Consider the following 288,358-nt stretch of genomic DNA (forward strand, 5'->3'; position numbering starts at 1 on the left):
TGCCTTATCTTCTCTTAATTCCAAGAACATACTATTCACATTTCCTTTACTGTTCTTATTGAAAGCAGAGAATTGTTCTCTAGTCTCCCAATTAACAAATTAGAATAAATTTTAGCTCCTGAAAGTATGCGTCCTGATGGATCAAAACTGCCTAGTAGAGTTTCAGTTCTCTGTTTAGCTTTTGATATCAGTCTTGCAGCTCTCCTTACAGCCAAATTTGCTTGTGCTCAAATTCCATTCAGTGCAAAATCATTTAAATTCTGCTGCAGTATGTGGTGGTTCCTTGTGGCCCTTCTGGCCCCAGCAACCAGCAAGGTTGAGGTGACCTAGTCCAGGGCTGGGTCACATAAAAATTCTCCCTGGTTATCTGAGAAAGTAAAAGCAAAAATAAACACAAAGACATGATTATCTCTTAATTTCTTCTGAGCCTGCCAAATATTGAGAAAGAAAACATTTTTGCCACAGAGAGCTCAGGCAAGTGTCAATCAGTTACTGGAAGCCAAATACAGCAACCTTCTCTCACCAAACCTATTTTCCATATGCAGGCTCAGAGAGAGCAGTATTCCTTCACTCCTGGACCCCAGCCAGTCTGCTCTCCCTCCCAGCCAACTGAGCTGCCCTGTCCTTTTTTAGTGCTTCGCTGAAGCCTGACGTGTCTTCGAAGGTGCATGACATGGCTGGGGAGGCTCCCCTTACTTATTTCTGCAATCTGTCATATCGAGCATAACGTGTCAGGATTGGGCTTGTTTTAAAAAAGTGCCTTCAGTATTTGGTCCCAGTTCTTCCCTAAGTATCCATCAAATAACTTCATTTGCAAAAAGCCAAATTAGTGACTCTTTGTGACCATACAGTTCCTATCTGGTTCAACCGTGTTCAAGCATCACGCTGGAACGTCACTGGGCTGCAAGTGCTTCTGGATCATTATACCCTTTCCACATTTCGTGCTGTTTCACATATACTCTAAATGAGGTGTTCATCCCTAGCCAGGAAGCACATGCCCTGCCATAGGCCCAGGCCCATGTGTGTCCCACTGAGTAAATGCTACGGGTTGTTGCTTTGCACGTAGGCTGCTTTGCACATTGTCCATTGCAATGTAGGCTGCATTGAGGATGCCTCTTTGTGAGGCACCCTGTGATCACATGAGCTGATCTGCAGAGTTGAAGTAGAGGTATTCAGCTCATTATTTTTTTTTTATTATTTCAAATACTATTCCTACATGTGGTACATTCAATTCTTTGCCTGACTAAAAAAAAAAATAAAAAATAAAGACCACACTGTCCCAATTTTTCTCAGAATTGGAACACTTACTGAATGCTATTTGCTTTAGGGATTAGTCCTGCTCACACTTCTGTCATAGGATAACTGGTATTCTGTGTGTGATAATACACTATTAATCATGGGAATATATACTTAAACAGTTCCTTTCATTAGAGGATTTAGCGTGCTTAAAAGTTAATTAATACTACATTGTATCACTCTTGTGAAGTAAGAAAATATTTTCCCCAGTGCAGAAACTGAAATACTGAGAAGATTAAGATTTTGTAGACTATCATAGACATCTGTATAAAAATGGCCTTATTTTTGAAGGCATCAAGAACTTATAGCTTCCACTGATTTTAGCCTCTAATGTTAGTCACCTGCTTTTGAAAATACCAACTTAGATAAACTGCACAGGGTCATGGGGTAATGCATTAACTGTGTTTGGAGGATGTATCTGCCTTTGCTTGATCTGAAGTTCAAAGAGAAACTCTGCTTTAGCTCTCTTCGTAGTCTTTAACCTGCTCACATATCAGGGAAAATAAAACGAAACACACACATTGAGCTCACATGTACAGTTATTTCAAGAAACTGGCAAAATATGATGTTATGTCTTAAATTTCTTTAAGAGACAGTACAATTCTTAAGATTTCTTCATTGCTCGGCAACCAAGCAATCTTACTATGCTCCGAATTGGTTTAACCCAGTAACTTGCAGAGACAGTCATACAGCATGACAGCACTGGGAGGACCTGTGGGAGCAGCTCATTCTGCTCCATAACTGATCAGTCTACGGTGAGGAAGCACCTCAGGGGAACAATTCCCTGTAAGTAGGCTTAAATAGGATCCCAATAGGAGTAGGAGTTGTCTGGCTTACAGAACGATTGTCTTTATGTGAAACAGGTTTTCCCTGAGATGAGCCTGTCACTACAAGACTGCCTGGCCTGAAGGCATGGAGACAGTTGGGGGTTTTTCATTTGCTTGTTCAATGGGCTAATAACCTGCCCTTTTCTTTTGTTTATTTAGGGATTAAAGCTTGGTTGAGAGACTTTAACTGAGGAGTTTGTGGCTGGTTTGGAAAGAGATAAGATCAGTTTCTATGGCTTAAAACTTCAGGAAAAAAAATGGGTCTCAACCTTATCACTAGGTTAAAAATTTTTGATTAGTTTTACTATAGCAATTCAGTATGTTAATCTCTCAGCTGCCTACCTGGTATCTTGGTAGTTCCTTGCCAAGGTGGCTTTACCATAACCTCAAGAAGAGCTGGTATGTGCCATGCCTCATTTGCTGCATTTCAGCCTGCTATGCTAGCTCAAGCCCACCTTCAGGAACAGTTTAAGTTTAATACAAAGCTCTGTCCTCTGGCATATGTTCCTCTCTGCCCAGAGTACCAGAAAGAAGAGAAATGAGTGAGAAGTTCTAAACCGCTGCAGCAAGATCTGCTAGTTTGCTGCCTCAAATTCTTCAGGTGCGCTTGTTATAGGGACAGACCCTTTGTCATGCTCCCACTGAGGCATACCACTGAATGCCTGATACTGCAGGAAACAACACTTCAGGAAATGCTTCCTCCCTTGCCTCAGGGAAGATGAAGCCTCTTTGCCAAATGCTGTTTGAGAGTAGCATAAAATGTGGTACTGCATTTATTTGCTAGTAGTGCTTGCTCAACCAACCATTTGCTTGCTCCTCTTCCCCCTCTTCATTCTTTTAGCTGGATTAGCTCCTCAGTCCAATTTACATGTGGCTGTGTAAGCAGCTGAGTTAATGTGTTAAAAAAAATGGATGGGGTAATAAGAGGTGTTGGGGAAAGAATGGAAAGGAGACTGTTTAAACCAACTTAAGTTGTGCTGCCAGCCACAGTCACAAGACTTTTTTCTGAGTTTCACAAAAAGAATAGAAATATATAAAATGTTTAAAGTATAATCTATGTGAAGTATGATTTTAGATGTAAGTTTGCATTAATAAACATGGAATAATAACTATAGCCAGTGGAAATAGCTTGTTAATGCCACATTACACAGTTTAAAATGAAATTTAATTTTCTGACGGCAATTTTAATTTGCTAACCCTGATATTATACATCTTGCATCATTTTTGAGGATCTTCAGTTTGCTACAATAAAACTAGTCCTATATCTACATACAAGACAGGTCAGTACTTTGCTCTTAAACATCTGGCAACTACCTGTCAAAGATAGTACAGTGAACTAGAAGAGCTTTGAGCTTTCTCTATTATGGCAGTTTCTAAAATCTTGTGTGCTACACTACAGACAAACCACATCTATCATAAAAATAAATAAGCACAATAAAATTAAAAATATTTTTTTAAAAAAATCAGAACAATGTTTCATTTTATCTAATCTGCTCATTATTTCAGAATTTTAATTAGGTAAAATTTTAAAGGTTTTGAATCTTTCCCCTATTTCAGGATGGTAAAATATTTTGACCTGCTAAAAATGCTCAAAGATTATAAATACTCTTTTTTTGTCCAGCTGTAAAAGTGATTAACAGACATGAGTGAAATCAAAGAAGTTTAGGTAAAAGTATTAGATAACAAAAAAATTGATTTTACACATTCCTATTTCAGTTTAAATTCCTTCCCTTAAGTTGTGAGAGACAAGATTTGGAGTAAAAACATGTAATTATTGGCTATTTACTACACTTGATTGGACATCAAGCAAATTGTCCCTCAATTGAATGAAAACCTTAAAAGCTATATAGTTCTCTCTGCAGTGCTATTGGCTCTTTAGACTTTAAACTATTATGTTGAAAGGCTTTCATGGAACAGGCAGATTATTTAATTTCATCGCTTTTACAATGACTGAATACTGAGAAATTATTTTTCATAAGTATCTATATTGGGAAATGCCATTTCACTACAGATTTTATGAATTAATAACTATTTCACACATTTGTTTTAATAAGATGTTTAGCAGAGAATGTCTGATCAGCCAGTTCTCAACTCACCTCCCTGTCCACTCGTCTAACCCACACTTGCTGAGCTTATCTAGGAGGATGTGATGGGAGACAGTGTCAAAAGCCTTGCTGAAGTCAGGCTTCAGCAACATCCCCTGCTTTTCCCTTACCTATCCAGCCAGTCATGTCATCAGAGAAGGCTATCAGATTGGTTAAGCAGGATTTCCCCTTGTTGAATCCATGCTGGCTACTCCTGATCACCTTCTTTTCCTCCACATGCTTGGAGAGATATATTTATATCTCTTGGAGAGATATATTTAAAATATATCTGGTTTAGAGAAAGGGTTAAATATGCACTTCCCCTGAATTTTGTCATACTCACAGGCTTGCAGGAAAAGTTTACGGCTACCAAAACTTTATAAATTTATAGGTCACTTCACTTCTAGTTTTTATGTATTCAGGTGCCAAACTATAACAAGTGCTCAGTTATGCAACTCTGTAGAAGACAATGATATATGTAGAAAATATTCAAAGTTCAGCATAATTATTTATATGGTATTATTTTTATAGGATGCTGTCTAGATTTAGAGTTGTTTTGTCACCTGATGATGTTGCCCTGGCTAATACAGTGCTAATACACCGAAAATTCATTGCCTGCTAATACAGTGAAATCTCCAACTCAAAATCATTAGGACAATAGAGAAAATACTGAAAAGAATGATCCACTGCTGACAGAAACATCTCGATAAAAAAAATGAAATAGCTCATGCTTGGTACGATATTATCTCAGTGTCAACTGTCTTAATTGCCTGGCAGGTCTTCTGCTTACCTAGCTTTTGAGCATTAGATATTATTTGCATCCTTGCCCATCCTATATTTCCAGTTATGCTAAATTTCACACATTGACTGTGATACTCTCGCTATTGTCTTTTGGACCAAAGACTGTCTATCACATCCTCTCTCAGTGCACTCTTTAGCAAGGAGAGTGCCACAGCCCTCTCCTACTCTGTGAACCCATGCTCCAGATGTAGATGTGGCTGATCAACTCTTTCCTGCTCCCTGCAGCTAAATGAGAGAGAGCATCATGGAGCGGAGAGGACTGCACTCTGCCTGCAGCAGAATCTGCTCTACTGAGCCAGGTTCATCCTCTAAGGTTGGTAGCATACTCCTGAGCTTCATCCCAGTGCTTTTGCTTTTGCCTGCTCATATGATCCCAACAACAAATTCTTCCAGCATCATAAATGCTGTCACAAGTATGGAAGAAGAAAATACTTGATGGGTGCAGGGTTTAGCATTTTTCAGTACCTAGTGTCTTATCAATAGCATAGCTCAATTTTGAGTGATTCCAGTACAAAGATAGTTCCCATGACCTTGGTGTTATTCAGACAGTAGCTGTTCAGTAGAGGTCATAACCACAGACAGGCTGGTGGATTTTGCATGGCATGCAAAATATGGAACGGGAAATAGCAGGCAGTTCCCTGTCATTTGGCAGTGCAGTTTTCACCAGCTCATTTGAGGGTTAAAGTGTCAGAAACTGATCAAAGTTTGTCTGCACCTCCCATGGTTCAGGAGGACTTCAAAGGAAGAGATAGGCTTTCTTTCTAGGGATGGAGAAAGACAAATATGCACAGAAGGAAGTGCAAAGGGGAAGGCCTCAGCAGCCTGCGGGTTATTTTGGTTGGGGTTATTGCACAGCTTTATGGTAATTTGCAAGTGCTTGTGTTTGTGTTAAACAGCTCTGAAGAAAAAGGCCTGAGTGAGATGTGGGTGGGACATTGTTTTCCTTCTGGGCTAGGAGCTCCTGGTTTTATAGTTATTTTAGGTCTGTCCTGGTCACTTAAACTGTTCTCCACAAGCTGCTACTCCTTCCAAATATGGTCCTAGGGCGTTTCAGTCAGGAACATCTTCTTTATGATATGCTGACAACAAACCGAATGATTGTTTAAAGACAAATTAAGGGCTGAATGTACTTGGGGAATGTTTTCTTAAGGCCTTAACTTTCCTGTTTGGTTAGCAGTTAATTGTTGTTCTTTCAGAGAATGGACAAAGAATATATACTGAAAAATATTTGAAATTAATTCTGTTGTATGCGTTGATTATGTTAATGAGCATAGTAGCTTTGGAAAAGACAGGTAACATTTGTCAAGCCTAAATGACAGTCTGGCAATTATATTTCCATCCCTGAGTCCAGGGTTGTTTTAAAGAATAATGCTGACTTCTCATATTCAGAAAAACTCAGATAACTCAGAAATACGCCTTTTCATTTATTTAAAAATTTATTAATATAGTATGCCTATAGCTGTCTACTAACTGTATAAATTTTACAGATTATTCTACAAATGTGATTCATGCATATTTTTCTCCATATAAATAAAATAAATGTGTCTTGGTGAATTGTGCTAATATTGAGAAGAACAGAGAAAAGAGGCCTGCCCACCCAGCTTAAAAATAGAAAATCCAAGTCATCCTACCCATGTAGGACCAAAAGAGATAGATAATGGTATTGTAGGTTTTCTGTTTCTTCTCGCTTGATTTATTCAAGTACTACTGATAATTCCAGTATCTGTCACCAGATGGCACTGCAGTGATATTAGCTTGTAACCACTCTTAATGCCCCTGAGCGGTATTATGATGAGGTAGTATGGAAAAGACTTGCATATTTACAGAGTACACATCACTTCTTCAAAATGGCATTAAGCACTCCTTCCTCCACACAATTGTGTTTATACCATCAGGTTCGCTGGCACAGCCATGTTAGCTAGTGTTTTTTTAACGTTCTTAGCCAATTTAACTTTGTAGGCAAAATTCAGAAGTGTACACCAAGACATATAATAATTTGTCCAGACATTGCCATGAGTAGTATTTCAGGCAAACACCATCTTTGGTGGCAAGAGATGAACAGCAGCAGCAGCTCCCTCCTCTGTCAGGTCATGCACAACTAAAAGAGGAGATGTTCCTCTGTTCCCTGCCCTGCACACCCTGATCCTTTTCGAATGGGATCCCAACTTCAGGCTGTCACCTACTGTCCTATTCCATGCCCCACTTTTTTTTCAGTGCAGAGCTCCAGCTCTGTGCTCTTGCTTGTCTTCCTCTTTCCTCCCATCTAAACCCAAATGGAACACCTTTTCCATGCCCTAATTTAGCTTATCTCAGTTTTAATGCTTCCTGGCTTACTCTATCATGATCCTATAGTTTGAGTTAAAAGTGCCAATCCTAATCCATTGCAGACTCTAGGAAGCAGAAAGAAATAAATCTGGGAGTTGAGAGATGTGTTGAGTGATAAGTCACTGCTAATCACCTGATGCATGGTACTTACCTCTGCTTATTTTGGTGCTGACAAAGCTGCACTGCTGGAGTGGAACCAAGAGCTACTATTGCTGCTGTTATCTGAGCAATCACTTTAAAGTTGTTTCAGTGGTAAATATATATAGTTTGAAATCTTTACCTGCAGATCAAGGTGTGTAGCATTTACAAGTTTGCAATATAAAATGCTCTTACAACTTTCTTTTAGAGGTCTGACACCTCCCTGATTTTTAGCAGGACTGTGATACTTGGTGATACTTGGCAGGGGAGTAATGCTGGGATATAGGAAGTCAAAAGCGAGTAACAGTTGCTTCTGACTATATAAGACACCATGCTGGATGGTGTGTATTTTGGAAGTATATCCAAATGCCTTGTTAGCAATAACACACTTTAGCATACAGCAAGTAGAACCTTTCTCTGTAGCAGACAAAGTGATTAAATATAGCAGAATTCAGATTCTTTGAGTATGACACCCTAAAACATTTGATTGTAGGGCATGTGCAAGTAGTTCCTGTTCAGCAAAGTTTAAAAACAGAATGCAGGTATGCATGTTATACTGTGACTCTAACTAATGAAGGCAAGTTAAGGATACATGAGCATCTGTGTTAAATAAATATTTCTGTTTTTTTCATATCTATTTATCATTTTCTTGTTTCTGAACGTTGGAATTTTATTAAACTAGTGTGAGATAATGTTCAGTCTTCTTAATTCAGCTTTTTATCAACCAAATTGTTAAAGCATTTTTTTTAATGCAAGAGAAATGTTTCTTCTGGCACTCAGTAATCATTTGTTATTGAGACATTGCTGTACCTAAGGAAAGGTAAAAATGTTATGGAATTTATAAACACTCCTTTGTTCCTTCTGTTCATTTCTTACAGTACATAGTAATAAAAGTTACAACTATTTAAATATACAACCATGATTTCCTAACATGATTTGGAAGGCTATACCTGAAAATCTTGGCAATTTTATTAAGCAGTGGTGGCAATAACTACAATACATCTCCCCTTTTTTACTTACTGAGCCTTCACTTTCTACAATGTATACACCCATCATTATTTCTAACATTTCTTCCGCTCCTTTTACTTTCTTAATTAAAAGAAAATGTACTGGTTTACAGTAAGTTAGTCCCCCTTTTTTGTATAACATTTGTTGCTGAATCCTAAATACATTACAAACTATATTTCGAACAGTCAAGGTGATAAAGTTCTAAGGGTTCCCTCCCGCTCCTCTGTATCTCCCTCATATCTCTAACACAGCCTGATTTCCTGCCTTTGCTTGGAGTAATTATCCTTCCTCTCCAGTCTGTGTTTTGTGATTTCCAGAGGTTTAAATCTTTGTTCATTTCAATACTATAGGCTCAGGAGTCTCCGCTTCAGGAACAGGTGATCTAAAAAAGTGACTCATGCTGTTTGGGGAACTCCTGTTTTCTCCAGATCCTGGTACATGCTTAGAGAAATAAAGGAAGGTGACTGAGAACTTCCTTGTACCTCAGATGGAAAACAAATAGACATAAGAGCTTAGAATATTCCCCAAGGGGCAGGAAAATCCCACAGCAACAGGTTGATGCCTGCTTTGGAATTAACTTCTTGAATGTGATATTGCTTTTTCAAAGAACAGTCCATGCCATGAAGTAGCTAGAGCAAATGTTAGACATATGAGACTCTCTAGGCTTTCTCAATTACATAGTTTTATTAATAAAATAAATAAATATTTTCTCCTGAAGCCTTGCTCTGTTATCCATGGAGTTCCCTTGCTTGATGCCATACTATGTGGGCATCTGGAGCAGACAGGCTGCAGTAGTGGGAGCCAAGGAACTGCCTAGTTCATCAGGGTTTCTGTGCAGCCCCAGGCAGGCTAATGAGCTCGTTGTCTGAGATCCTGTGCAGCAGCCTAATTACTTGTTGCAGCATGGATCCAGCCAAGCTGCTGTGTCTGACAGGCGAGCAGGAGACAAACTGTAGTCCTAGCTATAAGAGAGCATGCACGAAGAAACAAACATATGACTTCACACCTCCCAGAAGAAAGTTGTCAGCTTAATAACAAAGCTGGTGGCCTGTAAGAAATTGCTCTGCCAGCAGCACCTGTAACAAGGTCTATTTCCACGCAGACTCCTCTCCCACCTGTAACTCGTCAAACTCTTTTCAGGCAGGGTCCTCCCTCTCCGTGGCCTCTTCCCCGCGGAGGCCGCTCCAGCGTTCGGACCCCTCTTGCCCTGTGCAGTCTCCAGCTGCATCCCATCTGTCTCTCCTGTTATCCAGGCCTCCCCCTCCCGCAATAACCGTGCTCCCCCAGCCGCTGCTGGCTTGCCATGGGCTTGCACGCGTGCCCCTGGTAGGGCTCAGCTCTGCCCACCTTTCCCTCAGGGCAGACCCAAGCAGGGGGCTCATCCAACCCCGTACGGACTGTAACGAGGCCTGCAGGAACCTAACGATTGAGGGACCAACGCTGCCCCAGGCAGGGCCCAAGCTAAGGGCTCTTCGTGTGGGTGGGTGAGGCCGCGGGGACCGAGCGGGGGAACGGCAGAAGCAGGAAAGTCCCTAGCGCTCCCTGACGGTGACACCCCGGCTACACGTCCGCCTCCGCGCAAGCAACGACGCTTCTCCGCCGGCGTGGGGCGGATGCAGCCCTAGCCGGGAGCCCACAGCGAGCGGCACCGCCCGAAGGAGGGCGGGACGTCGCTGCCGCCACAGCACCGCCCGCTCCGGTGCGCGGCCGCGGAGGCGAGCGCATGCGCACACCACCCCCCTCGCCTCGCAAGCGGCCAGGCGGGAGGCCACTGCGCAGGAGCGGGGCTGGCGGGGAGCGCGGCCGTTGGCGGGCGGGGCTCTGCTCAGGGACGTTACAACTCGCCGAGGGTGGCGGCGGCGCCATTTTGAATTGGCTGCGGGTCCGAGGAGGTGGTTGCCCAGCGCGGCTCCGCGCCCCTCGAGAAAGCAGCGAGAAGGAAGGAGCGAGGTCTGAATATGGCAGCGAATAGGAACTTGAAGCAAGTGCGGATCGAGAATAGCTCCCCGGCGACGCCGCTGGGCATGGTAGGGGGTGGCGGCAGCCTGAAAGGATTGCGGGGCCTAGAACCAGAGAGCGAGGCAGCGGCCGCCATGGCGGTAGTGCCGGGCAAAGAAGCTGGCGACGAAGAGCAGGAGATCGGGTTCACTATCGACATTAAGAGCTTTCTCAAGCCCGGGGAGAAGAGCTACACGCAGCGCTGCCGGCTGTTCGTGGGGAACCTGCCCACCGACATCACCGAAGAAGACTTCAAGCGCCTCTTCGAGCGCTACGGGGAGCCCAGCGAGGTCTTCATCAATCGAGACCGTGGCTTTGGCTTCATTCGCCTGGTGAGGGTTCGCGCAGGCTCGTGTGGCCGCCCCGTAACCCGGGACCCGCTTTTGTAAGCGGGAGACGCCCCCCCCCCGCCCCAACACCCACCGCCCGCCTTTCCCGGCCGGGAGCGTGTAAAAAGAACAATATCCACTCCGCATTCTCTTCCTCTCTTTGCCACTAGTGCAGTTTCCTCAGCTTCCTCTTCCCCCCCCTCCCCTCTTTACCTCGACGCAACGCGCCTGCATTTTCAGCAGCCTTCCCAGCCCTTGGCTTTTAGGCATTCCCCTCGCTGCTCGGGGTCTCCGCTGGTTTCAGATCTCTCCACCAATTACGGTTATACGCTGCTGCCACGGGTACTCCTGCAGCCTGTTACTGTTGAGTGATAGTAAATGGAAGATGTGTTCGCGCGATTTCCTTCGCGTAAGGCGGTCGCGTAATGAGGGTTTTCGTTAAACACATTTATTTGGGAGCTTGTTACAGTACGTTAGGACTGGAAGTTTTCCTTTGTGCTGAAGCAAATTTCAGCCGTATGGTTCGTTATAAATAAAGATTTTAGTGTATGAAAAAATACACTAGTTGATTTTTAGAAACACTTAAGTCTGTGCAGTGTTGTTTTAAAATACTGCTGCTCAGACATCGTGAAAACTAAGGACATGTAATTTCAAAGTTGCGAACTTGGGTTGATTAATGTTGCCTAGGTAAGAAATGAGTGACTAGATTTTTATGCAATTCGATCAATATTATCTTGAGCATGTGAAAAAGGAAACATTCTAAAAACTTGAGGTAAATGTTTAAAATTTTCAGTTTAACATGCAGAATTACTTATCTTGACTTCCATGTCGAGAATGCACTGATTGATACCATTACGAGAATAGCTTTATAGTGCTTTGGGTGTCGCTAATTATGATTTTCAATATATTCTACTGTTTAGTTTTTCTGATTAGTTGCCATTTTAATGATGACTTCTGTAATGTTGCTGTACATTTTCCAAGCCTCAAATAGCAGTTTTTTGGGGAGCAAGTGAAACAGGTTTACATGTATTATTCAGGTACATATATAATGCAGATCAGATATAGCTTTTATCTAAACTTTTGTTAATAGCAGTTGCACTTAGGAAACAGACTATTCTTTTGCCGATTATCCAGTCAAATGAACTGCAGAGAAAATGGCTGTGATCTAAGGAATCATTTCTTTAAAGGATTGCAGGCATCAAGCTAAGTAAAAATTGCTAAAATAAAACAAGGGCAGTCATTAAAGAAGACTGTCTCATGGATCTGGGTGCAGAAAGCACATAAATGAATACAAGAGTAAAGAAGGATATTAGAGCAAATTATTTATTGATGAAATTTGAATTACACATCCATTAAAAGTTCATCCAACAAAAGCAATGAGTGTGATAACTCCAAAATAGTTTCATTTAAAATAGCTTCATTCATTCCTTCATTTAAAAAAAGGGAGAAAGAAAAGAAAAAAAAATTAGATGCTTTGGTGTGATCTTTGAAAACACTGCTTCGTATTATACAGACAAAAGGATGCAGGGCATAGTTTTCAACTCTACTGAAAGTGCTTTACAAAGCAGCACATACCAAGTTAACATTGACAAAAATAAGTTCTTGAATATGCGCTTAAAGTTTATGCGTGAGGCATTTTTTACAGTAAATCATATGGAAACACAAAGACATTTTAAAATCAGTGGACGGAAACTTTTGAAAAAAAGAATGTTGAATGACCCTAATACTAATGTGCTCAAGGTTTAAAAAGTGTGTGTGTGTATGTGTGTATTATATTTGTGTGTGTGTGTATTTATTTTCCCTTGGGGGATCAGGAAACTGATTTCTGTTGTTTTTGAAAATAGAGTATATAAAAATATTTTGTATCTTGAAAAAGGAATCTAGGACACTGGCTGAAATAGCAAAAGCAGAACTCGATGGTACAATTTTGAAGAGCAGACCACTTCGAATTCGATTTGCCACACATGGAGCTGCCTTAACTGTCAAGAATCTTTCACCTGTGGTTTCTAATGAGCTGCTGGAACAAGCATTCTCTCAATTTGGCCCGGTGGAAAGAGCTGTTGTTGTAGTAGATGATCGTGGCAGAGCTACAGGAAAAGGTTTCGTAGAATTTGCAGCAAAACCTCCAGCACGGAAAGCTCTAGAAAGATGCAGTGATGGTGCATTCTTGCTTACAACGTAAGTTCACAGGTTTTTGAGTGAATTTGTTGTATGTATTTTTTTTTATTTGAAGAAAAGCAGCATTTGGGAGCATTCTCTACTTATTTCATTTTCAAATAGTGGAAGCCATGAGATGAGAAATTAAGGTGATTTACATGGACACCAAAAGTACTGCTAACTTTTTGGTGAGGAAGAACAACTGTTTTTTAACTGAGTAGCTGTAAGTCTTATAATTACTGTATGGAAGTCTGATAGTGAAACTTTCATTTGACTCACCATGCTGCTTGTTAATTTCCTGTTAACTTCTCTTTCTCTACATAATAGTGCTTTTTCTAGTTTCATTGATGGCACTATTTTGGTGATCCTAGTAAGAATATGGCCAAACAAATTATATTTCTCTGCCTCTTGGTGAAACTATGCACTGAATTACTGATGATAATGCTGTAGATTCAGGAATGTTTTTGCATTTTTCTCTGTTTTTAAAGTTCTCCTTGTGGCTTGACAGGAGAGATAACGTGTTTTGAAAATGAAGACTTAGATTCTGCAGAAGTCAGTGGCAGAGACCTTTGGAAAACTTTGTATTTCTAGGGCAAGCAAGCTTGTGAATTACAGCACTTACCTATACCCCATTTCTATAATTGCTAAAGAGAGTTATAAGTGTTAATAGCTGTGCTTTCACATATTCACTGGTGACATCTTCAAATGCTTTCTTAAAGATTGTGTGAAATGATAGATACTTTCAAATACATTTCATGTTTTTGTGTTTTTTTTTTCTCACTTGGGAAAATAAAGTTGTGGTCCCACAAGAGCATTGAAGATGGCTCTGAATGGTTGCTGCTATCCCATTGGGGAAGTCTCAGTTCTCCTTCTGTTTCTGCTGTGACTATGCTGTTGATATTTCTCCCCCTTGAGAACTGCATTAGATCTTTAAACCACCTGAGCTTGCTAAAGCAGTAGAAAGCTATTCAGCTCTTTCTGTTGGTTTCATTTTGTGGTTGTTCCAGCTTGGTGGAGGTGCTTGCTAACACAAGCATTATGAACATCAAGCCTAGGAGAATATAAACGAGGAGAATTTTTTCCAGGAGGAGATTGCAGGAAAGGATCTGGAACTGATGCTAATGAGCTCTTAAATCTGATCTGTCACTGAACTGCATCCTGATTATCTGGATCAGTGGCTACATAGTAAATTTAATCTGAATAAGTCTCTACTGTTATCAAAAGGTATAAGCAATTTGCTTTTATCCACTGGGTTTTCTTGGCATTAGAGTTTGAATGGCAGCACGGTGAGCCAAAGCAGGCAACTAATCTAGTTCAGTGAACACCACGGTGTTATATGCATGCTATTCTTGGCATGAGGGATGTGACATGGGAAAAAAGTTAGGATGTAAGGGAGAGGGGTTTTCTTGTTTTACCAGCTCCATAGATTTGTTGGATCGAAGCGACCGTCCAACCGTGAACCATGACCTCAGTGAATAAAAAGCAGTTGATCTTAGTCTTGCTTACAAGGCTGACATGTTCCCTGAATAGTTGTAAACATAATAACATGGCAGCAAAATCACACTATTTTTCTTTGATAATTTACTTTGGAATCTAAGATTTTACATTCTTAGCCCTTTGCCTATATGGGAAAAAGTCTTTTAATGTATGTACCAAATATATCAATCTCAGGCATTAGAAACGTTAGGTTTGGAGAGGTAATTGTTCATTTTAATTATAAACATGCTATCTCTCCAGTTCAATTACGTTTAGTTGCCAGAACTAATAACAGTTCTCATAGAGATCATTTTAGGAGCAGTAAATGCAGAGTTGTGCTGTGTGATTCCAGTCTTAATTTTTTTAAACCTTCTTTGATGCCAGATGTTCTTAAAATGTATTGATGGCATCTTTTTCTTTTTCTCCTGTGGAAAAGATCTGCAAAGTGATATAAAGGTGCAGAGTTCAATAATTAAGCTTTTGGTCAATACTTGCCTCTGATTACTTAAAAAAGAAAATTGAAGGAAGGTATTTTGAAGATGTGAGAGGATGGTAGTTTAGGAAATGAGTTAAAAATAACTTAGGCAGAAATGATTTTCCTAGTCATTGGAATATTAGTGCCAAATTACCAGGCTGTTTTTATTTGTAGAATAGTTTTTAAAAGCAACTTGTCCTATTCCATGTGAATATGGATAAGGGTAGGTGTTGGTCTGTTCTGGGTTTGTTTGGTACTTCTCAGTATAATTGTAGCCCCAAACCACATTACCTCACTAGTGAAAGTAAAGATGATAGTTCCTTTCTAAATATTTTGTAATTGTAGAAGGTTTTAGAATTTTGTTTTCTTTAAATATCCTTATATGTAATAGCAGGTAGAACTATATAATGGAAGAAAATGGTATTTTCTAGGCAAAGTAGCTTGTTTAGAATGTAAAACAAATGCTCCTTTCAAAGCTAATTTTCAAAATCAGGTTTATAGGAATTTTACTATTTAAGAAGGATTGATAAGACTCAGAAATTGTAGATATCACATATTGTTATTTGTCTGGAGTACTTCCTCAAAATACTATGGTAACTTCGTAAATGTTTCATTTATGAATCAATTATTCAATTGAAAATTTCTTCCAGAACACCTCGACCTGTTGTTGTAGAACCAATGGAGCAATTTGATGATGAAGATGGGCTCCCAGAGAAACTAATGCAGAAAACACAACAGTATCATAAGTAAGTTTTGTTTAGCTTTATTTCATAAAAACATTATTTGCTTGTTTGGCTTAGTAAATATACACTAGTTTTATTTTGAATTTCTGCAATAGAAGCAAACGCAGTGTTTTATATGTAATACTCGCCTATGTCAAAGGACTAAATAGGACCTTATCAAGATTTCCTAACAATACTAAAATTCAAACTTGTATGATTGGTTTAACATTTACTAAAGTACTTAGATTTCTGACATCCACTGAAATCGTTTGGAGCTTGATGTCAAATAAATATGGCCTTCTGTGGATTAAGGGTGTGGTCTAATCCTGCAGAGATTTGTATACCCACAGATTATAGTCCTGTGATTAGCCCATTAATTTTTTATAAAGCCAGTGATATCTAAGTCTCTGTAGCTTTCAGACTTCAGATACAATTTTATTGAGTACGATATGAGAAACTGAGTCTTGAGCAAGAAGTGAAAGAGGGGTCGTCTGATCTGATTTGAGAAAATAAATATGGCAATTTGATAGCTGTTTAGAAATCTTGTTGCTTGAGGCTAAAATGATTGATACGCTTGTTGGAATACCAGACTTTAAAAATCTCATTGTTCTTGGTTCATAACATTAGTGTTGAAATGTTAAATAAAATGTTCACATATTTTTAGCGATTCTAATATTTTGAATAGTGTAGTAAGTTTTATTTGAACAGTTCATTTTATGAACTGATCACTTACTTTAGAAGGCTGAATGCAGTTAGGTCTAGTGTCACAGCTTTAAGTATTTGTTTCAATGTAAAAATGAATTTATGTCCTAATTTATATTCAGTGGGTTTTTGTTTGGACAGTTTGTCAGTTATCTTAACAGCTGTATCTAATGTTATGCTTTGACCAACTGGTTTAGAACTTTATCTGACCGTTTGATTTGAAGTCAGAACTATACTTGAAGTGATTCACTTCAAGTGAATTTAGAAATTCTTTGCCTGCTACAACTGTTGATCCAAATGTATGCTTCTCTGTTTTAACTGCAAAATTTTTATTAGGGAAAGAGAGCAACCTCCACGTTTTGCTCAGCCTGGAACATTTGAGTTTGAGTATGCTTCACGGTGGAAGGCTCTTGATGAAATGGAAAAGCAACAGCGTGAGCAGGTTGACAGGAACATTAGAGAAGCCAAAGAGAAACTAGAGGCAGAAATGGAAGCAGCTAGACATGAGCATCAGCTAATGCTGATGAGGCAAGGTAAAATGGGATAACCTGTTAGTTTGAAATTCGTTTTGTCGCACATTTTCTTTGTGTAACATATTGAGCTGTATGTTAAACTTAGCGATTTTTAGTTAAGTATTTAGCAAAAATACTTAGCTAGAGTATTTTTAATAAGAAGGGAAGTAATATTTCCCCGTAAGCATACTTCTTGATTATTTGCAGAAATGGATTAAGAAGCAGATACCTAAGAAAGAAACTGTGGGAAAGGGGAGGTTCTGTAGGTTTATTTTCTTCACTTCATAAGAATGTCTAATTTGAGTAGTTCCTGTGAAAAGATTAAATGGTAACTTCACATTCAGCGGTAAAGTTTGTTTTCAAATTAAAGCATTGCATATGGTACTAGATTAGACTAGCAGTGTTTGTGGGCTCTGACCAGGAAAAGGGAAAAAAATACCTGGTACCTTCTATGGCTGTTTTGTATACTTTTCACACATAACTTTTAAGTATTCCAGTAGGCTAATTTTATATGATTTTTCGCTTTGAAATCTCTTTGAATCTCACATCAGCAGAGAATTGTGATGTGGGCATGTAGTTATAAGTTAAAAAAAAAAAAAAAAAAAAAAAGGGAAAGGAAAAAAAAGGCATATTGTCACTAATTTCATTTGTTCATGAAACTGTAAAATCTGGTATCCATCGTATGTAATTGTTTGCACATGTTCTCTGTCCCCGCTGCCCTTCCATTTTTGGGCCAAAGCAAACCAACTAGCAATTCCTTTCAGCCCCTACCTTTGAATGGAGGTGGGTGGAGTTTGTTTCTAGGACACAGAGGAAAGTAGCAGGGCAAGTATCTACTGCTTTGTACTTCGGAGCCTCCTCCCCAGAACTTTGTAGAGACATAATTATTGCTTTTCACACTGCTTCCCAGTTGAAAACCATTGAGTTACTACTTCAGTTACCCCTATATGACTTCAAGAATTGCAAGATTTTTTTGAGTGGATATTGTATAAATATATTGCAGATCTGTCAGAAGGGATCTCAAGGTTCTTTGCACAAATGAAATGCTGAAATATTTTATAATTTGTTAAAATCATAAGGGAACTATCAGATTATAAGACTAATAGTCATATATATAGTAATGGAGTGATAGACTGAAGAAGAGTGCTGGGTCATTTTGAAAGAGATGTAAAATTATTGAGATTCTAGGGAACAGATGCATTTCAAGCCTTAAATCCAAGTGATTATTATATAAACTCTGTTGCAATTATTTTGCCTTACTTAATGGTTAGCTGTTAAGAAAGGATGTATTGATAGTAAAGCTTTTTTCTTAGAATAGTTTATATTGATTATTTTTTTCTTTGACTTGATTTACCTGTTGAAAATCTTCGTATTGGTTGGATTAATGTAGTATGAAATTAGCTTGGTAGCCTCAAAGAACCTAAATGTCTGAGTTACTTTGCCCGCTTATCTTGAATATAATTTGAGTTTAATTTTTTGAAAGTCTGTTTTAAATATTTTTAACAGAAAAAGAGCTTACAATGCTTATTTTATTTTTTATTTAATATTTTAATGAAACATGTAAATCGACTGCAGATGCAAGTTGTCAGTGGAAAAAATTTACTTTGCATTTTTTCCTAAATGAGTATACTTACTTTTTATCACAAACCGTGATGTTTATATAAGATACTGAAATACAGAGCAAACACTAAAAATCAACAGTTTTGAAGTGAAAGTCTAAGTGCCACAATAACTGTCAACTGTTGGGTTAATTAATTTGTCTTTTAACTGAGGAAAGCGTTAAAGCACTTCATTGCCAGGTGGACCGTGTATATCTTACAGATGAGGAACACAAATGTTACTGTAATGTAACAACAGTGCATATAATACATAGCACAATCCTTTCCCATTTACCTAGCCTGAATAAATTAGTTAAGTATTTTTAACTGTGTGCGATATTTGTGTGATTAAGTACTGAAAATTTAAGTTGGATATGTTTATCATTGACTTAACTAGTTGTTAATATTTGATAGTGCAAATGACTCAGTACCAGAATCGATACAGTTAAATTCTTAGAATTCCTTCAGCAGTTGAAGGCAAGATTAGGGATTACTTTCTCCTAAATTATCATGTCTTAATCATGTTTGGAACTGAGACGAGAAGACAGTGACCTGTTTTATTAAGATAGAAAGTTCTTAGTGGTAAAGCGTGGGAGAACAGCTCAGATATGTCCTGTGGATATTAGGGTTTCTTCTAGGGACAACAGGAAAAAAAAATTCCCTTTTTAAGTATCTGCTAGTCTCTGCTTTGATGTGGAAGTGGAATGTTATTTCTTCTGTTAAAGAGCTATTAGAATACGGACATTTTTGGTGCTGATACTAAGAATGAAGAAACCTGCTTCTTGTTAATGTAGGAAGGGTGGTTCCCCCCCCCTTTCCTCTTCATTATTGATTAGAATACTTCTATTTGGTACTGAATAACTTGAATTTTGCTCAGATACTCAGTTTTCTGCTTATTCATCTGTGGACTTACAACTTGCCAATTTCTAGGGGTCAGTCAACAGATATTTCTTTTGTTTGATTTTTTTCTCTTATGAACTCTGTGGCTTCGGTGTATATGAAAATAAGTTAATTTCTCTTGTAGTTAGTTTAAGGCATTAGCTGCTTCTAAATCTTGCTCATTTGAATAGTGTTTCTGGGTCTAGGTAGTTCAGAACATACAAAGAAGATCCGTCACCTTGAAGCCTTTTAAGAAAGCATCAATGAAACTAAGCGACAGAACCTAGTATGAATGTTTTTATATACCTGATGCATAAGTCAAAGACTTCAAAGTGTTTTGAAATAGTTATCCTGAAATATGAAATGTTAAAACTGCAGTATACTAAATGTCAGGAGCTAAAAAGAAAATAGGAAGAGTGTTACAGTTCATATACTCCTGCTGATAAAGAGGAAAAAAAAAGTTTTTACAGAAATTACATTTCGTGATTTAGAAAGACTAGATCATGTTGGCTTAAGTACTCATGTTTTCTTACTATGATATTATTACTGAAGGTAGAGACTTCATTCTTTTGATAGGTATAATTTTTCACTCACAACTGTCATATTTTTGAAAGAATGAGTCAGAAGTAATTTGTAAAGCGAAACACATATTTCAGGGTATAAGTAAATTGATACAGTATTTCTATTCTACGTATTGCTGGAATGCTTCAGAATTTTGTAAATATTTACTCATAATGGGTAAAGTAGTTCATTGAAATAGTGGAAAACCTGACCGAATTTAATCAGAAACTTTTTCTTTGTGGGACATGTGAAAGCTTGGTATTTTTTTCCCATTTTTAGAACCTGAAAAATCAGTTAGTACAATTTAAAAATTCTTTTTGGACTTGTCCGGAATTACCAGCCTTTCAGATCTATTAATATGAGTGGCTCTGTGCACAGCCTGAACTTCTGCATCTGTATTTTTATTTGGCTAGCAAGGCTTTGTGCCAGCATTCAGCCATAGTCAGATGGTACTGAACCATAAATTGACATTTTGAGCTTTAAAGTACTGACAATTCCAGGAAAGACGATAATTGTTATGCCATAAGATGATTAGGAACGAACTGAAAAAATGCAACTATACACCTTAGAATAAAAAAGAGGGAATTATAAATTCATAGCGATAAGTATAGAGAGAAGGTAGGAATTTTTTCACGTATAACACAAGGAAAAGGGTATGTAAAGTTGAAAGGAAGTAAAGACAGAACTGTAAAGGAAACCTCTTGGCCCGTGTATTTTTGGTGCTACCCTAGTAAAAGGATAACAGTGGTGACCAACTCTGTTAAATAAAGCACTATTGAAAAGAAATAGCCTCAGATTTTGTGATTTGAGTGAATATTCAATGTAATTATTATTCTGTTGATATGCATTAGTTTTGGTGTGTTAGTTTTGCAGAAGAGATGGGAAAAGCAAGCCTGCAAAATTTGCTTAAGAAAGCAAATTTTATTATTGACAATATAAATAAGCTTTATATTGTCAATAATAAAAATATTACCCAGTAAAAAATTGGTAATTTTATTTGTTAGAAAATAAAATAAATGCATGACATTTTTTGTTAGAGTGTACTGGTCGTTGTAGTTTTTGGATAGTAAAGTACAAGGTTAAATTGTGATAATATATGCTAATACAAGTTTGAAGAAAGTAATGTGCATAGCCAATAAAGATGCATTAATTAGAGGAGGTAGGAAATGTATAGAGCGATGTGAATAGTAGTCTAAAGCATAAATGATGTATGATAGAGTGGTATGGTGGAACTTTCCTCATGCTGTCCATAAATAATAACATGTTGCCAAAGTCCTGTGAAGATAAAAAAGGCAAACAAGTCTTTTATTATAAACAAAAGTCAGAATTAATATTCGTCAAAGAAATTATACATTTCCATGAAGAAATCAGTAATGTGACTGGTCAGAAACAAATGCAACAGAAGTAATAACTATTAATTGGGCCCTGCTTTTCAAGAGCATCTTTAAGTGCTTTTAAAGGTGATAGGACTGTTCTTGTTGCAGCATAAAAGATTCATTAGTTGGAAGTCACTTTAAAAGTACAGCCATGTAATAAATCTCTACAGAGACTAATTACATGAAGTTTATTTTTCTCTGAAGTTCATTTTATCTTTTCCTGAAGTGTTCTAGGCAGTGGCCTGCACTGCATATTGCAGAGTATAAATCATGTATCTTGTACTAGTTTTCTTGCTGTTGGGGCTTTACCTATTCACAGCACTATGATAAAATAGATGCTTTACCCTAGATTGAAAACTAAGACATGATAAAAGTAATTCAGGCTTTTCTATCCTTTTGTATTAATTTGCTTCGAGTTTCTACTCCGTACAGTACTTCGGAAGCAGTGTCAATCCCACACATTTCCATGCGTTTGTGAACCTTGCATCCTGTGCATTTGGTCATATGCCTTTCCTACGTAGTTCCTTTCCATAAAGCTAAATAACATCAGTTAAATGCATTGAGAAATTTCTTTAGTTTCAAAATTGAATCTCAGAACTGTAGTCTGAACAATTTTTGTTGTGTTGCAACGTTATTGATAACTTTTGTCTCTATTATATTTTTAATGTTTTCAGATCTCATGCGGCGCCAAGAAGAGTTGAGACGTTTGGAAGAACTTCGGAATCAAGAACTTCAAAAACGCAAACAGATACAACTGAGGTATTTTATCTTGTAGTGTGCAAAGGTGTGACTGTTTTAAACACGTAACTGCTGCAGGCTTGCATGAATTCAGATGTTCCAGCTTGTAGGACTAGATACCTTTGGTATTAACTATAAACATTAATGCTATTTCAAGTTTTTTTTTAAAAAAAGCATAATGAATATGCAATGTCTATCAAGTTTCTTGACCAGAAATTGCTTACACTAACATATATATATATATATGTACGTGTATATATATATATAAAGATTTCAAGTATTCCTGGTATTTTTTTTTCATTATTTCATTTATTTCTTTTAGTCCTGTTGTGAATATTTGAGCTTTCTTTATAGCATTCAAATGTCTTAGAATTAAAATGTTCATGTTTGATATGATGATTTATTTTAAACCTGTGTAGGAGGCCTCATTGTAATAAATACAAACATTTTTCTAACATTTATGGGCAGTGATCTGTGCATGGAATAGTAGCGTTGCAATTTTGTAGTCCAACATGAGATTCTTTTTTAAAATGTTTTCTTGTGTTTAGTGATCAGTGACAGCTTGTTTTTGATACATTGCAAACGATTTTTTCTTTAAGATATGATTAACAGTTATTTTCATGCATCTGATAAAATTTAAAAAAATAGACAACATTGCTAGTTTACTTGTGTATTTGGATGACTTTTTATCATGTTACATGCTATTCAAATTAAACATTACGAGAAATGTGTATGAGAAGAAAATAAGCCCAAATGCTTTGCAGGACTAACAGTGTGGTTTTTGGCAGTATTGAAATATTTTAATCCATATTGTTCTCTTCCCTGCCCCTTAAAGATAAATAAATTAAAAAAAAATATTACCTGTTTACCGATATGTAGCCAAAAATGGCAAGTAGAGAATTACTAGTATTGTGAATATCATAACGCACACTGTATAAAACATGAAGTAGTTTTGTTAATATGCTTGATGTAATGCCCTGAGACCCAGTAAAAGCCTCAATAAATTGAATCTAAATGAATGTATTTTCTAAAATATCTTATAGACATGAAGAAGAACATCGACGTCGTGAAGAAGAAATGCTACGCCAGAGGGAACAAGAGGAATTGAGACGACAGCAGGAGGGAGGATTTAAGCCGAATTTCATGGACAATGTAAGTAGAATTCTATCTGATTAAAGTCCAAATTGTAAAATAATATTTTCTATGGTAGTGTTTCTGTATCTATTCTAGGAGAAGCTTATTGAACTGACTTCCTCTTTAAGGGTTTCTCTTCAGGATTCCATCATTTTCATAGTGGAGTAGCACAAAAGTTAGCAGTGTAATTATTTTCTTGTATCATGACATCACTTTCCCCCTCCCCCTCACAAGCTGATGATGCATGATTTAAGCTAAGTAAAGATCTTCACAAAATCCTATGTGTTTTTTATTCAGGAAATTAAATTGCTGCTTTTGTCCAAGAAAATCATAGAAATCTTCTCTATGTAGGAGGTCATGTGAATAGATTATGTCCACATGAGGATATGCCCTTGATTGAAGGTATATATTTTAAACTAATTTAGACTGGAAAAAGCTTGTTCGAATTTGGCTTATACTTATTTTTTTAAGGATAATAAACTTCAAAAGCAAATTGGACAGTGTCAGCTACATATGAAGCCTAATTGCTCTCTGTCTTGATCCTGCTGCAAAGATGAGGAAAATCTCTGTAGATTATCACTAAAGATAATTTACAAAGAAGAAAAATTTGGCCTCTGTTGTTTAATTTCTACACTATTTATATTAGTATTTAGGTCTCTTCTGCCTCTGAAGACTCATCCTGAAGAACTAGCAAAATGGTGGTATCAGAGGAGTCAGCTTCTAAATTTTCATGTTGATCTATTTTGGTGTAAAGGGTATGATTTTTTTTCCCCCTTAATAATCAAAGCAATTAAATTGACGTAACATGTATTTCAGATGCTTCAGTAGAAAGGGTACATTTTACTATTAAATCTGTTTTTAAGGAGGAAAGGATAATAAGACACACAAGACTTTTAAATACTATTGTAATAACTATAGCTATAGTAGGGAATTTTGCTCCGTTTTAGAAGTACAGCTTCATGCATGAAAGAAACCAACAGATTTTGCTTTAATTATCAGCTACTTTCTGATTGTTCTGTGGAACAAATACCTATTTTACGTTTTGTACCATTACATGTTCTGTAGGATTGAGAAAAATATAGTATGTGTGTTCTGAGACATCCTAATAAAAGTTAGAAAATAAAAGATTTCCTGTTCTTGACAGGAATTATTTTCTACTGCCCTATGTCTCTTAGAGTTTGTAGTAAAGATAAGTAGGGGGCAGAAGTTTTCTTTTGAGATGTTAACACCTGCTGTCAGTTGTTATTGCTGGTTGTACTTGAGAAGCTTGCAATACAAAAGTCAAATCGTTTACTTCCATATGGGCTTACACTCTGAAAAAACAAAACTGTTTGGAGCTTGTGTTTTCTTTGGAGTGATGAGGATCAAGAAATAAAAGCTCGTAGTGCCTGTTAGTACACACCAGCATATTAATACATTGTAAGTAGTATTTTCTGAGATAATGTCTTAACAATTGTCTGGTGTAATTTAGAAATACAGTTTGCTGATTGTGACTTCTCTAGTACCAAATTTGAAACTTCAGTTCATTTTAATATCTTAACACGCTATCTTTTGAGTTGGCCAAACTTCCTGACCATGTGAAGGGTGTGTGAAAATTATCCTTTGGCTAGGAGCCGTGAGAGCCATGCTACTCACTTCAGAGAGCTGTAAGGAAAGGAAGCTGAGGAGCCAACCTGTAGGGATGAGATGAGAGGAGCTCTCTTAAATTCTATTGCTCTGTTACAAGATATTGATGGCCTATCCTGCCAGGCTACCCTGCTTGGGTGCTTGGAAAACTATATAATATTGGTCATGGCACCTTTTAGTGGTTTACTTCTTGCAGCTGTCTGATGTAAGGTTACTTAGGTTGCTTGAACTGCTTGCCACAATTTGACGATCCTGGTACTTAGCTACGAAGTTATATTCCTAAGGCTGTGTGAGTAGACAGTGTTTATACTGTTGTGCTGGACATGACAAAAATGTATTGTAAGAGGGGATTAAGAGCAGTTCCAAATGGAAAGCACTTCAATCATTATGCATAATTTTTGACTTCTATATGATGAAATTTGGGTGGGGGGGGAAGGTAATAGTGGAAGATTTTGGAATGATTTGGAAGAGCTTAAATAGCTTTCCTACCAAATTGCATTATTGGAATTTTGTGTTCACCTGCAACTAACAATACACTGCAAGAATATATAGATGCAGATGTGTAGTGACAACCATACCAGAACTGGTAAAGTTATATATGAGAATATATAGTATAGCTGTTACTGGATTTTTTTAATGTTAGGTGAATTTGAAATGGTATATGCAACAATTTAAACGATCTATTCTTTCTAGTCTTCTCAAGGATTTTTAGTATACTGGTCATGTGTTGACTTCTGTTTTAATATCTTCTGCACTTTAAAAGAGGAAGAATTAAAAATGGAAGTGGTATATTTCCTTTTTTAGCAACAATTTCTAATAAGGGCAGCTATGAAACTTAAGCATGGCGTATAATTTTTTAAGCGTTCATTATAATGTGTTTAGATAACTGTACTTAAGTTGTAATATGTGATTGGAAGTTTGAAAACATCATTATGTTTTAGAGCAGACTAGAAATGTGAACCATTTCTGGAAGCATCTAATTTTCAGTTTAGTACAACTTTTTTTACACAATTAAAAATTTTCATTTATTATTACTAATATTTGTTTACTGCAAAGCTTCCATCTGTCAGTTTGTTCTAGTCTCAGATTACAGTGAAAAAAGTTATTTCTCTATTTTAAAAGTTTAAGCCTTGCCTCTGCTAAAACTGTGCTTTATGATAGTAATGGCTAGTTTTTACCATGTCAGGACTTGGTATGATCTTAATTTTGGATAATACCTGTAATTGTTTTATACTCTTCTGCAAATCATGTATGTAGAAAGAAAATAATTGTCTAATACTTGTTTTTGTTTCTTAAAAGCTTTGAAAACTAAGCTTCCTTCACTTATATCCTATCCCTTTTTTACTGTTCAATGTAAAAGGAGGACATAAATGGTAAGTGCAGTGCCAACCCAAATTAGAACCCCAGGCTTCCATGTTTAAGTTCCTTCCTGTATCTTTTTCTTTACCTGTTAAAACTTTGATATTTTGGTATGACTTCTTTTGAGAAATTTCATTCAAATTTACAAAGAAAAACAAATCCTAGTAGGCACATTTGAATCAGTTACTAGTTTTTCTTGTAGTCACAGTTGGCAAAAATGTTTACTATGTAAGGAATTTCTTTTGCTAAAGCTATTTTTGAAGATCTTGTTCATGGTGATGCTGCATATTTAAAAAATTTGATTGTACTGATGCTAATCTAATGGGCAGACTAGTGATACTCAAACAATTTATTTTGCTGATTGTGTGATCTCTAGTAGATAGAGCATTCTTGTTGAACTTCCTCATATTGCTCAGAGTTTTCCGTGTTTTCTAAAGGTTGATTAGTTAAAATCTGCTTGTATAGCTCAATATTCCAATTCCAAGTTAGCTTACTAAGGAAACTTTTTTTCCTGTAATGTTTTGATAATTATAATTTTGCATACACAGTTTTTTGCTAAAAGAGAAACTTAGTGATTCCAAGCAATATTATATTTCTCAGTGACACAAGTAGCTTTTTAACCAAAAATACAATACTCTTAAGTGCTAGTAATATATGAACTATTTAAACTGTACGATGATCAGTAGCCAGTTGCTTACACAGATTTACAGTTTTAATTTTGAATCTGTTTTTTTTTTTTACTAAATTATTCCAGTATACAGGAATTATTTTTTGATTCTTGTAAGGGTTTAGGAGGGTGAAAAGTGTATGGTTTGGATTTAGTGGTGTTAAAATTGTTTTTGTTTGTCTACAAAATAAATCAAAATAAGCAGGAATTGTATTTTTGGAGTTTTATGATGCACAGTTTTATTTCTGGAGAACACTAAAATAGGTGGGTACTGTACTAAATTAAAATAATATTGTAACTGTTGTTTTATGATATTTCCTTTACAGATCTTACTGGTGATTTAAAAAAGGAATAAGTCTTTTGGTCTCTTCTCCACCCCCCCCCCACCCCAGTTCACCAAAAGAATACTGTCTGCTTTTTCAAATATAATTTGAAACTGTGAGGAAATGTTTCTCAAGAGTTCATGAGTTTATACTTCTGAATGATTTCTGTTCATTCAAGTTATACTATCTCTTAAGTACATTCACATTTCTTTTATCTCTTAATATTTAAAAAAATAAATAAATACCTCTATTTTCTTAAATAAAACTCCACTATTCAGATATGTTGCATAAGCATCAGTGTAAGGTGGCAGCTGCTAAAGCAGTGGAGATTGCTTGAACAACAGAGATGATAGTGGACTCAAAGGAAAAGCTGAAGTCAGATAGGGGCATAGAAGTTTGAAAAACAAGACAAACCCAAAACAACATTGAAGCCTTCATAATTTTCTAGTATTGTTGAAGCTATTTGGGAGAAACCCCCTCAAACTTAGTCTTTGTTCTGTGATTTTTCTGTCCTTTGGAGGAGGAGTTTATAAATGTAACTTCCCCTTTCTTTACTATTTTGAGCCTTTTGAGGCATATCTCATCTCTTGTACATTCAAGTACAATGGATTAAGTAGTGAATATTTTTTGAAAAGAGGGTTGATTATATTTCCTTAGACTTTTGTAGTTCAGAGATCCATTTTTGCACTTCCTGAATCTTAACTGAGTAGAACTGTCTTAGAGTTTTGATTCGATTAAGCTCTAAAAGCCCCTGTTATAAAATAACTTAAAATTCTCACTGAATGCCCTATTCTTTCTTACCTTGTTCGAAGCAGTTAAGGAAATTTCCAGTAATAAATTAATTAAAAATCTCCAAAGATCTTTTTAAATTTAACCTGTTTTCAACTACTAATAAATTGTAGTTATTTTCTTTATCTTGACAGCCCAGTGTACTTAATGAAGCTGATTGCAGTGTAATCTTTGAGGCTGTATGAATATAATCTGTGTTCCATAAGACTGCTATGAACGAGCTGCCTTATAAAAGCTCTTTTGAAGACTTTGACTGGGAAAGGTGAATTGCCTAGTTATTGCAATCTAGTGTAGATATTTGTGGAAAAAATAAGTAGTTAATGTTTGGCACCCTAAAAGACTTCAAAGACTTAAAAAACCTTAAAAGATTACTTAAAGTAAAAGTAGCTTGGAGAAAGGCAATTCATTAAGTGTAGAGTTTAAAAACAAACAAAAAACCAAACAAAAAACCACAAAAAACCAAACAAAAAAACCAGAAGAACTCACAAAACGTTCCTGTTTTCCTCCAGTGTGTGTACTTCAGTGATATTCTTCCTGTTCAAAAACCAGCACAGGTTAGGAGATTATATGTGGGCAGTTTTGTGTTTTTATGTGTCATCTTGATTTTGGCAGTATCATTGTTTTTTATTTTTGCAGATTTCTGTGACACATATTGCTAGGCAGATGCTTAAATCTTGATCTTGCATTTCTTTTACAATACTTGAGTTGGTGTCTTAGACAAAAATTATAATAATTTTAAAAGCTTTAAAATAGTCCCATTGTATTTTCAGGAACTAAATAAAGTAGTCTTGAGACCTACCAGCGTAAGAAAGGCTGGAAATAACTAAGCTGTCATACATGCTTATCGTATTAAAAGACATTGGATGAAAATCATCTTTAGCCATCTCTCTATAAAATATTATATGTGATGTGTACATTTTGCATATCAAAGCTATTTGTGAAATCGTAAGTTACTGGAAATAATCAGCATTTGTGTTACGACTATTTTAAGATGGTCCATAATTTACTTCCTAGATTGTTTTGATGTGTAGGAAGGATGATACAAATTTTTCAGCAAAGGGACAAATAGTCATTACAGTATTACCTTCATTTCTAACTTTATATTTTAGTATTAGTAAACTGTGAATATTTAGAATAAAGTGACTAAGCTTTCCTTATTTTAAGTCATAATATAGATATTTGGGAAACACTGTAAAATTTTTACTTTTTAATTCTGATGCAGTCAAATTTTAATGTTTGCATGAATTCAGAATTCATGGTTTCTTTATATGAAATTGCAAACAGAGTAAGAGACCACTTGTAAATAATTTTTGTGCGAGATACACATAAATCTACTGTGAATTCAGGTGTTGCAGGACTATGAAGCATTCTCTGCTTTGTTCTGTTTCACAATAATTGATTCTTGCACGTGTTTTTTAGATGGTCTGGTTTTGTTTATAAATTTTCTTTCAGTAAGACTGATGATTCAAGAAATTAAAAGAATATGACTGAAGCTATTTCTATACAATGGCAAAATTACCATCAGCCCTTGTCAGCCTTAGTGTATTTCATGAGGCCTCAAATACAGGAAATGACGTTTTTGTTGAATTACTTACTGAAAGACTTCAAGCGCATTTGGTGTACTTGTTTATTGAATGCTCTGTTTGTTTACTTAGTTTCTCCTGCTTTACTGGTTTTATAGATGCAGATGAAAGTTTTGTTACCCGTTAAAGAGCAGATTTAATTTGACTGTAGTTCCTTTCCATATATTTAAGTAACTTCTGAGTATTGTTATAGCTGGCAAGCTAAAAACTAACCACCTAACTTAATCAAACTGCCAAAGATAGTTTTTCATTTTTTTTCTCTTCTCACAAATAAGAATGAGGCTTTTATAAATAAATGAGAAATGTTAAAGTAACTGTTGTGATAAATGCTCTGTATCTTTTGAAGAAACTAAAAATGAATATTTGCCCTAATCATTTTCATTTTTTTTTCCTCAGCTACTGGAATTAAAGTTTGACTTGGAATTTGTATATGTATTTACCCAGGCTAAGAAGAGATTAACTTTCAGTCCTAGATGTTGTCTGCTTGGTACTTATTTTGGACTGGTCTGCCTATCCTGAAGCCTGAGATCTTTCTTGGTGGCCTTGAGAGTTGCAGCCAAGATAAGCTCCTGTACTTAGAAAAGGTTACTGTTCTTCAAAGGGTCCTTTTCTTAAGATAAAACACCCAAAGAGTGATAAGTGAGTCCAAGTCCATAGATACAATATTTCTTTTTTTTTTTGCTGTGAGGAATTCTGTCAGTAGATCTGATTGAATTTCTGAGTGTGAGGAGATCTTATTTTTACATTTCTTTTGAGATGCAGCACCTTTTGAGTAGATTTTTATTCCTTAGTGTGAGCAGTAAGCTTTTGACTGTTTGGATCAGGCTGTAATGCTTTACACCAGTAGTTTGAAGTACGAAATTTTTAACATTGGAAATTTGGTAAACTTTGGGACCTAGAAATGAGCTTGTCTTAATGCAACTGTGTCTTTTGATACTAGGCTCAGTGCTATTCCTTTATTAAAATATTTGAAGTTTTTCTTGTAAATCTTTGAGAAGTCTCATTTGTATAGTGCTGTAGTCATCGAGTAGATTTATCTGATTACCAGAGCTGCTACTGTTTTGAATTATTAAATCTTCCATGAGCATAAGGAATTTAATTTCGACAGGTTTGTCTCCCACTGAGAATTTTGTTAGGTTTCATTTTAATTTTTCAAAGTTTGGGGGTTATCGTTAGATTAATTAGCTTTTTTTTTTTTTTTTTTTTTTTTTTTTTTTTTTTTTTTTTTTTTTTTTTTTTTTTTTTTTTTTTTTTTAAGTGATTTGGTTGAGGGGAGTGTTTGGGACAAGTTTCTGTACAGCTTTTTCTGTAATTGTTTAAATGTGGAGCTTGATGGCTTGGCTGATGGAAACAGATTTTTAAAGGAGTGAACTAAATTCATTAAAGGTTAGAAGTTTTTTTAACTATTAAGATTTCCCACAATGGCAAAGAACTTACTAATCTGTGTGAGATGAAAAGAGTTACTTGTATTACCATGACTGGATCGCATTGCTTTTACAATAGTGTTGCTGAATGCAATTTTGTTGATTGTTCTGTTAATGGGAAATCCTAGGGCTGTTAGCCACTGAGCATCCCTTCTAAATGTGTTCATACAAAAGATCTACTGACAAGGACAATCTAAGGTCAAAATTACATTCTTCAAGCCTTTTTTCTCTTTCGTATGGGCTGTTGAAGTTTTTATAAAAAGTTTGTTCATTTGATTTACTTTATTTCCCCTCTCCCTCCCCCTTTGTTGTTGTTCTGAATTATTTAACGTTTGTTTATCTTTATGTGAACTTGTTTGTTTTTAGGTAAGAATCAGCAGCTCTTGTTTGTTCCTATTGCATTCTGATTCCCGTTGTGTCCCTAACATGATTCTGACCTTTGGGTTTATGGCACCTATATATAAAACATGGTGATTTTTTTTCTTTTTTTCTTTTTTTTTCCATTAAACATCTTCTGATTGAAGCAGATACTGTAGCTGAAGAGTTACTACATATGGGTTTGAAACATGAGATTTAAGTAGAAACCAATGTTTTTCTTATTCCATTTGGATTTGTTCAAATGACCAGCTGCTTAAAGGTTTGGTTAAAAATACTAAAATCTGCCTGATACATTGCCTTTGATTTTTCTGAATCAGAACTGTTTTATTCAAATGATAGTGACTTTATTCCTTTAAAGACTACTTAATCTCTCTGTTGTTTCATAGTAAATTGTCTCCAGATTTTATAATAGTGCTGACTGGAAAACTATGGAGCAGTGGGACTGAATGTCATTTTCATGCATGAAAGCTTCATTGGTGCTCCATTTTCCTATATTCTGTATTTCTAAGTACTGTATACGTGGTTTGGCTGAATTATGTTAGGGAACTACCTAAACATTGAACCATTCTGATCTTAAACAACATTGGTAACTTGCATATAAAAGACTGGATATATTTATGTTAGAAGTTTCTTCTGCGGGATCTTTGTTTAGTGGTGAGAATGCACCTCCATCTTCATTTGAAAGTTTGGCTTTCAGTTCTCTTTTGGCTAGCACCTGCATATTCTAACCAGTTGGTAACTCAGGTCAGTTACAGAATAGCAACTACAATGGGACTTGATCTTTTTTAGTTGTTGCAATTTAATATACATAGTATCTTCTTGGTAGCCCCCCCCCCCCCCCCCCCCCAAAAAAAAAAAATCCAGAAAATAGTTATATTTAGTTTATTGTCATTTTAAGTAGTGCTGCTGTTATAGTAATTTAAGTTCATTTAGCAATATTGTTATACTTAATGTTCCATTTAAGAAGTAGTTGCACTTTTACATAAATGCATACCTTATGATAAAAGTGTACTCTTCTTTGGCTTCCAAGTAAACATTGATGTCTTGTCTGCTTCATCTCAGACTTGATTCTGAAGTTGAAGATAACTGTCTTTTTGAAACATATTGTGTTCATTCTGTTAGTTTGAATATTTGCTTTGACTTGTTTCATGTGCAAAAGATTCTATATATGCAAAATCTAAAATGTTGCATTGTTTTATAAAGCCAGATTTTTAGTTAAGTATTTTACTATATTTCTACATGATAGCTGGTATCGTTAGCCCATTTATTGTTACTGGTTACACAGCCTTTCAACTTATTACCCACCAAGGACTGAATTGTGGTGTATATTTTAAATGAAATGATTTGAACTTGTTCTTCTGAAAGTATGGTATCCTCTGTGCTTCCAAAGATGCATCATTTCTGCTTTGATATTTGAATATTCTCATGCCATTTCTTTAGCTAAAGTAAAATAGAATGACTCTAAGATGAGCTTCAACATAAAATCCTATAGTGTGCTTCTGAAAACGAGAATATATTGTGAATGTAATGTGACTATATTGTGAACTTGGAAATAACAGTGGACATTGATTTCAGAAAATAGTTTTACAGGTAAGTAGAGTTAAGTGTTTGAAATTGATTTTTCAATTGATGGAAAAAATACTTGCATAGTGTTCAGCTATTGGACTGCATTTAATTAGTTTTTCGTTACTGTCATTCATAAAATGAAGCTAATGTGGAATAGGAGACATGTTGGATCCATGGATCTTAAGCAGATCTTGACTCCTGGCAAACCAGGTTCATTGGCAGAATGTTTTAGTGAGCGAGTGACTATCAAGAGTTATTGTATAAATTTATTTTTTTCCCTATGATTTGCATATTTGTGAAACTGTTAATCTCTTCTAAGCATCTCTGCCCCCTGAAAAGTTTTAAAATTTAAGTATTTCCAAATTTTATTGGAGAAACAAATTTTATCTTTGTTGTAAGTGACAGTCAGAAGATCAAGTGGAAGTTTTGATTAGATTAAGTACCTCTAGTTGCTATCAAATAGTTAACAGTAGTGTGGTCTGAAAAAAATTCTGTCCTTGTAAAAAAACCTACTCTCAGCCCTTGATCCGCATAGCCATAGACAGTAAAGGGATTTAGCAATTTTTTTTTAGCTGAATGATGAGATGATGATTAAAACATGAAAGTAAAATGTTTGGATTTTATTCTAAGCTGCTGTTGATCATATGCAATTGTTCGGGGCCAGATTTTGCCATTGGTATGCAATAATTTTTGGGCTCATGGATAATATTTTCTGCAGGTTGTAAGAAAATGAAGAACTACAGTTAATTCACCTTTTTATTGAGTTTTATTCTGTGATGCTTTATACGAGGGGAAATGAGAAATGACAAGAAAACCTCAGAAATTAATTATATCTTAAGGCAGTACTTTAAACAATATTTCTCAAAATGTAGAGAAGCGCCAAATAACTACAAGACTAAAAATAACATTTCAGAAAAGACAAATATGAATAGAGAACAAAGTTCTATATTCAACAAAGAATTTTGTACCTATGAATCGTTGCTAATCTTAGGCTATTTTATATTTTAGCAATTTTGCAGGTTGTCATTTTAATTTTTGGCCCACAGAATCAGTAAGGTTGGAATATCTCTAGAGAAGGAGACTCCACAACCTCTCTGGGCAACCTGCTCCAGTGCTCCGTCACTCTCACAGGGAAGAAATTCCCCCTCACGGTCAGGCGGAACTTCCTGTGCTTCAGTTACTGCCCATTGCCTCTTGTCCTGTCACACGGGACAACTGAAAAGAGTTTGTCCCCGTTCCCTTGACGCCCTCCCTTCAGGTACTGGTACACATTGATAAGATCCCCCCTCAGTCTTCTCTTCCCCAGCCTGAAGAGGCCCAGCTCTCGCAGCCGTTCCTCAGAGGGCAGGTGCTCCAGCCCTCTGATCGTCTTCGTAGCCCTACACTGGACTCTCTCCAGTAGCTCCATGTCTCTCCTGTACTGGGGAGCCCAGAACTGGACACAGGACTCGAGATGAGGCCTCAGCAGGGCTGAGTAGAGGGGCAGGATCACCTCCCTCCACCTGCTGGCAACACTCTTCCTAATGCACCCCAGGAGACCATTGGCCTTCTTGGCCACAAGGGCACATTGCTGCCTCATGAAACTTGTCATCCACCAGGATTCCCAGGTCCTTCTCTGCAGAGCTGCTCTCCAGCAGGTCAGCCCCCAGCTTGTACTGCTGCCTGGGGTTATTTTTCCCTAGGAGCAGGACTCTGCACTTGTCCTTCTTGAACCTCATGAGGTTCCTCTCTGCCCAGCTCTCCAGCCTGTCCAGGTCTCTCTGAAGGGCAGCACAGCCCTCTTGTGTGTGTCAGCCTCTCCTCCCAGCTTGGTATCATCATCAAACTTGCTGAGGAGGCACTCTGTCCCCTCATCCAGGTCATCCATGAATAAGTTGAACAGGATGGGATCTAGTACTAAGCCCTGAGGGATGCCACTAGCCGCAGACCTCCAGCTGGACTCCATGCCACTGATGATGCCCCTCTGAGCTCTGCCTTTCAGCCAGTTCTCAATCCACCTCCCTGTCCACTCGTCTAACCCACACTTCCTGAGCTTATCTAGGAGGATGTGATGGGAGACAGTGTCAAAAACCTTGCTGAAGTCAAGGGAGACAACGTCTACTGCTCTCCTCTCATTTACCCAGCCAATCATGTCATCAGAGAAGGCTATCAGATTGGTTAAGCAGGATTTCCCCTTAGTGAATCCATGCTGTCTGCTCCTGATCCCTTTTCCTCCATATGCCTGGAGATGACATCCAGGATGAGCTGTTCCATCACCTTTGCAGGGATGGAGGTGAGACTGACGGCCTAGAGTTGCCTGTGTCCTCCTTCTTGCCCTTCTTGAAGACTGGAGTGACATTGGCTTTCTTCCAGTCCTCAGGCACCTCTCCAGTACTCCAGGACCTTTCAAAGATGATGGAGAGCGGCCTGGCAACAACATCTGCCAGCTCCCTCAGTACCTGTGGGTGCATCCTATCTGGGCCCATGGATTTGTGGATGTCTGGCCTGCCCAGAAGGTCTCTAATCCTTTCCTCCTCAACCAAAGGAAAGTCTTCCCTTCAGACTTTCTCCCTCACATCCAGGCTGCAGGATTCCTGAGTGCTGCCCTTAGCAGTGAAGACTGAAGCAAAGAAGGCATTCAGTAATTCTGCCTTCTCTGTATCCCTTGTCACCAGGGCCCCCACCCCATTCAGTAGCAGGCCCACATTTTCCCTAGTCCTCCTCTTGCTGCTGATGTACTTGAAGAAGCCCTTCCTGTTGTCCTTGACATGCGTTGCCAGACTCAATTCCAAACAGGCCTTAGCCTTCCTCACCGCATCTCTACATGCTCTGACTGCATTCCTATAATTCTCCCAAGTAGCCTGTGCCCTCTTCCACAGTCTGTGTATTTTCTTCTTCTATCTGAATTTGGCCAAGAGCTCCTTAAACCATTTTCAAAGTGTGAGTTTTGTGAGTAATGAAGGTGCAATAGCCATGAAAATTTTTCATCTCTCTGTATCTGTATAGATGTATTTCGCATAGAATTACTTTCTTCATGTCTGATAAAATGTCTAAAGAAAGCATATGAGTTTTTGCACTAAAAATGAATTTTTGGTGGTTTTCTTAATGTTAGATTTCAGATGCCAAGATTTGTTTCTGAGGTCACTAGAAAAAGACATTTAGAAACGTCTGTTATAGGTGTATATAAAAAACTTCTGTAGTAGCCATGACAACTCTTTAATATTGGAGATAAAGGAATATTTCTGCATGTTCATCAGTGATTGAATTCTCAGTTGTCTCTATGATAAAGATTTTCCAAGTGCCGATTCATGAACATTTTACAAGAAAATTTTTTCTGGCTTTCTGGCTATGTTTTCTGTTCACTTGCTCTGAGATTAAAAAAAAGTGATGACTGTATGTGCTTTTTTCTATTTTGAAGTTTACTTGTCTTTTCTAATTTATTTGCCATATTTCATATGCTTCAAAAATGTGGCTGTACTTTGCTTTTCACAAGGCAACAGTGAAAAAATTTTCCCATTGCGTAACAGCACAGGTATTCTGGTCTGCTTTCGTAATTTAGGTTCTAACCCTTCTTTAGTACTTAACGTAAAATTTCTAAAAGGTCATTTGTTGAGAGTTACTTTAATAATTCACTGACAGTAACTCTTCGTTACAAATAGGTTTCACTTTAAGGTATTAGCTATTTTCAGTTCACTATTGAAAGAATTTCAGCTAGCTTTTAAGTTGTCATCTTGAGTCTTATTTTTCTATAAGATTCTTTAATTTTCTGTGGTCTGATTGTGAAGCAGTAGCTGAAAAACACTTCGAGATTGGAACAAGCCCAGTGTTCCCAAAATAGGGAATTTGATTCCAGAATAGCAGTGGTGTTTAGGAGTCTGTACTGTCATGAAAAACAAATTATTTCCTCTTTCGCTGGTATTTCAGTCCACATTTTGTGTAAAGTAATTATCTCTCTCATCTATTTTTCCTTTTTGATTATTAAAGAAAAATTATGTACTCATGTTCTGCCAGCTGTAACTGGCTCTCTTGTAGATACAATGAACTAGAATATTTTGGATTTAAAAAGATTCAAATAAGAGAAAGAGGGATGTGTGAATTAAAAATCTGATGAACTAGGGATTCTTAGACATTACAAAGAAGATGAAAGAGCATGTGGACTACTGTCTCTTATAAACAGAAAAGTTATATTTGGAAAGTATTTATTTTTTCTGGGCCAAGACACGAGAAGAGCAAGTATGCTGTATTAATAAACTTAGCTGTTCTGTATTAGATTAGATTTTTATGACAACTTAAAATCCTACAAGTCATATTAAAGCTAGTCTTTTTTTTTTTTTTTTTTTTTTTTTTTTTTTTTTAAGATGGCTTACAGCAGTATCTTTGAGGTAATAGCTCTATAAGGATTGTTCATTCTTGAGTATTTTCTTTATTTCTAATCAGATTGCATTAATAAGACTTTAGCTGCTACAGATGACTAACTTTGAGTGTTAGCTATTTAGTTAGTGAAGTTGTGCAATTGAGTAGTGTCCTATTCAGTTTTTTGTTAATTCTTTATAAAATTTACTAGTATGTTACAAGGCATGTTAAGACTGACATTTTTAATATGATACAGTATTAGTTGTCTTACATGTTACTAACACAAACTTAATTTTCTTTTGCAATCTCTTTCTAATGAACAGCTTTACAATACAGTCTGTTTTAAGTGAAATGATTCTGTGTATGTTTTTAAGGAATAGCTTCAGCCTGAAGAAGAGTTGTTTTTTGGCCTATGTTAACTCCTTTTGTCTTTTCTGTGGGATTTAGATGTTGAGGTCTTCTCTTAGCAACAGAGGACTCTACAAAAGGTGTAGATGGGAAGTGAGGGAAGATTTCACAAAAGTTGAAGACCTTTCTTGTTTGATTGTCCTTTGCTTTTTGTTTGGCTAAGACATGCAACATTGAAATTTTTCATAAATGAAGGCTTAGTTAGGGAATAAAATGTAAAAATGAAAAAACAAACAAAAAAAACCCCACACCAAAACAGGAATTAGTTGTTTAAATTGGCACTATTTTTTAAATAAATTGCCCAATTTTAATAATTACTTTACTTTAGAATATTATTGAAATGATGGGATTATTTATGTAAGAAATGCACTGAATTAATTATGATTTCTCTTATAGAAAAATTATTTTTAGTCAACAGCTATAATTACTATTGTAACTATAACTAGGAATGCTTTTCTGATAAATGCTAAAAGCATCTCTGTATGTGTAGACATATAAATACAAATAGTGTGTATATATTTATATATATTTATAAAATTTATAGTATACACACATGATATATATTTATATATAAAAACATACTGGAATATATATCTATTTACTACAATGCATATTACTGTTTTTGTTGATTAGGTTCTTATAATTTTGGTATTTTTAGCAGTGTAGTATCAATGAGTCAGCTTCATCAATTCTATTCATAACTCGAATCATCAAGGAGGAAATTGGCTTAAACTATCTGCTGTAGCCTCGTTAGAATGTTTTTCTCAAAGACCAAGTCCTATTGACAACTTATTAAACCTAAAGAAAATTCTTGTATTCTTCCTACATGAAAACAGGACTGTATAGCTTCACATATATTGTAGCAGTTCCGTAATTCAATGTGTTTGCATACTTAATTTTGTACGATAAAGGAGAACTATTTTTTTTTTCAAACTCCTGTATGGAAACAGTCATTTGGTTCACAAATTGTAGAGTAGCTTAGGTTGGAAGGGATTTTGGTAATCAACTAGTACAGCTCTCAACTTGGAGAGGCTAGCTCTGGCTTTAGGTCAGGTTGCTCAGGGTGAGGCATAGAAATCTTGCATGTTGGAATTACATCAATATTTTTAATTTACAGCTTTTTAAAGTTACTGCCTCTGGGATAAATTGGAACTATTTTTGGTTACTGTAGCTTTAGAGATACACATACGGGTCCTAATCTATGAGTAAAGCTGAGGGTGAAAGGATTTTTTTACTTTAATGTTTACCTTACCAGTTATTCTAACAGTTTCAGTGATTAATATCTTTAAAATGTAGCCCTCTTTCAGTAAGTTATGATTTTGTGTAAAGCAGTAACTGATAGTTATTAATTCTATTCTGTCAGTCCATGATGGAAAGGATTAAAGAAAGCTATGCCAAAATTAGTTATGCTTCCTACAAAGACCTTTGAAAATAGTTTTTCTTACCTAGAAAGACTTAATGAAGTAAACTAGTCTTAGAAGAAAATTATACATTTTAGTAAGAGGTACAGAAATGTCTTACATATTCTGTCAAATAAGAAGTTTGCTAGAGAGCAAGTTCAGGTGGCACATAATGAAAACAGATAAGAAAATGAGTAGCGAATTCATATTTTGTGGTGAACACGACTTTGATAACTGTGCTTATTTATGAAGTTACTGTTTTTTAATGCATGAATTTGAGTTGATACAGGAAATGCTGTGTTCAATAAAGCTTTTTTTGATGCTGTATCATATTATTTTGATCACCATTTCTTAGATGAAAGGTGAAGGATAGCCTTACGTGAATCAGGAATTGCATTCTTGGCCCCAGACACTTGAAGGGAGCTATGTGATCTGACTTCTGATATGAACAGATATTTAATAGTTCTGTTAATATCTTTTTCATGGTTTAAGTTATTCAGTGATACATATTCCATTTCATATAACGTTTTTGTCAGCTTTGTTATGATGAATGCTGTGTCATTTGGAGAGAAGGTTTTACATTTCTTTGGAGTGCTGAAATTACAAGGCATGTTCCCGGGGGGGGGGGGGGAAAGTAACGTCAGTTTGTCAAAACAATGACAGTAATGTCAATTAAAGAAAAAAAAAGTCAGTTTTGTAACTACTTATGTTTTCATTTTCAATGTGAAAGAGGAATGGCATCTGATGAAAGCTCTCCTGCCTCTCATCCAGGTTCCTTTTCAAAACTGCTAAATTTCATGATGTTATGGAGAGTGGGATATAAGACTGTATTAATATTTTTTAAAAAAATAGAAGATTCATCCTGGCAGTTTTCTGTTTGCTTAGACTACTGATATCAATGGTGATTGAAGTGTAAGAACGTTGCTGTGCATGATACATATTGAGTGCTCAACAAATCTCGTTTACAATGCTTGTAAAAAAGGCAGAATCCAAAATATAAAATGTACAATGTGTATGTAATTTAAAAACTGGGAATGCTCTATATTTTCTTGTAGATACAGCTTCTGTGGTTGGCATTAAAGGAATTGAAAATGTGAGGAAATTCACTTATTTTTAATACGTACATCTAAAATAACTAGCAAGTACAACCCTATAGTTGCAATTGTATCAAATTCTCTAAATACAAATCATTCAGATGAATCAGACCCTTTTGAGGTTTGTTGGTAGTGAATTCTATCATTCTATCAGAATCATGCAAAAGAGAAGCCATTAGGAAATAACTTTTGAGTCGTTTGAAGAATTGTCCTGTGACAGTAGTGCCTGCTTTCCCTTGATCCTGTTGTTCTTTCTAGGGTTGCTTCCCTAAAGCTTGTATTACACTTTATTACACACCCTTTCTCCTTCATGTTTTACTTTCCCCCTGTAATGGTATATTATCCATTTTTCTTGTTCTCTTCCAATTTGAGAGACACTGTGCAACTTCAGAGGTTCTTACACCTCCCTACCTATTTCTCTAGTAACAGTTTAACCCTCCTCTCTCTAACTGCTCAATTTTAACTCCCTGTTATGAGTACTTTATGGGTGGCTTCAGAAAAAGGGCTGAAGCAGGCTACTACTCAAAAGAAGAATGGGCAATCATATACAAAAGAAGCCCTGAGAAAATGGTCTAGTTCTCATCATTCTGTTTCACAAAGAGTTTGAATGTCAAAGAAGGGAGCCTTCAGGTAGACCAGAGTATCAGCCAGCTGTGGCTTGGCAGCAGGAGCAAAGCAGTCTATTGGTATTTCCTTCTGGGTTGTATTTTAGACAAATGCCATAGAATGGTGGACTTAACTGCAGTGATTTGTTTATACACACATAGTAAAAAGTTGTCTAGGTCATGATTTGTGTGGGGTGGGACTGAGTTTTTGTCAACACTGGGCTCCTTCAAAAATGAGGTTTTGTAAATGATCTTGTCTAAATTTAGTTTTAGAGTTACCATGTAAAGTGTTTGTTTACGTTCATAATGTTTGCTGTCAGTTGATATTTGAAGCTAAGTATTTCCTCTGATAGGGGATTTATCTTATATGTGCTATTTCAGTGTTAATTTTATGGATGACTTTCTCCGTGCCAAAAATTCAGTAGAATGCTATAAATTGTGAAAATACAACAATAGGAAGAGATGTGTTGACAGATTAATAGACAGCAGAGATCATAAGTCATTTTAGTGGATCTTGAGTCTAAAGCTGAAACGTTGTTTACATGGTAATAAGTTAACACCAAAGGTGTAAATGCCAAGGGGCAAATACTTATTTTGGGTTTATTGTTACAAAGATTAAACCAGAGGGGAAAAGAAGTAAAATTGCTACAGTCCTCCATGCCTTCCTTACCCCTCTTTACCTCAACATTTGTTGTATTTACTGTTAACTTAAGACTTGTAGCATTTCTTGCGCTGAGAAATTAAGGGTATATTAAAGCTTACCAATGCTTCTATTTTTCAGAAAGAAGACTAGTTAAGTTCTAGTAATTAGTACAGTTCTGTAGCTCTATATTAATATTCTTTACCAGATTTCCTACTAAGCGCTGCCCTATGTAGCATATTTCATGTTACTGTGCAATAGAATCTGAGATGCTTAAATTTTTGTTTTGTGTTGCAAGAATTGGAAGTGTCCCAAATTAGATTATGGGTAGAAATTCAAAATCTGATACATTCAGTTGCAGCTAAAGAATCTGTTGTCTCTTTGTGGCTTCTCTGAGGTAATTTGTCTATACACACACACATGGTTGCATATCCACGTGATGGATATAAATAGGTAGCCATGGTGTCACTCTGCCATGCTGGGCTAAGGACTGGCATTAGCAATGAAATATTATGTTTTTTCCTTCTATTTCCTAATGTCAGGGCTGAGGTATAATAGCAGTTGTATTGAAACCAAGTTGTATACTGATTTTTGTGACTAACTAGCTGGTATCAGTTTATGAATATGATTGCCACTTGCAGGGATACTGATATTACTTAAATGCTTGTAGACATTGCTCTCAATAATTTGATAAAATTGCATGGTTCTGTAGGATATAAAGGTTTAAGGTTGGGTTATACAATGGAAAGAGGAGGTCCTTCTTAAGATGCTAATCAATTGACTTTCACAGCTGGACTGTAAAACATGGTTCTGTCTTTTAGTTATGAGCCCTAACTTTTTTTCTCTTCATTAAACAGCATTTCATCCAAAATGGTGTTTAACCATTAATTCTTATGTTAAATACACTTACTCTAGGATAATACAATTTACCAGAAATAAAACTGTTGACCCGAGAACCTTTTGTCATATAAGTTATGACAACTTCCTGTACCAGGATGTTTTTACAAAACTATTGACTCTCTTCTGTCAAGTATTGGTGATTGCTGCTTTAAATATGTGCAGGTAGAAGACTCAGATTTGTCATCCAAAACATGATTGAATGAAAAAGGACCTTTGTGCAACTGCAGAAATACTGTGAATGCATTTTGCTGTGGTTAATATTTCAGTTTAAAAGTTGCTTTTAGCAAGACTGGTTCGGTTGCTCAGGATAATGGAATTTGTTTCAAAGGGCGTCTGAATTTATACTCGTAAATTGTAAGTGGAATGGTTTTCTGAAATTCAGGTAATTTTTTTCTTTTCACATATGCTTATTGTCAAGATGCATGTGTGTTCACTCAAGGGTGGAATATACTTTGGCATTCTTGTAGGAGAGTCTTAGTGAAAAATGTTACTTGTTTTTTGGTACAAAATTGATTGTTTTTCATTTTGAACTATGAAATTCTATTTCATTCTCTTGATGTAAGCAGTAATATTAAATTGTCTAGAATTTTAATTGTCTGTGATAGGTATACTTTTTTTCTCCTCTAAATGATTTTTGCCACTCTGGTTCTGCTTTTAGTTTTGAGTATTATTTTGTTGCAGGCCGTGGTTCATGATCAGTAATACCAGATTTTTTTTTCTGGTGGCTAGTTGAGAATCAGTTGAATCAGGATCAATTTGGCCTGTCATTTTATTTTTCTGTTTATCATAAATGTATGTTATGTAGTTTGATACTGCATTTTTATGCTTGCTGCAAGAAGAGGGTCAGTATCTGATCTAGCATGACAATAGCAATGTATAAGCAATTTATGAAAAAATGTGCCACCACTGAGTTCATTGTCAAAATTCTTTGAACATACAAGTTGAACTGGCAGATTGACTTTATATGCAGTAGTGTAACCAATCCAAGCTTGGTTTCAAATAAACAAGCATTTTTGAGTCATTAAGCCAGATGGACTGTATTGAACCACGACTATTAGGCAACATGGTAATAAGACATCTTTATTTTCACTTTAATACATATACTGCTTTTTGTTAATGAAAATACTGAAGGTGAATTTATGTGCAGTTGATCGCATTACTGTTTGGAAGTTTGAGATGGCTGCATCTGATAAATGAAACCTGTGATATTATCCTCCTTTAGCATTGTGCAGAAATGCACAACATTGTTCTGTTGAACTTATTACTATATTCCATTTTATAAAAGCAGGAGAATGTATTTAACTTTCTTCCTTGTACACTTTTGTAATCAATGGAAACTTTCAAAACTTGAAAATCTTTATTTTCATGGAGTAAATGGGAATGTTTAAGTTCTAAGAATGATAGGTTGACCATGAAAACTATGTTTACTTTCAGAGAGAACAGGAAATGAGAATGGGTGATATGGGCCCTCGTGGAGGAATAAACATGGGAGGTAGGGATCTGAAGGAAAAAGGCTTCTATAACGTAAAATTTCCTTTCTTTGGGACTGTACATGTTACTCATAGGTACTATTAATTTATGACAAGTACCGGTTAAAAGGAATAAACAGTTTTGTATTAGGAAATACAAGATCTCACTCATTTTGCTTCCAAGTAGCTGATTTTTTTCTCAGTGAGTATCTGTTTGTATTTTACTTTGAATATGTTTGAGAGAAAAAATGATGCATGAATTAAGAGAAATAAAAAGGCAAGAAAAGGGGATACTCTTGAATTTATCTGATAGATAAATCAGATATCAGATCAGATATCTGTGTATCATCTGATCTGATAGCTAGATCTTGTTTAAGAAGTGTTCAGAGTTACTTTGGGGAGGCTAACTGATCAGAAAACTCATGACTAATTGCATGCAGTGAAATAATTTGGAACTTAAAATAGATCAGTTCTTGTTGACATACTCAACAAAAGATTAATTAATAATGACATTGATGTCTTAATTTATGCAAGTGTATACTTGCAAATATTCTTATTTGACTTGCGTGGTTTATAGTATTATCACTGCTATAAACTGGTGCTCTGAAGTCTCAAAAAGTATATTCTTAATAATTAGCTCTTGCTCCATATATGCAGACTGATACAATTAGCAATTTTTTGTTTAACTAGAATATCTGCTTTTAAACAATACTGGACTTGGAATATTTCTTAATCTTTTTAAACGATGTTAACTACCGATATATGTCATTAGGAAGCTTCCTAATGTTTTAAAAACAAAATTGTAGACTTAAAGAGAAGTTACTATCAATCTTGTGTATTCTAAATTTGAAAGTATACGTGAAGTTCATTAAATGCTGTGACTTAGCTTTGCTAATGTGAATTTATACGTTAATGTATTTGTTCAGTCTAGGTTTTAAATACTTTATTCACTTTGCTTTCACCAACAGCAACATATTTACAATTGTGCAAAATTTATATTTTTCTTTAAGAAAATATTTTTGAAAACTTTAAAAATAATTTTAAAGGAAGACATTGTAAAGACCAAGTAGTCTAGAAATAGTATTCTGAAGCATAAACTTCGAAAATTTCTGCTTTGTAGCTGTATTTTTGCTTATTGTTTTCATATGCTCTACTTGAAAATTTCACTTAATTAGGAAACTTAAAATACTGATACTGTGGACACTTGTAATGAGAATTTTCCAGATCAGTTACATATACTTTTTACATATAGATTCTAAATCTTTTTACATATAGATTCTAAATCTTTCTAGATGCATGTGTATGTATAACAGTTTGCTGCCCTTCATTTTTCTCACCAGGTTTTAATGCTTAATATTTAGGTCCATCATAGTTTTGTTTTATAAGGTTTTGACTATGACTTTTGATTTAAACTTACTAAAAGTAACTGCTTTTAGAAATAAATGTGTAATTTCAAAAGAGGTTATAGTAACAGTTAAATGCTTTTTCAGAAGGGGGAAATACGATGGCAAGTAAGTAAAGATAGTGCTTTTTCCACAGTTTGTGAATTTTAGGTTGGTTTACTGTAGAGATTTCTTTTTTAAGCCCAATAAAAAGTACTGATGTGGTAGTAGACTTTTAATCCTTTAATTGTTGGTCCTAACATATCTTTCTTGCTATTACTCATGGGACTGTAATTAATTTTTAGCTGACTTTTATGTGTGCTACTTGCAAGTTTTATCTGGGACAGTGGGGAACTGGAATGTCTTCGGTAGTTGAAAAATCTGCATGATAGGGTTACTGGAAAGCAATATACCTTTGTGCTGCATTTAATTAGTGTAGAGCTGACTTGTGCAAGAACGCTCACCTATGCATTGTCTTCTGCAGCAAACAAGTTCTGAGAGAATACATGAGCCACATGATAGCATTTGACTGGATCTGCAGTGCTGATCCAGTTTCTCTAATATGGAGAAGAATGACTTTATGGGAATTCTTTTTTAAGGATTGACTGTGGCTTATTACCAGCTCTGTCAGACCTTCACATGTGCAACTTGAGTATTTAGAGTGTATTTAACTTTGTCACAGTTGAAGGATAACTAGACATGAATTATATGTGGCCAACTGGGCTGTGCCAAGTTTAGTTAACATCCTGGTAAACATACTGTAAATAGTAGAGCGTGGACTGGCTTTAATTAATTTCAGTACCCACACTTACCACTGCCATCGTAATAGTCATGCTGGGTACTTTTAGCCTCTGAAAACAAAAGTTTCTCTTTGATGGCACTTCTGTAGTCCTCTCCCTTTCCTTCCATATTTAGTTCTTAAATGGATGGCGCTAAAAACCAGTTCTGTCACATACTCAACAGTAGTTTTCTCTTGGATTGCAGAACCTGCACCATGTACTAATCATGCTTATGGGTATGTAAGAAGCACCTAATCTACACGTGACTTGACCCTGGCTCAGTGTTGTAGGGAGAGGTCTTAGAGAAGCATCTCAGGGCAAAACTTGAACAATTTTTGCTTTTTGAAAATCATAGAACTTTTCCGTCTCATCTAATAAAGTTGTAGCACTTAATGCATGGCACTGTGCTGCATGAATTATTTTTGCCAGACAACTTGCAGTTGGCACTAACTTAGCTAATCAGCAATTTTAGCAGCAGTGTCTTGAATGCAGTGGTTCACTGACTGCTGTGATACTTGTGCTCAGTGCAGGTTATAGAAGCAGTTTTGCATATATGTGGGTAGTCACAGAACTGTATTTGAGCTAACTGACCTGCTTACAATGATGTTTTTTTAATATTCATTACTGGAAAAGTTGTGCTTCTGATGAGAGGTTGATTTTGGAATGAAAATGATGAGTAAGTTTTAGTCTGGCAACATGTCTTATTTCCTGATTGGGCTCAGGTGTTGCCGTGATGTAACATGGGCTAGTTTCCCAAGGCACATTTTCTTCGATTATGAAATTTTGGATGGATATTCTTGGTTGAATAGGATGGATTATCAGTGTGGAAAAATAGTGCATCACCACCAGTCTTAAAAGTTGATGACATGTCATAATAACAGACATTAATATGATTTATGTAATTGAACCTTTTCTTTCTTACAACAGCATTATAAAATGTTACAAGTGCAGTTTTACTTATCTGTTGAGTATATTTGTGGACACTGGCCAAGTGATATTTCTTGGCAGAAGAGGTACCCTACTAAATATAGTAGCTTAACAAGCTCCTCAAAGGATTTTGAGTTTTTCTATCTCTTACTGCGCATCAGAATTTTTGAGGAGGCTATGTTTTTTGAATGTCTCTTTCAATTACAATAAAACTTTACTTCTGATATTTTTACTATCATAAATCAGATTTAAATGCTAGATTTTTCTGCCATGTTACAAATCATGTATTGTAAAGTTGAGTCCACTTTTGCTGTTGCTTTTAGATGTTAGACTAATATCCTGTAACACAATATACACCTAATATGATACTGGTAGAACAGTTATTCTGTACTTAATATGATGATAAAATCTTGACAGAGCCAGGTTGCCTTGTAGCTATGAATTATTGCAAATTCAATTGACATTTTTCTAATTTGTGATATGTACCATGTATATGTGTTTGTGTGTGTATATATATATATACACACTATATGAATACTTAAATTCTTGTGCAAAAACAGTATGGCTATATTTAGCTGCAAAATTCATGATTTTCGAATAGAGAAGGCAGATTATATAAGACAAAATAAAGGGATTAATGCAAATCTGTTTAAAAGCAGATGATTGAGGTAAATGTACAGTCTCAAAGAATAAAGTTTTTTATATTTCAAGTATTGGAAGTCTTGTACATTTGGCTTTTTAAATATTTTAAATTGTTTGTTTATTCTTGTAAAATTCAGATAGGACAGCTCTAAGTATAGATTGTTTTGCATAGATGCGTTTAGCCCAGCACCTGCTGGTAACCAAGGCCCTCCTCCAATGATGGGTATGAATATGAACAACAGAGGAACTTTACCTGGCCCTGCAATGGGTCCTGGTCCTTCCATGGGACCAGAAGGAGCTGCAAATATGGGAACACCAATGATGCCAGATAATGGAGCAGTGGTAATGTATCACAAATTTAATTACTTTGAATAGCTATCATGTCTCATGGCACATTTTTATTACCAAAGATATTTTCACACTGAGTAAGAGCATGTTGTATATTTTGAGTCTGTTAAAAGTAATTGGTAAGATTTGCTTGTTCATGAAATCATTTGCAACAAAGAAGGGAAATCTTTAATTGATATTAAAAGAAAACAGCGAAAATCTAGCCCCCTCCAGAACAGGATGAGTTCTTTGGTCAGTAACCAGACTCTTCAAAAAATATAGAAGGTACAATGTTTCTGGTAAAATTTTGCAAGTGTTATTTGTCGTGCAAAACTCTTACTGATGGCAGGAAGTCACTTCTGTGAAATGCAGAAAGAACAATATACCAAAGTAACCTTTAAATTTAGGTATTTGCTATCTTTCTTTCTTTTATGAAATTAAATTGTGTATGCTAGCCTTTTTTCTCCCTTAATTGGGTGATCAGTTAAATGTTAGAAGCTATGTGTAGTGTGAAGATATCTTTGTGTAAACTACTGATTTTTTTTTGAAGTGACTTTACTATTCATGTATTTCTTTTCTAACAGTGTGTTGAACACACCAGTAGAGATCATGACAGTAATTACACTCCTAGAGAATAAGTATACCAAGAACTGTTAGGGATAATTGCTGTATCGACATATGAAGAAGGAATATTGCCTAGTTGCCAAGGACGGATAGGAATGTGCTGTTGACATTCGGAACTTACTTATCAAGAGCAGACATGCCATTTGTCTGCAGTCAAAGCATTAGCTATTTTCACTCTGTTCTCATAGCCATTCGTTTTTCCTAGCTGTAATGTCTTATGTAGAGAAACAACTATATCATTTTTAATACCTGATGTTTACATATTCTCAGTATTCTTGTGTAAGTAGATATCTGGGATGTTCTGGTGATAGCGTGATATAAAGAAGTATGTGGCGTAAACAGTGATCCAGTTAGTTTTTCTGGAACACTGTAGCATTTTATGGATTAAATTTCTTTTGTATATTCCACCAAAAAAAGAACAGAATCAGTCAGTGACTGGCCCATATTATGAAGTGTTGGTAAAATCCTTTGTTCCTTGTGGGAAACAGATTTTGACTGAGAGCAAAATCCTTACCAAATCTGATCTTTGTCAGTTAAAAGAGAGGATTTCACGTCATAGGAAGGAACTCATTTTATCAGTTGAATCATTTCTCACAAAGGGGCCAGGAAGGAAGTACTGTTGTCAGAGATGCTTTCTGCTAGAAACGTGTTACTGCGTTATTCTAAATTTGCCCTCTCCATGGTATTTCTTGTTAGTTTTTTTTTTCTTTTTAGAAAAAAAAATGTAGGGAAAATGGCTGGTGAAATTTTACAAGACTGAAGGTTGGAGAATTTAATTTTTTTGTTCTCTGGTCTCCCCTGGAACATTCTCTTTTGAATAGGTGTGAGGAGAGAACACGGAATCTTAAATCTCATACTGTTGTTTTTCTACAAAAAGTCATTTCAGATGTGGAAATGTAGGAAATTTACTGACATTTCCGAATGGCTGGATAGAGTGATGATAATGTCCAAAAAGACCACAAATAATTCAACTTTCATTTTCTTCCTGCATGTCACTGAAGGACGAATAAAATAGATGCTTTTTTAATTTTTTCACTTTAACTTTTTTTTTTTTTTTTTTAAAATGGGCAGTCCTCTGCAGAAAGACTTGTGTTTTTGCTATTGTTGGAAAGATACTTTTAAATCCTTTGAGGACTGTCTCCTAAAATGCTCTTATGGTAAATTTTTGTTCTCTTTGAGAGAAAATAGACATAGGAGTTAGTAGACGGTGAAGAAATGTAGCTTCCTCCTTTTTTTTTTTTTTTTAATAATGTATATTCTCCTGAAGTTCTTCTTAGTGTTAGTTTTATTTTTGCTATTAAATTATGGTCATGTCTCTTATAAAAAGTACTCCACGCTTATGGCCTTCAAAAAAAATCGAGACAATCTTTTTCTATTTTTCCTCACTACTATCTCTTAAGACAGAGTATTTTTGAATTTTTAGGAATAGTATTTTTAATACTTTGTTGTAAATAGTTGACTGCAATTTTCTCTTAGCTGGAAAGTGAGATCCTTGGTGAAAATAGTTGTCCTTTGTCCAGAAGTTAAACTGTAAAAGTTATTAGGAGTATGTAAATAACTAATTGTTGAAATTTGTTCATATCCATTGCTAGCAAGCTGGTATGAGCCAGACAGTTCTTAACTATCCACCGTGCTGCAATTTTTAAGGTAGTTCGGAGTGATAGATCTTTACGTTGCTGTTGAACTATTTAAAAACTAAACAATACATTTCCTCAGACACTGTTAACTTTTTAACAGTGTGTATATATACACCCATGGTCTAAATTGCATGTAATTATTTAATCTATATAGATGTAATAAAATGCTGCTTTAAAATAAATTGGCATTTATAAGAAAAAAATGTATTAGCAGACTTTAGAACTGTCGAGCTCTACTACTCTGAGTGGAATTATACTTTCAGAAGAATTCTCTGATTCCAGCATTTAAATAAAGTGGTAGTCTTTGCTATTCTGGTTGAACTTTGAATACCTAGGCAATTAATGTAGGTCCCTGTACAGAAATAATTCCTTTTGAAAATACAGCTGTTCTGAACAGCTGAATGATGGAATACTTGATTACCTGTGTGCACTATACATGTGCCTTTAATAGCTTATGTTATGTTGAGGTTTTAGATTTCATCATGTGAGTTTTTAAATATTTGCAGAAACACCGAACAATAAGTACTCAAATGAGTATTTGCTGTTTTGAGTCTTAAACCGTTATAGTGAAATCTATGTAGGCAACTAAGGAAAATCAGAAATGTGGAACATTATCTGAATTTTTCTTCTTATATAGATGTTTCAGGTTAAGCTTTAGGTATTTATCAAGGTATTTTTTAAGCTAAGCATAGTCCAATTATTTTGTCACTGATTTATATTCATTTGAACTGGATTTTAAAAGTCTAGTTAAATATTCCTAAAATGCTGTCCGAAAGGTTGACTACAGATAATATGGACTGAAATGCTTTATCTACAGAGCTTGGGTATTTAAGTTTTAGGTCGTATTGTTATTAAAAAACTCCGCAGGCTCTAGGAATACAACAGGTACAGATTAATTATTTTCTAACTTGACATTTTTTCTCTATCTAATTCAGTAAATGGCAAAGCATTGTAGCAGAGATGTAAGGCAGAAGAGGACTTGGGTATAAAATTGTTTCTGTCTCTTCTGTTACGTACAGAATAAGTATTGCTTTGTGTTCAGATATGCTTGAAGGGATGAAGTTACAGTCAACATCAGAGTTGGTTTTATGCTTAAGTTTTTAATTTGTTTTGCAAAGTTGGAGCATAACATTAGCAGTCTTTAATTTTCCGCTCTTTTTTAATAATAACTAATTGAATTGCTCCTTTCTTCCCTTTATGTGTGATCCTGATTCTGCTGGACTATCTGCTGAACTTCATGACAACATCACTTGTGGTTTTTTGTTGTAACTTATATTTGGCATGTTCCAAATGGACTTAATTAGCATAATGAGAGATTCCCTCAAGGAGGTCCATCACAGATGGGTTCACCTCTGGTTAGTAGAACGGGCTCTGAAACTCCTCAGCCGCCAATGAGTGGTGTAGGTGCCGTGAGTGGTGGACCTGGTGGCTTTGGTAGAGGAAACCCTGGGGGCAACTTTGAAGGACCTAACAAGCGTCGCAGATACTAAAACTTAGTTCATTCCCTACTGTTTAGAAATTCCAGTAAAAATATACAGTGGTATGCCTTTATAATTTTAGCTGTTATCTGGAAACGGTTTTATTGTTATTGTAGTCTTTAAAACAATTTCTTTTGTAAAAACCTTTTTGTATTCAGTCATAGGCTTTGTAGCATAGAGCAGAAATGATGCAGATCATTATGTAAGGCAATGTGTTTGTGACTCTAGCAAAATACAATGTGTGACTATGCTGTAAAACATGCAGTTATCTGATTACAATAAAATATAAAAATCACTTGAAAGGATTTTGGAAATGTTATTACTAATACTGGGCTTAGAATAATTTTATGCTGAATTGTAAATGCTGTCATTTTCATTCTTAATATGTAGCTTCTACTATGTGTCAAGAAAATTCCATTCTTAATAGTGAATCTGTTCAGCTAGAACTGCACATTGCAGTACCTATTATGAACAATTTACATTGCAACTTCTTACATTTTCTTTGACTTTTGAAGAGCATCAAATTTCATACAAAGTGCTGTCTTAGGGGTATTGTGTCCCTGTATCTCAATCTCCCTTCGCAAACTTAGTCACAAGAAGCTTGTAAGCAGACTATGTCCAGTATTCAGATTATTTGAAAAGGAATCTGTATGTATGTTTTATTCATAACTGAATGAATGAATTTAAGTAAATTATATGCAATATACTTCTACAGAAGAAATATCTGTTGTGACATCAGTGTGTTCTACTGATTGTTAAGGGATCTTGCCATCGCAAGGGAGGAAATATTTATGCTAGCTGGTTTTAAAGCCTTCTGCTGCATAATGCATTATCAGAAGTGTATTTTTCCCCATACTTGGTTTGTATAGAAACAAGTCTGTTATCAGTGGTCAGCTGTTCAGTTTAAAGGCAAATGTGTATTTTCCAGTTAAAATAATTGTTTGCTTCTAATAGAGTATTAATGTGTATTTAGAAGGAAATGAGCATAAGTGTTCTTGATAAATGGTTTGTAGAATGATAAATTTGAACACTCGTTTCTAGCACAGTAACTCAGGCTAGAATTGCTAGTTGAATGATGTGATAAAACTAATTGTAAAGCTATTAGGAAGCTTATTATGATTCAAATTTTGTTAATGATGGAAGATGATGGAAAAGGCCTATTAGTGTGAATCCTCTGCTGGTAAGAAAGTAAGAATGTTATTGGTTAGTATTGTTTTTTTTCTGCACGAAATAGTTTCAAAATATTAGTGTTTTGTTTCTTGTCAGTTCACTCATGTTTTTACAAACAAATTATTAAAATTTGTCAGCATGAGTTGTGATACTAAACTAGTTCAGAACAGATTTAATACAACAATGTGCCCTAATTATATAAGAACAATATGTATATAGCTTAAAGCATGGGATGCAAACTGCAGAGATTATATGTGTTTTTAATATACATTTGTGTGGTTTTGTTGAACTTAATTGTGAATAATGGGTAACAGGAAAAATAGAGGCGTAGCTGGCATTTTGGAAGTACAATATTTGAAATGTCAGCGTTGTATGACTTGGTAATGACAGATTGTTTTGGTAGAATTACTGCATGTGTAGATCCTCACCTGCCTTTTCCTAGACTCAGTGCTTTTAATGCTACTGTTCTTTTGCTCAATGATTGAGATAGATGTCACATCTTAAAGTTTGTAATGCAAGTGAGTTGAATTTAAAGTCTGAAGTACTGATTGCCATACCTGATGCTTGTAGCATGTTACAATACTCATTGTTTAAAGAAAGCTACAACTGGTTTTACTGAGCATGCTATCCCTAAAACATAAAATAGCTGCTTTTTCACTAAGGGTAAAGATTTGCACATAGCTCTATTTGAGCTCCCTGATTTGGTGTTATGCAGTGAGTTGAAGAATACAGTTTACATCAGTGTGAGTTAGTGTCAAAATGGAAGGGTTTTTTTTGTTGTTCCATCTTCTAAGACCTTGTTTTGATCATAGCATTTTAATTGGAATTGAGATAGTTAGAACTGTTGTGATTTAAGGGGAATGTGTTTAAAAATATAATTTGGAATTGGGTTCAATAGTCTGGGGTTTTTGTGGGTTTTTGAGGCTTTTTTTTTCTTCCCTCCATTTGTATTTGTTCTAGTTACACACCTGGTTCTCATCTCTGTAGTATCCGAATATTTCAGAAGTTCTTTAAACATACCGTATTTGTGAAAAATCGTTCATTCTTTCCTTGCCAGCCTTATAATATTTTAAATGCGTGTTTTTGTGCTGCATTTTTTCTAGCAAGTAGAGGTTTTTATTTTTGAAGGTTGTTGTAGAGTTTAATGTTTCAGTGATTTTTTTTTTTCAATCTACAGTCTCTCTAAAACTCTCCAACTTGGATAGTTCTGCTGATGCTAGCAGTGGATTTGTCTTCTTTCCTTATTACAGAGTGTTATCTAATCTTTTAAAAATATTTAAGTCCTTTAAAAAAGTCAAATACTGAAATGTTGAATCTGGTAACACTTTAAAGCTCTCAAAGAATTCCTTTTATTGCTGATGACCGGCTGCCAGATTCAGGTCATAATAAACATTTTTGTAAGGCTAGCTGTTTGTGTTTATATTGGTGTATAGCTCAGTAGTAAGGCAGTGCTATGTTTTCCTGTTTCTGGGGGTAACTGACACTAGCTATATAGTGAATGCTGAATATTGTTAAGAAAGGGGCAATCCTAATTTCTTTAAAATGGTATGTAAATGTGGCCAAAGAACTTTTTTTTTTTTTTTCTTTTTTTGAAGATACACTCACATACTGGTAATGATTTACTTTTCTTATTTTTCATCTTGTTTCCTGTCCATCATTTTTTTTTCCTGTGTGCATGCATACTTAAGTGGTACTCTCTCCCCCTTTCTGGCTGACTGGGAAGCACAGTGAGGTCCTGACTAATTTTTCTGCATGCTGTTGTAATACAAATGGTAATAGCAAAGGATATGAAATTGGTAACTGTCATGTGATTACTTTTTGTCTGTACTTACTGAGATTTTTAGGATATTCCTGAAATTTCTGGGCAAAACACTTGATTTTTATGTGAGATGCGGTCTTAGTACTTCCAGATTGTAAAGTTTTAATGTTCCACTTTAAATGTAGGATGTTTCTATTAAAACATAAACTATAGACTCAAACTACACAAACGACCTCATTCTGGAGTTAGGAAAATCTGTCTCTGAATGAGTTTATCAGCTTGTGGTGGTGGTTGCTATGATGGTAAAATGTAGCTGCCAAAATGTAAGATTAAAAAAAAAGCATCTACTCATGTTTAAGTAAACAGTGGGAAGTAAATGTTCAGAGCTGTCTCTTTGTAATAATATACAAACGAAATTATGGGTTTTTCTTCCCTAAATGTTACATGGACCATCAATTTAAAATCTTTGAGAAACTGCTATGTAATACTGTTTAAAAAAGTTATTTTTAGGTCTACTTTGGGGGATAAAAGCTGTTTATTGTTGAGATGGAAGGGAAGCGATGGGAGCACTTGAAACACTGTAAACATTGTTACTGCAGTACAGTGGTGTTTTCCAAATGGTCCAAGGTCCAGCATGCATAATTGCATTTACATTAATAATGTCAGTTACGTAAGGGGAGCTATCTGGCACTTGAACAAAAACCATTTTGGCTATGAATTTGTGTATGTGTAGTTTCTTCTGTCCGGTGTCCTAATCAGAGGAAGAACATTGATAACTTGCTGGTGATTCAGACACACTAAGCTATATTCATTTTCAAAGAAAAATACTTAAAAGATACTGTGAATTTTCAAAAAGAAAAAGAAAATCCTGATCGTAAGATGTTTTGGTGTCCATACTTCTGTTTTAGACTGAAATCCAGTTGGACCTAAAGATCAATAAATTGGAGACCAAATGTTTGAACCTTCTTTTATTAGAACAAAACAATTAAACAGAAAATGGAAAAACACAATGTGAAGTAAATGAGTCTAATTTTAATCATAATGCAATAGGATTTCATAGTATGCATTCTTTATTAGAATTCTGATCTAAATTATATAGTCACATTTTAAAAAGCTATACCAAACTTTTTTTAAAACCCTAACCCTAACCATTTGCAACTACATATCCTTTTAATAAATTTATTACAAGAATGCATCAACTTTTATGAAGTACTCCATGTTAAACAGTTGCATATTGCCTGAAGATAATTCTGCTGAAATAACTAATTTAAATTAAGGTTTTCAGTTAATAAAAAAAAAAAAAAAAAAAAAAAACTCCCCTTAAGCTTCTCAAAGGCATAACATGCTTTGAGGTTGGAGGCTCAGCAAATGAGTTTTTTGCTCTGATACCACAAGGCTCCTTTTACTTAAGCATATTGTAGAAAGCAGCTTTTTGTCATGCATCTTAATTCAATGCATTTTGTGTGTGTGTGTGTATATAGCAAAGTAGCTGAAAATTTTTCCCTTCTCAGTTAAGTTGAAATGAGATGTAAATTGGTGAAATAAAACTTTGAACTACTTTAAAGCAGAGAAGGCCAGGCAGTGGCTGATTGGGTCAGTTTAGGTTGGACCACAAATACGGAGTGATTCTCCGTATCCGATTCCAGAAATTTGGAATGGTGCTTATATCCATAGGTAATTCTACTCAGTCTGCATCCAGCATGTCTAGTTAGCCTGTGCTTCAGCCAGCACTGTGGGACTTGAGATATGCAGCAGACTTTTCAGATGCTATTTAATTGTTTTCTCAAGTGCACTGAAATTATTAATTTGGGCACTATGCTGTGCAAACATTTAGCGGCATCTTGAAATTCCATGCGTTGCTTGACTCTTAGCTTGTTTGGGGTTAGTATTCCCTCTTGTTAAAACTTCCTGATCTTTGAATCAACAGCTAGCTGATCCAGGAACAGTGGAAAACGCAGGAGTCAGACATCACTCTCTTAGATTATTGGCTATTCCATAGCATCTTAGTGGCAACTTGTGACTTCATCCTAAAAGCAGTTATTTTCATTGAAATTTGTTTGATGAAATATGAGGACTTAACAAAAGGACTGGGTAAAAGAACCTTTACAGTACTTTTTTTTCTTGATCTAAAACCTGTGTTTTAGTGGAGGTGAAATAAACTGAATTGAGTTTTCTCAAAAACAATACTTCTGAAACAAGGCCTTACGTATTCATTTTCAGTAGGATAGATCTAATAGGTCTTTTCCATCTTAAACTTCCTTACAATGAAAATTAATATAATTGAAATTTGGAGGTATTCACATTATATAACTTTGCCTGACTTCCAAAATAAGGCATATAAGTTAGATATCCATTGTAGTAAGCAGGAAGAGGCATGTTTCTTCAGAAGAGCAATGTAGAACAGGTACTGTTTTTTCTAATTGAATGAACTGTTTGACGTTTAAGTTTAGAGATAAATACAACCTTCTTACAGGTAAAAATCGCTTTAAAACTGCTTTCAGAGAACGGTTCTATTTTTACATCCAGTCATGTTATAAAAATCTGTGTAGTTGTGGATAAATTTGCTGATTTTGTGTAGTTCCTCAAATTGGGAACGAAATGCTGTTCATAGGAGGTGTAGAATTCAAAAAGCTTAATCGTGTTACTGCATACACATGTGTTGATGTGATTTTTTTTTTTTTTTTTTTTTTTTTTTTTGGTACATGGCTTGTTTAGAGCTTCTGTTGTTCCTAGTTTTACTAGTGCTTTTATATTTTTTGTAGAGCAACATTTAGCTGTATAAGTTTGAATTTACATGCTTGCTATTTGTATTTGGAACATCAGTGCTTGACTTAAAAGAAGTGCAGTGAGAATAAAGATACTGTTCTTGCCTTTAATTTTTAAGTAAAGAAGATTGCACAGATATTTGAGGAATAAGCATCCTGTGTGTAAACTGAAAAAAGTGGGAGGAAAAAAAAATAAAGTAATGTAATAAAAATGGGAGGATTGTGGTTTAATTTTTTATCTCCACCAAATGTACAAAATCAACTTGAAAGATTGTCATTATGAAAACCCCTGAAACAACTAATTTTAATGGAAAAGATAAAAATTCAAGACATTAATGAAACTAGTATTTCTAAACTTCAAGTTCAGTGTTGCGCAGATTAACAAAGAATATCAAAATAATCAACTGAATAACTGAAGTGAGTTAATTATCTGAAGATAATTTAAACATTCACAGAGGGTGGGGGAGATTTTTGTTGGATAATGTTATTGTAATTTTAAAATTGTTATGTGGGACTATTTTGTGGCTGAGTACACCAGTCGCATACAGTGTGTACATTATGTTTTTGTAAGTACAAAATAGCCGATTTTAAGGTTATTTGCTTTTTGTCTAGCCTTTGTAAACTTAAAAACTTACTTAAATTATACCTATGTATCGCAGCCAAAGAGCAGCAAACAGAAAATTCCAGGAATAAATATAACAAATTCTTTTTTTTTTTTCTTTTTTCTTCCTTCCCCCACTGGACAGGGTTAGAGAATTTTCATGAACCTGTTTTTGTCTTAATTTCACTGTAATCAGCTTTTTAATTATGTGATAGGGAAGGTGGTTTTATTCTCAGTGAGTATTTTGGAGAACTAAAGAAAAGTTTTTCCATTCTAAATCATCATATATACTTTACCAAGGAGGAAGTGTAATAAATCTCTAAAAACATGTAAAAATAGCTAGGAATATTTGTTATAAATCTTTCTGTAGGTGACTACTCTTGCTATTTTGGGCATTTTAGTATGTTCCCTTGATTTTTGTTTAGTTTCCTAATGGTTATCATAGTTACTTGATTAGGTAGATGCAACATTTAAAAGAAACAGTTCTCTCTGACTGAAGACCCATTTACAATTATTAAATGTTGGCTGTTAAACAAGTTTGTTGCTGATGCTGTGCTAATAGACACTTGATAGTTGAAACTAACCTTCTGAATGTTTTTGTCAAGTATCATTCATGCCGGTATTATATTTTCTTGATTATTTGCTGTAAAATATTTTTTTTCTGCCATACTGTTGCTAAGCTTTAAATATTTTTATCTGATGTAAAATTGAAAAAGAAAAAACTAAGCTACTACAGTACTGTAGAATGCAGTCTTAGTGAAATTCAAGCCAAAAGTTGCTGATAAATGTTTTAAATATTTGCTTTAAATATTTGTGTATTTTTAAAAATCTTGAACAAATTTGAAATCTGAAAATCCAAATATTGCTTAGGTAGCATAGCTTAATCTGTGAGTGTGCATATTAAAAATAATAATACAGTACATACGTTGTTTCAGATAGGGATGAGCCTTCCTTTTGCCTGCCTTGCTGCTGTTCCTGCTTTGTGCCACCCTTGCAGCTCTGTGGCCCTGCGCTGAGCGGGGTCAGTGAAACCCGCTGAGAATTACACCTCCTGCTCGTTGCAGTGCGGAGGGAGTGAGCAGCAAGGGCTGGGCAGTAGAGCAAGACTCTGACTAGCTATGCGTGTATAGACCAATTTATGCTCTATCTCCGTATTACGAAGAGAATGTAATCTCGCATGTATCCTCAGTAAGTGGGCTTAAATGCCTTTGCAGTCTAAAAAGCAGTTATATTTTACGTTTAGTGATACTTGGCCAGGAAGGCAAGAATTTGAAGTAACAAAGAATTAACTTACTGCTAAAATGTTTTACCATATTGTAATGTGAGCTTGATCCATCTTTTCACTTTCTGCAGTTTTTAGAAGGTGTTGTCTAAGCCAGTAATATGTGGAAAATAATGTTCTTCACAACTTCTCCAGGAAAGATGATAAGTTGCTTTAGAGAAGCAAGTCTATTCACGTCATATATTTTCTTTGAAGAAAATACATAAACTGCAGTTACAAAGATGGGAAATAGTGTTGTTTGATATAATAGCACTGCGGTTCCTTCTGTTACTGTAAGCACTTAAGGGACGGAGCATGTGAAAGGTAAGCTGCAGCTCCAGTTTTAAACAACTTTGTATCAAAAGCCTTTTCCAGATGGCACAGAAAGAAAACAGTGTAATAATGAAACAATTGTTTATCTTCTGTTTTGTTGTGTTGTGCAGCATTAGGCTGTTAGAACTTCTGGCGTTGTGTGCATAGTTGTTCCACATCTGAAACTTAAGAATCGGAGCTGTGCCAAATAATGCAAATAAAATTTCTGACTAAGTGTGTGGAGAATGCAGTTTTCACACACCACATTTCAGAAACTGAACTTTCAGAGTTTTGAAATTATAAAATAGTTGTGATATATTGTGATATATTGAATTACTGATTTGTAAGTGAAAATTATGTCAACTTGGTGTTAAGGGTTGGTTATGCTTTTAGAACTACTGAGGTATATTTGTCAATTGATTGTTGCTGTGTTATCCTTTGCGTAGCTTTTGTAATGTTACTTAAGTTAATGCATGTTTTACCTCATTAATACTTGAATCACAACTATGTGCATCTTGTGGTTTGTTAACCCTAACCCTGTAAATGTCTGTCTGGAAGGGACATACTAGATCGTTTATATCTATTACATCACCATCAAATTTAGGAGTCTGTTGCTAAGCTTGTTCTGTTTTGTGTTCACTATGTATGTTTTGTGCAAAAGGTGCTTTTCCTACCGCTTGCAGGGAGAAAGAGCATCAAGTCGTTAAAATGGGTTTATTAGGAAAGTAAACTGAAGTCCTGAAGACACCTTATACAGTTTCTAAAATGACCATGGCTTAGTAGAAATCACTTGATACATCTTTCTGCATGATTGCATCTAGATTTTATTCCACTTATGAGCCATTTCAGTATTTATGTTAATATTTTTCTCAGTTAAATCTTGATAATGTTCTCTATTTAATACTTACAGACACAAGCATCACAAACATCTAAAGACAGTAAATTAATAAAAATAATTTGAAGATATTTGCTCTGAATCATACTAAGTCTCCACATTGTATTAAACATAACTTCATTTTTAAAGTGAAAGTTCAAAATTTTATTGAGTGGGAGTAAGACAATCCACTGTGTTTAAAAAAAAGTTTCTGTGCAGAATTTGTGGAGGGATGTTGCTCTTGTTTGTGTTGCATTGTATTAATGAATATGTAGTTGTTTACTTTTTAAATTGGGAAAATTGTGTAAAATTCTTCATTCTGAAGACTTAAAAATACCATTTGTCTTAATTTAACCCAGCCACTAGACCTAATTCATGATGTCAACGTCTTAACAGCAGGATTGGTTAGATTAGGCTGTACAGTAAGAATATATGAAATGGGACAACTCAAGTGATGACAGTTACTGAAGACTGATATTATGTTTTGCTTTTAAGCCCAGTTGGATAAAAACTGATCTTAGTTTAGCATTATTCTTACTACCTTTGAACTGAACTCTTTCCTATGTCTTTTTCTTCCTCCAGTTATCCATAAACCTGAATTTCCAAGGTCTCTGATATATGAGAAAATAAACACTAATTTTAAAACTCTACCCACAACCCTGATACTATATTTATGCTTGTATTTTATTACTGTTATAGTTGCAGAAGTATTCACAAGTTTGAAAGTAGTCATCTTAATTTTGGGGGGAGGGAAGGGATTATTACTATTTGAGGCCTCAGATGGGGAAAAACCGGTGTTTCAGAAACTTAATGCTGTTGTAAAATCTCTTTCATAATTGTTTAAAAATCAAGTATCTTCAGAACTGCCCAGTGTCAAGGAAGCTGAATCGTGTGTATTTCAAGAAAGTGGAAGACTTTTAGCAGAGATTTTAAATATTTGTTAAGTACTAGAGCTCTAAATACTATACCGAACTGCCATGGAATGTGTGGAATCCTAACCTTCGGTTAGTATTATGGTGAAAATACAGCATTTTCTCCCTTTCCCCTAAACTTGAGAAGAAGCAGTGTGAGGAAATAATATGAAACACTGACTAAAGTTATTGGCCTGAATGTTGCATCTTTGAAGACTGTCACTGACCACTGACCTGCTGTGGGTATCCTGATCCATTCCTTTGAGAATTTCATTTTCTATCCTGTATTCAGGGATTTCTCTTTATTGTAAATTGCTTTAATGTTTCCAGATGACACAAGTTGTGTAAAACTTCATTCAGGGGATTGTAATACTAAATTTGACAGAAATAGAGAAAAGAGAAAATATCAGATGCACAGTAAAAATGGTTCTTTATCTGATTCTACAAGTTAATACATCTCCCCATATGTGTTTTGTTAGTAACTGAATGTCATATATGTTTTAATGTGTTGTGAAGTTAAAAATTTTTGAGAGTTTTCAGCACTTTGTGCTGAGAGTCTTATGTCAGTTCTGGTTTAATTTCATTTTAAAGTTTCTCAGTAGTGCAAATAAATACACAAGAATTGAATGACTGAATACAATAGGATTTAGATAAGTTCCTTCATTAACTCACGGGCATGTGGAGACACTAATATGGAAAAAAGTGCCCTTCCTAGATTTATAGATGTGTGAGATACTAATGTGGAAAAGCATGAAAGTTTGATCTGATTTTTCAGTTTCTCTTACTCCTTCTCACCTAAAATTGTGGAAGCCACCATTAAACTCCAAATATGACTCTTGATAACTTTACCTGAAATTCTTGACTGTTGTTTCAGAGTTCTGCTAAAAATAAAACAAATTTAATGTAAATGTGTAAATAAAATGCATGCTTTATTGGACAAAAATAAGTCTGAAAGCCTGTGTTTCATTAAGGTATGGAGAACAAGAATAATGACAAATGGAGTTGGCTAGGTTTCTCATTTTTAAAATTTTGTCTATATAAGCTAAAAGGAGCAGAGATGTATATATCTATGGATGATACGCAAGCAAATACTGAAAATACTGTGAAGAAAAAAAATTAAGTTCAAATATGTAATTGAATTTGATTCTTTTATTTCTTCCAGTAGAGAAGTGTATGTTCAATCCTGAGTTCAGAGAGCTCCTGTTCAAAAACAAATACTGCACAACCCTGGTCCTGCTCTAATTGCAGGAATATTTTTTTCTTTGCAGCAGTAGCAATAAATCCAAGTAATGATCAGTTCAGCAGTCAGCACCTAAGGTAGCTTGTCTGTTGATTGACTGTGTATAATTTTTGCAGTTCTTTGAATCAGGTAATGCCTTTGGTTATTTCAGGAGTTGCTTTTCCACCCTCAATTGCAATGTTCACTTTTCAAGGATACTTAAAATTTTCCGTATCTCCTCTTCTGCTTAGTGAATTTTAGCCACACAGTGGCAGCTACTGTAATTTGTGGGGTAGGGGTGGTATAGGAATGGAGTACTTAAATTGACTTTTGCTTATGTCAGCTGTAGGCTACTTGGCTTACATTCCTTGTTCAGTCATTGCATTGCACTTCCAAATGTTACCTTTCATGAATTATGAATATGGTATTCTCAGGGTGCTGATGTGAACAAGCTTGAATAGGAATTCAGGAATATTATATCCAAATTTTGAAAAAATATAAAACCATTACACTTGTACTGTCAGCAACATAAATTCTCTTTATTTCAAAGTGTTGTACTGCAGAAAATGAGTATGATGGATGGCTGTTTTGGTCTCTGAATAACTAATTTTCTAGTGAAGCAGCTGTCCCACTTCTACCACTTTGCAGTCGGATGCTAACCAGATGCAGTATTTTGTAGAGTTCAAAATCAAGAAAAATTAGCCAAAATAGATTTTAAATACCACCAAAGTACAATTAGGAGGAAGCAGGAACAAGGTTGAGGAATGGGGTAGCAGAGCTAACTGTAAGCTCTTTGATGGTATTCCATTAATGATGGTGGAAGAATCTGGTAACGGGTAAATGTTCTTTCTGACTTTCAAAGAAATTCATATATCAGACAGTACACAACTTTGGATTTGAAATGGGACTCCATCTGAGAAACATGGAGCTTCTTTTCTAGACATATTGAAAGATGGTTTTCTGTAGCATGTTAGGATGCTTTTTCCTTTTGTACGTCAGAAGTTACAAACAGGTAACTGAAGCACTGACTTATATTTTAGTCTGTTCATAAGAATTTTTTCACTAATGTGTTATTTTTAAATTTCTCACTCAACACATTCCTTTAGCTTATTTGTACATGTACATTTTTAATATGTGAACAATTCAGAATGAGCTTGCATTTTGAAGTCTGAATGAATCCTGTGTATGATTAAAAAATAATGCTAATATTCAGTCTATCTGACACCAAATAGTGTTGAAGATAATGCCAACTGACTTAGATATTTTCTGTATGTAAGATGACAAAAAAGGGAGTTTCCCTATTTCTTACCATGTGGTCTTAACCTAGTCCTATGCAAAAGTAGTTTCATTTTTGTACATCACTTTCAAATGAAGGAGGTTTTAGCCAACTAGAATGTCTTTTAGGAAATAAAGGTTAATAGTCCTAAAACACACTGACATACTTAGCAGTTCAATGTTATCCAAAATTGAAAATACTGCTAGTGTCTTGCTTTTCTTTAGTCCTCTTTATTACACACTACCAAGTACTTCCTGAGTTCTAGTTATATGAGAGCTTTTTTTTTTTTTTTTGATATTCTATTGGTATTTTATTTGTTTTCATATTTAGAACTGGTTCACATTGGGTTTATCCTGTAAGTAGTCGTCCCTTCCTATTTAAATAAAAACGAGAAGAGTAAGATGATAACTAGGAAGTTGAGATAAATCTTAGTGGAGTGTCAGTAATACATACAAGGACAAAGACATGTCTGAGTTCCAGCTTGACAGATGGTGAATCTTGGATAATGGGAAGTTGATAATCTCTGCTGTAGCGTTAGTCAAATTCACAAAATATTCTGCCTTAAACATGTGTCACAGGTTTCTTAGTGTTACTGCGCACAACTTTAGCCCAGCTCTGAATAGTAGTCTGCTTAGAATAGGCAAGTGCAGGCTTTGTTTACTGTGAAGACTAGATATGTCATCCTGAAACAAGTAGGTAAACTACCTCATGTCTACAAAATAAGTTTTCATGAGAAATGTTACTTTTATTCAACATTGTCTTGTGTTTTTTTGTAAACAGGTCTTATTTCAATGGACCAATACAGGATAGAACATTTGCAGGATACACTGCAAATTATTAATGCTGTGTTTTCATCTTTATTGTGAAATACAGATTCCATTTCCTATCTCTTTCCAATCCAATGCAAGAGCCTGTTTTTTCTACCAAATATGGTTTTATTACAATAGATGCTCTTTATAACAATGCAAGTAGCTGTTTTGTATTTGTCATGGTGAAGCAATCAGAGAAATAGAAAGTATTTTCCCAGTAGAACTGAGCATAGGAAAGAAATTATTTACTGGCAAAAAAGTAATTATCAAATGTAAATAAAACTTTAACTTTCTTGATCTGTATGAATTAACATAAGCTATTACATGCTTAACTACTGAATGCTTCCTTACCAAGAAAGTTTCATATATTGTTCAGTATTGCTGTATGCTCTCTTTTTAAATGAAGCACTTCAAAGACAAAAGTTCTTTGAGTGAAACTTGAGTTGTTGATCTTTATGTAGACCGCAGGCTGCCCTTCCCTTTCCCCCAGCACAATCATATGGCTTAAGAAGTTTTAGTTCCCACAAAGATTTTTCAATTCAGCTGTCATTATTTTGGAAGAGGAAGTTAGGACACTGGCCTTACTTGGCACCTGCTTCAAAAATGACAGGTAAGGAATCTCACAGGAGGGAATGGGGAGCATTGCATAAAATTGTATAAAGCAGCATTACTAATTCTTATTTTGGAAATAAATTCTCTGTATATCAATTAGTTCTACAATTCCTTAGTAATATAGCTTTTATGAAATTAAAGAGAAAGTTGGGTTATACGCAATCCAGGAAGTTTCCCTTGAAACTAGAATGTATTTTTCCTATTTTTTGGAAGCTCAAAATATCCTCAAACTACTGAGGTAATCACATCTCAACTATGAGTGTTCTATATTACAAAGCCTGTGGTGATTTTCAGTGGTGTTACAAAATGGAAAACCATCTCTTAGGCTTTGCTCATCTTTTGCTCTTTTAAGAACATTTAAAAATACATTTCTAAATCAAAATTGATAGTAAAACTACACGTGCTTGTTTAAAAGTCTCTGTTTTTTTCTTAGTGGTTCTCATAGCACAATAATATCCTGCCTTTTGGCTCTGTGTTAGTACTAGTGTAATACAGATAATACTTGGATTTGTGCTACCTTTGTTGGTTTAACTACATAAAATTTTCAGCAGGTTCTGTTAAATTTGTTCCAAGTTCTGTGTGTAGACACAGACTGTAAATGTCTGATTAGATGAAATCATTGAAAGTTTCTGGAAAGTGGCTTAAAAACAATGCTAGCTGTAATTTTAATGCTGAGTGATAAAATGGTTTTAGATTCTTTTGATCTGTCATTTTTTTGTTTGTTTGTTAACTAGTTAAGTCCTATATATTTGTCACTGTTCCTAGGTGAAAGGGATGATGAGGGTTAGGGATTTTCCCTTGCTCCTTCAGCAATTTTTACTTCATAGCTGTTCACGATAAGGTAAAATACCATAAAATGCTCATGAACTTAGCAACTGTGTAAAATGATACGTGACTTCTGAATGGAGAAAACTGTACTAATCACTATTACTTAGCATGAACGTAGTCACTGAAAGTAGATATCTGGACATCAGAAGGAGTCCTCTGCTGTATTAATGCCAGCAGATATACAACGGATAATTATGAAAATCACTTGCTTATTAGCCAGCTATTCTGACTCTGATTCCTCAGCTTGATGCAGGGGTGAATATAGACAATGGGCCAGTAATCCAAAATGTGCGATTGTGTTCTGCTTCACGTAGGAGTATTTTAGTGAATATTTATGGCTACATAAATTGACAAAATTTCATAAAAACATAATCATGTATAATGTAATAACTATTAATTAATTTCATTATGTTGTGGAATAGAAACCTGGGTGACAGTTAAGAACTTAGTCCCCCTTCTGTTAATCAAATCCAAAACTCTTTGAAATCAGAGTCCTTAATTTCTGCTAAAACATTGGGATTCCTTTCCTATATATGATACAATATCTAAGAAAGTAGTGACTCCCCTAGTCTGCTTTCATGAAATTCGCAATGTACTTACAAACATCAGTGTCTTCAAATTTGTACCTTAAGCTGCATACATAGGCAAAATCTATGCAGTTTCTGTTTCAGTGTTCTTGAACATACAGATCACCCTCCAAATACATAGAAGTAATTCAACTTCTGTATGAGTGAAGTCTTGTATGGCAAAATAGCACAATAGAAGAAATGTGTCTCTTGAACATAATATTGTTACTGGTACTAGTTTATTGTCCAGTCAGTACTAACTGCCCATGTTTCTCGTTTTTGGAAATCTGATTCCAGAAGGAGGAATATTAGAATGTTCACATTCCTCATTCTGTTCAAGGTGCTAACTTTGGATATGTTACAGTTTGTAAATTGAAAATCATGCAGTAGATGTAAAAAGCTTTTAGTCTTCTAGAGGAAGGAAAATCAATGCCTTACTGGCTCAGTTCAAGTAGCATTTATCCTTTGTTTTTTAGGAATAATTTTGCTTTGTCAGCCTAATTTTGGTAGTGTTTATTTTTTCCTCAAATGTTTGCAAGTGCATATCCTTAAGGAAAATTTTGGAAACGTGGAATCGGAAAAGAGTGTATTGGAGTTTGTCTCCTGTGATCACTGGCAGCCATGCAGTGATGTCCAGTTGATACTTGATCTTTTAATCTCTGATGGTCTTACTGTTGCTAATGTATACTTCTGGCTTCAGCAGAGTCTACTTGTTTTTTAAGGTGAGCAAGGTTCAGCCAGACTTGAATAAAAACTAAGAGGAAAAATGAAGAGGAAAAGATTATTTGACCATTTAAAAATGTTTAGCACTGTATCTTCTGTTAGTACTTCGGCAGCCAATGTTGTCATCTGTTGCCTTTTGATAGGAAGTCCTGAACAAATGCAAATAGGAACACAGCTCTGCAGATCATCTGTCTCAGGGGTTCCCTTTGCTAACCCCTAGTAAATGACCACAAGGGATTGTGTGTTATCCTGAGAGCAACTTGGAACTGGAATTCGTCTTTTCTGTGTGACGGATAGTGGGCATGCTACTCACAAAATGATACGTATTCCTGCTGATGCAAAATGTCATATGGTCTACTTCAGTGGAAGTCAAAATGTACCTATGCTGCTGTTCTATGTCACTAGGTAATTTTTTAAGTAGACATAAAGGGTATTATAAGGGGGAAAGCTCTTTGTTATGATAACCACCAAAGTAAATCTTGTAAATTTTTTTTAAAAAGGGAGGAGGTGGGGGGAAGCAAAGCTGCCTGTTATGTCACTCAAACTAGTGAGGCTGAAGAGCTGTGTATGTTCTGAGAAGGGATGAAGGTATGCACGATAAATGTAAAAGGTGCTTCAGTGTCAGATGTTACGGCTTTCTGTTTCTGCTTGGTATGTTGCTGTGGCAGTCTGGAGTTTGTCTCACGTACCAATTTTGTATTGGAAAAGATGGGGGATACTGGGTTAAGCTGAATGTGTATAACTTGTGAATTATAGCTTGTACTGAAGAGCTGATTTTCCTTTTCCTCGATAATGGCACAGTATATGCATAGTGTTGCATTGCTTCATCTTGTGTGCTTGCAAAGTAGTGCATCTGTTCTCTTCAGAATTTGCATGTTGATCATGCTGTCAGCCATTTAGAATATTTCACATTAATTTTACCAAGCATCTAATCCACTTACTGAGCTTTAATTATTTCATAGAATAATTAAGTTTTATCATGAATGAAGAGGATTCTGTGTCTGTTACTTTGAAAATAGTTATTTGGAAGTGTTCTTCCTGAGTGTCTGTTCGCTCTCACAATTCCCCCTTTCAGCATTAGCTGCCAGGTTATGTTCAGGTTTAAGAGTAATAACTGTTAATTAGTGTCTCATGATTTGGAGTAGAGAGATTGGAATGATTTTTCATGTGAAATGGGATAGAATTACGAAGAAAGAGTGCAGCTGTGGATACATATTCTTAAAAATCATTCTATAATTGTTTTGTTCATCCTGAATTACAGTAAATGGAATAATCAGTAACACTACCATATGGTCTTCCTGGCTGGTTATAGAGGTCATTTTCAGAAACATAGCAGAAGGATTTATTTGAGAGTTTAGCTATGCTTGTCACTTGTATCTTCATTCTAATTGCTAAGAGTCTGGCTCACTGCATTCTGTTCAGTAAGTCTGAGTGGCCAAGAAAGAGAAAACAGGATGTATTGGCTGTAAGGAAAGCTGGAGAGACTGAGTGTTCGGTATTGGGGGTTTAGCCCTGCTGATTGTGGATTTTCGGGGGAGAGGGAGAAATCTAATACTAGATTTTTGCATAATATTGAAATACAGGCTGGACATGAGGCAGTTTGTCATTGTGGTTTCCTTTTAAGAAACACGGTTGTCGATTACTGAAGTGATTTTGGCATGTGGAAGTGATGTCTCTGGTCATTATATCAGCATTGTATCTAACGTTTGTCCAGACAACAATTCTACCCTGGTCCCTGAGTCTGACAGTCATAACTATGGCAATTTTGTACCTGACCTATTAACCAATTTTAATAGTAGCACTTAAAAAAATTATAGCTTTAGTTATAAAGGATTAGAAAGCCATTGTCTGTAATACCTGTTTTTAATAAGAAAGTACTCATCCCGCTGAAATTCTGTGTTATGGACTAGATGATAGAATTTTTGAAAGCTGGATACTTCCAGCTTTGGAAAGTTCGCCAGTTGGTGAAACAAGTTACACCACGCAAAAACAAACAAAAGAACGGAGGGGATGCAAGTGGGAGAACAGATGAAGTTACTGCAACTACTAACAGGACTCTGTTGTTAAATTGATTTGAGTCAGCTTTGAAATCATACTTACTCTGAGGTGCTAGCTTCAGCTGTTTTTCAGCAGTATCTGATCAGGTGAAAGTTGCCCTTTGCTGTAAGTGTTCTGTGTTTGTGTGTTGTAATTTGCACATGTCACTTCGAGTTGCTTTTTGAGGCTGTTCATTAAGTGGAGCTGGCCTAAAAGGTGCAGCTGGTGTACAGCTTTCCAAAGTAAGTCTTTCTGTAACAGATACTTGGCAAGATGTGCTAGCAGTTTCTCAATTTGGAGCTGGACCTCAGGATGTTGTGAACTGTTCTAAGAAGTTATATCAGAGAGCGTGCAGAGCTGCCCTCATGCTGCTGTTGTGATGAGAGGCTCTCCGGTCAGTCTTTGCTCTGTGGAGGTTTCTTTAAAGTTCCTTAGTTCTGCAGCATGTTTCTGTTCCCCAGTCTGAGTAATGGGTTGGGTTAAACCTATGAAACATTGCAGTAATTCAAATTTAAAATAATATATAAGTTAATATTTAAGTATTTGTGGAGAAGACACAGTTCTTAATTAAGAGGGGAAGGAGGGATTGTGTGTGTTGAAGAGAAAGATGTTTTGCGGCCTGAACGACTGGGAGAGGGAGCTACTGAAATTTAAACACTCTGAATTGTTGTTTTGCATGTAGAATCTGGAAGAAGACACCCAGAGATTAGGATGGATACTGTCACCAACTCTTTTAATCATTGTATGGAGCTCTACTTGAATATATTTACAATAGTTTTAATATATGTATTAACACAAGTAGTAGGAATAAAATTATTCTCTGACCTGTTCAAAGCTTTAACTGCATTTACTGTGAATGCAAGGAAATTATTACAGAAGATTTGAAATGGGAAATGTCTTAACTTTTTAGATTAACTTCTAACATTTTAGCTTTCAGTATTGAAGTATATCTTAGTGAGACATGCATGCAGTTCTGCTCTGAGATATTATTAGTAGGACATTTTACTCAATTTATATCTCATGTAGTTCAGTTGTATATTTTACATAGTTTACCTATTTTAAGTATTTGTTAACAGTATGTACCACAGCAGGCTGAGGAATGTGGAGGAGAGTATATTTCTGCTTTCATACCTTCAAGACAACTACAGTGAGAATAATTATCTCACATTTTGTTAATAACACTGTTATGTGCAGGGATCCTAATTATTTCAGTAGCAGAGCATGAGAGGGGGGCACCTTTGGTCTTGTGTATTGGCAGACCTGGAGAAAATAATTTTTTGTGTGTGTGTGTGTGTGTGTTAAAAATCCTCCAAAGAGAAGATGGAACTTAGCACAAGTGTCAAGAGTGGATTTTTTTTCAGAACAGAATGCACTGATTGCAGTTCAAGCTGAAGCATGAAAACATAGGAACTTGTTACAGTTCTAGGACCAGCTAGTTGTTAAATACTGGGGAGGGAGATTCAATTTAAAATCTTAGAGAAATCTATGTACATAGAACTACATGGTAAGAATGGCTAGAGAATAAATGGATTTTTCTGATGCTGTGAAGATTCATTAAGACTTTTTCCCTGTTTAAAAAGTGGGTATTTGAAAAAAGCTATTGTATTCTCTAGTTTGTTTAAAATGTTCTAGTTATTTACTATCTCTTTATTTTTTAGGGTACTATTACAATATTAAAATGCAGATGAAGATGGACTTGTGCAGAATTCTTCTGCTGCCTTATGAATACGTAAGGGCAAGATCCTAATCCAAATTGCAGGATAAGGTATGTATTAGGATATTTAGCTTTTTCCAGTAATTACTAAAACTAGGAGTCTCCTTTTTGTTCATATTTGTCATTTGATGTAGAATAATTCTGCTTATATACTTCACTTGCTTTCAGATAACATGTCTATAATAATATAGTATAGACATAAATATTATGTCTATTTTATAGTTACAAAATCTGGCTAGCCCTAATGCATCTTATACCCGCAAACCATATGCTACACTAATATAGCTGTGTCCAAGCTAATGGATTTTGTTGATGCCTTGTGCTTAAGAGTCCAGTTTGTAGGAACAACATTGTAGTTTCCAGATCTGAACTGTCTTTGGGATTAGCAAGGAGGCACTGTGGGAAGAATCTAACTCTTGGTCTAAAAAGCTGTTTGCTCTGTAAAACGTGGGGTGGTATTCAGTTGCCTTGCACATAGGGATTTAGTATAATCTACCCTAGGTGTTGGCAGCATCTGTGTGGGACTGACAGAAATTAGTTTTAATGGGAGATTTATACAATTTAGTTCAGTATTTCTAAGTTTCCAAAATATCAGTTACTTTCATAAATTACAAATCATTTTAAATACTGATGGGATTTGAGATTTGCAAGTTGTACTGGTACAACGAGGTACTTGCTCAAGTTCTCTTTTGTGTTACTGTTTGGCCTAGTAATGATATGAGAACTGTCTCTATTTCTGCATATACTGTTAACACATCCTAATCAAGGTACAGTGTATAATACCCATTACCTCTGATGGCAAAAAATAGATGGGTTCTTTTTTTTTTTTTTTTTTTTTTTTTTTTTTTTTTTTTTTTTTTTTTAACTGATTTCCTGGTTTCTCAGTTAAGGGTGGGAAGCAGTAAAGCTATGTGAGAGCCTCCCCAGAGAAGGGTAGCTTAGTCATTGTTTGGCAAGTTTCCCAGGAGTTGCAGAATTTTTCTCCCCTCGACATACTCTGTTCCTTCCTGTGAAGGAAAGAGAGGATGGCCACAGTTTCGTGGAGATAAAAGTGGTTCTTTGACTAGCTAAATAATGATGCTTTGTTTCAATGGAGTGATAAAATCCTTTCCTCCTTTCCCTCACTATTCATTTGCATGTGCACACTTCAGACTGCAGTTCCAGACTGTAGTGTGAACCTGCCTTGCAAACACTAACACTACTTAAATTGCAATAAAATCTGAGAAAACATGAGATTAAAATATGAGTGGCTTGGATTGTATCTGGGACATACTGTGCAAATGCAAACTGCAAAAAGTTGCAAAAGATTGAAACAGTGTAATTTTGATTGATTTGTCTCACTCTCCCACAGTTTGCTCTTTCTCAACCTTAAAAATATCATTAATAAATATCATAGTAAAAAAATATTTTCAAGAAATGATGAACAGTATTTTGAAGAGATGGATAATGGCTTAATATGGGTGTCATTACTTTCCCTCCTTCAACTTTGGGAATAAATTTGCATACAGTTTTGTTATACCAGGAAGTGTACTGGGTTCTAGTTTAATTTTTAGTGAAACTAAAATATCCTGTCTTTTTGCTGCTGAAATACCTAAAATATAGTAGAGAATTCTAGATAACTGCTTGATGCTGCTCTTCAGAAAAGCATAATCTTTCCCCAGTTCTTGATCTATCAAGCTGTATTTGCTAATATTTACAAGTTTCTCTGTAGTTCGCTGTTTGAATCTTGCTCTTTGCTGCAGTTCAGTTACAGAAATACTTTCTCAGGCAGTTTTTTAAATCACAGAGAATATCTTGTAACCCTTCAGCCTGAATCTTATTTCATGAAGATGTTGTTCTACATTGCATTAGGTTTTATTGAAAGCTACTGGTGGCTATACATCCTTGAAAATGGAAGATAACTTTCTGCTATACCAGGATGATGTGTAGAATTCTGCTCTTCGGGTCAGTATTAAAAGGTGGGAATACAGTAATGTTTTTAGTCATTAGAACATTTACAGTGGCTGAGATTTTTGTGATGAAATCTGTGTCCTGGGTACTAGATTAGCAATCCATTTGAGTTTGCTTGCATTATTTGTGTATGCAACATCTATGTTCTTTTATTATTCATCGTTCTCTACGCCCTTGGGCACACTAAAGTAATCCTATTTTCCAATAAAATTGTAATAAAATCTGTGGCACCTAGCTGAATAGTGGAGAGGGATAACTTGATAACTCTCTTGTAAGCTGTGTTCTGTTTTGTGTTCCATTTTTTTGACAGTTTTGGTAGTCCTGCAGACCTGAGCAAAGAGAGCCAACAAATTGTTTTGGTAAAAGGATGAGAGAGTAATCATCAGCATGGAGACTTACCAGTACTGATCTATTTATCTGCTTTTCTCCCCCCACCAACCACCCCAGATAGGAAAAGAAGCAATGGAAAAATATGATGACGTTCAAGATAAGTTACATCTTCTTCAACAAAGAAGGTGATACCCAGTGTTAAGCAAAGTCAAGCACTTTATTATAAAACTGATGTGAGACAACTTTGATGTACAACTTAGCTTTTGACTCCTACTACAACCTACGCTGTACTGGGAGGTAGACTTAGTGTTCAGGTCTCCAGTACTGGTTTTGGAAAATGGCTTTGATAAAACAATTTAAATCTGCAGATACTACAATTAGAGTCAAGGTAAATGGTGCATTAAAATACTGGTTTTAGGTTAAACGATTGATTTTGGTTTAATAAACACTATTGGAAGTAAATGAGTAAGAAAATATTTTTAAGCACTAATATGTAACAAAATAAGGGAGAATACTTACTTTTAAAGAAAAAAATAGTCCAAATTTTATTTAAGTTACAGTATCAAGTTTAAAATAGAACAGTAATAGTAGTTACCCAGTAAAAATTGTGTGAACCATCAACAGTTTAGAGGAACTGTGAGGAAATGTTCACCAACTGGAAGATTGACGCTGCAGTGAGATTTCATGATCTATGCAGTTAAGTTTCATACTTGCAAGTTATGATAAAAGTGATACTTGCTCTCTTAATGTGGCCTAAAAAAGATGAACAATAAAAAACAATGAAATGAACAGTGAAAAATTAAAATTAGTTTTGATGTGTTAGATTTTAACATTGCACTGTAACGTATCATCAGTATAACTGTATTTTTCAAGGTTTCTTGTTTCCAATAAAATTATTTCCAATTAATCTATGAATAACAGAATGTTTGTTTTGTATTTCCTGACGTCAGAAAAGACAGTCTGCGGGAAGAGAGGGGCTGACAACAGCCTCGTGTAGTTCAGCAAAAGGAAATGTAAACCCCTGTACTGGGGACAGTGTAAGTTTGTGCAGTAGTGTAGCCTTGGCCAGATGGGCTAGGGAGCAGCTTTGCAGAAAAGGATCTGGGAGTCCTGACGAGGTTGAACATGAAGAAGGTGGCAGCTGTGTTGAGGGCTGTATTGGCAAGAGTAAACCAAGGAGGTTCCAGGGAAGTGATCTTTCCTCTCTGTTCAGCACTTCTGAGACTGTAGCTGGAGCACTGGGTCCAGTTTTGGGCTCTTCAGGACAAGAGTGAGTATGGGAGTGAGTCCAGTGAAGGCCAGCAAGGTGATGGGCGGGCTTCAGCATGTCACCTAAGCAGGAGAGTGAGCTGGGTCTGTTCAGTTTTGGAAACAAAGGTGGGCATAGGTGGGAAATCTTACTGCTGTCTTCACCTACCTAATGAAAGGGTGTAGAGAAGGAGCCAAGCTCACCTTGGAGGTGCTTGGACAGGGCAGGGTGCAACGAGAGAATCTGGAAGAAGGGAAGTTTTGCTCCTAGGAGTGGGGCTGTTTTTCCCTCCAGAATGAGGATTGTCACCCACTGCAACAAGTTGCCTGGAATGTTTGCAGCTTCCACTCAAAGCTCAACAAGCCCCTGCGTAACCTGACATTAGCATAGTTTTTGTGTGCGCAGAGGTTGAACAAGATGCTCTTCAGGAGGCTCTCTCCAAATTACTCTTTTATGAATATGTACCCTGGAGAAAGGCAGTTTTCAGTGTATTTAATGTTGCATCATGCTATTAATAAAAATGAAGTCAGTCCTGGCTTGACCTGCCTGAATAGGTTTGCCTGATACTGTAAATACTGAGAGTTCTTGAGTTCCCCTTTGTTTTGGGAAGAGTGAACGCAGGAGACCCAGTCTGTCAGGACTCCCATTCTTGACCTCAAAACTGTCCTGCTGTGTTTGAGCCAGAGAAGTTTTGTCTGGTGGTTTGTGCGAGGGGCTACTCGCCTTTCTCTTGGGTGAACAGCTGCTTGTTTCTGTGAAGCGCAGTAACAGTCAAACCAGGAAGCGCTCCACCACGGACAGAGTGCAGCAGACGGATCCACAAAAGCAAGGGAAACTTCAGATGCTTTCACATCTCCCAGGCTAACTTTTTCGCAAAGGATGTCACAACAGGAATGTGCACAAAGCTTAGTAAAGCTTGCCCTGCCACCCCCTTCTTTTTGGATAAATCTGCATGTAAGTAAATTCTTTGAAACTAGAGATTTTTTGAAAGCTTGGTGTTTATGGCTGGGATAGCAGATTTTGTCCCTATAATCAATAAAGATGATTGTGTTCAGTGCAAGAAGTGTCACTGCTGTGAGAGGCATTTTCCTCTCCAATTTTTTTCCCTTCTGCTTGACTACAGGAATGTTGGAGAAGTTGTAACATCTCACAACAAGACTGCTTGTGAAAAAGCTAAATTTTGTGACTCACACTTAAGAGATCACCATATAGGTAATACAGTCCTTGAATGCTTGGTGGATGACATGTGTTCTGCTGAAACATAACCCAACAGTTAAGTATGTATCATGTTTTAAAGCAGACAGCTGTCTGCAGGTGTGGAGTCACAATTCCTTCAGTTTCCTTATATGCATTTTTTGTGGTCTTAAAATGATGGATGTGCAGTTCCACTTCTAACAATTATATGCAATGGAGAAGAGCTAGATAATATTAAGGTCTGAATCATCTACTATAAACATGTGTCAGTGCTAGCCAACAGCAACTGAGGCACAGGGTTTTCTTAAGACTCAAGTCAACTAGTAAAGTATTAAGTCTGTCACAAAAGCTTTCTTTTAAATACAGTGGCAACAAAGGGAAGACTAGGGAAAATGCAGGCCAGCTGCTGAACGGGGCAGGGGCCCTGGTGGTGAAGGACACAGAAAAGGCACAGATACCGAAGGCCTTTTTTGCTTCAGTCTTTAGTGGTAAGATGAGAGAAAGGCTGGAAAGGAAGACTTTCCTTTGGTTAGAGATCATGTAGGCAAACTTGACCCCCCCACATATCTATGGGCCCTGAGGGGAGGCACCTGTAAGTGCTGAGGGAGCTGGCAGATGTTACTGCTATCACCTTGGGAAGGTCCTGGAGAACTGGAGAGGTGTCTGAGGACTGGAAGAAAGCCAGTGTCACTCCAGTCTTCAAGAAGGGCAAGGAGGAGGACCCAGGCAACTACCCTGGATATCATTTCCAGACATATGGAGGAGAAGGTGATCAGGAGTAGCCAGCATGGATTCACCAAGGGGAAATCCTGCTTAACCAGTCTGATAGCCTTCTCTGATGGCAAGACTGTCTGGGTAGATGAGGGGAGAGCAGTGGACGTTGTCTGCCTTGACTTCAGCAAGGCTTTCGACACTGTCTCCCATAACAGCCTCCTAGACAAGGTCAGGAAGTGTGGGTTAGACAAGTGGACAGGGAGGTGGGCTGAGAACTGGCTGAAAGGCAGAGCTCAAAGGGTTGTGACTAGTGACACAATACAGTTGGAGGCCTGTGGCTGGTGGTAGCCCCCAGGGCTCAGTACTGGGTTCAGTATTGTTCAACTTACTTATTCATCAGTGACCTGGATGAGAAAGGTGCTCTTTCTTTAGAGTCCTTTCACAGCCTGGGCTATAAAGAATTGACAGCCCCTTGACAGCTCTACCTTCTGGAGAATTAAAACTCTTTCCCCTTTCCCCATCCTGCATGCTGTTTCTGAGCCAGGTACAGCAGTAGTGCCTGCTTTTTTCTGCGAGACACTGTGGGAGGTCAGCAGCTCTCTCTGTAGTCTGGAGTAGTTACTTAAGGCCGTTATCAACAGTTAGAAACAGATCATCTGTGTATCCTTCCTCAAAAAGCAAAGTGAAGTAAAGTACCTGCAGAATGCCATTCCCGCAGAAGCCCCATCTAGGCTCCCATGATAGATAGGTACCTACCTGGAAAACTGACCAAGGGAAAGAGATTTTATAGTGAATATTTTCCAATACTACAAGGAAAAGCAGATGTTGAAATCAGAACCATGGAAGCTGCAGCCAGCCACTGTGGTAATACTAAAATCATTACTACAACTCAAAGGCTGATTTTTGTTTCCCTTCTCACTACTTGGCCTTACTGAAAACATCTACGACTATATAGGAGTAGGATTAACAGGAATATAGCAGCAAATATCCATTACTAGAATGCCAAAGACTTATCGTTACAGTAATATCATTAGATAGTTTGGCCTAAAGTGCCCTCCCTCCCCCCCCCCAGTCTCCCAATAAAGGTATGTAGACTACAACTTCTTAGAACAACTATCAGACAGTTTAAGCAATCCTAGGTGGCTGAGACTGCTGCTGCAGACTATACTGTCTCAGGGACTTCTCCATCTGGTTGTATCTTGAAACAGCTTTCTTCCATCCGGAGTGACCATAAAACATCTCCTTTTTAAAATGAGTGCTGAAAGCACAGAAAACCTGTGAGAAAGTCAGTGTCATCCACCAACTCCTCATATCTCTGAAGCAAAACAAGAACACAAGTACTTATGTTGCAGCAGTGAAAGATACTGAATCCAAGCCTTCAAAACAATTTATTGCCATTGCAGTTTATAGTTACCCCAGCTGCCTTGCCTTGCTGATAGCAGCAAGAAGAAACTAAGTACTTCTTCAAAAGTATTTCCCCACAGTGCCTAAAGAATTGGCTTTTATTGTAGCAACTTTCTCTTCAATCTTTGTCCACCAAAACTTCTTCTGAGCAGGTGGGTAACAACAATTGATGATAGGTTAGACAAAACAGCTTCAAAAACCTTTTCAGCATGCCTTTTTTGCATCTTCCATGGGGACCTTTATAGCACCAACCAAATAGAAAAATCATCCCTTAATAAGAGCATCACAAACTCAGTTTTATTACTCTTGCCTGTAAAACTCTTCCCTCCCTTCCTCAAGCCTCAAAACAACCTGTGACAAGCTAGCTACTAGGACAACTCTTGGAGCATTACGGAAGTTTTTAGTAGACTGTACAACAGTATCTAAATACCCACTAAATTATCATATGGACATTTGTTCAAAACCTTTTTTCCCCACCTTTTACAGCTCAAACTTGTCACTGAGGTGTACTATACACAATTTATCACACATGCACTATACTGTTAAATGTACAATGCAGGAATAACTGAGGAATGGGTAATCACAATACACAAACTGTCACTCCAACATAAGGAAACACTGAAGAACATACCTTATCCTTATTAATCTTTCAGGATTGTTTTGTAATACCTAAGTTTTAAAAATAATGAACAGTGACTACAAAGAAATGCAGCTACACAAAATTCCTAAGTGCTGGTAGTGACATACCTGATTCTCAACCAGTGCTTGTTCTTGAATCTCAGGTGTTAACGCTTTAGCAAAACAATGAGGTATTTGGCATATTTCAAAGAGGTGTTGGTAACAAGTCTGCTTCTAAACAGACTTGTTAGTATCACATCAATACCGTTAAGCAAAAAGACAGGCAGCTATTTTAAATTAAAGCAGAAATGAGTATTTATAAGTCATGTTGCTGTTCTAGTTTTATTTAGCTTCATGTGACATTCCACAAAATTGAAATAGTGTGCTTAGTTACTGTGATTTGGCATCTCTTAATATGAAAGTTTTAAACTTCCAAGAACCAAAAATTAAAAATTGGTTCACTGAGCTTTACATTAAAAAGTCACAGTTCTTAAAAGGATACATGAAATATATGCACCATTTTGATGGTGAGCACTCAAATACAGTAAGAATTTATCCACAACAGTTTTGTTAACAATATAGGCACATAGCGGCATGTAAACTACACCTGGCAACCAGAACAGCAAAGGCACAATCTGGATCTTTTTACTTGTCAAGAGGTTGTTTAATTTACAAACAAAAATATTCTATACTTCACACTGAAGTTTTACATTTGTATTTTATAGCACAGAACCATTTCAGAACTGCTGTCAGCTGATAAAATGGGTCAATTAAATTAAGAAAAGATAGCAGCTCTTTGCACTGAGGAACTGAATATTTGAATCTGAGGGCAATACACGTTCTCATCTGTCAGGGTTAAAATATCTGAAATCCTCTGTGCATTCTTGTTACACAAAAAACATTGCCTACACATTTTTAAGTAGGTACAAGTTTTCTGGTTTACTTTTCACTCAGCTTGTGTTTGTACTGTATGTCACTTGATTAAGAACTCAAAAGCTAAGATATCTGTAAAACTATCAGTTGCTTCTCTAATACAAAAGTAGTTTTAAAACACTGATATAACTAGGACTCTGACTGTGATCCTCTAAGAATTAAGCCTATTCAGATCTTTCTGTTCACGCCTGCACACAGACTTAACTGCGGCTGTCCGAAGGGAATCATTAAGCATAACTGCTTTCTCGTAGTAGAAAGTGCTTCAAACCAGAACACAGCCCCTAGCAATTCACAATTAAGTCTAATGCAATAACTTCAAACTGTAGTTATACCCATAGCTCTAAGCATATGACAGTTCCGCATTTTACATAGAAACATTGAAGTTAGGACAAGTAGAAAATTTTAGTTTACAAATGGAAAAGGTCTTTCTATTAAAAAAGACATTTCATGTAGTTACCTTAAATAGTTCTTATATGCACCATTCCACATTGTGGAAAAGCTGAAATACGCAGTCTGGACTTCACAAGTTAAAGAAACAGAATTATATGTATTGGCACGAATACTTACATCTACATCTGTACAAAGGAAAAAAAAAGAAAAGAAAAATCCTGACAACCCTGTCCCACCAGTGTAGCACATTGACCTGCTCTCCAACACATACTTTCCTATATGACTGCCAATGAATGACAATGAGATGGGAACTTAGTCTTAAGAGTGTGGTGCCAAGAAGTTCCAAACTGCTTTGTCAGTCCCTAAACAGAGGAATCGGAACTATATCCAAAAAAAGTCAGTCCACTCAACACGCTTGCAACTTTGAGGTCACTGCAACTGCACTCTGTAGGCTCCTATTAGCAGCTTTACCTGTAAAAGCAAACAAAGATTTCATATTAAAATTACCACCTGTGTTAAAAACCTCTGCCAGTGTAAGAATAGCATGAGAAAAAGTATATATACAATTGCTAATGACTAGGCAAACAAAAATTGCTTACAATCTGTACTTAATAAATAATAATAATAATAATAATCAGCCCTGGAGAGAAATGATTCAAACACACTACTACATTAGCAGGTGTTTATAAAATTAGACTCCAAAACTGAACTGGAGATACACATGCACACTTCTATTTGCATATGTATACTGATTACTTGAATACATTTTTTTTTTTAAATAATACTAAGAAAAAGAGTTTAAGGAAGTCTTAATTCAGACAATCTAGAGAATTACAGGCATATCTTCTGTGGATAATGCTACCAGAACAGGACCTATTACTCATCTTGTAACATCTGTTGGGACTACTGCCAAAATCACCTGGAAACATACCACAGATTACGCAGACCATTTAAAAGCATACTGTCTATTTTAATAAATGCTTCCAAGTTCTTTTAATCACAGAAGCAGACTGTGTCTGTTGCTACATGCAGAAGGACGAATGATGCTCCTTGCATCTGTCAGTTGTTAGATTTGCAATAAATACTTTCAAAATTTTCAGTTATAACATTTCATTTCAGCTCAAGAATTCCTTTTTTTTTTTTTTTTTTTTTTTTTTTAACAGTAGGGAAAATGTTTATTTATGATGGAACTAACATTATCCTCAGTAATGCTCCCCTCTGAGTTCTGGCAATGTCACAGGACAGAATCATAACTGATGGGAACAGGGCTGTGGAGACTGAGAAATCTTAAGTAGTTTTACATTTATACCATACAACTAGAAGCACTTATGACTATGGAGAAGTTATTGCACAACAAATTAACATACATATTTTGAGAGCATTTTGTACCTTGGCAGTAGGAGCTTCTGCCAACCGTATAAAAAGCTTGTTAAGGCCTGCAGTAGGGTTGAAGGAATAAATAAAGTGACTATCCTAAAAGGAAAAAGAAAATGGACCAAGTTAATGATAGGATGTGGCCAAATACGAGTGGATTTTAAAACGTGACATCTAACCTACATATTCTTGAAAGAAAGTCCTGAAAACTGCAAAGACCCTTTGTTGCAACCACAGAGAAAACAAGACGACTTGAAAAAAAAAAAGTATGCTCTTAATGCATTTAGTTGTGTGTGTGGGGGAAGTCATTAAAAATACAAGGAAAGTTGTTAAAACAATAAAAAGCACTTACACTGAAAAACCTCCTAAGCCAATAATTTTAGAGGCTAGGTGAATCTGAGGATTAAGAGAGCTTTTAAATTCAAAAATGTGCCTGCTCAAACTCTGAATTCTGGTGTCCCTGCCTTTTAAGGAAATTTTTAAAAAATAAAATCTAGTATCTGCAAGGTTTGCAGTTCCCCTACATATAAAAGAAAAATTAAGTTCCATTTAACACCCCGTGGCCAAGTCATGATAAACAAATGCTGTATTACATGCAAAAATCCAAATTAAGGATGTAAACGTACCCAGAGATTCTATAAAGATTTTATAAAGCAATTTATAGTCACTTAGTTATATGGTAAAGACTTACCAAAAATACAGGAAGCTGGAATTTATCGTTTAAAACCACAGCTTGTACGCTGCATGGTCCACAGAGCCGAGCAATGACTTCTTTGCCAAAGAAGTTTGAATGGAAAACAAACAGAAGAATTCCAGATCCTAGAAAAGGTTATGCGACAATGAAACAAGACCCAGAATTTATAACAACTGCATACACTAAACTTTTGAAGACAACCTACACAAGCACTGTAGCCCACTGTCATTTCTGAAGATCTGGATTTTTTTTTCCCCTTTTCCAAAACTACACGACTGCACACTACGTACTAAAAGCAATACGTTGGGTATTTCCATTATTATTATTATTATTATTTGTAGTATAAATATTGAACTGAGTGCAGCATCAAAGCAATAATGCAGTTCAGAACTACCACAACTGCAGTCTCCCAAGCCTGGGAACCCCAAGCACAGAGCACAACCACCTTTGTTAAGTTCTTCTTAACTGCCTAAGTTAAGGTCTTCTGGCAGCAGAAATAATTTCACATGGCTACCAGAAGAAAAAGCAAAATGGATATAGCAGTTCTTATGTGTCCTTCACCTCCATGCTTTTAGGTTTGTCTAGAAAGAGTTGTAAAAATTAATGTAGTCTGGGCTGTGTTTTCTCTTGGGAAGGGAAACTGAATCTGAACAGTTACAGACTTTTAGGAACTGCACTGAAATTTAAAAAGCAAGAATCTTCAATACCCTTAAATACATCAAGTTTCTCTTTTAACACATGAACAAATACAGTATTTCTTAATCCTGTAGAGGATATCTAATCAAGAACCGGAAAAAACTCTGAAACTCATACTCCAATTCCTAAATAGAAAAATAGACTAACACAACCACTTACAACCCTTAAGTAAAAATTCAGTCACAATAAGGTATTTTTTAGATAAAATCAGTATTGGTAGATATGGACTCTCCTTCCCTATTTTTCAAAAGATGAATTTAAAACAAACAAAAAAAAGACTCAAAGCTGAGCAGAGATTATCTGGATTCCTGACAGAATGAGGAAACATTCCAGAATGTCTCAAAAACATGATTCCTAGCTTTTCACAGAGGCCTAAAGGCAAAACAGAGCTGACTATCTCCAAACAACAAAGTGACACTGGCTTGTTTTTTATAGTACTTCTAGACTCCATTTGTACTGTAACAGTGTCCTTACTGTACTCCAAGGCAGCAGTGTGTTAGGTACTGTACACAAATCAAGATGATCCACTACTTTATTTTTGAAGTATGCTCTCAATTAAGATTTTTCAAAATTATTCTTTCTAAGGTAAACTGCTCCTTTCCTGTAATACTTGTCATATAGCTGGTATAATGCATGAAGAGAAGAAAAGCCACCTTGCGTTGTGGTACCAGCTCTTGGGGGGAAGGAAACAACACACAAAACCCACCCACAATGCTTACGCAAAACACCGCTCCTCCTCTCTCTAAAGCAGTGCCTCCCACTATCAACTTCTACAATCCATAATCTTTAATTATAAAGATTACCCTTAACATATAAAGTACTTAAAGGCAGAGAGTTTTTATTGTTCTTGTTTTTTTAAATTACCTTCTGGTACATTTTGTGGGGGTTTATAGTTAAAATCCGTAGAAAAGTCTGGCCCTTCACAGAGACGATGACATGCAATTGGGAAGATTGGCTCCAGCAAAGCAAGACGAGCTTCAAAATAATCCCTGATGGTATCTTCTGCTACTCTTGAGAGCCTGAACAAGCAAACAAGTGAGGCTTGTACTTCATACAGTAAAATTACTTTACCAGACATAGATTTAATGAGAGCTGAAGCAAAGAAGGATTCCAGATCACCTGTTTTAGATTCCTGATTTCAGGAGTGAATGCCTTTATCACTAGCATTTATGCAAAGATGAACTCCAGGTCCTAATACTTACTAATCAACATTTTATCGGTGATATTTTTGTGAAATTCATCTATCAGGTCCACAAAAAAAAAAAAAAAAAAAAGTCTGAAACAAATGCACAGCAGCAGATCCCAGAAATTCTCACTAGCCACAAGCTTTGAAAACTCTCTGTGCAGAAACACTGATCTTTATGCTATGGCTACGCAGAAACAGACAACTGCCTCCCCAGCATGGCTGCTGTGTTGACTTGATTACAAGCACAATGTAAAAATAAATAAATAAATAAAACACTGTATAATTTCATTGATGATACTAAGCTGGGAGAAATGCAATTCCCAATTAAACTCTACTAAAGTTTAGTTTAAAAGTAGTAACCAAACTTTAAAAGTAAAAGTAAAATAGCCAATGGTGAGCTGGAGTCAAAGCTTATGTTTTTTTCTATTTGTTAAAGCTTTTTTTTTTTTTTTTTTTTTTTTTTTTTGGATTAAAGCAGGTAATCTAGCCTTCAAAAGAGAGCCCACATCTAACCAACGATAACTGTCACTTTTATAAACAGCTTACAAAGTAATCCTGTTAGAAAAATCTTTTTTCCACACAAATAGGTTTTAAGCACTTTTTCAAGGCAAAGGTTATAACCAGAACTCTGGAGGTTCTGACTCTCAGCTTTATAGCTTTTTCAGCTATTATTCAGAATACTCTTCCACTTCATGCTAGTTGTGATTATCATCTACAAAACTTAAAACTGAAGCATCTGAGCTGAAAGAAACCACAAAACTGCCATACCCAAGCCAGCTCAGAATGCCTATCCACTCTTGTTTCCAGATGCTAGAGAAAATTGTATGAACCACATGGGAAGTTATAAAAGTTGTCTTTTTCTTGGTACAGTGCCCAAGTTTCCATCAGTCACCAATTCAGAGACATCCCAAACCAGACACTGCACCCAGATCATACCTCTCCTCTGATCTGCTTAACCCCTTCTGAACTCCACTACATTTCGGAGTCCAACTTTCTACAATCGTGAGATCCATAGTTCTGTTGTTTTGCACACAAATTTCTGGCTCAAGCCTATCACTTAATCATTTTCTGGATGAATTTATTTATTTTTTTTTAAATTATGATATTTCACATTTATTAGTTAGCTTTCTGCTGAAAGGAGATCTGTGTTCTTTTCTGTCATCACCTTTTTTCTGCCACAACTTAAACCAAAATTGTGACATGTCCAATATTTCAAAGTTTACCAGAACAAACAGAAAATTCAAAAAACAGTTTACTTACGTTTCTAAATGACTCTTCAGCTGCTCATATACCAGTACATTATTACACTGTTTAGCAAAATGAAGTGCATTGTTCTGATGCTTTGACAAAATGTTACAGTCCGCTCCACTTTCAATCATAAGCCGCACAATATCAGAATTTCCTCTTTTACAAGCCTGTGCAGAAAGTGAGTAGAATGGGGCAGAATGGACAACAAAAATAATCCCTTTAAAACAAAACCAAAATGTTGTAGAACGCAGAATTGTAAAAATAAATGAATTTAAAAAAAATCCAGAATTAGTTACAGTCCAGAAAAGATGTTTTCAAGTAGTCACCCTTTGAAAGCTAACAGAACTTGGAACTTAGGATCACACTTTAGAAATACTTTACTTTTATCCTGGCAATACTACACACCAGATCCCACAGAAGCACCAACATTTAGGGCTCCCAAAAGGGACTTAATTAGAAAAAATTATAAAGTCTAAATAAGGACAACAAATTAATAAAGACAACTTCATTCTGCTAGATTATAGTAACTACAAAGTTTCTTACATAGTTAACCAAAATAAATGCATTTCTACAAAGTATCCAGAATGACTAAAGTAACACTTCAAAGCATCTTCCTTACTAGAAATCTTAGTTCAAACAAGACTTCAGATGTGCAGTAAACTCAAACAACCTGCCTCGAACTGTTATTTAGATACATTAGGCAGTCACTGTACCAACTCCGTAAGCGTCCAAGGCAGTTCAAAGTTGTCCGCAAGAAGAATTTCAGGGCATCTTAAATGAGGACTTGACAAGGGTACAGAAATCCTAAAGAAACTTTTGCTTTCCAGAATACAAACAACATGTACTCTTGGCTGCTCATTTTCAAATAGCTAATTCAAAAGAATAAGAGAAAGGCACAACAGAAACTTCTATCTTCATGAAACCTTTCAGAAGAAAACTGGCTATTTCACATCTGAACTTTATCTATGCTTTCCATCCATGATCTTAAAAACAACAAAAATCCTCACAGAAAGGAATAAAGTGTATGTTTTTCAAGTAAGATCAAGCACATAAGGTTTTAAGAGTGACTTGATGAACACATTTAACACTTGTTTCCAGTAACTTACTGGAAACAAAGACCCTGTTCTTAGTACCTGCACAGCAAAACAAGTTTCCAAAATAAATCGTTGTAGGCAGCCTGTTAGGGACAGTATGTACAGACATGCATTAAGCATTAAAAACAACCCTTCAAAAAACTACAAAAAAACTAAAGTTCCCGGAGACAGTCAAATTCTGAAAGATCTGTGAAGTAGTGATTGAGGAAATCACAAGTTTGTCATGATTGTTCTTCACAGATGTGAATTCCCTATGGTTGTAAAGCCTCGCAGAAGGGAAGAGAGAAGCGATACCATGCCATTTTGGACAATGTTTTTTTTGTAATCTCTTTTGCAGACTCACTTAAATAGCCTATGTATAAATACAACAGGTTTACCAGGAAGAGGAATTTTTCTATCAGATAATTCCACCAAACATAAGAAACTAGTAAGAGGAACACAGACTTTTTTAAAGGTCTTCAAATTTTCCCAGTACAACAAAATAAACTGTTCTTCCCATCAAGGTGTGCGTGTGTGTGTATGTGTGTGTGCACGCGTGTGCAGGAGCACAGAAGACTCTTCATCCAAGGATCTCAATAAGAGATCCAATTTACAATTAAAGCATCTCCCAGGTGAGAGATGTTCCCTTCTGGAGTTCTTTGTATTCCAGCTAACAAACAGATTATCTCAGTTTTAAGACTACACCCCATTTTTTTGATGCAGACAGTGGAAGAGGATGATGAACCACATTTAACACTATGTCGATGGCACGCTTAGAAAATTACTCTAGTTTTTCCAGTCAGTGTATTAATCCATCTTTTAATACACTAATTTACCTATTTCAAATGTAGCACTACTACCTGACTAAACCAGCTCTGGAAATATGCTTATGCTTTCAACCCTCCATTAGCTCACCAGATAACAAGTACTATTTATTATTAAATCACTTCAGGACAAATACTGAATTTACCTTCATTAAGGCAGTTTCACCACTGCTCTGCTGCATGTTCACATACGCCCCAGCTTCCAGAAGAATAGCTACTGTGGTTAAAAAATTCTTAAAAAACAAAACCATAACACAAGTAAGTACAGAACATTTTGTTTTGATTTCAGGCTATAAGAAAACCTTTATTTAAATTCCATCAGTAAAATCTAAAACATGAAGCATGACACAATTAACATTTTTCTCCCTTATTGCTCATAAACAGCAATTTATACTCAGGCAAGCAGATGTCCTGGAGTATTTACAATTCTTACTTTTTTTTAAATCTTGTAATAAGAAACACCTAGAAAGAATATAGTAAGTCTGCCTAATAACCGAACTGGAATCAAGCTTCCTTTTGGTCTTTTGTTTCCTGTACTCATAAGAAAAAAAACGAACCAACCCGAACAACAGAAGTGCATTCCACAACACATCCTTAACTCAATAGTCAAGTTAGTCTTAATTGGAGAAGGATTGGCCACCTTCTCCATCCCCCTACTCTCAAGTATCAAACCCTGAACCCAGTTCAGATCTCATGTAGCCAGAGAATGTAATAAACAATTCTAAAGACCTTAAGCCCTCGAAATAGGCACAAATTCAAAGATACCATTTGCTTCACACTTCCTTCTAGCTAGCCTACGATATTGCCTCCTCAGGATAGGGTTTGGAGATCACCTACAAGGCATCTGACTTTTTTTTTTTTTTTTTTTTTTTTTTTTTTTTTTTTTTTTTTTTAAACACTACAGTAACCACAGCCATCTAAATTATGCAGTTTAGGTCACCCTGCTGTGTCCAGCTGCCCACATTTTTAGAGTTATCCAAGGGGGGGAGGAGAAGATGATCTAAATTTAGTACCACCAACCTTTTCAGCTGCATGTATCAATGCAGTTGTTCCATTTTTCTGCCTTCCATTCACTTTAGCTCCTTTTCTGATTAGGATCCGGAGGAGGTCATCATGCCCACCTGCAGCAGCAAGCATTACTAGGGTCATTCCACTTGAGTCCTGCAACAACAATTGCCACAAATCAAATCTGCAGAACAAATTCTAAACGTGTCAAGACATTTCATGAAAAAAACAAAAGAGGTCCTCCTCTACAGAAGAATTCACACATATATAACTACAAGACACTGATAATCTGTCAGCTCCTACTTGTCATCTTCTACAGGCTGTGAGCTCCATAACCTGCAAAACACCTATTATCTGAGGAGTAGAGCAACAAGAAGGAAGAACAGAATGGTATTTGAGTGGGAAAACTGTGAGACTGTATAAAAGAATCAGCAACCATCCAAGAAAACAAATCAAACCTCCACAAAAATGTCTCCATTCCTTGATCCCTATGGAGATATAGGCTAAATTTATTTAACCCCCCCCCCAAAAAAAAAAAAACAAGACAACTTCTATTTAGCTACTCTACATTCAGAGACAAACTATTTTATTCTGTTTTTGTGCGCTTAAAGCAGGTACTACCACAAAGCTGCTTTCAGATTTAATTTAAGTATAAATATGAGGAGACTTTTCTGAGTGGCCTGTCATCTTAGTCATTTTCCACCAAATACTACAATCCAAACTTGCACACTTGCCTAAACACTTCACTTGGCATCACCTTTTATACTATCCAACAGAAGCTTTAGCACAAATTGTGGTCAAAATGTTACATAATACAAATAAACAAGATCACCAGTACAAATCCGAGTGTACGACATTAATTCTCAAAACTTCCTTTGGAAGGATCTCAAAAAATCCTTGAAATAAGAAAAGCAATTAGAGCACAGCTCAGATGAAGAACTAGCAGAACTCAAATTTCAAATGGAGTGTAGTGGTCCAAGCCAGCAAAACAGAACATTCTATTTTTTGTCTGCTTGTACAGATATTTTCCTATTTTAGCCACATGGCCTGCCAAATTTTTAATCATATCTCACACCACATACATTTCTACATTTAGTATTCAGTTAAACCAAGCAGACAAGTCAGTTGCTAATCTGGCTACTGAGATACATCTGTTACGTTTTACTTTTTCTTTAGAAGAAATTGGGAACAAATATTGAAGCCTCAAATTCTACACTGTTTTTTCTGTTGTGCTTGTGTTCACAAGGTGAGACAGAAATCTGCTCCTTGCAAGAGAGGGAAAAAAAAAAAAAAAAAGCCTTTAAAACATTCTAAGTTTGTATTCAATACAGTTTTCCTCTCCTCAGGAGAATTACCTCTTGATCCAGGTTATATTCTTCATTTGAAGAAAGTGCCATCTTCACTGTCATATAATCTCCGTTTTTAACGGCATCCCTCAGTAGAGCTGTAAAGTAAGTTTAATGCAGATATAGGATATTTCTCTTTGAAATGTCAGATAAGAAATGTCCCTTCCTCCCAGCAACTACTCACTACTTGATATCGGTTCTGCTGAGACATGATTCTCATCTTCTCCATCAAGATGCTTCTGAAAGTCTTCTAGTGTCAGCCATTCTAACTGCATGTCCATACCCAAACTCAAGACTTGTTGCTTGCCATCTATCATATATTTGATTTTATGGAAGAAAACCATAAAATAAGTAACAATTAACTAATAAATTGTCAACTCATTTACTGCTGCCATTCCTTCTATGATCAGCAGCACAACATACATCTTTTTCATTTAAATGGACTCTGAAAGTCCATGTGGAATGGCTCCAAACAATGAAGGCTATATCACAGATATAAAACACAAGTTATTTATTGTTTTCAAAACACCAGTTACTGTCGGCTGCCACTGCCAACAGTAAGTTTTTGCTTAAGAAAAAAACAAAAAAAATCCCAACCCCCAAAAAACCATCATTCATTTGGCCTAAGAAATTAAGCTGGAGTGCTCAAAGATGAAACACTCCATTACTGTAAAAGCAAAAGCATGCTGCATACTTTGAAAAATTATCAGTGAGTATAAGGAAAAAAAAAAAACACATCATTTTAGTTTCCTGGGAGACAAGAATCGGAGCGCCAAAAGATGCAACTGGAAACTGAGAAGAAAAATTTAATGTAAACGCTCAACTCTCCCTTGGATTTGTTTCTGCTGCTCACCAGAGTTCTCCTCTATTTGACACACATCCACTATGTCTCGATCACCTTCTGCAGCAATGTAAGTCCACGTATCTGTCTCGTCTCTTATACTCCTCCTTTCCTTGTATACCTTGCTGTCTTTTGATTTTAATTCTTCCACAAATTTATAGTCTAGACAAGATTCTTCTCTTTTACGGTTATTCTCAGAACACTCATTTTTTTCCTCTGAAGTTACATTAAACAAGTCAAACGCACTTTTGATGTCCTTATAGCCTAAAATATAAAAGACAGACACCAAGAATAATTATTTCAGTCACTATTATATAACAAAGTCTGAGTAAATGACAAGAGCCCATTTAAAAAAGTCTATTCCCTTCCCAGAGTTTAATCACTGTTTAAGCTTAAACCAAAATTAGTGATGGCCAGTTTGCATTTGGCTACCTTGGCAATTCAAGTTGATTACTTTGAACGTGGTACCATCTTCTCTTTAAAAGAAAAGAATAATTTAGAATTACACATAAATTACTACTTTGAAAATATCATCCAGTATTTCTGATAAATCTTCAAAGGACACATGCTATGTAAAGAAAAATAAATATTCAAGCTGTTTGTTATGTTTTTAAAGGACTGTAAATATCTATTCTACTTTTAGGTAAACATGATTCTCTAATACTAGTTATTTAATGCACCATAGTTCTTCCTATATCAATTCATAATCCCCCCCTCCTCAGTTCATTGTCAGAGTAGTGAGGAAATTTGTCCTGAATAAGATCACCCTGAATTTTACTGGGATCAGGAGTGCTACCATTAATACTCCATTATACTACTTAAAATGGAAGTAAAATGAATGAAATCTAGGCATTTTTTTCTTGCTTCAAAGCATCTTGTTTTGGTGCTATTGTAAGGCTTGTACAACATAAATCAACCTCATGGCTAAAGCAAGAGGCAAGAAACCTGTCTCAAGGGAAGCTACTTTCTCTAAACATACAAAGTGCATACATGTTGTATTATGTATTATTATACACTACTGCAAACAGTTAAGACAGTTAGATGAATTCCTCCAAAGAAGATTACCATGACAAGCATAATAGGGAGGCAAAGTTGACATTATCAAATGAAAAATGGCAAAATCTTGAGTTTGCCTATGAGAGATTTCTACATATTTTCACACTACGTACTCTCAATACACCAACAAAGCCATTAAATAGCAGACTTTTGTTTCCTAAAAATAAAAGCAGAAACTGTAGTTTCTGATGTTTGTTACAGAAACTTACTATTCTGCTCTTGTGGAAATAAGAGGAGTATGACTTGAATGGTCTTTCCCGTCTCTCTTTTAAGCAAATGGCACTTACTTTTTAAGCCCTTTTGTTCTCTTCTGCTCTTTTCTTCTCTCTCAGACTCCTTCTTTTGGGATTTTTCTTTTGTTTCATTTTTCTTTACTTCCTTCTCCTGTCATTAAGAAAAAAAATGTGGTAGAGAGAAAATTAAAAAGAACTTCCTCTTACCACTCAAATGAGACCATATACTCAACACTTCTCAAAACTGCACCTAACACATTTGTGGACATGCTCAAGAATTAAACTGGTCACAGTGGAATTATTTTGTGAAGAACTATTCTTAAGCAAGAGAATGGATGCTATTTCTAAAATAAAAGGACAGAGCTTCAATTCTTACTTTTACAGCATCCCAACCATGCAAGGTGCTTTATGGCATGAAATGCATTTGTACCAGCTCAACACTACCTGCTATGTGGAACTGCACATGCTTCGTGAAAAATCATCACCAAAAAACTCCCACAAGACCTACAGACTATGCATTTTTAATTAAATATTACCATTTCCCAGACACACCACAAACTTGAATTAAAACAGAAAAATAATTTAATGTAGCATAATGTGTTAGCAGAGCTGAAACATTTAATCCTTCTCCCCATTCCCCTTCTAAAAGTCCATTTTTTTGATCACTAACATGGTTAACTAGTAGCACAGACAGCTATTTTCTGCAACTGCTCAGTAATCAGGAGATTAAAAAAAAAAATCACCAAAAGGATTCAGATATTTAATAAACAGAGTATCTATTAAAACCAGTAATCTTGTATTCCAGATTTTAGATACTGATTAGATTCACAATATACCTTACACATTTATTTTTGGAGCCAAATCAAATGGAAAGCTTCAACATACAGAATGACTCTAAAACACTGAATGTTGTACTACAAACTGTCATGACAGTGTTCTGTAGTCAGCTAAGTAAGGAAGGGACAGGTAGCTGAAACACATGAAATGATAATACCTGGAAGAAATAATGTATTTGGGAAACAACTTTGTGAAGTGTCATCACGTGTCCCCCACCCCCCCAAAAAAGAAGCACCCCTAAGCCCCCCACCAAACCCACCACCGCAATGGGTCCACAGCTACTCCAAAGAATAACTAACCAGTTATAGAAAACCTTTTTTTGAGTCTCCTATAGAAACTGAGCAAAGAGTTGACTGTCTTCTGCTGGGAGAATTATAGGAATGCAGTCAGAGTATGCAGAGATGCGGTGAAGAAGGCTAAGGCCCGGTTGGAATTGAGTCTGGCAACGCATGTCAAGAACAACAGGAAGGGCTTCTTCAAATACATCAGCAGCAAGAGGAGGACTCGGGAAAATGTGGGCCTGCTACTGAATGGGGTGGGGGCCCTGGTGACAAGGGATACAGAGAAGGCAGAGTTACTGAATGCCTTCTTTGCTTCAGTCTTCACTGCTAAGGGCAGCCCTCAGGAATCACAGAGCCTGGACGTGAGGGAGAAAGTCCAGAGAAGGGAAGACTTTCCTTTGGTTGAGGAGGAAAGGATTAGAGACCTTCTGGGTAGGCTAGACATCCACAAATCCATGGGCCTGGAAGGGATGCACCCGCAGGTACAGAGGGAGCTGGCGGATGTTGTTGCCAGGCCGCTCTCCATCTTTGAAAAGTCATGGATAACTAGACAGGTGCCTGAGGACTGGAAGAAAGCCAATGTCACTCCAGTCTTCAAGAAGGGCAAGAAGGAGGACCCAGGCAACTATAGGCCAGTCAGCCTCACCTCCATCCATGGAAAGGTGATGGAACAGCTCATCCTGGATGTCATCTCCAGGCATATGAAGAAAAGAAGGTGATCAGGAGTAGACAGCACAGATTCACCAAGGGGAAATCAGGCTTAACCAACCTGATAGCCCTCTATGATGGCATGACTGGCTGCGTAGATGAGGGGAGAGCAGTGGATGTTGTGTACCTTGACCGCAGCAAGGCTTTTGACACGGTCTCCCATAACAGCCTTCTAGAGAAGCTCTGGAAGTGTGGGTTAGATGAGTGGACAGTGGCTGAAAGGCAGAGCTCAGAGGATCGTCAGTGGCGGGCGTGGAGTCCAGTTGGAGCCCTGTGGCTTGTGGCATCTCCCAGGGCTCAGTCCTGGGTCCCATCCTGTTCAACTTACTCATCAATGACCTGGATGAGGGGACAGAGTGCCTCCTCAGCAAGTCTGATGATGATCCCAAGCTGGGAGGAGTGGCTGACACACCAGAGGGCTGTGCTGCCCTTCAGAGAGACCTGGACAGGCTGGAGAGCTGGGCAGAGAGGAACCTCATGAGGTTCAACAAGGGCAAGAGCAGAGTCCTCCACCTAGGGAAAAATAACACTAGGCAGCAGTACAAGCTGGAGGCTGACCTGCTGGAGAACGGCTCTGCAGAGAAGAACCTGGGAGTGCTGGTGGATGACAAACTGACCATGAGGCAGCAGTGTGCCCTTGTGGCCAAGAAGGCCAATGGTCTCCTGGGGTGCATTGGGAAGAGCGTTGCCAGCATGTTGAGGGAAGTGATCCTGCCCCTCTCCTCAGCCCTGGGGAGGCCTCATCTCGAGTCCTGTGTCCAGCTCTGCGCTCCCCAGGACGAGAGAGACATGGAGCTACTGGAGAGAGTCCAGCGTCGGGCTACAAAGATGATCAGAGGGCTGGAGCATCTGCCCTAGGAGGAACGGCTGCGAGAGCTGGGCCTCTTCAGGCTGGGGAAGAGAAGACTGAGGGGGGATCTTATCAATGTGTACAAGTACCTGAAGGGAGGGTGTCAGGGGGACAGGGACAAATTCTTTTCAGTTGTCCGGTGTGACAGGACAAGAGGCAATGGGCAGAAACCAAAGCACAGGAAGTTCCACCTGACCGTGATGGGGAATTTCTTCCCTGTGAGAGTGACGGAGCACTGGAACAGGTTGCCCAGAGAGGCTGTGGAGTCTCCTTCTCTGGAGATCTTCAAGGGCCTGCCTGGATGCAACTCTGTCTACCATGCTCTAGGTGACCCTGCTGAGCAGGGAGGTTCAACCAGATGATCTCCAGAGGTCCCCTCCAACCTTACTGATTCTACGCTTCCCCACTACCTCCAATGTACAAGAGCACTAAGAATGCAACTGTAAGACAGATCTACTGACAATGTTAGCTGAAAAGCAATCAGCAGACTCATTTTCATCTGACTTCACGTTTGAAACAACATGATATCTGCATCACTGGTAAATAAAAGAGAACTCCAAAGATGTATCCGGTTATCATCATTGATTTATATTTTTAAGAAATGCTATGTCCTCAAACCATAACAAAAATACTTGGAATAAGAAAAGGCCATACCATTTCAGGAATTAATACAGAGAATTATTTAAATAAACTTTTTGAAACATATCTATGCCTCATAGCTATTATTTAATTTCTTTTTTATTTTTTTACAAGAGCTTTTGCTACTAAGCTCAAGCAGAACAGTATTTTATGTAGTTCTATTCTGAAATTGCTCCATGTAGCATTTCTATTCTCTTCCCAAATCAGTTTGCTTATGTTTAATGTGGCCTACTCTATACATGCAACAGTCTTAAGCAGAAGACCATAGCTGAACCCACAGAAATAAGACACATGCTGCCATAAAACTATGATCTCAGGAAAAGCAGAATATAATCCAGTGAGTTTCAAGATACTTTGGCTGCAATTTTGTTATAAATGGCTTCCTTTGTACAGCCAACAAAATTGTTGGAACAGCAAACTGTCAGAGCATTTTCAAGCAGCTGAAAAAACACTTCAAAGTACCTTTTTCAGAAATACTCTAGAAATACTGCTTTATTTTTTTCCATATCTATGGAATCCATATCTATTTTTTTCTTTTCGCTTTTACTATCTTGTTTTTCTGAAGACAATAGGGTACTCAATTAGGAAAAGTAAGTATTCCAGTCATTGATTAGCTCATTTCTTAGATCCTGTAAAACATTTGTAATTAATATAGAATCAAATCATGAAACTAAGCATCTTTTGTGTAAGCCACAGAAATTCCAGCAAGACAAGCCACCTGCACAATCACCTGGCAGACTTGATTTCAGGAGTAATTTCAGTATTTGAATTTTTAGGGAGATGCTAGCTGAGTGATTGGCTTTTGAGAAAGATGAAGTGTTCGTCTTACCTCAGAAGTACACTTCACTGTGCAATGCTGGATTAATAGTCACTAGAAGACTGAATGCCTTACTGTACAAGCAGACTATACAAGCGGAAAGAAGACAGACTGAAGCAATTCTTGAAGGCAGGGAAGAAAAGAGGCTAAAAGTAACAGTACATATTTGCAGAACCAATATATTTCATTTTAAGTAAGCACACATAAATAGGAGAAAAATCACTTTCTAGATATTCAAAAAAAAAAAGGAAAGAAAAAATTTATTATACATAAGCTTAGTTTTGGAATACTACTTTAAGATTACCTTTGATAATGTTCCTCTATTCTTCAATTCCTCTCCATTCAGATCACATTTAAAGACACTCTTCTCTCCTAAGGTGTTCCCTCCTTTACAGTGTTCAGAATCCAAAAATTTTTCAGTCTCCCTCACAGACTGTGCAGTGGGCCTTGCCTTTCTTTTATCTTTCTCTTAAATTTTCCAATTTGTATTCTTCTCTTTGCCATCAGAAACAGTAGTCATTTGAAGTATTTATGTCCCTCAAATATCTGCCTAATGTAAACATCCTCCTTTCCTCCCTCCACCCTAACGCATTAACAATGCTTACCTCTCCAGCTGAATCGGTTGACTTGCGCCCTCTATCATCAGTGCCAAATTTTAAACCCTTCTGCACTGGTATAGGAACAGATGACACTTTCTCCAAGTCTGCAGTGACTATTTTTACTTTTTCTTGACTTTTTTGCCTTTTGTACGTGCTTTTCTTCTCTAAATAAGTATCCTTAGTCTCTACTTTTCTACCTCCTTCTTTATAATCTTCAACTTTCTGAAGTTTTTTCTTCTTTCTTTTAACCTTAACTTCAATACTATCATCTTCATTACTAGCTGATCCATCAAGATGTCTATCAGAAATGGAATCTTTTTCAGCAATTTCTTGTTCCAATCTCTCCTTTCCACTTTTTACTTTGTGCTTCTCCTCTTTATTTTCAGGATATAAGTCTGAACTTTCATTATCAACTCCTTGAGAAAATGTATCATCTAAAGTACTTGATTCCGAGTCAAACTGAAGGTCTCCATGCTTCTCCTTCCGTGATTTTTTATTTTCTTTTGAGTCCTCTTTAGATTTTATTTTAAAATCTTTAGATTCTCCCTTCTTTTTCTTGACTTCTTTAGTACCTTCTTTCTTTTGCTTCTTTGGATCTTTGGAGTCCTCCCTGGTTTCTGAAGTCCTTTTTTTTGGTTTTGAATCTGAGACCAAGCTATCTGAAGAATTTTCACGTTCTATTTTGGGTTTTTCTTTGAGTTTTGAAGACTTAGACTTTTTCTTCCTCAGATCATCTGGGCTTTTATCCTCTCTATCTTTCAACTTTTTCTTTTTCTTCTTTGGTGAAGCATCTTCTTTTGTTTCACTTTGCCAGTCGCTGTCAGATTCTGCTTCAAATACATCATCATTTAGGGAAAGTTTCTATAAAGTAAGGGGAGGAAAAAGATTTTTCTCCATTAAGCTCTATAACTTAGGTATAAACTACACAAATATGAAATCCAAGGAAAAGAAGATTACAGATGGTGATGGGAAAAAGTCAACCTCCTGAAACACTGCAAACCTCATTCTTCATTACTAAACTGTACAATTCATAAACATTAGAACTGTATCTCACTTATCTAAGTCACACTACTAACTGCTTAAAACAGAAGCAACACAAACAAGCTAAACCAATCAGACACTCAGAGCCAGATACTAGAACAGAACTAAATGCGACTCTTCTATACGAAAACTATCTTCTACATCAAAACTTGATTTGGAAAAATACACCTACAGCTTTCCCAGAAGCAGAGTACAAGCTTTCAAAAAAAAAAAAAATTCTTAATCGTGATTTTGAAGTTAACCAGTTTAAAAGGCTACATGCCTTATTATTGCAATTAATTTTTCTTCCTTTATTTCTGCCTTATCTATGTCAAGGTTTAACAAGCAAAAACCCATCCATCTTTTTCCATAAGAAGCAGGAAGGGGAAGTGAGCAAAGTGCCCAGCTTCAGTAACACGACAAAGCGTGTGTGGGCAGGGAAAGGGGGTTGCTTACATTACTGGAACACTAATTAAAATAACTGTGTATTATTTACATAGTCCATTAAACACCAAAATAAAGATGAGACCAGTTTAGACTCTACAAGTGAACTTGTCAATTCAAACAAGTTCCCTAATCATATAACAGCAGCAATGTTCAGTCTCACCCAAAGCACACTTGTTACTCTTCAGATTGAAGAGATTTTTTAAATCTTCTTTAATTTCATAACCAATGCCTTTCTTCCTCCCTCCCTCACCAGAGTCTAGATGGGGAAGATGTCTTCAAAACACAATACCAAAAGGTGAAACACACCTGTATGTCTTTTTTAACAGGTTTAGGCTTATTGTCCACAATTTTTTTTCTGAATTCAAGCAGCACTTCTTTGCAGTCTTCCAAATGAATCTCTGGTTCCCAGGTATCATCATCAGAGGTGTATCCCTTCCATCGTACTTTGTAGAGAATTTTACCCTGTAAAAACAATGACAACAACAAAAAAATCATTTCATACATACAACACAGCACAGTATTGCTCTGTCTACTCATTCCTGTGGAACTCAGTGGATAAATCACTTTTTATATATATATATATGTGTGTGTGTGTGTGTGTGCGTGTGTGTGTGTGTGTGTGTGTGTGTGTATAGAAAGAGAGAGAGAGAGAATGAATTTTAATGGAAGTTCAACCTGGAGCTGACATAAGAATATCTTCAATTATTTCCATCAGCATCATGTACTGAACTGAAGAGATATTAAAACATTTCATAAGAGTGATTTTATCCAAAATGTGTATTGTCTGAAATTCTTTCAGAAAAGCATCAAAACAGATCACACAATCCCAGTTATTTTACCAAAACAGACTTTGACAGCTACAAAACTAAGTGTTAATACATTTTAAACTTTTAATGAGTTACATATATATATATATATATATATAAATCAAGATTGAATTGCTTTTTTGCTGAAAAAGTCATGTAAAACCTTAAGATCAATAACGAACAAAACTAACATCATTCACTTGATTTTATATTGAATTTATAACTTATGCTAGATTTGTAATCAATACAGTTCTTGATAAACTGAAATAACAATCAGAAAAAAATGAGTTTTTCAATTAAATCTAGACAAAACACAAGTTTGTGTGTTTCAGCAGAGCTGATGATTTCAGTAAATATTACATATCATAGCCCTAGGCCAGTTGTTTCAATGTTATTTAAAAAGTTAAATATTTTCCTATAGTGAGGTTAATCTCCTAAGCTTTTTCACTAGTTCAGAGAGGTTTTTTACCAATTAAAAAACAAAGAAAACAAAACTCCAAACTTTCCACCAAACCACCTCTTGCCCTTCTCCTGAAGGAATTAAGTAGTCTGAATTCTTAAGTCTCTCAACATAGACTCTTCTTCCTGCAGAGAGGCAATTCTTATTAACTTGGACTTGTGTTAGCATAATGCTAACACAACCAGACAAGTGGCAACTCACAGCCTTCTGCACTAAGCTCGTCTGAAAAGCATAGGCATGTCCTATGAAATCAGTGTGGTCATCTTTATTGATTAAACCTGAAGGTATGACAAAAACTAGTATCAAACTTAAAACCCACTTTCCATATAAATACATACTTAATACCAGGCAGCATAACTATTTCTTAACTTATTTTCTGAAAAGAAGTCTATAACAAGCAAACATACTAAGCAAAGCACCTTTGGAGAGGCAAAACAGCAATATTTCTTTCCTTCAGAAACAAACATGTAATGCTCCCAAAGATAGATCCTGTGCTGTTAATCAAGCTTGGACAAGAGAATCTTCAGAAGTACTGCCATTTAACATTTACTGTTTCCACAATTATACATTTTTATATATATTTCTACAATTTTACATATTTGCCAGAGCACCATTAACCATTTTTCAATGTCATATATATGCTACTCAACTTCAGTAAGCAAAACTGATTATATATCAAATAGGAAGCCTATACTCAAACACAGTAGTATATTTCCCCTCTTGCAATTTACCATATATTTCCAACTCAGGAATATGTTTTCAAAACCATGTTCATCTGTCTCCCTTTCTTTCTTTTAATGGGGTCCCTCTTCAAATAAGCAACTAGTATCCCTCTTACTACAACTGCAGAACAACTTCAGTTGCAAGGGATCTTTGGAAGCCAACAAGCACAATCCTCTGCTCAAAGCAGGTCCAACTACATCAGACGTAGTTCAGCAATCTGCCCAGTCAAGTTTTAAAGATTTCCAAGGATGGCTATTGCACAGCTCCTCTGGACTGCTCTCACAGTGAGAAATCTCTTCCTTGTATCTAATCAGATTTTCCTACATTCCTGTGTCTGCTGCCTTTCACCCTTTCACTGTGCACCTCTGAGAAGGGTCTGACTGCATCCACTCTACACGCTCCCACTGAGTAGGTCAGACAGTGTTACAATCAGCTCTGAGCCTCATCTTCTTAAGGCGAAGAAATCCAACTCTCTCAACCTCTCTGTGTATCCTGCGCTCTAGCCTCTTTATAATCTCCATGGCCCTTTGCTGGACCCACTTCAAAGTCCATGCTTTGCCCTAGAGAGACCAAAATTGGAGACAGCACTCTAGCTGTCTCACTAGTGCTGAATAGAGGAAAAAGCACATTTCCCTTGATCCACTGGCTACACTCTTGGATGGGGCTGCAAAAAACTTCTTTGCTGCAGAACTGCTGACTAGTGTTAAATTAACTTGTCCATGGGGAACTTACCATGTTCACTGGAATGTAAATGCAAGTCTTTAAGTTTACATTATGTTTAAGAAACTAAAGTGAGACTATTCAGCTGTTGAATTACTGGTGTTCAGTACATACTTGAATGATACAAAACTGCAGCTTATCAAAGTGAATTAAATGAAGACAAGAGATTGATGACATACTAAACATGCAGAGACTTTCACTCATCTGCCAGAATTATTTTACTCATATTATTATTTGTTCTGTTACTTACAAATAATGGAATTTTAAAAACATTTTTATTCTACTGTAGTTTATATGAGAGCTAGTCATGGGCCAAAACCAACTCTTATGGAAAGGGATATCATCATTTAATTAAAGAGCAAAATTAACATTACTTGCTTATAGGTTAGGCCACAATTTGTCTTGGAGCCTGTTATTTTAGAAAAACTTTTGAACGGTAGAAGCAGCTTTCTAGGTATACAAAAGAGAACTATTCCAAAACTTTTGTTGTCAGCTGTCTTAACTTGGACACTTCAATGTTTCACTTATCAGTGGGCCCAGATCCCCAGCCCAATCCCATTCTGGGAGTGCTGCCTATCCCCACCAGCTCCAGTGGTGTCAGAGCAGGGAATGACAGGGCTCTGGGCAGTACTTGAGGAGCCATACCCTGAGCCAGCCCCTGCCCAGCACAGCTGACCTGCTCTGGCCATATATTGTGCTTAAGAACCTGCAAGCTGGGAACCTCCTGTCAAACACAAGCTACATTAAACATACACCACATAACATTCAGCTTTTTCTGCTCTGTATGTCCAACAAAATACAGCTCAGAACCTGCTACAGAATAAGCTGCTTAGAGGAAGAAGGAGACAGAAAAAAGGGGGTGGGAGATGCCCAGCACATTCCTTAAAAAAAAAACTGTAAGACTGTACTCCACATATGCTGGTATTCTTTAGAAGTGTGTAGAGCCCTATGACTCTCTAATACATATATTTTACATTTCATCCTTGCAAGGGAAAGGTACTCATACTTAAGCCTGATTTACTATTTGGATCAAAGACTGTCATAAGTAAAACTACAGATATTATCTCTGAAGCGTAACGTGCTTAAGAAATCAAGACATAATCTAACCATGGTAGCATCACGAACACATAAAAAAATTACTGGTCCAAAGGTTCTTTGACCTAAGAGTTTCAAAATCTTGATACACTAAGCAGGCAGACTTCTATACCACCATGTGTTTGACTGGAGCCTAAAGTCAATTATAAATTAGTTAAGATAAACAACTTACAAACATAAAATCATTAAAAAATAAAGTTACGATCATTATTTTTTTCATTTGAAATTTATGAAGTTTTAGAAAGACTTTGACCAATTCAGGCTGCTTTCAAAGACTGAACATACAATCTTTTTCTCCAAACAAAGAGAAGAAGGATGCTATTGTTAGTTATTTTAATTGAAGAAAGTCCTTCTATTTAAAAGGCTTTCACACGTTTTATATGCCAGTAGTGTTTCTCAGTAAGCATACTCAGAAACTTCTTCAACCTCTCCCTTATATTCAATCCGGCACACTGCAGCACTCTGGGTTTACATCGAAACACAACCAGAGGTCAGGCAGAAGAGCTTAACATTGCAGGGGAAAAGAAAAATCATGAAAGAGATTCCAGATATATCTTAACGTCAACTAAAGAAAGGAAAAGAGGGTACAGAACAGCTTCCTTGCAAAACTACTAGTGCTTTAAGCTACAATTATAACGGAACTGCAGCTTTTGTGCGGGCTTCTCGCGCAAGTGAAGAAGAGGGGGGTAGGAAAAGCCGCATGGAATATGAGGCTCTCACCTGCGCAGCCCGCAAAGCCGGGGAGCAGGGAAAGCGAGCGAGAGCGCCCGCCACCGTGCCGCCCAGGCCCGCCCTGCGGCCAGCGCCGGCGGCCCCCCCGCTCGCCGGGCTCCCCGACAGCCCCGGCGCAGGAGGCGCCCGGCCGCTGGCAGGCGGCGGCGCCGCCGCGCACTCACCCCCTCGGTTTTCACGTCCAGGATCTTCTCCACCTCGAACACGTCCTCCTCCTCGTCGCTCTCCCCGCCGCCGGCCTCCCCGCCGGCAGCCGCCACGCCCGCCGCCTTGCCAGACCCGCCGCCGTCTTCCTCCTCGTCTTCCTCATCCTCGGCCGCCGCCGCCGTCTCCTCCTCTTCCGCCGCCCCCTTCAGCCTGGCGGCCGCCGCCGCCGCCTCAGCGCCGCTCCCGGCCGCCGCCGCCATCTTGGGCCGAATTTCAAACGACAAGGGGGAAAAGCGGCTGCGACATCCACGGCCGGGCGAGGCGGCGGCGGCGCGGCCAATCGGCGCCCCGCTAGCCCGTGACGCACGGAGGCGGGGCCAAGCCCAGAGGCCTTCGTGCCCCAGCGTGGCGGCTGCCCGCAGCCAATAAGCGGCGCTGGCGGCGGGAGGCCGCAGGGCTGCGCGGCGGGGCCCTGACAGGAGCCGCCGGCGGCGGGGGCGGCGGGCGCTCCGCGGGCGGGCCCGCGCTCCGCTCGCCTGGGGCGGCCGTGTCTCCAGCCGCCGCTGCGCGGCTCCGGGGGCGCCGGGGCGGCCTTCCCGGCTGCGAGCGAGCGGTGAGGGTGGCCCGAAGCGGCGCGGCTCTGTGCTCGCCGCGGCGCCCCTTCTGCGGCCCAGCAGCCGTGTAACGATTCGCTCTGCTCGCGCCGCGGACCCCCGGAGGAAGGGGGCAGTTAGCAGCGGGCGGCACTGACGGATTTCCATGCCAGTGACCCTTCTGCCAAGACATGACGTGCCCGGGTGAGATCGCCTTGCCCAGCTGAAAGGACAGGAGGCACCTGGTCATCCAGGTGTGAAGCTATGCTTCAGCCTCAGGAGCATGAGGTTTTGGGGGAAATGCACAAAAAGACACATAAGCACCTCAGGAAGAGCCCGATTGTACCACTGGGGAATGGGGTCTCTCACTAGGAAAACAAACAAACAAAAAAAAACTCTTTAAATGCCACATTGTTTTACATTTTAAAATAATTGCCTGTAGTGAAGCACACCTGTTTTCATGAAGTGAGGAAAAAGAAGAAACTCCATCCTAGTTGCTTAACTACCTTTGCTAATGCCAGTGTTCTGTGTATCCCAGACAGTTTCTTACAGAGTACACATCACTTAAATGAAAGTTAGGCTTTAGCATGAATGTGTATTCTATAGAAGTGCCTGTGCAGGATGCATCATTACAACAGTGAAAATGTCAGATGCTGCTATTTAAATAACTAATGAGGGGAAAAAAATACTTTATTTGTATTTTTTGCCAACAATCATTTTCTAAGATGATTCCATCATCAATGGATCAAATACTTAACAGCACATTTAGAAGCTAGTCTGTAATTGTTTAAATTCGGGAGTCATTCTAGATGTTGACACCAATATTCTATTTCTTTTCAACTAAAGTGCAGCACAATTCTTTCATTTGTATTATTTACTAAAATAGCAAGAATTTTACAGATGTGAAAACAAGGTTTCATAGCACCTTAGAATAGAAGCTCTCACGATACCTTCTTAACAACTGCCTGCATTTACACATGATGAAGTTAATCTACTCCATCATTAGAGATACTTGCTTAGCTTCTCATGAAAATACCTATGGAGGAGGTTGCACAGTTTGTTTCTCTATTAGTGCTAGAATACACTTTATGGTTCCTAGGGCATGGTAACATGCTACCTGTGGTGGCTGTTGAATCTGCTGCTCCTGAGTGTTTTCAAGAAATTTTCAAGACAAACAACAGAAGAGCATGCTCAGGGTACACGCTTGATCATGCCTCAGTGCCTGCAATTATCCTAAATCTCTAGCTAAAGTTCCTCAGACCACAAAGTATCAGGCTGTGATTTTGCAAAGCTGCTTGATCTAGAAGAGGTAATGTGTTCATTTAAATACCTGTGCAAAATTAAGATTAAATTGCTTTTACTCTGATTTTGTTACCAGGCTTCAGTGTTTGGTCATTAGTCAGCTTTTTCACAAGGTAAAATCAGAACACAGAGTAACAGCAGAATAAAAAGGGTTCCTATTCTCAAAAAAACCTGACCTACGTATTCACAAATTGACCCATGACTGATAAGAAAAGTGGTGCAGGAGTAAAGCAACTGTTCTGCTGTCTGTTTTTCAAGGCCTCCTGAAGGACTTACAAAGCTACCTGATTGAAAACACTGATATGTTACAATGATATTTGTTAGTTCTTCCTTAAACAGGTTCTAATATCTGTCAAAACATACACTGCAATATTTTTTAATTGAGTTGGTATTACATTACACTTTATTTACACAGTACCATTAATAAAGTATGTAAGAGTCTGGAAGAAATCAAGACAAAGACATTATTAAAGCACTAATAATGTGCAATGAACAGAGAAATTTATGTCAAAATTAATTACTAAGGTATTTTACAGAATTACAGAATTACTTGCAGGTAAGTTTACTCCTAGTAAAATACTACATGCAGAATTAAGACTTACTAGAAAATCCCATATCTCATGCCTTTAACTGAAGCCTATCACTATGAAAATTATTATTCAAGAATCATAGAGGAACAAATGTCCTTATTTAAAACATTTTATGTAAAATTGCAAGGAAAGCTAACTCAGCTATTATCTTAAAGAATTATGTGATTATGTGATTATGAAATATTTTACTTAGAAAGAGAATTGATGCTAGTTAAACTTGATTCCCAGTATCTTCTTGGTTGCAGAATCCCAGTCCTTCCCAAGTTCAAGTCGATAGCAAATAGCTGGAAATCGTCGTTCAACTCTTCTTACCCACTCTATTGCTTTCTTAATCAACTGAAAAGCCCAATGAACAGTGCTGTGGGTACAAATAAAGCTTTATTGTAAAAAAAAAATCTTGTTAATCCCCCAAAGGAGCAAGAACATATTTTCTAACCACAATCATTTGAAAGAGAAAATTACCTATAGCACAACGACCCAGCCTGGATGCAATATCATCTACTATAGAAAAATACATCATCACCACCTGTCTCCCCCAGATCTTTTCAGAAACTTGCACATGGAAGGCATGTAGACTTGTAATCATTGTTTGCACTTGTTCACATTACTCCAATCACCTCAGTGAAGCAAAACTGATCTGTATGATGTACTTTACAAAGGCAAACTTGACTCCTCAGTACATTCACATTTATCATAATTCTTTCACTTTTTTGGTCTACTCAGTCTGCTTTCATCCAGCAGTCTACGTGACTTTATTCCTGATTGGAGTAGCCAAATTTATAAAACAAACCATTTATCCCTCTGTAAAGGAATTTCAAGAGAGGAAGGAAGGCTTTGCAGGGTTCTCCTGGCAGCTATTTTTTCCTGTCCTTATTTACCCTATAAGCATGAAAGGCGTAACTCCCCATCTTGGCACAAAGAATCTGTTGGTAGCTGGGGCAAGCTGGATTTACTGGACACTTGTTCCTTCATGCCTGCTCTTAGACCTTTGTCTTCCCTCTGTATCAAAAAGTTTCTAAGCTGACAATTGTTCACTGCATGATAAAGGAAAGGGAATTTCCAGATGCACTGGGACATACTGAAGTGAGGGGACCTTGTCAGAGTAAGCTAGCATTAGCATCCCTTTGGGCTATTAGAAAGGGTGAAAGCTGTACTATGAAGAATCTTCTGCCCTAATAATTTCAAAAGTCTTGTCTAGAATATTTTATGGTGTATGTTTGTGAACAACATCAAGCCATAAATATAATGCTAAAAATATTCATGTTCCAAAGACTACAAAGGGTAAGGTCCAACAGACACAAGTTTTATTAAGGAAAAGTCTGATAGACTTTTTTTCTTCCCCAATTTCCAAAATAAGAGTGGCTAAACAATGACACAAGTTGCCCAGAAAAGTGATGGAACCTCCACACTTAAAAATATCACAGAACCAACTGGGCAAGATCCTGAACAACCTTTCTAATGTCAAAGTTGGCCCTACTTTAAGCAACTGGTTTGGAAGAGATGACCTCCAGAGGTTGCTTCCAACTCAAATTATTCAAGGACTCTAGTAGGAGGTATAAATATCTTTTATTACAATATATTGTTTGTATATTTATCAATCTCTTTGTCACATTTTGCAAAGTGTTTCCTCTTCCATGCATCCTCTTAAAAGGAGCCACATGCCACCAATATCATTAATATTTTCCATTCCCTTTTCTAAGCAATATGCAGTAGCATAGTCATTGACTCTCCATAATAATCTTCTGTATGTTGAAATGGTTTATATTAGTACATTAAATTATGTACTTATGACTGTATTTAAAAGCATACCTTGAAGTTGATAAATCATCCAGTTTCATCAGTGATTTGAAGACTATCCCTTTCAGTTGCTGTGTGTAGCGTATGAACTGTAGCACAAGAAGAGTAGCTATCAACTGCAGTATCTTTTCTTTTCCATTTTGACCTAAGGAAGAAGAAAAGGGAAGTAGTATTCCTATTTAAAAGATCTCTTGGTATCAGAAAAAGTACTTTCCTCGAAGTACCCCACTGCCCTTAAAAACAGTATTTGTCTTGATGCTATTTAATTGTTTCACTATACAACCAGCACTATCAACAGTATTCACATTAGCAATTTGACAAACATGTTCCTGGCTTTCAAACTAAAATTTGGTAATGCTTTGTTGGCATTTCTCCAGTTTGTGTTTGCTTTGGTTGCAATCTCCTTTGATTTTAATGCATACAAAATGGAAAACTTGTATGATTTTTGTCCTTTGATGAAGGACATTGTATCTGCAAATAATGCTGAAATATTTTTTTTTTCTTTTTCTGTCTGCTGAGAGCAAAGAGCAACAACTGACAGAATGGAGCAGCAGAGCAACAGAGCAGTCAAAGTGTGTACAAGCATAATGTATACTGCATATTGGATACCGTGGTGGGGGAAAACAATTATATAAATAATATTCATATTATTTGAAGTGTGAAAGGCAGAAGTGGTCTCAGTCTCTCTCCAAGGAGAGACTTTCTTCCTTTTTTCCTCCCCAATTAGACATTAAAACTTTAATATAACAGATACAGTAACTGAAATAGAAGAATCTCTACTGCTATGCCAGTTCTCACATCCTCTCTATATTCCTACAGGTGAGGCCCTTAGCAATCAGGATACTGCATTGTCAGAGAAGCTGAGAAAAAATTGTATTATTAAAATCAGATCCTTGTGGAACAATTTAAGTTAAGAGATCTATTTAAATTCTGGGCACACCTTAATGAAAGTTCCATCAGACATATAATTAAATCTAAAAATATGAGATACGATGCAATTTACTGATTTTTAACGAGAGAAAATTATTTACCAAGTGACTGAATGCCTCTTTTAATAAGGAAATCATTAATTAAATAATCAACATCAAATTTTAAGATTTTTCCCAACTGTGGACTGAGATTCCAAGAGCCATCCTATGGAATAAGCAAAGATATGGGTAAGCCAAAGATTCAAGACACTGAAAATGCATTTGATAAAAACAAAGTAACAGACAGGAAAATTATTTAAAAATAATCATAAAACTTACAAAAACTCACAAGCTGAAATCCACATGATCAACTTAGGTGATTCAAATATTGAATTTCAAAAGCATTTGATATATCATCAAATGTTTTCAATTGACCTGGATTGTTATAGCTAGCCTGTCTTGTAAAAAACCCTTAAACAACAACAAAGTCATTTGGAAATCACTCGCATAAAAAGTGAGTACAACGACAATATTAACGTAGTCAAAATTAATTTCAAATAAATTCCTTCTGGAAATTATTTTTAAAGGTGCTCAAAAATGAGCATTCCTCTAGACCCAAATGTACAATAAAAGATCTCTGCTAGGAATCCTCCACCTAGGGGAAAATAACGCTAGGCAGCAGTACAAGCTGGGAGCTGACCTTGTGGAGAGCAGCTCTGCAGAGAAGGACCTGGGAGTGCTGGTGGATGACAAACTGACCATGAGCCAGCAATGTGCCCTTGTGGCCAAGAAAGCCAATGGTCTCTTGGGGTGCATTAGGAAGAGCGTTGCCAGCAGGTGGAGGGAGGTGATCCTGCCCCTCTCCTCCGCCCTGGGGAGGCCTCATCTCGAGTCCTGTGTCCAGCTCTGCGCTCCCCAGGACGAGAGAGACACGGAGCTACTGGAGAGAGTCCAGCGTAGGGCTACAAAGATGATCAGAGGGCTGGAGCATCTGCCCTAGGAGGAACGGCTGCGAGAGCTGGTCCTCTTCAGGCTGGGGAAGAGAAGACTGAGGGGGGATCTTATCAATGTGTACAAGTACCTGAAGGGAGGGTGTCAAGGGGATGGGGACAGACTCTTTTCAGTTGTCCAGTGTGACAGGACAAGAGGCAATGGGCAGAAACCAAAGCACAGGAAGTTCCACCTGACCGTGATGGGGAATTTCTTCCCTGTGAGAGTGACGGAGCACTGGCACAGGTTGTCCGGAGAGGTGGTGGAGTCTCCTTCTCTGGAGATCTTCAAGGCCCGCCTGGATGCAACCCTGTCTACTATGCTCTAGGTGACCCTGCTGAGCAGGGAGGTGGGACTAGATGTTCTCCAAAGGTCCCTTCCAACCTTACTGATTCTATAATTCTATGAAAGCAGAGTCTCTATGAAATTGTTAAGTTTACTATTTATGTTGTTAAATACAACATTAACAAAACCAATCCTTTTTACTTGACTTCCCCTTTCAAAAATATCAGAGAACTCTAATAGATTAAAATTACCTGCCACAGTTTGCTAATCCATATTCAGGTATTAAGCACCTAATTATGTAAAAAGTGAGATTCTGTTGGAATATTATATGTAATTAGTGTAAAAAACTATAGCTTACTGGAAATGTTTTTCTCCTTCTAAATCTCAGAAACTGGCAATTCTGCTGAAAAAGAAACTCTGAAGTGCACTTCCCACTTCAATCCCACAAGAGTTAATCACAAGAATATTACTTAATACCCTTGTATCAGTGTGGCATGTAGTAATGGTTCAATGTTTAGAAGTTATTTGATAGAGTCTTCTGTCAGAAATACAGGACAAATATGCATATCTTCTTGATGCTTAGACTGGCAGTAAATTCCTACTTTCACATACAAACTTTATATGTAAAATAAAGCAATGTTAATAAGTTAATTACTCACAGAGGAAGCAGAGCATTGTTTTAAAAAAAGGCAAGAAAGTCATGAGGACACACATACTAGCTGGCGTCTGTGGCACAAAGGTACTTGAAGACAAGGCAGCTGGAAGCCTTTACCGGATCTTGTGCATAGGGTATTTCACAGCAAAAGGGAACTCAACAAATCACTAGGTGCCTTTGCCCAGAAATGACAAAGAGTCTCCACTGAAGGCATCCTATGCTGGCTTCTTCAGTTGGATCAGGTTATACTCCCCCAAACCTCCTTCCGTTTATTACTTAGAGATATTTACTGTATAACCTACAACCAATTGTTGCTCACCTCCTCACTGCATACCCCTAATTTGGCAAGCTCAACAAACTGACAGTTGATCAGTTGTGCAAACCGGGTCTTCTCCCACCTCAAAGGGGCACAACAAAACACCAAAATTTTCGTTGCTAACATTACCTGCTTGGCCCATGCACACATTTGTGCTATGACTCCTACCTGCAGGATTCTTGATAGTATTGTTTCATTCAGGTTTCCTAACAGCTGATCAGACTGTTCACTGGAAGAAAGGTCCTGCTGCAACATCACTCAAGTCCAGTCATTCAAAGCCCAGCTACTTCTTATTTTCTTGCATAATGTGTATTATTTGCTATCAGTCAGTAATGAAATCTCAGAGATATGTACTTCAGAAATACATCTACATCTTATTCCTAGCTTCCATTAAGTGTTCTTAACTTGTCTCAGGAAGTCCCAAAGCTCCACACTGATGGAGGCTGTAAGAAGGGCCTGGAGATATCTCATACTACCTACTGGCCCTGGTTTTATACTATTCCTTAAGCCTTACACTGCTGGGTTGCCAATGATAGCAACAAAAAATAACATGACTGATCTCATCATGCACTTTGCAAGGTCAATTTATAAAGCACAGAAAACAAATGCATTTACAAAGTGTTCATCTCAGGACAGGACTTTAATAATTTTCCTTCTACTCACATCTTAAGTAATGCACAAATGGGTACTGTACCTGATTTTGAAGGTCAAAAATTTCATTCCAGTTTACAGAAGTCGATAATTTTTGTTTAATAATCTTTTTCTGTGCTGCCATAAGACACTGTACTTCTTCCTGAACAGAATAAAAAAATATTTATAAATATTTATTTTTATTTATATCTTTATTTGTAAGTTATATTAAACAGCTATATAAAGTACTATATTATTTATAATCTTAATAAATAATAAAATTTAATTCTATCATTATACATGCAGTCACTACTTCATGATACAAAGTAACTTCTATTTAAAAGTTGCCTATTAATATTAGCGTTTTCCTGTTAGTAAGGAGCAAGTGGCAGAATTCAGACCATAAAATTATCACTTTAAAAAGAAAAACAGCTTAACACCCTCCCCCCACCCCCAATTTGAAATTCAGAATTCTTGAATTGGGAAGCACCCTCACTACCAGCCTTAGGAGTTCCTTTTTTGGCTGTATATCCATGAATCTTGAAACATGAATATTTAAGGCACCTCTTAGCTTAGTGTAAGCTAGATTTCAGTACAACATGTATCATCCTCCATTTAAAAGATTTCTAACGAAAGACTTACGACATCTTTAACTCCTCCATTAAATTCTTTTTCAGAAGCCATACCACCATTCCAAACTCCTGCACTTAGTGGACTCCTTAGTGGAGGGAGTGGCCTTGGGAATGCTGCTGCATAAGATGGTAAACCAAAAAACCTGGGAATAACTAGTTTTTCAAAATTATTCTTTTCAGAAGTTGTGCCTAGAAGAGCAGGTGACACATGATCCTGTATCAGAGCAACAGGAGAAGAACCAAGCTGTTCAGAAACTGGAGGAAGACATGGAAAAGCAGAGGGACAAGAAAGTTCAGGAACATTTGCACAAGCACCTAACTTTGGAAATACAGACTTCTTTTTTCTACGCGAGTGAAAAATTTGTGTGTTGGCCTTACATTTAAGACCAGATGAGGACGCTTCCTCAGCATGCAGCAGATGAAGGTCATCTGACAAAGATGACCTTGTTCCTGAAGATTGCTCCTTTGTGAAGTCAGTATAAAAATTCAAATTTAATTCGAGACTGTAAGGTTCTGGAACATCTACAAAGCCTCGTCCCATATTTTTTGGCAAGATGTTCTTTTGATTAACAGGAACTTCTTTGGCAGGTTGAAATTGGAAGCTTTCAGGTTCATCTCTCCCATTTATGAAAGTATTTGAACAAGTATCAGCTACTGCTGCAGAACATATCTGTTTAGGGAACTTACAAGGAAACAAAATAATTCTAGAGTTATTTGAACATATTTATCTTTTTAAACAGAACTATATATTTCACATATTATCCACATTATATTATTACATATGTCATTCATATATTCAGAAAGAAAGTAAAATACTTATCAGTTAAGCTACAAAATTATTACTCCACTCTACATTGGGCAAATTCAGAGTAAAATTTGACTCTGACAAAATATGAGTAGGGAGTTATTTTACATTATTAACACATAAAAGATGAAAATGATGATCATTAGCTGCTTGATGATTAGGAGTCAAATAAGTTCCATTGTACAGTGATGTTGCACACAGGGTACATGTAGAGTAGGTCTACACAGGGTAGATCTACACAAAGTGAAACATGGATCCTGCTGGGAAGTCCACATAATGTACAGCAATTCTGGTACATGTACCAGCTGAGATCCAGCAGCCACTGCCTACAAGCTAGCAAGCCTGGGCTAATTGTCACCATAAGCCAATGTAAATGGCTATGTATTCTACTCCCTGGGAATTCCTCGGCCAAAAAACAGGGAAAACAGTTTTATAATCTAAGTTCATCTAAGTTACAGCGAACACACCCAAGGACAGTACTAAGTAGTCTACAATCTCAATGCATTACAGACTCCAGTTAAGAAGATGTTCCTCAGTCACTTTAAATATACATCACACTCATGAACAACATAATATTGGAGATGTAAAGCTTTACCATATTATGACTCCACAGACTACAGAATCATGACTCCACAGACTGGCTAACTGATGCAGACATTTCTTGTGGTTTTCAAAATCAAGAGCAGTCATAATCAGCAAACATTCCAGTTCCCTGTTCAACTTTCTCTTACTGTCCCCTAACTCCTTCCCACATGATCCCTTCAATGTTCTTTGTAATTCCTCCTTTCCCCAAAGTAAGCCTATCTTTCCATATTCCTTTTACTTTGTGCTACAGATTCTCAAAAGAGACCATGACACTGGAAATCAGCAATATTTCCTTCTCCTGCAGTCATGCTTATCCCCCATGTCCAATTATTTCTTTGCTTTGGCTACGCCCCTCTGCTAGTGGTGACCTGGCTACAGAGCAAAAACTTCATCTTTCTTGAACCACCCTCCAGGAAACTTAGAGCGAAAATGCCTGTGTCAAGCTGAATCTACTAGTAGGAGAAAGAAGCAGGTCTTTTCAGACACCTTCTGCCTGTCGCTTGCAGAACTGGCTACCACTATGTTGTATATGGACAAACTAAAGCCAAGTGAAACAAGAAACAGTTTGAGCTCGTGATCTGCAAATGAATGTAAGAGGAGATCTTGTAGAAGAGCTAGTAGTTAAGGTATTTTGTAGCTGAACGGTGAGGCATACTGCAGGTAACAGAACATATAGGCAGCAAACCACAGGGGATTGCAAAGTAAGATTATATGACAGCAGGCATCCCAGTTAGTTTAAGGTAGCATCAGCAAGAATGGAACCATAAGCCTAGTGCTACTTCTTGGTGGTACTGTGGACTGCTGAGAGTAGTTCAAAGGCAACAAGACTGATAGAGGTGTCCTCATAAAAATATACCAGTGTAGACAAAGCCTTACACCTGAGAGATATTAGAGAGTTTCTGCTGGAAGGAAGAAGAGGACTATGTTATCATATTCTCTCTCAAAACCCCTGCTGCAGTCATGATACTTTTTAAAAAAAGTGTACTTTATTTGGAAGGGCAGAGGGCTCCTCCAGTTTTTACTGCTTCTATCAACTTGTGTGAATTAATTACATTCAAAGTAATTAAAAATTGTATGGACTTCATGAACGACTACTTAATTTTGTCACATACAGTACAGCATCACAACTGAATAACATACCAAAAATATTACCAATAAGAACATAAATTAAATGTAGTTACCAGGCTGTCAATGTCAAATCTTTTGGAAAATAAGAAGCCAGATTCTGTTGATTTTCGCTCCCAGTCCATGTAAGGTAAAAAATCTACATCCTCTTGAGCTATAATTTCCAGGATGTTTGGAACATCAGCAGAACAAATTTCATTAGCATCCTAAATTAAAACAGATCAAAGTTAAAAACTAGAAAACTCTTCAGTTTTTAATTCTTAGCTGTGATAGCTGTTATGCCAGAAATTTCCTCTTTGTGAAGTGGTCTATTTTTTCCTTTTTAAGTTGGAAATGGGTTGAAAACAAAGAATAAACAGCTGAAGCAGTACATTAAAAATACGCAGTGCATGCAAATACTTGTAACTTTATACTTCTGACTATACTGATGGACAACATATTGTCTGCAAACAGATTCACATGAAATAGGAAGATTGACTTTAATGTCAAGGGTATACACTTGCACATACAATTTGTTCAAATCCTGGTCAGTAATATACAAATAAAACCTAAATCTTGCACAGTAATTTTTGTCCCTCAGAATGACTTTTGCCAATACAAAATCCATTTCTTTAGCAATCCATGGCCAGAGTAGCTACTTCGCTATATTCTGGAATCCTTATTTTTTATTTATTTATTTATTTTTTTTATGAGGAAGGGCTGTTCTGTGGCTTATGCACCAAGGATGCTTGCCTTGCCCTTGCCCTTGGCACTTCTATAGTGCCATCAGGAAATACAAATCCCTGTGGCAAATCACAACTGGAACACACAGATTAGCAAGGTTCAATTGTAACATGAGAAAAATCAAGATATGAGATGGAAAAGACATTTCAAAAGGAAAATAACTTCCTGTATTGCAAAAGAAACAAAAAACATTGCAAAAACTGTAATTTAAGCTCTATTGTAAAAGAACGAACACTTTTCAGCAAAAGGAAAGATTGTTTTTGATGTTTACGAGGTTACACATTTCAGAATCTCCTGCAAGGAAAGCCAGTGGGAATGAGATATTTTAAAAACACATACCCTTTTCTCAACTGCAACAAAGCTTGTAAATTGGGTTATAATCGAGTTCTCCAAGCTGAGACGAATTATCATATTTTTCAAGTTTTGCTTCTTCATCTACATTGTTAAGTATTAATGAAAAAAAGATATGATCAGCTAAAAGAAACATTGATGTTAAAACTTAACACATACCTACAAAAACACTTACACACTCTTTAAGAGAGAGATGTAAAAGGAAGAATTTATGTGAATATACTGGCCTGCCCAACATTCCACACTCCCTCTAACTTTCCCTACTCTCTCACTCAGCTTTGGGCAGGAACATGCATTTTCCATAATTATAGACTTCTTTTGGTTCTACAGGTACAGAAAGCCATACTGACAATTCTTGTAAGAAGAACTAGTCTAAAGTCTCAAATAAGCTACGATGGATTTTTTCTTTTTTTTTCTTTTCTTTTCTTTTTTTTTTAAGTTTCCAGCTAGCTAAAAGCCAGCTTTTAGTGATATCAGATCCTTCAAGTGATCTGTAAAACAGAGGTCAGTATCTTCCACCATATATAAAAACTAAAGTGGACTGAGGTGGCTTGAGAACTGGCTGAAAGGCAGAGCTCAGAGGGGCATCATCAGTGGCGGGCGTGGAGTCCAGTCGGAAGCCTGTGGCTAGTGGCGTCCCTCAGGGCTCAGTCCTGGGTCCCATCCTGTTCAACTTACTCATCAATGACCTGGATGAGGGGACAGAGTGCCTCCTCAGCAAGTCTGATGATGATCCCAAGCTGGGAGGAGTGGCTGATACACACCAGAGGGCTGTGCTGCCCTTCAGAGAGACCTGGACAGGCTGGAGAGCTGGGCAGAGAGGAACCTCATGAAGTTCAACATGGGCAAGTGCAGGGTCCTGCACCTAGGGAAAAAGAACGCTAGGCAGCAGTACAAGCTGGAGGCTGACCTGCTGGAGAGCAGCTCTGCAGAGAAGGACCTGGGAGTGCTGGTGGATGACAAACTGACCATGAGCCAGCAATGTGCCCTTGTGGCCAAGAAGGCCAATTGTCTCCTGGGGTGCATTGGGAAGAGCGTTGCCAGCACGTTGAGGGAAGTGATCCTGCCCCTCTCCTCCGCCCTGGGGAGGCCTCATCTCGAGTCCTGTGTCCAGCTCTGCGCTCCCCAGGACGAGAGAGACATGGAGCTACTGGAGAGAGTCCAGCGTAGGGCTACAAAGATGATCAGAGGGCTGGAGCATCTGCCCTAGGAGGAACGGCTGCGAGAGCTGGTCCTCTTCAGGCTGGGGAAGAGAAGACTGAGGGGGGATCTTATCAATGTGTACAAGTACCTGAAGGGAGGGTGTCAAGGGGATGGGGACAGACTCTTTTCAGTTGTCCGGTGTGACAGGACAAGAGGCAATGGGCAGAAACCAAAGCACAGGAAGTTCCACCTGACCGTGATGGGGAATTTCTTCCCTGTGAGAGTGACAGAGCACTGGCACAGGTTGTCCGGAGAGGTGGTGGAGTCTCCTTCTCTGGAGATCTTCAAGGCCCGCCTGGATGCAACCCTGTCTACTATGCTCTAGGTGACCCTGCTGAGCAGGGAGGTGGGACTAGATGTTCTCCAAAGGTCCCTTCCACCCTTACTGATTCTATAATTCTATGATTCTAATGACTCTGGTTGGGCTAAAACATTTCACTCTTCAGGAAACTGAAGTATTAACATGTCACAGGCAAAGAAGAAGAGCCAACAAAAGCCTGCAATGACAGAGTGTAGACTAGGAAAAATATGCACACGTTATTCCAGTAGAGGACATTCTTATAATGGGGAGGAAGATAGGCTGACCCAAATTCTTCCAAATCAGACCCGGGAGGGAAAATATGTTCCTATATGGTGAATATAACCTTAAATATTGCAACTTTCTAGTTATGTTTAATAATAATAATAAAAAAACAACCCCCAGAAAACTCAACCAAAAAGCCACATCTTCTCTATTCCACTGAACCATTTGCTATTTCACATTTTAAATGCATACATTCTTTCAGATCAACAAACCTCATGTTCTGTTTCATTCTCATGAAGAATCCCATCTTCATAGTCCCTAATGAAAGCTCTTGCTGTGAGTTTGTGCAGCACCTAGAAAGATAACAAAGGTGATGTTAAGAGAGTAATGATTTTTTAAAAAATTTTCCTTTTATGAGGTTCAGCTTCATACAGTTAGCTTCTGTATTTACAGAGCATCTCTTTTTTCTAAGTGTCAAGCTATGTTTTCCATTTAAAAACAATCACTACCTGCACCTCACATCCTTTTAATTTACATAAATTTAGCTAACTTAAAGATACTCAGGTCTTCATTTGTGCAGAATCTCTTTAGAGCTAAAGGACAGAGATGAGGGATCCAACCAATCACAAAAACAAACAAACAAAAAAAATCCCACCCACAAACCAAAGAAACAAAACAACTACCCCCTCCTCAACCCTCTACCAGCCAATCAGGCAATTCAGTCAATCTTGAAATGTCTAACTCAGATGCAGATAGCAATATTTAGATAGCTGAAGTTAGATAAATTAATCCTGCCCATAGAAACAGAGAATTTGGAGAGGAAACCACAATCAAGTTATTTTTTACCTCAGGGGTGGTAGTAAGAAATAAGAAATACTGAATTGTATTAACTAGAAACTACATTTTGAAACTGAACCAGTTTTTCATACAAAAGGAAAACAATTTCCAGTTTCTTCAGTATGTTAAAGCTAACAGAGAGGGAGCACTGTGGAGGCGATGTGATAAAGTCCAGCTATATTCCAATATCAGTCACCTGGACATTTCTACTGACTCATTTTTGGAAAAATATGATTGGTGCTGAAGAGAGCCACTTCTGAAGGAAATCTTGTGTGCAAGCAGTTAATTTTTGAGATGAACTGAGGTGAATTGGCAAAAGAAACAGGTAGGAATTCTCAGAGTCCACCAAAAGCATCAAGAATTAAAAATCGCTTTCTGGTCTTAATTTTTGTTTTTGTCTTTTCGAAACTTTTTCATAAAAAAAAAAAAACTGTGAAAACTCAAAAGTAGACAAAACACTTTTGGGAACACACATTGCCTCTGCTTGTTGCTATCACTTGTCAGTAGAGGGGCTTGTCCATGGAAATCACCATGGTAGCTTCCCAAGTGGATTACATAAAATAAGGAACAATGGCATTTCAATTTCAAAACAAATCAGCTTACCTTGGTGGGCATGGAGTGAGAGTCATACCAAAATTGTTACTAAAGGACATCTGTTAGACTAAGTAAGTGGTTCTTTTAGACTGTACCTTTTCGAGACGGGTGCTGTGCTTTTCCTATGTACAAGATTCTAAAGTAACTTCATTGTTACCGAAGCAGCAGAAAAGACAGTAACACTTACTTGTCCCTTTTCCCCTACATTTCTAGAGAAAACAGACTGGGTACAAGATGTTCCACATAGCTACAGTTAAAGACTTGAAAGAGAATGCTGCAGTGGCTTCTTCACAGAGGTTACCTAAAGAACAATAGCTGATCTAGGGGTAAAGCTAGAGCCCAAACAAGTTGCCAGAATAAAAAGAAACACATTTCTATTCTAAGCAGCATGAGTTTCTGATTAGAAAGCACAGAGGAAGGTGACACTTCTACTAGTAAAACAGTTTACTTTTACAAGTCAGAAGTTTGAAGGATTGTTCATCAGAAGTAAAAATAAAGTTCAAGAGCTACTGAAAGCTTGATCCTTTCAGAAATGCACAGAAGTATGCAGTAGTTTAAAAGCAGCTTGTCTCAATATGGCATGTAAAAATAACATTGGCCAAACTCACTGTTCCTGTCGTCTTCTGTAGCTCAGTAGTTGACACCATTGTTTCTAGTTCTTGGTCATTTATTACTGTGCTTAAAGTGGCCTAAAAGGGGAAAAACAAAAAAACCCCTCAAACTCTGTTTCCTTCCCTCTCCCCACTATTCCGTGTTATTAGCACATATGCATGTTATTCTCTTTCCAGAAGCATGATTATAGCTCGAATCTGTGAGTCTCTGGATGTGTAGGTTTAAAAACATTTTCACTTACAGCATAGGGACAGTCACACAAACACAAAAAAAGGAATCCTGTATTTCCCAAAGTGCAAATGGATGTTGATATATCTGAAATATTCATAATGACCACATATTGAAGATATTCCTCCTCTACAGAGGACCAATAATGGCATTTAAACAGTTACTTAAATTTAGCAATTAAAAGAAGTAAGCTAAATGCATGCCCTGAAAAGAGTACTTAATATAAGGGGACTTTTGCAATATTTTTATATGTAAATTCCTATACAAATTAGTGAATGTGTATCCTAGTCTTTACCTGAGTACAGTGAGAGACGAATCCATAGACAAGAAGTCTCTCATTGTTAAATAAAGATTGTATTTGAGCAGGAGCCTGCATTGGTTCTGGTGCATTTGTATCAAACTGTTGCCATTTAACAGAAACAGAACTACATCCTGGAGAAAATATTCTAGATACTTGGCTCTGTACCTGTGTAAAGACACAAAACAAGTTAACTCAGCTTATTACTAAGCTTTCAAAAGAAAGCAATCTTTCATTACAAAATGAATGTATTTTGCTATGTGAGTGGAACTATTTTTCTCTCCCTTTTTTCTTGCAAATAAAACAAACCAGGTATTACTAGTGAAAATGAATCTACCATTTGAAGGTAATAAGGAAGCTCACTCAGCCATCATTGCACCAGCTTCTGGAATAATAAGATTCATTTTAAGTGAAAGCTGAAACTTGAAATAAAGGGTATTCATCAGGGCTCTATATCATCTCTACATGCTGAAAAGCATTACATATGGGGTCCTAGATTATTTGAAAATCATAATGCACCAAAAGTTATCCGTCAGAAGTTACAGAATATAGTTGCTACAGGCTTCATCACAATAACAAGGGCAATGTTGTATATGGATAGTGAGCATGACAAAAGTGAAGCAGTATTTTTCCATTCAGGTATAATTTTATTTTGACAGTTCATAGTCTTTTTCCAAGTTAGTGTTACTGCGTTAATCAAGAAAACTACAGGAGATGTCTCATGAAGAACAGAAAGATAAAATAAATCATGGCTTCCTTGCTTTAACACACTTAGTGCCCGTTCTGAATGAGAAGGTGGGGCAAAGGCAATGGCAAATTCCCTCCCTTATCACAGAACCAAGGGCGTTTTACAGCTCTCAGATCCCTTCCTGGCAACATGTGCTCCTGCTGAAAACAAGGAACAAACTTGAGACATTAAAAATATTCAGACTAAATTCTTTCCATTCTCACTTCAGATGCATTTACATTTAAAAGAAAACTTAACAGACAAGCATCTTTCGTTCCACTTTCTATCAAATGCATCTTCTTAAATTATGTTAATACAATATTAAAGCCACATGATCCCTTGGAAAGTCGTAATTCCCATTGTGGGTTGTTGAAGATATTCAGTATCAGATATTGATATACTTCCTATATTGATAATAATGATATATTGAAGATAATCAAGATTTATAAACGTACCTTTTCCTCCCAATTATACTTTGATTTTGGGTTAAAGTATTCAAATGCTCCAGCACCATACTGGGACAAAGATCTCAGCATGTGACGATTTGCTGTGGAACTAATAACATGAAAAATTTTCTTCATGAAACTACTGAGTTAAATTTGTGATCTCATACAATTTCCAAATATTTTACTTTGATTAGTGCTGCAAATTTTCTGCATTTTCTAAATTCCATACCCTCTTCAGGATAAAGACCAAACAAAAGCAACTGGGCCAATGAATGGCTTGCCGTATTGCTGATTTCCTAGCAATATTTGAGGAAATTACATGGCGTAAGAATTATGGCATAGCAGAGTTGTGCAGGTAAATGAACTTAGGCTAAAACACCTATAAGGCTACATCAACATGATTCTAATCATTCTAATCTTGAATTAGCCTTAATCTCAGAACTATTCAGTGAGAATTGTCTGGGCAATACAGATAACTGATATGATAGCACTTATTAGCCTTATAGAACAGTAGGCTCTGCTCACTAACAGTCTGACAACTATCAAGCTACTTGGTGAGTAAGACAAATGACAGTTTTATAGAGGATTTAATGGAGAACAATTAAGATTCTTGTGGGTGAGAAACAACCCAGTACACCTCAGATCTTTCTCAAACAGTTAACAGATTCACTCCTGGCCAGGATTACATTACTGTCTTAGTGAAACCTCTGGAAACTCTCCCAGCCAAAATCCCTTAAGGGCAAAATAAATACAATACAATGGTATTTATTCTAAGAACACGTAACATCTTGTGCTTAAAAAGGTTTACTGCCCTCTTAAAAGTCTTTTCCAGATTTTGCTGCTTTGAACAGCACTGTAAAGTGCAAGTCTTGTACTGTTTAAAGATTTTTTTGTTTACCCACAAAGAATTATGACAGATAAAACAGAATTTTAGTGAGGTTTTATCTGATCCTCTGATCTTTGAGGAGAAGTCACTATAACACAGGTAACATCTTACACACATATACCAGAGTTTATGCTAGGTGTTCCCAAACTTCATTCCCTCTACTACTACCATCACAGTGGCAGCTGCTCCTGCTCCCCCTCTCTGGGCAAGCAGTGCACATGTAAAGCAGAAATCGTGATTCCCTTCTGCTGTCCCCTTGACTGGAAAAAGCGTGAAGTTGGCTGTATTGAAAGCATTGACTGTACAGAAACAGTCACACTCTATCTTGCCTGGTGAAAGGCAAAGGCTGTTTTAGGGTAGAAGAGGTTTATTTTTACGTCATTTTGCAGTAGATTGCATTCTAGCAGTGATGCATGTACCACAGGTTTGGGAATCTCTACAGGTAAGTGCTCACACTGGTAAATTATAAAATTACAGAGTTTTGTATTATAGTACTACTTAAGATATAATTCTGTTAAAATAAATACCATAAAATTATATTATGCAACTATCTTAATGCTATACTGAAATTGTACTATTAAAATGAGACTCCCAAAATATGAACTTCAAAGTTTAATATAATTGCAGAATATCTCAGTAAGTATTTTTAAAAAGTAAAGTTGTCATAAAGAAAGATATGAACAAGACTACTTGCACACAAAATTGACTTAACACACACAAATATTTCTGCATTTAATCTAAGCATACATGTATATTTAATACTGCACACACTGGCATCTGACAGTTCTCAACCCATTAAACTCTTGCTTCAAATAAATTATCAATGATTTTAAACACAACACAATTGCTAGCTAACTTTGTACTTACCCAACCCCACACGTAAATAACCTGGTATGTTGGACATTATCTTTCACAATCTGAAAGGTCACACTCTCATTCTGAATGTGTCCATCAGATATAAGAAGAATGTTACGCTGTCCTTGAGAAGGAAAAAGCAGGCTAAAGTAACGTAAAGCCTTCCATAAATCAGTGTTTCCCAATGTTGCAGTAGCAGACTGAAAAGTAAAGTAATACAATTTTAGTTTGAACTTAATTACCTTTTCTAAAATAGCATATATTGCATAATTTCAAATTTATTTCATTATACACATTTTCTAGTTTCCAAATGCAAATGATTAATTCTTAAATTTTATTCTGTTCCTGCTTTTTTATAATTATTATTATTAGAGCTAGAGCTTGGGTCCATCTAGTCCTGTATCTTCTCTGGCTTAGACAAAAGGATGCTTAGGAAAAAATACGCAAGAAACATGGTAAATTCTTTTTGTGAAATATTCTCAGAGCTTTCAGTAATCAGTAGTTTAGGGATTTCTTGAACTAGCATTTTTATCCAGACTATCATGTCTAAGAGCTACACACGTAAGTTCTGTTTTCTAATGCCCCAACCTACTTCCTGAACTCAATTAGTTCTAGCCTCAACACTATCACATGACATGAAGGTCCACTATTTACTGAATGTATGAAGAAGACTACTTCATTTTTGTTTTTCAATCTGCTGCTTGATCTCACTGCACATCCTATGATCCTTACGACGTGAGAAACAGTAAATAACCATCCCCATTCTCCTTTTTCTGGCCATTTATCCTGAAAAAGAGACAACTGAAAAAGGATGCAATAAAGGCTTAAAAATCTATTAGGAGTTCTTTTTTTTTTTTGCACAGCACGTCTTTCATATCGTCTTTGTTTTCTGTCTCCGTACCTTTTCTAGGTCTACTCTCCAACATGGAGTGACCAGAAGAGCTTACAGTATTCAAGATAACAGAATAATTCATGCAGCTACCTAACTGTTTATCTTGTTGACTGCTGCTGAGTATTATGCCACTGTTGTTAAAAAAAGGGCTACCACAGTGGCTCCAACATCTCTCCTGGGTGAAGCCCCGTATTTTGTATGTATAATTAGTGGTGTTGTCCCCTTTGCGTTACTTTGCATTGAACACCATCTGCCACCTTATCACCCCATTTTCAGGATATCCATATGTTAGTATCCAGTACGTTAGTATAAGTATGGCACACTTACTTGTGCCATGTTAGTATGTTACGCTAGCATCAAGAAGCTTTAGCTGCAGATGAGAAGTCTGTATTTGGCAATAAGATTCAGTACTAACAAAAAACTGCTGTCCTAAACAGTTCATATCTTTTGGAGTCAAAAGTATTTTTCTTTTCACTAAAAGTGCTTTAGGCTCTAAATGCTGTCTTCACTTACAAATTATGGATTTCCAGAAGGAAATCTATCGTTTCTTCTCTTCTGCTTTAAGCAGGCAATGGAGAGACATGAAACTCAAAAAGGTACATTTAGGGAGAAACACTGAAAAATGTCCTAACACGGATATCTACTGAGCTTCAAAATACCACTTAAGCAGTCACTTAAAATCAATCTGGAATTAATATTCAGATATGCCTGTGCTTGTTTCTAGGGCAAACAGATTTCAAATAGACTAAATTATAGAAAAAAACTCAAGATGTTGGTCTAGAAAAAAATTAAAGAGAAGAAAATTTGTGTTTTACAGTGATGAGTATTCGTTGCAAAGAAGTGTTCATTAGAATACAATCAAATTAATTTACTTACTGTAATAAACTCCTTCAGTGATGCCAGATCATCCAAGATGTTCTCTGAAAATGAAGACTCTATGAAATCTGTGAATAAAGGTTGATATTAACAGTATTAAAATATTAAGCATCTGGCAACATTATGGAAATAAAGTTTAAGTTTTATGACTAGAATATCAGAGTAGAAGTATTCCACATTACTAGGTGTTCCAGACTACAGTTTAGTCACGGTAAGAAAGTAAAAAGTGGCTCTCATTTAAAAAAGAAACAAAGAAACTTACTTGTGCCAAATTTGACGACATTCACTCTTTGTCTTAAAGAAAGCTGTTCCAAAGCATGTAAAGCAATCTGCTTTGCTTGCTTTAAGGCTGAACCTGCCATGGAATTGGAGCAATCTAAGCAAATAATAATTTCACTGGTCAGCTGCACTTCTTCAGATGATGTTACAAACTCTGGTTGGAATACTAGCATGCAAGCCTGAGGAGAGAAAAGCAAGATCATCATTGCAGCGGACAAATGTTACTTCAGTCAAAGTGTACTTAAATTTTCTTATGATGTAATGAAAGCAGAATATAACCGTATATCAAAGTTTTAGCAAATACATTTCATTTATTCTTAATACTTGAAAAGCACAGCCTTCCTGTTTTTTACCTGGTCTCACATGAAAAACTGGAGAAGGAATTTTGTGGGTTTTTTGTTCCTATCCAATTCATCCTTTTGCAATCAGCACTGGATTCCCTTCTCCAAGTTAGAAAGTAAAAAGTATCCCAGATATTTTGTCTTACAATCATCACTGCCATCATCAGCTTGTGAGAAGGTTAGTGGAACTAAAAAAAATACGTAAAGCAGAAAAAAAAGCATATTGCCCTCTTTAGGAACAGAGGGAATATATAAAAAAAAACAACACCTCTCAAACCAAATGTTTCGAAAAGTGAAACAATAAAATGCTTGACCGAGTGAAGGGCTCTCCAATAGGAAGGAAAGCTTTGCAGGCTAAAAACATAAATAGAAATTTATTTCTTTCTTCACATCTCAGGGGAATATCAGTATTACTGTAGTCATCAGAAAGTAATCCCTGAACTAATCCCTTTAAACAAAGGGCTCTGATTAAGAGGAAGAACATAAAAGACATAACCAGACATAACTATAAAAGAAAAGAATCTAATCTGTCATTTTATTTGTTTCAATCAATTTTAACACTGGGTTAACAGGATTGGTAACACTAAGACTTTACATGTCACCTCTGCAGCATTTTGTCTTATTTAAGAAAAAAATTCGATAAGAAGCAGCTGAAAATAGCTAAAAGTGCCAGGGACTCCAATCTTATCACTGTGTTCACACAAAAACACAGGGGAATGAGGCAGTTTATAACAACCTGGAATCACATATTTAAAGATACACTCTTAAGCTTTAAATTTATTTCTGAGGCAAGGAGTTACTGCCAGTAAAGACAAAAGAGGTTGAATCAACCCATCCTTTCTTCCCTAATCTTTGCTTAATGTTTCCCAGGGCTGATGATGGGCTCTTCATGACATGGTCGCAGCTTCAACCACATCTGCTTCTAGGAAACATGAAGCTGGGAAACTGCTGTCTATTTCTCTTTTACTTATTAGTGAAAAAGATTAAATGCCTTCGCAAATAACCACTGCATCAGTAAGAACTACATCAGAATGTGAAATCATCTAGGAAGGCCAAGTCCCTTAAAATAAAACACTTGCAGATTATATAAACATTTCTGTGTGTGTTGTAAACGTAGCCCCGCAAATTTATTTTTTTCTAAAAATTCTAGATTTTTTTTTTTGGCTGATTTCTTATGTTTTCTATATAATGGTCTGGAGAACAAAGTAGCTTAAAATGCTGCTTATTTTTAAATCATTATAGCGACTGTATGACACTGAAGCTACTTAATTCTACCTCAGCCATGCAATGTCTGCATCAAACACTGTAGCTGCATTTTTGTGAAATACTAACTGCACCACAGCAGTTAGAGAAAAAAAGCATTTTAACAGAAATATGATTAGACAGAGTATTCAAAATACACATCAACATTTACTCTATTACAAACAAGACAAAGGATAAAACAAAGGGATAAGATTCTAAGCAATTTAAATTTTTGGAGAATACTCAGCTTGGGGAGGAGGGGAGCAAACTGAACACTGCCAATGATGCGAAATTGTTCATCTTTTACCCATCAGAAAGAAATTGTTTCTGTCTATTATATTTTAGTATTGCTTCAGGAAGAGTATAATAGCATGTGCTTTCAATCTTGGAACTTGGGTCATGCCCACAACTACCGTACCTCACTCCTTTTGCTGGGATGCTTCTCTACCCACATTCGGGGTAGATAGACTTGAGAAATCCAGACTTCTAGAGCAAACCCACAGACGTCCAAAAAGCTGTTCTCTTCAGTCTTAATTACAGCCTTGCAATCTGTTTTCTAGAAAAAAAAAGCCATTTAAATATTTATTTAGCAATAATAGTACAGTAAATGGTAATTACTTATACCAAACAGCATGTTTTAAAACACACTTGTGATTTGTGAGGACAGGGAACGAAGATAGCAAGTTTAATGAATAGGTCCGAAGATTTTTGCTAAGAGGGTTATACCAAGTTTATAAGATGTAGTTTCTATTTATGTAATATCATTCATTTTCTTGAATGTATTTTAAAATATAAGTTTTTAAGGCATTTTAAAGCTTCAAGCACAAGAAAAGTTTTTATCTGAGACAAGAACAATTAGTCTGCAGAATGAACCCTCTGTACAAACCAGACAAATCTAGTACACACACCTCCTAGCATAAAATGTCCTTTTTAAATACACAGCAGAATTGCTAAGGCAGAGACACAGTTAAAAGTGAAATTAATTTACCTTTATTTTAAGTCTGTGCGTCCAACTATGTATGCATTCAATATTGTATGGCATCTCAACAGACATGTCCAAGGAGAATATACTAGATAAAGAGAAAGGAAGTGATCAAATAGCATTCTAGAAGAGAAGATATTTAATCTGCATGCCATGACATCTCTATGAGAATGAGCTATGTTTCCTGTCCTTTTTAACTCTTCATTAAGAAGTGTAAAATAGAGAACTACTTAGACAAGTTTCTGTCCCCAGAATACTCAAAAAATAACCTTACTGATTTACCTACAAAGGCCAGAAGTGATCAACAAGTTACTTGACATGATCTCTATAACACACTAGCATTTTACCCAATTTTCCCTTCATTTAGCCTACTGTTTTATTTGTCTAAAGCATAACTTCCTAACAGATGACCATAAATTCCTAACAGACAACCAATCTGGATTTCAGAGAGAGCAAATTCGTAACTTCCTTTAGCTGACTGTTCCAGTCCTCATTGTTAAAGTGCACAGCCTCTTTTCTCATTCAGATTTCAGTCATTGGTTCTTGTCAGTTTATTTTGTAGCCAGATTAAAAAAAAAAAAAAAAAAAAAAAAACAGTTTGTCAGATGGTATTTTCTGTCCCTGAGATACCTAATCTCCTTTTTCACACAATATCTTTTTTTTAAGTGTTTCCTAGTTTTTCCAGTTGAATTTTTCCTTTATATCAATTGAAAATTGTATTATAATTTAATTTTTTTTTTACAGCTAGATGCCTTTTATATGAATTGGTTAATTTATTCCTGATATATGGCAGAAACAGCATCAAACCTTTAGCCCAGCAGTACAATATTTCTATTAACAAGTAGTAAATATATTGAACAAAACCAAAATAGAAAACACTATTTTAAGATTAAATAAAACTTGAGAAAATTTTAGCAGATGTAGTTTTATGCTTGCTTTGCAGATAGAAGAGAAAAAAACAGGACATGCTCATGAGAAGCCCTTCTCTCTCTCTCTCTCTCTCTCTCTCTTTTTTTTTTTTTTTTTTTTTTTTTTAAAGTCGATTCCTTCAAGAGTAGCTGTCTTGCTGTCTCTGGCATATTTACCAGAGCAAAGTATTGCTACCTGCATGGCTTTTGATTTTGGTTGAGAATGGCCACCTGTGAAGTGTTACAGGAAATACAACTATAATAATCAAATTCCAAGAAGTATTACTTTACTAATAATATCATAGTTTCAAATGATTGTGAATATTTATTTAAAATGCAAATGTAAAGAAAGGCTAAAGTACAACGATACTGAAAATACAAAGATCATACAGGCTCACTAGGTTATATGACTTGGAAATTTATACAAAATCCTTAGTAAAAGAAGTAAAATGAAGTATTTAGTGAAGAAAAAAAGAATGATGCTCAATTAAAAATTATTTTCCCCTATTCCCTAATATCATCCCTTAGGATAATAGCTAAGAATAACAACAGAGATACTGAAAAGTGAAAATACTTTAATCTCTTGATTATGCTAACATCACAATTTCCATACAAAAAGTTAATTTTAAATGATGTTTTAATATAATGATCTAAAGTACTGACAATAAAGCAGATTAATATTAATGAAAACAACTTACTTCTTTTGTGTATCTACTTGTTTAACACAAACCTTTTTTACTGTATCCTACAAAATAAAAAAGAGAACTTTTAAACTGCATCATTTACAAAATACTTGTATGGTACTCCACTTTTTTGTATTATGTTGCTAAACTGGGATTGCATGGAACTCCCACTACTTCATATAGTCATATAGATGTTATTATCTGAGCGTAACAGTAGCTAAAATTCAGATGAATCTGCATATGCTTCTCTATCATGCTTAAACTGCAGAACTCAGTATAATACAACTTTGAAGAAGAAGGCATGATTATTTAACAGTCACAAATCTCATACAGCTGTATGATTTCAGAGGAGCTAGTACCACAAAGAACAAAGAACCATCTCTGTCTCTTTGTCAGCATTTAAGATGGACAGAGATGACCTCCCCTCCCACCTGGAGAACTCTGGAGCCATCAAGGGCATCCAGGGAAATGGACAGGCAACCTTGTCCATGAAGCAGAGGGTAACAGCAGTGTGTTTAGCAGATGCTCAAATGTTGTTCCATGACAGAGATACAGTGTGTCTCTTGCAAACAGATGTATTCTGTATGTCTGCAAACATCTCGTGCAGGAGGAACAGCAGCATAGAAATACCAGATTATGCAAAACAAAATATGACATCTATCCATAATATATTTCAACTAAAGTCAGTTTTCTGACAGGTGCAAATAAATCCTTAGAGATAGTTAGAGGCTTTCTATTGATTGCAGCACTCCTGCTTAAGTTTGTGCTCACACTGTTTTTTGACACCCTTGTTATGACAAGAAAGGTTACAAGCAATTATCTTTTAGTAAGAGATTAAACGGAAAGTAATCATGATTGTACAGCAGTCTCTTGAGTAATTACAATCTGCTAAGCATAGAACCTCTGCTTCAAAACAAAAAGATGTGGAAGATGCTATTTTAAGACTTTTAACAAACCTGTGTGTTCTCATTTAATGCTTTGTCCTGTTGCCATGGTGACACAGAAGCAGGCAAATAAAAGGAGATACAACCATTATGAAAACTCAGTTCAGTGATATAGGAGATTTTGATGAGAACTGTAGAGTTGGGAGGTAAGTTTCCAACACTTATCACAAAAATATCCTAAGAAAAAAGAAGGGGAGTGGGGAAGAGGAAAGGAGAGGCTAGCTTTAATGAAAGTTAAAGCCTGCATTCCTCCCCCCCCCCAAAAAAAAAAAAAAAAAAAAAAAAAAAAAAAAAAAAAAGTTTAGTTGTTTTTTACTTACACTAAGCCCATGCTACCACAGAAAATACGATTTGAAATGATAAACTTTTGACAGTTCTTTAACATTTCTGGGCAAAACTGATCAATAATAACTAAAAAAAAAATACACTTTTACAAAAAAAATTTTTACATCTTTGCTTTTTTATAAATAAAAACTCCTGAAAGAGAAATATCTTATATAAGGTGCAGGACATATTAAAAGAAAAAACACCAGCTTTAAAAAGCGATCATATGTACAGTCTAAATAAATTCAAATTAAAAGGAACTTCCCAATAAACACATGATTCTGTGAATATTTCAATGGGAATATTCACTCATGTCCAGATAATCTATCTGTAATTTGACCATTATAAAATTTTCATATAGGTAAACAAACCCCAATATTCAACATACCGGTGCATCCTGGTCCATTAGATAAGCTCCATCACCCTGACTGATAGCTTTGCTATATTCCCGATGTGCTTGTTTCTTTTCTTTAACCTATGAAAGATTGTTCCAAAATAAGTTATTTCATGTATATAATAGAACATTTACACGATATTACTTGAAATGACTTGACTACCTTGAAATCCAATCAAGTGGTAACAACAAAAAAACTTGAGAAAAAATAAAATTAAGTGCTTTCAAATCTTGAGCTTGGATGCAAAGTGCAATATCATTTTACCTCTCCAATGATGTGTTTTCCATTGATAAAGGCTTCAAATCCACACACAGCAGCTTTATCATCCAAAGGAAAGACATATTTAGCTTCTATTGGACTACTGTTTTGATTGGTGTAAGTCTGAAACATCACTACCTGAAATGAACATTTCTTTCATAATTCTGTAATATTAAGATATCACAAAAACAGCAATACTTCAAGTGTAACACCATAACTGCTTTGTACTGCAAAATGACAGTAAGTATGCCCTAACTGGAATACTTATGTATATTAGAAATGAATGTAAAGCCACTAAATGAATGTAGTGTTTGAGGAACAGGTACATCCAGAAACATGCAAGGAACTGTGGAACTTTTAATCTCTGAATCTCTTCTTGAAGAAAAGTAAACTATGACCTTCTAAAGGTTATTTAGTGTGCTGGCAGAGCTAGAGCTGTCAAGCTACTCTTCACAAAAGAGTAGTCCACATTAAAAAGCTACCATTGCAGTATGTCTAAAATAGTTTCAAGCTCATAAAGACTGAACAAGAAGGAAGAGTAAACCTTCAAAAAAAAAAAAAAAAAAAAAGGTCTATTTTAAAGATATACTGAAAAGGGTGTGTGGAAAAGCCAGTATTGCTTCTATATGTGTAGGGCATATCTTCTAAAGACAGAATTTCTGTCTCTGAGGTGGCAGATTATCCAACTTCCTTCCTACATCTGTTCTTCTGTTCACTTCTCGTGACCTCACAAGATGGCAGGAATTCCTCATCTCCCTTTGCTGGCACTTTTGTTGTCCCTTGTCTGATGATTTCTGATTTATGCTCTGTTCCTCAGCCTTAGAGGCTATTTTCTGCTTTGGTAGATTGGGTTATAGAACAGATGTCATTCGATAGTAATTCATTTCTGAAGAAAAACAAGAAGACTAAAAAAAGACATCCTCTCATGAGGAGAACAGTTGCTTGAAGGAATCTGACTAACCAGACAACAGTTGCAGGTGTCAAAATAATATAAGCACAGGCTCATCTGAAGAAGATTCTTTAAAACGATCCCCCCTCCTCCTGTTTTTTTCCCTGCTTTCCTTACTAAGGCTTTAGCAACTAATAAGACATAATTTGCTTTTAAGAAGCTACTTTGGCACTAGAAAACTCAGAAAACAGATTCTTGTGCAGTGAGACACACATGCCAGAGTTCAATAGAACTAGCATGACTGAGATCAGTCTATATAGAACTCAGTTGCAAGGGGAGAACTGTGGAATTACACAGCAGGATAGGAAAAAAAACAATGACTTCATGTGACAAAATGTGTTTGTAGCGCATATATATTAAAAAAAATAAGGTGAGCCCTTAACTTTGATTGGCTAACTTTTATTAGCTAATTTCCAGGTTAGAATAGCAAGTTCTTTTTACTTGAGACAGCTAATTTAGGTTACCTAACCAAAATTAAAACCAATCACAGAAATGTAAATCCAGAGACCTTTAATCATACCACACATTTCTTACTGGTTTCTAATTCAGTTAGCCAATAGATTAGCAAGAAAGTCTTCAATAGAGAAGAAAATGTGTAAGCTGCTGCAAAATATTTCTTTTCAATGGTGACTAGATGACAGAGTCAGAAAAAAAAAAGCCTCTGAAAAATAAAGCTAAGTCTTTCACTGTTTTTGGCGTTCTGTTGAGTATGAGGAAGAACTTCTTTACTGTGAAGGTGATAAAGAAATTTTTCCTCATATTCAACAACCTGTGAAATCTCCTTCTCTGGAGATATTGAGAACCTACCTGTATGCGATCCCGTGCAACGTGCTCTAGGTGACCCTGCTTGAGTAGTGGGTTTAGACCAGATGATCTCCACAGGTCCCTTCTAACCTCAACCATTCTGTGATTCTATACTTCTAAGAAAAAAATCTGCTTTCTCTCAGTTTCAGAACTTATCTTCATTTAGAGACTGAATTGCCCCCTCCCTCCTCCCTTTTTTAAATAACTTTATATTCCTGGTGACAAAGGATCCAGAGAAGGCAGAATTACTGAATGCCTTCTTTGCTTCAGTCTTTACTGCTAAGGCCTGCTCTCAGGAATCCCTGACCCTGGAGGCACACACGAGAGAAAGTCTGGAGAAAGGAAGACTTTCCTTTGGTTGAGGAGGATAGGATTAGAGATCATTTAGGCAAACCCGACACCCACAAATCCATGGGCACCAATGGGAGGCACCCATGAATGCTGAGGGAAATGGTGGATGTTATTGCTAGGCCATTCTCCATCATCTTTGAAAGGTCTTGGAGAACAGGAAAGGTGCCTGAGAACAGGAAGAAAGCCAATGTCACTTCAGTCTTCAAACAGGGCAAGGACGACGACTCAGGAAACTACAGGCCAGTCAGCCTCACCTCCATCCCTGAAAAGGTGATGGAACAGCTCATCCTGGATGTCATCTCTAAGCATATGGAAGAAAAGAAGGTGATCAGGAGTAGTCAGTGTGGACTCACCAAGGGGAAATCCCACTTAACCAATCTGATAGCCTTCTCTGATGGAAGGACTGGCTGGCTGGCTGATGGGAGAGCAGCGATGTTGTGTACCTTGACTTCAGCAAGGCTTCTGACATCATTTCACTTAATATCCTCATACGCAAGCTAACAAGGCATGGGCTAGATGAGTGGATGGTGAGGTGGATCAAGAAGTGGTTGAATGGCAGAGCTTGAAGAGCTGTGATCAGGACAGTGTCTCCCAGGGCTCAGTACTGGGGCCAGTCAACTTCTTCATCAATGACCTGCAGGAAGGGACAGAGTGCGCCCTCAGCAGGTTTGCTGATGATATCAAGCTGGGAGGAGTGGCTGATCCACCAGAGGGCTGTGCTGCCATTCAGAGAGACCTGGGCAGGCTGGAGAGTTGGGTAGAGAGGAACTTCATGAAGTTCAACAAGAGCAAGTGCAAGGTCCTGCACCTTGGAAGAATAACCCCATGAACCAGGACAGGTTGGAGGTTGACCTGCTGGAAAGCAGCTCTGTAGAGGAGATGGGAGTCCCGGTGGATGACAAGTCGACCATGAGCCAACATGTCCTTGTGGCCATGAAGGCCAATGATACCCTGGGGTGCATTAGGAAGACTGTTGACAGCAGGACAAGAAAGGTGATCCTCCTCCTCTACTCAGCCCTGGTGAGGCCTCATCTTGAGTACTGTGTCAAATTCTGGGCTCCCCAGTACAAGAGAGACACAGAACTACTGGAGAGAGTGCAGAGTAGGACCACAATGATGATTAGAGCACTGCAGCACCTCTCTTATGAGGAAAGGCTGCAAGAGCTGGGACTGCTCAGCCTGCAGAAGAGAAGACTGAGAAGGGATTTTATCAATGCATATAAGTAACTGAAGGGAGAGTGTAAAGAGGATGGGCCAGACTCTTTTCAGTGGTGCCCAGTGACAGAGCAAGAAGCAATGAGCACAAACTGAAACACAAGAAGTTCCATCTGAATATGAGGAAAAACTTTTTCACTGTGAGAGCGACAGAACACTGGCACAGGTTGCCCAAGGAGGTCCTTCTCTGGAGATAATTCAAACCTATCTGAATGCAATCCTGTCTAACAAGTTCTAGGTGACTCTGCTTGAGCAGGGGTGTTGGACTAGATGATCTCCAGAGGTCCCTTCTAACCTAAACCATTCTGTGATTCTTTGTAAAGCTCTATGTAACAATTGGAATAGTGTTTCAGGCCTTCACAATGAAAAAGGACAGTAAGTAGTGTACTCTACCTGTGCTACAAAGTCTATTATTCTCCCCTTGATGTTAATACTTTTCAGTGGGACAGGATTTCCCAGTCTGTCCTGAAGACCAGTTTTTACAGCGTTCACAAGATTCGCACTTGGTAGGGCATAGCCTAAACAAAGAGTTTAAGAAAGATTAGAAAGTTAGCTTTTGAAATACATATCCAGGAAGGAGGTTTGAAAATAATCCTACCCATCAATGGCCCATGTTTATCTATGCAATTTAAAACACAAATTAAAAATAATACTCAGTTTATTAGGAGTACTTGGGTTTTAATGCTACCTAAGCATTATAGGTCTTTAAGGTCTTAAAAATCTTTGTTTAGAATTATTTAAGACTACTTGATGGTTTGTTCAAAAGCATTTCCTGCTAGGTCTCTTGAAACACACACTGACAGAAGGAGATGCAACTGCTGTCGGTAATTATGCCTATAGGAAATCTGTTGTACAGATGCTACTCAGACACCACATGATGTCTAATTTAGAAACATCTGCAAATCAACTGCAAATTATTTTTTATTAACACGTTAGTTTCATACAAGTACTCTAGAAAGGGTGCTGATAAATATTTAGGATATTCTTGAAGCAAATCAAGTTATAAACAGAAAACATTTCTTACTCTCATGCTGTAAAGGATGTTGTGACACTGGCTGATCTTGCTCCTGTTCTACTCCAGTTTCAGGCTGAAATGGTTTTATTTGGTCTTCAGCAACACAGAACTTAACAACATATTTAATTTTAACCTGATTGGTTTTATATACAACAAATTCATCATCCTGGTGGAAAAAAGAAAGACATTTTATACGAAAAAGAAACTTATAGGTATTATTTCAAAAAAAAAAAAAAAAAAAAGAGGCAAATTGATTAAGATGTGAACCTAAATGGTACGTTCATCTTGGATAAATAATAAAAATCTTCCATTTTTTCCCTACTCCTCTAAGCACTATACAAAATAAGAGATGCAAATTGTATTATTCTCCACAGTTCCTCTTTTCTCTAAAGCAGATGCCTCAAAAGAATTAAGAAAAAAACACGTAAAATCCAAACTTTGATGGATACCTAGTCAGCAACTGTATTGTGCATTGGTACAGCTATCATCCCTGCCTTAGAGTATAGATTTGAATACAAACAGGGACCATAGCAGCTGGGTTCACTTACAAAACAATGAACCTTCCATGGTGGTTACTTTTTATTCCATACAAGGTAGAATATCATTTTTGAATAACAATTCCAATATCAAATCTCAGATACTTTAACAATAATCCAGATAAAGAATATTATAAAATTTAATTATTTTTTTCTTGCAAGAATTTAAAATTTTTAAATCTCCTTACAAATAGTAATAAAAAGAGCCTTAGAACTTTTATATGCACTTTACAGCTAGTAAGATAGTCATTTTACTCATTACTATCTAGTGATTTAGTGTCTGAACTGAAACATAGGTTACATTCCTTCTATTATCTGTCACTGGTACAATATATCCAAACTCAGTGTCTTCTCAAGTTCCCAGTACTATAGGATCAGTACCTCAAAATCTGAAGAGATATCTGCTGTTTTACGGACTCCATGCACACTGTCATAACCTGATGGTGCACTATTTAATGAAAAATTACGTTGATACAAGTCTAAGCAGGAGCCAAGTGCCACATCACAAACTGCCAGGAGTCGAGTTCCATCCATCACACTGGGTGAAGAATACTTAATGCTAGCACTGTATGTAAAGAAAGGTCATAGAGATATTTTATTAAAATTGATGTAAATGTCATAAAAGCTTAAGGATTCACAAGTATTTCTGGAAAAATGGACAGGAATAAATTTTACGATTAAGTTACCTCACAAGTATTAAACATTGTATTTATTTAGCTTGGAAAGTTAAAGAAAATAGAAAAGACAAAATAAAAAAAGATACCATAGTCATTCAGACCTAATAGAATCACTGAAGTAAATGCCACTGCCCAGATTCCCAGCATCAGTTCTTTCCTGGCCATGATCTTCAACAACCACTTTTGGCATAAGGAGTCCTCTAGAGGAGAGGAAAAAAAAAAAAAAAAAAAAAAAACACCACAAAATATTTGTTTTTTGTATATAGTATTTGGTCTAACTCACATCGTGCAAAAATGAATCACACGGGGTTTTTTTTGATGAACAGGCTTCCATGAGTCTCTATGGGTGATTTCTATAAAGTGTATTTTGTTTTAATCCTAAGGGAATTATTAGTCTCAAGACTGATTATATAAGCAATAAAGATTGTTTGCTTTTTCTGTGTTTAGTAGAATGCATCTAAGTAAAAGATGATGTTTTCAAGGCAGAATGGGGGGGGGGGAATGATACTTGGAAAGCTTAAATGTTTGATTTGCAAACGTATTAGTGTAGAGATACTATCTTAGACTTTTTATAAGACATTTGATCTATTACTGATGGATGCCCACATAAACATTTAATATAAAAGGAATGTAAAAAGATAAAATATTTAAGCAAGCTCAACAGTTTTGTAACTTACAGGTAAAGCCTGCACTGTGAGGAAAATAGAATGCTAATATGATTTTTGAAATAAATTTAGTTTTGATGGTATTATACATCAGACAGACTCCTTTCAACATCCGTAAATTTTCATTATCTGGTATTCATCACATACATGCTATCATGAGGATTTAAATACAATTTAGTTTTAGGTTATATTATTTTAACCAGGAACATTATTGCCATGTTTGAGAGAATCCATGGAATTTGGTCATAGAATAAGACGTTAGGTTACTCCAGAAAATTGGCATATTTTTAAACAATCACAGAATGGTCATGGAGAAATAATGTATAGAGGTAAAAAGAGGACATCATCAACGAAATCCCCTCCTGCAACACAGGATAAGTTGTTTACAACCATTATTGTCCCTACTCTGTCCATTTTATTATCTTTCATGTAGATTTAAACTATTCTCCTCACCATCATATCCAAATACTTGCATCTCAAGTCTAGCTCACTCAGAGAATAATTAAATTCAACATTAAAAAGACTGATTTTGCATCTAGACATCCGCAGAAGTATAGACATATCTATATAGATGCTAACAGTGAACAATCAGGTTAAACATAACATAAAAGGGCTTTACAAAAAGCAATTTATAAAGTCAAAATACACTTAGGAAAATAATTAATCCTGATCCAGCTTCACACACACACACACACACACACACACACACACACAAAAATAAAAAAAAAAAAAATGAGAGAGAGAGAATGTAATTTTTTACCTGCAAAGAATTCCCACAAAGTTGCGCACAGGTGATGCATGAAATAGAGACTGAATATTTCCAAGACTGCTCAGAAATTCTGCTGTTTCACCTATTCTGCCAACTCTATATACTTGCAAAATTCTCACTGGACAATCACTGTAAGGAATTTGAAGTTATCTTTGAGATCATATGACTGAGAAAGTGCATTCAAGATCAATCTACTACATAGAGGTAATGGCTGACTAAGTCTCAAATTAACTTTTTTTTTTTTAATGCAACTTTTAGAGAAAAAAAAACTAACAGCAGTTATTGAAATCACTGGAGATACTAAAAACCTAGTGACTAAAATCAAGTGTTATTTAGACTTTTACAGATAAAACAAAAGTGTTTTTCCATGCTTAAATTCAGATGACATTATCTCATTTGATGTTTTGGGACCTAAATTCAAAGATATAACATATAAAACTCCATACATCTCCATGTGGCTCTGAGTTAATTAGCATCCAGTTTCTTTACAGGTAGACTTACCTTGCAGTAAAAATTCTGAGAACACTCAGATAACGCACTTATCTTAGCATCACAATTCAAATTATTTGGAGGTAGTAAGTTAAACCTCCCAATTAAAAAAATACACCTGAGGGGAGAAAAATTTGGGTTGCAATCCCATCTTCAACAAGATGTATGCATTTTACATACCATAGTTACTGGACTGAGCAAGTCAGTGAGTATCTCTCTCTCTCTTTTTTGCTACAGTGGAAAGGCCTGGGTGGAGAATAGCTCACTCACTACCTTCCTCCGATTAAGGAGCCTGGTATGTATGCAGCCTTGAAACGTACTTCCTCAGAGATACGACTATGCACTAAGGACTAGCTGCTTAACAGTGTCAAGACACCTGTACCTTAAGAAATACTCATAAGACAATATTCAGGATTCTGGAATTCCTGACTGTGACACAATGATGTGCTTCGGAATTTAAGAAGCAATTTAGAAAAGGGCTTATAGATCACAATGATAGATACCAAAAGTAGGTATTACCAGGAAATTAAAAGCATAAATCAAACAGGTACACTTTTAAGGCCCAGTGAATTTCAGTTAGACTTGAGTTCCTAAGTGCTAAAATAATATTGGTAAACAGAACTTGCATTCTTCTGTACTCTTGAATACTTCATTCAAACTTCATGGCTTCTGTTGTGAGGGATTGTAGATATTTTATGTCCTAATTTATGAAACTGCTATGTAAAGATTTTTTTTGGGGGGGGGAGGGGAGGACCTACTTAGACTCTGATCCTTCAATACATTTCTACTCTAGTTGAAATTTTTTTTCAAAACAATGGTTCAAAACCATTGTTTTGAAAAAAAAATATATAATTACAATGCAGAGATTGAAAGGGACTAAATACGCTCCAGTTTTTGTAATGCAATTATGCTCTTTTTTTAAATCTATTGTTTACAAGTCAAAACTTTCTGGAAAAATCCTGTGCTTATTAGCTAGGTAACTTACATGGTACACAGCAAAGCTCAATGCCTAAGTTAGCTAAGATAGGTAAGTACTATGCACCAAGAGTAGTTTGGAAAACAGCTAGTTCACAAAAAGCTTATTCAATTGGTTCTATCAAAGAATCAGAAGATGAAATGGAGTCAAACTATTGTTCTATTAATTTTAAATGACTTAAGTATTAAAAAAATGTCATTCAACTGCTCACAACTCCTGAACTTTACAGAAGTCAAATAGAAATTTTCATGTTCCAAGCACAGTGCTGATCAATACACATTTGGATGTAACTGGTTAGTAACCAGTATTTGCAAGGTAGGTTTAGTCCTGAGCAAAGGCCTGAGCTATTTAACAATATAATTACTCAGTAGGAACAAAGCTGAAGCGACTATATAAGTGTAACCGAAGGCCATATTTCTTATTTGTATTAACGATCTAGTCATTATTTCATTTCTAGAACCATTAATCTCTTAAACCACCTTTTTAACCTTATTATACTGTTTTTACACACTTTAAATTATTTTAAAAAGAGGTCAATTAGAATCCAGTTAGAAGTCTAGGTCAAGAAAATAAAATCATAGGCAGATCTGTAGAATAACTTTCCAAAAATGTATGGTGTTTATACAACTGAAAGCTATTCGGAAAGGAACAGGAAGTTCTGTAAATATTCAAGAGATTACCAAGCATCCTCTCCATCATCAGTGTCTTCTAATAATGCACAGAAAGCTTGTCTTAACTCAGCAGAACTCTAAATTTTATTTTTAACTTTAAAGTTATACTAAAAAATACCTGGAAAAAACACCGAAAAGCAGAAAAAAAAAAGCCTAAAGCCTATATATCATATTTTACTAGCTTCTCTTTATAGACAGCTTTTCAAAATAAAATAAGAAATAAAATGAACAATGTCGTCATTTTCAGTTTTCTGAATTTATTTCCATTTGGTTCTAGTACAGGTTGTTGTAAATATATCTGTTCTGTAATCCCAGTAGATTCTGCAATCTGGAGAAAGCATCATATTCACATCAATCAACATTGCACTGTAAAAAAATCCAATAATTCAGTCCATTTTAGAGGTATATTGTGCACAATTTCTTGAATGATACAGAGCCACTGTATAACTACTGAACACTCACTTGTGATTGTTTTTTAACAGTTGTTCTTCAACACTGAAAAATTCATAACTCTCTGGGTCAACAGCTTCAATCTTGCACCTTAGAGCCTGGAATTTGGCCAAAGATGACGGGTTTGGGCATGACATATTTGTTTCACGTATATTAAGCATGTCTCGGATTAGCTAGAAAATAATGATAGAAATCACAATTGTTGCATGGTTAACACATATGAATGAATAATAAACATTAATTTTTTTCAGCAAATTCTGTTGCAATGAATACTTGGTACATTTTTAATTAAGAAACACTCAGACTGAACACAAAACTCAGACTGAACACAAAACTCAGACTGACTTAAATTATATAGAGTCACTGAAGTAATATCACTGAAGTAGAATATGCAAAAGAACATTTCCACTTGTCAGATATAGTAAAAAACAAGACTAAAGCTATTGCACCCCATGAAAACAAATCAGAAGAAAAAAGCATATGACAAATAATTAAATTGCTTCTGTACCACTCCAAATGAAATTCTAGATGGTGCCTGCTCATAAAAGTGCCACAAACCAGAACTGATGGTTAGCTATCATTTTTGTTTTTCACAGGCACCACCATCTAGTTAAGGTAATAGAACAAGGCCTTTGTGTAATTTTCACAGACCAGGAAAAAAGAGAACAGTTAACTTAATACAATTTTAACACTACATTCTAATCCTACTAAGTCATGGGAAAGGTGTACGAGATGTAATAATTTCTGATATTAGTAATACTTCAAGGTTAGAGACACTACTAACATTTACGTTTTTACTCCAATAGGGAGCCCCCCTCCCTTTACCTTTCCCTTTGTATTTTGTAACTCACCAAAAACTAACATTTGGGTATCCTTTGCAAAAAGCAAAGAGGCATCTCCAGCAGAATCTGTGTAATTTACATTATAAGCATGATACAAGGAAGAAATTCATGTTTGTTCTATAGTTAGAGGTGTGATACAGCTGACAGGGCCCTGAGTGCATCTCACTTCACCTGAGGGTCTATATGCTCAGACTCATGGCCATCTTGACAGTGCAGCTCTCAGGCCTTGAAAAAGCTGTGAGAAGCCCCACCAGGGACATGACCCACCTTCACTCAGGAGCTACCTTTAAGCTCAGGCTCTTGCCTCTGGTCTCTGGCTGAGCTATGTTGTAGATATATCTGCACCTGGCCTAGTACCTCCCCAATTCTGACTCTGATCCTGCAGACTTGTCTTCCTGGCTTGACCTTGCACCTGCCAGACAAGGCCATCATGATGAGGTGATCTGCACCATTGTCTGTCCCTCGTTACTGCCACTAACAGTCATTGTCATCTGCTCTGCTCATCTTGTTTGTTACTGTGGGATAGTGTCCTTTCTGATGAGTTAGCTGTTACGGCCTTCCTCACCTTCACTCCTGGTTTGCCTGATCTTACAAAGCAGCCTGCCTTTGAGGCTCCCCGGCAGCTGCTGGGTGTAAGGGCTTTGGTTGTGAGCACACTCTGTACATGTCGCTACCTACTCCCTGGGCAGTCTGAGAATTTCCCAGCTAGTCTCTGCAAACATGAGACAGAAGACTGATTTGCAACAGAGCAACTGAACTCCTGACTGACTGAACTCCTGGGCAGCTTAAAAAATGAACTAATTAACACAGAAGATCTAAGGGGGAGTGGTAGTAGGAGATTTTCCTAGTCAGCTGGCTTACACCAACTGTCAAAAAACTATTTGTATGTTTAGACATGCTGATTAACTTCTTGCACAGAGAATCCAGGCAGACTGGGAGACTACCCCCCAACAGTCTGTGCTGTAGATGTAGGAACTGACCAAACTGTACAGAGATAGATAATTTTAAACAGCTTCTTGAAACTGTTCCTGCATATGCAATACAGGTCACACAGAACAGTCTTCTATACATTAATAAAATAGTTAAGATATATTTTGTATTAGTTTAAGATGATCAATAGAAACTGTTTTATATGTATGCTGGAGTGGTTACTAAGGCTATCTGGATTACAAGAATTCACCAGAAAGCTTTGTGAATCTCATTTGATCCAGCTGAAAACATCATCCCAAGAATTGTAAAGGACACTCCTGTCAGCGCGATACCTTGACTGGTCTTCCTGTTCAACAGGTTCAGTTTCCCACCATGAGTGTTCCTCTATGCAAGAGGTCCCAATAAATTAGTTTTTCAAATTAACACTGTGACTGGCTGCAAAAAATATCCTGTCAACTTATCTAGTGAGCATGTTCAAAACTGATATAGCACAGCACAGATCATGAATTACTAGCAATCTGGAAAAGTTACCTGACAGAGGTCCTGTTTACTAGATAACAGCTTTTTGGAAACATTATAGTCTGTTCCAGTTTTGTGACGTATAACTTGATAAAACTCCTTTATCATCACTTGCAGTGCCACCTCATCTGCTCCCTCACCCATTGCATTCTTTATCTGGAGTAAAATGCCTTCTGCTTTGCTCACCTATAAAAGAGATTATTAAACCAGCAATCATCACAAAATTGCAGAAAAGACACAAAGAAATAAGTTTTGAAAATGAGTAATTTAACTCCACACTGAAATTCCATTTCAACTTTTTGTTAGTGCAATAGCAACAAAATATTTTCCTACACTAGGATATGAGATTTAAAACTTGGACATTATTCTGCCCTTACATGTGGCTACTTGCAAAGCACCTCAACAGAGCGAAGGGCCAGTAAAACAACCTCCATACAATAATATGTAATTTGAATTAGATCAAAAGATAATGCTCTTAACTTCTTATTGATTCACATTGTCAGCTCTAGTGCATTGACAAAATAGCCACAGAAATTAAAGTTGAATACATTTCTTATGAAATTTAAGTGCACTGATTTATCCTAAAATACACGAAGCAGAGCAAAAGCCCTGTTTATAACACACAGCCTCTAGATCACATGAAAGTAACGAATCATTAAATACTTTGTCCAGACAGATAGGACATTAATTTGTTTTTATTTGTACATTGGCTCTCAAAGGGAAAATTTTCACAGAATACTCATGTTATTTCATCTTCTCAGGGCAGGAGGGAAAATGCAAAATGGCTTTAATTTACAGGAACCACAAACAACAGGCAATAAAATGTTGATATTAGAGGCTGCATAACAAAGTCTTACTACAGTTCCAACAATCAACCCAAGGCTGGTCTCTGTCTTGCAAAAGCCTTTGGAAAGAGAATGGAGAGTTAATCTAAGTGAACAAGAATTCACTCAATTATTGTGCTTCAAAAATCCAGATTTTTTTTTTCCTTCTTGGACAAAAGCTACTTCTCTTAAAATTAATTATTAGTGGGAAAAGTTAGTGAAAACAGTTTTATCATATCCTTACAGATATGTGCTTTGGAATACAGAATCTTCTAGTCTATGATTCAGCTCTTACAAAAGCTATCAATGCTTGAACATTATCAAATTTAGTTTGTTCATCTGCCTGAAATATGTTAGGAATCTTCATATTCAAACAATTGTACCTCATAAAAAGCATACCACAAAAAGCATTTCATTTTTGTTTTTGCTGATTTATGAAATGCACTCATTACTTTCTCCAAATACATACATAAAATATTCCTAATGTACTACCTGCTCACCAGCGCTTAGGCAAATGTACATTCCACTTCAAAAACCAAAAGGGATATTCTCCTAACATACATCTACTGCTGAAGAACATCAAAACTGAGTTTTATATAATAAGGGCAAGGACATTCTGGAATTGAGGAATTTTTTACTGGTAAAATATTTCCAACATATTCTCCAACTAACTTTGCCTCCAGTGGTGACAGAGATGAGCAAAACTGCCTTCTTAAACAGCCAGGACTTAATCACATGAATAAATATTAACCTCTTAGGAGCATAGGGAGCAAAGTAAAACTACTGAAGTATGTGGAAAAGTGTGATTAAATGAACCCTAGAATTAACAGAGGACTGGACAGGCAGTTATTCTTAATAACAGCTGTAATATCCAAAGGCCTTCAAGAGTAGTCACGTATTAATTACATCTCATCTGGTAATACAAACACAGAGTATAATTAGAACTATTTTTCCATTACTAGATAATGTCTGGCTGAAATATGATTAAAACATATTGTCAGGGGACAATTATCTATTCTTTATGTACACTTCTAGCATATAAAAGTAACGGACTGTCTTCTTATATGTCTCAATTTATCTCACAGAAGGGTTTCTCCCATAAGAATTGTGTAAATCACTATAAAATGGAAAAGACAACCATCTGCTCTAAGGAATACTGCTTATTTTCAGTGTTGTGATTCTCAAAATTTGATATAAAAATTTCTGAAGCATGGATATGCTTAAGCACAGTATTATCAAGGGTAATTTCAATCCCGATACGTGAAACTTTTTTTTTTCCTAGCAAAAGAAAGAAACTTCCTTGTATTAGTTTTTACCTATTTGTTCCCACAGAGCAACAAGAATTAACTTACATCATTGAGGCTTATGTTTTTTACTGGTTCAAGCAGTAAACTATCCAGGTGGCCAAGAGCTTCTGCCCAGATCAATTCCACAAAATCACTAACTTCCTGAGATAAAGCACTTGAATTAATGGCTTCTTCTAGAAGTAACTGTAGTAAAAAACACACAATTCAGTGAAAAGACAAAGATGCAAATCCCTTCTTGCACAGCTAAATAAGCTTTCCAATAGGCAATACAGTACACAATACACATTCAGGCTTCATATGATTTCTTCAGTCCCACCAAGTTAAGGGGAACATTTTGTCTTCTGAGTGGAGAGCATGGCAGGTAGGTGGCAGCCTGCTTGAAGGATGAGATGAAATGTCTTGGAGAAGACAGAAGTTGATTTGCTTGAGGTATCTTTATCAGTACACTGTGTCAGGGGTACAGACATAACAGTTTGCAGATCTCAACCACTTCCTTTTTTTGCACAGCTGGTAATAGAACAGATTGATTCAAATGAACATCTTTTGTACCATATGTAACAGATGACTGTTGTATCACTAGTTCAGAAAGCTCTGGTGGGGAAGATATTAGCTTTGTGAAAATAAAAATTGAAGCAGCAAAGCTGTAGGAGAATAGCGAGGCCATGAAAATCATGGCAATCCATACATCCAAAAGAGCTGTGAAAATAGATTTCGTCATGTATATTTGAGAAACACTTAAAGCAGAACACTTCAGCTTTTTCTCACTGTTCTTCAACCCCAACAACTACCATTAAATTTGATATTTCCAATAGTTATCATAACAGTTTGGATATCTTACATTACTTGTCTATATGGCATCAACCACATGGCTTCTGAGATCACTAGAGGAGGTATATAGACTGGATATAATCTAGCTGCCGATTGTGCTCTAAAATGCAAGTTAATCATGGTAGAAGAGAAGTAGATAGCTTATAGTGAAAAAGGTTTTCCCCATTTACTTTGTGACACTACAACTAGTTTAAATAGCAGTAAAGTGTCTAAAATACACTTCTAGGACCAGAAATATATTTGTGGGAGTCCCGATACTGATTTCACTAAGATCTGCATCAAGTCTGTGAAGCCTTGCCCTGCGAGCGAAATAGTTATGACAGTCAAAGTTACACATGACACAACAGTTCTAGTTGCTGTATTAGAACATCACTGTTTAAGCATCGCATTCATCTTGATAATGCACCTGAGAATAATGAAAATGACTATATATGCTTTTAATGTGGTTACATACTTGCAGCATTCACTCAATATTCAAAAAAAAAAAAAATCCAAAAACATTTACAAAAACATTTACAAAAGTTTCCTTTAACCTCTGACTGTAGCACTGCAATTCAGACAATGCTAGCCACATTCAGAAAGCTGAAACAAAAATAATGAAAGATTAAAAAAAAAAAAAACATAAACATGGGAAGTTGTACTAGCCTTTTGTAATTTTGTAGAAGCTAAAGGTTCTGCTTCAGGTGGAAAAGTTTCTCTTAATAAGAAATCTTGGCTCTTCAGGTCTGCAATGAAAGTCTCATAGTTTTCTCTTATCTCTTCAGCAGTCTTCGTTATTATGAATTGCTTATTGTTCTAAAATTTGAGAGTGTAAAATTAGTCAGAAACTATGCAGAGATATACAGTTAATTTTACAGCCCACTGCTCTAAACAGTTGACAAATCCACACTTAACTTTCGGTTTTGATTTAACAGGCTTCCAATAAGGCAATACTTTTGTGAGGATTCATGGGACAAGAACAAGCACAAGGCTCTACTCACAAATTCCACAATGACAAGATAGGTTCTTCTAAATGCATACTGGAATAAATTATGCTACCAACTGAGCTAGACCTGATAAATAAGTGATTCAAATCTATAAATCATGATTTCTTGTCCAAATTCAGCTCCTTTGACTTGAATATTGTTGACTTGAATAATACTGTTACAATGACACTGACTGGTATTGCGCTATACCAGATTGCACACACAACTCCTACTCAGAGAGGTATGAGTAAGCTACCTTCCAGAACAGCCTTGCTGTCCATCAAAAGCATGTCCAGAATATCATTTGCTATAGCATTTCAGCCCTTAAGTATGCCATTATACAGTTTAGATATTACTAAGAACATGTGAATACATGAAGTAGGTACATCCAGGCTGTACTGCTGCCTAGTATTAAACCAGCTCTTCTAAGAGTGTTGTAAAAATACAGAGGAGTTAAATTTGAATCAAATTTATTATGACAAAGCTAGCAAAATGACTTTCCACTATCTGTATGAAAGAATTAGACTACAAATAAAAATGAAATGTTTCTGGAGCACTGGGATAGATGTGCTCAATGTGCAAAAAGAAACAAACACCTAACATCAATGCATGGCTCATACCTTGGATCCATCTGATGCACTGAAGTGCGCACACACTCGAAATGGGAACTCATAATGGTCTTTGGAACACTGTAATTCAATAACTACAACATCTTTGCTCTCCTTGGAGTAAATCTGAATGGAGAGATAAGTAACACCCCCCCACCACCATTTACTGTTTCAGTACATTGCACTGACATGATGTTGCACCATATATTCCCCCTCACTCTACTCATTTTCCACCCATTTAAAACTACCACACTACGATGAGCTATAAAAACAAGCAGAATTATTAATTATTTGTATCACAGTAACATGCAGAAGTGCCCCTCTGGTTTTACCATACTGATTGCTGTACAATTCCATATATTTTTGTTATGTTTTTTTTTAAATAAAGATGTTTAGGCACAAAATGTAATTTAAATATAACAGTCATGATAATGATATACATTGTCAGAAGCACATACGTATTATTCTACTGCAATGCTTTGGTTGGAACGTGACAGTAAACAGAAGAGTTTTGTATGAGTTAAATTAGGCTGCACTGAAAGATAAAATATTAAAGTATTTTTCAATACTTTTTTACATTGCCGTACATGGTAACATAAAAAGAATTGTCCTTGTGTACAAAATGGCAAACCTTTTATTCATCTATTGATCCTCCTACATTTTCCTCACAGTAATAGAAAGGCTTACTTTTTCAAGGACATTGTATTTTGCAACTTCAAAATCTTGAGGAAAAAAGGGAATATCTTGATCATTTTCTGAGCAAAATCTGGAATCAGAGCAATTAATTTCCTTTAACATTTAAAAACATTCACCATCAGTAAAAACAGTACTGTCATAGGCTGCAGCATCACATTAAAATAAGAAATAACTAAGAAGATAATTTTTTTTCCTGCAACAAAATAACAACAAAAAAGCTTTGAGAAATAAAATCATAGAATCATAAAATCCCCCAGACAAGCTCCTGACTTCCACTAGTAAGCCAAACCACCCAGTGCGAACCTGAAGATGAAGACTACATTTCAATCTTCATCCTCTAGAAAAAATTACAGAAGCAACAAAATTAATGGATTTTCACTGCCTGATTGCACATTAATTTTCTAACAGCTGCTTCTAGTTCTGGTCAGCTAGCTATGCTGTCCTAGTCTAGTAACTCTTTCATTCCTGACTTTCCTATTAGGATATACAGTTGTAGTTACTTCCTTCAGCATCAAAGCTTTTAAATGAGGTAAGTACACCTTCTAGTATATGTACTCCCAGAGAATAGTTAAATACCTATCCTACTCCTGACAGCAGTCTCTTAAAGCAAAAGTTGCTTTTTATATATATATATATATATATATATTAAAAAGGAAAAAAAAAAGTGTTGGAGCTCATTTTGTTCCTTTAATTCAATAATAAATAAGTTATAACAATACTCTTTCCCTATTATGTAAGGGCAGTCTCAATGATTCTGATTTTCAGCTCTCCTGGGAGTTCAGTGGAAGAGATGCATGCTCAGAAACTCCAAAAATGAAGCAAATTGTACTGCAAAATAAAATCTATATGAATAGCCAAAAGAAAAAAATTGTGATCATAAACAATGCTCCAATTATAAATCCAGGAGGCCTGAGCAATGCCTACTGCCTGCTGAGTTGGTAGAAGCTCTGCACATACTAGAAGTCTGCACTGTGGATGTACACTGAAATAGAAAAATGTAAAACCAACTTACACACACAGACTCAAAGGGAAAACAAATCAGAAATAAGTATAAATTCATAGACATAGTACAGAAAAATGGAGGAAGGTTGACTTTTCCTCCACTATAGCATTCGTAAGATAATGAACCATCTCCGTAAGTCACTGAAACAGATTCCAAAGGAGATTTTTGTTCTTTCGCAGAAATATCAACATAGGCATATCAAAACACACCTTTAATTTTATCTTATTTTACCTAAGAATCCCTGCTTCAGACTCAATTCTGCTCTCACTTTCTTCAGTAATAGTAGGATTTAAGTCATCGTTTTCATTTTTCTCAGTACCATTTTTATTCTCAGAAGATGACATGTCTTCCATACCTGCAATCAAAGTCTTTATTTACTTGGCATAACATCAGGTTTCTTTGATTTAACATACGAATAGTTTAAAAAGAGGCCAACACACCTATCTTCAGAATTTGGGCTGAAACCTGCTCTGCAACTCTTGGCCCCAATGCCACAGAACAATCCACTCCTAGTTTTTTTGTTTTGTGCTAGAAACAATCAACCTCCCTTCCCCGTCCCTCAACTTTTCTAGATATGGTCTAGGGAGACAGCTTCACTTTTAGTTTAAAACAGTTTTACACTGCTAGAAAAAGGAACTGCAGCCATGCATGCCCTTGGCCTCTACTGTGGAGGAGGAGAAGTAAGTAATTAAGTAAGTAAATAAATAGCCTAACAGTAACCCAGTGTTGGGTTCCTCATTCTCAAGCTTCCATTTAATTCAGAAAATCATATCAATTCATGACATGTGCATGTTCATAGTGTTGTGTGTCAAAATTAACTACTTTAAAAAAAATCTTAAAGGACAGGCTAGCACCGCATGAAACTCAACAGATGGCACTCTGTTAAGGGACACAGAAGTAAACAGAAATAAAAAGGACAGTTACTAGAAAAAGATGAAAATTAAAATATTAATAATTTTCAGGATGATAATTTATTTTCAGAAAAATTTCTTACTTATATCAACTTTGTTGCCAGTATACATGGTTGCTGATTTCTTAAAAGCTAATTCTAAATATTCATCTTCTAAAATATTCTTTTCCTAAAAAAATGATATATGAATAAATCACATCAATAAACAAACTTACCATGATTATCTAGCTTTTGGTTGAAAGTGTTATCTCGTAATTTATTATCCTTATAGGCATCAGTTTGTAAAAGTTTCCCCCTTTCAACTGATTTCCATATGAAATCTACATATACAACCGGGAGCTGATATTTCCGAATAACTTTAAGATGATGAGAGCTGAGGATATTAAGAGTATCCACAACAACATGCGTACACTAAAAGACAAGTTACAAATACAGTCATTAAGCACACGTAACTACAATATTAACACAAATAATGTTTATTTGTAATTCATCCTAGTGAAATTCTAGAGTTCAAATAAAATATCAAAAAATACACAACCTTCTTGGGCCGTATTTTAACTGAAACATCTAATTTAGAAACGTGGTATCTCTTCTCCTCCATCATCAGAGAGAGCAGGACTCCTTCAGATGTCCACAATTCAGCCGAGCCAACATAAACATAACTTCACAGTGAGTTAATACAGTTACTACAGAGATACGAAGATGACCAGCTGCGTAACATTCTGTAGAGCTCTTAGCTGCACATACGAGGTCCAGTAATGGGCCAGACTCTACTGTGGCAAATACAGTACAATCCCAGATCAAAGACTTCTCTTACCTCAAAGAATAAGGAGGAAAAATGTACAAAAAAGGGGGGGGGGAAGAAGGCTGAATAATAGTAATATGTTTTGGTAGACTCGAAGGATCTTATACTGTTTTTTACTGGAATCATACACGATGCAAATTAAAACTTTTCTCACAGGCCAAAATAGAGATGTTAAGAGAAGTCAATTCATATAAAATGGTCATAAGTAAGAAGCAATGAGTTTTGCACCTCTAACAGTTAAAACTAAGCATATAAAAATTGACTGATCCAGATCAATGCAAGATCATAACATTAGAATTATATTAGATCTATTTTACTTGAAAACAAGATAACAAATGCATGTACTTTCATTTGTCATATATTAAAAAAACAGCTTTAGAAAAGAGTTCTTCCCTGATACAGTGTTTCTCAGTACTGAACCCAAATTTATTCTGAAATTCTCATCCTTATATAGGATGAAACACTTGCTTAATCATAATTTAGTTTCTAAAATTTGGGTAAGGTCCATTCTGAACAGGCCAGCCACTTGTTAGCAACTCTCAGTATCTTAGAGATCATAATTTCTAGGCATTGAAATTCTAATTTTGCACTATATTTATAAATACTTTTTGAGATATGTGTTTCAATTAGGACATGTTTGTATTGTATTATCTCTTAATTCACTTGCTATAGTCAGGAATTCATTTTTAGCATTTTTTTTCCAAGTTCATTTTTTTAAATATGGGAATTTCCTTGACTTTTTTTTTTTTTCCTTGAAAAAGAAAATTTTCTTTTTCTCCATTTCATATTTACAGGTCAGTCTGAAGGAATCAATGAGAACCTTATTTATTGTCCAGACCATGGTTCTTTACACCAGAGTCATGGCACAGTGACGTGTCAAAACAACTTGGAAGATCCTGAATTTACAGTGCAAAACAAAAACACTCTTCCTATATTGGGTATGTTATTTTTCACTTTCCTAAACAGATGTGCACTGTCAGAGTTGCCAAGAAACAGCTGTGCTCCAAGTAAGGTGATGATGCACCTACAAATTTCTTTTCCCTCATACATTCCTTTTCTTCCGTTCAACGTCAGTTCCTTCTGTTATGCACAATCTAAACTGTAGACTCTTCAGGACAGCATCTACAGTTTCTGCTGTTTGTAAAACGACAATCATCCATGGAAACTGTGTACAACAGCAGGCTTCAAAGTAATGTGCAAAATTTCCTAATATAACATTAAACATAAGTGAGGTGGAGAAATTAGCTTACTTAAACATATTCTTCTTGAAACTAAGGAAAATCTCAAAAACCCAGGCAAAACAAGAAATAAAATCATAACATAATGCACCATCTTCTTCCCAAGAGGGATCAGAAGTAAGCACTCTAACATGACAACATATATAAGCTTGCCGTAATTTTTGAGTTATGGGGGGGGAAAAAATGTCCTTTTCAAGTGCCAGAAGTAATAAGATATGGAGTATCTTTACACTATACCTTCACTAAAAAGTTACAGAACCTACTCCCGGTCACTGGCATGTGACTATCTATATTGTTAAGGCATTGGTATATTCCTTGGCATACTTCTGGCCTACACCGATGTGCATCCCTCCAGTTTCTAGCAGGCTTTGGGAGACAGAACATCACTGTGACGATTTCCAGCAGACATTTTGGATATGACCACTTGGTCTTGAGAGCCAGCGGAGTTCACTAGCACAGATCTGAGCCAACTCATGCCACAGGCACAGACACGGACAGTCTCTAGAAACATTCCGAATCATGTTTAATACACTAATATAAACATAGCCCACTGGTTTTGCTGTTGCGCACATCATGCAGATAGGCTCCTTGATTTAACCGTACTGCATGTTCAACGTATTTAAAATAAAAAGCTGCCGTATCACAGTAATCGACTTTCACTCAGTAATCAAATGCTTTCATTAAGACTAACAATAACATAACTAAAGCCCAATTCATGATGCATCTCCTTATTCAGTATTTCCCCTACCTGATGACAAGAGAAGAAAAACAGTATGGCAGTTTTATCAGGAAAGAAACTTCCTGGTTCTTTTGTGGAGAGAATATTACTCTTATTTTTTTATTTGACTACAGAGCCAGATGCATTAAAAATGTAAATAGAATTATTTTTACTGAAATATTAAACAGCAAAATAATCCCTATAGTTTTTACGACTTCTCTAGAAGAGGCAAGATGAACACTCTACAACATTTAACGGCATTTGATATTTTCCTAAAGAGATCTCATAAATAAATCTGAAACATACCTTGTGATCAAGCACAAAATGAATTATTCCATCATTTTCTTTAATGCAAGTTTTCAGCCTATTCTTCTCCTGTATAGGTAAGTGCTTTACTTTTAAAAAAAACACACAGTCTGCAAAGATCGTCATCGCCCTCCTGTTAAAAAAGGAAATAGCTTTTTGGCTGAAAAACTTTTCCTATTATCCATCTAAGTAAAATCCCACCAAATATACTCAACTCTAGAAAATACCAAAACAAATCCCATTTTATTAGCATGGTAATCAAATCCACCAAGAATAGTTCTTGATCAGTTCTACTCATTTTTTTTTAATGACGTGGAAAATGTAGTGTGACCTACATTTTCAGCAAAGTCATGGTGTGAACTAATTGTCAAACTCATGTCTTGATCCCTTGCTGCTAATATCCATTGTTAGTAATGTGGAATTACCTTATTTTAGACTAGAACAATCTTTCCGTTCGCCTTTCAGACTATAAAACAATTCTTTTTCAAGAATGTAGACCGTTTCTCATGTTTCCACTCACAAATGTATATAATCTGAAAACATAGAAAAACAACATTCAAAAAGAACTTTGTAAAAATGATTCAGATTAAACCCAATGGAGTAAAAACAAAACCAACCAACCAAACCAAACAAAACAAAGAGGTTAGTGTTAACCTGGATCTGTTTTCTGATTTAATTCACCCTGTGGCCTAGGGCAAAGATTTACACTGGAACACAGGAGGGGTAGCGTAGCAGTGGAAGTGATTTGTCAGGAGAGGGATGGAGCTAGGTAGACAGCTTCTCTCCTTAGCAGTGCCTGCTTGCAATGTTTGTAAGATAACTTCAATGAAAACTGGCTGTGTGTTACTTGTGACAAACTACACTAATATATCACAGTTTGGGAAAGTTTTATTTAATCTGGAGCAGAAGGTATGACAATAAAATGTAAAGACAGTGTCTGTCTGGCTTAAGTCATTAAAATCAGTATATCCTCAGTATATACCTAATTTTCTGGCTGCTTTTATGCGCAGAGTTTTTAAGATAATAACAACTGATGAGAATGATAAAAAAGAATTATAGTGCAAACAAGGATACTTTATGACTACTGAGCTCTTTATATCATTTGAGCTTCTCAGCATGTCACAGGGGCTCTCCAGAACAGCCTTCGAGTGGCACTTGCATGTCTAGCGTAAGCCAGAGGGCCTTTGCCTGGGCCCACACTTACACCCCTATTAGACATATTTGAAGCATAGTGCTCAGTTTAGTTTTCTAAGGCAACTTGGAAGATTGTTGCAAGATTGTACATCTCAAAACCACCAAGACCTTAATCAACACAAGCCAACTGGTGACAACCAAAGATCTGGCTTAAAACTGTATTTCTGCACCAAGCCAAACCATTAATGCAGACATACGCTATAGTAACCAGCATAAAGAGAACATATGCCTGTAAAATAAAATATTCTGTTCAGAAAATTCTTTTTGCTGGTAATTCTTTGGCTAACCTCTGTGTCCATACTGGAGCCAGAGGGTTAGTTTTAATGTTACCTGCAAAGACTTTGTTTTTACTCTAGCTTTTTGTATTTCTTAAAGAATGAGACGACTGGACAAAACTGACAATCTAGAATATTTACCTTCTCCAAATTCACCCTTGACCCACAGGATGAGGCAGAACAAATAAAAAATTGCTCCCTGAAAAGCAAAGACAATGTGAAAGGAAAGTAAGTCTTATGCTGACCAAAAATGCCTGACATTAAGTACCCTCTTTTTTTGGGCAGGCCATTCAGAAGAGAACGGAAAAAATATCTCCCCCTCTTCCCCTCCCCCCCAAAAAAACCCAAGAAAAAGTACTATTGGTCAAATTGCAGGAATACATCAACCAAGCTTTTACATCAACTCTGCAGAAAGATTCAACTATATCACAGAGAGAGAACAAACTAAAACAAAGTAAGAATCCAGAAGTAGTAGTTAGGTGGCATTGCCAAGGGCACAAATTCAGAGCAGAAGATTACGATACAGTTTCGGATAAACAAACGATCCTGTAGCATTTTAAGGGTGGGTTTACAACTGAGGACCAAGCATATTTTCTTATTGTCTAGCATATTTGATTTTCAATGAATGCAAGTAAAATCATTTTTCAGTGCAGTAAATAAAGCAGCTACTACGGAATAACTAAGTGACAAGTTGAAGAATAGGAAGGAGTTCATCTAAGGGAGAGAGCAACATAATTCATTTGAATTTTGGGTTTCAGGAAATCCTGGAAAATCAAGACCACCAGAGATGATTTTATACATAGCCATACAATTTGATCTCAGAAAGGTAATCTGTAAGAAAGGCCTAAACCATCTATGCACTACATATCCGAGACAACTGGCGACACTAATTCTAACACATATATTTAGATCAGGCAGGCACTGCCTGATAAAAGATTACATGAAGGCACTTGTAAATCTGTACTTTCTGTTTCTTGTTGTCTGGAATTAGTAATCCTTTCGGCACGAAATTTGCTCTGCTGACAAAAAAAACTCTTTTTCCATATTTTAACTAAGAGATTTTCACAAATTACTGTGGTATCTGAGGTAATAAAAATCTTACAAGCCAGCCTTCTTGTAATTTGGCTCTGCAGAAAACTAATTTTAAAAAGCTCTATGGCATGGTGCAAGCTGCTTCTATGAACTTGATTTTGGATCTTGTCACAAATAAGATATATTAATTTGGGGCATATATAAGGGCAAATGTGCCATTGCCAAAGGTTTTCCTTAATAACAGAATGGACCAGGGCACTGCCTTCCTCTTTACTCCTAGACTCTGCATAAACTAGTTTTCTCAATATACTCTAAAACAGACTGTGGCCAAGGTTTATCAGAAGTTCTCTTCTCAGGAAATAATGAGTTCTAGTTGCATAGCCTAAGCAAAAAGATTATTAGAAGGCAATGAAATAAATACACTCTTATTATAAGCATCAGTCCTGCTGGTACATCCATATCTCACCTTTAAACATCAGAAACACCTGAAACTAGTAGCTTCTTGTGGCATAAAAGCTCCACAGTGTTATTTTATATTACATTTTGCTTACTACAAACTGAGGAAAAATTCTTGAAAGAACTGATCTGTAAATAAACCATGTATCAGTGAGCAAGCAGAAAGGAATGTGTAAACTTGAGGGAAGGTCAGATTCATTTCCTCAGAGTTTGTCGGCAAAGTAACCCCCCTATCCTTCCGTACTGCCAGCACTACAGACATTAAATGACCCTCGATCCCACTCCTCTCTTTAGATTTTGTGCAACCCCAATCATCTACACTCACCTCCTGAGGCGGCTCCCCTTCCTGATGGGTCTTCCTGCTTCCCCAACAGTGTGAGATACAACTGGAAAGACTGGGTGTTGTGAGATAGGAAAGGCTAGGACACACTCCTCAAACACTGTGAAAAGCTCAAAGGGGCAGCAACACTAACTCTGACCCAGTCAAATAAATCAAACCAAGCCGAGTACTGCCTACCATACATGAAAACCTCATTCTTTCTATCACAATAGCTTCATGCTGTTAATGCGGAATCCAGTTTGAGGACAATCATGTAGAAAATATATTCATAACTGGCAAAATAAAAGTGCAGGGAAGATGACAGAGAGTTTAGGAGAAAGAAAAAGGCAGAAAGAAGAGTGATCTGAAATTAAAACTGGTACTCAGCAATTGGAAGGGCTGCCAAGACAGCCTAGAGTACAGCTTTGTACTCACCCACCAAAGAGCAAAACCGGGTCACAACCTGCAATTCCCCAAGAGTTTTTAGTGTGTGATACTCCCAGTGCCTTTTACTGGAGTTCAGTGGAAAGCAGTAATTTTGGAGGGAGGGGAAAGAAAGACAGGGTACACTTAAAACGCAAAACGTCAGAAAGACAAGGTGTGCTCTTTGCCCGTTTGTCTTTCCACTCCTTGCTTACTGCAGCTATTTAAACATTAAAAGGGTATAAGAAGCGGCTGTAAAAGCAAACAGCACCCCCAAGCGCCACCCCCACAGGAAAACCCCAGCGCTGGAAGGCTTGCGGAGCGCTCGCAAGACAGGAACTTCCTCGTACACTTATCACGGCAGTTGTTACTGGATACTGCGCGAACCGGCCGCTAACCCCCAAGGCTTTCCAGGCCACCTTGGGGTGCTGGGGCACGGCGTGAAACACGACGCCCGCCGCGGCTTCAGGGCGACGCGAGCGGCGACACCGGAGAGAACTGGGGGAAAAAGCGAGCCGCTTCTACCTGCGAGGCCGCCCCGGGAGCGAGGGGCAGCTCGACCGCGCCGCCGCAGCCCGATCCCCGCCGCCTCTAACAGCCGCGAGCAGGAAGCGGAGCGCGGGGACAGCAGTTACCGTTGAAGTCTATCAACGGCCCTGTGGCCGCGGAGGCTCCTGGGAGCTGTAGTTCGAGGGCCGCAGGGCCCTCGCGCAGCTGGGCGGGGAGGGCAGCGGCTTGGGACTACGGCTCCCAGCATGCCTCGCGCGGGGCGTTGTTCAGCCTGTGGCGCTAGGAGGCCGTGTGATGGCGGCAGGTTTGTAAGAGACGGGGAGAGCGGGCGGGCGAGCAAGCGGAGCAGCGCGGCGGCAGCAGCGAGCGGTGGTGCGAGGAGCGGGGCTGCCGCTGCTGCCTCGGCACCCGTGTGGGGGCGGCGGGTCGGAGCTGCTGCGGGGCGGGCGCACGGGTGCCCTCGGGCCGGTCTCTGAGGGCACAGGGAGCCGCTGCCCTTAAGCTTTAGGAGCGACAGATCGCGTTTCTATCAGAGAGATCATACAAATTTTAGGAGGGTATTTGGGGAGAGGGTGTCTCAAAACACGGCGGGCAGTGATTTAAGACTGGTTTTCAGTGTGCTGGCTCGTGGCATCTGCTTGTGAGCGACAGGCTGCCTTGAAGGGGTCCCCACGAAAGGTGACACGAAAAAAAGTGCAAATCGAGCAGGTTTAAATTTGCTAATGCAGAAACCTGCCCCTTGCTAGGGAAGTTCCGGTGGTGTCTGAATACCGAATGAAGTTGAAAACCGTTCATTTAAGGGAATCTTGCTCTGTCTGCTCTAGCTATAGGCCGGTCTGCTGCTTCTCATGTTGTTGTGAAACTTTGGTTAAAAGCTTAAGCCCTTTTGCAGCTGCTGCGTATGTGAATTAAACGAGAGCTGGCACGGACTGATCTCTTGGGAATAAGGAAACTTTAAAATGCTGTTTCCTGAACAGCAGGACTGTTGACGACCGGTTTTCTGTGGTTGAATGTCCTTTGTTCCCTAACCCCTTCTTTTGTCTGTATTTCCCGTAGCGCACCATACGCGCAGAGAGACAGTTGGTTGCTCTGGGACTTGTTTGGGGTAGCAGTGCCACAGGAGCAGCAGTAGTTCTATCTCTGGCCTTAGTGGGGACATCTCTCCAGGCTTCTTAGCTACCTGACTTCATCACTGCTTTATGAAGCTTGTAGGAATTTGATCATCACTGTCTCTTTTTGTGGTTTAAAAAAAAAAAAAAAAGGACAGGAGGAGGAAGATGTTAACAGGCAGCACAGTTGTAGAGTTCCCATGAGAAACAAAGCGAAGCATGAAAATAAGTGCTGCACAGTAAAATGACTGTCTGTAGAAAGACTTTAAAAATTATACTAATATGAAGGTCCTATGAGAGAAGTATCTTTTTCAACTCCTTGAAACATTTCTCTCTCCCTTTGTTGTGAATGCTTTTTAAAAGCTCTGAACCCCTCCCTGTGCTATTGAATATTGTATATAGCTTTATAACATTTGAGATGTTATTTATGTGAATGCAGTTAATATTAAAGTTTAAAAGTTAGATTGTGTTGATTTCTTGGGTAGAAAGTGTTGTAACTAGTGGTCCAAATTGATTTTATTGGCTAAGGAAAAATAGATAGTGACTCAGCTTTATAAATTCATTATGTTGGTTTTAAGAGAATAAATTTCTATTTGAGGATCTGTTATTGTAAACTTCTCATTCTGTTGATCTAATTCCAGGTGTGAAAAGAAGATAATCATCCATACCAAACACTTGGAACTTTGAAAATTTTACTATTTTAACAGTAGATAATGTTATATTGTTATGTTATTTTCTGATGCAACATTAAATTGGAATACAAGATGCCAACTGTTGGAGATCTAAGTAGTGAATCAAACTTCACTGCACATTGGATGTCTGACACTTCCCGTGCTGGAGTCTTACTAGATCCTAATTTTCCTGGGTTGAAAATCAACAAAGAAAGTCTGTTACCTGGACATGAAAACATCACAGCTTTCCCTATTGAAGTGCTGCATCTTTCAAACAGCTGCTCTATAAGTGAGGACTCCTTGTGTGAAGAACAAATACTGGAATCCAGCAGCTCTTTTAGACATCAGCAACATACTTCTGAAACATCTTTTTCAGCAGCTGCATATAATATAGAAGCCTCTAAAACAGAGTTTGTCCACAGTGAAGTGGATGGTCAGAATAAATCAGATTACAATGATCCACTCTTACAAAAGCTTGAACAGGTAAAAGTTGTAAAATTCTTGACATACACCAACTAAGATTTATTTTGTTCCTGTACATGATTTATTATACCTGGAAGTAAGCAAAAACTTTGGAGTGTATAGAACAGACTACATTTAAAGAACCGGTCCCTACACATGCCTAAAGGTTGTTGTCCTCCTTCTCATAATGTGCAGTTATTGAAGATCTAATTAATGCCTATTGATTCCAGCTGGCAGATTCCAGTTCGGAAATGAAGTGCGTGCAGTGGCAGAGTATTTGTTGTCAATTTTTTTTTAACTGAAAAGATACACACTTTGTTTTAGAATAATCCATTATTACTTCACTCAGAGCTGTGGAAACAGGATGTAGTGCTGGTACTACAATGGTAGTACTTCAGCCCAGGTATTCTAGTACTTTGGAAAAATCACAGAGGAATACAGTAAAGTTGTATGTTCTTGCAACATAGCAACGAACATCTGTTAGTTCTCAAAATAGGTATACAAAGCCATTTTCCAGGCTCTGTTTAGTGATGAGAGATTTTAGTGTTTAGTGAATATGATGAAGTACCCAAGACTTTGGGACTAAAAGGTGTGGATTTATGACCCTATGATTGATCCCCCTCCTCCCCTTGCCTGGCCTCTTGAAACCATCTTGCTGGTTAAGCTACTGTAACTGACCGTGTGTATGCTTGTAGCTCTCCCTGTTTGCCAGTTATAATGTTAGCTGAAAATATTAAGAGACATTTTAATAAATCTTGTTATTAAGAATCAAGAGCTCACTAACCTCCTCATCTCCTTTGCCAGAAGTTGTTGCTGTTTTTTTTTTTTTTTTCTGTGTTTTACATATTAGGAAAATACTTACCCAGTAATGTCAGCAGTATCCAACAGTCGCTAAATAACGGATATTAGTTGGTTCTAATGTTGGTGTATGAAGAGGGATTATTAAATGCTAAGACTAGTAGAATTGTTAGGCAAGCTGGAAATAGTATATGCATTCATGGGTAAAAAAAATGACAGTCTTGTTAAGGATAGCACATCATAATTTTTAGATTTTTTTCATGTTTTACTTACCTAATAGAACATCTTTAAAATAGCAAATACTTGTTTTGATAACACTTATCCTGAGATTATATTCTAAGTAAACTTACCTTAAAACACATTTATTTTTTGCTTGAAAAGCTGAAGGAATTGCAGCAACAGAAACAGGAACAGCTGAAAAAACAGCAGATGGAACAACTTCAAAGGCTTATGGAAGAGCAGCAGAAGCTACTTAGCATGGTATCTGGCCAGACAGCAGTTCTTGGTAAGTTGGCATATACAGCAGATGACGTACCTTGAGTAAACTGAGGAATTTGAATACACTTTCACATTTTAACTGGAAAATGAAATCAATGTTCTTCGTCTTAAAACTACTTAATTAGTCAATGATAAGTGCAGCATCATTTCAGTGTTTGATAATATTGCTTCTGCAGTAGCACTCAAAGATCTGTTATAAAATGCCAAATTGTAACTTAATCAACATGGATTATGATGGGAGCCCTTGTTTTAAAGCACATATTCTAAATGCATAAGACAGTATAAAAAAGCTGCTTTTCTTGCTGATTAGCTGTTTCTGACATTATATTTCATTGCTTTAAGCTGGCATTGTATTCAAGAGAAGTGGTCCTTCCTTGTTTGTGATTGTGCAGCACAAATTTTTCAGATGAACTGGACTGGGAAGCTGATCTGTGTTTAAAAAAAAAAAGAAGAAAATACCAAACCAACCAACCAACCAAACAAACAAAATGAAACAGTTGTAACCTGGATCAGTTTTCCAGTCCGATTTGTATGTGTAAAGGGAGGGAACAGCACTGGAGTGGAAAAAAAAAAGGAAGCTGAGCAGGAGTACTTTCTCTTGCTGGCAGTATCAGTCTGTGCTTTCTCTCTGCCTATCTGAGAAAGTTAGCTTAGGGATTAGTCTTAAATGGAAAAAAAAACCAGATTGCTTCATGGCTTATTCTTGATCAGGAGTATAAGGATGGAGGCAGGATGATCAGTCTTGCTGCTCAGTGCCATTTCTTTTCTTTTTGGAACAGTAGTGATATAATAATACAAATATGATGATACGTTGTTTTTCTTTTTATTTCAAGGCTCTGCTCTAGTAGCTGAAAGTCAAAACCTAAGATCTGAATATTCAGTGGGCTTGACAGCTTTACACGAGTTTCCAGGATCTGTATATCAGAACTACAATGAAGACAAAGTTTTTCCTCTTAATAATGTTTCTTCACATACAAAGGATATTAGATTTTTACAAAAGTTAAACAACAAGAAAGACATCTCATCTTTGAAGAGCAGTCTGTCAGCAGTCTCTGCTTGTGAGAAACAATGTCTGGGTGTGCCTCTGAAAACGCAGAATTGCTTGAAAAACAATGAGGAAGACAAATATGTCACTGGTTAGTCATTTGCTGAAAGATGCACCTTTTTAAGATAACTTGGCATATATGGTGTCTTCTCCTCCCCCAATAGTTACTGAACATAATAATTTGCTACCATTTATTGTCAAGTTTTTAGGTAAATACTGGTTTATTTTGATAAATAGTTGATCAGTTGATGTAGCGTCAGCTTGTAGGTCTCAGGGGATTCCTGTTGATTTCCATTTGAGTTTTCTTAAAAGCAGCAAGCGGAAAAATCAGGTTCTTTAGTTGATATAAAATGTTTGTCTGTTTTCGGAAAAACTATGATCATTACTGTTAAAGCCTATATATGATAAAGACTGGGAAAATTATAAATAATGACAAATCTTTGGTAGCTGGATTGTTAGTAAGTTGGGCTGAATTGAACTCATCTTTTCATATGGGGAATGGAAAATAACGATCTATCTAGGAATACAGAATGTCTTCCTACCAGCTCTATTGTGAGGATTGGTAACTGAACTGGAATTAAGGGGTCAAGATGGCTGGGAATCAACAAAGAGGTCCTACTGTATAACCAGAAGTTACTTATATGTCAGAGACAATATGCTGGAGTTCTTCACCTGTGCTGTTCTCCTCAGTTTTACTATTGACACCAGCATGTCTACTGTGCTACTCTGGCTGGAATACTGTTTTCTTTTAATTTAGCGGTTTAATACGGTTGCTGAAAACCCGTAGAGGTTTCAGATAAAAGATATGAGATTGCATTTCATCATACTTCATAGCTGATTTAAAACTTGGAATCAGAAGGATTGGTTAAGAGGATGTAAAAGGAGGAATGAATCTTAATTTATGTGTATATACATGGGAAACAAGTTTGATAAGAGAGCTCTTCTGATCAGCAGACAAAGGCAAAGTAACTGAACAAATCTGGATATAAGTCATAAATTAACATCAGCAAAGAAGATGAACAGTTAGAATGATGTACTGAGATATGTGGAAAAAGTAAATGCAAAATTGGATGTTCCTCTAAGAAGAGAGCTTTGATTCAAATAAGAATTAATTCTGGGATACTTTATTTTATGTAGGAATTCTGACTACATGATCACAATGCTCCCTTCTGGTTTTAATCTCATCTGAATGCAAGCTGAAAAGAGCTGAAAACTGATTTTATGTTAGGAAAAAATACAATTTTCTGTTATTTCATAGGAAAAAGCATGTGCTGTGCAGAACAAAAGACAGAAAAATCAATGGAGAGTAAAGACTGTCACATTGATCATGCATGTGTTGGAAGAACAGATTTCTCAGAAAATGTCAATGCGGAAAAACACTTACGGGTGACTACAGAGGAAAGGTAATGAAGACAGTTGTTATGCATATTTTTATCAAGTAGCTAACACTATTTTGACTGATTTCTGAGTCCTGATTGAAAGAGTTTAATATTCTCAGTTTATATAGCTTTCCCAGCTAAGGATTTTATTTTGCTAGATACTATAGAGACCAGTGGTAAGAGAGGCTCTAGCTTGAAGTCACTTGGGCTGTGAAAGACACAGCATAAAGAGGTGTGTTAAGCATGAGGTAATGATAGTTTAGAAGCACATATTGGTATAGGCTTACTATATAAACAGTCATAATTACTGTTCACAGCTTGATTAATTACAACCTCCTACCCATGTTAGATGGCAAAAGTGAAGGAAGAGTATAAAGCTCCTTTTTATTACCAGGAGTTATGTTAGTGTAAGCATCTGTGGATGGCCAAGAAGTAATGATAGTGGTTGTGGAAGAAGCATTCTCATGTATGGTAATAGCTTTGCTCCTAGAGTTGGTGGAATAAAAATAATGGTTGGAATTGTTTTAAAGCTCTGCCTTAGCTGCCTGGTCACCACAAAGCCAAGAAATATTTGTTCCAAACAGTGAAGGAGTAGGAGTATCAAATCAAAGAGATAAGGAACATTATTTTGGTGGCATTACTGTGAATCAGCGTTAAGACTATGTTGTATAAATTGTTAGTTTGAGTAGAATCTGAGTGAAAGTGGTTCAGACAGAAGAACGGATTGTTGAGAAATGCGATGGAAGAAGAAACAGCAAAACTTACGTACAGTATCTTCAGTATATATATTGTTCATAATAGCAGGGGTTTGATAAATCACTTCTCAAAAGACAAACGACCAGTGGTAAATGCATTCCTTGGATTAACTTAGCCACTTAACAACTGAAGCACTTCATAATTTGTCATCTTTTGTGTAATTAGATCTTAGATTTTTGAATAGCAATGATGTTAAACACAGTTATTTTATATAAAAATGTAAGACTTGGTTCTGAATTACACCAGACCTATTAAAGCTGGGATTCAGGAGAAGAAACGGACATTTGAAGAATTCCTGGAAGAACAAATACAACTAGAAGAGCAGCGTCTGAAGCAAAACCAAGAGTTACAGGTTCTTTTATTTTTTAACTTTATTGTGTTTTATGTATTGTGACAAAATATTGTAAGTGTCTTACAAATGTACAAGGCAGATTCTGGTGTCTAAAAGCTAACACTGAATGCAATGTCAAGACTTTTAAAGCAGCAAACCCCAGTTATTTCATTTGTTTAAGAGGTCTTTGTAAATTCAGTAGAGACATCCTATGTAAGTTTCTACTCATGTGGTGTTATTTGAAGAAATCTTAAACGGTAGAAGGGACTTCTAACATTTTGCGTTTGCTTTTTTTCCTTACCCCCTTACAGGAGACAAATAGATCAGCCATTCAAAAACCAGTGATCAAACGACCCTTCCTGAAAAGAGGAGAAGGCTTAACAAGGTTTACTAATGCGAAATCTAAGATAACAAAACTTAGAGAAAACAAAATAAAACCTCAACAAAGTGCTTCAGAGGATAGAAGTGTTAAAGTGGACCGATCACAAATACAGAAGAAAACTGTACCTCCTGGCAAAGAACTGATTTTGGAGAACTCTTTTGCACCATATAAAAAATATAACCAGTCAGATAAAGCAAAGCATGGTCCTATTCAGAAAACCTTGGTACTCAGGAAACACAATGAAAAAAATATCTTCCCATTAGAAACAAGGGTGCAAACAGAAAAGAAACTTGATGAACAGATGAAGGATTCTTTCCTATCAGAAATCAACAGCAAAATAGCAAATAAGGAGAACATCATGGAATTTGCTAAATCCATTAACACTGGCAGCAGCAGAATCGGAAACAAATTACCTGACACAGAAAAGCCTCTGTTGTCTCATGAGCTGACCAGTGCCTTTTCTAATTGTAACTGTTCTGTAAAAGGCCCAGAACTGTCTTTTGAAGTTTCATTTCAGAATAAGCTGGAAAACTGGGAAAAAGAAAAGGAAAAAGAAAATCTAGAATTAGATGAATTCTTGTTTCTGGAACAAGCTGCCGATGAAATATCTTTCTCGAGTAATTCCTCATTCGTGCAAAGGATCTTAGATCAAGATCAGCAGACTTTAAAAGGACGGAGAATGTCTTCTACCCCTATCAAGGCAAAACAACAGCAAGTAAACGCACTGGCTATTACACTTAAGAAAAATAAAAAGGCAAACTCGGACACACAGGGAAATAAAAATGACAGAGCCATTATGCATACAGTATCAACTTCAGGAACAGCTTTTAGACTGAAGGATCAGTTTAGTAAAACAGATAGTGTACTGTTTTCAGCTTCATCCATGACAGCAGCCTCTGCTTTAAAAAGTACTCAGTGGATTGTAAATGAAGATGTGGATGAAGGAAACAGTGATATTACTACAGATTCTGAGAAGGAATCGGAAACCACATTAAAATGTGAAAGTGAAGATGCTAATACATCCTTTATGAGCCATAGAGAAAGTGATCCAGAGTTTTTTGGTTATGGAGGTTCTGTTACAGACATTACCAGAGAAAGAAAAAATGGAGATGCTGACCTTGACTTATCAGACAAAGATTGCAGTGCACTGTCAAAGCAAAGTAAAGCTTCAGACCATCAGAGAAGCACACCTTGTATAAATAGGAGTAATTTTGAGTTTGATGATGAAAGAACATGGAGTGATCTTGATGAAAACTATGTTCAGAATGATTTACCTGAAAAATATACTACTGAAATGCGCGCACAGACAGACTTTTCCTGTAAAAATGATACTTTTGTCCCAGATAAAACAATAAAGAGAAAAGTTGCCTCAAAGAGAGGAGATGAACTGTCTAAGCAGCCTGCAGTGAATGATGATTCAAATGGACCTCCTGTATCAAACCTGATGATGAAACTGTTTCCTTCATTGAAACTGAAACAGAAGACAGGCTGTCGTTCAGAGCAGGAAATCAAATCAAATATAGAACAGGAGCCAGGTGGTGAGAAAACAGTAACTGGTAGGAAATGTTGAGGAGGAGTTGTATTAAAAGTCTTTCCTTCTAAGATGTGAGACACAATTTAACATTATAGCAAAGGGTATTAACTATGGACTTCTGTTGGAAGGAATGGCTGCCTTCTTATCCTTTACCTCCTCTCCCGGTTGCATGTCTGCTGTTTCTCCTTGTGTCAAATATAGCAATTGTGCAGCTTGAAGGATGAGTAAGATCGGTGAACATTTTCTATATATATATTATACACACGCACACACACATATATGAACATTTTATACACACACACACACACACACACATATATATATATATAAATTAATTTCTTTTTGAAGGCTAGTTTCTGTCAGACCAGCACATTGTACTAACTTAATCTGAAGCTGCTTGATCAATGGTTCCAGATCAACAGAAGCAACAAAGGGATGCGTAAAACAAAGCAGGACCTCCCTCTGCAGTGGTAGAGTGCATATACACCACAGCAGGGTAATGCCATGCACTGTTAGATTAGTTTGTTCTCCTTACAACATAGGAGTAAGTGGTAGCCCCTTTTCTGTTTTCAGCCAACAGTATAATACGGAACTGACATGGAACAGGGGAAACAGATTCATTTTCCTGCTCTGCCCAAGCTGATTTCAGCTGTTTAAAGTATAAGGTTATAATCGCAGGAAGGCCTGCCTCTGAACCCCCCCCGTTGAAGCTGTTACAGCTGCAAGATTGTTAAAAATGCAGTTGTTCAATGAGAGCGTAACAGCATAGCCTAGTGTTTACATCTTTCCTCTGGGAGGACATCTTTTCCTCTGGGAGGTGATGAAATATTGATTTCAAGCTTTGCTCTGAAGACTATAAAGATTTTTTTAAAAAATATTTTTAATGGAAAGTTTGTATGAAAACTACTGCTTTCTATTCTGTTTATGTTTTGTGGAGAGCTAATTTTGTAGGGTTGTCTAAAGATGCCTACTAATTTTGTTTGCAGGGAATAAGAAGGGTAGGTATTTACTGAATCCCAGTAGCATTTAAGGGTGAATATGGCAATTAACTCCACTGTGCCGTCAAGACTTAGGCACTTCCCTTGCCTACCCAGAAGCAGAGCATTAAGACTCCAGGAAAGTTAAGTAGTGACTGAACAGTAAACTGAGAAGACAAAGAAGCCCACAAATCCCCTTACAGGTCTCTACAATAGATTTTACTTCAGTGATGCATGTTAGCAGAATTTGTTGGGAATAAACCCTGAGAAAGCTTATGACCATAATTTCTCCTGTTGTAACTCTGTCCTTATCATACTTTCACTTAATTTCTCTAGCTTGACATGAAAACCTGCTTCAAATTCCAATTCCTAATATATATTGAGGTTTATAATGGATATATGCTTGCTATTAAAGGTGCCTAAGTTAATAGTGCAGCGTGCTTTAAAATATTGTTACTTTCTGTATTATTTTTAGATTTTTTTTTAGCAATAGTATTACTAGCTTTAAAACAGTATAATTTGATTTTACTAATGTAGGATAGTTGTTTACTTCAATCTTTTATATAAATACTGCTTAGATAACATTGATCCTTGTTTTTTGCTAGGAAACACTGTTGCATCCCAGGTATTGAAAGAGAGACTCGCTGAATTGGAAACTGAAATTGAGAGATTCAGAGCTGAAAACACAACTCTCACTAAACTCCGTGAAGAAAGAGAACATGCCTTGGCAAATCTTAGGTAATTTTTAATTGAAAATATTTTTGTGTATTCACTTAGTGTGTTCCAGGCTGTCATATTCTGCTCCTACCTAGATAGTATTACAGTAACATAGGTATCTAATTGGTGTGCTTCAATAACAGTGAAGACTTAGGTCAAGCAACGAGTGGTTGCTCTGTGTGTATGTTAAACTATAATTATTACTCTTACATGAAGCACTAACCAAGGAATAATATTAAGAATCCATCTTGGTTTAATGTGATATCCTTCAAGGCTATATGTGAGAGTAGTTTCTTCTGTATTTTATTTATTCTGAACAATAAAATAGTCTTGAATTGTTTTTGCAAAGCTAATGATCATGCTGACGTGATTGATGCTCTTTTTTGGATTGGATGTTTGTGTACGCAAATGGGAAATGTTTTGATTTGAACTAGGGGATTTACAAGTGACAAAGAGAGCATAGTAATTATCTTCTCTGGTGACTTACATGTGGCACATCTTTTCCTAGAAACTAGTCACTTTCATTTTGTTTTGGAAATAGCATGATGTTGTTGGCAAATGTTTAATTTGTGACCTGCTGTTGTTAGCAGTTGTTCTTTTTTGTTTGTTTTGTTTTGTTTTTTTTTCCCCACAATACTTTTTGGGATAAGATACTCTGCTGTTTTAAGGAACATTGGCAGATGTTAGCCAAAGCTTTGCTAAATTCAGGATAACTTTTGTGAGTAGAAGACAGGAATTGTTGGACTTCAAGTACTGGCTGCGTCACAGTTCTTACTTCTTAAAAAGTAGTACTATTTATCGTATAGTCTTCCTGGGGGTAAGAGATCCTAGTTTTAAATTAATTACCACCAAATTTGTGACTTAGTGTCTTAATTTTCTCACTTCAAACCCAGATGTGAGGTAGATTGGCCTAAAACAGAAGGTTTTGTTTTATAATTATAGGAAAGAAATTGCAGACTTTCAGCAGCAGAAAGCCCAAGAACTGGCTGAAATAGAAGAATATAAAAAGAAAGAAATGAAAAAACTGCAAAAGGAGCGTAAAGTTTTTGAAAAATATACTACAGAAGCTAGAGCAATTCCAGATAAAAAAGAGCGTGATGAAATTCAGGTATAAAAATGTTAATTCTGATTCTTCTAGTCTATGTGAGGAAAAACTTAAATCCATTTAAAGGAGGCTGAGAACTAAATTCTAACTTAATTTGGAAGATTTGCAAATGGCTTCAAGTTAGGAATTTTAGTCTTTATATCATTTGAGAGTTTTAAGGCAAAAAAAAAAAAAAAAAAAAAACCCACAACCTAATGAGCAATTTTTTTTGTCCTGCTTCCATACTAGGAAGTGCTCGTAACTATAGCAGTTCTGTCTGAATTCTGACAGGAAATTCTTCTAGTTAATATTAAGTTGCAAATTTTTACTCATGATAATGGATCAAAATGCAAAATAAAACTGTATTTAAGTGTGTTTCTATGACTTTTCCATCATGAAAATAAGTTACCTTCTATAACTTTCAGTTATGCCTGATGATTACTTGTTGGTGTTTAAATATCAGAGAATTAAGAAACAAGATCTGTTTGCCTCATGATTGTCAGGATGTATAGTAACTGAGATGTACAGACAAGTTGTATTAAAAATCACTTAGATTTCCCCTTTCCCCGTACAGTTATTTGTTGAATTTTCTAACTTCCTTTGATGTTTTGAAATAATGTCACTGGCTGAACAATTTGACTTATGTGTTTTATGTGACTGTGCTCTCTTTATTCTCCCATACCAAGATCTCTAAGTAGCCTTGAAGATTTAACATTTCTAACTCTTGTGTATTTGTGCTGGCCAGTCTCTGAAGTGCAAAAGATGCTCAGAAGGGCATAAGGCACTTCCTGGAATGGAAGTTGATATTATGAAGTTGTTAGTCTGAAGTAATATCTTTTTCATGGAAGAAAACTTCTACCTTTCACCCTCTGCCATTAAGCAGATTTTACCTGTTTTTTGTCACTGTTTCTTGGGCTTCTTTTTTCACGCTTGTCAATTTTTATTAGAACATTAACGTTTTTTAGTACATTAAAAATATGCCTTTTTAAATTTCAAACATGCATTTTTGTAAGGCTTTAAAACAGCAGATTCTGGAGTTACAGGAAGATATAAAACGAAAAGAGACAAAATGGTTAACCACTCAGCGACGTCTTAGAGATCAAATAGAAGCTTTAGTAAATGAGAATTTGGAGCTAAAAGAAGAAGTCAAAATTATGGAGAGGTTTCGTGTAGAAGCCTGGAAGAAAGCTGAAGCTGCTGGAAACAAGAGGAAAATAGAGAATTTTGGGATAAAAAGAGCAGAATCTCTAGTAAGTTATTAATCTCAGGTGTTTAAAACTGGTCTGAATACTGTGAGTTTTGGATGATGAGCTTGGAATCTAACAGATGAACCTACATGTTTCCTTTAATTTCATAATCTTTGGACTCTGCTAATGGTGACAGACACAGAATTTTGTTTTATGTCCAATTCTGTCCAAATGTAAATGTTTGCTTTGTGCAGCTTCCATTCTCTTTAGGAATTTACCTACTTAAAAATTCAAAACGATGCAATTATATGAGAAAATGAATGGATGGGATCTAACCTGAGAATCCTTGTGTCCTAAGGATGATCCAGGCAAGCCAGCCAGTTCACCACTGTTTAATTAGTTTCAAAACTAAATGCAACTGCTTAACTATTACTCTGGATTACTTATGCCAAATTAACATTCCATAGTTGTTGGTAGTAAGGCAGGGGAAGAGTTCCAAACTCTACCTCAGGCTACATTATACAAGCCTTGCTGCTGATTAAATTTCAAAGATATATAGTTTGTGTAGAAAGCTTCTAGTAAATTTCCTATTAGATGTTGTATGTTGATGTTTTATTGCAAGCATGTGAACAGTTATGAATAACCATCACAAACTACAACAAAGTCCTATTAACTTCCTTCTAGTGTCTGCCCAATAGATGCCAGAAAAGTCAAACTCTGTCTCCATTTCTTCCAGTACAAAAGTGCAGCAAGATAAGTGGCAAAAATTGTTCACGGGCAAAAGGTATAAATGTTTGTTTAATCACAGAATTCTGTTAACCTTTTTGAAGAAAATAGCTGGGGATTTTTGTTTGCATTTAATAAAGTGCATCAGCAACTAAAAGGTAGATTGAGAATAGCTGAAATGGACTTGAGTGTATGGATAAATACATTCAGGGTAAACGTATGGAGAAGGCTGTGATGATGTCATTCCTGGAGTGCAAATGCTTGTGATCACGCGGGTGGTCTGAGGCATACCAGAAGCTGCGTTCCATAATCTAAAATGGCATTGATCTCTGACGTTCTCCCAGCGGTGGGTGTCGATCAGAGGACTACATTGATAGCATCAGAACTACTGCCTCTCTCCAGAGCCGTCCACTAACAGCATCTGTAAGCACCTGGGCAATGCCATAGCAGTGAACAGTACTGCTGTCTTTTGGTTTCTTCCTTTGCACAGTTATGAACCAAGTCCACTGACAGCTGTGCCCATTCGTAATGAATAATCAAATATGGAGAGTATCAGAGGGTGCTTCTCTGACACCTCTCCTCTGAAGGTGCTAAAGACAGACAACCAGTATGTCCTCTGTTAGAGGACTGCACTTCAGAACTGAAGCCCTTGCTGGTTTTATTTTAGCAATCTTTCTGGCATGCTGGGAGAGACATGGGAAAAATCTGACAGTTAGTTCCTGTTAAAAGATCACATTAGTTAGTCTTGCTTTATTCATTGTAAAGTATAACTAGTAAAAACATTGTTATCTAGACTGTTAGGAAAAAATCTCCTTTGTAAATCTATCTCAATAAAACAACAGAGAAGGTTCAAGTATTACGACTGCTGCAGTGCTTCTTCAGTTGTAGCTTCTTACTGATATACAAAGCAGTAACATACTCGAGAGTTGGCTTATGCTGATTCTTTTCATAAATGTGCTTTCAGTTCTTACTGCACATAAGAAATAGAGGTATCCTGTACAGCTTGATGTCATGTATATTTATGATAATTTTTACACTTATGTTGTAGCTTTTTTTCTGTATAAATTAACTTTATTACATATATCTGAGTAGGAAGGCTTTCTAGAATATCTAAATCAGCACCTGCTAATGATAGAAACAACTTGGATGAAACAGTGATGGCACTAGAGGATGCTTCTAGAACTTTAATGGAAGTAAGTCAGTCCTGTATCTTGATTCGATATTAAAGGAAAAAGAAGGAAACAGTAGTACAGTTATTTGTACTTCAGTGAATATCTGGACGGTGACTTTTGAAGCTGTTGACTCAACCTTCTTATGTTCTGTAACAGCAATGTCATTATCAAGCCAGAAAATGATTAAGCAGTAATCAATACAGATGTTTTTCTTTTGTCTAGTCACAACCTCCTCTGGTTGAAGAAAGAAAATAAATTAAGTGGCCCCACCCTTGAATTCTGAAAAATGCTTTTACTTTGGGGAGGAGGATAAAAGCTGGATATTTATATGCTCCATGTAAGGGAAAAAATGCAAGAATCTTGCAAGTAGTTGAATTCATTCTAACATTAATTGCTGTAGGTAGCATTTAGGCTTTATGAAACATCATCAATTGTTTCATACCTTGATAAGGATGACTTTGGTCAGTTGGGTACCATGCTGAAATACTGTATTTTAATCCAGAAAAAACTGACCACACATGATGAATTATAGCTGAGCTCGAGTTTAATCTTATTTATTTACATTATACTACGTACGAGTTGCATGAAACCTAATTTATGCCTTTCTGGGCTTCCTCCCCTCATATTCCTTGTTTCCTGTCAGCCCAGAAAAAGCTGTAAAAAGGCAAGACTTTTCAGTTTATGCTTAGATTACTATTGTCATTTCAGGACACCTCTCCTAATGAAAATCTTGTTTCAGTACCATCTGTACCTGCATATACAGGCAGTGAAGAGATACAGAAAGAAATTGCTTACCCTGATGGAAAGGTAAAATGAGAGTTTGGTACTCCGAATTCTGCAGGACAGCTGTTGTGGAAGCTTTATGTGAATCTGATGGTAAATATTGACTTCTCTGTAATCTATTCTTTAGGTTGAAAAAGTTTTAAAAAATGGTTGTCATCTCATATTTTTCCCAAATGGGACATGGAAAAAAGTCAGTTCTGATGGGAAGACTGTAACTATAACTTTCTTTAATGGAGACGTGAAGCAGGTTATGCCTGATGAAACAGTGGTATGTATGCCAATCATCTTTTGCATTTCTCTATAAACATGTATTTGTGTGTTGCATGAATGCATACGCACACACACAAAATTTGTGACCAGATACACTAATACGCACTATTTTCTGCAGATTTATTATTATGCAGATGCTAAGACAACGCATACTACGTACTCTGATGGCTTAGAGGTCTTGCAATTTTCAAATGGGCAAATAGGTAAAGAAACCATCCAACCTAACCAACCCACAAAATTGCTGCCCATATAGATACTTGAACATTGCATAAAATAAACATATTGTCTCAAAATGTTTCAGAAAAGCATTATCCTGATGGCAGGAAAGAGATTACTTTCCCTGATCAAACCATCAAAAACTTGTTTCTGGATGGACAAGAAGAAAGTATCTTTCCAGATGGTACTATTGTTCGCATTCAGCGGTAAGCTCTACCTTAAAAGGTACCATCGTTGATGAGAAAGTAGTAGTTTACACTCACTGATAGATGCAGTATATAGTGGTATTTCTATCTACTTATAAAACGTTACTTTAAATGTACTACACTGTGAACGTGTATTTGCTCAATATTTTAAGTTCTCCTTTTTTGTAGCTTGCAAGAGGCATAAAGATTGAACATCACATATTTTCTCATGCTTCATCTGAAAGTTTTTTCTGACTTGTGCATAATTTCAGAGAACACTTAATTTCAGAGCATAGTTTGGGTGCCTCAGGCAGGTCTAACCTCAAAACATGGAGTTTTATTTTTTTCCTGGAGCACTGCAGCATTAAAAATATAAAGAAGTCACATCATTTCTCAGAAACAATTTTCATACCAACTAGCTAGAATGATATTTAACAAAAACATCTTTCCACAAGCATTGCGTTTTTGAAGATCTTCATTTTGGCCTGTGTATTTAATATTTGTTCTGAGAGTAAACTTTAGTCCATATATGACTTTTTTTAAAAAAACATTTATTTTTATTATTTAATGCAGAGATGGAAGCAAAACTATAGAGTTTAATAATGGCCAGAGAGAACTGCACACATCAGAGTTCAAGAGACGGGAGTATCCAGATGGTACTGTGAGGACTGTGTATACGAATGGACACCAGGAAACAAAGTATGTCTCTGGGAGAGTAAGAGTAAAGGACAAGGATGGTAATATTATCATGGACACTAAATTGTAGTTGGTACAGAAACCAGTGGAACTGTTAGCAGCAAAAATAATGTACATTTCTGTAAACAAAAACCCCTTTAGAGTTGTGTATATGTTGTTTATAGTTTTCCTGAAATAAATTTATTTTTCAGTGGGTGTTACTGTATCAGTGTTTCTATTCAATAAATTCTTTTTTTCAGTGGGGGTTACTGTACCAGTGTTTTTATTTAATAAATCCCTCTTCTACTTTTAGGAAGCAGTTTTTGAATTCAGCGTACTGACATGTAGTTTAGAGGGTGTTACCAACTCATTAGTGAAAACTGATCAAACTTCTGTAATTATGTTAGATTCAAGTGTCTTTTCACTTCTAACCTAAAGGATTGTGTTGCTGGAATTCCTATGAGCTGTAGTGAAATATGGCAGAAGGCTGGAATTATGAAATTATGCCAGACTTAGATTGAGCATCAGTTTTACTTACTTACCACTTAATACTGACTATCATTCATTCTTTTCCTTTTTAGTCAGATATAGGCTACTTTTTTTCCCACTTATTTAGCTTATTGGCTTTTCATTCTAAAATTAGGAGAGAACAGCACCAGTGGATCCCAGAGTAAATTCTGTAACTAACTGTTTTATTACAAATTTTATTTGTAAGGCTAGGACAGGTCCAGATATTCATGAAAAAATGTGGAGGGAAGCATCTGAGGTCAACAAGGGTCATCCCATCCTTGGTAATTGCGGAGAGGAGTGACAGCAGGCATAAGGTGGTGTTTGTATTGAGAACTACACTGAAAATAGAAAGATGACATTAAGGTACAATGGAGTGTATGTGCCATTCCTCCTTCTGCTCTTCCAAAGAGGAGGTCAGACTGTAGCCCTTAAAAATACCCAAATCAGGAAACACAAAGTTGACAGCAACTTTGCCCAAGATTTGTGAAGGATCAAATAAGCAAGACTGAAGCATACTCTTCTTGCCATATACTCTTGTCATAGCACTGTAGCTTCCCAGTAGGAGCAACATAGCTTCCCAGTAGGAGCAAAAGACCTATCCAAAACGCAACTTGTAGTAAAGAGGATTCATGCCTTGTCTTCTGTGTTGCAGGTGAGTAATTCTGGCCAGTCCAGCTAGATACATGTACTTAGGTGCTTGTGAGGAAGTGGAGGTGAGTGTTATAAAAATCTCTAAGAAAATGACCGAGTAGCTGAATAGTTTTCTTTAAAAGGAGCATCACCTTCTCCTTGTATAAGATTAAGACTTGGATTTTACTACACTGATTTCCCGTATTTTTTTCCTTGATAATCTAGGCAAAATTCTCCACGAGGAAACTGCAGAGGTTGAGCTCCAAATATAAGAAGAAATGTACTACACTAGTACAATAAAGGCACATCCAAAAAAACTTACCAGCTACACTGGTAACACCCCCCCCATACACACACACACACACACAAACAACTTTCAGATGCATGTTCAGGAAGCCAGCGTTTATTCTAACACCTTCCAAATGAATGCTGCATCTCTGGGAGGGGAGAGGAAATGCAAGGACCCACAAAACATTAATCTGAACATTACTGAAGATAGGAAACAGCAGCAATATAAGCATATTCGGGGGGGGGGGGGGGGAGGGGAGAAGAAGAAATTTAGTAACAACCCTCCCCACTGCTTTCATTCCTGATTAAGTTGCCAGTACTGGAGAAGCTTGTCGCCAAATACACCTGAAACAAAACTGAGTTACATCACAGGAATAAGATTTTAAGGGAAAGTGATAATCTTCTAAAAGAAGATAATTTAAACAAATGTGCCCAGCATTAGCTTTTTTTTAAATGTATTTTTCTATTACACCATATTCCATACTCTTATAAAAAGGATATAACAAGACAATACTTAAGGCTCTAAGGTTAAGAATGATTGAAATGTAAATGTATGATTTTACTATTTTAAGATTCAGAATCTAGAGAGTATTACCTCTTGTAGATTAGAAGACTGCTTATTAAAGGAAAGGGAAAGGGGCTACATAAAGTGGTGCTGGGCAAAAAAACTGAAAATCACATCGTTGTCAGTCCTCAGTATTTTGTGCAGCCACCATATACTGCGAAGCTTTTCATTACATTTTTCCATGTTTGACTGAACGTATGGATATCAATAAATTATCACAGTATCATGGATCTCAGTCTGAGAACCACAGGCACAGAACATGGAGATCGGATGTTCATAAAGAACAACTTGTTATGACTGCGCGTAGCATACGCGCCAATCATCTGCAATTTATCTTCTTCGATGATTAGCAGCAAAAGCTCTTCCTGTTACACTGCCCGAACTTAGCTCTCTTTGTTTCAGACCCTGTTGGTTCTTAAAGCTATACTATGGGCTTCAGTAATTTGCAATAAAAAAAAACAAAAAAAAAAACACTCTGCAGAGAGTAACAGCTTTTTGGAATGAGGAAATGTACAGAGCAAGGATCATGGTTAAAAAAATCTAATATTTTAATATTTATCCTTTAGTGTTTTTTTCCCCATCTCAATATTTAAACTCATTTTAAAAGCTGGAAGCTTACCTAAATCTAAACAAAACAGAAAAACCTGCATCAGTAAACACTTCTATTTGTGGTAAATTTGTATCATAGTGACAATTAAGTCCTTTCCTTAAAACTTCTGAAATAATGCCCTTCATAATGCTATGAATTTGTAGTTCTTACTCACTGTACTTACACATTACTCATCCAAATCTGCAAATCCCATTTCTATCAGTTTCATATGAACTAGGTTGCGGTCATCTTCATACAAAGAAATAGTGACCTCTGGTGAAACAGCCTGAAAACCAGGAGTTGACAGAGTTTTAAGTAGCATGACAAAACCAGGTTCAAATCTCAAAAGCTGATTATTAATAACATTCACTCTACCAGCTATATTCTCAGCCCAAATGGAACTGTGAACATGAAACCAGTTCCTTTTACTACAAAGAGAAATAGTCTTTGAATAACAGGAATGCTCACAAAGTTTCCAATTGTGGATTAAGAAAGCAGCCACATAATTTCCTCTCTTCATCAGTGGTACCTTCACTGTAAAAGGTTCACTTTTTTTTCTTTAAATTAATAGAATTCACAGTAAAACAAATACACAGAAATTATACTAAGACTGCTAATAAGAATTTTAAGCCAAGAATTTTAAGCTAAAGGAAAGAAGAAAAGTTTCTCACAAGTATGGAAGCAGAGAGTTGTTTTCCTTCAACGCACTCCATCATAGCCCACAATGCTTCCATGCTCCATTCTGGGCAGTAAGGAATTCTCTTCTTGTTTTTATCATACACAGGAGGTCTAAAGCCAGCCAGCAGAGCTCGTACTGCCTGAACAGGATAATGCAGCAGATGAGAAGGTATCTGACGCAATCTAAAACAGAATGAAAACATTTGCCTGTAACTATTTGTCAAGCTGAATGGTTCTTAAGGACAGAAAGATAGCTTAATGATTAATGCAGTTAAGTAAAGGTCTAGAAACTGCAATCAGAGTAACTGCTCTGCAAAAACCTGCTGGTATCATACTGAATAATTCAGTTAGGACTAGGCTTTCCAGAGGAATTCAGCATAGTAACACTCAAGAGGCAGACAAGAATCAGAGAGAATCCTCAGATTGTCAGGCACACCAGCTCCCTATTACAGTGACTGCTAGATTTGAGCAAGGAATGCAAAAAGCAAGTCACACAAGATAACAAGGGGACACAATGCAGGCTCCAAAACTGGCCTGTCTGGAAAATGACAGGGACCTTTGCAATCAGAAGTGTTCATTCCTCTAAGTGTTCTAGTCAAGTTACTGAAAATAGGTATTAGTTTTATATTATCTCCCACTTAACACTCTCTCCATCCAAGAAGCAAGAGGCAGAAGTAGAGCAGGAAGTGCAATCCTGAAACAAAACAAAGCCTCTTTCCAGAACCCTAGTAGTTTGGGAAGCAAGTAGTCAGTTCAAATCCCCATTTTGCCTCATGTTAAGCAAGGACCTGTAGATACTTCAATGATCTCTACAGCAAGTTTATACAATTAAGTAGTATTCATACAAAGTCGAAGAGCTGCAACAGAAAAAAAATCATAAAATATTCATATATTTACCTGCTGGCAGGGACAACTGAAAAATTACCATAGTCAACAAACTGAATCAGGACCTTAACAGGGTCAAATTCTTTAACAGTAAGGAGCTTTGCTCTGTACCATAAACCATCATTATATTCAACAAGGCAAGGCATTTCTGTAAAAAGAAAAAAAACCCTCAAAATGAAGTGCAAACTAACTGAACTTTAGAATCATTTTTATTGCGTGACTGATATTTTCAACTTTTTCCTCTTTCTCTACTTCATATTGTTATTTTTTTCTACACATCCTCCCAATTCTCTCTGCGCTCCAATTCACAATCATCACTATGCAATTTAAGTCAAGTTTTTACACTTCATACGGCAACCATGAATGACAGAAGTCTCCATTTCACAAAAAGTAAGAACATATGAGAATAGTGGGATTATTTCTTACTCTCCAAGTGAGATTTATTTAAAGGTGTATAGAAACATAATTATTTCTATTCCTCAGAAATAATTTCAGCCTTTTGTACAGCCACATGAAACAACAGGGGAAATAAAACCACTAATATACCTGTTCTGAAGTTTGTTAAAGGAGGAAGAGAAGCCACATTTTTATTGCACCACTTCAGGGCCTCATCAAGGCTCTCCAATGCAGAGTTGCCGTTGGTATCTCCCTCTGTGTTGGACTGCATTTTAAGGCTCTCGGAAGGATCAAGGCAAATATATACCTATTCAGAGAAAAAGTTCTCATATTATAAATTTTTACAGACTCGTTATTTTCAAATTTCAGTGATCAAAGATTATTAGAAGGATACTTGTTCCCATCTTGGAAAGATTCAGCATGGCCTCTCTCCCTTATTTCTTCTTTCCTTAACCTATTATGAATAACTTCATATTTACAACAAAATTCTTTCCAAAATAGGAGGAGGTCACTAGAATACCACATCTCCTAAAGTTAAAAAGTAAAAATGCAAGAAACATACATATTAGAGAGCATATCCATATAGGATATAGAGTTGTGTCTCATCAGGATTCCTCCCTCACACTACCTGGTAAATATTCATGCTTCATAATGGCAAACCCAAAGATTAATTTTAAAATTAATCACAGAAGAAACAAAACTTATTGATGTTCCATTCACCAAGTTCATAATTTGGTCTTCAGTATAATGCAGTAAGTCAAAAAAATGAAAGTTTAAGCAACATATATAAAAATACACAGATTTTTAACTTACCTACCTGAAAAGATTTTCTAACTGAAGTTTTTGTGTTTTTTACAGAGCCATTTCAGAATATATATGATATTCTATTAACAGGCCAAAAAATTACTGAGTAGATTCTTTTTTAAATTACAATCATGATTCACCAGCAGTAAATAAGATTAACTTTAATTTTCTAATTTATATAGTATTTATCAAGCCACAATTCCATCATGCAAATGCTACTTAAATCTACAGGAATCAAAAGCAAGATCTAACATTTCACAGCATTTATCCTGATCAAAAGCAAAACAGTTCTGATCTCTTACACAAAATGAAGTCAAAATGTTGGACTATAACACTTTCCCAGTAAGAAAGGAAACAGAACAGGCAATCAAAAGTCATTCACTAAGGCGAACACACACTTTGTCTTGTACTTCATCAAAACAGATGAGTATGTTCAGTGCACATTGTTTTTGGAGATATATGTATTTCTTTAAGGAAGTAAGTGTGGTAAGTGATTGTTTTAAATTCAGTGTTGTAGTCTAACATTAACTTGAGTACCATAAAACCAATTACGTGGTTAACGCTTTTACCGGGGGGAGGGGGAACACTATCAAGTAGTTCAATGTAAGTCAAACCACTTAAATCTAAGATCTTTTTGTGACACTATCAGCTTCTTACTGCTTTCTGCTTTCAGATTTGATTCAACAACCAAAGTCTGCATAAGAATCTTACTAACCAATCAGTATTACATTCAGCCTTTTGTCTCGGAGGCAACTAGAGGGCAGCTATTTGGGTTTGCACAAAATCAATGCTGAATCCCTGACCAAAGACAAATAACTCAATTATAACAGCCAGAAAATGTTCATATTTTATGTATATTCAGGTAATTTAGTTTTTGGAGGATACAGAAGAGAAAAACATCGCTATTCCCTCAAGTAAAAATCCAGTGACCTATTGTCTAATCATACAAGATGAATAAATACGTCTGAAAAATTAGACGTGATTCCAAGAATTCAATTTTTAGAGAAATGTGCAGTATTAATTTCTCTGCTTTCAGAAAAATAATACAAATGAGAGTATTTCAAATAACAGTTTAAGGAACAGCTGTACTACACAACCATCAGTATCAATAAATAAGTAGCATCGTGCAACCTCAGTGATACTTCTTTATATGTCTACAAACATTAACCATAATTTCTTGTTCATTAGCCTGATGAGACTGCAACATGCTTGTCTACAGTATCTATGAGACATTTATGAAACATACCTCTTTAGGGGACACAAGATGGGTAACTCTGACAGGAAAGGTATCTCCTGGAACAGGTAGAGATGGCAACGTGTATGGAGGCAAAACAGGAACATCTCCTTTAAGTAATTCCTAGACCACGACAGACTTTAGTCAATGTTCACATTTAGTAATAAACTACAAACTGTCCTTTTAATAACTTCTGATGAGAGGAATTATCTAATAATGTAAACAACGTGTCCTCAATAGAAAAATGTATTTATCAATTTATCTTTGGATTGTTTTTCAAAAAAAAAAGTTTTAGATAAAAGGAATAGAACTATTTAATACACATTTCTAAAATTTAATGAAGATAATTTCAGAAATGGTCCTAATGTGCTGACGTGATAACTTGTTTGCCAAAAATGGCTGAAGTATTTATTCCCTTTAAAGAGATACTTGGAAAGAAAGCTTAGAATACTTAGAAAGAAAAACGGAAGCAAAAGCAATTAAATGGCACAGATTAACCCGAATGCTCCATGTTCCTGCAGCTTGCCAGAGAAAAAGTTCTCTCTTTGGTGAAAGACAGAGTAATTTAACTCCTTTGCCAGAAGAATTATCACTCCTTTTAAAATGTAGTAGATTTTGCGAAGTACAGATAGGTATTGCTTCACCAACCACAAAAATCACAGAATGGCTGAGGTTGGAAGGGACCTCTGGAGATCATCTAGTCCAACCCCCTGCACAAGCAGGGTCACCTACAGCATGTTAGACAGGGTTGCATCCAGGTGGGCCTTGAATATTTCCAAGGAAGGAGACTCCACAACCTCTCTGGGCAACCTGTGCTAGTGCTCTATTACCCTCATAAGTAAAAAAGTTTTTCCTCATATGCAGGAGGAACTTCTTGTGTTTCAGTTTGTGCCTGTTGCCTCTTGTACTGCTGCTGGGCACCCCTGAAAAGACTGGCCCCATCCTCTTGACGCTCTCTCTTAAGGTATTTTTATACATTGATAAAATCCCCTCTCAGTCTTCTCCAGGCTAAAAAGCCCCAGCTCTCGCAGCATCTCCTTACATGAGAGATGCTCAGTCTCCTTATCATTTTCGTAGTCCTACGCTGGACTCTCCAGTAGTTCCATGTCTCTCTTGTACATAGGAGCCCATACCAACATGGCACACTGCAGTGTGTCTGCCTCTAGTGCCAGATACTTCAGTTTCAGTTCTACATGCCATTAACCCATTTGGTTCACAACAAAGTAAGCTTTAGTGCATTAAATAATGTCCTTATAATGATGTGTCTTTAGAGCACAGAGCTCAGCCAGGTCCTAGCTCATGAGTACAGCTCTGAGTCTCTCTGGTACCTTAATACAATACATAATAAAAGGTATCAATTTCTCTAAAATAAAAATGTCTTTATGTATCTATTTAATGAACAGACTTCACTACATCAAAAACTTGATCCAGAACAAACATGGAAGCAATCAGAAACATAACTGCAAAACAAAGCAACAAAGCCCAACTTGTATTTTCTGTAGCAGCTGACAAAGAACAGAATACAAGAACTTTTAGGTATTTCAGTCTTAACAGGAAAACTATTTTTTCCAGCAAAAGTATTTTCTCGTAAGAGAGAAAGAAAGTCTTGCTAAATGACATACTAGTAAAGGAAGGATGTCTGAACAGCCCCTTGCTTGGTTGTATTGTAGATACATACAGGAAACTAAACAGCAGAATTCTGCAAAACAGCCAGAGAAACTGTGACAGACAATCCTATTACAACCGGCTGCAAACAATCAACTGAAATTTCAGCTTCGTTCTAACTGTGCACTGCAGGTAGTGCAGGTGGATATCTATCTCCATGAGCTCTTCTGCATGTTTTTGAAAGAACGAACTGTATTAGTATTTTTGCTGCTATTATTAGGAACCTTTTCTTATTGCGAGTAGATGATTAGTTACTATTAGATCTACCACACTTCAGCATAGACAGTCCAATTTCAGACAGCAATACTGTAAGGATGTCCACCAAGACATGTTTAAGAGTCCCCTATTTCAAACAGCTGTCCTTCATTCTTTCTGCCTTTGTATATAGTATTTAAAAATATAAAAATGGCTTATATGAATTGCTCTTATGTTTGGAAAGGCACAGCAGAAATCATGCAGCAATTTACACACTGCAAAATTCCATGTATCTAGTAAGGCAACTCAGGAGATTTAACACTCTTGCCTTGCAGCAATAAAAATTGAATTCAAAGTAAATGGTAGGCTTCACTGCAAGTGTGTTATGTTGTATTCTATACCACATAAAAAAAAAAACTTTGGTTATGAACAGCCTGCTTGACCTTACCCAGCAATGTGAGGCATTTAACAATATCTTTAAAATCATGTAGTCTGAAGTGATAATCTGGCAAATCTCAAATACTCTATTTCCCTGAAAAGGGCAGGGTATCTAGACTTTACTCTCATATTACCAAAACAAAAGCATAAATGCCTTTTAGGAGTTTGCAGAAGGCTTTTTCACTAGTCTTGCTGCAAACATCAGTGACACAGCATGCCTTCTTGATGCCAGAGATGGTGGGACTTAAGACCTGCACAGCTGGCCTTTAACATCTGTTCACAATCACTTGACTTTTCAATTCCTTTCAGACCTGTCTTGTTGCATTCCTGACAGAAAACATCTTATGGTATCTGGCAGGTCTTTTAGTTAGATCAACAGATCATTGTTTTTAGAGGAAATTAATTACCTCCAGAAAAATAGAGAACAGGGACAAGAAAGGTCAGCCTTCATGCAGTTTAAGTGTCAAACTTTATAGAAATCTCAGTGCTGGAATTTGTAATGATGCATGTTGTAGAGCATTATCAACAGCACTATATGCTCACCTCATTTAGGATGGAAATCCACACAAATGGTTACAGTATCAGTGCCTGAGAAATCTACCCTTTTTATACTGCTGCTGCTTCTGCCTGATTCTCAACACTGGACTAAATGATTTTTCTCTCTGCCTGAAATAACACTGATCTCTCCTTGGAATTTATGACAACATGGAACAGCTCCTGGTGATGCTGGAAGCATTCAGATTGACAAATCAGTAATATCAAAGTCTTCTCAGCACTGTCTTTGGTGTAATTCATTTAGAAGGCAGACAGATGATGGCTGAATGTAGTTGGCTTATATACCTGACTGACTAGTCGAAACCTTTCCCCTCCCCCCCCCCCAAAAAAAACCCTCAAAACAACAACAACAGAAAAAAGATCCCTGTCATCTCAAGGGGTGAACTGAGAAAAGTCTGGCCATTTATTCAAAGATACAGCAACAATGTTCAACATTTATTTAGATTAATTAACTTAAGAAAGAACAAAGCTTAAACTCTGTAAGTTTAAGTATCTCACAATAAAGGGGTTTATCTGGAATTCAGTTAAAGACAGTAGCAGTCTACATAAGGAATTTTGAATTGATTTTGGTTCAGATGGGTTGACGGAAACAGCTTGCAGTCAACTGCTATAGGAAAAGTACTTTTAAGTATCTGTGAGAAAAATCTTTTGTTAGTTAAGCCTGAGCTAAGAACAAGCAGATCAAGCCTTTACCTGTCAAACGAAGCAGGTCCCCTATGCCTTAATATGTGAGCACAAGAAAGCCTAGGGCTACCTGGTTCTGACTCAAAATTGCATAAGAGCATCTTCCCCCCACCACCCCAGCCCTGGCAAAATCTCCACCCCCTCAAAACAATTCAAACAAAAAAACCCACAGTGTGATGATCTTGTGTAAATATGTGTGTTCTGAGAACACATATCCACTGTTGTAGGCTCATCCAGAACCCTTGAGGTTCAGGGTTCTCCAATATCCTGCTACCTATTAAGGAGCTTTTTGCATGGTGATGGAGCTAGGATTAACATACCATAGCAAAGACTGAAGATTGTAGTGTTACTAGCTCCTAAACTGACCTATGCAGTTCAACAGAAGGGTATGTCAAAGACAGGAACATATTCGCAGCAAGGCAACAGCGTAGCGGATCTGTACAAGCAGCTTAGTGTCCCTATTAACAGAACTACAACACCTAAAAGGATGGAACAACAGCACTTACCGAGTCATTTACATAAAACCACAGATCTGAAGTAATGAAATAATGCCACAGAACTCTAAAATAGTAAAATATTTAATGACTATGCTTTTTGTAACAACCACCTCCTTTAGTCAACGTAGAATAACGGCTAGATTATAAGGCTTACTGTTTAGCCTCTACAACTGAGCCCAGAGAGGTATTATCCAGATGAAATTTAAGAAGCGTACTTGATCTGAATGAGCTAGGTCAGAAAGAAATAGCAACACCCTACTAAAGACGAGAAAAACAGCCTTTCCAATAATTTGTGTTTAAATGCTTTTCTGACATTAACTGCTAATCTGTTCAAAATGATAAAAATACTACCATATTAATATCCTTTTTAAAGTAAGATTCAGACGAGCACAAGAACTAATTACACTTTAAGCAGAAGTGCAGACAAAAATCTGCTTTCAGAAAGGAGTTCGAAAACAAACTCTTGGCAACTCACCATTCCATACAGTTTTAGCAACATGTTGTTTGTATACTTTTTATGCTAGAGAGCTGTATTATTTAGTCTTACTGCTATTTATGTTGCGAAACTGTATAGAAATAATAATAATAAAAAAAAACTATTACAAAAAGAAAAAACAAGAGTCACAACAAGCAATTGAGTATGCTTTTTAATTTCAAAATAATTACAATAGCAAAAGAAAAAAAAAAAAAAACCACTCACCAGCTTTGACATGTCCTGACAAACTTCAACAAGGCAGTACTTTTGGCATGCCATGAGGGAAGAAAGTGACATTCCATCAATATACAGGCTGATGGACAATTTGCCCCATGGATTTTCTGGTAGTTCCTACTTACACAAGACAAAAAAAAGATTATAACATAAAAGTGTGACTGAGGCTTTAAAAACAGTGGCCACGAAGTTCAAACCTGTGGTTCCTATCAGCACCAGAACTATAGATATAGTACTACATTGTTTAGGGTAAATAGTACCCACAGGTATCATCAACTGTAGATACTTATAAGTACCATCAAGGACACAAAATCAGAAAGAATGGCTATTAAGAGTATGACAGAAACAGAGTATGACTGCTTGCTGGAATAGCCACACTGACTACCCAGTCTAACACTGAAACATTCTCTCACGCTTGCTCAAAGATAAACCCTCTTCTTTCACAATTTATCATTACAAACTACATTACTTGAAATCGTAAGTTTTTCAGGAGATAACATATAGTGCTATAGGAAAACATAAAATATCTAATTTAAGCATGTCCATACTTATTTTCATCCAATTTTGTTCAGTTACAATTGGATTCAGAAGAATTTCTAATGTTGGTAGGTTACATGGTTTGTAGAATGCAAACTGGCCAATTCAGTGGCATGGAATACAAACACAGCAAAAAGCTTTAATATGTTTAAAGAAGACATCTAAGGCCTGGTATTTTTACAAAGATAAAATCATGGGAGAAAAAACTTTAGCCTTTTATTACCCTTCCCCCTCAAAGACAGTATAAAGATTGAGGACCAAATTATTTTTGTCCAAGACATGTATTTATTGTTATGCTACTTGATCTAGTATTTATAATGTAAGTTAAAAAAATATAAAAAAAAAGGTAAAACAGTAAGCCTCAATCCTCATCTATGAATGAATGAAGCTACCTGAACATGTACTTCAACCTTTTCATCTGTAAGTAGTTCTTGAAGGAGATCAATTGCGTCCTGCTGCCAAAAATTTCCAATCTGTCCAGTGAAAGGAAAAGACAAATCCCCAAAACAGTAAGATGCTAACAAGGAATATTCTATTATTCCTAAAACAGTAAGATGAAAATGTGTGTTTATCACTGAAAAATTTAACAATGAAAACACATCATTAATTTGATTTTCTACAATAAGCATGTTGGTACACTGGATTTTACTGTTTGACAAAGCTGACCACACTGGATTTTACTGTTTGACAAAGCTGACCAGCAATTTTTAAATCTTGAAATCATTAAGAGGTGCTGCTTACTGAGTCTAACCACTACTATATACATAATCATTAAACTATGTACAATTACATTAAACATAGCCCAAACATACAGAATTATGCTTGAAGATAACAGAGAACAGAAAACATACAATGCTTAAAATTTACCTTGCAGTATTTGTCTCCCAATCTGTAGGCCCAGAATCCTATCTTTCTTAACGTATCAATTTAATTGTTTATAGCAACAAAAACGTTTTCCTTAAACTAACCCAGTTGTTTTGTTAAATTACTCAAATTTGAACTGTCATTTTTTAAAGGTAAGATGTGATAAAATGTGAAAATGCTACTTAGGTATCAACTACTTGCTTAGACTAGCAATATACTCTAAAACAATTGATGTGTTATTACTTTAGCACAACAGATTGTTTCTTGCATAGCTGGAGTTCTGAATGATACACATACTTCTGCAGGACATCAAGGTTTACATTTTCTGGCCATTCTGTATTAAGAAACACAGGCCACACCTGCTGCTGCTGCTACTGTAAAGTGAACAGTCACTTCAGAATACCGTCTGGCCAGATAGTGCTGTGTTCTCCTCACAAAGATTTAATTCCCAAGGAGTCCTTCCCAATGACAGCAGTTTTTGAAACACAGTCACTTCATAAAGCAATCTGGCCCCTTCTGCCTAAAGGCTGTCTGGCTGAAATGATCCTGACCAGCTATTGTCTGAGTTCTCATAGATTCATCTGCTAACACAAGCAAAAATACCAGAAACACCCACAAATAACTCTCAACCTTTATATGATTAAACAATGTATCAATCTGAATACTGCTAGAAAGTCCAAGTCTAAGTTTCGCATTACTCACTGGCACAGTGTTGTAGAGCTGACATGGTATACAAAATGGAGGAATATCAGTATATAAGGCAGTTGGATACAGATGACACTGGGGGATCTTCTCAATGGAACCACAGTCTACGTACTGCACCTATATGAAAAAGACGTTTCTCGAAATAATTCCAATATATATACACACACACACACACACACATATATATATATATATATATATATATTTAACCAAGTTTATCACAGGAATGGTTCACTTACAGAAATGAATTTCTGGAGAAATAAAACAGCTTGCTGATATATATGAGATGTGACAAAGCAGAAATAAGGAAGGAATTAAAGAATTGATATGGATTAGAAGGCCAGTCTCTAAATTTGATCCTACCTTACGTGCAATAAGCTACAGTAGTTTAATACTAATATCTGAAAGATATACTAATTTTATGAACAAGGGAAGTATCAGACTTAGAAACTTATGTTCAAAGAGCATAACTAGACTTCAAGAAACCAGGTAAGACTAACTGCTAATAAGAAAAAGTTGTTGTATATCTGAGCAGCAGGAAGATCTTAAACAGATAATGACTACTTGGGGGTGGTGGTGGTGGGGAAAGCTAAACAAAAATGCTTTCAAGGTATTCTGCATACGATCACAATCAAAGTATTTAGTCTTTTTTTTTTTGCTTTCTTTTTTCTTTTAAAGGGAAGGGATTACTTAGAGATGACCAAGGATGTTTTCTTTTTTATTTAGGATCCTTTGTCATCCAGAGTAATTATAGCAAAATTGTGACAAATGAAATAGGCAGACAATTCACCTTTAAAATAAATGGAAAAATCAGAATGGAAAATGATTACAATTTTAAGCAGATTAAGTATCTGGACAGCCAAGTCACCCAAATGAAAAAAGCAGCAATCATAGGTTTAAAACAAAACCAAAAACAAACAACATCAAAAAAACATGTACAGGTACACGCATCCATGCACTCTCTCTCACACACACACATATGAGAGATACATAATCAAACTTACCTGGAGAGTACCACCACCAAGTTCTGTAACTTTACCTCGATACCACATGGTATCTGACCCTCTGATAACACAAGCCTCTCCCTTCTTCCAACAGTAGGGTTCCAGAAGACCAAGGCATTTGAAGTTACACTGTATTTCACTCATCAATTTGTTTAGTTCATTTACTGAAAAAAAAGTTTTCCAAATGCTAATTTCAAAATGGTCTAAAATGCGTTAGTGCAACTTATTTTAATCAACTGGAGAATAGCAGATTCAGATGAAGACACTATAAACTACCTGTGCCACTCCAAAAATGTTTCTCAACACTGATACATAAGGTTTGTTCAACTTCTAAGACTAGTAGGTAACTTACTACTTAAACAAGATTTAAGTGTATTTGCAATAGTAAAGCCATCAGTAATTCTGGATTTGAAATCTCAGAAAACAAGATTCTAAGTTTTGCAGTTGCTACTTTGACAGTAGTAATGATAGCAGCAGCCATCAACAAGACAACAGATTCCCCAAAACAGCAGCAGGAGGCCATGAGACATACAAGACAGGTCTCCAAAAGACTCTATTCTAATTTTAGTCTACAGCAACTACTACAAGAACAACATAGTCTTCAGTGGGAGGAATTACTGTACTTTTTTTCCAAATCTTTATGACACAACTTAGTAGTTAGATGTATTTGTACAGTAGAGTGAAAAAAAGATTGTTTTCATACCAATATATTTTTCTGCAGCACAATGTACTAACAGGGTTCAGAAGATACAGCATCTGTTAGGTAAAACTGTACTACTTTCTAGCATTTTGAAATAGAAAATATGCCAAGATACAAAATCTATTACACTAAAGAAGAAAACTGGGCATTGAGCTTACACTGAAGACACTTAAAAAACAGTGATACTTGAGAATCAACTGAGTTTTCAACAACGCGTAAGATGTATGATTATTAGAAGTAAAATGTATCACAATCTCAACATTACAAAATAAAGCACTTGCTGCTTTACACAATATTGCCTAGAGAAGCAAGGTAAGTAACTTGCTTGTCCAAGTGTTTTGCATTTTCTGATTTATTGTTGGGGATGGATGGACAGAACAGTTTATTCTGATCTTTTTAAATGCAAGGCACTGCCTTACAGGGATTTGGATTTTTTTTCCCCCAAAGTTGTTGAATTTCTACATAGTTAGACAGAAGTAAGTAGATAAAACGTATGCACATGCATACACACACGCATGAGTATTCATTGTATCTAAAGAACAGCAATTCCAAACAGGAAACTGGCAGAAAAACGTTCTGACATTACCGCAGCTATTGGATTCATAAACACAGATACATTTCCTTCTATGTAATCTTACCTAATGATACTGGTATCACATAAATAGTCCCATCGTGTCCAACACAGCTTACTACAGCTTGAAAAATTTTTGTTTCAGGTATAACAGGAGGTTTATACACTTCATCCACTCCCGACTGAAGCAGTGGCTCCTCTGTCTGATTAGATTTATGTTCTCTCTCAGAAAGAGTGATGTCTTTCTCTGGAGCAGCAGCACTGTTTACTGCACATGTAGTTTCTGAATTACAACCATCTAATTGTGAGTTCTCTTGTTCTAAATGTACTTCAGGATGTTCCTTGGAGATTGAGCCAGCTGCATCGGCTTTATCAGTTCTAGTAGATTCAATCAAATCACATCAACGTATCAAAAGATGAACAATTTGAAAAGTGAAAAGAATAAAATAAAAACAAAAAAAACCCCAACAAACCACAGATAGCAAACGCTTGTTAAAAATATTGTCAGAATCTCATCCACTGACTTAAATAACTGAAATATGCAATGGATACAGTTAACAGTATTTTCCTCACCTAAGTCCACTTAAAATGGTGTTTTGTTTCTATTTACGTTGTAGAGGACAACTCAAGTTTTCATTGTACTTATTAGCTTACCACAATTTGAACCCGAGTCTGAAAGAACATAAAAGTGTCCGAACCTTCTGTTTCTAAAAGCCAAACCCTTTTTAATAAGGTGTTCTGAAATATCAATAAATTGTCCTGCTTCATCTTTGCAAAGAATTTTCACAGGCAACGGACAAGCCACATCACTTTCCTGGTTTGAAAAAAAAAAAAAAAAAAAGTGTCATACAACATCTTGCAATATGCATTTTCTAAAAGCTACAGATGTATTATACATTTAATTTGTACTGACTATAGATCAGACTCTGTCGAGCAACTGATGCCAGAAAAGGAAATGTAAACTTTATTTGTATTATAGCTTCTATCATATTTAGAACAGTCGGTTAGATATACGAAGAAAAAAAAAAACCACCACCACTCAAAAAGCAGAGCAGAACCTTGCTTCTTCCCCTAGCTATTTTCTTGAACAAACTGCCAAATACTTGTTTTCCTCCACCAGGAACATTAAATCTACTCATAGATAACCTTGCTCAGTGCTTTTATTTCCAGATACACTGTAAAAACCTCAGTGGCAGCTACAAACAAATACTGAACAAATAATAATTATTTTTTTTTTTTTACTGATGGAAGAAGTCTAACATAAATGATGTTCATACAGTATTGGACCTAAAAGTGACCTGGTATTTCAGTTTCTGAGGCTTGAAAACTACAACAGCAGCTGCTGAAGTTATTCTCATCAAGAACATCAGCATTTTGCTGAAAAACTTATCTGTCCGTAAGAGATATCAGTGCCCAATGAACCCAAATATTTTAAAATTATACCTCAGTAACTAAGTATATGTAAGATTTTCTTTTTACACTGTGCAGCCAAATTGCTCTAATGCTCTAGTAACAACAATTACACAGGAAAAAAAAAAGCATCTTTTCCTTTATAGTGAACAGCAACCTAAAGTTCCATTCATATTAAGAGTGAAAGTGTTTTGCAAAATTAAATTAATGAATAAACAAATTTCATGAGTACTGCTCTTTTGAATTACAAACCTGTATAATTATTTTCGCTTGTGCCCCAGTTAGGTAATAGGATACACATTCACATACAGTTGCTGTCCACTGCATGCTTCCACCTGTTGGTCTGGCAGGAAACAGATTAAAATTTCCTTTAATAGAAGAGAAGTTTGCTTTAATGACCATCTTCTAAGCATTCTACCCTTCTTCCAAGGTAGAAGGTAGAGCCTTCTACCAAGCCTCCAATGTTTTGAAAGTGCTTGTATTGCAAAAAATACAAATACAAAAAAAAAAAAAAAAAAAAAAGAGAGAGAGACTATTTGTATTACAGTTAACAGTAAAAAGAAATGGTTATTTGGCTTTGGATTGGTATGACAGAAGAACTCAAAAATAAGAAAACAAACTTTCACAATCTGAGAGAATCAGAAACAAGTTTTAAAAGAACCAGGGAAAACCACAGTTCATCTGCAAATTGGGCATTCTGTATTCATTCATGATTGTTTTCTTTCCAGTATGGACAGCACACAAATAGAACAGTTTGCTTCTTGTTTCTGTAGTTTGGAAAAGAGAAACCTGTACACTTTCATGAGATCTAACTCATCTTAAATTCTGTGCTAAAGAAAAAAACATTCAGGGAAATCAGGAAATCCTATGCTATCTGTCCAGTGTTTTAATTCATCCTATGCAAGTTTTTTTCTTTCTGCATCAGATTTTGTGCTTTACTAGTATGTAGCATAATCCTAGGTAAAAGCCTTTACAACAAACAACAGCTGCCACACAGTTTTTTCTTTATATAAAAAGCAAACGATATCCAGATCCCAGGTCATCAGTGCTAAAACCAAGAAAATATTAAGTTTTGTCATTACTAGGTTTCTGATACTACTATTTCAGTGTAAGGGAAAGGCTACCTTATATCTACCAAGGAACATTCTATTGCTAACGTCCTCATTATCTTCATATTTTCCTCAAGTTTTCTTAGACAGCTGATATCCACTGTTTTTACAGCTCCGGAATCATATAACATAACCTGTTACAGAGAAGAAACACAATGAAACAGAAAAAAATCTCTTAACATCATTTGCAATAAATGCTAATTCAATGCATATGTATTTTATATACATATATACTGTGTATATACATACACTCATATATACACACACACACAAACATACACATACACAAAAACATTAGCAGCATTCACAATGAAGTGAAATTATCAGGGAATGCCACACAGATTACCACTGACCTCTGCACTGAAGTACTTCACACAACACAAATGATGATAACACAATACAGAGAGGCTGAAACCCACAAATGTGTTCAAAGGGGGTTGAACAGTCAAAGAGAGTAAGCCTGCCAGGTTACCAAACATGACAGTACTGTTGTGCCTTCAACTGAGAAATCCCACAACTCTCATTGCTAGAAACTGGGGAAGTACATCCGAAGAGTTGCTCTTTATCTGCCTTGTTTATTATAAACCTCCCATAAGCATCTATGATAGATGCTACTGAAAAGAGAATACTGGGATTAATGGATTTTTGTCTGATCCAGTAGAGTAGGTTCTTATGCAACAGGAAGAATGAACCAGCAAAACTGCTGGCCTGAAAAGCTGAATCCAAGCCCTTCTCAGTCAGGTAAGATTAGCACTGATGTTTATATTGCTTCCAATCATGACACTGAAGTTATCTACAAACATTTTCTCAAGGATGCGAGCAGCTGAAATGATAAGGGTAATAACGTGGGCCCACTGTTCACTGAAACAAAGACATAATTAAGACGAGTATGTTTGGGATCTCAAAAGCTCTGTTAGAAGCATCTGGACTTCTACCTTCTAGATAATGACAATCTTAAGAGAGGAAAAAAAAAAGAAAAAAACAATACCAAAACCCACTAAATCCTTCAGTAGACATTTTTACTGGTGGTGGTACTACAAATTAGGGAACAATTCCTCTTCCACTCCACACACGTGCCACTGCCTGCAAAATAACTGTACCTGCCCAAAAAGCTGCCCACAGAAAGAATAATTTTTTTAAAAAAAGGGGGAAAAAAAGGAAAAATAAATTCAAGTAAAATCCTCAGGGAACTGTTTCAAAAGGCAGGCCACCAAAAATATAGCAAGAAACGCAGTAAAGACTTAGCTTACTATGCACGAAGTTAAAAAAAAAACCACAAACCCCAAAGGAAATAATGAAGCTTCGCTAAGAAATCAGATGGTAGCAAAATGACAAAATTCCTAAGGTTATGTCCAACAGACAAGGAAATGCTAAGGGAAACTGGATGTAGAAAGCAAGCAGACAAGCAGACAACATGTACAACTGACTGCACAAGAGCTGATGTCCATTTACAGAGTGTGCATTTGGATTTAATAATAATGCTATCTTCTGCAATTCTTGGTGATGCATACACACTCCTACAAAGAGTGTGCAGGTATCTAGACTGTTACCTAGAAAAAGAAAACTTCTTTTCTCCTCCTTTGGTTACCTTGGTACAAATAAATTTGCAAGCCCAGAAATGCTGGAATAGCTTGTTTCCCACTTCCTAAACAGTAACAGATATCCTAGCCTGAATTACTGCTATTACTATATCTTTTCTGAACTATACAATGAATAACAACAAAATCTCTTTCAAATCTTTAAGGCTGGAAAGAAATTTAAGCACAGTCAAACAGGAACAGAATCACTGAGGTTGTGAAGAACTACGATGGTGAATATCTAGTCCAACTTCCCTGCTAAAAACAGGGTCAGCTACAGTAAGAGTTGCTCAGGGTTGTGTTCAGTCAGGTTTTGAGTATTGGCAACAATGTTAAGTCTACAACTAAGCAACTCACTACCAGCATTAAGTCAATGTTACAGGAACAAAGCTTTTTTTTTTCTTTTTTTTTTAAATCTTGAAATGCAGACTCTTGCATTTCAGTTTGTGCCCCTTTGTCTATTCTCCTGCCACTAGGCACCAGTCTGACTCTGTTTTCTTTGCTCCTTCCCATCAGGTATTTATATACAGTGACAAGATGCACCCCGATCCTTCTCTTCTCCTGGCTAAACAGTCCCAGCTCTAAGCCTCTCTTGCTACGACAGGTGCTCCCGTCCCTTAATCACCTTCATGGCCCTTTGCTGGACTTTCCGGTGTCTGTCTGTTCTCTCTCGTGCTGGTGAACCCCAAACTGGGCATAGTGCTCCAGATGTGGTCTCACCTATGGCTGAGTAGGGGACAATCATCCCTTGCCCTGCTGGCAGTACTCCTCCTAACGTTGGCCTCCTTTGCTACAAGACAAATTGCTGGCTCACCCCCAAAATCCCCAGGTCCATTTCTGCGAAGCTGCTGTGCAGCCAGTCACCCCCCAGCCTGTAATGGTGCATGAGATTATTCTGGTCCAGGGGCAGGACTTTGCACTTCCCAGGGCTAAACTTCATGATGTTCCTGTTAGCCCTTTTCTCCAGCTTGTCAAGGTCCCTCTGAATGGCAACACTCCCATCTGGTCTATCAATCACTCCAAGTGTTGTACTGTCTGCAAACTTGCTAAGCATGCACTCTCTCATCCCTGCAGGCCTCCTGCCACCTTTGCTTGATTTACTGCACACGGGGATGGACTGTTCTTGACCTTGAAGGAGGTAATGCTTAAGAAATCAGGCAGGTCTCCTGGACTACTCTTCCCTCCAGGACTCTATCCCCTGTGGTTCTTCCAAGTACATTCCTAAATAGGCCAAAGTCTGCTGTCCTGCAGACTCTGCTGATGGCTGCAATCTTGCTTTTCACCTTTCCTGCTTCTCTCAGGATTCTGAGCTCCAGCACCTCATGCTCCCTGCAGCCAAGGCTGCCTCCAGCCTTCACATCCCTGAGCAGTTCCTCCTTGTTTGTAAGTACAATGCCCAGCAAAGCACATCTCTTATTGGCTCCTCAGTCACTTGTGTCATGAAGTTATCCTCAATGGACTCCATAAACCTCTAGGATTGCATGTGCCCTTCCAGCAGATAACAAAATGGCTTAAATCCCCCATGAGGACCAGGGTCTGTGAACATGAGGCTTCTTCTAGTTGTCTCAAAAAGGCCTCATCTACTGCTTCTCTTCTTCCTGATCAGGCAGCCTGTTGCCGACACTTGCCACAACATTGCCCACACTGGTCTGCCCTCCAATCATAATGGATATGCTCTCAGCTGGGTCATCTCCAGACAGCACTCCGTGCATTCCAGCTGTTCTCTCACATAAAGGGCAACTCCTTCTTCTCACCTTTCCAGCATTTCATATACTAATAATGTAATGATTGTTATAATACGAACTGTAGGTTATATATAATACAGTAATTTTAAATAATTCCAGCCTTTCCAACTTAAGTGGAAAAACAGTTGTTTGAAAACTCCTAGTTTTGGAAGGCAAAGATTATACAAAATCTAAATGTCAGGAAGTCTCTCTTCTGCTTTCAGTTAGTAAGATCCAGCGACATAATCTGATGATGCTGGAGGGAACTAATTGTAATCAAGACCTGGATTATCTGTATGACTACAAAGCCACTCTTACTTTTGAGTTAAGTAGTTATCTACTCATAAAATGCATGTTCCTGATGCTTTTTTCTTTTTTTTTTCTTTTTAAATGGGTGCAACAAAATGTACGCTTAAAGCAGCACTGTGAGAAAAGTCACTGGATGGAGTGTTACATGTATTTGGCACAGTGCATCAGTATCAGTTTATGGTTCAAGGAACAGCGTACTTAGAGATGTTCATGTGGTGGTGGAATTACTTCAACCAACTCTATCTCTTATCAAGGATTACTAGGTTTGGCTAACTGCCATCTTGAAGATCATATTGCTTCCGGAATCTGAGCCAAACTGTATCTTGGGAATCTGTGCCATGTTGCTCCGTGTACTGTAATCACACATGAAGTCAATCTCATGAACCTTCCTGAAGTATCAAGTGCCCTGCTAAATTACTGTCTCATCGAAACTCAGGAAGTATCTTCCTTACAGCAGTGTATAACGTAACTGAAAATAAACTCCAGACAAAAGCAAAAGGCTGTCTGAGAAAACAGTAACACAAAAACAAGAACTCAAGATGTGAGATTATTTATCAATTATTTATCAATGAATCCTCAAAAACTTTAGAAATATAAGTATGAATCTTCTTATGATGATGTTTACCTCTGCAGTTGTTTCAGAGACAATTCTGCTTATTTGACCTCTTTGCCACTGTTTCCAATCATGTACATAAACAGCACAATGCATACTGGTTTCCCACTTCACAGACTCTGGCTGGGATTCTTCATAGATAGTAGCCATCTTCTCCTGTAAACTAACATCAACAAATACACTTTTCCAACAGTAAGATCTTACCCAATGAGTAAAGAGGTTTTTTTAGTCAATTACTGCTTAACTAGCATACAGTAAAATTTTAAATAACTGTTTAACAGACACCTAGTACTGTAGCCTCTCCTTATGGCATATTAGAAACACATGAAATGGAGCTTAAAAACAGATGCAATCCAATTAGAATTGCTGAATTAATCTGAGAATTCTGACCCTTCTGTATAGCAATATACTTTTGATTATTTTCTCTTCACAACTTGAGAAGAATGTGAACCTCATTTAGTGCCATGACTAATTTAAGCACACTCCAGGTCAGTATATGCAAAGTACTGAAAACCACGGGAGAATTAACAGGTAGAAAACAAGTAACTTGCACTAAAGTGGTACTTGTCTCCAAGCAGTAGGCAGTATTACTTAAAGTTTGTCTTTCAAGTATCAAAGGAAGGTTGACATTATGTTCAAAAGTTGCTTTCAAGCTTTCCTAACAGCATATTAGAATCATGGAAAAAGAAATAAATTGACTGAAATTCTATGACTTAAAATACTGGTATTATTCAGTCAGATTCCAAACAAAGGAATGGAGAGGACAGAGTAACGAGCAGAAAGATTTAGTCTTTCTGGACAATATTGCATTTGCCAGGCTCCCTTACTTATTACATCACAATTATTTGAAACAGGAGTTAGATCATACAGTTCATTTTGAATCACAGATATTTGATTAAACATAACTTAGTACAAACCTGTCTTTTGTTCCTATACTTCCCTCAAAGCAATGTAATTCAACAGCATTCAAGAGTGCCCCACTGCCAAATGCCACCTGAAATAGTTTGTTCTAACCATATTTCTTCATCAACTTGTAGTTAGTGTGCCTTAAATTCAAATAACTTCTCTAAAGTTAAGTACCTTTTCAGTAAACCTTCTGATGACAGCCATTGTATAAAAATTTTGCTAGGGGATACAACATGACTAATTCTCACTTGTAGCTCTTTCTTAGAAAGCGATCTGAAATCCACTTCCTCGAGGGGCTCCACGTTTATAGGATTTAAATTTTCTGGTGTTTCAGGAACTTCTTCTAAAGGAGTATCCCATATTTCACTGGGCCCCACAGCAGTACTTTCAATATATCTGTAAGGTGTGTCAAACAATTAGGATTGAAAGTTTACACATGTAATTGAAGTGAAAAAAAGTTCTGTGATTGCAATTCCAAAATGAATGATAGAAGAAGGAAAAAGTGAAGAACTTAGAAAAGCAGAAAACCCTCCATCAAAAGCCAAAAACATTTTTAAATGCTGCATCTGAAGCACTCGTGATAGTCACTTATTTTTATTCTTCTTCAGTAGCTACCCTTGCATATTCTACTGTCAAATGAGAGTATTAGGTAATACAGGCTGCCAAAAGAGTGATACTGATACGAATATGACTGCTTATCTAGCTTAGAAGACATCAAATTACTAGTGTCAAGTTTCTGGAAAGCTGTATTGCCTCTGAGTGAAATCTGCAATACTCTACTTCCAAGATAATGTTAATATTCCTTTCAGAAGCAACCATTAATTCAGTGGACAATTTATCCTTCTAGCATTCCCTGAAGTTATGGGTACAAATACAATGCAACATCCTAGAACTAGTTCTTTCCTAGTTAAAGTACAAAATGAAGTGTAACAGTAATACTTTAATGTGAACTTGCTTAAATTGTGTGAACTGGGTAGAATAAAGCACAGCAGCAATCAAGAGTTGGCCAATACCTATCAATCCAAGTATCAAGAACTGGGCTAACCAGAGATATGAGGATATACAGCTTGAAAATAATCTATCGGTGTTTCCTGTAGATCAAGACTGAATCTGACAGCTTGTGTGTGTTTAACTGCTGGCCATTTCACAAAATCACGGAACAGCTGATGTTAGGAAGGACCTCTGGAGATCACCTAGTCCAACTCTTCTGCTTAAGCAAGATCACCTAGACAGTGCTGCCCAGGACCCTGACCAGACAGCTCTGGAATCTCTCAAAGGAAGGATATCTGAATATCTCAAAGGAAGGAAGATCTCCATAATCTCTCTGGGCAACCTGTTCCAGTGCTCTATCACCCTCAGTGATAGAGCACTGAGGTTTTTCCTCATATTCAGATGGAACTTCTTGTGTTTCAGTTTGTGCCTGTTGCCTCTTGTCCTGTTGCTGGGCACCCCTGAAAAGACTCTGGCCCCATCCTCTCGACACCCTCCCTTTGGATACTTACACACACTGGTGAGATTCTCCCTCAGTCTTCCCTTCTCCAGGCTAAAAAGGCCCAGCTCTCGCAGCATTTCCTTACATGAGAGATGCTCAGTCTCCTTATCATCTTTGTAGCCCTAAGCTGGACTCTGTCCAGTAGTTCCATGTCTCTCTTGTACTGGAGAGTCCATACCAACATAGCATGTTGCAGCGTGTCTGCTTCCGGTGCCAGATACTTCACAGTTTCAGCTCTACATGCCATTAACTCATTTGTCTCACAACAAAATAAGCTTTAGTACATTAAATGATGTCCTTATAATGATGTATCTGTATAGCACACAGCTCAGCTGTGTCCTAGCTCATGAGTACAGCTCCTAGTCTCTCTGGTACTTTAATACAATACATTATATATATATATATATATATATATATATATATATTCTCTCTCTGTATATATACACATACATACATATATATACACACACACACACACACACACACACAAAATGCACAGCGTATTTACCCAGGTATGAAGGATGCCAGGTCTTCCTTAACTAGTTGACAGTTAATACTACGGCATCTTCCAGGAACAGCAGAGGAGTCAAATAGCTCAACAGATAAAAAGTTATTTTCCAAAATTTCTGTGAATGAAGAATATAAACATAATTTGCACCAAGCAATGCTAGTAAAAAGACTGTTAATGGTTCTGGAGACAAGGTAAACGGTTAGGAAGAGGGTGAACTTTTTAAAACTGCATCTTATTTGTAAAATAATTTGATCCTGAATATCAATAATCTAGAGGCTTAACTTTGCATATACCTTTAACATTAACTTAAAAGACATGAGTAAGTATGATATGAACATCTTGTTTATATGCTATAAATAAATATGCACAAAAAAACCCAACTACTGTATGTAATTTTGTTTATCAGATGGGTCATCATTCCACAACTGTAGAAGAACACCCACCTACACATTAAGTGGTATTGAGAAAAAAACCTACTAAGGCTCAGGGGTGTTACTGAACTTCCTTTTCTGGGTATGTTCTAAGAGCAGTGGTCACATTCATAGCTCCCAATGAGGTCAGAGAGAGTTAAGGACAATCAGCACCCTTAGAAACAAGTCAGTTTTAATAAACCAATTAATACTGGTGTGGCCCATAACAGAAGATGCAGTTTCTTTTTTCCAGAGGCTGTATCTATTATGTCTCCTCTGGTTACTTTGTGTTTGGATACTCTCGTTCCAGGCTGTCACAAGAATTAATGTAAGAATTTCAAATAAATGCATTAAGATATGAAAGTGCATATTTTTATTTCTGAATTAATTTAAGAATATTTAAATAAAGACTGATACACTCTTGATAACTTACTAACAACTGAACACAGCATGAATTTATCTTCAGTCATTTCTTCAAACCTTTCCTTGGCTGCTCTGGTCCACTCACTAGCTCCTTTGTAAGGTTCAATGTAAGCCAGCTTGCTCCTGATTGCCTGAAGAATAATTCAAATTATGTATCAACTTTCACATATCAAGAACATCCCTTAACAGCCAAATTACAGCCTTTGTTGTGTGCAGGACAGCAAGACAGCATGACCTTTGCCTCTGTTTCCACGTTATTAGTCGTTTTTAAGATGTTCTCCACACGATCCCTTCACAGCCTGCAGCAGGACATGAACCTCAAATTCATATTACGTTCTTGCTAAAATAGAAAGAACTATATATTGAGCCTGTATATTTTCCTCAAATCATCTAAAGTTAGCACAGTTATACCACTGTGCAGGTCTGAAGGACTACATGCAGATACCTCAGTTCTACAGTTAACTCTATCAGAAAATTCCTTCAAAAAGTTTGGAAAGGTATTCATTTATTAGGATACATGGAAAAATAACACACAGGAAATCAGACAAAATTAAGCACTTTGAAACAAAGATTAAAAAAGAAAGTTCTTGTTTTAAATGAATTGCTGACCACGGCTGACAAACTCCTAATAGATTTTTCTGAGGATATATGTTTGACCAATAATACGCAACCAACTGGAACAATGAGATAATGCATACTAAGTCAATACCCTTCTATTAAACACTCTGATAGGAATCATCAAAACAGTGCAACTGCAAGAACTCTACCATATTGGAGTGTTTCCTCTCCCGTGCTGTCAAAAACAGCTGAATGATTTTGGCTGAAACTTTCCCCAGCAAAATTTGTTCAAAATGTAAGCAACTGAATTCTTTTCCCAGTAACTGGCATTGGTTAACCGTAGTTCAAATAATCACTGTTCTTGGTGTTTATAGGTTTAAAAAAAAATTGACACACGAAGTTTTTCAGTTTAGTGTAATTATAGTTGGCAACTAGAATCATCTACTTAACAGCTGAAGAAAAAATCTTTTTCTGCTTAGGTGCATTTTTATTCGATGAAAAAAAAATATTTTGCCTTTTCTTTTCCCATTCAGATTTGCCCCTTGTCAAAAACACTTCTACAAGATGCAATGTTAAGAAAACTCCACATCCTAAATCCCTTAAACTCCACAAAAAACAAAACAAAAAAAAAAAAGAGACTCCAAGAGCATTATTCAATCACTGTTTGAAAGCTAAAAAATGTAAAAATTAGTTGGGCTATCTACGGAGTAGGAAAAGGTATTAAAAAAAACACACTAAAACCCAAGGTAAACTCTAGGTTTCATTCAAAGCCAAGCAACCTCATAAAGACGTTTTCAGCTTGCACCCGTAACACATTTCAGATGTCTCATCATAAACTCATTTGAAAAGAAACTGTAATAACCTTTTACTTGCTTAGCTTTTTATTTACTTCAGAATGTGCACAATCCTCTTTCCCCTTCCCTCTTCTGAAAGTCTATTTATTATGGGAAAGCATTAACTCACCTTTTCCGGAAAGCTCAGAAATTCCTTTTTTACTTTGCATATGTCTTTAAGACTTATCTTAGCAACATTGCCAAAGTCAACATATTTTACTACAACTTCCCGATGACTTGGCAGCCCTTCAAGACAGACATAAACCATAACATTAGATAAACTTAAGTTACTAAAACAGAAAATAAATATTGGATACAAATACAAAAATTGGATAAAAATAAAACTGTCAGTTTCAAAGCAAAATCCACATCTACATCCTATAAGCATGAAATGTCACATTTTGAAATATTTTGTATCTCAGTTTAAAACTATAGTCTTTAAAAGCCAAATCTGTAAGATTCCTGAAATGCTAAAGAGTTAACATTTTGGTCCACTACCATCTTTTAATTTTATGAGACACACATTTGTATGTTAAATATATGTCAAGTATATATATAGGCTTGTTAAATACACCACACTACTCATAATGACAACTTAATTAAAGCTCTAATGGTGTTTTAAAAAAAACTGTCCCCAGAACTTTAGTGCTGTGGGCGTTTTGTTTGTCTTCTATATTCAATCTCTAAGCGTAAACTGTGTAGAAGAGGATCAGATTTGAACACTGAAATTGTAGTAAGTGAAAGCGTGTTCGGCTGTTAACCGAGAGGTCAGTGGTTCAAGCCCCCCCAGGGACGGGTCGTGGGTGCTTTGGCTACGAAGATGATCAGAGGGCTGGAGCACCTGCCCTGTGAGGAACGGCTGCGAGAGCTGGGCCTCTTCAGCCTGGGGAAGAGAAGACTGAGGGGGGATCTTATCAATGTGTACAAGTACCTGAAGGGAGGGTATCAGGGAGATGGGGACAAACTCTTTTCAGTTGTCCCATGTGACAGGACAAGAGGCAATGGGCAGAAATTGAAGCACAGGAAGTTCCACCTGACCATGAGGGGGAATTTCTTCCTGTGAGAGTGACGGAGCACTGGACCAGGTTGCCCAGAGAGGTGGTGGAGTCTCCTTCTCTGGAGATCTTCAAGGCCCACCTGGATGCAACCCTGTCTAACACGCTCTAGGCGATCCTGCTGAGCAGGGATGTTGGACTAGGTGATCTCCAGAGGTCCCTTCCAACCTTACTGATTCTATGATTCCATGATTCTATGATTCCAAATAATACTGTTAACAGTAATTACATAATGGAATATAAAAAAGTGATATGTACTGCAACTCCTTAATTCTTAAAAAGTATATATAAAACACTCCATAAATAGCAAAGGAAGAGTATGTAACATGCACCAGCACAATGAAATTTATCAAGTCACTTGTTGGTATAGAAGTTCCCTATAGAAATAATCACAATTTGTTATTATTCATATCCATTGTGTGACTCTGATACAGAGTCATTTCTAATTTTGAAATTTAGCATTACAGTGGAAAAGAAAACCCAGTATTTTACAGTGGGGAGAAAAACAAAAACCCAAATACTTCACCTATAATCTGTGCTCTGCACCAAATTCCATCTTTGTATTTTGCAATACAGGCTTGCCCTTCAACTGCGCAGTCAATCTCCAAATTTTCCCTATCCTCATGTTTGTATATCTCCTCTATTTTCTTCGGAAGAGCTAAAAAGTCTAGGCTATCCATCTAAAATAAGAAAAACAAAACCTCCTGTAATACATATATGCATTAAGCTAAGAACATCATTATAAAAAATGAAAATTCAGATTTTTTTTTAATGGATGTTTTATCTACTAGTGCACTTCCTCGTCATCCTCCCAAATTAAACGGTGGTTATGAAAATGCAAAGTAAATTAAAGAACTGAAGAATTTTTTAATATTGTCCTGTTCAGTCATGACACTAAACAGTAAGACTTTCTGTACGCACATAGCCATTAAACATGTAACAGAAGAGTGACCAGAAAGTTAACTTTTTAGAATTTTGGTAGAATTAATGGAAATTTGAGGTCATTTAAGGTGGATTCTAAATAGTTCCAATATTTAAATAAACTCTGTACAAATATAAATGGAACTTATTTCTAAACTTACCAATTGGAGATAGAAATCACTAGGACTATTAATATGACAAACTACAATGGAGACTTCTTCTGTTTCTTGTGGTATTTTAGGCGGACTATATTGCAAGACTACATTATCTTCTAATTCACTGGGAAGCTGCGATCTAAATCTAAAGCAAACAAAAAGGGATTTTGAATAAATTCTGTCAAAATTAACTAAGCAAGAAGCCTTTTATATCCAGATTGAGAAATTTCCCATTAAAAATACAGAATGGTCTATGAAAAATACAGAATGGTCTATGAAAAATACAGAATGGTCTATGAAAAATATCATCCATATTTGTATGAATAGTTTGAACTTCCCTTCTTGCAGTCTGTGCAGCCTTTTTTCTCTACCTTAGTGCTTCTTCCTCCACAAATGTAATACAGCAGCTGGCCTTAAAACAGATTTTGTCATTTGGAAAGCAGTATTGTACATTTAAATTGTTTAAAAAATTCAAGCAGAAGAACACATTCATTGACAAAACTATTTTGAGATTTCCCTTCCTTCACTTATGAGAAAATAAAAGCAATTACTAGAAGAATGTAGGTAAGAATAAAAAATTAATTACTTGTCACTGATCTCTTCAAGATGAGTAAATATTCACAAATATGAACAAGTAAGTTATTCTTCGTACAGCAGAATGTATTCCAATTTCCTAGACATTTGTGTACCAGACCCCCGCATCCAAATGCCAAATCTAACACTCATGTTCCTCTCTATCTCCTACCTACAGACCTCTACTGGCCCCTACAGAGCAGCTCTCTCCTGTCATGATGGCAACAACAAGCTAGCTCCCCTTATGCCCTATCTTTAGCTATTTGTTGAGCTACATGCATTATATTGTGTGGCTAGATGAAAGCCACACGTGCTGACTAGCCAGGCTGTCACCAGCCAAATCAAAAAGATAAAGGTTGATTTTTGCAATGCTTTTCTGTCAGTGAGGGGCACTAATAGTTTCTCCTTTCATCCCCTTGCCATTAATCTCACCAAATCTATACAGGAACTTAATTTTTGTCATTTTCTAAAATGAGTTAAGATCCATTATCCAAATAAAGCCCTTAGTAGTGAAAATGAATATGCAACAATGTTTATTAGCAAAGCTGTAAGAAGTTAGGTTCAGATACTGCTGAAGATTTATTAACCTCAACCACCGCAAAAATAATTTGTTTGGTAAACATCTTCATTTTAGAAGTATTATGCAATTATCATTGATGGTGTAAGAGCATGAACTGAAGGAAAACACATACCTTGCCAAGTCTAAAAAAACTAATGCATCCTTGAGAGACACTGGCATGTTGTTGCTTATTTTGTTAAATGGAGGTTTTTTTAGATCCACAATGAGCACCCCATCCTCTTCTCTAAATATGCTCATTAAAACAACTTTATTATTTACCATTTTTAAAAATTCTGTCTTTGCTTCCTGTCTCCAACCTTCACTCTGTTTTAAGCAGGGAAAAAAAAAAAGTTATTCAAGATGTCTGGGACTTCTGAATCAGGGAAGAGTGGAGGGGATCAAGGAGGTGAGTACATATGCACCTGTACAGACGAAATTCTGAACCCATTTATGAGACGTAATAAGACTGCCTAGTCTATAGCCTTGACAGCACAAGACATTATTCTTTGTGATGGATTTATAAGTGTTTTTAACTGCATAAAACTGAGACAGAGCAAAGGGCTGTAATTTGTACCATTCATTCAACTCAACATTTCTGATTTTCCTGATAGACAGACTGGAGCTGTCACACGCAGTTTTAACTCACTACTTACATTTTTGCTTTCCTAAGCTGTCTGAGAGCTCATTCTTTTCTTTTTGTATCTTGCAACAAATGTACAACATGCTATAGCTGTTCACTTGACTTACACATTCCTCCTCTCCACAACATCCTTTGTGCCATTTTATCTACCTTGAAATAGTTTGTCTAAACTTAATTCTCTTGAATCAAATGAACGCATTTCTCATTTGGTACTTCAAATCTGTGTCTTTTTGATTTGAAGATCCAAGCCCACAAGGCAATACATTTTATCCACATTTGTGAAGCTTGTTCCAGATCTGCCCTACTTAAAACTATTTCAGATAATCTCAGCCTGGTAAAAGACACCAGCAGTTATATTGTCAGAAATACACAGCTGTGTTGGACATACACATTCCCTTGTGAATGCTGCAAAAATAAAAATAACCCAATAAATAAGAGCGAACACTGAAGAAAAAAGCTGCAATTTATGTTCTTTCCTACGGGAATGAAAGCTGAAAGTTTCTAATTTGGTTTTATACCAGAAGAAAACAAATGACACTTTACAATGCAGAAGATTTTAAGCAATAAAGGACAACCCCAACAGGCTCCCTGAATAACTAAAGCCCGTACTTCTCCATGTGGATTATTTTTGAGAGTTACTATTTGCATGAAGCTATCAGACAGCTATAAAATAAGAATTTCAGTTCTATTCATTTATTTTTAAACTTGACAAAAGGATATCTCTACAAATAAGTAATGAGATTTAAAGCTGCAACGTATCACTATAGACACAGAGGCTTTTTAAAAGACAGATGTCTGTAAGCTTGTTTGCTTTATAGTTATGTTTAATATAAATACTTAATATATTTGTATACACTCTTTATTCCTCTTGGGGCTTTTCTGTTTATATGAGAAGATCATTTAAATTCTCTAACATACATTCTCAGCAGAAAAACCTCAAGAAATAGCAAAAACAGCTTTTACTTACTGCATTTTTGGGAACAATATCTTTTAATGAACACAGTACTGCTAAAGGAGGAATAGTTGCAAGTTGTGCCTCAATATACTGATCAGGCTTTCTTACAAACAAACAAATGTCATCTGTGTCAATAATTTGCAAAGTAGCTGTTTCATGCCTCTCAACAGGAACGTATCTATTGCTAGTGGGAATTAAAAAAAAAACAAAACAAACAGTATTACTTTGAAAGAAGAGCAAACCAAACCAAAAATAAGTTGGCATAATGCTATGAGATTAAAACAGATCTAAACATTCAGTGCCTGAGTAAAACATATTTTTTGTTCTTAAACACTCAGGACTTGCACATTCTCTTTCTGCAACACAAGTTTAACATTTTAACATATAAAGATCAGTTCTTTTGTGTATTTACATGAGCTCCACTTTTTCTGAGACATGTTATGCAAAGATTACTAGTTTCATTTGGATATTTGTTATCAGCTTGCATGAAGCTTATTTACTGATTAAGGATCTGTTTGTTAAGAGAGATCCTCTTGAGAAACTACAGTCAAAGAACAACAACTGCAGACAAACAACACTCTCTGTAAACGTACCTTGAAAAAATCAGAACTTCAGAACTCCCAAAATCTATCAGGAATACTTCCATCACTGCAATATCACAAACTTTGTATCTTACTGGACCATAAGGCTTCCTCACATTTTTACTTTTTAGGGGAACTAGTTCAGTGATAGTTCCACGGCACCACATTCCAGTTTCTTTACTCTTAATGAAAGTTCTAGCACCTATAGAAAAGCAAATGAAAAATGGACTAAATGCAGAATTTATAGATATCCTGCATTGTATGTATTGCCATTACGGTTCTATGTAATGGTCTACTGCTTCCACTCCTTTGTAGAGGTAGAAGAATGCTACCTCTAAAATAAACATACAAAGACATTAAAAATCTTGTCTTGATAGCCAATGTAAGTTTTCTCCCCACACTAATTTACACAATGTCTACATACCTAAGAGGTGGTTGGCTTGCATGAAGAATTATTTCTGATAAACTTCTTATATCTATTACTGGAACACCCAAACTCATGACCATGAAAGCCTATTTTATTTGCAAATAGTTCAGTCAAGTTCACATAAAAAAAAAAAAAAAAAAGAAATCCTTTATGAAAAAAAGTCTTAAGATCTCTGCAGTGATCCTAACTGGGAAAACTATTGTACACTGAAGGTTTAGCAATTCACAGAAAAGCTGACTTGAGCAGGCACAGGCCTGCACTGTGTTGCACATATCCCTTGGCTGCAGGACAAAGTTGGCCAACTAACTGTAACAGAGGAACCTGCAGGCAGCTCCTACTTGGCACTGGTGATTATACCACCTGCATCCTAATCTTTATCTAAAAGTGAAGCACCATGTTCTCCTGTGAACATCATTTTCCTTGACAGTATGAATGAATACAGTTGTTTTACTCTAAGAAAAACCTGTAAGACCTCTAAAGCCCAAAATGCTGGTGAAACTCAACAAAGACAGAATCTACACAGCTCACGATGTCCTGATTGAGAGGTCTATCCAATTCTGCATCATCTAGAGGTTCCCACAATCAGAAAAAACACAAGATTTTAATTGCTCATCTTGTATTCCACTCCCGTCTCTGAATTCTGATTAAGCATCGTATTATGTGTGAAGATTTGAGTGGGTATTATCTCTTACTAGGATCCAGAAAGAACCAGCACCTACCTGGTACAAAACCACCCCAACATCAACACATTTAGAGCTAAATATTCCACAAGTTCCCCACTTCCGTATAACACACCCTAGCTCAAACTTAGTCTTCAAATTTTACAAAAAATGTATTACTAGAATAAATCTACTGACACATTCCAAAGTAATATTGAACTTTACTGTCTATTCAGACTATTACATTATTTTTAATGAGTTTTCTAAAAACCTTCTAGAAGCAAGTACCAAGGAAGAAATACTGCAAGATAGTATTTTAAACGGATGTAATTCTTTAGAAATGACTAACTTACCTAATTCCAGAACATCTGAAGGCGAAAGATAAGAACTCATACTACGACAAAAGTTTTTCAGTTTCTTCTCCAAAAAACCTGCTATTTTCTTCTGTGAGTATCTCCGAATATAGAAGTGGCATGGATTTACAACATGGCTTACAAACACGAGTTCTGTCGAGCCTGAACAAGATAAACATATGTTAAACACAGTATAAATGACACCAATAGATACTATTTTTATATACATATATGATTAGGTTTGTGTTGCATCAGTCATGATGACATTTCTCTTTATCAAATACAATCATCTCACAGCAGCCTGCTCATGCTTATTTCAAACTAATCATATTCACTTCTCCAAGTCCTCTCTTTTGAGGAAAGAGCAAGATCTACCTCCCTTTAGCCACCTTACAAAAAAAAAGTTCACTGCCTACAAAGTAGGCTCCTGAACTAAGGTAAGCAATTCAATCCTTATATTCTACTTCAGCAGAGAAGCAAGTAAGTGTATTAGAGAGCCTAAGAAAGACATCTACTTTCAAGAGTAGGAATCAAAAGCAGTTTTGTATAGTTATTCAGTACTACTGCATGAAGATCAACGAACATTCAAAAGCTAGCCAACAGACAACCCTTGATAAAAATATATTTTTGACTAAGCATCCGTATTATTTATACTATAGGTACCTCCCTTGATTAGGGATCCAAAATGTGGGGGTCCTCTTTTGAAGCTAGTCACCAAAGGTGGTGGATGGGCCAGGATTCAGAAGCCCAGTGTGTCAATTCCTACAAGAGTATTTTAAACCACGAAACTTTCTGCAAAGAATGGACAGCATCACCACTGCAAAGCAGCTGCAATCTGTACTAGAACCCCTGTCATGTAAATGACTGATCTGGGCACAGCTAACAGACAGATCTGCAGCATCCTACAGCTTAATCCTCTCTGTGTCTGTCTCTAAACTATCACTGATCACAGGTAAGAGATGGTGTAAGAATTTTGCATTCAGGATGTTCTGAGTATATACACAGGACTGTGCTTGGAAGCTTAGGAAATTCAGTACCCAAAACAGAGATTAAAATTATTCTTAGGCATCTCCAGTGGTTAAGACATGGTCTGAGTAAGTCTGAATTACTTGTAAGATTTAAGCTCCAGGTACACAAACTCTTCTTGCTCACCCCTGCTGGAGGTCACCATCTCCAATGATCTGCTGATTCAGCTAGTCTGTCTTAAGTAAACTACGATAAGCATATATTAACAGCTTCTTCAGCAGATCAGTGGAGTCTGGTATTTCCAGCACAAGAGACAGTGACAGGAGCTGTGGCAGTTCTGAATCACTAGAGCCGCAGGGATCCAGAAGAAACGGCTGCAGTCTATTGTTCACATTTAGGCAGTACAAATATGTTCCTTCAAGTAACCTCCACCCTTCCAGCGCCTCCCCCACAACAAACCACAAATGCCTGAAAAGGATTTGGAAGATTTATCAAAAAGTGTGTTTGTTTGATAACTAACCCTGCTAGGGGGAGTGAATGAAAGACTTGTTCTATCATACTTCGAATTACAGTTTCCATAATCCAAGAAGATCTAATATTCGATAAAATGTGTTCTTCAGCGGTATGCTAAAACATATTCACAGCATGATCATTCTATGAATCATGACCACTCTATGATCATTTAACCTCCAAGATCTTATTTTCTTAATGTATATATGAGGGAGACTTACTTAAGTGCCCAGACAGGCTCAGACAACACAAAGCTTTGTTATTTATGAGACCTCTCTGTGTGAATTCTCTGATGTCTAATAACAAGCGAGTGCACACTAAGGCTTCACGTCAGTTTAGGTGTTAAGAGAAATTCTCTGCTAACTGCTTATTTCCATAGAACTCACTATAAACATGAAGTGTTTGAATCCCTTAATACTCTTATCAAGTATTCATTCCTATCAAATATTAAGAATGACCAATACATTCTCAAGTTACAGGAGAGAAAATTGATAGGGGAGAAGGGAGAGAGCATTTGCATTATGTTGAGGCAATAAAACAGAAATGTGATTTCCTTGATCTCTCTTCTCTGCTAATATTGCTTCCTACAGTAAGGCACATTTTTGCAGCAGTATTTTCTGCATCTACTTCTTCCTCTCTCAGCTTCTTAGGTCAGTTTCTTTTTTCCAAAATACTGCAATTTCTGCTCTTCAACTTTTATTACTATTACCACACTTACCAATGAATAGCTGTTCAAAGCACTGCACAAATTGTGCCTATGGAATCTGTGGAGGAAATAACTTACTTCCTCAAATTATGCTTTTTCATACATGTCTCTTTACTCATAATTCAGGATCTCAAACAGGGAGGGACGGAGAACAATACAGCACTTCAAAATTCATTATATAAATTACTGACCTACAAAATGAGTTGCACTGGTCAGAGACAGCACTAATATTATTAGGTCAAATATTTACCAGCTGCTGAGAAACACTACAAATGTCAAGCTTTGTGAAGTTGCTTGGGACTTCTGTATTGCAGCTTCAAACTAAGTGGTATTGTGGCAAATCTTAAAGACTGTGCCTATGTTAGCAAGGAGCGTACAACAGCGAGTGGATTTACAGAGCAACAGAGCTGGTATCAAGAATGACATCCACACTATAAGCACCTCCCAGACTCATTTTACCTGGAAGGAATTCAGTTCACATGTCCCAAAATTGCTCTTACAGGTGAGCAAAAGCATGCTATCTGCTTCATAATGCATTCCTGATCCCAACTAGAACCCTAATGTAATGAACCCTAATTTCAGTGTCTTCCTTAACAGCTTCTTAGAAAAGAAAAAGCTTCTTGGCTCTCTTCAACATCAGATCTTAGTCAGACTTAGTTAAGTACAAAAACTGCAACAAGCAACTACTACAACAAACTAAACCATTTATATCAGATAGGAAAACCACTAACCAGCTTTGTGTTCAAAAGGTGCTTTCTTCTTGAAGAGTTTCTTCCTCTGTTCATCTTGAGGACACTCTGTGGGAAGTTCTGTTTGTTTATTGTTTTAAAAGAAGTTTAATGAGTTAGGTTAATGTATGCATACATCTAGGCAAATACATTGAAGAGAAATTAAGGATTTTGTAAAGGTACTGAGGAGAAAAAGATTTTCTTATTTGATGCAACTGAAACAGATGCCCACTTAGTGAAATATACACATGGCCAACCTACGTGCTAATTCCAAGATTATCAAACTACCATAAAAAATGAAAGATTCAGGAAATGCAAAACTTCTATTAAACTCCAGTTTGAAGAAATTTTGTTCTGATAAAGTGTTTTATTAAGTCCACTAGGACTTTGAAATAAGCTTTGAAATAATTTTAGACAGCTGTACTCAAGCTCTGAAATTCACATCACATAACCAATACTCTGGTTCCAAAGTGAGAAGTTTCACAGAATCACAGAATGGTTGAGCTTGGAAGGGACCTCTGGAGATCATCTAGTCCAACGCCCTCGTTCAAGTAGGGTCACGTAGAGCGTGTTAGACAGGATCATGTCCAGGCACGCTTTGAGTATTTTCTGAGAAGGAGACTTGACAACCTCTCTGGGCAACCTGGAATTTTGACTATTTGTATTACCATTTTAGCTCATAGGTGCAAGGACATTAATTTTATTAAGAACAACACTTTGAGGAAAATACTTCTGTGGGTGTTCACTTCAGTGATACAAACATATCTTTTGAGATTAAAAGCAAGAAGATTTGCTGGTGCACAGTATCCCGAGAAGATTCCCAAGAAAGAGAAGGATGCACAGAAATGGAACTGAGCACAGGCATTGTATCAACACCGATGCAGGGAGTCTTTATCACTCCTGCTTTGGCATAGTAAAGCTGATAAAGGGAACTGACAGTCAACATGCAAATCTGCTATTGTATTTGTACTCTTGTCAGAGTGCATAGGTAATAAAGTTTATGTTTGTATTTCTGGAACCTCTGCAGAGTTTGGTAAGTTGAACATATCACTGCTGTTCTGCTGCAGAGGAGTGTGCTTCTGTGTATTTCAGAAGGGGATGGTTGAGAAAGGTAAGCCTCAAAAAAAATGACAAAGAGGGCATTTTCTCCTTGAATTTCTCTTTCCAGTTCTAGGTTTAAAGAATGTCATCTTAGTCATCAGCATCTGTTTTTCTGAATATGAATCTTTGATCCTCAGTGAGCTTACACCTGACAGTCTTATGCTCTAGAATTCAAGACTGAGCCAATAGATTTATCTTGCATGTAAAGTAAGCCTTTTTCTGTTTTCTCTAGCACAGAATGTGAAGGAACTGCACTCAGCACGTATTTGGTGAAGCACTGTTCCTCTATCTAGTAGAGTCCCTGTAATTAAAAGCCTAGTTCCTTTTCTCAAGGGTTAGATGTCTTGGCCTGCCAGGTCTGTGCCACTCCAGTAGTTAGGCTAATTTCAGAGACCTGAAGTTCAAACTTTTTACAAAACCAACATACATACTGCCATGTTCCTCCTGACTATTGAGAAGAGCTTGACAAAATCAAGATCTAAGCAAAGTGGTCAGAAAGAAGACATGCTATCACGCCTGAACAGAAACAGAAATTAAGGCTTATTTGGCCAGGCAAGTAATGTAGTACAATCTAAACATGCAGCAAAGGAGACAAATGGGAACTTGAACCACCAATAAGATTGATCAGTAAAGAAAATCAGGTCTCAAAAGCGGTTATAAAGTCAAAGCTATGATCTACTAGCAGAACTTCATCATTTACCAATGGCAAATGAAAGGAACTATGTTTTGTCTACTATGCCCTTGATGCAGACTAAAAGGAAAAACAGGTTATCTGCTGTACAGGCACTGTCAAGGCAAAGTCTCCAAACTTGAGCATGTGATATATATATATATGCACTCAGAATGGAACATACATATCTAAAAGCACTCGTAGAAACATGGCTTGTCAACAATAAATTGTATGAATAACAAATGGTAATGGTTAACAATTATTTGTCTAGTCTTGGTCAAAAAGCTGAAATAGCGGAGTCAGCAGAGAGCATTGTAAGCAAGACGTCTGCAGGCAGCATGAGCACAAAAAAAAAAAGAAAATTAAAAACCTTAGGATGTTAAGGTCAGTTGCACAGCAATGATTATGATACATGCCTCCCTAATACTCAAAAGTTTTTTAAAAAACGAAGCATGGTATTGGTTGGGAAACCTGATTAATTTCCTAAAAGACAATCTGAAAATAAGAAGAGAGCCTTAGACTTGGGCTAAATAGAATCATAGAATGGTAAGGTTGGAAGGGACCTCTGGAGATCATCTAGTCCAACCCTCAGCATAGCCCATACGAGGACTGAACCCGCAACCTTGGCATTAGCAGTACCACGCTCTAACCAACTGAGCTAAACCTGCCCCCAACAGTGGGGTAATAGATCACCCTCAGGGTAACATGCTTTCCCTAGTATCTAATTACAATTTTCCATATTCCAACTTGTGTCTGTAGCTTCTTGTCCTATCAGTGTACCTCCTAGAAAAGTCTAGCTCCAACTTCTCTATATATACCAAACCAGGCAGCTGTAGACAGCCATGAAGTTCAACATTCGAGGGCTTTGAGGGAAAGAAGCTCAGTTCCTTCATCCTGTTCTCATACTTCATGTGTTCCAGACCCTAGCCAGCTTGACTGACTCTGCTGAAGCTTGCTCCAGTAAGCCAGTGACTTTCAGCACTGAAGGGTCCAAAACTGGACACACCACTACAACGCAGTCTCACAGAGCCTAAGATAACTTCCTTGGACTTGCTAGCTATGCTCAGTAGTTACAATCTGTCCAGAGAAGAACTGACAAACTGAAGAACTTACTGTTGTTGCTAGTTAAGGTAGGACAATGCCAGATACTCCAGGAAGCATTGTAACAACTAAAACAGTCAAAGAAACTTATCCAGGAAGACACAAACTTACAGTAACAGCCACTTGAGAAAAGTTGTAGGGAAGTTCTCACTAAGCTAAACTAAAGGGAGAAAAAAAAGCAACCACAGAAGTTCAAAGCAAGAGAAAGTGAAATGCAGGAGTCAGCAAAGAGTCTGTATGAGTGCTGAGTTTGACTACAAACATGCTATTAACAAATGACATTACGACTGATAACTGAATATTGAAAGCATCAGCTGTTAAGCAACTCACCTTCCTCATCATCTTCAATTATTTCTTCTATTATGACATCAGGGCTGGACAGAGTCTTGGGCAGAACAGGAATAGTCTGACGATGTATCATGGTAAGTAACTCTTGTACTCGTGTATTTTTCACTTCTTCATGAACACCAGGTTTTGCAAGAGCTTTTATTTTCCTTTCTCTGGTAAGTGCAGGAAAGGTATTGTCTACAGAAAAATGAGTATTATGGCCTGGTGGCATTTCTTCTTTGTCATCAGGCCTGAGAGTGTGCTGTCCGTTGTCTTCATTGTATTTAGGAAAACATCTATTTGGAGACAGGAATTAAAAGAATTGGGTTTGTTTCCAGAGAAGCATTCAAGTCAAAGTTTTTCTTTCTCCTTTTAAAAACAGATCACAATGCTTTGAAAATAACTCATAAAACTGGCTGAAACAGCAGAAATAATTTTTATTATTATAATATTTATTGAAACTTTTAATCAGAAGATTGGTATCTCTCAAAAAATTGCATAATGTTTTTGAAGACCAACACAATAGAACAGTAAAACTATTCCTGAACCCTAAAAAGATCAGTTCTAGCAGTGGCCTAGATTTTGTCCCTTCCTAATTTAACATTGTTCTCTTTTTAACCTTTTTTAAGGTTTAAGGTTTATACTACAGACTATGCACTACAGTACTTTGCACTATACTACATACTGAAAGAAAGATTTTTTTTACAGTATGCTTTCAAGATCGTCAAATCTGGGTTATTCCAAACTGTAATATATGACACCATGGGGGATTCCTGACACCATAAACACACAAGAGAGCAGCATAGGTTATTCAGGCCATTGTATATAAACAGATTTTCCTCAATGCATTTTAACACTTTTGCCAATGTAACAATAAATCTCAGATAAAGAGAGGGTCACTCATTCTTTGAGAAACTATTCCTCAATCTAAGCAAGAGATTCCAAGAGCAGTCCACAAACTGCTACAAAACAATATGCAGAATTTAGTTCATCATCTCTCTTTAGCAAGACTCCTCCTTCTGTCCTTGGGCACAGCGTCAGCACAAACATGAGCTGCCCCTGATTAAATGACCAAACAGTGCCCGAAAAAAAAAAAAAAAAAAAAAAATTTTGGAAAACATTAGTAATGGGACAGAGTTTATGTTAAAAACAAAAGCATGTTAGATGCCGTTCTACTGACAGTTACTCCATACTGTAATCTGCAGGATTTCCAAGTATTATTACAGTATGTGACAACCTTTTTCTCACATTACCAGGGATGACAATAGGCCTCCATTACATTTTAACAGCAATTCCATGTCAAAGACTGGAGGAAAAGTAAAGGAATCTAATTAAATCAGATTAACTTGAACCAGAGGAAAACCCTTAAGTCAATTATTTTGACATTTGCCACAATCAGCAGTTAGACTGTGAAGCAGAAATACTACAAATTTCAGTATTTGCTGCAGATTTTCCAGCACTTGCATGAAACAATTTTCATGTAATAGAGATGTTTACATTTTCAGTATATCATTAAAATGCCAAAGCTGGAATAACATCCACCATTAAAAAATACGTTTTCAGTAAATAACTTAAATGATACAGTGAAAATATTTGAGTGAAACACAAAACTGAAATGTCACCACAAACACTAACTGGTTTAACTGGAATGCCAGCCAAAATAACAGCATCTGAAGTTTTTCTTTGATTTGTCCTCATACTCTTTGAAGCATACACAGACTTTTTTCTGAATTCAATCTCTAATAAATATTTAACCATTAGAAGACTAGGTAAATTACTGTATCCATCCTATTAAAAAAAAAAGCTTACTTTGCTGTTTTTCCCCATTCAATCTTCCCCATATTTTTTAACAAAGATGTAATTTCATCAGTATTTATGAAGAAACTGGAAAAAAAAGAATAGAAACATTAGGAAAGTCACAATGATGATCTGAATCACTCTGACACTTTAAGAGATATAAATCATTTTTAGAATAGAATTCCTGTAGTACATTTAGAGGCAAAAAAGAGGTTAATTACCTATTTAATTCCTTCACTTGTGGACAAAAAGAACAGTGAAAATTGGCATGTTAACAGCCTATTTACAACAGATTTGGTTGCTCCCTTATCCTCACATTTATACTAAAAAATTCTCCTAGCTTCTTCTCTCTCTCACACACAGTACTCCAGTATTTATTTATGGAGTACTCATCAATAACAAGTTAAATTCCACCAACTTTTCTTCACAGAGGAAAAAAACCCTCTCCAACAATATGAAGAAAAAAACCCCATTAATTGAAGTCCAAAACATATATATTCTTTACTTGTTCTGTTTATCATTACACTAACGAGCAGCTCTAATTCCCTTCCCAAACAAAAGCTCGTAACATCTTGTAAGTACTTTTACAATAATTAGGCTAGCAGAACTGGAAACACAGCTTTATTCAATCAAATTGTTAGCTTTGCTAACTGTCTAGTCATCATTGACAATTTGTGAAAAACTGAAGCGTATGTACTATTGAACATGCGATCTTCTCTGAAGCATTTCTTCTCTTTTTCCTCTATTCAGGAATGCACCTATCCTTTCTTCTTTGGTATTTTACAGTTACGGAATCAATCTCAAGTTTTTTGTACCTTATCAATTTTTACATTTTCACCTTCAGTGCTATTTTGCTGACAGGTGCTGAAAGGCACCAGCATGCAAGGCCTTTATACTCATCCTTTATCAAGTCTCCTTTATTTCTCTTCTACCAATCTATTTGTCATTTTCAGATCCTTAACAGGTCTTCCCCTACAAAACAACTGACTTAATGTTTTGGTTTTTGGCTTTCCTCTAGGTTGGGAGAATCTCTGAAATTCTCCTTCTTCACTACACACATTATCTTTAAATGAGGCCTTATCCACCAATTCATCAACTTTACTATAGGGTGCTTTTAAAAATTCTTTAACTCATATTCTATAACTCTTCCTTTCACATGTTAATTGATTCCTTAACGTTTCATACTTTGACTGTAAGTAGTTATCTTTCAGCTTCATTCCTCTTTGTCAGTCAGAATTCAACGTAACACACTTCCTTCTCACCGAAAGTGGCTCCATGTCCTTAAACAAAATGGATTCCCAAACATGTTCCAATAACCTCTGGCAGCAGACATTCAAGCAAGTAACAACCATTATTAGTACATCAGCAACAAACCTTTAACCCAGCAGCATCCTTATTCTTTCCCTTTTTTTATCACTTCTGAGCACTGTAGTTCTCTGACAAGCCTTTCTACCAACTGCAAAGGGTCAGCTGAATCACAGCTGTGATACATTTCTTTCCTGCTCTTTTCCTAACACTCAGGTATAGAAATTATATGTTCGCAACTTCTACAGACTTAAGCTGCTAATTCTTCAGTTTATTTCTACTTGTAAGGGAAGGGAGAATGTCTAAAACGTTAGAAGCCTGCCACATATTTTTCAGATGCAGGTGTATTTCCTCTTTTACGTATTAATAAATTAAGTACACCATAATGTTTTTTCTCCCTGATGTTTCAGATAAAAGATACTGCGTATTTTTAACAATATATTTGTATACACCTGGACTAGTAAAAGTTTTTTAACATACTCAAGGTGAAGCAGCTTGACTTGTACTGTTTAATCTGTAAATGGACAGCTTCTGTCACTGAGATAAACAATGCATTCATTTGCCTTCCTCCTACCCCCTGCTCCAGTCATTTACCTTAGAGATGTTTTCTCCTTCAGACTATTCACTCTTGAGAGTTCATCCTCAATTGTCAATTTTAGATTACGAATAATCTGAAATTAAGAAGTGCAGTCTTAGCTTCTATTACACAAAAAGCAGATTATGCACACATCTATTATCTACAACATGACATAATCAGAATATGACATTTTGAATTATACAGAAAAATAAAAATCTACTCATTTATAGCTGATCATAATTAAGGTCACAGTAAGTCCATTCCTTCAAAATATGTCTTCTTACACCACTTAAGACCTAAAACTTGTGTTTTTTCCTAACCATAGCACTAACTAGAAGCAGGAACTGTTCAACTTGGAGATCTTAGCGATGTGCGTAAGTATCTGAAGGGAGAATCTAAGGTAGATGGGGGCCAGACTATTTTTCAGGGGTGCCCAGGAATAGGACAAGCGGTAACGGGCACAAACAGAACAACAAGAAGTTTTGTCTGAATATAGGGAAAAAACTTCCTTACTGTTGAGGATAACAGAGCACTAAAACAGGTTGCTCAGAGTCTCCTTCCTTGGAGATATTCAAAAGCCATCCAGATACGGTCCTGGGCAACCTGCTCTAGGTGACCCTGCTTGAGCGGGAGGGGTTAGACTAGACGATCTCCAGAGGTCTCCCTTCCTACCTCAACCAATCTGCAATTCTGTGAATTAGAAGTAGGAACAGGATTTTGCTTTTGTAACAGCTTTTTGTGTAACAGCCACTGAGAGGACAACTTCAACACAAGAAGGTAGACTGAACCTGAAGCAGCCTATGGGAGCATAGGGTGGGTAGGTATCAGCTGCTAAAGATCACACTGGATAAGGGAGGAAGCTCCATAAATAAATAAAATCAGACTTCCATCCATGATCAGATGAGAGAGACTAAGTTTCTTCACACTGAAAGTGACAACTGGATGCGGGGAATATGACAGTTTAACACTGAGTTGCACGGAAGAATGGCTAAGGACTTGTTACTTATTTTATTTCACAACACAACTACAAAGGCTCCTAATGAAATAATCAGGTAGCAGGTTTAGAAAGAATAGAAGAGGCTATTCTCTATATACTCCTCATATACTAACCTGTGGAACTTGCCACCTCTGTGGTATGTGTGCACACAGACACAATACACACTCCTCAAGCACCACCAGCAGTATAAAGGAGCCAAGGACATGTTACACCAGCTGATGACAGAGTGAGTCAACTGCTACTCAATATAGTGGTCCTGACATAACCTCAAATCACAAAATCCCTAACCTGCAATTTCCTACACTAACTCCTAACTCCTCACTTTCTCAGTTTTGTCCTCCAACCATCCTTCCCTGTCTGCTGTCAGAGACGGGAGACTTCATTAGATGGACCTTTGGTTTAATACAGTACAATAGGTATGTGTTTCTACGAGCAGCAGATACGATGGGGAGGAACAGAAGCAGTAAAAGACTGGGACCAGGAGGCTCAGGAGAGTGTGACTTAAATCTGGAGAAGCTTGGTAAGATTAGAGAACTCTGGAATGGGAAAGACTTGAGAAACTTCTGAAGTCCTGAAATCACTGCTGTTTCACTGCTCACTGTTCCACTGTGTCACTGTTTTCCTGTCCTCCCTTTCCATTTGTTGTTTTGGATAGCAAGCTCTTTAGGGGCAAGCACCATCTTTCTGCTACCAGTCAGTCATCATGCCCTAATTCATGACCAAAACCAAATTTAGAGGGGGAAGGTGAGGGAGGTGGGAAGTATAGACTACTTTACCGCAGAAATATCATAAAGAAAGATGGATAATCATAACTTTCAACAAATATTTGAATGTAGTAGTTACAGAAATTACTTTGCCGTGCAAGAATTTTACTACCTGAGCCAGATCACAGTAGGTTCTTACAGAAGGCGTAATTTTTAATTCCTTTGCGATCCTAACGGCACCAATCAAACAATTTTTCTTCTCTTCAATGTACTGTTTAGCCTTTGCAACTTCTGCACTGTAACTGTCAATATTCATCAATAATTCTGCATATAGTTTCCTTTTCCTGTATTAAAAACAACATTACTTTTCAGAATGTAATAAATACTGCAGTGCAGATTCAAACTTGAACTGTAGAACACAATTGCCACAGTTCTACCACAACATAAAGTGGATGCATCCCAAACTTAAGTATTGTTTTTCCGATACAGTGATATAAATGGACACATGGAAGTTTGAAATAAAAATCAGGTGAACCAAAAAATTTAATATTTCATATTTTTATTAAATGTTAAAAAAAAAAACCCTCTCCAGTCAAGCCTCCAGATATTTCCATACACATTCAACCACAGACTAAAACACTGAATTCTGTGATTCAGTCTTAAGATACTAGATTCCCCTTCTACAGGCTCTTCTGGGATACTAAGCTTTGCCATACATATATACATACATAAATCCGAAGATACAAGTATTATTGGAAATGAAGAACTAGTAAAGTTCTTGGGCTTTTATAAACCTGAAAATTTTCAGAAAAGTTGGTTTTGTAAGCTATTCTTGTTCTCACACTGATCATCTGTTAACAGTATTATCAACGGCACGTTCAGAATCAAGCTAATTCAGAGAACAGACACAAAGAACACTATTTAAGGGCTTTTTTTTAAACAACAGAGACTACATATCCTAGTTTCTTCCAGTCATACAGAATAGCTCCAAAAACTAAGATACCATTATGAATGGGCAAAAAAGTTGTACAAAGATTAACACAGGTATTATGAAATATTGTTATAAGGAAAACTGAAATTTTACTCATAATTATGTATTTTAGCTGAATTGGAAAGAATTTATTAGTCAGAATAATTCAGTCTCCCTTCCACCCCCAGCCCGACAAACCAGAACATTACCTGGACTGGAGAGAAATAGTAAGTTCATCAAACATTCTATCTGCAATTTCTGCCACCTTGTCTCCTTCCTGTTTCACTTTCAATTCCAAGTACTTCAGCATCTATCACGTTCAATAGTGAATAAACATTCATTCACTCATTGTTCTCACATTAATATTTCTGGTTTTATTCAGAACAGAACAAATGAATCAACAGAAACAAACACTCCAGTAGAAGTAGAGACAGTTAAGCCCAGTGTGGTTGCTCTTGACTGAAAGCAAAAAAGTGCCCCCAAACAAAAAGACCCACAATGCCCGGTTTTAACCTTCAATTTTCAGCACTGTAACTTTCAGTAGAACTAGTATTCTTAGAACAACAAGCCCTCACCATGGACTGAATTACAGCAATAAAGGGTAATTATAAAGATATAATGGGGAAAAAAATCATAGTTTACCCCTTCTTTTGTTTCCTCTAAGCTCAAAATCAACTCACACTGACTGCATCATGCCAACCAAAGTCTTTATTTAGGTCTAATAGGCAAGAGGTATTTTCCTGTTTTGGACTCACGGCCTCACTTTCCTTACTTGACATCCTAATATAGCAATGTGTGCAGGTAATTATCAAGCTACTATTCCTACTTTTTTTAAACTCATTGTTAGCACTAAGGAAACAAAAGGTTTTTCCTCTTATTAAGCATGAATTCTCTGTTGCTATAGTTACATTTGATAAAGAGATTTTTTTTTTTTTTAAAAAAAAACCTCTCAGTAATACAATATTGTACTAGCAATACTCAACCTTTGCTGAAAAGCTGTTGAAGACCACAGTTATGTGCATTAGCTATAAAAATTGCCAAAGTTTAAGGCTTTTTACAAGATAACAGATCAGCCACTGCAGCAAGACAAACTGGAGAGGGAATGAAGAAGTGTTTAAGGGTGCTTCACTCAACATGTACTAGAATGAATTTTCTTTAGGTTTTTGGATCATAAAATATTTTGTGCTTGGTAACTTAAAACACATGTAAAAATGTCAATAAATGGCAAGGGTCCAAGCTTTTCCTTAGCACGTTAATATAAATAAGAACTAAAGTTGAAACAAATAATCAATTTAAATAAGTTCATAGTATATCTATTAAAACATTTTCTGCACACAAAAGATGTCTGAATTTACATCATCCGTGTTTTTTGTTTTGTTTTGTTTTTTTTTTTAAAGAGAACTATTACTCCTGTTGCCCACAGATAATTTCTTTTCCGTCTTCAGATCCCAAAAGAGGCACAAGAAAATTAGAGAGTTAGCTTAGCTGTTAGAGCAAAAAAGAATGCTGCACTTCACCTTGATGCAAGGAAACACAAGCTAGTACTTACAGGCTGGCTTATATGCAGTTCTGTTGCTTATTGGGTCCATCCACGTATATGTATGTATATGTATGTATATGTATGTATATGTATGTATATGTATGTATATGTATGTAAGTACAGGCTCATGTACTTTGTACAGTCTGGAGCTTAATGCTGCACATTCCACAAGAAATAATGCTAACAGTTAAAGGACAGACAGACATAGAAGTAAACACTGCAAAGGCAGTAAGAGCATGAACATGTTTTTGTGTGACTACTTGTAACAAGAAGCTTTAGTCAAGAACAAGACTTAATAGATTTGTTCAATTTATTTTCACTCACCTCGTCTGCATCTTTTAAGTGGCTGAGATTACAAATAGCTATCCACAAAGCTTCATCAATATCTTCCATAGTTTTGTTGTCCTGTCAAAAAGTTTGCCAGAGAAAAGTAAGTCACTTGTATGATTAGAAGACAGGATGGACTGTAATAATTTGCCATTTCTAATTAACAGAAGCACCTGAAGTGAGTGACTCTTCATCATTTCCATAAGGCTCTGAGTAGCTCTACAGCAGGAAAGAGGCCCCGAACATTGTCTAATATAAATTACATTTTTAAACAGAGACTATTTTCATTATAGTATCTCTGAAAGGAGGATTCTAAATTGTTTTTCCATTAAATGCATACATTTATATACACTAATTAAAAAAAAACTGACTAAATGAAAAGAATGCAAGGTCATAAACACAGCAAATACTGAGCAAAGAAAGCAAATCAGATTTAAAAAATTGAAACATTGTACCCAAGAGAAGTAGTAAATAAAGTATTTAGGAACTGCATTTAGGAAACAACAACAAACAGCAGTAACACATAAATATCTAAGAAGCTCCTAGCTTTATGCTGATGAAGGGAAAGATAATGATATTTTGGTTTATAATCAGCATAGAAGTAAGTGTACAAACAGAAGTGACTTATATTGTCATTAGCATCACTAAATAGTGCCACTATTCTACTAAAAACAAATAAAGAAAAAAGATCACTAGTTGGGGATGTCCCCAAAAGTCATTAGAGGGCAACATGTGGAGGTTAGGGCTATAGCTGCTTAAGCCTGTCAACTATCAGGCAATCAGTTTAGCTTGCCAAAAGGCAACTTAACTAATACCCAAATTTCTTCAAGTACTTAAGAGTTCTTCATAGTTTAGCAGAATAATGACACAGGAGAGAAGTTAAGGCTTGACTTGGAAACAGTTTTGCCTCTGACCAAGCACTGGTGTAAGTGAAAGTAGGTAGCAGACTCTTCAACTACTGCTGCTTTCGCACCACAATTAGGCGTTTTTCTTGGAGAGCTGAATTAGTCACAAGCATTATTTTAGAGATCATAGAGTTTAAATTAAGTGGTTTGTTGTCACCTTCATCTCCAAGACAATTTTCTGATTAATGTATCTAAACATCTCAGACAAACTATGTCTCCTCAGAAGCCAAAAAAAAAAAAAAAAAAAAAAAAGAAAAAAAAGGAAAAAGAAAATCCTCCTGCTTTTATGATGCTAACTGTGTTAGCAGTATCTCCCTATGTCAACCATTCCCACTCTATTTTGAGCAGATACAAAGAGACACAATAGATTAAAAAAAAAAAGAAAAAGTCTGGGAATAACAGCTCCCTCCCTATTCCATTGTTCTATGATCAGCAGCACAATAATAAATGAATTCAGAATTCAAAGCATATGGATATATATTCACTCAATGATAGATAAAATGATACTGCCAAAAATCTAGTGGTCACTAGTTGAAGAATGAAAAAGACTGAAAAAGATGAATGAAACAAGAGGAAGTGTCAGCTTATCAAGTTAGAATCAGTATCATCTCAATAAATGTGATTTTTCAAAGGATGAGTTCGAAAGACGGGAAAATACACGTCTCAACAGCTTTCTCTGGAAAATAGAATTTTGTCAACAGAAGGGGTGACTACCATCAAAAGATTACTTAAGACCATCAATACACTTAAAGAGATGACCCCAGACTATTTTGTTTAAAACTTTGTCAATGGCAACACACTATAGTTTAAGGTAACACGTTATATGGCCTCATTTCAAGTATTTTTTTCAAGAATGTTCAGAAAAGACAAGCATTTTTACGGAAACTGCAACAAAACTGCATTAGAAACTAATATAGACATCTACAAATTATGCATCTTTCAAGGTAACTGCATAGAACAATCTTCAAGCAAGAAAATAGGATTGGTAGGGAATATATCATTCAATCCAGTTTTATTCTGTCATTTTAGGACATACCAGGTGTCAGCAAAACTAGTTCACCTGGCCTAGAACTTCACATTCATTCAGAAAGACCAGGTTAAAAAATTCTTAACAATTTTTTTAAGAGATATCCACTTGTCCAATAGCCAAGTGTAGGGACATCGTCACACTGGAACACTGTCTGACTATGTTAAGGACACGTGTTGGGTAAGCCTTGAAATTCTTTGTCTTGAATTAAAAAAGAAATCCTAATATTGTATAGCCTCAATTGTCTTTTTTAAAAAACCTAATTTCAGAATATGTAGTTTCACAGCCACCTAAACACATTAGCCCTCTGTGGCTATGATCTGGTTTGGTCTCTGTTCATTTTGTCAGTTTTCCTATTAATGCTGTAAATGCTTGCACATCTATTCTATTCCAAGATGCACATCATAGTAAAGCATCAGCGTTCTGTCTCTGTGTCTTAACAAATGGAGCAATAACTACGCATATACAGAAATAGTAAATGAGAATATAATGAAACTCAACATTAACACACCGTGTCTACTGGTGCAGCTAGAACTGGTTCGTACTTCAGCCCACCATCTGAAGAAATCGGATGCTGAACATTTTTCTCTTTGGTATCGTGACTGAAGGGCCTGCAAAATTAAACTGTAAGACAAAACCCTACACACTTTAAATTAAGTAGCAAGCTTCTGAAAGCTGCTTTACAATTTGAGTATTTCCATAATCAGTCTGTAAACACACAAACACACCTACTTCTAAAACACTTGGACTTTAAGGATAACACTAGAGATGTCTCATTTTTCAAAAATTTTTATTAGCCTCATCTTAAAATTTAACCAACAGCTCTATACCTGGCAATTCTGGCAAGTCAGAACAAAATTTTGGGAGATAGCTGTGATTTTTACCCTTGTTGAGAGCAAAATGCATAAATGTTAATACTTCAGGATTAACTTTGTATTTGCCTTCTAAGCAGTTCATATTTGCCTAGATACTCCATCACGTACTGATAAGGCTGTTAATTTTAGAATATATGACAAATTATGCCACAATAATGCTGTAAAATGTAATTGTTGTACAAAAAAATGTTACGAACTTGCAATCAATTAGGAAGGCTCTTAAATTCTCTATTGTCACCTTCCCTGCTAGTCTACATAGCACACAGACCTAAAGAGCTGTCAAGACTTTCACAAGTCTCCACAAATCAAGAATTACAGGAAGGAAGCACTATTGTTCTTCCCATACTCAAGTTTGTTGTTTCTGATGGACTGTGAGATGATTTAGAGAGTAGTACTGCAGATGTTCACAGGCACACATGAAAACCCAAGTTTTTATTTTACTTTGAACTAGTTTAGTAATGTGTGACTTTACACACCTATCTCAGAAGAGATATTCTCTATACCTTCCACACATAGTTGTAACAGATCTGTAAGAATTACTTGGGCTTATTCGCATTTATATCAACATGAACCTCTATGGCAAGGGCAGTGACATGGGCAGACAAAGACACCCACTTTAAGACTATCCTTCATCAAATTCATGTCAGCTAGACAACTGAGAGTAAGCAGTAAATAATTCAGGTATGACCTTTTCACCTTACCAGAACTTTGCTGCCATGAAATCCTTATACTCATGCTTGGTTATCTGAGTGGAAAGTACTGGGAACGTTGGGGTGGGGCAGGGGGACTTCAGTGATAGTCTTTACCCCCATTGCCTGGTATTTCATTAATTCTCTATCCTGCCTCTGCCTCTGCCCAGGCAGTTTCCACAGACAGAGTTTAAAACCTTCAGTTCAAATATTTTCAAGCCAAACCATATCTACTCCTTTTTGCCTTCCAATGAATTCTTGGTCTCAAGTGTTAGAAAACCAGGATGCCTTGAGTACTTGTCTGATGTCCTCAAGCAAGCTGTGGTCTGGCTGCACCGGAGAGCCATGCTGAGAACATATTAATATCAGTAAGTTCAAATCACATGAAGAAATTGATTAAGAACCAGCATAAGTCAAAATAGCTGGAAACATGCTTGCTCATGTCCCTGCACTCTGATATCAAAATACACTGAAACACATAGAAAATAGCTGGGTTAATAAAGGTTTACCTTGCCAGCCTTGGCGAGTTTCTACTGCGCAGTCCAAGTTTAAAATCAACCTTGGTCTAAATCCAGAGGAAAAAAACAAAGCAAGTTCAACTACAGGATGAAATTCTAGTCTCAGGAAAAAAAAATAAATAAAGTCTTCATATAAGCCTGTTTTCACCTTCAATTCCTCCCCAGTTTTCAATGAGGCCAAACTTCAAAGCAATTAGTGTTGATCTGAGCAACCAGACGTTTTAAGAAAACAGTTTTCAGGTCAAATTCTGTATCCATTAGAACATCCTTCTAGTAAATGAAAATGTTCCTAGTAAAAGCAACACTTATTTCCTATGTTTGCTTTTAGTGGTTTTCACACTAAAATGTAAAAACAATGCACGCTTCTACCATTATTGTACTAACGAACTCCATTATAACTTTTCTATAGAGTTTAGTGACATGGCTTAATTCTCTAGAAAATTTCACCCTTTTTTTTTAATATATTTTATGATAAAAGCCAAACTTGAACTTCATAATGGAAATGCCAGAGTGGTCACACCTTATCTTCTGCATACATTTAAAAATATTAATGAAAAAATACAGGTAACGTTTGTCCAGAATAACTGTTCCTTTGAACAAATGGCATCAGCAAGCCACAATGCAGAAAGGATTCACAAATAGTGCAGTTTTTTTAAAACACAGAAACAGAGAAAACTACACTCATAAGATATACGTAACTGTGCAATAGGAAAACTGTTGTTTTCAATCTTTTTATTAGGAAGTTGAAAGGGGAAATTTTCTTTTTTTCTTTTTTTTTTTTCTTTTTTTTCTTTTTTTTTTTTTTTTAAACATATATGCGATTTTTTGCCTGTGTATGTGCAGAAGAGAGTGTGGAATGGAGCTGACAAAAACAGGCATTAAATAGAATAAAAATAGAATTTCTAAAACTAGACTTTGGACATCAGATGGGCAATACATAATCATATTGCACTGCCAGAAACACTAACGAAGAGTAGCTGGGGAGCAGGAGGCTCTAAAGAGCCGACGCTTATCTCCAACAGACCATTTCCCGAAAAATAGTAATTTCAAATTTGTCCACCTGCAATATATGAGGTAGAAAAAAAAATGGGAACTGAGCTTGCTTCAATCACTTTCACAGAGAATGTAGAAGATTCTGCAGTATTATTTCAGATCATCACAATGAATACTGAACAGAAAGTTTAAGATTGATTTACCTGAAGAGTAGACAAATCGAAAAAGTCAGCGTCTTCATCCTTTTCAGGAGGCTCCTCTTGTGACTCTGTAAAAGCAAGTATACCAAATACTTGACTGAAAGTTGTAATTGGAGGGCATCTTAACCAATGAGACAAAAAGCAGCAATTCATGATCACTAGATTAGTCTTCTATCCAGTCTTAATGAAGTCAAAAATTTGGACACTGACTTTTACCATGACAAAATTTAAAAGCTAAGAAAAAAAAAATACAGCTAAACATAAATTCTTCTTAATTCTCAGAAAATTTTCCTATCTGTTTAGTAACTACGTTATCATCTGCAAAGATTAGCTGTATGATATTGCTACTACATTCAGGATAGAATAAATACACAAAAAGGAAAACAAAAAAGCAGAAGAAAGAACACTTTCAAAATACACAGGTATCATACCTACGAAAAAGCCTCCATTCTTTTGTAATATATGAATAAATACTACTTAATAGAAAAATTTAAGATCGTTAGAAAAATATATTCAAGCAAACAAAAGACCAAATAAATGAAGTTTCTTTGAGAAGAAAAGAAAAATTTCATTACCTTCAAAAGAAAAAAAAATCTAGGAGAGGAGAAAGAATGGTCTTGGCTGTTTTTGGCAACTGCTAGGGATGCAGTAAGCAAGCAATGCATCAGTCAAATCTGATAGCTTAGCTACTGTTTTGGGGAGATAAACTAAAAAAAAAAAAAAAAAAAAAAAAACCCAAAAAACTAAAAAAAAAACAAACAAAAAAAAAACAAAAAAAAAAACAAAACTGCACATCACAGAATTTGTAGAAATAAATGCCAAAAGTCTTACCTTTCATACTCATAGCTCTTGACATATGACAGGACTCACTCTTTCTGTGATTTGGTCCTATAAAATCCTTTTCTAGAATCTTAAGACGTTGCCTTCAGAAGTGAAAGAAAATTTTAAAAGATATTAACCAAGAATGAATTCTACTCATTTCCAGCTCTCATGAAACAAAGCTTGCCACTTTTTATGAAATGACATTATGTATTATGGAATGTGCAGTTAATGAAATGTACATCAGGCACATGCTCACACATAAATCACACTTCTAACTTCTTCTACTGAAAGCAAAAACAAAGGAAGTTACCTTTATGATACTGAATTTGGCAGCCATGAAGGTGTTAGTTAATACAAAGCTTTTAGGTGACTATAGTTTTCAGGTAACTAGAACAAGCATTAGAAAAATTACTATATAACAATTCATGCCACATCTATTCTATAGTTATTTAACTAATAATGGACTGAGTAAATTAATAAGTTAATTAATTTTTTTATTTACTTATAAAATATACATTTGGATCAATCTGAAATGTTGGCAACTTAATAACACAGCATTTGATGACATCCCAAGATGCATTTAAAATGTCTTTCACCTGAACCTACCCAAAATGCTAAATCTTCGCACATATATTGCTACATATATAAACATTACACACATACACAGTAAATAAAAAGACTGATCCACAACACTGCAGAATATAAACATTATTTTCTTCATTTACTTAGTACTATATTCCTCATTACATAGTCAAAACTTATGAATTCAAATCACTACATTAACCTCAAAATTCACGTACTTTTTATCTTTTGCTTTTCTTCTATTAATTTCTTCTCCATTAGTGTCATCCACTGAGGAGAACCCTTTCTTTTTACTCATGGTGGTATCAGACTTTCAAAAATGAGATAAAAAATTCACTTTAACATGCACATTTCTTCACTTGAGCAAATATTGCAGTTTACACCACTTACAAAGATTAAAGAGAAAAAAGAAAAGGACAATACATATAAAACATATACCTGTATTGGCTCTGAGAAGTATTTTGAAAATTGCAATATAAAGAACTACCTTCTTTACACTATCCAGCTACCCTGCTAGATATGCTTCTCCATCCCTTAACCTTACGACTACCAGACATGCCAAGCAGTACCTCCACATACCTTCAAATCACATTCCTGCTTATAGCTCCCCAATATGATTATCTGCCTTTTCTGCAGTATCACAGCAGCATAGACTCGTGCTCAGCTTGTGACCCACCAGGTATACTGACCCCGGTTCCCTTTCTGAAGGCCTACTATTGGGCCACTTGTGCTCCCTTCTATGTTTCTGCCTGCGCAACAACTTGTTTTCCTCCTTCCCCCCCCCCCACCCCGCTACTCGATGGAAGCCCTGCTCTTCCCTGGCAACAGGCACCTAGAGCATCCTTACCAGGGCGGTGCCCATGGGGAAGCTTCAGGCGCCCACCATCCCACAAAGAAGCCAGTAAAGAGGCCGCAAGCAAGGACATACCGATAAGACCGGGCGAAGGGAGCAGAGCGCACAACCGCCCCTCAGCCCGCAGCACTACAGCCCCGCCGCCGGCGGCCTCGCCGATCCGCCACGCGCCACAACCGCCGCCACGCGCTCCCCCTCCCCCCGCCGCCAATCAGCGAGCGCCTCCTCAGCCCTGGCTCCCGTCGCAGCCAATCAGGGCGAGGCGTGGCCGGCGGCTGTTGCTGGGGTCCGCCGGGCCTGCGCGCGGCCGTCGCCGCCACGCGGGCGCGCTGAGGCGAGACGCGGCGAGGCGCCAACGGCCGCGGAGGCGCGGCACAGTCCGAGCTGAGCCCCAGTCATCTGCTGGGAGGGCAGGAATGCGTTTAAAGGGGCAGGTGTTTTCTTGGCTAGCGCTCGGTAGGTCAGGATATGGGGTTACTGTGTTGCACAGAGACTCTCAAGATTTGCAGAACAAATAAGAGTAGGAGAGTAGTTTTCAGAGTGTTTCACCACTCATCTTTTGGGTATGGTGAGTTTAGCATGGCATCCTCCAGCTTTCTATATAAATCACCTGCAGCTAAATTCAGTTAGACCCACTGATTTTACCTTCCAGCTGTTAAGACACCTTCTTTGCAAAACCATGAAATAGGCCACCTTTGCAAAGGGATTAAGTTTCCTAACAAAATGTAGGTTATTCATATTTTTTGCGCTATTCACAGTAAAACTAGTTTCTACCCAAAATGTGCAATCTTGAAAGAAAATGGGGTCTTAAACCTTCATTTTAAATTCATTATTTGTGGGACTGGGATTTTGACTCAGCTAATGAGGCAAAGTTAAAAAGTTGACATGAACTCTAGGCTTTCTTAACCACAAAGCGATTGCAGACTGGTGTGGTCAATGCAAACGACGTTAAGTGTATTGAGAAAAGAGCTGAAGAAGAAGACAACAGTTCTATATGCTCAAAGGACAGAGGAAGAACTTCAGGAGGAATAATGTGGAAGAAAGCATGAAGAAAGGAGCAATAAGGTTCAAAATTGGCCAATTCTGTGGAAAGTCCTCAACTAATTCCGTAAAAAACCCAAATGAGGCAAACATGATTTAATTATCTGTGCTTGAATATGTTTTGTAAGATGATTTGGTTGTTAAGGGCAAAAATGCCTACTTTTTCCTTGGATCATAGTTATCCTAAAAGTGATTCTGCTTATAAATGGTTTTCCCCCAAAGCCCTTTTCATTAGCTAGGACCTGATTATAGTCGTCTCTGTAAGATGCTTGTGGAGGTCTAGTGTCAAATTTTACAGCTGTGCCTCATGCACAGTCTGTCTTGCTTTGGTGTGGTTTGGCCTACACAAAGTTTGCTTCTTTTAGTTAATTTAGTGAGGCTGAGGGTTGCTAGGACATTGGGAATGATTTCTGTGAAAAAGGTCTTTGAATGTAGATCCTCCAAATGGTGACTGAACCAGCAGTTTAAAACTATAGTAATCCTGAAATGCAGTGAGACTAACAGGCAACTCTACCTGCTTTCATCTACTCTAAGGACATCAAAAAAGAGGCTATTTGACTTTCAAGTTAAGATTTCAAAGTATCATCCCTTCCTGCGCAAGGAATGATACCAAAAACAAGCCGCTGCCTCATTCTCCTACCCCAAGACTTTTTGCATCCTTTCTACGATCCACTGGCAAGGGAACCTACATCTGTCCTAGCATTACCAACCCTGCATCTCTAATACACAGATGACATCTTTAACATCTAGGCTACAAATTTGGACTCCCTTATTGATTTCTGTGATTCAGTAGCCATCACCTATTCATCAAGCTGTTTCTACACACACACATATCTTACAAAATACAAATACAATCCAGAACACACCTATGTAGGCAAAACCAGAAACCACCCACAGCATATTGGAAAGCCAGTGATGCACAAACAGGCTCTTAGAGTCTGTCAGATTTGTTTTGAGGAGAATACTGTTGTATTCCATCTTGGTGATCTAAAGAAAACCTTTGTCCTATGAGGTGACTGCTTTCAGAATGTAGACCATAGCTTAGAGCAGACAAGCTGCTGACTTACTTTGATACAAAAAGACTCACTCCTGCTGATTGTAACCCCTGGTTACCTATTCCATCCAAGATAATACTACAAAATTCATTAATAACCAATGGTGGGAAAAGAGTATATTTGGAAATTCCCCCATGGCCTCCATCACTGACCTCAAAGTGCCCTCCAGTCTACATAGATTTATTATTGGAATAAAGGCTTCAGTGGAATTAACGTATTTGATGGTAATAACCCCAGGACTGAACAACAAGTGTGACAATTGCCAGTGGATTTCCACAGCTGCTGCCATAAATGTCGTACTATAGCAGAATCAGTAACAATTCTAGACCCCGCATATGTGCCTCACCAAAAATACTCAGTGTCATTTTATCCCCAGGATGCCCTTGAGGAAACCTGTTAGTGAGACTAAAAATCACTACATACCAAACTGAACTTGCACATATAACTTGCAATTACTAGTAACTTGTTTTTTCAAAGGATAACTACAAAATATTTTCAGAAGACAGCCCTCAGAACTGGAATTTATATTTCTCCTTGACATTAAAAGCATAGACTCAGTTTAGATACATTATCATTTTCCCCTTCTTCAGCTAACTTGTGTTCCGCACATGATAAATTAGCCGCCTCTCTGTCCCCTAAGAGCTAACCCCTTCTCTTCTGCTCTACCAGTATTGGTTGTCTTTTCTCTCAGATTTTCTAACCAGTTATCACAATGAAGTTAAAGTCTCATGAGTTTTCCCAACTTCTGTTTAACTTTGAAAATTTCTGCCTATATTTTAGAACTGAGGAAAGGCTTGTGCTCCCAGAATTTTGTCTATTTCTTCCATATTTTATATTGATTTCTAATTGAAAATTAGAAGTTCTTCCTATAAGCATTACTTAAAAACATGCTGATAGTGAATAATGGCTGAGGGTTAGGATGTAGAGTAGTTGATAGGAGACCTCTATCAGGTATAGCAGAGAAAGGGGAGTGATCAGAGGGATTATGGTTAAAGGTCATAATCCAGTTTTAAACCAACAGTGTATGGGACTCTTTAGAAGGTAGCTTAGTGAACACTTTGATGAGAAGCCTAATTAGCTCGTCTTAAAGAATATTGGACTGAAGCACTCTAGAGTTAGTCGCTTAGCATAACTTGTTTAGCATTTGTAGCTAAATTTGCTGAAGCCTTAGGCCTAAGCTGTAAGTTTTCTTAAGAAAAAGAAGGCCCTAGAGCTGGTTCGAGATGGAAAGATAAGGGACTGTAGAGAGAAGTAAGCAGTCTAGCATTAATGAGCACCAGTAAGGAGATGGACTTCAATCTAGGACATGGAAGAAAGAGACGGAGGAACCACAGACTGATTCTGGAGGGCAAAAAAAGGAAGTACAAACGCCAAACAACTATGCAAGAAAGAAGTAACCACAAAGACTAGTTCTGAGAGACAAGGTAAGGGGGTAAAAGAGCCATCAACAACTTTGCAGAAGTGAGATAAGAAGTAAAGAACACACTAGGAAACTACGGAAAGGACCAACTGGAAGCTAGAAGACCTGGAACTCTAATATTACTATTGGTCCTAAACTGTCATGTGGAGGGGGGAGGTTTTAGATTTTAAGGATGTAATTGCCCAGGAATTTCTTTTTTTGGGATCCCTCTTGAGGTACCCAGAGTGAGCTGTAATTACTGCATGTGTGTCATTGAAACTTACTTCACTTTGATTTGGCTTTGAACTTCTGTCTCAGTGGAACCTAGTGTTAGACCCTATTATGGTGGCTGACGATCCTAATTTTCCATAACAGCGCTTTTGTGAGAAGATAGCTCATCCTTTCTTTTCCTTACACTTTAGCTGCATTTAATAAATGAATGAACAATAACAACAAATGCTCATTTTAGTTGTCATTCTCTGCTTAAACTTTATAAAAATTTCTACAGCTGCACATTCTATTCTCTATGCCTGTCCCACAAATTACAAAGGATTATAGAAGATATGCATATATATTATACTGTGAATCCTACATATGATATTTTTGTTTCTATTCAGTGCAAACATAAATAAATAATAAATAAACATACACCACAGCCATTCAGCTTTGTGTTCATATCACTGAAAAGAAAAATGGCAACCTGGTTTACGATTTCAAGAAAGGCAACACAGATTGCCCAGAAAAGAATGAAAATCTTCTACCTGTGCCATTAGCTATTTAGAGAACATTTCCATTGTTTCTTGATTTTACATGACAGTACTTAAAATGCAATGTCAAAAGTGATCAGAATCTTTACAATTAGGAACCACAAGATGGCAGCATGGATTAACTGTAGGTGGCCTATCTTTCCAGCCAGGAACATGTAACAATTACTGTTTCTTCAAATGTGTCCTTTTTTCTCATCCTCTGTATTTTTCCCTCTCTCAGCAAGAATTTCTGTTTTCATGGTTTAGTGGCTTAATGAACTACAACTGTCCAGTGGGCCAATGTTTAGATTGTAGATTCTACAAATAGATGTCTCGGTTTTCTGGTACGTAATTGCTATTGGATTTTTTCTGTAGTGTGGCCATGTGATAGATGTTAAGTAGAAAAATTTTCCTCTGATTATTATGGCAGGGATTGCACATGTGTTTAGAGAAGGAAATAGGCCTCTAGTGTTACTGAAGGAAAGGCCAAATGCAATGAATGCAATGACTCGGAAAAGTTTGTAGACGGGATGTACATACAGCTTTATTGAAAGTATAATTTGATCAATGATTGCAAAGCATGTACAATTGAACTCTCTCATTTCTGAAGTTTACATTACACAAGTTAGGCAAGCAATCTCAGCATGGTGTGGTGTTCTAACAAAAAGATGCTGATTTCTGGGGTTACTGTTGTAATTAACTACTCACAGTTTCTTGCTCATAATATTTTTCTGAAATGCCCCAGACTAGTTCAAATATACTGAAAAGGAGATCAAAGTTTTCAAGGTCATCAGTTTTTTAAAGCCAAGTACATATTAATGATTTCTAAAATTACCCAATATCTGTAGTTTCAGGTCTAACGTTTCAGTTGGTATGTTTTTCAGTGAAGTTTCTATCATTATGAAGTAGTTAACTTTTACAATTATGCTAGCTGCCTGCAACCATTCATGTAAAAATACTGTTTAGTGACTTGCTTATAAAACATTGCTTTCATCACAGTATCTAAAATGACTTTTCATGGCCAGTGTAAGTTGATCGAAATCTGTGCTGCTGCTGAAATTGGAGTGTCCTGCTCTTTTCCCAGTCACAAGTATGTGACCTTTCTCTTGTGTTACCACAATTTTTTCTGGAACTAGATCAATATAGTGCTGTTACGTAACCATTTAGATTTCTCATTGCTCACAGAGAGGACCTTACATCCTTCCATGCACAATCAGTAATTGCTCTTAGACGTGCATTTTTTCATAGTAGAGGTGTCAGCTGAAGTTCTTCTGCATCTCTGCTTCAGGCGCTACTGCATTCTGTCTCCTCTATTGTACTGGAACATCTAACTGTTCATGAAGGCATACAACGTTCTGGGCCAGAAAACTTAACCACGTTAAAATAATGAATTCTGTTATTTTTTGCAGTCCACCATGCGTTCCCCACAAACCACTAAACTACCACAGCTGAGGAAGCAGTGGGGAGCAGAAATGAATCGCTGGGGGAGGGAGGAGAGTGAGAATGACTTTCACCTCAAGAAAAAGGTCTATAGAATTGCTGCCTGTCTTTAAATGGAAGGCTGTTAAGTGTCAGGAAAATTATGCTACACCCTCAAAAATTGTCTTCCAGAAGATGTCACCATGATTGCATATAACCAATACTTACTATATGGTATTTCCCTGTATATAAGTTAATCTGACCACGTAACTGGTCAATAAGCCTTGGCTCATTGAGTGTTTTTATTCAGTAGCTAATATTTATCTAATCTTGTAATGAAATTACTTTAGGATATGTCAGATACTTTCTTCTTACACACTCAGCAACTGCATTAAAGCGAACAAACCACATGTAAATGTAATGGTGGACACAGTTTGGTTCTAGATACTTTTGTGGCAACTATGCTGCATTCATGCTGTTTTCATTAAAGAATCTTTCTCCTTAAGGACATTGCAAGAAATTTGCTCGGTATGTTTTTAGGTATATTAGTAGTAAAAAATAGGACATGAAAATTCATGCATTGAAATGCTTGTTATTTAAAATATTGTTATATTTTTTACAAGACACCTTTAACACTTGAATCAGGCTTTCATCCTTTAAAATTCCTATTTTAAGCTTTTTACTGTGAACATAATACAGTACTTTTTATTTAAACAATAGCATTTTTTCCTTGTAGGGAAATAGGAGCCCAAGGTTGGAACAAGAGTTAGCTTTGTCCATTGTATTTGGATGCTGAATCTGGGAGCCTGATAAAGGCAACACTGCCACAGCTCCATGTCTCCCAGGCCCAGCCTGTAGTGAGGCTGAGCATGTATACCCAATTTTAGTCCACTATTGAAAAGACTAAGATGCACTTTGACCAGGTATTATGAATAATAAGAAGATACTCGGTACTGTAAGACTCCTTAAACCAGCAGAAAACCCTTTTCTGACTTCATCTTTCAATCTCTGAGATTTAACGTGTCTTTACTAAGGACGGTCTTTTAATATTGACACAGATTTGGGTCCTAATGCAGAAATGAATATCAAAGACAGACACTGCTGTGTTCTGCGGGGTTTTACTGAAGCTTCTGTATAGGCAATTAAGTTTCTATCATCTATCATTCTATCATCTGCTGGATTTGTATCTTGGAGGTCTTTCAGTTATGTTTATATGTATGTAGATATATGAATGTCTCATGTCAAGAGAGACATGGAGCTACTGGAGAGAGTCCAACATAGGGCTACAAAGATGATCAGAGGGCTGGAGCACCTGCCCTATGAGGAACGGCTGCAAGAGTTGGACCTGTTTAGCCTGGAAAAGAGAAGACTGAGGGGGGATCTTATCAATGTATATAAGTATCTGAAGGGAGAGTGTCAAGGGGGTGGAGCTGATCTCTTTTCAGTAGTGCCATGCATCAGGACGAGAGGCAACAGACACAAACTGAACCACAGGAAATTTCACCTTAATGTAAGGAGGAATTTCTTCACTGTGAGAGTGATGGAGCACTGGAACAGGTTGCCTGAAGAGGTTGTGGAATCTCCTTCTCTGGAGATACTCAAAACCCATCTAGATGCAGTCCTGTCTAACATGCTCTAGGTGACCCTGCTTGAGCAGGGAGGTTTGACTGGATGATCTCCAGAGGTCCCTTCCAACCTTACGCATTCCGTGATTCTGTAATGAAAGATGCTGACACCTTTCTAAAATTCATGTTGTAGCTCAGCCACAGTTAGGCTCACTGAAAATGAAATTCTGCTTCTGGGTAAACCAGGCACTCTCTTTTGTCTTTAAAATATTTAAGAAAATTTGTTTCACAATAAAAATCCCATCTGAGATTCTTCAACATGAAATAATCATTTTAGTCCAAATCCTTGGGGCATAAGTTATTGTTTAGTTAGTACAAAAGAAACAAAATTTTTTTGTAGGTTGTTAGGATCTGAAAACAGGTGAGAGGAACAGGCTGGTTAGTGATCTTCTCATTTGTTTTTGTGGTATCATACAATATAACTTTAAATTAATCCTTTATTGTTTAGGTGATTTTTAAATATAGCGCTAAAAATGCTAAAGGGACATGGAACCTTTAGGAAACTTTACTTGAACCTAAGGAATAGCAATATTTGAATACATGTGAACTCAACACAGAGAAATGCTAAGCAACACTTTGAAAACAAGATTTTCAGCTAAGTACATGCTTATATATTTCGGAATGACTATATACTCTCCAGGAAAAAAATAAAGCATGGCAAATATTTGCTCTGTGTGAAACTGCTTTCAAAAACGAAATAAGATGATAGACATTTTTAACAGTGATTCCATAACCTACAGAACATAATGCAGAAAATAGTACAATGCACCATACTGCAAAATGCATGCAGTTTTTACTGCTAGGTTTCTGCTTATGCATGGAAGAACAAACTCTAGCTCTGTTTTGTGGAGCTTGTTTGCAAGATAGTGAAGACATGGTAACCTGGGAAACCAGAGTCTCTGGTAAGCTTTACAGTCCACAATGAAGATTGCGTTGTCATCTCTTCATATATTACTGTCCAGACCTGAGTGCAATGTAGTTACATGCATTTTGCAACCACATCTCTCACTGTACTGTAGTTATTATTCAGAGACAAAGATGGAAACTATTGCCAGGCAAAATCAGAGGTTGTAGAGGCAAAGGCTTAGGAAAAGCGTAACCACTCTGGAAAGCAGGCACTGGTGTCTTCTTGCATCTGTAAGATTACATATGGAAAAACAGAGAGAAGGAGATTTGGCTCAGGGCCTGTACCACAGCTTTCTATACAAAGGCTATGGGTAGCCAGAATGCTGATCTATCTGAAATGCACAGAGAAGATGTTTCTTCTTTCTGCTCTACTTCAAGGTCCTTCTGAGTCAACAGCTGTGCACTGTGTCCTGGAATGGATGTTAAGATAAATACAGGGATCTATTCCTTTGATTAAAAGAACTCCCAACAAACATATTTTCATGACTGGAATAATAATACTAATTTCTTTTGTTAAAACAGAAAGAATGTGAGCTGTCTGATTTTCATTTCACTGACTTGGCTGTTTAAAAAGGCACATTCCTGATCTTAAACTGTGATTATAAACTTGTGAATTTTACTTTTGTTTCTAATCACTTTCTGGCCAATTTCCCATTTCTATTTTTGTGTTGTAAAAGTTGAGTGCAGGTACATCAGAGGAGCTGCCAGTTAAAAGATCTGGAGTGGGAGTGGGAAAATAATTCATATACCATGGGAAAGTCAAAATTCCATCAGTCTCAGTGCACATATCTCCATCCACCATAGGTGAGAATCATCAGATACTGCTTGTTGCATCTAAATACGTCTTCTTCTCTTATTTCACTTTTGGCTAAATTTTAGTAGTTACTATCTCAAAACCCAATAGTGCTAGAGCTAGTGCTATACAGCATCTTACATACCTGTTTTTCAAACAGAAATTGTCTTAAATTTTCTTTTTTTTTTGATTTTGGAAGATTGATCATTATAAAATCAATGTGCTCATAGGGTATAAAAGAAGTCTTTCCTTAGTATCAGGGACATCTCTAAGAACAATCTGAACAAATTTAATGATAAATAATTTAATCTCTTGAAATAACCGGATGTTGAGAAGGGTTTGGAATTAAAACCCTTCTGTATTTTCTAGTTTCTGAATTCAGGATTCTTTGGCCAAATGCCCTTGCAATTCTTAATTTCTTACTTCTTATTTTCTTCAATATATATAATTTTGTCTTTATTCAAGTGTGAGTGCTTTGATAAAGAACCAAATTTACTATAAGGTTTAATTTTCTTTCAAAGAACTAATAAGCTTCTCTAAACCCTCTGCTTTCTAGGAATTGCACCTATGTGAGATGAAAATGAAAGCATCAGCAATATTCTTCAAGTGTCTGTCCATAAATCAAGTTCCAACAGTTCAAGACGCAAATATGAAACAAGTTTCCTCTCACAGCAGGTTGCTCAAAATACGGTTTACCAAGTGTGTCCTTATAAGCTTCTGAGCTATCCCACTGGGCTCCTCAGCTTTAGTCTCCCTTGATGGATATCTGTGTAGTAGACAGGCAAGATCACTAGCTTCTTTGTCATTTATGAGCAATGCGTAGTTGGTTTCTTAATAAGGCATTTAGAGGATTTACTAGTTAGGATTCTTCCTAATGCATTAAGAATTGAGACCGAGGAAGGCAAAGTATGGACTGTTCCAATGGTTAAAAGGCTGTGTCTAATGGTTATGAGCTTGGATATTGAAACTAAGGAACTAAGAGGTTAGTACCTTAATCCTCCTCTGAATCCTTGTATGACCTTGAGCTGGTCAATTATTCTGTTGTCAGTTCCTCTCATCTATTTCTGTTGTTTTGTGGTGCTTTTGTCTAAAACCTTAGACAAAGAAGATGCACAATTACTATGGGTTGTAATATCCATGAGAGATAGCACCTGTTTGAAAGGAACAGCATTACAACCCTGTGGCACAGCCATTCCAATCCCTGGCATTGCATTTACTATCAAATTAATTCTGCTCACACTAGGAAAGACATCTAAGTGTTTTACTAGAAGGTACTGTATGTTTTTAGGTTTTGGTGTTAGTCATGTGTAAAGAAAATAGACAAGAGTGATTAAATCAATGACAAATGGGGAATCTGAATTTAAAGGAACTGCTAAGCAAGGAGGGCATGTTCTCCAGATTGACAGCATTTTAATTTTAAATCTCTACAGAAGGTGTAACATTAAAAATCCAAGAAATGCTATGTTTGTTGTCCCAAAAGAAAGCTGCAATTGTGTGCCTCTTATACCTACTGTTTTCATAAATGTCTTGTGTAGTTTTCAGACAGAAAACTGTAGTTTTTGGTTCCTTTCAGAATAAAATATCAGCAACAGCAAGTCTTTATATTTAGCTTGGCTGGTATAGCTGTCTGCTTCCCTTTTTACATACTTATCTGTCTTTCTGTTTTTTTCATGAATAGTAATTTAAGTACATGGTTAATAACTTTTGTTGATGCAAAAGCTGTTATTTAATACACTCATATGGTGCTAAGCATAAAATTGAGGTTGATAATTGCAATATGGCACGTATAAGGAAAAATTACTCTAAACCACTTACAGGTTATTTGTTCTTTGCCTTTGAAAGTAGATACAAAGATCAGCATGAATGGTTAGATATATGTAGAGATTTTCATAGGAAAAGGCTTAGATGGGCTATACTCAGCAGCTTAGGATGGATTCACAAGAATGATAAAGTTTTCTGTGAGAATGTAGTCAGGCATGATTGTTCATTCCTTTTAAATAGCAGAAGAACCAGAAGCATCTGATGAAATGATCAAATGACAGATTTAAATTAAATATGTGTAAATGCTTTTGGAAACAATCCATCAACTTGGTAATACAAATTAATTCCTACAGAAGTATAAATGTGTTAAAATACAGTAAGTCAGTTTTATGGTTAATAAATTAGATCAGACAAACTATTAAATAGGGTGATGCAGACATGATCTCTAGCTTTGTTGGCCTCTAAATGCTGATGGGTAGAGAGTATAATGAGGGAAAAACCATTCTACACTTACTTATTTTTGTATATTTTCTCTAAATATCCACTTTTAGCCACAGCAAGGCCACTTTTCTCAAATAATCTTTTGGTATGAACCGGTATTTTTTGCTTTTATTTCCACACTTGTAGCATTTAAGAATACAACAAAAGTCTAATGCAAAGTTAACATTGTAGAGTAATAATGTGGTACAGTGCTCCTCTTTTAGGACAACCAAATTCAGCCTTAGCACAAGACAATTCAGTATATATACAAGTAAAATTTGTACACATACATTTATTTCAGGGGTGTGATTAGTTTCTTATCCACAATTTAAATCCAGTTTATGATACCAATGACTGGACCCATAATCTGTTGGATAGTATCAGTAAAATACATTTGAGTCTTAGTGTATCCTCTGATTGGAACAATATCTCAATTGACATTTTGGCTGATCTGTTAACTTTAGCAAAGATGACTCTGATTTGAAATTGGGAAAAATATTCTTTGACATGAAAATATAATTGTTACAATATTGGTTGAAAGTCTGCTGATAAAATCTGGTGGGGAATCTTAAGAGCTTTCTGTCACCTTACTAAATTCAGGCAAGAATTTGTTTGTGAATACTTATAATGTGTCTCAAATTTGTACCATTTCAGAGAATATTTAATGAAAATTTATGACATACATTAATAAAAGGACAATGAAGAAGAACTCAAACATTTTCCAGTGTCTGTTTGTCATCCATGAAGGAAGGGCTTTGCTGGAGTTTCTCTCTCCTTGTCACTCTCTCCCATTTCTTCAGTCACACTTGTCAGATTGAAATAATGAGTGGAAGCTCTTTCCTCTAAATCACATACATTCCAAGAATCACTGGAGTCCTAAGTGGAAAATATGAATCCTGTTCTTCTAAACTGAACAACATATACAGTCAGAATACAGCAGCAGAGCAGTGGCTGAAGCAAGGAAAAAAACACTGAAAATTTTCAAGCAGACTTCAATTAAAATCACAGAAAATGCTAGGATAGTATCAGAAATACTATAAAATTTCCTGAGTGTATTTCAACGTATTTACAAAGAGGAACTCAATCATATTTCAGGCAAAGCTGATCAATTCAAACACGCATTTTTTTTTAAGTCTTTCCAAACAGGTCACCAAGAGTACTGGCCACATATTTTGAACCCCTAAATTAAATTACTTATATCCTCTAGTTGCTAGTGGAGTCAGGAAATAGCCTACTATTGGTTGAAAAGATACAATTTTTTTTAAGTGGTAATTATTTCACTTCTGAAAAACATCTATCTCATATGGGATTCTGAATGGAGTTTGCAGTTTTGGGCATGTCGTTAATATGGGAGGTTAGTAGATACCTCTGAATGTGAACTGAAGTGAGATTACTGAGCATGTAAAACAAACAAAAAAAACTATGGTGTTTGTGAAGGTATAGGTGGGAAGAAAGAACTTAGGAGAGAAAGCTAGATAGAAAAAATGTATTCAGCCCTGCCCAAAATACGCTGCTGAAATATCTACCATTTTTTATGAACAAGTTTTTGCTAAATGGTAGGTATTATCACAGAGAATTCCCTAGATGGAATAAAGATACCTTCATGGTTCTTGCACGGCTATTCATTGCTCCCTCTGCTTTTAAAATATATTTAAATCATAGACTCATTCAGGTTGGAAGGGGCCTCTAGTCCAACCTCCTGCTCAAAACAGTCAGCTAGGTTGCTCAGGGCTTTGTTCAGTCAGGTCTTGAAAACCTCCAAGAACAGAGATTCCATAGTCTCTCTGGGCAATCTATTCTGGTGCTCAATTATCTTCATAGTGAAGGTTTTTTCCTTATATCCAGTTAGAACCTCCTTTCTTTCAATTTATGACCATTGTTTCTTGTTGTCCCTCCATGTAAAGAACTTGGTTCAATCTTCTCTGTAATCTCATAGGCACTGCCAAGTTGCTTTTATGGCCTCAGGGACATCTCTTCTGCAAGCTGAACGCCCACTCCCTCAGCCTCTCTTCCCAGGGTGTGTGTGCTCTAGCATCCGACCATCTTGATGGCCATCCTCTGGACTCACATGAGTTTGTGAACATCCTTCTTGTTCTGTGGGTCCAAAACTGGACACAGTATTCCAGATACAGTCTTAGAAGTGCAGAGTAGAGGGATTCACTTCTCTTGATCCAACAGCTACATGCTTATGAATATAGCCTAGGATGTTGTTATTGTTCGTTGTTGCCAGGAAACTTTGCTGACTTGTATACATGTTCACATGCATACAGGACCCCTACATTCTTTTTAGCAGAGCTGCTTCCTGACCAGGCAACCCCACCAATAGAAATTGTACATCAGGTTAGTCTATCCCCGCTGCAGGACTTTGTCCTTTTTTGATGTCAGGAGGTTCCTGCCAGCCCATTCTTCTATCCTATCAGTTCTGTGCAAATGTCAGTCCTGCTCTCAGGCATATTGGTTGCAGCTCTCGGCTTGGTGTTACCCGCAGACTTGAGAGCTAGCACTCCATCCTCTCTTCCAAGTCTTTGTTAATAACATTGAATAGAATAGGGTTCAGGGTATGGTGGAGTAGGGGAACAGCACTTGTAACTGACCTCTACATAGAGGCCGAGCTATTAACTGCTGTTCTTTGATGATGATCTAACCATTTTTTGACATATCTAGTAGTTTATCCATCTAAACTGTGATGTCCCACCTTGGATACAAGGGTGCTATGGGAGAATGTGTGGAAAGCCTTGCTGAAGTCAAGGTAGATGACATCCAATGCTTTCCTCTCATCTACAGATGTAGTCATTTAATCTCAGAAGACAATCAGGTTGGTCAAACACTTGTTTACCTTTTAGAATTCCATCCTGGCTCTATGCTATCACCCTTTTCTCCTTTATGTTACTGGAAATGGCTTGCAAAAGGACTTATTCCATCATCTGCCTAGGGGCTGATGTGAGGATGAGTGCTCTACACTGTCCTCCTTTTTGAAGATAGGTGCAACTTTTGCCTTCCTCTAGTCATTAGGGATCCTCCCATCCCAATCCCAGTGACATTTCACAGATGATAGAGAAACAGTGTCATGCAATGTGCTGAGCCAGCTCTGTCAGCATCCTCTGGGACATCTCCCCAGGTCCCAGGGAGATAAATGGGTCAAGATTTCACAAGATATCCATGATTCAATGCTATTCGCTGCTGGCAGTTCTCCTTGAGCCTGGCTCTAGGCACAAGGGCCATGAGAGACTTTGTTGCTGAAGACTGAGGCAGAGAAGATTTTGGGCACTTTAGCCTTATCTATGTCCGCTGGCACTAAATCGCCTGCTCTGTTCTTCAGGGGCCCAGGTTTTCCTTGCTTACTGTTTTCTGCTGATGTACCAATAGAAACCCTTCTTAGGACTGATGAGACCTGTTAAGTTTTGGTATATAGTCAGGCTGATAGGAATGTTAGATTTGCCAGGTTTGCTTTAGTAATTTTAAAAGGTACAGCATCAAAAGGAGTACCAACTTTAATACAGAATCTTGTTAAACTGTGTGCTCTTTTTTATATCAGTAAGGTTGGGAAGAAATGAAGAAGGAAAAAAAAAAAAAAAGTTGCACTGGACACTGGACTTTTCCTGGAGGATTCCCCAAAACATCACAAGAAAAAGATTTGAAAACTATTACATGTTGTATCTGGCTGACTTCTTCTTCCTCTTGTCTTGAGTTGATGCCTTCCAAAGACAGTCAGGACCAGAAGAATTCTGAACAGAAAGGACCAAGCAGGAGCAATGTTTTCCAAATGGGGCTTATTCTCTGCAAACACTCCATGAGTAACAGTCCCATTTCATCTCCCTTTCGTGTGAATAAGTTGAAAGAATGTCATGGGGGCCAAAAACCAGAGTGCTCTGCTACTTGTGATAAAGAACTACCATGTTTGCAACCACAGCACGCATTTGCCATGTCACCTCAAGGATCAGTTTATATGTACATGGATTCATAAATCATCTGACCATCCTTTTATAATTAGCAAAGAGGAACAGGCAGTTTTAGAATACCAATCTCTGCGCTCTAAACTAGATGTTTAAAGCAAAACAGATGAATCACACCTAAAAGTGCCTATTTTTCTCCATTGACTATAAAGAGAACTTAGAGAGACTAGCTGAGATAGAGACACTGCATTACAGCTGTCTAAATTTAGCTGAGATGAATCCTATCCAATTGATTCTTCTATCTAATGATGTATCTAGAAGAGTTTTCTCTCCAACATGCGTAAGTACTTTTGCATTCTGTCTATGCACACTAGCCATATACTAGAATTGGGATTTACTAATGTTTTCAAACATGCCTGAGAGCAGCCCAAAGTGTAATTGTTTGTTACAAGTGAAGCTTTGAAGATGTATACAGAAGTGCCCAGTGTGCCTTAAATCTCAATTCCTAGGAAAAAGCAGATCTACGCTTTTCCAGCAACTAACTTTTCAAAATAGAAATAATTCAACTAAAATGGTGAAAAAACACACTGACTACAGGGAGCACGTTTATTGTTAGGATACCTTTCCTCTGGCAGAGCAGCTAAACGTGCATTTTTCATGCAGCTGCATTAAAGAGAGCATCCCTATGCTCCTGAAGTCATATGCTTTTTATTCCTCCAATTACAGGCTTCAGAACCATCAGTCTTGTATCCAAATTCACTGAATACCATCTTTGGAAAGAACTATGTAAAATCTTACTTTTTCCCCACGAATAAAAGGGTCTGGTAATGCTATTACTAGTTTCTCTTGATCCAGTTTAACAATTAGGGCCTAAGCTAAAATTAGCTAAAATTGCATGTCAGCCTTTTGCCAGGTTTGATACAAATTAGTTCAATCAGCTTGTCTTTTACTTATTTTGTTTCTTTCTTTTGTTTTCTGTTTGTAATTTTTACTTTAATATAAAATGTTAAAGGAAACAATAAAAAAGTCATTGACAAGAAAAACTTGTTTGTGTTTTTCTGATAAAATATAGCATTCGCTTTCTGATGATTCAAGTGGCAGGTTATGTAAACATTTCTATTTCTGATCCTTTTAAGGCTTTTGTCTCTTGTCTACTAAATATTTTGTGGGGGAAAACATGATCATCAAGTAGGCAATCTGCCTAGGATTTCAGAATGGCATGATAATAAATAATTACACATGATGAAAACATTTAGGATATTACATTGTGATCATTTCGTATCACTGGCAGATGTATTTCAGGAAGAAAAACAGCATTACATAAAGTCTAGTGGTACAGTAAACAAAGGGATTTAAAGACTGTTGGATATTGCTGTCTGTTCTTTCCGTAGGATAAAGTATCAGCTGTGATATTTTAAAATTAATTTCTTGTTTTTTTGTCCACAACAGAGAAATCTGCAGGTGGTTGACAATAAATAATAAGACTTCGGCAATCTGTAATAGCTGTTACTGGAAAGAGTAAACCAGAGGAAATAGAGGATTTAATTTCATAGGATTTCCCTCCAAGATCACCTGGATTTTTAAATATTTTGCCTCAATTACCTAAGCATTAAGAAGAACAGTGCTACTCAATTTCACGTTCCAGGTGTGACTAATATGTTGTCTTCTTAATATTCACAATTCCCTTCAGAATTCAAATTCAGCTGTTATTACCTCTTTATTTATTATTTTTGTCCTTGCTCTAACTAAAAGGGTATACTAACGTGAACTTCTGCCCAGGAAGAAAGGTTGAGATTTAGCGCTGTATCAAAGGAAGAAGCTACAGTCCAAAGGCCTAGGAAGGAGAAATTGAAAATGCTCATTAGATTACAAGGTGGCTTCATTTAATGTCTGCACTACTAGTTTACTGCACTAAAAATGGCTTAGACATGTTTGATTTTCAGAAATGTTATGCTTCCACAAGACTAGTAGAAAACAGTGTCATTAGCACTTTCATAAACAAGTACCTATGCGCATACATATGTGGTAATGGAAACTTTTGATAGATAATACCACAGTTTACTCCTTTTATACATTTAAATATTTCTCTTGCCCTCTGATCTCATAAGCTGGATCTACTCAACAAACAAAGCAACACAAGACCTTTTTAAACAAAGTTCAAGAGACGTTGCTACATACTTGGTTTCTGTCAGTTCTTGTGCTTGAAATCCTTGAAACGAAGAGTGCCACATCCATTGCATCTTCTGGTCCGAACTTCCTTTTATAGCAATAGAGTTCCCTTGGCTTCTCTCATTTAGGAAACTATGTGATTGCTGCATACCATAGAACATGTGATGCAAGGACTGTGATCTGCATTGATCTTAGCCTGAGTTAGTCCGGGAGAGTGGAAGTAGAACGAGATTGAACATGAGCAGGAACATATGGTCTTTGAAAGAAACAGAAACTGCCTCATTGATAGGAGTTTATATACAAGTGTGAATCCAGGTAATTCATAATGAGAAATTTTTTGGCTCTCATAGGCCTTGTTTTCAACAATAACGAAGAAGCCTACAGATATCATACACTATGAGGATGCAAGATAATACATTTCAATTCATTCCAGAGAAAGGCAAGAAGCCTTGCTGGGGACACTGAGTTGTGCTATTAGCTTCTGCGAAAGGCTTTTGCTTTATAGAAGTAACACAGCCTTCCCTGCCTTTGCCATGTCTCCTCTGTGACTGCTATCCCACCTGTTCTGTGTAGTGGCAGGCTTTTTCAAATGCTGTCAAGAGGGAAGATTTTATCCCAAGATTGTTTCTCACACGATCTCCCAGTAGACATTGTTTCATGGATGTCCTCCAGAAGGATGTGTAACTGTCAAAGCCAGCATACATTCATCTATCTGTCAATACAGATATGGTATAAATGGGCTTGTACATGTCCTATGAAAGGATTTAGAAGTTACATACTCACTTTAGAAGTCACAAACTAAATACGAGTCCATAATAATGGGTTATTTTGAACAAGGCAAGTGTCATCTGAAAGATGCTTGGTGTACTTTCTCTGTTGGGCAGGCCCCACCTCTCAATTATGCAAATTTTAGGTAAGCGTGTCAGGAAAAAGTTGGACTGGTTAGAGAAGGTCCCAAGGAAAGCAGCCAGACTGATCAGGGTACAGGAAAATGTGGCCAATGAAAAGAAGAATGAAGGAAGCGGAGTTGTTCAGAGGTATAAATAACAGGTAAGATGTAATGTCTTGAAGTATAAAAGATACCAAAAAGGAAGAAGTCAAGCATAGACTGCTGTCCATGTTCACTGAAGCAGGAAAAAAAGTAATGGGCTTTAGCTTAAAGAATATATGTGTTAAATACTATGAAAAAGTGTTCTAAGCTTTAGGATAAATAGGCATGCAGGGAGGCTATTGATACTTAAAAACTACTGGGCCTTTTATGAGTAAATTAGACAAGCATCTCTCAGGAATACTATTTGATTCTGGCTTAGGATAAGGGGATGGACAAGATGACCATATAATGTTCCTTCTTTACCTATTGTATATGATTTCATGATAATTACTTACACTATCCATCTCGAATCTTAACAGAAATTCACAGAAACAGACATTTATAAGAATAGCCTTACAGGATCAGACCAAAAATTGAATTAAACCACTAAATCAGCACTACTGAGTACCTTACTGAAGTGCCTGTATGCTAGTGCATGCAGCATGGGGAACAAACAGGAGGAATTGCAGGTCTGTGTGCAGTTGCAGGGCTATGATCTCTCATGTTCACAGGTCGTAGTCCTCATGGGGGACTTTAACCATTCTGTTTTCTGCTGGAAGGGCACACGCAATCCTAGATGTATATGGAGTCCTTTGATGATAACTGCATGGCACAAGTGACTGAGGAGATGTGCTTTGCTGGGCATTGTACTTACAAACAAGGAGGAACTGCTCAGGGATGTGAAGGCTGGAGGCAGCCTTGGCTGCAGGGAGCATGAGGTGCTGGGGTTCAGGATCCTGAGAGAAGCAAGCAAGGTGAAAAGCAGGATTACAGCTTCAGAATAGCAGACTTTGGCCTATTTAGGAATGTACTTGGAAGAACCACAGCGGATAGGGTCCTGGGGGCAAGAGCAGTCCAGGAGACAGACCTGTTTGCTATTTCTTAAGCCCTGTCTCCTTCACGGTCAAGAACGATCCATCCCCGTGTGCAGTAAATCAAGCAAAGGTGGCAGGAGGCCTGCATGGATGAACAAGGAACTCCTAATTAAACTGAAATATAAAAAGGAAGCATAAAAGACATTGAAGCAGGGAGAGGCGACCCAGGAGGAATACAGAGACACTATTAGAGCATGCAAAGATGAAGTTAGAAAAGTCAGAACTCACTTGAAGTTGAATCTGGGGAGGGAAGTGAAAGGCACCAAGAAAGGACTTCTAGAAGTATGTGCTGCAAAAGGAAGACTAGGAAGAATGCGGACCTGTTGCTAAATGGGGCAGGGAACCTGCTGATGTATGACATGGAAAAGGCTGAAATACTCAATGCCTTCTTTACCTTGGTCTTTACTAGCAAAATTTGTCTTCAGGAATCCTAGGTCCTGCAGACACATGGGAAAGTCTGCAGCAAGGAATACTTCTCCTCATTAGAGGAGGGTGAAGTTAAGAAACACTTAAACAGACTGGACATAGCAAGTCCATGGGACCTGATAGGATTCACCCATGAGTGCTGAGGGAATTGACCGGTGTCATTGTGAGGACACTCTCGATGATCTTTGAAAGGTCATCCTGATTAGGGGTAAATAATCTCAGAAATCATTTCCAAATATGTGAAGGACAAGAAGGTGATTGGCAGAAGTCAGTGTGGATTTACAAGGGGCCCACGCTGTTTAACATCTTCAGTAATGACCTTGACAATGGGGCAAAGTGCACCCTGAGGAGGAACACAAAAGTGGCAGGAGTGGTTGATATGCCAGGTGGCTGTGTTGCCATTCAAAGGAAATCCAAATGTCTCAAGAAATGGGCAGAGGAGAGTCTCATTAAGTTCAACAAAGGGAAATTCCAAGTTCTGCGCCTGGGGAGGAACAGCCTCATGCACCAGTACAGCCTGAGGGCTTACCATTTGGAAATCAGCTTTGCAGAGAAAGGCCTCGGGGGTCCTGGTGGACAACAAGTTGAACCTGAGCCTCAGTGTGTCTCTGCTGCACAAGTAGCCAATGGCATCCTGGGCAGTGTTGGGAGGAAGGAGGTGATCTTTCTCCACTACTCAGCCCTGGTGAGGTCACATCTGGAGTGCTGGGGCTGGTTTGGGGCTTCCCAGTACAAGAGAAGCATGGAAATATTGTAGTAAGTCTAGCCAGAGAGGTGATTAAGGGATTCAATCTGACATCTGACATAAGGGAAGAAACTCAGAGAGCTGTCCAGGCTAGTGAAGAGAAGGCTCGGGGGGATTTTATCACTGTTTATAAATACCTGATGGGAAAGAGTAATGAAGATGGAGCCAGACTGTTCTCGGTGGTGCTCAGTGACAGGTCAAGAGGCAGTGGCCACAAATCGGAATACAAGCAATTCAATTTCAAGATAAGAAAAAACTTCTTCCTGTGAAGGGAAACAAACACTGGAACAGGTTGCTCAGAGACGTCGTGGAGTCTCCATCCTCGGGGATATTCAAAACTCTGAGCAAAAACTTGGCCCTGAGCAACTTGGTGTGTTTTTGACCCTGCTTTGAGTAGGGGGATTGAACTAGATAGTCTTCAAAGGTCCCATCTAACCTCAAAGAATCTGTGATTTTATGAATCAGTAGTAAACAATGGATGCATAGAGAAAGAGTATAGGTAAAAATTGTTCCTTCCCTAGTTTGTTCTCATAGCTTCTGGGACTCAGTAGGTAAGATATTAGTCCTATTTAATAGTAGATCTTCATTAGTAGATCTTTTCTCCATACATCTGTTTAATCATTTTGGAACCTATTTATGCATGTGATCTCTCTGACATCTTGTGGTAATGAATTGTGCAATTTGGTTAGGTATGACATAGTTCATGGGGCCAGGACTATAAAAGCAGGGCAGTGATTTTCCCCAAACACAAAGCTCTTATAAGCTCCACTCATATCAGTTGCACAGGTATCAGACAGGGAATGTGACTTTCTGATGTAACTAAACACCAAGGTTGTTATATGCCCAGTTGCATGTATAATTTGTGGAGAAAATCTGTTCCACTGTAAGTCACTATCGTATTTTGTTCTCTTATTTTTGTGCTCCTTTCCTGACTTTGAAAGTCTTCTCTCTTATTTTTATAACATTTCCCTCCATGGTGCAATTCCCTGCTTTTAACATAGCTATTTTCACTCCTAATGCCTACCCCATTGAAGCCAGTAATATGATTTGTTCTTGATTAGATAGTTTTGATTCCAGAATGACTTTTAGGGGCTTTAAAGCAGATATTCCAGCAAGGAGGGAATTGGTGTACTTGGGGAGATACTATTGGATAAACTCACCACATGTTTGTAAGACTCTCTGCAACAATGAGAGGCTAAATGCTTAAAAAAAGATCTAGAAAGCTTTGTATATATCTATGACTATGTAAGTGTACCATACAACCTTGCACTTTTGAGAGCTTTCCTGTATAGCCGTGTGATTTGAAACAGTAGAAAGCGAAGACTAATATTAAAGAGTTTTATACTTTGACTTTATAAGCCGTGTTTTGAGCTATGATTTCAGAAAGCTACTATTCAAATTTTCCCTAAACCATACAAGATAAGTGATTTTCAATAATATAAAAAATAAATTGTACTTTTAAAAATGCCTGAGATGCCATTTAAGTTACTAAAGCTGTTTTTTTACTACTATGATTACTGCTGTCACTACCAAAAATAACAAAGCTTTGTAACTGGTCCTGATCCAGTAGAAGTAAAGATTGTTTTTGTGTGAAAGAAAAAAATCTGGTTGAAGATTAACTTGAATTATGTTGGATGCCATCCACATTGTTTTTAAAAATGAATTACTATTATGAACTTATTTTTTTTGCTTTTTTCTTAACCTAATACAGAACAATATAGCAATAGACTACTTAAAATATACAAATCTGATCTCATTTATCAAAAGCCATTTTGAGGCAAATATTTCCTGGGTACTGTTTTATTTATTTATTTATTTAATTCAGTGAATTAGGTTTTCAGATAATTTTGAATTACTTAGAAAAGCAGAAATAAGATATGAAATAGAGCAAGGCAGAGTAATGACATTGTTAGCACGTTCGGGTTCTAGATAAGTGCAATTCATAATGTGGAAGGTGCATGGCTGGCTGTGGAAGTTAAATGCACCCATCTGGTGTTTGGCTTGGTCACAGAGTTTTAACCTCAGCTCCCCTGGTCCTGTGCGATTCAGATGCTTTTGTTCGATAAGAAACTATAAGTTTCCTTCTCTCTCCCTGCATTATTGTCTCAGCTGGCTGTTTTTGGTGCCGTGGGTTGGGCTGCAGGTGGACACCAGACCTGCTTCTCCTCCCTTCTCATTACAATTAAATCTGTTCATTGTACTCGCTTTGAGGCCAAAGGTAAAAAAAGAGGAAGAAGAGCTTGTCTACATGGGAAAGGAATCCCTGAATAAAACTGAGCGTGATTTTCAAACACTGTGCTTAAACGTTGATACGGTTCACTCACAAAATTGCAATGTCCATAGAGGCAGCTTTGGAGAAAGAGGCTTAGCTAGCACAAGGTGCAAAATCAGAGGAACTGTGATCAGGAATGTTTCCTGACAAAAGCTTTCCCTGCATTGCATTGACAAGGAAGGGAGGTACACACGCGACAGTCAAAACCAGACACAGAGGTGCTAGCCCCTTGCAGTGCCACAGACCATTGCCTCCTCTCTTCTCTCTGTTTCCTTCGTCCCTTTGTGAGTCTGCTGAGCTGTAAATTAGCAAGGTGAAGAGTATGCAGGGAGCCCAGCTTTCCTGTGTGTCATGGAGTTCAAGCAGATGGATCTTTCCCAGCAGAAGAGACATAGAAGGACTGGAGTAACTATCCTACCGTGTCTGCATGGAGAAGGTCAGAAATCATCCCTCTCCATCTGCACTGTGACAGCCTTCTGCATGGGAGATGCAGAACTGCTTGGGCTGAGCTGGCTTGCTCTGCTGGAAAGAGAAGGTGAGAGCATGCACAGGTCAGACAAATGTGAGCACTCGCCATCCGAGTTGCTAAAAATCGTGCAGGAGGTGCTCGCTACGTTCTGGCAGTTCAGAAAGGTGTGCTGCATACGTGGAGAAAACTAACGTGCACAAGACCCTAGTGAACACAAGACTTTTTAGGCTGACTGGGGGGTAAAATAGGAGGGGTCGGCAGTGATAATTAACCCACCTTTTTTTTTTCGTTAAAAGCATTGTTTTTTTAAACTTGTGAAAATAAGGCATCCTGCTAAGTCTCTGGAGAAACAAAAGTCAGAGGCTTTTGAACGATCGCCTCTTTGACAGCCTTTCCTCTGTGATCTGGCTTAAGTTCTGTTGTGTCATCGTGTGCTGTGGTACAGTGCTTAGAGCATTCACAGCTCCTTACAGGGGAGGTAACTGTCACTGAAGGATAGTTTTTATACTTTTAAAAAATATATTCCCTCACTTGTACATCAAATCAAACATAAAATAAATTAAAAAAAATATAATATTTAACATTGATACTCCATTTAAAAAACTGGAAAAAGAAAAATATTGTTATATACTGTGACAATATCAAGCATGCAAGGATGTACTGGATGAAGAGAGTAACACTATTATTGCCAAAAGGTTTTAGATTAACTTTGCTTGTTCTAACAAGAGATTTCCTGTATTTTATTCTTTATAATATCTTTTGCCGTCTTACATAACTCATGTGAAACTTTAATTCCTGGTAAAAATGAATATAGGGAGAAAGAGGAAGGTTCAGCAACAGAAATAAGTAAGTAGAAGATTTAGTATAAATCCTTGCAATGTCAAGTATGGAACATTAAGTAGTAACCATAGCAGCATAAAGAAATGAAATCCAAATGGAATAGCTTACTTTTTACTTTATGAAGATGAAGAAGTTTTTGAAACATTGGGTGTGCCAGAGGCTATTACTTCAGCCACTCAGGAGGTAAGAACTGCTCTTTGGAAAGGAAACAATGCGCAAAGATACACAAAATATTGCTAGAGCAAGACTGTACAGAACCCTGATCCACTAGAGGCAGATTCTTTCTGCACCTGTGCTATTGGTGTAAAATTACAGTTAGTAAGTGAGAAGATAATTTGTCTTCAGCAGTTTAACATATATTTTATATCCATAAGACCAGCAGATATCTAAAGAGTGGATTCATGTGCATAGTTTGATACCTCGTATTAGCTTTCTTAGTGGACTGCTGTCTATATTCTCACTACTCTTGCAATCTTAATATTTAATATTTTAAAAGTATTCCTTATACACTGAGAATTTAGAACAAAATGCATTATCATGAGATTAAAGAGGTAAAGGATTGGTTGAGTGGCAGCATTTAAGAAGAATACAGTGTAAGAGGTAAGCTATATTGAATATGTACAAGCAAGCAAAGCTTAGTAATGACATGTCGTCTTGTTAGCAAGATCTCTAGTGACTTTGCAGTGTTCAAAAACTAAACTGGATCAGTGGTCTTGCTGCAGTGTTAACTGTTAATTGCCTGTGTTAAGAGCCTTTAGGACTGCATCTAATCTTCTTTTAAAGACTGTAAATTACAGAAATCTGACACATATATAAGCAAGTTTTAAAATACAGTTAACTATTTCTACCTTATTTTTAAGCCAGACTCCCCAGTTTCAGTTTTTAGCTGTTGAATCTCATGTATTTCCTCTTCTAGTTTAATGATCCATCTACTTATAGAACTTTCTCTGCTGTGTAGGTATATAAAGACTGGTCAAACTCTATGTTCACTTTCCATCAGATAGACTGCATAGACCAAGGTTTTTATTCGACAATAACAGAGCTCTTTCTGGGTATTCAGCCATTTTTATAATTGTTTTCTGAACCTCTGACTATGTGACATGAGAACTGACAAAATGCTGTGTACAGGATGATTACCACTTCATCACTTCTACTACACAGTGTCAGTTAATGTGCTGTAAGATTGTGTTTTTGCTCTCAGCTAGAATTAAATTACTCCCAGTTCATATTGAGCTGGTTACCCTACCATACCCATGTTATTTTCTTTGCTTTCTGAGGTAGAGAATCTCAAGTAGAGATTTAAAAATTAAATGCTTGCTTATTATTCCTTCTGCAAATTTCTGAATCTAGTAATTTGATGCATCAAAGGCAAACAAAGAGAGAAAGGTTCCAGATACTGTTTCAGCTTCATTAAGATGTTTTGAAGGGGAAGAGAAAAGTGCTGTGACAGACCATCTTTGAGGAAAACCTTACCAGTAGAACTTTCCTAATTGTCTGTGCTCTCAGAACTTCTTCATATTTTCTCCCAAGTATTTTGAGCAAAAAGATTGGAGTTTTTGGAGTGATTGTGCTGCAGAGCATGAAACAATATTTTTATGTTTAACTTCTTTTCTTCTTGCTCTTTTCATTTTCTGCTTACTATTTTGGAAATGTCTTTCTGTAAGCCTAGTTCAAATTTTCAGAGACATTTACAGAGGTGCTGAACGCCAGGGAAAGTGTCAGTTTTGCTATAGATCTGAGAAAAGCCCAAGACATTCTATTGTCTGAACTATTAGAGAAGGGTAAGTTGATTTCTTCTTAAAATATATTAATTTTTACATTTGTTAAATATGCAAAATATCTTACTTAAGAAACTGTTCCCCACGGTAATTCAGGAATCATTGTTGGAGCCAATTTCTGCTTTATTACTTTTGTTTTAGATTCCCACAACTCCATTAAGGTAAGTGAAATCAAACTGGTATAAAACTGGTATGGTAGAATGGAAGACCAGACCCCCTCTGAGTGCCCTGATTGTTTTGCTGTAATGTGTTGTGACTGGAGTACTCCATTCTGACATTTGGAGATGATAATGTAACTGTGAAAATGTCGTGTTCATTATCAAGATCTGAATGTCAGCATCCTTTGACCTCAGAGTACTGTAAAGATGGGTAACTATAGAAAAAGCTCTTGTGTTTTCCTTCCCCATTTGTCTTCGGAGCAGAGTTTCTGCTGTTTTGGGAACAGCACTGACATTTATTTGAGAACTTAGTGGCAGGCACGAAACCGTATTCTGAAAACAAAGATACAGGAACTTTCTGAGAAATGCTGGCAGCTAGATACTCTCAACAGTGCTGCTTTTCAGAAGAGCTCTTTAGGGAGCTATTTCACAGAAAATGGGTGTTTTGGAAGAGGTATGAGCAATACAGATAATTGCACAGTGCTCTTCATGCTCACGAAATTCTTTACTTCTGATAGACTACATTCTGAGCCTAGACAGGAGTGAATGCAGGAAAGATTATGGGTTCTTTATATGGTAACTTGTCTGGCAAGTGACTGACTTGTACCACCTCTAGAAAAACTGCTCTATTGCAAATGCTAATGCAGTCTGTGACCTTTGCATAATAAGTGGATTTTCCAATGGTACACTCATTAATAAAGCACAGGGAATGGGGCTGGTACGATGAATGTGAGGAAGATATCATTAGTCAATATCTTTAATCATCACTTCTAGATGGCCGAACTGCTTCATACACATTTATCTTTGAAGCATGGACTGGAATTATACATCAGACCTCTACAACCTCATTAATATCCAAGTAGAGTTTAATAGGCTTCTCAAGATGATGTTAGACACCTTTCTACCTGACCTAACATCTGAGAGACCACAAGTGCTGAAGTCTAGCACAGTTAGGAAATACTTAGTAGGACATCCAGTTTTCTGTGAGGATGAGGGATTATGCCTTACAGAATATTTTGAAGAGTTTGGTCCACTTTTGAAGCTCGCTAGCAAAAAAGTCCACTTAGAACAGGACATGAATTAATTAATTTTCATGGAAGTTTGCTGAAATCTCATGATTTGCTAATTTGTACTGAATCTTCCCAACAAGAAGCAGAATATCTACTCAGTCTGTACCTGGCAAGCTAGCCATTCTGCTGTGGGGAACAGTGCTGGTGTGCTTACCAGGAAAAGGTAAACTGTGGGATTTGCTGTAGGAAGGTGAGAGATAGCATGTATTTAGGCTGGACTTAGAAGCATTAGCGGTAGTGCTGTATGTAATGTATATAACAGAATCTTCCTCAGACGGCATTTACCTTGAGGGGAGCATTGGGCTTTGCAAGGTTTGAGAAGGATCGGGTGAGCCACCATATTTGTACCTTCCAGCTCAGATGTTTGGTCTCTACCAACCCTGTTGGGCATTTCTGTCACTGGGCAAAGATTTGCTTAATTCCAAAGAGTTTCAGTCTTATCATGTGTTAACAAGCAACTACTTAGATAACTACAAGGATCGCAGATCTCTCTTTTTTTTTTTTTTTTTTTTTTTTTTTGTCTTTCAGTATCTGCGGTACCTGTGCTCTCGCTTTAGCCTAATGGAGCTACATCAGGCCTTAGCACGAGCCGTATGTTAGGCTTAAACCCTGAGAAGGAGTTGAGTGAACAATCACACATGGTATCGTTGAAATAGCCTGTAACTATTAATCTGCAAAGCTCTGAATGGATCATTTCTTCCAACTATAAATGTGTGAGAAAGCTGAACTCTGCCACACTACTTTTGTTAAAAGACATTTGATGCTGTTCCTGAAATGTAAATCTGAGATTCTTGGTAGAGAATTCTCTGTTCTCATAGTCACTTCACTTCTTATTTTACTAGATTTTTTTTAGTGACTTCTTAGCAATATAAGGCTTACACAGTCACTCAGATGTTTCCTGAAAGAACTTCCTTTTGGAAAGAAGTTAAGTTCAGGAGTGAATTAAGTAATTTTCTGAGGCTGGGGATGTTGATAGTGATCTCTATGTTGACAATGTAGAAAGCTGTAATTATTGTTTTTGGAATTAGTGAAGATACTGCCAATTTGTTGGCAGTATGGCATACATATTATGTTTTAATGAAATAAATGTTGCCATGGGCACACACTAAAAATATGTATTACCTGTCAACCTCCTAAAGGCTGACATTCAGTTTATAATAGGGAAAAAGGTCCAAAGTAAAGAACACAAGAACTATGCAAGAGATTTCAGGTGTAGAATCTGCTCTGAATTTCTCTACTTTAGATTTGTGTTTTAGGTGTCTATAGTGATAGAAGTAAGATTGCTGAACGTCTGTTTTGTTTGGAAATAAAACTACTGAAAAATAAAAAGCAAGGCAGTGTGGGTGCTTGGAGAATGAGACCATGGAAGCAGAGCCAGGCTGTACTAATGGGACACTACCATCCATACTGCCTTGCTCTCCGAGTATACTTGAAAACATCATGAGATGTTTGAACTCGGATCTGAAAAAACATAGGCTCATCCTGACCCTTCAGCTTGTGTGTACCTATAGGATATCTGCAAAACGCTTGCATAGTTTCTTAACCCTAACTTTTCTGGAAACTTTCTTAGGCTCTCTGGATAAATTCTGCCTTAACAGAGCTGGAGATAAAATTGCTCTGTTGCTTGCATGGTATGCCAGACTCCTTGCAGGCATTCTCATCACTAACTGAAAGGGCTAAAAAGACAGAGAAGCCACAGCTGAACTTTAACCATGTAGGAATCTGGTCTTGTCACAGCCTTTCTTGTCTTCCCCTTTCCCTGTCTTGTACTTTCTTAAAAACTGTCAGTCTATGTTCTGCAGTCTCTGCTAACAACTGTAAACATCAGGTGCCCTATTGTGGATCCATTTACATTTACACTTGAGTTTCCATAAGGAAGGGAGAGAAAAAGCCCTGCCCTGTCCAAGTATTCTTCAGATCATCCACTTAGAAACTCACATTACTTGTACCGTGGAGTTCTTGAGAGGAAGGAAGCTAAGAAGATATCTCAGGGTACCTAGTGCACATGCATATCTGAGGAAAAAACACCCCAACCCCCCAAAGAATTTCTGTCTCCAAAGTCAGCTACCCATAGGTCCCGTGCTGAGAGAGTTTAACAACTTGCATCTTACAAGGAATCACTGGGCAATGGCAGAAGCCAGGAACAGACCCCAACTATTCAGGGAAGACTTGGAGTTGCTGTTTTAAGTTGAAGTTTTGGCTCTACAGAGTGCTGGTTTGTGTTATTCTATCTCAATCAGCTGAGTTGTCTGAGTAGATAGTCCTCTGCCCAGAGCTTGGCAAGCAGTGCTCTGTCTGCTTTTGACTGACTATGAAGTCTTCATTACAGGATCCTGAGGGGCCTCAGACAGTGGTGCAGCCTTCCATCAGCGAGACAGCCCTTGTGAGGGAGCTAACAACCTCACAGACGTTCAGGAGAAGACCATAAAATCAAGAAAAACAGTTGATGATTATTCACAGCTGGCATCTAGATGGCTTTTCTGTCATTAAAAGCAATAAAATTCTCCCTAGCAGGTTTGTCACAATTTAAACCAGTTCTCCTGCCAGTGCAACTTTCAGCCCACATCTCACAGATGTCCTCTAATAAATGTGGAGCACCCACTCATTCTTCAGTGCTTCTTACATGCAAACTAATCCCTTTCATAAAGTATTTAGGAAAAATACGAACTGGAAGGCTTTCTTAACTCAGCTTTACCAACAGACTCTCTTCTCACTGGAGAAAGTCCATTGCTGTTAACTTCACCTGAAAGCACTGACCTCTGCAGCTCATCTTGCAATGCTTATATCTCTCCTTATGCTTCTCTGAAACATCAGGACACAGTATGGGAGCATCTGCTTATATAGGCAGGGTCCTGGCAGCCTGTACAATGCATCTTCATGAGTATATTTTCATGTAGTCATTTGATGGAAAAGGGGAGATGTATTTAGTCACGCCCTATTCTTGAATCTTTTGGTTAAGCTTTCCTTGTAGCATCCCTACCTGTCAAATTATGATACTACTTGCTTTACAGATCAGAGAGAGAAAAATCATACAGTTCATTATGAAACAGTCCAACTATGTTTAGGAGAAATCATGCTGTCTGTGATGCAATGACCTGACTATTCTTGAAAAAACATAATATTCTCTGTTAAAAAGGAATAGTTTGGATCTAATGGTCAGATTGCAGTCTAGGCCTAGTACACACCATGCTGAAAAACACTTGCTTTTACTTCATTATTTGTAAAGCAATTTGAGTTTTTCCTCTACTTGCAGCTACAGACCTTTGGCTGTTTTTCAAGAAGGGCCATTCCCATTTACTCAAAAGGGAATTATGACCAAGTTAAGATTTTAGTTTCAGGGTGGTTGTTTATTATCTCTTGCAGATGTCTTTACCATGCACAGGGTTTGGGAATTGCAGTGACACAACCTCTGGGAGATGACACGAGATGTATTAACCATAGAAAAACATCTTATGGGAATTAGGCAGTAGAGAAAAACAGTGAGAAAATGTACTGTCAGGAGCAATCCTGAATGGGCAAAAAGATGAATACCATCATACATCTTCCTTCCTAAGTTTCACTATTTTGTTTGTTCAAGCTTGTGTGTACACAAAAACTTTGCTAGATTAAAAGGAATTGTGATAAATCTGAGAATCAATATCTCACGAGTTACTGGTACTGGAAGAGTTCCTGTTGTGCTGCTTACTGTATTTGAAGTATTATGTTACAAGAATAGGAAAAACAAATTTCTATCAATTTTCTATCAATTTAGCTGTTCCTTATGTACAAGTTGTTCTATACCTTTGAGCCATTCTTGAGTTCCAGTAGATTTGTAAGACTCAACCTCTCCATGAAGGCTGTGTTAATCTTCCCCACTACATCACTGTTATCTATGTGCCTGCAAATTCTATTCCTTAGAATAGTTGTTACCAATTTCCCCAGTATAGATGTCAAAGTTACTTGTTCATAGTTCCCCACATCTCCCAGGAGTCTGGCTTTGTTTCCACTTACTTCTCAGCATCTCTCTCACCAAAACATAAATGAAACCTTTCTTATTTCCTTTATTTAGATCATAAGTACAGGAATATCTTCTCCTAAGGAATCTGATTGTGACCTTGGGCTGTACAGTTTGTTTGAGTCTTCTCGTTATGCAGTAGAAGACCCATTACATTTTCTACTAATCAGAAGACCCTTTTAAATCAGAACTGTTCAGAACAGTTGCATTGATGTTCACGATAGGTTAGTAGGTTCCAGCTATGAAAACAAAAGGTCTTGCTAATGGTGTATATCCACAGTGGAACCTTGTTTAGAAATGCAGAAGTGACTGCAGACCCACAGTGTCTTACTGACTTTAGCAAGGAGAGATGGACCAGAGTTTTCCTTCCTCTGAAAGAGAACTATAATATAGAATAGATGAAACTGCTTGAGGTAAGTAATAGCTGCGATATATATGAGAATGGTCGTCCTAAACGTTTACATGGTATCAAGAAAAGCTTTGATGGAATAAGAACTGTTATGTTATGGAATTGCTTTTGAAAGGAAGCAGGAGGAACATGGAGACTTGCAACATTTGCAATTCTTTGCCTAGATGCTACAAAAATGTACTGAAAATATAAACAAGAAAATGTAAATACAATCTTCTAGCTATAAGGAGGCAGACCTGGTTGCACAGTTAGTCCTTCCTCTCTCACTTCAGTGATTCTTGCCTAAGTCATTACTCATCTTGTTATTCATGACCTAAGAATTAGTTCAGAAGCTGAAAATAGGTCACATCAAGACAGAAGATGAGGAGAAATTGCTGGCAATATGAGGACTTTTTTTTTTTTTTTTTTTTTTTTTTTTTTTTTTGAAAATGGGTAAAGCTAGTTCCAGTTTTATTCTACTGTTAGCAGATGGAATCGCACTCCCATTCCTGGCAAGTTATTTTAGCACGCTCTCTGAGTAAATGCACATGGGGGTGGTAGTTATGATGCTGTTCTAAAACAGAAAAATCACTTATAAGTAAAGCTTTATATATTATAAGCCATTATGAACAGCTGTGAAAACACACATTTATTTTGACTATTTGCCTTAACTTCAAAATTTGTAACTAGAATGAGAAATCACAGGGTGTACCCTTTCTGTTTCCCCTTTTAAGGATTTGTGTGCAAGGCTTCTTTACACCTGTGGATTCCAGAGCTGTAAGTATTGCAATTAAAATCTGATCCAAATATCATTGAAATCACTGAGTGACTTTCCACTGGCTTTATAGGGTTTTGCAATGGACATTTTCTAGCTCTAGTTCAAACTAGGTCCTTTGCCATTTTCACATGTACATAAAAAACTTTGCCTAACTTGAGTGACTGATAGGGAACCTGACTTGCTTAGATCTTGGGGAAAGAGTTACCTCACTTTCAGGCTCTGCCATGCCTAAGTCAAAGTTCACAGAATCACAGAATGGTTGAGGTTGGAAGGGATCTCTGGAGATCATCTAGTCCAACACCCTGCTCAAGCAGGCTCACCTAGAGCAAGTTGCTCAGGATTGTGTCCAGATGACCTTTAAATATCTCCAAGGAAGGAGACTCCACAACCTCTCTGGACAGCCTGCTCCAGTGCTTAGTCACCCTCAGAGTAAAGAAGTCTTTTCTTATGTTCAGACAGAGCTTCCCATGTTTCATTTTGTGCCTATTGCTTCTTGTCCTGTCACTAAGGCACCACTGAAAAGGGTCCGGCCCGATCCTCTTGTGACTGCAAGGTGGGCAAGAGAGGGTCAGATATGGATGGAGAGAGGCACTCAAAATTCATAAGGAGTTAAACAAGATAGATGTAATATGGGATATACACTCCAAGCTGCATGGGGAGCCCCGGGAACCATGCTGAGGGGTCACCAATGGGAGGCTGCTGGAGGCACGGGTTGGACGCATGGGCTGGATGCTGAGGCAGGGCTCTGCTTGTTGTCCCTTAAATCTACCAGAACTATTGCCTTATCTCAGGTGTGCTAACTTTGAGAAACTAGTGGCCAGGAAGCAGCTAGACATTGTTGATGAAACAGAATTTGCACGCCTGGCCGTGATGGGAATTTGGTCAGTGTGTACTTTCACATGCTGGCCCTGCTACTGCACCTACTCTGCCAGTCACTGACTCCTTGCCAGATCTTCTGCAGGTGTTCTCACTACACTCTTTACACCCTCTCTTCAAATAATTATACATATTGATAAGATCCCGTCTGAGCCTTCTCTTCTCCAGGCTAAAGAGTCCCAGCTCTCTCAGCCTTTTTTCATATGAGAGATGCTCAGTCCCTTAATCATTTTAGCAGCCCTCTGCTGGACTCACTCCAGTACCTCCATGTCTGTGTTGTATCTGGAAGCCTTGAACTGGATCGGGCACTCCAAGTGTGGCCGCACCCAGGGCTGAGTAGAGAGTAGAGGGGGAGGATCGCCTCCCTTGACTTGCCAGCAAAACTCCTCCTAATGCACCCAGAATACCATTGGCCTTTTTGGCCACAGGGGCACATTGCTGGCTCACGGTTGACTTGTCATCCACCTGGACTCCCAGGTCCTTCTCTGCAGAGCAGCTCTCCAGCTGATCAGCCCGCTGATTGCAACGCCATCTGCTTCAGTTTAAGCTGAAGTGGAAATGGCAGCATGAGGGGTCTAACGTCTGGACTGCAAAGAATTTTAGGAAGATGCTGAGCTCTCAGACTGTGCTGCTTTGAGCATGTACACAGATGCAGGTGCCAAGAGGACTTGGGATCTGACACATCCAACTAGGAAGTTTTGGCAGTGATAGAGAGTAGAGCTCTCTTACTTGATTCTTGGATTCAGAGGTATAAGCTTCCTCCAAGATTCCAATATGGGCACTTCTGCATCTCGTTGTTTTGTATTTCCCTCATGTAGTCTGGCATTTCCTTAACCCCTTTCTTTAGCAAAGGAAGAAAAGAATTGTTTTAAAATCCAAAGTGGGACCGTAGAATGATTCAAGACTAGATATAGCAGGAATTTCTCAGTCTTAAGTTGTTTAAGAGTTTGTTTTGAGACAATTAGAGAGTACCTTTCAGGAAACATAACAACCCCAAAATTCAGACCATCAGAAGAGCTTTGTACCATGAAAAATGAAGAACCGAAAATTAATATGTAGTTCCATTGGGGCTTTACAGGGAGCTTCATGGGTAGTAGATAAGGCTTCTCAGAAACACTTACTGTTGCTGGAGTAATTGACTCTTCTGATGCTATGTGGTTCACCATTGAGTGCCAAACAACTGTAGGGTTTGCTCTTTTTTTTTCTGCTCTCTCCCTTTCATGGGGAGAGAGATCTCCCTTTTAAAGAGAGACACGCTTTGTGGTATCCATGGTTATGAGATGGTGACTGTAATTGTGAATCCCTACTTATGTTTTGCCACTCAATAGGAAACAGTTTGTATTGCTTAGCTATGACTACTGAAATAAAGTCTTCTACAAACACTGACTCTGAGCGACTCCAGGGAAGATTGATTATATCTACACTGTGCTTACTTTAAGCTCATTAAGTTACAATTAAAGTGGCATCTATGAATTCTGTTAAAAAATAAACTACCTTTAAGGTTGCTATGGGTTATTATGAAATAATTATATTTTGCTTTGTAGGATACGATGTCTAGTTTGGAGAAATCATGAATTTTAAAACCACTAGAAATTAGTCCAATAAAAACATAATGCCTTTATTTTCTTCAGTAGTAATGAAATAGCTTCAGATACATCAAGAAAAATATTTTTCATGTTTATATTAACTTATGAGGGACAACTATTCCACTCTGTTATATCAGTTTTATTCCAGAAGTCTAGAATGAGAGAGTGATCTTTTAAGGAAGAAGTTCTACCACCAGCACTATTTGTGATGTACTTTCGTAGTAGACGTAGCAAAACTCATTAGTTCTGAGATGTGCCTTTTCTTTTATCATGTATATAAATATGAGCAAATTGTCCTCTTGTTTCTCTGAGAAAGTACTAAAACCTGAATACGGAAAGGCTGCCCTTGCAATGGCTACTGCAACAGAAGGCATTTTGTAGAGGCCAGGCCAGTCCTGATAATCCTGAGTGGGGATGTGGGAGGTAGAAAACCCGTATCACATTTTATATTCAAGCAGTTCTATCAGCAGTGCTTCCAAACTTCTGCAATAACAAAGCCCATCTACGTTTGGTAACTCTCGAATCCCTGCCTTGTCTGATTGTGCTTGTACTGAAGATTCAAGTTCAAGTTTTCCTTGAGGCCTTATAGAGATATTTGATGGTTCAGAATTAGTCTGTATCTTCTTAGGAAGTAAGATAAGTACTAAAATGCTTGCAAAAGCAAGCTCACTGTATTTAGTCAAAAGATGTGATACATCCATATTATTTTCTTTAGGACTCTGTGTTTCATTCCATACATTCAATACGCAGAGGAGCCACAGGTTCTCCTCTTGCAAGGGAGCACCTTCTTGCTGATTAAGACTTCCACTCTTTATAGTATGACCAGGGATGGGAAGTGTCTCCACCATGGAGTATTTTCTGGCCTGATTTTAAAAGGCCTTGAGCATTTCAAATGACTGACTTCTGCCCTCATCTCATTCTTTGTTTGGTAAGGCCAAATTATGGAGAGAGGTGCCTGTGCTTCTTATATAATCAATGGCAAAAAGTAAATGCCTCACATTTACCTGCTCATAATCCCTCTTTATATATGCCTTGACCTCTCCATTTACTGTATAGGAAGCCTTACCACGCAACAGCAACTTTTGGGGGATCTGAAGACAATCTTATTAGAAAATAAACTTAAGTATGAGCAGAGACACTTGTGTGAGTAGCTGGTAATGTTGGTGCTTATGCAATATCTGATTTTGCAGATCTGCCTAATCCTGGACTTGAATGCAACTGCTTTGAGAGTTGCACATATCACACTCATTTATTTGGTAAGTTTTGTGATTGTATGTAATTCTTAAATGAGAACAACTTTCTGGAGAAAAAATCACTTATTCAGTGATAAATATTTTATTGCATTGAAATAACCGTTCAAGAATTTCTAAGCTCTTAGGATTTCCTTTCTTATATTTACACTTACTGTTTCACATTGAGGAGTTTTTAGTTATTCTCTTACATCAGTGAACCTCATTTTTACAAACTGAATACAACTAATAATTAACCTTCTGCTTCTTCACAATGTTTATGGCTATATGAATGAAATTCTGCATTTATATTACTTTAAATTTAGCTGTGTCTGGATTTGTGATGAACTGGATCATTCTAACCTTTTTAATTGTTTTTTCTAGTTTTTCAAATAAAACCACCTGATTAAACTTCTTATGAAATAACTGGTTGTAAAATCTATTTAATATCTCCGTGTTGCATAATTTCTGTCAAGTGTCATGGAAATACTCTTCTCTTTTCAAATGTGACTTCAAAAACAAGAAATATTTTATTTTTTTAAGTCTAAACCTTGTTTGAAAATAGTTTATCTTTAAGCTCATTTATAAATCAAGCATACTTTGCACATTTTTTCCATGACCTTGAAATAGAGAATTTAATGTTTTGAGATGAAGGTTAAAAATAGCAAAATATATTAGTTCTGTGAGCCACTGTTGATAATACAATTACTTATAATTCTGGCTTTTGGAGACTATCAATAATGCTACCTCCTCAAATTCTGAATAAAGTACTGACACATTTGCTTGTGACTAAGTTGTCCCACACTTTTATTCACCAACATTTCTGAATACTACGAACACCCTTTTTTCATAAGCACCTTGAACTAGTGATTTTTCAGTGCTTGCAAAACAAAGACGTTTAAGAATAGTTTTCATTGACTGGTTTTGGTTGAGTGCTTTGTTTTGTGTGAATTGCTTCATGTGTGGCAGTGAAATGACAGTTACTTTTTCAAAAGGGGAAAAGTCTGCAAGTACCTCAGTTAGATTTAGTTCACCATTTGTTGAGAATGTATGGTTCTTGATGTAACAAAATCAATTATTTCAGACATTAATTTCATGAACAACTTTGATTTTGGTGTTCCTGGAACTAAGGTCCTGAATGGATATGGATATTTAACTGTTATTGCCAATGTTGTCTCAGGAAGCTTTCATCTAAATCTTTCAGTAGATTTGTGATACCATGATTGAGTGAGTTCATTCTTTTTTAGCTGTATTCCTGCTGCACATTTTGACGCGTTCAATACTTTTGTTACCAGATCGGCAAAGAATGACATAGCAGAGGACGACATTGTTTCTTTTTATGGGATCCTTTTTGGGTAGCAGCTTTCCATACTGAGGAACAAAACGTTGCACTTGAGAGTTTATTAAATAGCAAGGATGTTTTTAGCCCATTTCGCCTGGCATTCAGTTAAAATGGATTGGGAACTTTGGAGAGAATTAAAAGCTGATTTAAAAAATAAACTCATCCTTTCTCCCAAAGTACTGTAACATCACATTACATTAGTTAAGCAGGTTATTTCCTAAACATTCTATTCAGATAATGAGAATTCTTCATTCTTCCACTTTGAAAAACAATTTTGTTTGATGCCTTTCAAAAAGGCATTTAATAGTAAATGTTCTGCAAAATCTTTTCTTTTTAATACTGGTTTGCTCTTTCATTCAGTCACTCCATGCTGATTCTCTATCATTTATGAAAACCTCTGCCAGCATTTGGTTTTACTTTTTTGCATCTAGGCCCCACCATTAATAATAAGAACTTAATAAGGGTCACAGTGCATGTATATGGCATTCCACGCTTTTTAACATATTTTAAGCATTTTTGACTGCATTAATCACTTCACATTTCTAGAACTTAAATAATAAAATCACGTGTGTTGAGATAGTCAGCCAGCTTGCTTCTGAAGTCAGGTGCAAGTGAAGCTCGGCACTGACATGTCACACAGAAGCAGCCTTTGGGTTATACAAAATGTTCCCCCCAGAGTGTTCATTTTCCTTCATGCAAAGAAGCTTTGCATAGATGTGTTATGAAATAAGCCCTTTTTAAATAAGAGGTACTGTAGATACTATTACTGGTCCCACCCAGCTATCTCTCAGTGCCAGTGGTGCTGGCTTAGACGTCTGTTGCAGGGAGTGAGACTCCTTGGGCTTTTGTAACACTGAAGAGAGGTGTCTGAAGTAGATGTACAGAAACTGCCCTGATCTCTCCTGTTTCTCCAATTTCTCTCTGTCTCATATTCTTTATACCTCATTCAGTCCTTGTTTTCCATTTAATTTCTTACAATATTTCCTCCTATCTTTCCAACACTTTTCATCTGTGTCTGACTTTAGATGTCATTCTGCTTCTGCGGCCATCTTCCCAATCATCTCTCTTAAAATAAGCTTTCCAGATCATTAAAGTAAAACATTTCTAATATCATTGTTTCTTTTCGTTGATCTTTACAAAAATAATGTCTCTAAGTAAGTATAAAGGGTTAAATCAGAATTCAAATAAATACAGATTTAGCAAATGCCAATTCTTAGGATTAAATATATAGTACTGAGCTTGCAAATAATTATCCAACAAGTTTCTGATGCATTGCATTAGTGTAATTCTAGCTAAATTCCCCTACTTTAAATAGTGAATGATGTAAATTTAACTAACCAGCATCAGGAATTCCTCAGAGCTGATGTCAGCAAGGGACTTTCAGTAATTTCAGAAAAGAGATATCTGTAAGCTATGCAAAAACATTTTTATTGTGTTTATTATTACGACTGAAATAAATAGACCTGTTATCCCAAAGGCTTTTTAAAAATGTTGTTGCACAATATTAACGGGCAAAACTGAAGGAGACTTCTGTGAAGTAGCAGAAACTTTAAATGCATTTCTGTCAAAAGATGATTTGGCTCTGATACATAAAGCACAACTCTCTTGGACTATTGTCTATGACAGCAGTAGAACATCTTTTATTCTTACACCTTAAAGCACACAGACGGCCCATGTCGATGCAATATCACCTTTGTTGCTTAACATAGAAGGGAACAGATGATAGAAGTTAAAAGTAGAATGGGAAAATGCCATATAAGAAAATGCTAGAGAGAGGTCTATTAACTTCTCTCACCTCCAAATTTGCAATAGCCTCAGTGTGCAAAATGTGGAGCTCCGTGATCTGCAGGATCTCCAGGGGTGGCCTGCCGGAGAGCCTGGAGTTCATGAAAAGGTAAGCTGGGAGGCACTGAAGTCAAAGGGAGCTTGACATATAATAGTGCAAGAATAGGGTAATCTTCAAAATTGCAGTAACAGACACGAAATAAACTGTAATAGTTGAAGGTGCAGGGCCATGTAATTAGAAAATAATAGAAAAAATCTTCTACAGTAACATAGGAATTCGTCACTAACAAAGACCAGATGAGGAAGAAAACCCGTAATTTAACACTGGATGAAATTAGTAGTGATAATGGGATTGCTATGAGCAACAACTACGTTTTGGCCATGAAATACACCAATATGTGTCTATGATGAACAAGGGAAGATGTATCAAATGGATATAATGTCATCATCAAGAGCTCCTCTGGGATGCTGTGCTCTGTTTGGGCCCTGAATGCTCAGAGAGTCAGTCAGAGTGGAAGGGACACAGGCAAGGGGTGTTAGTACGATGGAGGGACTGGAGGGGAGCTCATCTGAGCAAAGGTTAGAAGAGTTTCATTTCTCCTCCTAGTGAGCTGACGTTAGAAAGCAGGCATTGTTACTCTCTGTACTTTCAACCGAAGGTAGCAGAAGGGGTGAGAAGGCAGGAAATGAAAGGGTTATGTAAATGCTAGACAAGAAATAGAACTGTTTAAATGATATGGACAATTTGGGCACAAGATCTAGAGTTGTCTTGAAAGCTCTCAGCCACACTGGCACCATTTTTTTGGCCTCAGAGAGGATCCTTGAGGCTGTAATTTGGTTTTGCAGTGATGGCAGAGTGGGTTCCACAGGAATGGAGCAGAAAAGGGCAAACACCAGGAGGCCATAAGGGAGATGTCAGATCTACAAAGGGTCAGAGAGAAGAAAACAGGCCAGTGTCTTCCTAGGAGGAATTTAATCCAGGAGGTTAAGCCAGGGGACTAGAAGGGTTAACTGTAGTTTGAGGGGGTATCTTGGATGTAGGTGAGGTGGTGGAGACATCAATCTCTCTGTGTTGTGATAGCCTTTGCATGTAGATGAGGAATTTTTTACTCTCCCTCCAGGGGAAAGGAAAACCCCAGCCAATCTCACTATCAAGGATCTGTGGATCCTTCCTGCTTGCTTCCGCTACGTACCTTTCCTCTATCCTACTGCAAGAATAAATTTAAGTGAGAAATGGGAAGAATATTTCCTGCCTTGTGGAACCTCCTCTATAAAGCGAAATGGGAATGGGGTACCGGTGCTGAGTAAGGGCATGCTGCCTCAAGCTAAGTTTTCTGTTCCCACTACAGGATAAGAGTGGAGAACCCAGGGTTCTCCGCTCCCAGGGTTTGGGATTTTTCGCCAAATCACTTTTGCTTTTCACCAAATCACTCCAAAATACCAATACGGTTTTATACCCCTTCAAATAAACTGATATTGAAAACATCCTTCATATACAGATCACTGCAAGTTTAATTATATAGGAATCACAAAGTGCTGAAAATGCAGGCTAGATTTGTGCATGAAGGTAAATATTAACAGTATATAGCTGAACAACAACTTTTAGTCAAGTCTGTCATCTTTATTTGCATCATTAAATAAAATACTTCTTGTCAGAAAGAAGGCTTTGGCTGAGTGGTCATGATTAAAGCTTCTGACATCTATTCTGATGAATAGCTACCTTGAATTTTCAAGAGACAGCTCTTTTCTCCTGTCAGACATAATTCTTCCAGAAACAACAAATGTGCTTTGAGTGTATGCTGTGGAGAGAGGTCAGCTGTGATGTAAAACAGCAAACTCTGCTGAAGCTGGACTTGCCTTCCCTGTCATGCTAGAAAGAGAGGTTTATCATCTGTAACCTTCAGAAAGGACACTTTGAAAAAGGCTTTCAGGTTGCTTTGATAAGCAGACCTTCTCCCATCCTCCAATAATATCTCCTATCCCATTTAACATACCTGTCCAAATGTAGACTAAGCAACTCTTAAGACAAGAGCAAGAGCTGATTTGAGTTTTGGAGCATTCAGGCCTTTGTAAGCCAGAAAGTTTTCCACAGGCAATTGGTGTTGGCAAGAAGTACAGCCTCCACCCAAAAGCTATTCCTTGCACAGTTCAGCATGCTGTTGGACCCTTTCCAAGGCGGCATATACAGTTTCACTGAAAAAGAGAAAATCAAAGTAAATCTGTCATGACCATGACTAATTAATAGAGATTTTTCAGGCAGGGAGATGGGCTGGGTGGTTACAGTGTAGCACTTCAACCCACAAACCTTGTACAGCTGAGATCAACAGAATTGTTTTATTTTCCTTTCTGAAATGAAGAGGGAGGATAAAGGTTGTGCAGAAATCTCACCTCTTCCTTCTTATTTATGAATGCAATCAATGGACCTGTTTAAATTAAGGAAATGGTCCTTCCCTTCTGCTGTCAAGGATTAATGTCCACATTAATGACATGATTTCTCTCTGGTAGAGAGAATCTCTTTCAGATCAACAACTGAGAGCTGAATCAAATCCACGAGTACTCTGAACTTCAGTAATGTTCCTTACCTTTCTTTCATTGAACATTGGGGGGAAAAAAAACCTGATTATGTGCTGCACATCAAGGAAAACACATTCAGATGCAAATGGAAATGTGTGGTCAGTCTGAGACTGGTTTTTAAAGGGTAAAGCATTCATATCATAAAATTCAGGTCGATGTGAAATAAGAATACTCACCACACTGAAGAAACCAAGGCCAAGTTATTTTAAACTGAGTACCTCTCTAAGTGAATGAAGTTCATGAAAACTAGTGGTTACTCTGAAAATGTGTACATCGGTGATTTTCCCATGTCCTTGCTGAACCTAATAAAGTACTTGGAATGCCAGAAGAAATTTAACTAGTCTAGGAAGTTAGCTGGTTCTTTCTCCTTGCCTTTGTTTTCTCTCTCTCTCTCCCCCATGGGCATAATTTTTAATCTTTCTCTGTGAGGAAAATATAAACATGAGGGTAATCCAATGAAGGTCTCTCTACTTTCAAGGTAACTTTGTCCATGTTAGCGGGGCATACATACTGAGTAAGATACATAATACCTGTAGTGATTTAAACATACAAGCTAGCATAAAGCATGTATATACTCATATTACAAATGCTGACCCTGTACAGGATTTTTCTACTGAACAGCAGAGATTAGATTTCTGTTGTTAAAGGAAAAAGTATTATATACAATGCAAGTAACAGCCAGCATTCAAGGCTATACATGAAGATTGGCCTTTGAAGGAGAAAGTCAAGCACCTTATGTTTTCTCACATTACAAGGAGCAGAGCAGGAGGGTGGATGTAGGTGTTCTCCTGTCCTACAAAAAACATTTAGAATAAATAGAAACATGTATAAAAGGCTGGGAGAACAGCTTGTGGTGCAGTGTAACAGGTCACGCTGTTGTCTGTGGGTAGACAACAAAAACAAAAAGATATCTGTTTGTTAAAGTGGCTGCAGAAGTGCTATAAAACAGCCCAAAACCATCCTTTATCTTTTTGGGTAGCAAAGACCAGTGCAAAGGCTTCCTGCTATGAGACACCCGTTCTTCACATAATCCTAACTCTCGATCCATGCTCTTTGCTGTGGTAATGAGAAATTAATGTTGAGCACTGCAGGAGGCACAGCTGTGCACCAATACTGTATGCTAATTATTCATACTCTGGGAACTCATCTGCATCCAGAGTTCAGGCACTGGGATGACTGTCTTAATGCAAAGTCTTTGTGAAGAAAGCAACTTGCAGTGTTGCTATACAAGTCATTCTGCACTTGTGTGGACCATGCTTACCGGAGGGAGTCGCAGTGACACAGTTACAGCTGTGGTTACGAACCTAGGGCAGATAAGCCTTCAGACAAGAGGTGAGTTACAGACTCGAGTGACCTCCATTCATGGAACCGCCAGCTTTCAAAACCCAAGTTCCGTGCTGGTCGGGACATCTGCAGCGTGTGCTTCCTGCACATTGCGCATTAATGCCCCATCAGACAGCATTAGCCTCTTTCATCTTAATAAATGTAAATATCTGGTTATGATGAAGGAATAACATGGCCAAGCCCATCCCCCCTGCTGATTCTGCGATCCCTGACTAACCGTACCCCCTTTCAGCTGGCAGCCTTCCAGCCTCCTGGTGTCCTGCTTTTTGGGGTGGCGGTTGCACTAGCACAATTCTGTGTAGGCATCTTTATCTGGCACAGTGTGTTTTGAAGCTCGTTTTACATTAACTGGCACCACGCTCCCTCAATCAGCAGCATGCAAGACAAAGAAACATATGGGCCTTTATCACCGTCATTACTGTAATGATGATTATCCAGAGAAAAAGGGAAGATAGTTAAGAGCAAAATCTAAATGACAAGATTCTTATATTAACATGCCATTCCAATCAAGTAATCTGCTTTAAGCAATTACAATATGATTACTCAGAAGGTATTCATTTTCAGTTTCAGAAATCTAAATTTATGTAAGGGTAAAGCCCTACAGCATCTATGTTAGTGCTGCAAAGCACATCATATTCTTTGGACTAGATATGAGCAGATTCTTTGTAGAGTATTTGCTCTGCAGTGAAAGTAGGTTTATATTCGGTGTACAAATAGCTTGAATCAATCCCTTCTTCTAAATTAGGAATTTTCCTTTTGTTTTTTTTTTAAATTTCAGAAACAAGGTATATTGAAACATCCATTGTAGATGTCTCTAATTTCTTGTGTGTGAAAAGGAAGACAGATTTTCACCAACATTTTCTATATAAATGTGTAAGAGTTAATGATAATCAGTACTTTGCCTAATGTACCAACATCTATGAAAACCATAAAGATTAGCTAAGGAATGTTCCTTTTATGCTTAAATGATATGTAACATGACATTGCATAATAGCTGAATAAGTCTAACTCAGTGTTGCTCTGCTTTTTTGAAATACCTATTTACTAGCAGTTTGTCATGCATTTCTAAGATGACAGTCATAGTAGATCTAGACTGCTTTGTTCTGTTACTATCTCATCTAATTTGTTTAAGCATACGGCAAAGAACAGAACCTGCTGTTAGGAGCAGACTCCAAAATGCAGTCTGGGTTCAGAGCTGCATAATTAATTTCATTTATTGCTGCAAAATGCCTTTATGGTTCATCTGCCTTTAGTAGTTTATGTTAGATGGATTATTTGAAAGGGTATTTCCTTTTAATTTTACTCCGCTTCTTTTGAAGGCTCATTCTCAAATATGTCCAGTCAGCTTGATCTGCCGAGAGCTTCAGGGCACTCCTCCTTCCCAGTGAAATACTTTTCAAGAAATACTTGGCATGATAGAAGGGAGGATCATAGGTTCAATGCTACTACTAAGCTTACGTGAACCTTCTCCCTCACTTGTAGGCAGAGGATCTTCCCCAGTCCGTGTCACTGTCACTGCCATCCTCTTAGTGCCTGCCTCCAAGGACGCCTGCATCTCTTTGCCTCCTCAGGCTCCAAGTCTCTGCTGGTCTTTTTCACTCCTCTCAGACTCTGCTGTTTTCCCCTGGAACTGTGTATTTACTTCTGTAAAACTTTTTGAATACAGTTTACATAGAAAATGTTAGACAAAATAAGGCTATTGTATGACGTTTGGGCTTACTTTGCATCCACAGCTGGTAATAATAGAAAATTTGAAACGTTGTCAAGTTGATTGTGATACTGCATGAATAAAGGGCTGTGATTCCACATACGGTCTCCACATTTTTTAATAGAAAGCTGTAACATGTCTTCCTGTGCAATGCCATTAAAAAACCCACATGCTTCAGTTTTGTTTGGCAGGAAACAATGGGCACTAACAGCCCAGTGACCAGCATTTGGCAAGTACCATGTCCAGAACACGTATTTGCTGGGTAAACAAGCTATATAGCATTAGGAAAGTGCTGGTTTAATGGTGCAAAGACTGAGAATATCTTCTCATGTAGAAAACATGTGGTGCCTTTCTCATAAACCCTACAGGTAGAGTGTGTGTCATTCTTTAATGCTGCTATGGGGAAAATTGCAAAATGGAAAAAATACTATTAAGCTTTTCCAGACTGTAGTATAAAAATATTATTGGTTCTGCTACCATGTCTGCTATTTATTATATCTCCTGTTACCCAAGCATGGTTTAATAGTATCATAAGTTTCCCTCAGTTCAGTTCTGTTGGAAATACCTAGGATAGAAATATGGAGAAGGTCTAGCTTGAGAGAATAGTTTAATTTCAGATTTTTCTATTAAAATACTAGGATTTTTTTGTGGCAATTTACCTGCTTCTGACATTTTCAGCATTTTTTGGGGTTTTGATTCTAATTCCCATATTTGCTATTCTTCCAGTTTGGAAATTGACTGTATAGTCAGTTAATCAAGGAGAGGAGAAGGAAGGAAAAGAGAAGGAGAGGGGAGGTGAGAGTGAGAGAGGGGAGGGAAGAGGCGAGCAGAGGCCCCTGGGCAGTCCGCATTCAGCGTGTCAGAGGAATTATCCTCATGGCTGGCAGGCTGCAGCCTTCTACTGGTTTCCCAGGTGTCCTTCAGCGGCATCCTCTCTATACCTGGAAGTATATTCATGGGACATCCAAAACAGAGACGTGACCTGCCGTATAGTGGGTCCAGATGCGAATCTAACAATGTGAAGGGTGGACTGTCGTTTTTCACTGGATGTGCACCTGGCATTTGTTATGGGATATCTGTCTTATGGTCCCACCATGTACACACTTTTGTGATCAGGGAAGAGATACGGCTGTATGCCCTTTGGCTGCTTACAGGTAGGTCAGCACATCTACACTGGGCTCTTGCAGACTGCTCCAGATTTGGGTCTTTCTGGACTGAGTGAAGCACAGTCTTGAAGGAGACAGACTACTAACTTTTTAAGGGGTGACATTTCTGGATAATAGGTAGTGGTACCTTAGCTGAGGCTTCTGCAGAAGGAAGTTCCTGGACTTCTACTCACGAAAATATGTTGTGAGTGTATTGCAAGTGTAAATAGCAGCCCGGATGTGCTAATGATTGCTTTTGTAACAAGACACTAATCCAGACCAGTACTACCCAGAAAAGGGGCTTCAGTTTGCTGGAAAGTATGTGAGGAAAATTCACCCAGGACAGTCAGTAAAATCCTTTAGACACACTTTGGAGTCACACCCAGGAGCTAAGCCTGAATTGTTATGGCTTTATAGCACCTTTTTATCATTAGGTAGATAATTTTCTTAATAGATACTGGCATGGGAACAGGTAAAGGGACTACATTCAGGGTGATCAGGTACTGTTTCAGAAGGAGAAGGTTAAAATCAGAGCTACCATTTTGTCATACAAAAAGCTTATAAGGTGGGTAGCTTAAGATGCTGGATACAATCTTCTGCCCCTGTTAGTTATGGCTATAAGGAGTCTTTGTCAAGAAGAAAATGCTCTGTAGGAGTTGAGGATTAGCGCCATCAGCACCCTGGGAGGAATGGAGTTGTTGCTCACGCCATACAGAAAGAATGAGAGGGAGCTGGCCGGTGTCCCCCATGGACTGAACAGGAGGCTAAGGAAGGAGTTCTAGCCAACGATAAGGCACCTGTGTGGAAGTGTTAAAGTTTTGAAATCTGTGAGATCAGTGGTCAAAGAGTGCAAAGAAAATCCACCTATTTTGAATTAGCCTGTTAAACACTAAAAGAAGCAATGTCCAGAGTAAGGCCTGCTTTCCCTCCCTTCTGATATTGGTGAGTACATGTCATTACAAAAACTGACTGGAATTCTTTTTTCCTAGGTTTACGGGCCTTTGCTTTTCTCCAGGATGAGCTTCTGTTGTATGCGTTTGGCACTAATTATTTTGAATTGAGTCATTACTCAGTCTGACAACTGGCTTGTACATGTTGCTGGCTTGCTTTCTCTTGAATGTTGTGAATTTTTGGGTCAGAGCTTGAGAGGGTTTCTGAGAGACTAGCTTCTAGGAACCTAGTCTTTCGTCTGTCCCAGGGTAGAGAAATCTCTGACGTTTCCAACAACTCTTCTTCCTTAGTGGCTTGACATCTGTGTGCTGCTCAGCCAGTCGATTGCCTCTAGCTGTCTCCTGCTTCCAGCAGTCTCATAATCCTCCAATATAGGAACCAGATGATGTGGTAGTGGCATGTCTAAAACAGAGGGGGTAAATACAGAGTTAAGGGAGAAAGGAAGGATAGCTTTTATTTGCTGAAAGAAAAAGAAATTAAGCTGTGAACTGGCATTTGTGTCTCCACTTGACCACAACCACAACGGAAGCTGGAAGCAAGTGATGTCCAGCGGCAGCATAGCCTGAATTAGTCCTACTTCAGCCGAAATGCTGAAGGTACAGTTATCATGATTTTCAAGATACACCCCTTCTTAGACTTGCTAGTAAGATTTTTATCTTTTCCGTAGAAGCATGATTTTTTTTCACTGACCTGTGCCTTGACCTCAGATTTAACTGCCGTTCAGGTAGCTTCTCCTCCTATATTTGTGTAGTTGATTATTCTGGTTCAAGTATAGTACCCTGAACTCGTCTATCTTGACCTGAATTCTCATTTTCCAGCTTTTCTGCCATCTTGTCACTGTCATTTTGAATCCTAATCCTGTTCTCAAACATGAGTAATGCCTCCTAGTTCTGCATGACCCTGTAGATTTAATAGGCACATTCTCTTCCAGAATATCCAAATCATTATTGAAATACCAAATAGAACTAGACACTGAGGGATTCATGTGCAACTTCACTTCAAATGTTCTCAGTGCTGAAAACGAAATGTACATAACTGCTCTCTGGTAATCTTTATGCAGCAAATTTCATGTAGAGCCTTGGTTGCTTATGGGAAAGCCATGACAGACTGGAAGAGGCTTTCTGAAAGTCATGAGATAAAGATATCAGTTGTTTCTTCCCTATCCACAATGCTTGTTGCATTGTGATGGAAATAAGATAAATGAACATAATTATACTGACCTTCATATTATTTTTCACTTGTTCTGGTAGAGGGAGCTTAATGTAATAGTTGAACCAGTTCAGTAACAAGTGCTTTTGCAAAAATTAGCACACAACAGGGTTTCAGAAAAAGGGACAATAAAATATTTAAGTAATCAAATCCTTTCTTTAAATGGACAATTTGGTGTTGATTATTCTTTTTTCAAATCCTATGTGATAACCAAAAAAGCTGTGACATTACTAGCTTATTGAGATAATTTTCCTGTGTCCTATCATTAGATAGGAGCTGAGTAAACCCCCTTCATTTTGACTAAGGACACTATACTTTGCAAGCTGGCTTTCTAGCAGAAACAATATAGTGGTGCTTGCACAACACTCAGATTTGGGTGCTGCCCCTGAGGGAGGGGTAGGAAGCCAGACTTTCCCTCCTCCAAAATACAGCAGCAGAAGCCTTTCCTCTTCAGCTCATGTATGTGCTTTTTCTCAGCCTGTTTTTTCATTGATGGGCCCAGCAGTATTTTTTTCGGAAAGCTGGGAATTTCTTGAGGATGTAATTGAGAAGATCCTGCTTTGGTTTTCCGTGGGATTAAGAGCACCTTATGTTTTTACAGCAACCCTTAAATCAAAATTTATGGTTGAACAGCCTAAACCTGTCTCAGCCCAATGTGTTTTGTCTTTTGTCTAGTCTCAGTGCAGATCCAGTATGATCCCATATATTCACAGAATCACAGAATGACTGCTGCTGGAAGAGCCCTCTGGGGATCACCTTGTCCAACACCCCTGATCAAGCAGAGTTACCTAGAGCATGTTGCCCAGGATTGTGTCCAGATGGCTTTTGAGTATCTCCAAGAATGGAGACTCCACAACCTCTCTGGGCAACCCACTCTGTCACCCTCACAGTAAAGAACTTTTCCCTTATGTTCAGATGGAGCCTCTTGTGTTTCAGTTTGTGCTCTTTGCCTCTCGTCCTACCACTGGGCACCAATGAGAAGAGTCTGGCCCCATCCTCTTTACACCCTCCCTTCAGATAATTATACACTATCCCCCCTCACTCTTCTCTTCTCCAGGCTGAGCAGGCCCAGTTCTCTCAGCCTTCCCTTGTACGAGAGATGCTCCAGTCGCTTAATGATCTTAGTAGCCCTTCACTGGACTCATTTTAGTAGCTCTTGTGCTGTGGAGCCCAGCACTGGATATAGCACTCCAGATGAGGCGTCACCAGGGCTGAGTAGAGGGGCAGGATCACCTTCCTCGATCTGCTAGTAACAGTCTTCCTAATGTACCCCAGGATACCATTGGCCTTCCTGGCCACAAGGGCACATTGCTGGCTCATGGTCAACTTGTTGTCCACCAGGACTCCTAGGTCCTTCTCTGCAGAGCTACTTTCCAGCAGTTCACCCTCCAGCCTGTACTGTATTCATCATAATTCTAAGTTTCTGTAAAATGTTATTGCTAATATTCATGATTGTTAGGAATATAAGGTCCACTGTTTGAAATGGCTTTGCAATGATAGGTTTTCTCTGCATTTCAGATAGAAAAGAACATTTTATCCCTCTGTGGGTTTGTGATTTGCTAATACTTCATCAAATACTGGAGTTATATTTAGCTGATTCTGTTAAGTGTTCAGTATGTGATGCCTCCAACCACCTAACCCCAAGGGGTATTTTCAAAGCTGGGAAGTTCTGATAGCAACATGGTAGCAAGCAGGTGAAAAATCTTTCTAGCATCTAAGATTAAGAAATGCTTGTGAGGGAAAGGATTTGAATCCAAATAACTCTCGAGGTTTGTTGTGGCATCCAAAAGCCAGATCTTCCTCCATGGAATCAAGCTATGAACATAATAAAAATAAGATCCTCATTCATTAGGATGCAAAACATACAAGGAATGCAAAAAAGAATCTGGAGGAAATGCACTGAGCTACTTATTTGTACTACTGTAAGTGCATTTTCATGTGATGCTCCTATAAATGTCATTGCAAGTGAGGACGTGAAATTTCTACTGATGTAAAAGTTTACTTCTTTCTTTCTAAGGTTCAGAACTCTTTGTGGTCCCTACATAGATTAATGACTATGCAATAGTATATATATAAAGTGCCTCATTTAAGTGCCTGATAGCCTTGCAGAACTGGAATTGGATTTACAAAGAAGGTGTGAAGGATGTGCACTTTAGGACCTGTTCTGAGTTGTTATAGATACACATTACATGGGACTTTTATGGGAAATTTACTGAACTACACCCTCCAAAAATATTGTAGATAGGTAGAAACTTTCATATGAAGACAGGTTATAGAGACAGCTGACCAATGAATGTCTGCCTCATTTTCCTACATGTAATTTCATTTAGCACCAATGAAGAAGCATTGCGTTAAGACAGAACATATTTTGGTCTGATATTTGTAGTATTAAGAAAAGAGTAATAGTGAGAATGAATTACAACAAACTGTTGTAATCTAAGTGTAGTACTAGTTGAACATCTATACTCTTAAGAACTTGGGTCTAGCACTGGAGGAAAGAAGTAAAAGATGGAAATGTACCTATAGCTATGTATTCTGAAATGGAAGCCAAAAATAGGCTTAAAATCTCTATCCTAACATATTTTCTCGTAGGCTCTGTGCCAGGCAAAGGAAGCAAATTATGAATTAGAGCAGTCCTGAAGCTGTTCATACTTTCTGTGGGACAAAACACGTTCATGGCCACCATGACCAAAATCTCCTCCTTCAGGACCTAAGCAAGTAACAGACACAGAAAAGCTGAAGAGCAGAGCTTTGGAGCAGAGGACAAGATGTGTATCTCTTGCAGCAATGTACCTGCCACCAAACTCTGTGAGGAAAATTTGATGTCATAGCTAAACAGCTTTACAGCCAGCAGTCTGCTATGGGATAGACTTCTAGTCAAGTGCCTAATTTATGTGACCCCTGCAATTAGGTGAAGCTTCAGCTTCAGGTGCTTAAAGGTGAATGTCTGTATGTGTGTTAGATAACTGTCCTTATGATCCAGTTGATCCAGAATAGCTCTGAACTTTGATCCCACGCCTTTCAGCCAGACTGCACAAAGCCAGTTTACTGGAGACCATACTCTGCAATATTTACTTCTCCATGACACTGTTTAACTAGCTTGGGTCAGAAGGAGGAAAGAACACATATATTAAGTAATCTTCACAGTAAGCAGTTGAAGGGATGTCAGTTCTCCACTGTGGGAGCACACCTGGATCTCTTATTCAAGGTAGTTGTAAATGAAATAGGATAGGGAACATTTCTGGGTGCTGGAACTTAATTGTTTATAAAGCTAAATGGTTGGAGCAATCCCTGGTGCACTTGTTCCCCCCCATTCAAGAGCCAACACAAATGAGAGATCATGTCTGTCAAATAGTTTGGATACATCCAGCCCATTTTGAAGTGTTCAGGCTTAGTTCTCATCTTAGTTCTGGCTTAGTTCTGGATTAATTAGCTTAGCTTAGCTTAGTTCTGGCTTTAGTGCCAGAAGGTAGCCCAACATATGCTTAATTTACCAGTGGAGAGGTTGTACAGGATTGCTATTCCATCCCAGATACCAGATCTATCATCTGTGGTGCTGCACACAGAAGATCATGCCCTGCTGTTTCTACTTGTCTTTGGGGGGCTCTACTGAGACCTTGTACAGACTATACAAGTCTCTGTGCTATGCTGTTGAGATGATGATGTGGACGCTGGTGCATGTTTGGCCCTCTCCTGGGGTCCTGCTACACATTGCTCAGCTCAGCAAAAGCATTTCCCATAAGCCAGTGGTGTTTGCTGAGGGTTAAGTGACTATGTAATCCCTGCAAGATCTGCAGGCCATGGTACCAATGAGTACACCAACACTCTCCGTCAGAGGGAAATGCTGCCAGCTGTGTCCCTACTTGAAGAGGGCAGAGTTAATGAAACACCAGTCACAGCATTCACGGACCATTCCTGGCCGCTGACAGTGGCTTGCAGGGTCAGGGGTAATGTGCGTTCTCCAAGTGTCTCCCATTCAACCTGGAGGACACGGGGTTACTGAGATCCAGAGGGCATGGCCATCCTTGTGGATATAGGGATGGCTGAGAAGATGAGCTGTTGTTGTGGGAGGGAATAAGATCCTCTCCAGGAGCACTGCAGGTAGCTTTCTTCCATCACAACCAGTGACTGCCAGCCCTAGGAAAAAGCTCCTATCACTATCCCATCTGCCTGTTATGAAATCACTGGCTGATGGAAGAGGTTGAGCTGTGGCCCATTCTGCTCCATGACGTTCAGGTGTAAGAGGCTATTTTACCATGCTTCCCCCAGTGTTGCAAATCCAAATGCCTCTTCAAGCCAAAAATATCCATGCCACCTTGTCCCACCCTGGGAGTCTGGGCAGACTCTATGGAGAATTTCTTGGTCTCAGGACTTGTCAGCTGCACTTCATAGCCCTGGGAAGCAGGGGATGGAGGCTGTGGTAGCCTTCATGCGGAGCGAGGCAGGCAGTGGGAACGGGGTGGGATAGACAGGAGAGAGAGCCTGCCAATGGGCAAAAGGAGCAGGACAGACAGGCACTGCAGTGGCCTTGAGCTTCCTGCAATGTCACTGTGGCCAGACGTGTCCCTTCTTCTGGGACTGTAAGTGAGATGATTGTCACCAAGTGCAGTACAGGTGAACCTAAAAGGCTGCAGAATCAGCCATGGGTTTTTCATCATTCACAGGAGTGGATTTAGAAATCATGTTTTTCCATGGATTTTCATTGTATATGACTTCTTTTACTTTCTTTTTCAGTTGTGACCAAACCACCAGTGTTAGATCACATTTAATTGTTAAAACCAGCAAATAATAAAAATAATGAAAATTTAATTTGCAGCAGTTATGTTTTGAAAATACTGTTGTGTCCTGGTTCTGCTATTTTTGATATTGCTGTGTTTCCCCAGGATGCTTGTTACAGCTCAGATCATCCTTTCTAAAGAAATGGTATTTGTTTTAGAAATGAAAACTTGAAAAATATTTGAAAAAAATCAGCAGGTCTCTCGGAAGACCATCCCTTGAACAGAATGGCTCTGTAATTGGTCTCTAAAATTCTTCTAAAATTGGACAGCAGCATAAATAGCCCAGCATACTGGTTTTCTCAGACTCAGACATTTTGTACCTTAAGTGAAACAATCTGGAAAATGTCCATCATGTTTGTTGCATGACAAATATAATGTGGCTTTAGGGAACTTCTGATAGAGATGGAAATCATAGCACAAGGGAAAGTGATAAATGTTGTATAGCATGTGCTTTAGGTAAATGTATACTCATCTGTGCTTGAAATGGATTAAATACATTTTCTGTTGTCACAACCATCCTGATTGCTGGAGCAATACAGAATATTGAGCTTTCTATTAGAACAAGACATCTAGCTACTTCTTTTTTTTTATTTATTTTTAAGTGATCACATGAAGTGTTGAGTGAAATCAAGTGCTAGAGTTCAGCAAACAGAGAACCAGGGCAAAAGGAGACAGGTCGGGAAGCCTCACAGTGCGTGCTAGACCAGAGCTTTCTGTGCTGGTGCCTCTCTCCCCGTGTCTGGCATGGGATGGATGTGCAACTTGGAGCACCTGGTGGAAAAAGGCAGCATTGTGGTCACCAAGGTGACCGTAATAGCAGGAAAAAGGCATTGAAGACTAAAGTTAGGAAAAACAAGCACAGTAACCCTCTAGTATCGCAGTCCGGATGGTGCCTTGCAGTGGATTTAAACTAGCACGTTGCTGTGAACCTACCGCCGGCTTGGCCGGGTTTGCCTCTGTGACTTCTCAGCGTAATGGACAGCTGGTAATGCAGTTTCTGCTGGTGAGCTGATATAGTTGTTCTGGTAAAAGTTCCATCTTTTAAAAATTATAATTAGAATACATAAAATACTGATACATATTTATCCCAAAGGAGTTCATTTAAAGATTATGTTATTGTGTTAGAGCCAAGTACTTTCACTGGACTGTTACACTCAGTTCTTCAAAGAGAGACACTTTGACTGTGGCTTTGGTCACACGAAGGTTGGTGTTCTGCCACACTGCTGGGTACAGAGAGACTCAGCCACAAGCATAAGAAGATTTATCTGCTTTTATAATCCTTCCCCCTTGTTTAGCTGTTGAGGTCATTGTGGATGGATGACTACGCTATGGCCTTCAACAAAAAGAAACACCTCGTAGAGAAGGAAACCAAAAATAGACAAAAGTTGAAAATAAAAGACATAAATAATTATATGGAATGAAAAATGGTATGAATTTTTATCTAAGTATAATTTCCCACCTATATTAAACCAACTATTTCTTTTACTTTCCAACATATCTGTTTTCTGAAGCAGGAAAAGCTTTCAGAAGTAATTAAAATTAAGAGGCCTGGAAAGCTGGAAAACAAGTTGCTTTTGACTTGCTTTCTTTTCTCAATGTGGCTACCTGCGACGCAGCAGCAGCTGAGCAGACACGGGGAGGCCGTACACGAGGCACAGCCGCAGGAGGAGTTACCTTTGGAGGAACGCGGCGCAGCCTCGCGAACTCCAGGCGTGCTTCTTTTTGATGTGATTAACGGCACACTCTCCACGAATGTGCTCCATGAATGGGTCACGAATTGACTAGTGATAAAAGGTTCTTCGGGGATTATCAGAGCCACTGCCGAAATGTGTGACCATCAATGCAAGGCAGCCCTCGAGAAAAATTGCTAAGTGGCTGTCCGTGCTGCTCAAGGAGGTTTCGAGCGTTTCTTCCTCATCAGCTTTGACTTTTCCAGATAAGCTGCTGGTGTGGTACTTGCTTGAACTTGCAGTGACAACGCTCCACTGGGTCTTCTCTGCCTCTTCCCGAGGCGTTATTACAATTATTGGGGACAAAGAAACCACCTGAGCACCGTCTGTCGCAACCACGGTCCTGCCGGCCTCACTCGATGCTGGTTTTTACCATGGCAACAGTGATGTTGCCTCTCTTGCTTTCAACCTTTTCATATTCTTACTGCACTTTCTCTTGATTTTCTGATCCATGCTGTCACTTATTAATAATAAAGCTGTCGATGGTATCAACAGCTGATCTATTAATATGGGATAAAGAGGTCTGACAAGGGCAAACGGGATGCTGTATTTCTAGTGGCAGGCCAGTTTATTCAAAACAGTCTGAAAATTATTTCCATTTCTGTTATATGTAGATGATACCCAGCAAGGCCAGTGTCTGCAAAATGGAGCTCGGGTTGCAGGAGGGTTCAGCATGCAGAAACTCTGTTAGGTAAATGATTTAGCTAGAAGTCCAGCTAATAGCTAAAAGCCGTTTGCTAAATATCCTGAGATAGAACCTGAAGGCATAAGTGGAATTACTATTTATTTAAATAAGGTATGAATCAAGCCTTCAGCCTTCTTCTGAAGCTGGTTCAGAAGAGCCTGGCTCTGCGCAGGCATTCCTGGCGAGCACAGTGCATCAGCTGCTCCTTTCCACCCAACCCTGGGTGCTGGATTGGGCTGAACCATGCAGCACGGTTCTCATTTTAAAGATTATTTTTCAGATCTGGGTTTGATGGCAAGTAAAGATCATATGTAATTTATTGGGGTACAGCGTGAGAAACTGATTTTTACATGGATCACTTCAAGGCCTTCAGAGGTGCTCCTCCGCTGCTGCAAGCCGGACTGCAAACAATTCCCTGGACTTCCACGGACTTTCTTGCTTTGTCTCATTGGACCTGTAGCTGTAACTTTTACTTAGTTTTTATGAGTTGTTGGTGATTTTGGGTCTCTGTTGTCGGTGGCTGGCAAATACAGGACTGAATTTGCAAAGAGAGGGTTCATCACTTTCTGGAAAGGACATATCTTTAAGAGACCTTAAGCAAGATACCTTCAAAATGGGGCATTCAAACCACTAGTCACTTAAAACAAACTAGAAAAACATGCTGATGAGATGCTACACAGTTTGATAGCATTTTATATATTATTAGAAGATTAACAGTAGATTTTTCCAGAGCGTAAACTGCAACTGTTAGAAGAACAAAGCAGTTATTTCTGATTCCCAGAAGAAAACCTGAGTAGCCCTCATTCATATTTTAATTTCCTTTCAGTGAGTTTTCTTTGTCACCAGGGAGGGCAAACATGCTGGCTTTCAATCAAAGTTAAAGGGAAAATATAGATTACAGTTTAAAACAAAATATGTTTTGTTTATTTCTGTAAATGTTTTTTAGAGCCAAGAAATTACTCAGGCAAGAATAATATGGAAAATAAGGACATCCACAAACAAGTTAGATAGAATAATTTTAAACAAATTGTTAGTAATCTTTTTACTTCAAAGCATAGACCCATCACAGAGTGTAGGAAGACTGCTCCTTTATGTGCATGGAAGAGTATTTTATCATTCAGTTTTCTCTGAAGTGTCAGATAATGAATTAAATTGGACTAATTCACTCCACTATGTCAGTCTATGTTCACAGGACAGACAAATAGCACACATAGCAACCTACACATTTAAAAATTAGCCTGAGTGTTTAAAATGAAGTATTTTCATCTTTTAGTCTCTTCTAGGTGCCCTATGACTCTCTGTTTGAATACAGTCCTAAACAACATCCAGCACTTCCCAGGAATTTCTCCTTGTTGATGCTTTGTTACCTTGCGCAGGTTCAGTCTGCAGCACGCGCTGTGTCTTGGGGATGTGGCTGGAGACCGGGCACTATGGCAGCTCTGGGGAACCTGGATTCGGTTCTTCCCTGCTCATCTGGACCTTCCTTTCTGCTGCATCTCAGCAAGGCAGAATTACAGTTTGTTTCTTATTCCTGTTAGTGGCTTTTGACACCACACAACCCTGGGTAGGGTGCACAGAGGCATGGCTCAGGCTAGGCTGTCGAATCCTGTACATCTTTCAATATGCTTTTCCCATCCACACACCGTACTGCTCTCCACGTCCTAACCGTTCTCCTACCCAGATCCCAGCTGACACTTTTTTGCATGCCTGCTGGCAAGGACGTTGTTATTTTGGTTCCATTTATGGCAGTGAAAAATTCTGGCTTCAGCTACGCTGGTTTCTGAGGACATTCATAATTAATTTTTCTTTCACTTTAGGCATTCCTTGGGCTGAAAGCTGAGCTATCTCATTCAGATGAGGAGGAGATGCAGAGTTCCTCTCAGCTGCTATCAGGGTACCCTATCAGGGTAAACACTGTAGCTGGGAATACACTTATTCCCGGAGGCTTTACCTCTCAGAGCGTATTAGTTCGATTTTAGAGGACCGGTGTTACTCCCGGTCCTGGACAACCCTTGTATTACACAAACGCTATAACTGCTGACTGGACACAATACGATCTTGTGAACTGACAAATCCTTCTGTGCATCCTCGCTGCTTCTGTTGCCTCAGACTCATTACTTGCAACCCATGGGACCATACCAATGTTTTTTTTTTCCCCATAAAAATTAGTATTATAGCAGGTTAAAAGAAAAACAAATCAAAAGCTCAGGTTTTCAAAAGTGATTTATGAACATATTAGCTAATTTTTCCTGAAAGGTTTATAAAGGCCTAGGATTTGACATTTAACGGTTAGATACTCTTGAAAATTGTGCACATCGTGACAATAACTGAACATGAGGTGACAGATCTCTTGCTGTTGGCCATTTTTGCTTTGTGGTTACCCATATTTTTATTTTAAGAGTAGACTGATGGCAGAGCCTGAGCAAGAACTCCTTTCAACAAATGTGAAGAGGAGCATTGAAATCCCATAGCCAAATTGCCATGGAAAACAATAATACTGGTCAGTTGAAGGAGGTATTAAAGAGTTTTAATTCATAGCTACTGTAAAATTATCACTAGCACTCTGTTGTTCAAAGCACACACGTTAATATCTCCTATATTCAGTGATAATTCCCAAAGCCATGGTACGATAGACAGGAATTTATCACGATCTTGTAGTGACAGGTTTGGTTTCTGCTGACAATATCCAGAGACTAGGACAAGACAAGCTTGTTGTATGAGATGGAGAGCAGCAGTTAGAAGTGGAGCTTTGGGGAATTGATATTTAATTTCTTTCCTCAAGATGAGACTTCCATACCATATATGAGCAAAATGCCATGGAAAAACCTATCATCTTTAATTACAGTAACTTATTAAACTTTAATGAAAAATTATGCTTTATTTAACTGCTTCTATGAAGCTTATGCTGCATTCATTCAAGGTAGTTTTCCTGTATCATCCTTGATCTGGGAAATACTCTCTCCCAAATTGCAGAATGGTTAATCAAAAGAGAAGAGATCAAAACATTCCTTTTAATTGCTTTAAATGGACATGAGGAAACAATGAAGTCTATTCCTCCTCTCTTTATATTTTTAATCTGTCATTTTAAGGATTTTGTAGGCTGTTTCCCAACTGATATGTGCATGAAATTCCAGGTCATAATTATATAAATTGCTTGCATCCATTACGAGGAGAATACAGTCCTGTATTTCACATATACTGTTGGGTTCATCCCTGCTGTCATCCAGCCATCTGAGAGTTATGACATAGTGTAAGCTAGTTATCAAGCTTTTCTCTGTTCTCAGTGGGGACAGATGGGCACCATCATAAGGTGAACCATCCCGTTGTAAGATAGGTCTCTGATTTTAACTGGAATTATTTTTTCTTTAGTTTTCCACAAAAGATAATGACAGATGTATCAGCTGGATTGATTCAGGAGAGCTTCTGCTTCAAAACGCTGCTTATAGTAGGCTGCAGTGGAGCCATGGGCCCCAGCTTCCTAGGTTCCTAAATCAGAGACTGCTCTCGAAGCAAGAAGGGTGAGCTGGTGAAAAAGTAGAGAGATTTCTAGCTGGATCCCACTGAAACAGGACTCAAATCTAGCCATCTCTGGGGATGTTTTCATTTCCATGGTTGGAAATGATAAATTTTCCACTGATAAATTCTGAAGAAAAGTTGTTCAAACTGAGCTTTTTTACATGTAGCTTTAATGCTGTGGATGGATTGGATTTTAGAATATTTGGATTCAATTTCTACTTTCGTAGAAATTTGACTCCTCAGAGAGGCTATGGAGTCTCTATCCCTGGAGATATTCAAAACTCACCTTGGATGTTGCCCTGAGCAATGTGCTGTGGTTTAGCTTGCTTTGCATGGGGAGTTGGACTAGGCAATCTTCAGAGGTCTCCTCTAAAGTCAACTATTCTGCTATTCTGTGATTATTATCTACTCTATAAATACAGTGGAAAACCAGTATTTATGCATTACTATATGGTTACTAT

At 37.2% G+C, this 288,358-nt stretch overlaps 5 protein-coding genes across 28 annotated transcripts; 2 read left to right on the top strand and 3 right to left on the bottom strand.

Moving 5' to 3' along the window:
• Window positions 1-10,317: 10,317 nt before the first annotated feature.
• PSPC1 (paraspeckle component 1) lies at window positions 10,318-74,091 on the top strand. Of its 13 annotated transcripts, none has more exons than XR_009957323.1 (9): window positions 10,318-10,809; window positions 12,683-12,984; window positions 15,565-15,660; window positions 16,675-16,871; window positions 21,939-22,023; window positions 23,046-23,154; window positions 70,877-70,983; window positions 72,784-72,890; window positions 73,193-74,091. XR_009957323.1 is itself a non-coding variant. In XM_062567230.1 (9 exons), exons 1-9 carry the CDS (start codon window positions 10,438-10,440, stop codon window positions 51,505-51,507), a joined length of 1,575 nt encoding a protein of 524 aa, XP_062423214.1. In that variant the 5' UTR covers window positions 10,318-10,437; the 3' UTR covers window positions 51,508-51,797. The 13 variants fall into 13 exon arrangements, 7 of the variants coding, with proteins under 7 accessions (XP_062423214.1, XP_062423217.1, XP_062423220.1 ...); XR_009957324.1 differs by having other exon boundaries at window positions 72,784-72,876; XM_062567230.1 differs by lacking the exons at window positions 70,877-70,983; window positions 72,784-72,890; window positions 73,193-74,091 and adding exons at window positions 43,665-43,722; window positions 47,602-47,771; window positions 51,322-51,797.
• Window positions 74,092-77,738: 3,647 nt separating this feature from the next.
• MPHOSPH8 (M-phase phosphoprotein 8) lies at window positions 77,739-102,449 on the bottom strand. 2 transcript variants are annotated; one of them, XM_062567240.1, is made up of 14 exons: window positions 102,189-102,449; window positions 97,795-97,950; window positions 96,028-96,882; window positions 91,345-91,441; window positions 90,014-90,265; window positions 89,345-89,470; window positions 89,170-89,258; window positions 87,830-87,970; window positions 86,956-87,042; window positions 84,925-85,079; window positions 83,343-83,497; window positions 81,780-81,907; window positions 81,104-81,187; window positions 77,739-80,185 (listed from the first exon to the last, which is right to left on the bottom strand). In XM_062567240.1, exons 1-14 carry the CDS (start codon window positions 102,429-102,431, stop codon window positions 80,144-80,146), a joined length of 2,610 nt encoding a protein of 869 aa, XP_062423224.1. In that variant the 5' UTR covers window positions 102,432-102,449; the 3' UTR covers window positions 77,739-80,143. The 2 variants fall into 2 exon arrangements, with proteins under 2 accessions (XP_062423224.1, XP_062423225.1); XM_062567241.1 differs by lacking the exon at window positions 89,345-89,470.
• A 2,081-nt stretch (window positions 102,450-104,530) lies between these two features.
• Window positions 104,531-156,214, bottom strand: PARP4 (poly(ADP-ribose) polymerase family member 4). Of its 6 annotated transcripts, none has more exons than XM_062567247.1 (38): window positions 156,082-156,214; window positions 153,468-153,525; window positions 152,283-152,390; window positions 151,858-151,990; window positions 149,006-149,201; window positions 148,112-148,235; window positions 146,869-146,947; window positions 146,194-146,307; window positions 145,254-145,403; window positions 143,826-143,963; window positions 141,662-141,835; window positions 139,371-139,531; window positions 136,764-136,901; window positions 135,440-135,538; window positions 135,043-135,226; window positions 134,135-134,291; window positions 133,504-133,628; window positions 129,798-129,929; window positions 129,527-129,613; window positions 128,827-128,991; window positions 127,886-127,932; window positions 126,286-126,367; window positions 125,716-125,853; window positions 123,698-123,893; window positions 123,436-123,503; window positions 121,680-121,867; window positions 119,936-120,035; window positions 118,751-118,921; window positions 118,224-118,304; window positions 116,457-116,537; window positions 114,447-114,542; window positions 113,441-113,590; window positions 111,248-111,551; window positions 110,880-111,124; window positions 110,302-110,400; window positions 107,485-107,587; window positions 106,466-106,598; window positions 104,531-105,014 (listed from the first exon to the last, which is right to left on the bottom strand). In XM_062567247.1, the coding sequence occupies exons 4-38, from the start codon at window positions 151,981-151,983 to the stop codon at window positions 104,864-104,866; spliced, it is 4,782 nt and encodes a 1,593-aa protein (XP_062423231.1). In that variant the 5' UTR covers window positions 151,984-151,990; window positions 152,283-152,390; window positions 153,468-153,525; window positions 156,082-156,214; the 3' UTR covers window positions 104,531-104,863. The 6 variants fall into 6 exon arrangements, with proteins under 6 accessions (XP_062423231.1, XP_062423227.1, XP_062423226.1 ...); XM_062567243.1 differs by adding an exon at window positions 155,140-155,200 and having other exon boundaries at window positions 110,880-111,551; XM_062567242.1 differs by having other exon boundaries at window positions 110,880-111,551.
• Window positions 156,215-156,343: 129 nt separating this feature from the next.
• On the top strand, window positions 156,344-173,235 carry CENPJ (centromere protein J). Of its 6 annotated transcripts, XM_062567249.1 has the most exons (17): window positions 156,344-156,370; window positions 157,817-158,329; window positions 159,488-159,611; window positions 160,438-160,740; window positions 161,908-162,052; window positions 163,031-163,136; window positions 163,427-165,053; window positions 166,614-166,746; window positions 167,668-167,833; window positions 168,823-169,059; window positions 169,681-169,780; window positions 170,815-170,915; window positions 171,603-171,701; window positions 171,805-171,945; window positions 172,066-172,150; window positions 172,249-172,369; window positions 172,922-173,235. In XM_062567249.1, the coding sequence occupies exons 2-17, from the start codon at window positions 157,940-157,942 to the stop codon at window positions 173,112-173,114; spliced, it is 4,071 nt and encodes a 1,356-aa protein (XP_062423233.1). In that variant the 5' UTR covers window positions 156,344-156,370; window positions 157,817-157,939; the 3' UTR covers window positions 173,115-173,235. The 6 variants fall into 6 exon arrangements, with proteins under 6 accessions (XP_062423233.1, XP_062423235.1, XP_062423234.1 ...); XM_062567251.1 differs by lacking the exon at window positions 168,823-169,059; XM_062567250.1 differs by lacking the exons at window positions 169,681-169,780; window positions 170,815-170,915.
• A 2,557-nt stretch (window positions 173,236-175,792) lies between these two features.
• RNF17 (ring finger protein 17) lies at window positions 175,793-228,714 on the bottom strand. Its single transcript, XM_062583848.1, has 36 exons — window positions 228,635-228,714; window positions 227,844-227,935; window positions 227,016-227,080; window positions 225,811-225,866; window positions 224,249-224,348; window positions 221,803-221,883; window positions 220,148-220,248; window positions 219,141-219,312; window positions 217,285-217,361; window positions 215,398-215,472; window positions 213,819-213,884; window positions 213,592-213,635; window positions 207,480-207,641; window positions 206,053-206,242; window positions 205,472-205,637; window positions 203,998-204,188; window positions 202,739-202,877; window positions 202,183-202,336; window positions 200,732-200,847; window positions 199,221-199,341; window positions 198,375-198,492; window positions 196,549-196,770; window positions 195,481-195,631; window positions 191,261-191,379; window positions 190,389-190,479; window positions 189,425-189,540; window positions 188,794-189,104; window positions 187,456-187,619; window positions 186,449-186,568; window positions 185,275-185,355; window positions 184,337-184,462; window positions 179,615-179,725; window positions 177,715-177,871; window positions 177,181-177,316; window positions 176,277-176,466; window positions 175,793-175,891 (listed from the first exon to the last, which is right to left on the bottom strand). Exons 1-36 carry the CDS (start codon window positions 228,712-228,714, stop codon window positions 175,793-175,795), a joined length of 4,560 nt encoding a protein of 1,519 aa, XP_062439832.1.
• Window positions 228,715-288,358: the final 59,644 nt, after the last annotated feature.

Source organism: Rhea pennata, chromosome 1 (genome assembly GCF_028389875.1).
Source record: "Rhea pennata isolate bPtePen1 chromosome 1, bPtePen1.pri, whole genome shotgun sequence".
Lineage (NCBI taxonomy): Eukaryota > Metazoa > Chordata > Aves > Rheiformes > Rheidae > Rhea > Rhea pennata.

Bases quoted from the DNA above. Each gene is read 5' to 3' on its own strand.
- RNF17 (XM_062583848.1), bottom strand. From the start codon at position 228,714: ATGAGTAAAAAGAAAGGGTTCTCCTCAGTGGATGACACTAATGGAGAA. The intron at 202,878-203,997 runs GTATGTGTTTTC...TGTTTGCTTTAG, and splicing joins GTTTTTTTAGACTTGGCAAG to ATTTAGATCGCAGCTTCCCA. The intron at 190,480-191,260 runs GTAGCCTTTCCC...GTTTCCTGCCAG, and splicing joins TGTTCCTTGGTAGATATAAG to ACCAACAGGTGGAAGCATGC.
- PARP4 (XM_062567246.1), bottom strand. From the start codon at position 151,983: ATGACGATCTTTGCAGACTGTGTGTTTTTTTTAAAAGTAAAGCACTTA. The intron at 113,591-114,446 runs GTATGTGTTTTT...GTTTTAATTTAG, and splicing joins TTGTTGCAGTTGAGAAAAGG to GATGCTAATGAAATTTGTTC. The intron at 111,552-113,440 runs GTAACTACATTT...TTTCCTTGTAAG, and splicing joins GATTTGACATTGACAGCCTG to TTCCCTAAACAGATATGTTC.
- MPHOSPH8 (XM_062567240.1), bottom strand. From the start codon at position 102,431: ATGGCGGCGGCGGCCGGGAGCGGCGCTGAGGCGGCGGCGGCGGCCGCC. The intron at 87,971-89,169 runs GTAATTCTCCTG...TTGTTGTTGCAG, and splicing joins AATATAACCTGGATCAAGAG to GACTCAAGTGGAATGACCCT. The intron at 87,043-87,829 runs GTTGGTGGTACT...TTGTTTTTTAAG, and splicing joins TGATACATGCAGCTGAAAAG to AATTTTTTAACCACAGTAGC.
- CENPJ (XM_062567249.1), top strand. From the start codon at position 157,940: ATGCCAACTGTTGGAGATCTAAGTAGTGAATCAAACTTCACTGCACAT. The intron at 159,612-160,437 runs GTAAGTTGGCAT...TTTTATTTCAAG, and splicing joins TGGCCAGACAGCAGTTCTTG to GCTCTGCTCTAGTAGCTGAA. The intron at 163,137-163,426 runs GTTCTTTTATTT...ACCCCCTTACAG, and splicing joins AGCAAAACCAAGAGTTACAG to GAGACAAATAGATCAGCCAT.
- PSPC1 (XM_062567230.1), top strand. From the start codon at position 10,438: ATGGCAGCGAATAGGAACTTGAAGCAAGTGCGGATCGAGAATAGCTCC. The intron at 16,872-21,938 runs GTAAAATGGGAT...TAATGTTTTCAG, and splicing joins GCTAATGCTGATGAGGCAAG to ATCTCATGCGGCGCCAAGAA. The intron at 23,155-43,664 runs GTAAGTAGAATT...GTTTACTTTCAG, and splicing joins AGCCGAATTTCATGGACAAT to AGAGAACAGGAAATGAGAAT.